The 236,956-nt window shown below is 41.1% G+C and overlaps 7 protein-coding genes across 7 annotated transcripts; 2 read left to right on the forward strand and 5 right to left on the reverse strand.

The window, feature by feature from the left end:
• Positions 1-750: 750 nt before the first annotated feature.
• LOC306733743 (solute carrier family 24 member 2) lies at positions 751-36,637 on the reverse strand (the record flags this gene model as incomplete). Its single annotated transcript, XM_079215036.1, has 11 exons — positions 751-1,000; positions 1,613-1,779; positions 2,161-2,250; positions 2,360-2,494; positions 7,169-7,251; positions 8,490-8,588; positions 11,625-11,675; positions 15,851-15,865; positions 18,610-18,718; positions 19,669-19,716; positions 35,735-36,637. The coding sequence occupies 11 exons, from the start codon at positions 36,635-36,637 to the stop codon at positions 751-753; spliced, it is 1,950 nt and encodes a 649-aa protein (XP_079071162.1).
• A 9,567-nt stretch (positions 36,638-46,204) lies between these two features.
• On the forward strand, positions 46,205-48,797 carry rpl34 (ribosomal protein L34). The gene is made up of 5 exons (XM_079215510.1): positions 46,205-46,218; positions 46,596-46,667; positions 46,783-46,882; positions 48,338-48,441; positions 48,655-48,797. The coding sequence occupies exons 2-5, from the start codon at positions 46,603-46,605 to the stop codon at positions 48,737-48,739; spliced, it is 354 nt and encodes a 117-aa protein (XP_079071636.1). The 5' UTR covers positions 46,205-46,218; positions 46,596-46,602; the 3' UTR covers positions 48,740-48,797.
• A 771-nt stretch (positions 48,798-49,568) lies between these two features.
• On the forward strand, positions 49,569-51,484 carry ostc (oligosaccharyltransferase complex subunit). Its single transcript, XM_079215505.1, has 4 exons — positions 49,569-49,763; positions 50,368-50,461; positions 50,576-50,773; positions 50,911-51,484. Exons 1-4 carry the CDS (start codon positions 49,625-49,627, stop codon positions 50,927-50,929), a joined length of 450 nt encoding a protein of 149 aa, XP_079071631.1. The 5' UTR covers positions 49,569-49,624; the 3' UTR covers positions 50,930-51,484.
• Positions 51,485-53,173: 1,689 nt separating this feature from the next.
• Positions 53,174-61,289, reverse strand: etnppl (ethanolamine-phosphate phospho-lyase; the record flags this gene model as incomplete). The annotated part of the gene is made up of 13 exons (XM_079214707.1): positions 53,174-53,677; positions 54,018-54,088; positions 54,253-54,383; positions 55,068-55,157; positions 55,596-55,750; positions 56,271-56,496; positions 56,740-56,822; positions 57,618-57,734; positions 58,782-58,875; positions 59,293-59,367; positions 60,183-60,342; positions 60,782-60,900; positions 61,231-61,289. The coding sequence occupies 13 exons, from the start codon at positions 61,287-61,289 to the stop codon at positions 53,576-53,578; spliced, it is 1,482 nt and encodes a 493-aa protein (XP_079070833.1). The 3' UTR covers positions 53,174-53,575.
• Positions 61,290-65,748: 4,459 nt separating this feature from the next.
• col25a1 (collagen type XXV alpha 1 chain) lies at positions 65,749-211,017 on the reverse strand (the record flags this gene model as incomplete). Its single annotated transcript, XM_079215972.1, has 38 exons — positions 65,749-66,147; positions 67,185-67,223; positions 68,893-68,979; positions 70,370-70,423; positions 71,249-71,275; positions 71,696-71,749; positions 71,882-71,935; positions 72,464-72,499; positions 72,839-72,919; positions 73,298-73,324; positions 73,764-73,814; positions 73,904-73,966; positions 74,078-74,158; positions 74,369-74,413; positions 74,610-74,654; positions 75,990-76,013; positions 77,321-77,398; positions 77,635-77,679; positions 78,135-78,179; positions 78,907-78,975; positions 80,127-80,189; positions 81,723-81,767; positions 83,527-83,562; positions 83,923-83,955; positions 89,423-89,467; positions 91,609-91,635; positions 92,230-92,268; positions 94,246-94,290; positions 95,777-95,803; positions 101,070-101,105; positions 102,251-102,367; positions 102,997-103,068; positions 104,033-104,092; positions 108,689-108,715; positions 112,021-112,047; positions 126,422-126,480; positions 210,556-210,625; positions 210,766-211,017. The coding sequence occupies 38 exons, from the start codon at positions 211,015-211,017 to the stop codon at positions 66,121-66,123; spliced, it is 2,112 nt and encodes a 703-aa protein (XP_079072098.1). The 3' UTR covers positions 65,749-66,120.
• A 7,695-nt stretch (positions 211,018-218,712) lies between these two features.
• Positions 218,713-224,913, reverse strand: larp7 (La ribonucleoprotein 7, transcriptional regulator). The gene is made up of 13 exons (XM_079216243.1): positions 224,773-224,913; positions 224,095-224,288; positions 223,866-223,966; positions 223,699-223,782; positions 223,139-223,303; positions 222,913-223,015; positions 222,451-222,759; positions 222,119-222,272; positions 221,849-221,991; positions 221,249-221,361; positions 220,669-220,828; positions 219,430-219,521; positions 218,713-219,132 (listed from the first exon to the last, which is right to left on the reverse strand). Exons 2-13 carry the CDS (start codon positions 224,279-224,281, stop codon positions 219,055-219,057), a joined length of 1,689 nt encoding a protein of 562 aa, XP_079072369.1. The 5' UTR covers positions 224,282-224,288; positions 224,773-224,913; the 3' UTR covers positions 218,713-219,054.
• A 128-nt stretch (positions 224,914-225,041) lies between these two features.
• On the reverse strand, positions 225,042-229,233 carry LOC306733598 (NACHT, LRR and PYD domains-containing protein 3-like; the record flags this gene model as incomplete). The annotated part of the gene is made up of 6 exons (XM_079214866.1): positions 225,042-225,882; positions 225,981-226,058; positions 226,541-226,624; positions 226,782-226,865; positions 227,057-228,773; positions 228,924-229,233. The coding sequence occupies 6 exons, from the start codon at positions 229,231-229,233 to the stop codon at positions 225,564-225,566; spliced, it is 2,592 nt and encodes an 863-aa protein (XP_079070992.1). The 3' UTR covers positions 225,042-225,563.
• Between the last annotated feature and the right edge of the window lie 7,723 nt (positions 229,234-236,956).

Consider the following 236,956-nt stretch of genomic DNA (forward strand, 5'->3'; position numbering starts at 1 on the left):
TTAAACTCTTCATTCAGGCTGAGCGCATGATGAATTTGCAAATAAGAAAATGACAACGGAGAAGTTTGTCTGCCCAGCAAGAATGTTTCATCCCTTGTTGCTCAGGTGCAAAGCCCACAGGAGAGTCTTTTCGCTCAATACCATCAAACGGGAAACACATTTCATCCACACAGTCTGCAATTTCTTCATCCACGAACTCCTATTCACTCTTGGGGACAGCTTCTTAGTCTGTTGAAGAATGTGTGTTCAAATATGCTCACAATTTCAGCTCAGCCACTGCATTTAACAGGAGGAGTTATATACAGTGCATCTCTTGTTCTTCTCCCCAAAGTTCACAGGAGGTCATTCTCCTCAACCAACCAGGCGTGGTCTTGATTCCAGCTCATCTAGTGACACTAAATGGCATGCATAATGCTTCTATATTTGGCTTGTACACCCATAACCCCCCCTCGCCTGCCAATTAAATAATAATAAATATAAATCCACTCATGTTAGGCCTACGCTAAACCAACCAAGCCAAAGTATTGTGCCCTTGTTGGTTTATCCCCTCCCCACCACTCCTCGCTAGTTGAAAATATCGGTAGATTCCATATTTTTTCATATTTTTTACATTATTCTCCTCCTTAATCTTCTTTTGTCCCTGGGGTAAAGGATCGCAAGGGTCAGGTAAGAGCGATGGCAGACAAGAAGGATGGTGGTGGTGGTGATGGTGGTGGTGACAAGGGGGAGGAAGTGGGTCCTCGAACGTCCTCAGATGGACACGGGACAGTTGATGACCTTGTCCTCCAGCATGACGCTGACCACCAGGAAGACGAAATACAGCATAAACATGATGAAGCCGAGCAGCTTGCTCATGCGCCACTTGCAGGCGGCGATGGAGATGATGACGAAGAGAAGCATGATGAAGAGGAGCACGATGGCACAGAAGAGGCCGTTGGAGCTGACTGGCACCGGTTGCAGGCCGTTGATAAAGGACCACATGAGCCAGGGGAACGGCAGTCTGTGAATACACAAGCACATGTTACAGTCACTTAGCAAATATCCTTCATGTAATTAAACTCAACAATGACTTGTCTTTCATACATGGTTATACACATTGTTTGGGATCAAACCAAGAATATGAAGTTTACAAGGCAACATTTTTGAGACAATTTCTTTCCGGTCAAGACTTGTTTTCCTGTCAATATCAGTTTGCTCGAACTCAGCAGAGCATAACACAATTTGCACGTAGATAATGTGACACGACTGTGAGGTGCAACTTGGCAGCAGCTGAAAATGTTTTTTTTTTGCTGACATACAGTTTCCCCTCTCACCTTGCTGCAGTGATGTGAGCAGCAGCATACATAGGTGGTGGTTTACTAAATAATACATAAACATACGTGCATCAACACCTTGTGTTGTGTTACTCCAAGAAGAGAAGATGACAGAAAATTACTTTTACGTTTCCGATTGTGTGCACAGTTGACATTAACAGGAGAATGAAAAGACTAATCATACGTACATTGTATCATGTGATACAACAGAGGCAACAGAATTCCCAGTTATATTATGATCATACTGAATAATAGGGATTTAAACACAGCAACACCGTGCACATGCTCAGATGGCGTACCCAACGGTAATGTCGAAGATGTTGGAGCCTACGGAGCTGGATACAGCCATATCTCCCAGCCCCCTGCGTGCCACAATGACACTGGTGATGAGGTCAGGGATGGAGGTTCCAGCTGCTAATATAGTCAGGCCCATAATCTCCTCTGTAATCCCAATGGTCTGTCCAACCTGGAAAAAAAGAAGAAAAAAAACGAAACTAAGCTTTGGGAAAAATAAAACCTAATCTTTTGTTCTAGCTATTTTTAATTTCCTTGTGATGCTTGGGAGCTAAAGGAGGTGACAGAAAACTCTGACAATCTCTTTGTTTTGAAGAAGACAGCTTTGATTATTAAGAAGTGGGTGGATTATAGAATATGGTTTCATGTTAAATGTCAAGGATGGGAACTGGAGACAAAAGACGACTGCATCTTACTTTTGTTTTTTGACAAGGATTATGATAATGTTAGGATTTCAAAATGTTCTGGGACTGCTGTCATAATCACATGACACCCACTTCATTTTTGCGCCGTCATTTCTGAGGGTTTGTGCAAGTCTTTGGGAACTGTGTACCTGGTGAGCCCACCACACCATTAGGTAGGAGAAGATGGCAATCCAGGTGATGGCACCCAGGAAGGTGACGGGGAAGAATTTCTTTGATGCCTGAAAGGCAAAAGAAGAAAAGAGAGCGAATAGTGAATTTAGCGGCAAACACACAAATAAGGACTCCACACTTATCCATCCAAAACCGATGGCATTCTGTCTCACACACCGTCTTCCTGACGTCAGGCAGCGTTAGCCACAGGGGGAGGACGATGGGTATGATTAAGAGGTAGGTGAGGCGCTTGCGGGTGGTCTCGGGCCAGGACAGACTCAAAGGCTGGTCGTCCTCCTCCTCCTCCTCAGCCTGAAAGCAGACACCATGGAACAGAAAGAAGGGGAGGAGATATAGATTACAAAATATTCACCAGAATAGGTAGTACCACATACAACGCAACATTTGGGGGTTCAAATACCATAATCACTTAGGGTTTAACTTAGTTCATATTGGGTAAGTAGAGGCCAATAGCACATTGAGTTGAGTCATGCTTTGTTCATTTTTCTAAAGGGATGTAGGGGGAAAAAAAATCATTATAATCCAAGTGTCTCCTTTAGCTTGATAGTATGTCTCATTGGGATACACCTCTCCATAGCAACTATCCAGAGAGGTTGGCAGCACTTCAAGAGGGAATAGACAATACAGAGGTCTGCAGAAAATGGATGGCCGGACCTGGAAGTGCATGTGCTTTTGCTTTGGTGACCTTAAGACAGAGGAGTGTGATGACTGTGATTTGGGATATTGCACCGAGCCTGAAGGGCTCAGCCTCTCCAGTCATCAGGGGCTCATCACTGCTGACTGCTGATGCCGGCTGCACCGCAGACCCCCGGGGTCTGATTGGACCTGCAGCTGGAATGCCAAGTGAGCCAAAGACTGTCACCTCTCTGCTGATCAGCATCAAATAAGCTGTCACTGTCTGAAGATGACACACTGAGGCCCTGGCAAGAAAGACAACTAAATCATCTTTTTCATCCATAGCGTTTGTGCCTACCGCTGGAAAAGCAGACTCCCAGGTGAACATTCTGGTACTTGTAAACTTTAGCGATACAACAACAGGGCCTTCTGAGGACGGAAACATGTCTTGGGCCCCTTTGTATCCAATTATACAGGATGCTACGGATCCGTAGGGAGCTGCAGAGAACAGGTCCACACATGCAGATCTGAGCAGAACACACTGATGACCTAGAACTTGTCTCCCGCCCTTTTGAGAGTGATGGTTTAAAAAGAAAACAGGCAACAAGAGGATGCAAAAGATATAGACTGGGCTGAAAAGCATACAACAAGGCAGATGCTGATAACAGATGTTGCTCAGTAAATAATACTTTTCTCAAGACAATCATTCAAGTCTTAATCAGATGAGCGAATCGTGCCCAGAGAGTAAAGCAGAAATGTTTGAAGATGGCTACTAAACACATCCTGAATCATACGGAGCTTATCCTGCTATGACATCTACTGCTGTTGAGTATTGCCTGGTAACCTTGGTAATCAGAGCTGCCAAACAAAAGGCAGCGCTTGCATCACTTATGCTCAGCATTCTGATTTCTCCTCGTCTCCATATCCAGATGGCTGCATTGTTGTCTGGTAAAAGGCCTAAAACCTGAGGCTTCGGAAAGATCAATTCTGAACCAAATCCACTGCTTTTTGAGAGATGTAAAGATACGAGAGGCTTCCATCGCTGTTGCTGTGTTCACGACAGTGTTTGCAGGATTATAATAGCAACAACAGCTACTTCATATGTCCGACAGGAAGCGTCACATTATACTGCAGTTTGCCCTGCAGCTCTTTCATGGATACGTTGCCTTCGTGCAGGTGACTGTTTCTGGCTGACACTGTGAGTCCGTCATTTGTATATTTATACTTTACTCGCTTTCTCTGCTAAAGCACCCCATAGAGATGGTGCTCCCTTCACTGAGTTGGCTCCCAAATGCCAGACCCTCGGGGGCCTTTCCTGCCCCGTGGTGGCTCAGTTGGTAACACTGCAAACTCTGAGCTTAAAGGCACTGACTTTTACCAGGCTCCACAGAGCTGCGAGGGGAGGCGTGACATTTGCTTTTTTTTTTCTCTTCCCCCAGGGGAAGCGTGTGCGCTGGCACCTGGTGTGTTGCAAGAAAGCTACAAGAGTTGAAATGGTCATGAAAAGAGTAAGCACATAAGCACAGCTGCAAAAAGGCTGCACAGTGATGCCTTACTTGCTTGATCAAATGTTTAGTATCACGGAATGGACAGAGTGCAGTCATCTATCTGAAATTACTTTTGTCTTCTCTTACACCTGTCCAATACTCTTTCTGAATATGTTCATGGTAATCAAAGCACAGGGGAAATCTGACAATCCCAAAAAACTCATTTCTTTTAGTAGTTTGACTATCAAAAGTGTCGCATTTTTCCCACGGATGATTCTTCTTTTTTTTTTAGGATAACTCTTTATTGGTGTACTACTGCAACATCTGCTGTGGTGTGAATATCGGCATCTGCTGCTACATGGATAATTTTTTTTTTCTTTCTCATATTATTTAGCAAAAAGGAAAGCGAACAGATATTTAAATCTGATGATACTTCCTCCCTGAAACCCATGATACGCACATGATACTAAATGTTTTTTTTTTTTTCTCACATTGTTTTAGTTGTGATCGAGGTGAGATGAGTCACACATTCCTGTTGGTTATGGTTTTCTTTAGTATCCCAGTATGATATGAAGTGATTACAGGAGCGTTACGCTCTCATACAGATTCAAAATGTGTGCTGAAAGTACAAACTCTGAAAATCATTTTACAGAAAGACAATTTGCTGTGAGTCATGACCTGAATATGCTCATCATTCATCTTTGTAAGATAAAAGCCTAAAATTAGAACCAGATGAATGTATACCATGCAGTTTACAGTAGTGCTTTTATGAAACTATAAACCCTTTTATTTCTGCTGTTGGGGGAAATATTGCAATATTTTATCATTTCACAGCTCTCAACGGTTTTTAACAACAAAGAAGAGAGTCAGTAAATTGTTCTAGAAGTCTGCTGCAGATTTGAATTTGACCCTAACTATGCCCTCATTCCCCACTCTTGTTTTCCAAGGCATCCGGGAGTAATTTAACAATTAGTATGACGGAGCCTGTGGCGGCATGTGGAGGACTGCTTCCTCCTGGTTGACACGGACAGGTGCGCTGTAAGACAGGCCTCTACAAATAGCAGCATGTGGGACTCAAGCATGCCAATGAGCGCCCACTTCTCACAAATTCAGTGAATCGCCACCTGAAATGTTCCATAATCATATATCAGGCAAATATTGTTAGCTTCAGGGGAGTGATGACAGCTTTATCTGCAAAGGCTATTATTAACCCAAGTGAGATATCAATCTGAGAACAACTTGGTGCAGTGGAATAGATCGATACGCACATGGTCATGTTGCAGATCAGGGCTCATCTTAAGCAGTCTATTCTAAGAGCTTCCTATATGCTTCCACATCAGTCTGTATTTATAGACTACTGTTTCTTGCCTTGGAGGATTGCTGCATGTCAATGTGCTACAGTATCCTATTTTTTAAGTGCAGAAGATTTTTGTTTTCGAAATCATTCAGTTTCTACAACCAGAGCTAAAGCGTGTTTTACAAATATTTTACAAAGATTGGGTTTTAAATCAAAGAGGGATTGTGCAAGTTTAAAATCCATAGTATCTATATCCATAAATCTATAGTTTGTCCACACCTTTGAATGCGAAGCTACTGGTCACGTTACAGTTTTTAGAACTCTTTGCAATACAAGGTCTGTTGAAAAAGCAGAACAAATGATAGTATAGTGGTGTAGTATACCGGTAAACTGCATCAGATTAATCCAAAGAACAGCCTATGAAATTAGTTTTGGACCTTGAGGAACTAGAATTACCGCCTCGCGGTTGTATGCCAATGCAGTTTGCATTCAATCTGTCCAAAATGCCATCACATCATAATTTTATCCCAGTAGACATAATATGCATATTCTTTAGTTATGGCAAACAAAAATGTTTCGTGAGGTCACAGTGACCTTTCACCACCAAATTCTAATCAGTAAATTTGAAAAAAAAATCCCTCCAGGCATTTCTAAGATACCTTGTTTACAAGATTAGACCGGATGGAGAACCCGAAACACGGCCACAGCTGTCGCTGGGACATAAACATATTTGGAAAATGTGGGTGTATAGAGCCGATATTAAAAAACAATTATGTTCGAGAACATTATTTATCTGAAACTAAATAATTCAGCCCCCAAAACCAAGTTGAAACCCATACGTTTTGCTCATTTAATGGAAGCAGGTTTCAGTCTGTCTTGGGGTTACTCTTGGTCAATGAAACGATTGAGAGTCCAGTAGGATGACCGACACGTCTCCTCTGCGTGCCTCCTTCTCACTGGACGACTTTGAATAGCTGCCCTTTTACCCCGGGACCGTCTGCTCGCCTGGCGGGTCGCTGCATCCCACCATCATCGCTCATGCCAGCACAACTGCTGCAGGTGCCATTTGGAGGCTCTTTGTGCCTCGCCGCACGTCAAAGAGTGTGTGTGTGTGTGTGTGTGCGCGTGTGTGTGCGTGCGTGCGTGCATGTGTGTGTGCGCGAGTGTGTTGATTTCGAGCACCCAGCGGCGGGGAGCAGCAGGTGAGTGAGGAGTGTGATTACAGAACTCAGTGGGACGAGGCGGGTCTTTGGCAGGCCTGGCTGAAGATGGAGGGACTCACCCGAGTGCATGCTGGGAAATTATCAGCAGTACTGACCTGTGCCATATTCAATGCATCCTTCGCATCAATCACACTCAAGGTGGAACACAGACACAGATGAGAGGCATAAAATATCCGCAAATGTCTCTCCAACATTGAAACCGGTGTCTCGGTTTTGCTGCCATTTTATAGCATGACGTCATTAGTTGGATGGGGCATTTTGTGTGTGTGTGTGTGTGTGTGAGAGAGAGAGAGAGGGGAAATAACTGAGTTTGGTGCAGTTTATTTCTGCTGTCGTCACTTACCGTCTCCCCCTCTTGACCGGCTGTTCCATTCATGGGTGGTGTCACTTCCACTTCCACGCTGGAGCTGTTGGGAAGGTTCTTATCTGTGTGAATTTAAAGAATAATTCAAGTGAGAAGCATGTAGAGGAACTACAGTTGGCTGTTAGCTGTTGTTGCACAGTCCCCTCCGTATTTTCTACGACACAACATTTATTTGAGAGCTATAGCCACTTCAATAAGCAGCAACCAGTGAATGTTTGTTCTGCGTACGCATCTTTCTGTGTATGAACAAGAAAGTGCTTGTTTCTGGCTGTCACTACCATCCGTCTCCCTCATCATTTCCTGGTGGCTGATGATATGACTCTATTTCATTTGAGGCCAGACTTACTTAACAGCCCTTATTAAAATACAAAGAGCCGAAAGCCATGTAATCAGATGGTACCACTATAATTGCTGTGGAAATTTGCTTTATTCCAAGTGTGGTTGTGACACAATTAGAAAGATTCTCAGAGAGATAATGCGACTTGAAACCACTGTCGTCCAACACATGACATCAGTCCCTGGCATAGATGACGTGATAGCACAGATATAAAGATGGGATATGGATCTAATCACATGCATCACGCACTAAATACACTGACAGTAAATCTTATTTTACTACAGACACCAATTTAAGATATGTGAGGCTCGGAAAGTAAAGTATGCTGTGATGATACCAGTCATGCATTTTGATTAAGATGGTAATATATTAATGTGGCGCTGTTAGCATAATTTGCCTTGTTGATAAACATCTATGCCTCGCTTTGATTCTGCTGCTCTGACTACACTGGGGCCATGAAAGGGCATCCTCTCGCCTCCTGTTTATCCTTTGGTCCGATGCTCTTTGAAGTGAAAAAAACACAGATAAATTACACTTGGCAGTGACTGTGATTGATTTAAATACTGCTTGAAGACAACACTTGCAATCAATTTGGCAGTTCTTGATAATGTCATGCTTGTTTAACATCGGATGTGACGCTCATTAACTATTTCACTGGGCATTCCTGAGGAATATTAAGCCGAGTAATGCCTATTCATGAAGTTTTAGCAACAGCAAAGGAGATGTGCTTGTTTTCTTTTCTTGGCCTTACCTCTTGACAGAGCTAGGCTAACTGTTTCCCCTGTTTCCAGTCTTTAGGCTAAGCTAAGCCAAGCTAACCAGCTGCTGCTGGTAGCTTCATATTTATCGTATGGACATGAGAGTAGTTTCAACCTTCTCATCTAACACTTAGCAAGAAAGTGAATACATGTTTTCACACAAAATATCAAACTATTCCTTTAGGAACATCAAAGACCATTTTACCTGAACGGCTTGCTACTCCATTGGCCTTCTCACTGTCCTCCACTTGGCATTTCTTTTTAGCGATCTTATGAAGGATGGATGCCTTCTCTCGAAATTTCCCTGCAACAGAATCGCCACAGCGGTTAAACATGGAGCAGAGGGCTGCGCATACTTCAAGGCCTCTCGTCCTCTCCCAGTGAGAGCTCCTCCGTTGTCACCTTTGACCCCAGATGGGTCACATTTCAAAAGCACAGTGCATACAGGGTGGCGTCTTTCCACAAAACTGCAGAGAGTCAATATGACATGGCATATCATATACTGATGATCCTGCAATGTCCTGGTCCTGGGTGGAGGCAAAGCCAGCTGGGAGAAGATATCTACCTTCTGGAGCTCAGATTCACTCCTGTACACCAGTTCTCATCCCAGATCAGAAAGTCACAAGAGAGGTCAGAATCTACCTGGGAACTAGGAGCAACCAAAGACTTAGCTGAGGACAGCATCACAGCATTTTAAAAGTAACACATATATAGGTATATGACAGGGTATTACAATATTTAAACAGGAAGCATCTGATTGTGCATTAAAAAAATGGTTTAAAATGCTAAACTAATTTCCAAGTTTTAGGATTCATTCCTGCAGCAATCTATTGAAGTGCCATTTGATCAATATTTAAAAAAAAAAAACACTGGTTGGGATGAATATATTGTTGTTGATAACATGTATCGACTCAATAACACTGGAGAGACGATGCTGTGACGCAGGAGACTGATTTGAAACCAGTCATCAATTGAACAACATGACCTTGAGGCTTGCATAAGCTGTGGGCTCACGCAAGGCAGTTCTGCCCATGTTATATCGACGAGCGATGACTGGAATCCCCCAACGACAACACAGTACTCAGACGAGAAGAAAGACACTATATGCACAACACTTATGTGGTTGTTACTTATGTAGTTGTTATGTTCCCATGTGATAGATAATATAAATCCTTATATTCTGCAGATATTCTCCATGACTCTTCAGGTCAGCGAGGTCAGTATAACACAGCTATGCAGCTGGAGTTGGTTGTGTCTATGAAAGGTCCAGTTCTCAAGGGAAGTCAGTCACACGCCTGCGCACTTCAACACTCACAACTGTTTATCAGTATGTTGACATTAGTGAACCAGATGGGTCGTTGCACGGTCCAGTCTTGTGAGAAAAGATGAGAACATGGGATTCTCCTCCTCTTGACAGGATAGAGCGAATCAGATGTTAGGACGAGGCGAGACGAACCTGTGACGATAACCTGTGCATGAAAGGCCCCACTTCCGTTTGGGGGGCAGTTGTTCTTGACCCAACCTGCGTGTTGGCTGTACCACTCACTGCTTTTGCAATTGCAGCGCTGAGTACTTTGCTTGTGATCATTTAGTAAATAAATATAGAGAACGAGAGAAGTTGTTGAACTGAGTTCTTCTGGAGGCTACACCAGGCATCCAATAATTAGCACGCATTAACAATACGTATTAGATGTTAATATGTAATCGCTTTGTCAGAGAGTCTGTCTCATCTATCATTTTCATTTTGTGCGAAAACCTCTTGTGCGTCAAGTATCCATATTTCACTTCATTGACTTCCTGTGTGGGTCAGTTTTTGCATGCATGTCCTACCTACTCCCAATCAGCCCATTGTAATCAATTTGAAAGATTTTTTTTTCATTTCAAGAGAGCATGGATGATTTGTCAGTGCTTGACACAGTGACGCGTCGATACATACTCCACCCGACCATGTCAACGCTGTCTGTGACCTTCTGGCAAAATCATTAACCACCCCAAGTCACCCCCGGCCTTCCTCTCGTCTGCTCTATCTAATTCCACAGTTCTCCATCGCTCCTGTTTTCCTCGCTCCTCTGGTGTTTTTCAAACACCATCCTTTCTCTCATTTTGTTGTCTTTTTGTCGTTTGGCAAGGCACAACTCTTCCTCGCCTCTCTCTCTCTCTTTCAGACACACACATGCTCACAGAAGACATACGCACACGTACACTCTACATTTTTCACAAAACGGCATCACACATTCCACTGCTTTGACATCACTCACCTTCGGCGGTCATTGTCAGTGTGTTTGTTTATACAGATGTGGGTGTGAGATGTGTGAGAAGTTACTTATTGTAGCTAAATAACTTAATTATCAAATTGTCAATTCACCAAAGTGGATAATTTTCACTTTAAGATAACAGCTATAAAAACAAATTAGGTCATTTTAGCTGAAGCATAAGGCCAGCCTATCTCCCTCCTTTCACTTGATAACGTGTTCTAGTTGCTACACATTTTTTAATCTCATTTCACAGGGAATTTATATTATAAAACTAAATAATGCTACTCCTGCATATTGCCTTTGGGTATGGTTTGAAATTCCACGTTGCTACAGCTCTCAGGGCAAACAAGGAATAAATATGACAGTTCCAATTTGCGAGTCTTTGAGAATAACCAAGTTCAGCCCTTCCCTAGCCGGCCTTACACAGCCGCTCATTTTCCCTGTCAGCTCTGTTTGTTACGCACGTACTGGGTGGATGAGTCACTCCAGTTTGACAAATTCAGCAACGTACGTCTTAGATGTGTGGAACCTCCAAGTGAGTGCTGAGGCATGGATGATGTATTTCTCAACGATGCAGATGGATAACAGGGCCAAAGAAAAAGAAAACCTTGTGCCTTTTGTTTCCAGGGGATGGTATGTGGTGCATTTGTGTGTGTAGTTTTATTTGCATAATAATAAACTCTGACCAATAATTCAACGAAGCAGCGGCTTTCTCACAAAATCAAACATAAGCAACATTTGACGACAATTTTCTTTCAAATATCTTGGTAATGAAAAGAATAAAATCCATAGACGCACCACACACAGTAACACACAAGATGTTTGTACATATTCTCTGGGAAGAAAAAATTAAAATGAGAATAAAAAGTAAGAGTAAATGATAAAATGGCATGGCTACCGTGATTTGCACTTTGTCAGTGAAATCTCAGAGAGGGTGTCAAACTTACAACACAAAGCAAACTGTATGTCATGTCGCAAGCAAAACGAATGGAATTAGAGGAGCTGTTTCGTAAATAAGATGGAGAAAAAGCAAGAGGGATGACAGAAGCTGACTCAAAGAATCAAGTGAAAACTTTCAGGCTTACCTTCCTCAGTCATTGAGTGATAATATTTTAGTTTCCCATAAGTCCCAAGCTCTACAACATCACAGCAAAAGACAAGGGTAAGGCAACGGACACACAGAGAAAAGGAAAAGAGTGAACATGACAGAACAAGACAGGTCCGCTGGTTCTACATCACATCCTACAAACACTCACACGGGCACAAGGAGTGGCATACAGAAAGACAAAGTCTCTCAGAGTCATCACTGCAGAAGTGCAAAACAAAGCAGCATGGGTTTGAATTACAAATGAAATACATCATAGTTTTACAGTCAGTCAGTCTGATAAATAGCCTGCCAATGGCACAGGTTGGATAGCTATTAGAGAAGATTTGTGAGCGAAAGGGAGGGGGAAGGGGCTGTCAGATGTACTAGAAAACACAAAAACAGGTTCATACAATGATATATAGATATATATATATATATATATAAAATAAAAAAAAACAGAACAGGAACGTCAGAAGAGAATTTACTGGGTCAACATGCAACAAAAAGATGAGTCCTCCTCTCCTCTGCACGCAAGCTCGTTCAAAAGCTTGATGATTCGGCATTTTATTTCCACAATGAAACCCAAACAATTAATTTGATTCCCTTACTGTAGCAGTTCTTCGTGCCACTGTGAATAGACGGTCAGCACATCTGCATGATTAATTAGTCGGGAATTCAAACCTGCAGCAACAGCTGAACGCGAAGCAGCAGAAAAGAAGACACCGGGCCACAAGGCTCTTCCTCCCGCACTGCGCTTTGTTTTCTGAGCTCGGAGCTGCTCTGCCTGTTCCTACATAACTAATAGCATGAGGATTTAGTTGTAGTGCAGAGGTAATAACATATTCTCACTTAACTCTGGTGGTTAGTTAATAATGTATTTTGAACGTTGACTCATGAACTCATCACTGGATGTCCCAAGATGAAAATATGGGGGAAGATTTCTATTTAACTTTTCATTTTCAAAGTCATTCTTGGTGACTTTCAGCATACATACTTTCTCCTATTGAAAGCCTCTATTAGACCAACTCATCATGATGAATTATAATGGTTGCCTGTTCTGAACTTAGTAAAACTGCATTTTCCTACAGTGCACGCTGCCCTCAAATGCCACATTCATGTGTTCTGAAGAATGTGACTGTTTTAAATAGCCACGCTGTCTCCTTTATAGCTCTATAAGCCATATGTTATTGAGCTCTATATGAATAGTAAATCATTTTACCACCCTGTTAACTACTTTGCAGTGCCAGACCGCTCTTGTAAAAGAGATAATTTATGAAGAGACTTCCTGCTTATATAAAGGTTAAGTAAATAAAATATGTTTTTCTAACTTGGCTGAACTGACCCATTTATTCTCTTCACAAGCACAGATATTCTACATGTAGGTGTAATGTACTGTAAGTAGAGTATATGCCCGTGCCCACAAACCCACATGCATTCACACTAATATAGTGGGCGTCCACTCCACTCACATTAGAGAGGCCTGTGACGAGAATATCATGCCAAATGCAGCCCTGAAAACACAATCTAATGAGATGAAAACACATCCTATTGCAGAGTGTCTTCTGCTGCACTCACAGAGAAGTGCCTCAATCCCATATGATTAGGCGATTTGGGTTTGAAGTGCGGCATCACTGTTAGGCCGGCCTCTAACTGAGGTTGCTCTGGGGGCAATTAACCCTCAACCACAATCACTGCCGGCGCACTCGTCTGATGGAGGCTTGTTGTTGTTTACCACGGGCCCTCTTGTCCTTGCGGCGTGACCTCTAAACCTCGAGTGAGCTGTGCGCTAGAGTGTGTGTATGTGTGTGTGTGTGCGTGTGTGTGCATGCCCGCTCTGTCTGCTGGGGGTTGGGGTGTCAGGAAAATTCACAGTCTGTGCCGAAGCAAAAAGGCTTTTAACATTGATTCTTTCACTCGCCCGGCGCAGGGTGAGCGGGTGGGGGTGTGACATGTGTACGAGTGCGAGTTAGCGGGATGATGGGTTGATGGGTTGATGGGTTCTGGTTGGCTGGTCTCAGTTACATAACATACTGGAAGTATGATTATGACTGTACATCCCCAGTTCTTTTCTGCTTTCAAATATTAATGCTAAACATATGAAAAATGCATAGGGGGCTTTAACAATATATGACAAGATATCACCTTAATGCCCCATTACATTGCAAATATAGTATATTATTTATTGAATTTTTTAATATACGTGAAAATACTACCATTTCAAACATTTGCCTTTGTGATGTTGAAGTTGGTGTTAAATGTAATCTAATGCGTACAAATGCAGTGTTAAATTATAACAAATCATTTAAAACCTAGAGCAGGATGTCAATATGTTATATCTGCATGAATGGTAAATATATTTCCGTGGCGCAAGAGGAGTGAGGTCAGCGACAGTGACTGCTTTATTGAACCATGTGATCAATGGGGCCCTGGGTTACCACGCAGACAGCACTGCTGCCAGCAGTATGGGGCAAACTGCAAAAGTTGGCTTGCTGAATGGATTTACTGCTCATAGTTAACGGGTGTCAAACAAATTGGAAAGTCACAGCATAGAAAAATCATCCAAAAATACTTAGTTTCCTTGTTCATAAATACATTTTGTCTAGTTTGGGTGTAAATTAAAACCTCAAAAAATGACGTACACACAAACATTGTTTGCTGCTGACTGATTTCTTTGTGTGCCTGCATCCATCAGCAACCCTCTTTTGTCTCACCGGTTTAGCCAATGAGCGTAGTGTCTGCCAACATGAGTATATCATGGTCTATCCAAATGACCTTGTCCTTTCTATGCCCAGCCTGTGGAGGCCCTTGGTGCAACGTCTGCTCAATAAAAATGGCCTAACATCAACACAGATGTCCAAGGCCACACTGGTACTGTGGGCAATCTCAGTGAGATAATGATCTGCAGGAAAGCATCCGATGAGATAGCCGGTCTGTGCCACTATATTTATACCACTCTCCTGCATTACATAGATGTCAACAGTGGGAGGTTATCAGATATATTAAATAATCAACATGGTCACATATTAATTCTATAGCTTAGTTCTTGTAGATTATTGGTCAAATGTATGCATTTCATATGCATATGTATGGTTTGTGGTCACATGCAAGAACCAATCTTCTTCTCAACCTTATGGTTATGCACAGACTCACCACCAGAGTTCACATCTTGGGTGGATACCTCTTATTGAGGGGCAGCTAAAGACATGCACGCAGTCAGAATTCTGAGTGCTCTTTTGGGAGGCTTGTTTCAGCCATCCACTGAGAGCTCAGACAGCCACTCTGCCCGTCTCCCTCCCCATCTCTCTTTGTAGTTCAATATTTAATGACGCTCCTAAGTGATATTGTTTGTAGCTCCACACTGATGGAAAAAGAGATGTGGGCACTTGTGCCGGGAACTAACTGGACCAGACTATTACCATGTTCTGTCTAATGGAAAACATTCAGGATTAAAGGTCTATTATTGAACTGAAGGACATGCACAATAATGAGAACATGAAATCTGTTGATCTGAATGCAGATGCTGAATAATCTACTGCATCTCCCAAGGAGCATGTGAATACTTAAATCGATAACAGGTTGATGGGAGCAGCTAATTGTAAAAGAGGGGAACAAATTGAAGTCCACTTCAATTAATTGCTCTGTCCAGCTCTTATTGACTCTGAATCCCGACGAAGGCCATGTGAGGAGGACTGAGAAAACAGCTCGCAACTTTTCTCCATCTGCTCAATAAACAAATTCACGAGCCGAGCATAGCGTTGTCAAGTTAACAGACCTTCCACAGGAAATCTCCATCTTCTTGCTACACCACCGCCATGTTTAGCTAAATGTCTGCAAGGTAAAGGACCTTCACAAACCAGGAGTTTGAAGACAACAGGAAAAACAAAAATCGTTTCCTGTCTCACTGAGAGCAATAACACAAAACCAGGATTATACGGAGGTTCATAAGAGGAGAGAGAGGATTGGGGACAATGGGGAAAACAATGCAGAAATGGTCACAAAGGGTTTCCAGGGAGAATACATCCACAGAAGAGAATGAGATATTTGAAGGAGAGAGTCTGCAGGGATGGACAGTACAGAATTGACATACAGCACAGCGGCGCTGGGGAGATGTATACATAGGGGACAGGTCGGGCAAGATAGCTGCCTCCAGGCTGTTGGAATGAGAACAAACATATTTTGGGGGGGGGAGGGGTGGGAGATACAGAAATTAGAGTAGTAACTCACCAGAGTCAGCAAATTCTGAGGGGACAGTAAAAAAAAAGAGAGATAAGAAGACAGAGAAAAGATAAATCCAGGTGATATATAGTGTGGTAGCGTACATTCAATCACTGATAGGTATTCTTCCAAGATGAGAGTCAAAAGTCCATTAGGCTTAAATATTTTGATTATTTTGGATGTAGGCTTTTTTCTTTTCTTGCAGAGAGTCAGATGAGAAGATTGATACCACATTCACGTATGTACGGTGAATATGGGGTTGGGGTCACTTTATTGTTCCTATCAGTCACATCAGTGGCTGTCAAGCCCACAAGAAGAGCGCCAGGCTCTGAAGCAACTTCCCAGTGGCCAAACGATGGAATTACAGTTTTTTTATATTTCAAATTTTTCAAAATGTCCATTTCTTTAAGGGAGACACACATGCATACCCACACACATACTGACAGACACCCACGAACATCAACCAAGGTTGTTCCTGCATTAAGTATTTAGTATTATGTTACCTTAATTTAAGCCAGTGTTTACAGAATTAAACCTCCTCAAATGTATCACTGCCATGATGTCATTGGGTGAAAAGACTCACATGTAATACTCATTTAATACTCCATTTTTGTTTTATTTGACAAAGGAACAATAAACACAAACTACCCCCATTCTAAAAGTATAGCAAGTGAAACGTAACCAGTTCCCAGCACTAGCGAAACAACCTCAGATTTTTCCTTCGCCTGAGAAGAGAAGACAACTTTATTTTGAGAAATGTCTATAAAAAATGTATGGATGGAGTCCTGGCAGCTCCCTCCCCCCGGCTTCCGCTGAGCTACACTTAAAGCCTAAGAGCACGCAAGGACAAGCAGCACAACCACCGCCTTTGATGGATGCATCTCCTCGTCTCTCTCCATGCCGCTAGCGCACCAACAAAATGCTTCTTTGCATTACTGACATCAGTAAATGTGCAATGGGCATGGTCACTCGTTTCAGAGTGGAGCCAACCTGTATTGGGCCCAGACGGTAATGGATCGATGGAATCATTTAAAGGCACTAATCGAAGGACGCATGTGAGGAGTGCATTCTAAAATGTACTCAAGATCAATATCATCGTTAAATGTTGCCAGATATGTGTAAACTACCAACATGCGAGCTGGAAATTATAAAATAATACGCCCAAAGTGTTGCTTTTGTTCTTTACGGCAAATAGTCCAATCCTTGTGTCATGTCACACTGTAGTTGTTGCTTCAGTGCATTCATTTGCCAAAAGACTCATCGGTCAAATGGAACATCCTCGCATTTCTGCTGCATTCGTAAAGAAGCAGTTTGACCATTTCAATCCACTGTTAAGAAGCAAACATTCTTAAACATATAGTATTAACATAGTAATCTATTTGGACATTACTTTTTAGATGCTTGGTAATGATTAAACACAAACAGGTGTCTTGAGGCTTTTGCATAATCCAGTCTATGAATCTTCATGCAGTCCAACAAGCAGTAAATATTTCATCATCAGTGCATGTTAGTTGCTCCTTAAAGGACTGCATGATAAATGGCTCTACGAGGAGTGACAGGGTGGAGTGTGTAAAACCCTTGCTTGTACATAAACGACTGCCCATACAGACATCCATTCCATCAGCAAGATATGATTTACATTTTAATCACTGAGATGGTAAGATGGATACGCTCGGAAGCGGTACACCTTGGATTTAGTGTACGACAACGAGTTGATGCATGTTTATGAGCACTTTAAGTCAGTCCGGCTACAGCTTATTAATCTTTCCTGAGCTGACTCATTCTAGGTTTGGCTTTCAGAAATGTAAAGTCATTTTTGGAGAAATCTGAAATGCCTCCTCAGTGTAGAGCAGACATCTGCTTATGCGATCCCATCTCTCCATAGGGCATTGTTTCAGGTTTATAAATGTCTTACTAGCCTTGTCATATATGGTACTTTTCTCGGTAGTAGCACTGGCACCAATGCTTTTAATCAAACATTCAACATACTTATTGTTTTTTTAAGGGTTAGGATTCATCATATCATAAGATATTGCTTCCAGTTTGAAGACCTTTTATGAAAGCCAAAAAAAGAATGTTTCTTTCCTTCGTCTTTTCGCAGTAGGTTGATAATGGGATGACAAGACTCCTCCCCCGGTGAATTAACATATTCCTCCCCTGCGTCGAGCACTGACATTGCTGTTTTACATTTCTTTTAGCTTAGCCAATAGGCCTTGATCTTGGATTAAAGGGAAATGATCTTCCACCTCAGCAGTTTCGACACAGAATCTTGCCTGGTCTCGTACGGACTATTTTTTTAAAAAGGGATCAATTCAGTCCAGGCACATAGGGGCGAGGAGTACATTCTAAATGTTAATGATGGAGACACTGGATTTAAAGGGATACATAACACGGGGTACTTGTGTATGCATGAAAGCCAACACTTTGTTTATTTGGACTGTGGAATGAATTAAAAATTTTGCCAAAACACCATATAGAGCGTTTTTTTCACAGCCCAGAATGTGAGCTCAAGTTCAGGACATGAACATATTTTAAGCGCCCATAACAGTTTTCTGCCAGTACAGGTTTTGGTACACCTAAAAGCAGGATTTAGGTCATTTTAAGTGAAAAAAGACAATAATTATGGCAAATTCAAGGCATCATCAACCTGAAAAAGGACAACAACAGACAGTACACAAAAAACAACATCTGTGCTGTATGTGCTGTGTGTTAGAGACTTACAGAGTTAAAGACTTAAAGAGTTGTGTTTTCTACGTGCAGACTCTTACCTTCACTTAAAGGGTCCAACGTGTGAATCATCAGCTGGAAAATGCTGTTCCTCATCAAGCTGTTGTGCAGGGAGGCGGAACTACCTCCCCTCTGAAGCCGAGGCCTGGCCTGTAGGAGGAGAAACAAGGATGGGACCTTATACCTAGGACACATTTCCTACGAGCAACAATGATATACCTTGGTCCAACTACTAGCTCTTATTCCTGTCATAAAGCAGCACACATGCTGATTTTAACATCAGTCTATCAATTGTAAGCAGTTTACCAGAGCCATTTCTAATCCAAGCTGTTTGGAATATGATTTCCTAATCCTCGTTTGCATAAAACTCCTCAGCGGAACCTGCAACCCAGTAAAACTTTCATAAAGTGCCTCATCTTCTGAAAAATATAAGCCCCGTGGGTTGAGACGGGCATTCACAATTTAAGTGGCACATATGAGTTCTTTCTCTCAAAACAACCCTTGCCAAGGTCACTCCAGCAGTTGAAGCTGAACTTGAGAACTGTGGGAAATTAAGCACCGTTGCAGGCGGCAGCTGTTTGGAATGTGTCCGCCTTTGGCTGCCCACAGGTGACGCGTAGGCACAGGAGGTGTCAGGTGCTAATTCACAGGCCGATATGGGTGCGAGCGGGAGGCAGGCGGGAGGCAGGCGGGGACGGGGGTACAAACGTATACTGGCAGGGCTTGTGTAAAATGTTCTTCTCTGTGTTACCCTGAATATTCTCCTTCTGCTGCTCTTTTTTTTATCTGCTCCCTTTACAATCCGGATGAAAACGTACCACTCCGGTGTGCTTTTGGAACGTATAAAGGCATTAAAAGGGTCTGATGTTTTCCAAGCACATGCTCCATCCTCAATTGTCTTTTGCATGCTGCGTACAGAATGGAACTGTGGAGAAAAGGCTTCAGAAAACAGACGGAGCTACTCTCTGCACACAGGGAGGCTGAAGGTTAGAGATAACAGTGTACACGTCTTCACAGTATGGTGGGAGAAACTACATCTACACAGAAACGGGGACAAACACAGAAGCAGACTGGAAGAGTGTCAATCAGACAGGACCTACCGACAACTTGCCGTCATCTTCTGGGGTCCCAGGAATTGCCTTCTCATCCAACACAGAGAGAAGTAGAAGTAAAAGGGGGAGAGAAAGAGAAAAGAGGACATAGATGTGAAGCATGCCGCACACAACCACACGGACGAGATGAAAAGACGATAGTGGGACATTACAGTACAGTTACACTGATGGTGATGACGGACTGAGATGTAAGCAGACAGGACTTGAGGGACAGATTCTTCCCCACTGCTGTGCCTGCATACTGTGTCAGTTGCAAGCTGAGCAAGATTACATTGCCTATTTGAATTTTCCTCGATTTCACTCATGTGAGTCAGGGACGTCAACTCTTATCAGAATTTCTAGCATACGTAAAAGTATGCAAATTACGCAGAGGAGAAAATTGTTTGACATTTTGGGAAATGCACTTCACATTCTTGTTGAGAGCGAGCTGAGAAGACTCCTGTGATGTCGATGGCGCTACAGCAAGCAGCCGGTTAGCTTAGCGCAAAGCCTGAAAACTAGACTAACCTGGCACTGTTCACAGGCACTAAAATCCCCTTACAAGCGCCTCCAAAAGCTCACTAATCAGCACATTATGTTATTTTAATAAAAAATATTTCTTGAAGTAAACGAAGCCTAGTTTTGACCTGAATGGTTTAAACACTCTAAAACGTTGTCCTGCAGGTCCAGTGCTGCCAGAATGTAGGCGATGCTTCTGAGAGTGGGCATGTGTCAGATCATACCAAAGCGACTCCAGCCTTTTCACGATCACTCAATTCTCTGCCATCATTCTCAGCGGGACTATTTGGCATTTAGAGTATACTGTAACATCTATTTTTGAAACAAAAAGCCTTTCACCAAGTGACTGAACTGCACTCCCTTCATCTCCAAAAACGTGTTTGTGTGAGTGTGTTAAATAACAGTTGCTTAAGGCCTCCGTTTCCAGGAACAAACACTAAGCTTTTGTTCAGATCTGAGATATCAAGGCTTTGATTCACAGCCTACACAGTTTTTAGACAGAAATGTTGAAATGAAATGTGAAGTGTGGAGGCACTTGTGTGTGCTGATAGAGTGCACAATGCCAAATGAAATGCAAAAAGAATGATCAAGTTTGATTAAAACTTTACTCAGGTAAAATCTACACATCTTGAGCCTTCATGCTTGTCAACCCAGCGATTAATTCGCAAGCTAAATAACGCTGCACTGCATTAAAAATCAAATCTCTTGATAAAGATGAAGTAAGGAGTGTGGGGTCAACTCCGTTTCATGAGGAGTAAGCTAACACATTTCTTGATTTAAAAAAAAAAAGTCTTTGTTTTTCTTTCGTTGATTACAGCAAAACTCTGAATTTACTAAACTAAATTCCCCTTTACTTGATCATCCTATGGGCTCCATATTTTTGATTCACCACTGCACTCATTGTGAATGTCAGTACCCACTGTGTCCCACTGTTTCTATTTAACGGCCCATAATTTACCATACATTAGGTCTGCCTCTGTATAGCTTACAGAATAATTACAGAAATGAGGGAGCTGAAATTACACATTTACTAAATCTTTTGCAGAAGCTGAGCTAATCCTGAGATTTCTCACAGAGCTATTCAACTATAATCAAAAATGTTCCCCATTTCATATCTTACACTTGAGGTGTAATTATTCTATTTAACTCCCATCACCATCCTCAAAGGCAAAGTCGGGATGGTTAGGAGTGAACAGGTGAATGTGCCAGATAGAGATTACGCCCTGGGTCGCTCATTAAGCCAGCGTTAAATATTATGACTAATAATCACATAGGGAGATTAGTATGTTCTCTGGAGTTTGTGTGTTCTCTAAAACCGGCAGCTCTGCCTTCCAGTTCTTACGTAATGTCACATTAGGATCATTCTTGGAAGCGGATCAGCTGAGGGAGATAATTGTCCCTCTGCAGCCGCATGCATGTAACGCCCGTGTTACGGAGAATTATCGATCGAGTGTGACATCATGCAGAAGTACTTCCGCTTTCACCACTCAAATTGCCCACAGCTTAAAAGGGTGTGTGTGGGGGGAGACTTTTGCAGGAATTTGTGCACATTGGTGAAATGCTGTAAATCCTGACTTTCAAACATCAGTGGCGGATTATAGGTCTTCTCATATGCAATCTGTGTGCACAAAAGGGGTCTATTTATGCATGCGTTTGATTTGCATTTCCTTTATGCTACTGCATCCAAGCCAAATTACACCGGAGAATAATAGCCTTTTTCACACTTTCTAGTTTGCAGATGGTGGAGTTTGATTTAATCATAGGTGTGCTTGATCCTTAAAATGTTCAATATACCCGACATATACCATGCATGGTGACCAATCAGCAATCAGCCTCACAGTGTGTAATTTCCATGAATCACTTTCCATATCACTTCTTCCACTTAATTTCCTTTTTTTAGCGCTACTTGGTTTTCTGACCGTTTGAAAGGAATCAAATTTCAAAATCTAAAAGGTGGATCACATGAAGGCAGGGGCTATCATTGGAGATACTGCTTCCGAATGTCACATTTGGCTCTACTGTCATTCAAATACACTATGTACAGTTTCTAAAGCAATACATTGACCCTTCAAGACCCAAGTAGCATCATATAGGTGTTTTGGGATACTCATAAGTACTGCAATGAATGAATCCCCTCATGATTACAGTGAGCAAGTTGGCCAAAGAAATACCTGAATGTGATGTAGAAACAAGAAAAATATCTACGAACACTAACAGCTTAAACACTGTCTCACTTGAGTTAATACAATACAAACTCTGAGCTTAATTTCCACACCTTAGCTACAAAGACTGGCTTCCAGCCCATAACACTGTGGAAATCAACACAAACTTTAAAAGGAACACCGTGACAATTTGGGAAATAGGCTTATTACCTTTTTTTTGTTTAGCGTTACATTAGAAAATTGATAACACGCTCACATCTGTATGCTAAATATAAGCTCAAGGTTGAAATATAGAGATTAGAGAAATATCTTCATTACGTTATCCCTCGATATTGCAAAAAATAGGATAGACAAATGAGATTTTTGATAATTAATCATCAGTAATGTGGATATAATGACCAACTGGGTAAAGATAGATAATCAAACAGCTAGAACAATCTGGTAAAGTCTGAAAATTACATCACTTTACTGTGCAGCCTTTAAAACCAGGAAAATACAATACAATATCTGAAATGAGGATATCTCATACCTCACGATATCCATATAATATTGATATATTTCCCACTCCTGCTTCAACTATTATAACCCATATAGGAACTTTACAAGACATGTAAATAGTTGTCACAAGGCTAAGGCGAAGAATAATGTGCATAAGCCAATGATTAAGCCAGACAGACATTCGGTCATATTAAAACTGTAGTAGATGTGGATATTCCAGAAATACAGCATCTGTCAGCCAGTGCATGTAAAGATTTTTGATAACCACACTGCCTGGCTTGTTGAGCAAACTTGCAAAGTGAAATCTTGCACAGCTCCAGGCGTTTGCCTGCATGTGCTTACAGTAGGCAGCCTGTCTGTAAGAGCATGACAGAACACCCTTGGAGATTTGTCCATCTAGATTTATTGTGTGTGAGCTAAACTGTTGAGCTGCCTCTCTCTCTCTCTCTTTCCCTCCCCATCCTTCTCTTTCTCACTCTCTCCAGTTTGCCTGGAGACGATAATGATGATCTTCAAGGAAAAGGAGGGAAAAGATGCACAACAAGTCAAGAAGCCATCTACTTGCTAATTAGTAACCCCTTCATTTTTCTAACAAGCAGAACTAATTACAGGAGCTGCCACAACGCTGATTTCCCACAAGGCAATGCTCACCAGGACTAAGCCAAAATTGCTTCCCTTACTCCCCCCTCACATGAACCAATCAGACTCCAGCTTTGGGGAGACAAATAGGGGAACAAAAACTGCAGCGTCATTTTTGCAAGTAAATGTAATCACCCGAAGATACTGTAGGTCTGATCAGGAACAATTTCCCATAGCAGAACTCTGTGTGCATGTAATGCATTGTAAAGTCATTTTTTCTTCAGTTAATACTAAGTGTTTTATTCACTTATTCACCAGGATCAATTTAGATTGCACATGTGCAACGTAATGTTTTAGCTGAGTAAATACAAGAGGTAGTATAATGTGCGTGCGTTGTTAGTCAGTTTAGAGATGGTTTGGATCTGCAGATGCAGTAAATTGTGATTGTAGCAAACAACGAACGAAGGTTTCTTTCTTTCTTCTTGCATATATATTATGCAGCGTGTCCACTGTGCTCCTGCTGCAGCACTGTCTGCCCCAGATTCTTTTTTTTTTAGCTGGCCTCTCCTATTTATCTGCATAACGTAACATAACTGCATAAGTTTTCGATGTGTTGTATTTTGTTTGGGTGCCGCTATATTAGTACTGGTGCTACTGTCTTGTCAGCTCCTGATGCTGTTAGACATTTTACAGAGAGATGAAGTTCCCAACAGACTAACTCAATCGCTGACAGTGGTCCAAATCTAGTTTGTCTGAGGCCACTGGGCAGTCTTTTTTTTATTTTTTCCTCCAGGTATTGGTTATAGAGATAACATGTACTCCGTAGCATCCAGAACACTTTCCAGAAAATGAGCCACTAGAATCTGATAAGCAGAGGCATCTGTCCTCCAGTTGCCAACACAATGTAAACTGAAACCAAGATCCAGGGCTATACTGTATTAAGTTGGCTTGGATTTTGAGATTGTTGTCAACGGCATTAGTGTCAGAACTCAACCGTAAACATTATAAGGAGATCAAGGTAATGGCGAAGTAAACATGCTTGATCTGCATCCTGAGCTAGTTTTGACACTTTCCAAACCTGGGCCCCATTCCTCGTACTTGGCTCACTGAGTTAGCCGGATAATGTTCAGGATTTTTCATCCATTGTACTGTTAGAACATCATGGTGTCAGTGCTCGACTATCCCCCCTTCTGAAGAGGAATGGACACGCGCAATTATCCAGATGACTGACGTCTGGTTCGAATTAACAAGACTGTTTGAGGGCGGATCAGCTTTTGAGAAACCGACATAGCCTGATGTCAATCATCGCGGTAATTTAAGCTGGATAATTGGACATTTGATCGACTTTGTTGAACCACGTACGAGGAATGGGGCCCTGATATGCAATGTATCCTAGTACCCAAATTGTAGGTGATGTGGGACAAGATCTCTGTGCAGCAGATATCTCTGTCAATACAAATAGAACCAGAAAGCAAGCAATTTTAATGCATTCACTGGGCTTGATGTGTATAGTGAAGTTTTACTTTAAAGTGTGTATTCTCCAACCAGTCGACCTGCTTAATGAGCAGATTGACTTTTAACATCGGATGCCAGACATTTTCATTCATACTTTAAGTCCAAAGAGTCAGTGTACTGATCAGGTTTGATTTAGTTATATTATAAAGGATAAAGCTGGTCAACAAATCCCAGTAGAAGAACACAACAAACAGTTTGTCCATCACTCACTTTCATTGAAAATTAATACATTGTTCCACTTTTTAAAAAGGCTCAGTCATTTCCAAAACCAGCTTAGCACTCTAGTTTTTAGCAAACATTACTCAAACAAGAGTAAATGGGTACTATTTTCTGCTGCGGATTTATTCATATTTAGTGTGAAACTTTACAACAGAAGAAGAGTCTGATTTGGATGAGGAGATGGAGGTGAATGTATGCAGAGGAAGCTTCCTGCTTGCCAGTCAGGTCAGCCAGTCACATTTGCAGATGGGGTAATATGCTGATAGAGCCCTCTCAGGTCACCTTGGTGGGCTTGAGTGGGGGTGGGTCGAGGAGCATGCATCATGTGTCCAGCAGTGATGGACATAACAAGTGGTAGCCCTCTTAGGCAAGAGGAGGAGAGGCTTTTAGCAGATTCGCTGAGCACCAGAGCATTTTCTCATTCGCTCATTAGAGACTCTACGATTGCAATCACTTCCATTTAAAGAGTTTGCTCCCTTAAATTTGGTTTTAAATAGTCTGCGGTTATCTGTGCGATGTCAAGTCTGTCTGCAACCGTGAGATCGTTGCGCTAGCATTCTCCCTGGATTTAAAAAATGATGGGCATTACATGAGCCACAACTCTCAGAGCTGATGTAATGTTCTGCTGCTGCAGCTTAGCGAGTCTGATGCTCAGGGTAAAAAATCCCCCCAAGGAAGGAGTTTGTAAGGCCTGGCAGTCCTCGGCCACCCGCAACACTATGCACGGTTTCCATCTTGCTGGGTAGTGTGTGTCATACACCAAACGAGATAGGCATCTTGGTGTCCTTCACATGATGCTTTTACAGTGCTGTTACAATAGATAATTTGACCCTGCTTTCAAAAATAGCCCTTGATCGATAAGGCTTTTAGTTTCTTGCAAGCATCAACGTTTCACCTTCAGGCCCTCCCTTGAATGAAAAAAAGGAAAAAACAACGATCTCTCATTTCAGTTTTTCCAGAGTTTCTTTGTATTAAGGGGCCGGCAATATAAAATATAGAAATACGTATGCCTTAACCTTCATGACCTTGAGCTACTGATTCATTCAAAATTATAGCAAAATAAAATGTTTACCTTGAGCACTAAAACCACATCAGCTCATATCACATCTGGTTCTGTGAATACCTGCTATACCTCTCACGAGGTAAAATTACCCTTCAATCTATGGACAAATAAAATAAAAATGGTTTCCAACGAAGACAGACGTTTAAGCTGGAGCCACAGCTACTACTGTCTACGTCACATCAAAATAGACCCTCCTTAAGCATTAAAGACGAACAGCTTAATGATCTGGGCCTATTGAGATTCACCCCTCGGCGTGGCCCATCAAATCTGGCGGCTTTGAACAATCTGGCAGTTTCTGTGATTGTCAGTTCCCCAGTGCTAGATTAAAGTAGTTTATTTCATCAACTGTCTGCGTAACCTATTTCAGGGAACCTCCCTTTACTTGCAGGATGACTTGGGTTTTGTCCCCTTCACCCTTGTCTTTGTTTTCAGAGTGTGAAGGGCTCTTTGAGGAGGAGGAGTTGTAATTATGTAATGGCATGACTCATACTTTTCACCAAAGACTGAACAAAAAAACTCAAATGGAGACTGGCAACAAGGGTGTGATAGGGTTGGCTTTTCACCGCAGATCACATTTAAATAGTGCTGCTTAGAGATTCTGACTTTTTATTTTCTTGGGCTAATCATGAAATAATATGTAAGCCAATAGTTTAAATTGGCGTCACTACATTTCACATACATGCACAATCAGAAGGGTGAGGTTTTATTCACAACCTGCTTTTTCTTGAACACTATGTACATTACTACGGAAGTGCATTGCATTCACTGGATAAAAAAAAATAGACCCCTGATCTCGTAATTACGAGATCCTGATCTCGTAATTACGAGATCTTTTCTCGTAATTACGACATCCTGATCTCGTAATTACGACATCCTGACCTGATTACGAAAGGTGCCATACTGGCCACTGTATGGCATGTATATGTACAGGCGTCTTCTTAGACGGTTCCGTTGCCTTAGCTACTCCTTGAGGATCTAGGATTTTTAACAGGTGCCGCACAGTTCTTTGAGTCACTGTAGCATCCCCGGCAGAATTATAGTCTGGAGTCTTTAAGTGATGGTTCGTAAAGGTTTATTGAACTCACCGTAAGAACTATGAAGAAAAACGGAAATAGCAGTTGGTTAGCTTAAGCTCTGACACAGACAAAAAACGTAACCATCTAAAACAATATTTTCTCAAAAAATAAACTTGAACAGGTGCAAACCTTGTGCCCATATCAGCCAGGTGCTAAACTAATACATCCGTAACCTTTTTATCACTGTTTTCCGTTGTTATGGCAACTTTTCATTTCTGCCCGTTTCTTACTAACAACTTCCGTTTTTTGTACCTTCAAAATAAGAGCACAACCGGAAATGCACCGACTGCAGTAACAAAACGGACTAAAATAAAGGACAAAAAAAAAGGAACAAACTATTACAATACTTTAAACTCTCAGAGGTCCGCTACAGTCACTACCAAACCAGATTAGATGCATTTTAAATGCATGAATTTGTATCCATGAAGCATCCCGTGTTGGTTCAACTGCTCCTGCAGAAACAGAGCGACATCCAGCACGTCAGACTGGGCTTTCCGCCTGAACAATCCTAACGCCTTGAGATGCCTGCGCAGCGTTGACATACTCAATTTAATACCATCCTCATTTTTTAGAAACATCAGTATTTCCCAGTGTCTCAAACCGAGAAGGTAATAATAGCAGATTAACTGCAATAGCGCCATAATTGCCACTGAGAGAGGATTTACAGACGTTTCCTTTTTCTTCTTCTTTTCTCGTAATTACGAGATCAGGATGTCGTAATTACGAGATCAGGATGTCGTAATTACGAGAAAAGATCAGGGGTCTATTTTTTTTTATCCAGTGAATGCAATGCGCTTCCGTACATTACAGATTCAAAGAGAGCTGAAACTAACTTTCATTATTGAATTATCTGCACAAAAAAAATTCTTAATTCATTGCTTAACCAGGAAATGTTGCACCTTTTGGAAGATATACAATACACATTTGTCAACTAATGACAGCGGTATCATGACATTTAAAACCTTTTAGACACCAATGCGCTAAAATCCCCCCCGCGCCTAGTCTCGTACAAAAAAAAGAGAATCATTTTTTTAAACGTTTCCTTAATTATCTCCGCAACCACATGGTTGTTTAACTTCATTTACATTTCTAAATGACCGTAGCCCTTGTGAGAAGAGACCTGTGTTAACCGTTACGGTTAAGTAGTTTTTTACTCTGGTAACTCTCACATGGTGTCCAAAAGGTTCTTAAAGAACTGTAGTGTAAAAATAGCCGCTTCACTCCACATGTTGTGTCATTAGTGTGTTAAGTGAGAGCAGGATTGGACATTATATGATGATAATGTGCATGATCCTGGGGGCAAGTACACATTTATGTTTGTTGTGTAAACTTCTCTGAAGTGGACTGACTTACAATGGCTCTACTTTGCATGGCCAATGATATTTTTATCAAGGTTTATTGTTTTGTTTTTCTGGCAGACTATGTTGTGCTTCTGATAAAAACAGAGCCACTGTATTAAGTGACAGGGTGACCTTCTAACCCTTCACAGCACCGAGGAGGCAGTGAAGAGCCACTGCCCACTGTGATAAGAATGAAGGGGGAAACCAAATAGTACAATAACCAATTGAGGACGAAATAAAAAAACAGCCATCAGCACCTGTGATGCAAATGGGGACTTCGCTTTCACGATTATTACCATTGAATGCAATTAAATTGAGTTTGAACAAAAGCAGGGCGCTGGCGAGGGACAACAACACTGCCAAGAGCTCCCAAAATAATTGTGGACAACAGACGAGAGGCGGGAAAAGAAGAAACTCTGGCTCAATAACCCTCCACCTTAGTTCCCTAAAACCAGACACTGTGTGTTTTGATTAGTCCATTACTTTATTCTGAACGATAGCTTTATCTCCAGTCCATAGACTGGTCTAAACTCCCAACAGCACGGAAAAACCTCCAAAACAGGAAAACTAATTACTGGCTCTCCTTGGACACGAAGCCACAGCTGGAACGGATGATAAAACTTGGACTCCTCATCTTCATGGTGGGATCAAAGTCGCAGGCTTTCTATTTTTAAATCATTGGACGGTGGCTCTATTGTCGCTGGCCAAAATGATTCCCTTTCCCCCCTGCGAGTAGGTATGTAAGGTGCTTGCACAGGTGTCTGCAGGCCGATGTGCATGTATGACCTTAAACTACGCTGATAACCGCATCATCAAAGACAGCTCAATTTAGCTTTTTTACAATTCAACTTTGCATTAAACTATAAATACAATTATTTTCTGACATGTTAAAACGTATGTACTCACTGTAGAGTGCTTCTATTTTGTTATTTCTTTCTGCCCCTCAGTAACGTTGGGCATGCATGAAATGCACACAATCATTATTGACATCTACCAATTTTTTATGCAGTTTTATTCAGGGTCACTTCTACAACTTTTCTTTTAAAGGATACAAACATGAATACTCTCACCGCTTTCACAGAAATACACAGTTCAAATAAAGGAAAAGGACACGTACCATACAAATGATACTGCAAAATAAATGAATTTGAAGTTCAACCACGGTAGCCTTCAATCTGTACATGTCTACAAAAGGTGTAGGGTAGTGTTTCTGGTAGTGTACAAAGTTTGTACAAAAAAGGGTATTTCAACAGCACTCTCTAAGAATTAGCTTGACAACTGCTTTTATAACAGCAAAATCCATTCAAGCCCAAAGAGGCAATCTGAAACGGATGCAGTTCATAATTTGGTTCAGCAGTGCACATCTGGATTTTGCTGAAAATTAGGTGAACATCCGTCATAATGGGAGATAATCCCATGAACACGTCACCCAGGACTAAAATAAACAGCGAGTGACGGAGTTCATGAAGTGCAGCCTGGTGGACTGGATAAAAGTAAAAAAAAAATATAGCACACTGTGCAGCATAATGTGTGCATATACAGAAGGTGTACGGCGTCAGCCCTGGTGCCCGGATGTCTATATTCACAGGGAGGAAACACAAACAGTCTGCTCCCTGCACAGAACCTGCTTTGTAAGTGATCTTTGAAGCGAATCCTGATGGAAGATCTCGCCTCTGTGACTCTATTTATAGCTCGGTAATACATCAGAGGTCGCACCTTCCATCTCAGCAGAACCAACATTTGCCTTGATACACACTGACAGTAGCAGGCATCTAGTATTGTGGTTGGATGTGGAATCTTACCGAGACTACACATTTCAAGCTCTAATACTTGAAACAAGTACAGGAGACTTTTTTCTCCAGTTTGATTTGCTTGCATTTAATTTGCTCATTCTTCTGTTCTCACAAATACATTTGAAGATGCTATTTTCTGTTGAACAATCAGTTGTTCAGTTGTTTCTGATGTGTTGTCAGATGGGGCCGCGCTAAAATGACAGAATGACATCATTACCATTCCTGGCAAACTGACTTTTGGTGCGTCACGATGATAGTAACAAGTGGAAGGGGGCCGTCACTCCTCTGCCTTTCATAGAACCCAACTGCACAAAGGGTTTGCTTAGCTGATCTGCCTGAAGCCAGTATTTTCAAAAGCAGCCAGTCAGTCCATCAGGCAAACAATGAGAGAGTGCACTGCACATACTGGTGCTCAGTAATCAGTCTTTTCTGCACGGGTCCAAGTCGACTCCCGTCCCGTTAAGTCACTGATAACACCATCAGACCATGAGGCTAAGCTGTAAGAGAACATGCAGCAATTAAGAGATACAGTAAAATGACGCCTGTAGCCCTAATCCAGAGATACTGCCATGACAGATGTGTCAGAATAATAACCGTGACAAACTATATACTTAAGAATTATCATCCCAATTGAAGATATTAATCTTCACAAATATAGCATTTGTTACAGGGATACTGCATTGTATTAAGATACACTGCAATTTTTTTTGGGACAATCCAATGGCTACTGTTGCCCGATCCACTGGAGTAGAACATCTGTATCTTTTTCTGTTAAAAGTAGATGAGGACAGGGGAAATATCACCAGGCAGTCTGCACGGTTGTGTTTTAGGGGGTAGAGGGGCAAAGGTGGCAACCTAACTTGCTGGGCTCAGGCAGACTGACCCTGTTGTGAGATTAACCAGCAACTAAGCACTCATTAGGTAAACAAAGGTTTTAGGCATTAATCAGGCCAGAACTAATAGGTAAAGACATCCTTCCTACAGCTTTTGGGGTCAAAGGTGAACAAATTAAATCACAGGTCATGCACTCAGATCAACGGAATGAACACATCTGAAGCAGGATTACGTGTAACGACGGATGATTTCTTCCAATTCTGAGTTAAAGCTGCTATCACCATTATTTATATATTGACAATGAATCACATGACTATGCGTTTGCCAAATTAAAGCTCATGTGGCTTGTGTCTGCTGAATGTGTCAAGAGCTGTTGTTTACATTGCCAGATCAACTTGAATGAGACATGTATGCCCACTTCCAGGACCATACTTGTATTTGGGGATTCTACCAGAACATGTTTACATTCTTTAATGTAAAAAAAAACACATTCATTTTCTCATGGCGTGTGTCTGAATATACCTGTGTCGAAATGCTCCATTTAAGCCCGAGCCCGTCTCTTTAAGCCCCCCACACGAGAAGTAAGTTTAGCGTCCCTTTTACTGTTGAATATATAGCATCCTTTAATAATGTATAATACGATTTTGGGAGGATTTTGATTGCCTCTCAACGGCTCTCAACATGGTGAGAGAGGTGGCGGCTCATCGCCAATAGTTCCAACAGCGCAAACTCTGACAAAAGTGTTGACAGAGCCAACAGTGTCTACCTGAGGGGTGACCGAAGGATGTGTGCGATATTCTTCCGCTACGTCGTTGTCCGGTGGGGCGGTGTTACTAGCTATGACCCCCATGCGAGAGCAGTCCAGACCAGAGAACAGCCGTGAGCGGACCGGAAGAGCACGAACTTGCACTGAACCCATGCACAGCTGGCCTGGCTATGTCAACAGAGCGAGGAGAATCTTGGAGTGACCTCATTCTCTGCTAGGTTGACATTACTCCACTAAATCTTGCCATAGATAATAGTTGTTTGCTGCTATATTAATGCTCTGAATGTGATATATTGCCCCTCTAAAAAGGTGATATGTCAATGTTGTGTTGACAGTATGTGTCCGCTGCTCCGAATTTGCCAAAAATAGGTAAATCAGGTAATGCAGGTTTCAGTATAATATGTTAAGTCAAATTAGGAGAAAAAATTAAATACAATTTTATATATATACGTATATATATATAGATATATATATATATATATATATATATATATATATATATATGTATATGATATATACTGTCTATACTGTAATTTGTTGACAGTCACATTAGTCATATATATATATACATATATATATATATGTATATATATATATATATATATATATAGAGAGAGAGAGAGAGAGAGAGAGAGAGAGGGATATATAAATAGATATATTATTTTTTTACTTTTTTTATATATATACTATATATCTTTCTTTGTTCTCAACATGTATGTTGGCATTTGTTTTAGGGGTGCAAGATAATGAATGAGTGCTGAGGTTCTGCCACTATGTGTCGAGTTGTCATCGTCGGTGGCAAAGGGTTACAGTAATAAAGAATTTCATGAGGATTTTAAAACTGCAGGCACAACTAAGATTTATGGAGAGAGTGTTAACAAATCCACATGCTGTCACTTCTCAAAATATGTGAAGTGTTGAACTTTCTCCCATCTGTCTAAAACCTAATGTGCTGAAAGCTTTTTCCCTTTTCCATCCTATTCTGCTGTAATTCCAAGTCAGTCTAAGGGCATGACATTATGGAGCATCCGTGGTTGTGTTAACTGGATTGAGAGATTATTGCAGATTACATTTGATGAGGCTGACCATTGAAATGGTTTAAAACAATGGCTTTAAATAGACTTAATACCCGCACTGAGATGTGACAGTTATTTGTGTGTTGTATTGATAATGTTACACCTGATCCCTGGGCTCAAAAAGAAGGACTACTCTGACCTGTCAAATGATGGAAAAGCAAGTCCTCCTCTCGCCATCTGACGCTCTGCCTGGGAGCGAAGGCATTACTTTCGAGAAAATAAGAGAAACAAAAGCCAGCTATTTTTATGCTACAGGGAGCAGAACAAACAAGTTTCGCAAAATCTACTTTTTTTTATGTCAATAAAAAAAAGGGACCGCAGTACAAGCAGTTCTGTAGTGAGATGAAAGGCAGCGGTTGCAGACAGTACTAAATTGCCAGATGAGTGCTAAATGCAGAACATCACACTGCTGTCCATGTTACTCTCAGAATTGAATTTTAGATGGTATTTATAGCATTATTGATGGCTAACTGCCAATTAGCAACCAAGCAACCTCCACTCTTTATCCTTATGGTGACAGGATAACGCCACTTCTCTTTTGCTGCAGCCTGCCTGCGTTTCTGTCTATGCCAGCAATGTGATGCGTAACGGGGACGTCCCAATATCATAATGCATGAAATAATCTCAGGAAAGCTCATTTTAATCAAGTGTCTAGTTCAAGGGCATGGCGTCAAATAGCGCCCTATTGTCCTTCCAATGCAATTCTTTACACCTGAACAGCACTGTATGGAGGATTAAGGAGACCTTGGAGCTCAGTCGTGACAGTAAAATGATTAACTTATTTAACAATGGCCCAGTCCATAGCGGTGAATGTCACTTAAAAATAGAAAGACAAAAAATAGCAGAAAACCAGACCCTCCATCATATTTTGCAGGACACTTGTCCTTGCTCTCCTGTTTGACTCTCCATTACTCACGTATGGATGTACACACATACACCGCTGCTAAATTGCCAATTAATTCCCAAAATAACATGCGTCTTAAAATACACACGTCCCCAAAGTGACAAAGCTTGATTAAAAAAAAGGTGTTTAGATGATTATATTCTAATAATATTTGCGCCTATTAACCCAGTAGACCCAGACTACAAAATAAAAGAGGTTCACTGACAATGTGAGTTTAGTCAAATAAAAGCTTTACACTGTTATTTTGTACATCATCTAATCATTTTTCTTTTTTATGTATTATGTTTTATATGTTCAAAGCAGGGTGCTGAGAGGTGCAGCCTCGAGATTGTTACCCACAATGCAAGAGAGCGGAGAGTCTAAATCCGCTGTACGCGACGTAGGAGATGATATATGATGGTGGATTTGATCGACTCATCTGTCTCGTAGTTTTTCTTCCCCCCGTCAGAAATGTTTTTTTATTAATACACATACGAGCGGTCCCGTTGGCCAAAGTACCCAGAATCCATTGCAGCTCAAGGTCACCTGAGTGTTCTCTGGCACTCAGCGTGTGCACCTCAGCTCTCACTCTTTTCTTGCACAGAAGCCCTCAATCAAATCAGTGTGGCAGAATAGGAGCTAAAGAATACAACTATTTTCATGCTTGCCTTTTCAATAAAGAGAGGATTTCATTTTAGCATGTGGGTTTACACACTGCAAATCAAATGGCGATGGTGGCTTCTTCGAAAGTTTCTCCCCCCAACATTGTGAAACCTGCCGTTTAAATAACCTTTATGTACTCAGAATAAATCCAGATTTAATTAAAGCTTTACAATGCAACTTCCACCAAATTTAATTTCCATCTCATGTTACAAAGAAATCTAAATCCGTCTGGATAATCTCTACACCGGTATCAAATTGCACTGCAGTGTCTTTTGCCCTCAAGTGTCATTGAGAGGGGCGAATGTTATGTGAAGTAAAACAATGATTTTTACGTTTTTTGGTCTATGGAGTATCTGTTCATGCTATAGAGCAAAAAGAGAGACTGTACATGAAGAAGAATCTCTTGAGAGCAAATGTGGAGACAAACAAGACTACCACAGCAGTCCTGAAGCCATTTACTGCATGTTGTTCACATGTTTACTTAACTATTTAAATACAGTATTATTTCTGGAGAAATCTTTAAACGAAGGAAAAAAAAGACAGCTCTTGAGATTTTCTAAGGGATTTTTTTTGTCAGACCGGGACACAATTTGTAGAGTTTAATCCTGAATTACACATATGACTGCGTTGTATTAATCCCACAGTGGAATACTGTATGCCGGCCCTGTGTAGCATCGTTTAAGCCACATGAATGGGAAATGGTCAGTTTATGTTTGCTGCATATTGCATGATCTATGAGTGCGGGACATCTGTGAGGCACTGATGTCATTTGAAAATGCTCATTAGGCTGATGAGAACAGAAAAAAGATGCATGGAATTAAAAGCATGTCTCCACCAACAAACTGGTTTCATCACAGCCGGACTTCATCAAAATAAGCTGCATGATATGTGTAAAAGGATGAGTGTGCGTTCCCATGCCATAGGAGACATGGAAGGTCATTTCTATCAGCCAAAATACCAAAACTCATTACTGCTCACCTACTGTAACTTCATCGTAGTCTGACATTTCATATAAAATTGTATTTTCAAAGGGAGATGGCGATGAAGGGAAGTGGGAGAAAAGTAATAGGGCTCAAGAAACCAACTCACCTTGGGCTGTACTTCTACTTCTACCACTTGGTTCTTGTTCATGCAATTTTTGACGAAGCTCTCAACAGTGCTGTTGCACTTCATGAAGATCACGTAGGCGGCGTAGGCTGAGAGCAGCGTGATACTTTCCCACATCGTGATGATGTTATCCAGGAAGAAGATGATGAGCATGATCAGATCCAGGATGTAGAAGGAGACGTCACGGAAGAGGGGCCACCATGTTAGGTTGAGGATTTCCTTGGAGAAGATGGCACACATCCCAATCACGAAGAGGATGTTGAAGACGGCCGAGCCCACGATGGTGCCGATGCCCACGTTGCTGTGTGCGATGAAGACGCCGATGATGGAGGTGAAGAGCTCCGGGGCAGAGCCGCCTGCCGCCATGAAGGTAGCGCCCGCTACGTCATCCGAAATGGTCAGCTTCTCTGTGATGACTGTCAGCGCTGGGACGAAGAACTCGTCACACACTATGGCTAAGGCAATGAACATGTAGATCATGCCAAACATGTGGAGGGCCACTGCTCCTTTGCGTCTCTCCTCGAGGTTGAAAATGTCTGGCGGGTACGCCCCATGGCCCTCGCTGCTATTTGCTGACGATTTCATGGATATTGGCATGTCGGTGGACACATTGGGGTCCCTCTGATGTTGGGTGAAAAGCAGAGTCCTGTGGGGGGCCGACTGGTGAAGACTCTCCTGGGGGAGCACCGGCTCACTGAAACCCCCTGAGCTCCAGGTCAAGGCACTGAAGGAAACAGCACTTAAGGCCACCAGGCTGAGGGCAAACCCTACGATTCGCAATGGCCTCAGCTTTTTCCGCAGACACCGGTAGGCTTGCCGCTTACAGGCGGCACTCAACGTGGGCCTTCTCTCTAGGGAATCCATGCAGGGTTGATCGGAACCCATGTCTGTGCAGCTTGTGGTGTCCTCTCTCTCAATGGCTGGGTAGGATGAGGGGAGAGCAGGGAGCAGGTTTTACCGGAGACAATGCATGGTGCTGTCAAATGAGTTGAAAAGATTGTAGCTGCTTTCCAGGGTCTGGTTTGCCAAATGATGTCCTCATATTAGCCTCTGCTGGAAAATGTCAACAGAACGAAGACAATTAATAATTGAACCGGGAAAGAAACTCAAGACTGTAAAATTGACATCAAAAGACAATCAAATTGAAAAGGTTGTGATTGAGTAAACAAGGTCTATTTTAAAGATTATGCTTTGTCAGTTTGAAGCTACAAAATGAAACGAGACATAACTAAACAATTATTTGATTAATTGATTAGTAAATCATCAGAGTATCAAATGTCCACTGTTGCGGATTTTCTCTTTTTATATAACACTGTATATGCAATAACTGCAAGTGTGCGATGAACAATTCATTCATTCCTTTCTTTATATGAATTTAAAACATTAAAAAAATGTTAATGAACAACAGCTACATTAACCAATATTCATTGTTGCTGTGGAAAAGTCAGCTATGAATCAGGGCTAATATCATTGCGACTGCCAAAAAAGATGTAGAAATTCAGAAAATAAGTCTAACAGGAAATCCCTACAATTATGCATTTCTTGAAGGTTAAAACCACCCCATTGTATCCTCTCACTACACTGAAATAAATATATATAATCAAGTCGAAACTTGTAAAATTGAATCAAGGATTTATAATAAGTTTGAACATTTACTTTTAATGGAAATCATGTGCCTTATAGTACATTTACATTAGCTGCATATTTAAGTGTATTCAGTGATGTACATGCAGTAATTCACAATTTCAACAAATGCAAAAGCACAGCTAAACACAGAGAACAACTTAGGCTCCATGATTCTGCTGGTTTAACTATTTCATCTTTAATAGTGACAACTTGCGTTTAAAAATCGGACACCTGCTGTTTTTACCTGGGGAAATATCACGAAACATGAAGGCCGACGTTTTACGGGCAGTGGAAACGGTAAACGCTATGATGCTGCGGCTCAGGTAAAAGCCCATAAAAACGCACGCACGCACGTATACGCACACGCACGCATCTTGTCCTGTTTGACTTTTCAACGATGCACACAGCCTGCCGCCTTTAAGCTGGACGGCTTGTCAGAGATGGCAGTTCCACTGACAACTATTTCCCCCTGTTTGCCCTTCAATAATGCCTTCGCCCTTTCCGCTGGAGCGTCATCTTCCACCCAGAGAGCCCAACATGAGTTTCCCCGGCGTGGCGCATGACGCGCGGAGCGGCCGCAGACGGTGGCATACTTTACCTTTGTCAGAGGCGAGAAAACAGCCGCACGGCACAGCAGCAGGTTGAAATTAAATCCTCTACGTTGCCCTCCTGCTCTCATTGAGCAATGTGTGACCGCTCTCTGCTCTCCAGCCACAGAGGAGGAGCTTTGGAGGAGAGAGAGAGAGAAAAAAAATGCTTTTCCAACTGCGCTCACCTCTCTCCCTTACAAAAGCAGCAGCAGCAGCAGTGGCGGCGGTACCCACCCCGTCTCGGATGAGAGGAGGGAGAGGAAAAATCTTTAATAGAAAAAAAATCGCCCGGGTCAAAAATACCTTGCTAATGTAGCAGAATATTGTGCTGGGCTGGGCTGCCCACGTGAACCGCTTGGTTTATTAATAAAGCCAGGTAAGCGACAGGCAGCGCATCCTTCCCTGCTCGCTTCGCGCGGTGGGGGCTTTGGTGATGTTGCATTTTGAGGGAGGAGTTGCCGTGGTTACACAAGGCAGTATTTCCACTGGTACCTTGTTTTTATTTGTATTGTATTATTAGCATTATTCCTCTAATGACTGAACAGGTGGATATGCTTCAGCGCTGTTGCAGATTGGAGTGCAGGCATATAACCTTGACATAGGTCATTTCAAGGTTATATGCAGGGGGTGGATCCACTGGAACGTGCAGCTATAGGAGCAGCATCATTGTTTGTTTCTCCCACAAATTACTCTTCTTCTCACTTAAGATAGAGTCCAATATTTTATAATATCATTTTTATTTATATATTTTGTGCTTTTGGGGAATTTATTTATTAGTTTTTCTTGCCATGCGTTTGAAGGAGAGGATTGATACAAATCTCAATGTATGTTTGATATGAAGAAAATCTCTCTTCCAGCAAGTTCACCTATTGTAACTTATTTCTTTATTTTGTACAAATACCCACGTGTTAAAGGGACATGTTCTAGGTTTTGGGAAATTATTTCTTGGTCGGGTGCAGTGACAACTTTATTCATGCAGAATAAACAAACAAAAAGCGATATGTAAATGTGTGCGCTTTAGAGGCCGTAGAGGTGGATTTTGTTAACCTTGGCCGATCCAGAATATAACTTCCAGTCTTCATGCTAAACTAACTGCCGGCTGGCTTCAGCTTCATATTGAGCTAACAGATGTAAGATTGATCTTCTCATCTATTTCTCGGCAATTCCCAATTTGTTGAACATTTCCATCAATATCTTGATTTATTTAAAAAGAAATGTTGTTCCATTGCCAAATGGGAGAGTGAACACTAATAAAAAAAAAGGTGACAAATGCATACCAGCTTGCTTCATTTTGAATAAGTCAGCCAATACCCAGCCCTCATCTGACATAACCTTCATGCCACCGCCCCGCGGGTCGCCATGTTTCCCCCTCATGTCAAAGAAAGCCCCCAACCACTTAGCATTAGTCGAACAAACGCTGTTTGATAGACGCAGACACGCAATCTCTACACAGTGTGACAAAGTACGTGTGACACTAATGGCCTGGTGCTGTATAATAAATCATGATTCACTGACCTCATTGATTGCACCCTTTCCTCTGCTCTCATCTCCTCCAGCTGCCTTTTGTTACCTAACAGGAAACAGAGGCCGACAGCATGAGTTACCTTGGATTATCAATAGTCAGATGTTTTTGTGACGACTTTCATGGCAGTCCAGAGTTTTCAAGCTTAATACTTATTTTAATTTGACACCTGTATGGTGGCATCGACCTTTTTGTCTTTGCAAGAAAGCTTGTTTCCTAAAATGTCAAACTATTCCTCTAACCTTGAAGGCTCAACCTCCATTGTGCAATGTCAATCATAATTCCCCCGTCACAGGCCCTTCAAGTGACATCCTGTCACACTCAGAGGCCCAGAAGACAACTCAAAGGGGTTGAGTTTGATCGCCTCACTACATTTATCGCCACTGGGCGTCCTCGGCAACCATGCAGTCACACGTTTTTTCTGCAGGAGCAAACTGGTGCCTGTCCTGATTAAAAGGAGGATTTGATTGGTGAATGAACACATAAGTAGGCTACATCATCTATCAGATCAGATGGTTGAGACGATAAGACCGGGCTTTGAGACGGTGTCTTTGTCACTGAACCAACTGTCAATTTGGAAAATTAAGGGTCATTCCACCGATTTCACAATACTCGTCATGATGAGTATTTTACACTCACACACTTGAAATGTTTCACAGAAAACCTGCATAATACACTTGAGGCTTGGTGTTTGAAAGAAGAGTTTAGAGGGCAATAAGAGTCTAATTGTAGAAAGGAGCTAAAATAAAAGGCATCCATGCAGTTTCTGCTCAGTTGGACTATTGGTCGGATAAAACAAAACATTCAGTTATTGTTATGTTTTATAGACCCAACGATTGATTATTTGAAAAATAATGCTTAGATTATAAGAAAATAAAAAAATATAAATAAAATGTATAAACATAATCGTTAGTTGCAGCCATACCTAATGTTCACATGAGTTTGACAGTTTTTAGCAAATTATGTTTTGAAGAAGACTCCATCAATCGGCTTTTTTTAATCTGAATTGAGGAACAGAAAAGACTGCATAAATCAATGGGATTCATTTCAGGTGTGTTGACCATGTGTGTGCACCTGGCCGTAGGGAAATGTGATAGTAAACCACAGAAGTTAGTCTGAATACTGACTGTACAGCAAGGTATGTCACAAAAGCTGATCCATGTCTTTAAAATGTCACGTTTAGCTGTATGAGCCCATGCATCAGATCGATAGACATAATCATCATAAAGTGCACTCTGCGCCTGTGATCCCAGTTCTTCAAATTGTATCTCTCAATATTTTTGCCTATCAAATGAGATCCCATCCAGGCCCTTGTCAGCTCTTTTTCAACAATGGCCCCCCAGTGCACACACCGCCAATCCTCCATCCCGCCAGACAGACCACTCCTGATCTGGCTGCATTTCCAGCCTAAAAGTGATGACTGGCCGCGGGTCATGTGGGTTGTGGTGGGGAGGAAGGGGTTTTTGAGGGGTGATGTGCCAGTTGTTTTGATTTGGCTGAAATCTGTGCTGTGACAAAAACAACAGAAATTTCCATGCTGGCCCTGCCCCCCACCCGGTCCACCCTCGCTTTGGCCCGGCAGCTAAATCCGAGCCTTTGTGTCCCACATAGTTGTATGGATTTGTCAGCAATGGGGCAGGGGCAGTGGGGGGTAGATAGGGTGATGATAACCAAGCAAGTTTTTTCCGGTGAAGAGGGAAGAACAATTGACTGAAACAAGGTATTGAATTAGCTCCATTATACAAGTCATGTTTGTTCATAACCAGCGCCAGAAGCAGTTTGGTCCTGCAGATGAGGAAAGCAGCTAAATTGGAGAGTCCCAAGATAAGCTTTTTCTAAGAGACTTGCTCCGGATTAGATGTTGAAAGCCTCATATTAGCAACCCCCCACCACCACAAGTCTGTACAAAGAGGCTTGGACAGACCACCTGCCCCTTAGGAAAATGCGGTCAGCAAAACAAAATGGGCATAGGCACCAATGGGATGCTCAGATGGTAAATAGTGAATCCATGAGGCTCTTAAAACAGCTGAGTAAATGTATTCAAAAAGACAAATGGTCTGCGAGTTAAAAACACAGAGGCAAGAGTATTCAAAGATAAAGTGGGAGAGACCATTTTAGCTGAAAATCAGGGGTGAATGGGAATATGCATTTTAGCAGCAGCAGCTCTGAAGAGATTAATGAATTGATAATCCACCGGTAGGACTGATCACTAAGTGCTGGAGCTGATTAGATACGAGCCCACAGTGTGAAAGTGAGACCCTACTTTTACTGGTGGTCCATTTAAAAACACATGGTGCAGCCCAAATTATTTTAATGAGATCTAAAATGTTGCCTTGGTTATGTTTCAATAAGTCAATTAACTGTACTCCATGTTGTTTGGTGTGAAATGTTACATAATCGCTATATTATTTGGAAAAATTGTCAACGTACAACAGTCGGAAATCAATTCTGGTGGGAAAAGTGTACTTAGCTCAATGCTAACGTCAGTTTGTTAGCATCCTCACAAAGACAATGCAAACATGCTGTCGTTTGACAGGTGTGATGTTCCCCGTGCTGACAGTCTTAACTTACGAGTATTATTAGCATGCTTACTTTTGCACTTCACACAAAGTCCAGCTGAGGCTGATGTGAGTGTCTTTAGATTTGCAGCCATTTGTTCATGTGCCAAAAGTATTGGACAAACGTGTGGAGACGGAGTGAAGTCTCGAGCTTAAGATGGTGCTATATGAAATATCACGGGATCCCCAAAGTTATTGCAATTAATCCTGAGTGGAACAGAAATGCTGACACCAAATTGAATTGCAATCTATCCAATCTTTGTTGACATATTTAGGTAAAAGTCAACCTCCTGCTGGCACAAGTAATTTGGATTCATCCTCTGAGGACCTTGACTGCCTGTGCACAATTTCCTGGCATTGCATACAGTAGTTGAAATGTATAATATCAAAGTGGTGGACCGACTAAGAGAACAAAGTTTCCATCCGTTCAGCCAGCATTGACAAAAAAAAAGTTTCTTTAAAGTATAAAATGTAAACTGCACTTCAGGCTTCCAAACTCCTGGAAACAAAAACTAGAACACATTACCGTCCTCAACCCTGTGTCGTGATTATTCTAATTCTGACATTATTTCAAATCACAGATCAAAAAGGGGCTTTATGCCACTAGCAGACATTTGCATGTACTTACTGTATTTTTACCTGCTTGTGTGCATTTATCAAAATAGTCAGACAACTCAACATTTATTTAACATAAAATAATATTTTTCCGACAGCTAGAATAGGTATAAAATCAGTCACTACAGACAGAGAGCACGGGGGTCTCAACTTGAATCTGTTGTGGAGGGCAGGTACGAGTGTATTTTATCCAGGATAAGTCTGAGTGTTTACCAGGATGCTAAACTTGGAATGATTACAAACTGGATTGCTTGCATACCTTTTGTATCATCAGTAGGCTACAATTAGTCAGTTCTACAGAAACTATAGATTACATTTGACTGGAAGCTACATTGTGTATTAAAGTCAAATATATAATCTTTAGTAGATTTATCTGCTGGGGTCATGAGCTTAGCTGTTGTATAAATCCAATCAATCTTTGCCTTTTGTGATCGTACAAAATGTAACTATTGCAGGACAATGCCACTGAAAGACACAAGGGACAAAAGAGTCACATTAATCTGAACATGGCGCTTAATATTTTATAGCTGAACATCCATGAGATGTGACCACAAAGACCAGATTGCAACGTTTGTTGGAGGCAATTTCATACGAGGGTTTCAAGGTTCAAATGAACAACAATATTGTGGACTGGAGCCTATATATCTGTCATTGAGATGCCTGATGTGGAGGAGGGCAGCATTGATACAGGATGTGTGCTGCATTATAAGGTTAATCCTTCTGCCAACCACCACGCAGATGGGCTGGCCTGCCGGGTAGCAGGGACGAGGTCCCAGGGTGAAGAAGTTGAAAATCGTTGCTGACAGGTTACGAAAAAAGTACTGCGCTCGGGCAAACTGAAAAAAAGTTGAAAAATGTTTCATGCTCTGATGTCATTAGGAAGGCAAAAGCAGAGCTGTAATCCTATTTTAATCGCAGTGGATTTATTAAACAGGAGCAGCAGGTTTAAATCTCAGCAGATTACACAGAAGGCCCAAGGAGATGTGGAGAGGGGAGGTCGGAGAGGCTTGCGTAATCAAGTGCACTTACGGTGATATGGTTCATCTTTGACGAGTCAGGACCGCTGGAGTAGGAGCCACGGGTGACAGGGGACTCCTCCAAATGTGAGGAGTAAATACAATCTGAATGATCCAACCATCATTCATTTATTGACATGTTGTTGGAAGATCTAAATTAAATATTCCATTGAGATGTCTTAGAATAATTACTGCTGGCAAGATTAAGACAGAGTGCCTGCAGATGTTACTAATTATTTGGACGTGTGTGTGTGTGTGTGTGTGTGTGTGTGTGCGTGTGCGTGTGCGTGCACCGCAGTGTCTCTTGGAGCAAATCTCCTTGGCACTCTTTGTCAAAGACCTTGATTCTCGTGAAGAACTGGTTAAGCCCAGGTCGCGTCACATCTGGACTTAATCAAATCAATCCCTGAACAGAACATGTAGGACGAGCCTCAACCCCCGAGATGTCATCATTAATAAAAAGTTTCCAATTAAATAAACAATGGGTGCAGAAAATGGTATTCATGTTTGTCTTATTGCTCGTCACACATTCACAAAATATGTTGTGGAAATGCGATCTTGCTACTCGCGTGTGTAACTCAACATAAGGGACATTTCCATATAACAAACATGGCAATTAATAATAAATGTGTCTCTCTCTCTCTCTCTCACATGGACTAGTTCTGTCTTACAAGTAAAAAAATAAATATTAATACTGCTCCTGACTGGACCAAGTTAATGCACCAATTGTTAGAGGCAACGTTGTAAGTATTCAATTAGCATCGAGTTGTATAATGGATTTTTTGGGAAACAATATTCCCAGGTGCACTGATTAATCTCCAAACAATGCACAATAATGAACTTCCAGCCCATATGGATTTCTGACTGAGTTAAGCATGACTCCAGACAGTTTCACGGCTTAAAAGCGGATGTGAAACGCGCCAGCGCTCTGTACAGAGCCTCGCTTTGTCACTGAACTTTGCCTTTGCCAAATATTTTGTCTTAAAGGACGCCAAGCTCACCATCTGTTGGCTGTGCTTGGCACATGTCTGTTTTGTGACAAAACACGTCTTTGATAGGGAGCCATTTTGAGCTATTTCTCTTGTTTTTTCAGAGCAAGGGAGTGTGCTACCTGGATATTGGCTGGTATCGTGCATGGCATGTACATTAAAAAGGACTTTTCAAAGGGTGATCCGTTGGACAGGTTTAACAAAATAGTTAGACGTATAATTGCAACAATTTTGACACATTTTGGATGACTCGTAAGTCTCTTACAGATGACTTTTGATAAAGCATTTTGGGAAGAAACTAAACTAAAATACAGCCTTGACTCTTTTGAGATATTAAAGAATCAACATTTACATTTTTGCAAAATTCCCGAAACAGAATTTTGCAAAAATGTATATGTTGATTAAAAATGTGTGTGTACTTCAAACAACCCGAATGTTTTACTGTATTAGATCATATCAGACTAAATGGGAAGCAACATATCTACTATTGCTCTGGATGATGTCTTTGTGAATTTGGGAGCACCATACAGATGCTGGCGTTTGCATAGAAATTATCATTACTCCAGGGCACCTGCAGGGTCGTTTACATCAAAACGTCCTTGTCCAACACAGATCTAAAAAGAAGCTCCCTTATTCTTTAGAAAACTCACAATTCTTAGTGAACTCCTATTTTGATAATATATTAGATTTTTGGTTAAAAGGGACTTTGTTGAAACTAAATAGGGTATGCGCATGCATACATTTCTTCACGACGCCAACCAACAACTGTCAGGTATCTTCAACTAGCACACAACTGCTGCCATCTACTGGACAACCCATACACTGCATTTACATTAAAAACAAAAATGTTCTCCTTTTGGTGTACAGTCACTGACTTTGCTCCTTGGTTTTGTAAAGTCCCCTTTAGGAGGAATTAACTGTCGATGGGCTTTTTTGCAATGTTTTGACTTGCCAAGCAGGAAAAACACAGGTGCAACTAATCACTTTAATTAGGCTTTAGGTGTGCCAGTAAGCCATGTCAGCAGGCAAGCGAGAACAATAGCAGAGTGCTGGAACTTGAAAATGTAAATGGAGGGAGCAATCATTACAATTATTGGTTTAACCTGTGCTTTGTCCTGCAGAGACATGTCTTAAATACAGACCCTCAGCCAAGAGGGTTTTCTTGGATTTGTTAAAACAGTTTGCAAGAGCGATTTGTTTTGAAGTGAATTGTTTATCTGTGCCAATTGGTCACCCATACTTGTGTAAATGAGATGTGGAGATATTTTTTTTGGGACAATTCACAAATTAAATACGTATATTATATATATATAGATTTTCCCTTCAGAATAAAGAAAGCAATTGGCTAATGCAATACAAAAAATACATCAACTTTACCTTTCTATAATTGAATGAACATCCTATAATGTGTTATAGACTAATCCATGTGTGTAGTAAGAGCGAAACACCAGCAGGGGGCAGCATAACAGGGAACAGACGTGAAATAACCGAGGAACTTTAACCCGCAACACCCGCCTTGCTCCTTCCTCTTCCGGTATCGGCGACAGCAGGTATGGCGGCGCCCTGCTTTACTCTGGAACATAATGATTTCAAAATCCACTGTAATCCTACGTTTTAGAAGAAAATGTGATCGATGTCAAGTCATGATTATACTATGAACAAGTCCTTGTTTCTGACGATGTGACCATTGTTTTAGTTTTCGGTTTCTGTGAGACATTACAGAGATGCCGTGTCTGGGTCCTTAAGGCCGCTATCTATGGGTTGAGTTGTATGCGGCTAGCAGCTACGCTGAAATGCGTTTTAATACCGACAAATATTATTTACAAAGCGGTGTATGCTGATTTTTTATTTATTTATGTTGTAAACCTGAGTAACCCTTGGCTAGCAATGTTAGCATCATGTCCTAATGCTGAATATTTGTTTCTAGTTTCAACATGGTGCAGCGCCTGACTTACCGCCGTAGGTTGTCCTACAACACCGCCTCCAACAAAACCAGACTGTAAGTGATACTATATTTCTTTCTAACGCTACAGTGGCTGAGATGCCGCCTAACAAACACCATCGCATCTTCAGGTGTAAATGCTGCGTCTCATCATTGTTGTGTTGTGTTGCAGTTCCCGGACTCCTGGTAACCGTATTGTGTACCTGTACACCAAGAAAGTCGGCAAAGCTCCCAAGTCGGCATGTGGCATCTGCCCAGGAAGACTGCGTGGAGTAAGTACACCCATTGTAGTGAAAGTGTGTGTGTGTGTGTGTGTGTGTGTGTGTGAGAGAGATGCCGTGATGGGAGCATGCATTTTAGGTCTGTACGCCCCACATGGCGCTGGTCTCCTTATATACTGCCACTCATTTAAAAACAAATCAGTAGCAGTAGTTTATTAAAGTTACAGATCTATTGATATGTAACAACTCTTTATTTTGTAGATTAAACCAGGAAATTCAGTTTCTCTGACTAAATCTTGCAAGTCAAATGTTAGCTATGATTAGGTGGAGTGGATGAGCCTGTATGCTCAAAAGACGTTGCTGCAACAGCATCAACGCAGCTCTCTTGGCTAGCCGTTTCAGAAATAAATGCTGGACTTCTCCACCACATAATGCTACATAAAAACAACAGACGTATACTGATATTCAAATACTGTTCATGTGGTGCATGAGAACAATCTGGAGCAATCGCACGAGTTTTGGACTTGCCTTACTGACGAGCTGCCACAAATGCAAACAACTTATCAGACGTTGTGTTTCTCGCTTTGCATTGCGACAGTTTTATTGTGCTAAAAGTCATCAAAGTGATCTTAACATGGTGCTTCATGTTCTGCAAACATGATGGCATTTGTCACTTTTTTTTCTATAAAAGAGATGATGGATAATGATAGGAAGAGTGCTAGTTAACATTAGACTAGTATTTTCTGTAAGTGTACGATATACACTTACTAAACATGCACTTGGTGAACAAACATTTCGTGCATAGCAACAACATGAATGGCTAACACTAAATTTAAAGGCTGGAGGAGGTATCAAGATGTGGCAATTTGAGATCTGGCAGAAGAGAACTTATTTCATTAAAGATTTGTTCATGCTGTCTTCAACAAACTGGCTAAAACCAGTTATGTTAAATGCATCTATTACATTGGTAAACCTAAAAACAAGCTGTCTTAATGGAAACAATTTTCTTACGTAGTTTGTGCTGCAGAGATCTCACAAACTTGTGGACGGGTTTTCTTTCCTCAAAATATGGACCCGTCTTCTAGTGCTTTTGTAATGTTATGTCAGTATTCAGGACGGAAAGGCTAAAAGCAGGTTCATTTCGTATTGCAAAGTTATAATGTATTTTACACCTCAAAGCAAAAGTACACCACATATAAAGCTGTAGAACGGTGTAAAAAATGATGTAAAAAGTGTTGCTCACTGAATTCTAAGAAACCATACAGGTATTGCATTTATTACTGTGGTAGTATTCAAAACTTGTGCGCACTTTCAAGTTCTCGCCTCCTTTTATTCTTTTGATCGCGGGGTTCAAATCCTCCATCTTTCAGGATGCCTGGAAACATTTCAGTGTAGAGTTTGGTTGTTTTCAAGCATGCAGACCGTTTCCATGTTCCACCACATTTTATGTTTTGGATACCTTTCCCCTGGTGGTGGTGTCTGTCTCATTGTGATTCTGTCTTGTAGATCCGGGCTGTTAGACCTCAGGTTCTAATGAGGCTTTCTAAGACCAAGAAGCACGTCAGCAGGGCCTACGGAGGCTCCATGTGCGCAAAGTGTGTGCGTGACAGGTGAGATGAGCGTTTCCCTTCTCATTTGTTGTTGAGAAACTGGAGTAATGCATTTGTCTTGATGGAGGCTGATAAGTGGTCCCCTCTACTATTCGGAGCAGTTAATCGGCAACATGGAAATGAGAGTCCAGTCTCTGATTGATTGCATTGATGGAAGTTGTTGATGGCTCATGCATTATTTCTAAATTTTCTCTGTTTTGCTTTCATTCTCAGGATCAAGCGTGCTTTCCTGATTGAGGAGCAGAAGATCGTCGTCAAGGTGCTCAAGGCACAGGCACAGAGCCAGAAATCTAAGTAAAATGTGTATTTGTATACAATAAAAAATGACAAACAAATCCATTTTCTATTGTAATTTATGATGTCTTGGTGTGTTTAATTGAAAAGGAAGAACATCTTTGTGACTAGGTTTGAATTGAAACAAATCTAGATTTATTGCTAATTTGAACAAATGCTAAAATAATTCTATTTGAATCGGGTTTAACATGATGCATACATGTATGTGTTTAAAATTAAACAAATGACAAAGATACCTGACTTATTGAAAAAAAACCTTTTTAAATATACCGTTCTATTTGTAATAGATATATACTTTATTAATCCCCAGGGGAACATTTCTTAATGTTGGGACGGGATGACACCGACCGATAAACTAAATATGTGTATGCAGTGATTTTGTGAAGATTGAACAATTTTATTTAGAACAAAGGATCCATCCTGATTAGTAAATAAGAGATGTTAGTGTCCATAATGAAGCATATATCCACGATTAAGCAGTAGAACATCACAACCAAGCTACTGGAAATAAATCACTGTATTGTATACATTTATAAACATTTACATGTAGTACAACAAAGTCAATTACATTTATGAAACTCATGAATGTTGTGGCTACAAGAAATTGGAAATACGAGTCAAAAGCTTTTTATTTAGCAGAAATTGCATTATACATTAAATCATTTACTATAATAAAGATACTTATTTGGGAAGTGTTTGTGCATGGACGCGGTGCATCACACTAAAGTCACCGAATAACATCTGTGTATTTATACGCGTGGACGTGGACTGCCCAGTGCCGAGGGAAAAAGCATGTACTTCCGGGACACGTCAACATAGTGGCTTCGCAGACGGATCCCAGCCGAGCGAGAGCATCTATCCTGTAGAGAGAGGCATTTCTTTTCCAGTCATGGAGACATTGTACAGTGTTCCGTTTGCCTTGCTTGAATGCCCCAATGTGAAGCTGAAGAAGCCGTCGTGGCTGCACATGCCGTCGGCCATGACTGTGTACGCGGGCGTTATCGTGTCCTACTTTCTCATCACCGGAGGTAAATAAATGCTAATGCTACATTGCTAGCTTGTTAGCGATGAATACACTCTGTCTCGGCGTGTCGTGAAAAAGGGTTAAAGTTGATTCATGTGCGGTGTATATAATGCCAGATAACATTAAATGCATTTGGTTGTATTTATGAAACAACTTGTTGGATTTAACGCAATGGACGAGAGAGTAAGTTGAGAGCTAGCGAGCTAACCGTGCAGTTGAGCTAACACCAGAGTGCATCTTGGTCTATTTATCGTTGCACTCAAATGTGATTTATTTGGGTCAAGCAGTAATGTTAGTAAGGCAAGTTTAGTTGTATAGCACATTTCAACAAGGCGATTCAAAGTGCTTCACATAAAACCATTTAACGCATCAACACATAATGCAAACAAGATGTAAAAACTATTAAGAACATTCATTAAAACAAAGAAATAAAATGCAGTAGTGAGATGCAGAAATTGATTAATATCATTGAATCTGGTTCAATTAAAGGCAACAGGACACACAAAAGTCTTCAATCTGGATTTAGTAGTGGAAATCACGTTGTCAGTCAGATTAAGTAGCTCTGTTGTGTTTTAACATGCTGTGACTTGATCTCCCCCACATCATAGGCATCATCTACGATGTTATTGTAGAGCCACCGAGTGTGGGTTCAATGACCGATGAGCACGGACACCAGCGACCAGTGGCCTTTTTGGCTTACAGGTATGTCAGTCAACATCTTGTGAGCACCTCGACACGCTGCAGGCGGTGACATTCATGTCATATTTAAGCCACAGTAAATGACACATTGCCAATGCAAGTATGTTTGTTTTTCAGAGTAAATGGACAATACATTATGGAGGGACTGGCTTCCAGTTTCCTTTTCACAATGGGAGGCCTGGGCTTTATCATCCTGGACCGCTCCAATGCACCAAACATTCCCAAACTCAACCGCTTCCTGTTGCTCTTCATCGGTTTTGTCAGCGTGCTCCTCAGCTTTTTCATGGCCAGAGTATTCATGCGCATGAAGCTGCCGTAAGTCTAAAGCTTTTTTCCTTTCTACACCTGTACAATTTCTTATTCTAGCACCAATCTGTGTCCTCGTAAAGTCACAGACGGCCCGTAATTCTACTGTCACAATGTCGTAACAAATGAATAATTTGTCTTTTCAGAGGATACCTCATGGGCTAAAGACAAAAGGAGCAGACTTCAAAATATTTGGAAGGACAGAGGACATCAACACATGGGTGTCAAACTCAATTATGGATAAACGCAACCCTTTCTATAATCAACCAGAGGATTGAAAGCACTGACCTTGCTCAAGAAATTAGACCTGGCTGCACTGACGTCCCGCACTGGCTCTGTCTCATTGGTGTTCTTTGACTTTCTTCCCTTTCTCCATCTCCAAATTTCCAAACAAACTGATGCAGCATAGGAGCATCACAGCCACATCATTATGATATCCAGGCCCCTCCCAGTGTAGTGCATCTGTACCATACTCAAGAAACTAGATTTGACAAAAAATGCTATTTCTTAGTCACTGGAGGAGAGAAAGTGGATGTTACTGAACACCGTTGGCATGGAGCCACTGGTTTTGAATCGGGATTAGCATCATATTAATCATTTAAAGGGCAGTCTAAACAATGTTTAAGTTGTACGTTTTTGTAAAGAAATCGTAAAAAAGGCCTATAACTTGTCACAGTTGCATTTTTGTACAAGGATCTGAAATAAATCTTTTTTTCAGAGCTCCTCGATGTCGTCATATGTATGTACGGTTCTCTATATAAACAGTTAGTTATTTTCACACATCGTGTCAAGAAATACACCGGTCAAAAATGAATTTATATACATTTTGTGTCCTGTTTGTAGGAGATACGTCTGCACAAGAATTGTGATTTGTCCTCCAGGAGATGGCCCCAAAGAGCTACCAGGCAGAAGTGTTTCCTGGCCATTGCCACATTGTACTGAGGTGAAACCTCCAGTATCAAGACCGCACTGGACAGTGACTTCAGTTCTGAGCCGCTAATGTGATATAAGAGAGACATATTAGTCGTGGTTATCCATCCTAAGGGCAATTTAAGTGGGTGCTTATGTTTATTGTGTCAACGCAAGAGGTTTTCGGGTTACCATTTCATATTATAAATAAATCACCACGGTCTGTGATTAAAAATATATATATATATTTTATATAAACCTCAGATTCAAATCATACCTCACAGTTCTGCATACTTGTTACTATTTGGTTCAGCAGAGCATGAAGTACACACCCCATTACACACTAAGTTGCAGTGTCTGCTAAAACACCATCTGTTGACAAAAGGTAGTTGGTTCTACCTCCTCCTAATCCTGTTTTTGCAGGGAGGGGAGTAACTCTGCTTTGTAAATGGAGATATGTCTTTGTTTTTCAGCTTTGTTAAAGCTGGAAAACAATTCCCACTCCTGATGCAATGTTAAGGTACCAGAAGGCCGAAAATAATCAGCTTCACATTTGTATGTCCAAGGCAAGAATTGCATGACAACGGGAAGCTTTTGGTCACTAGACTCTCATTACTTCAGATGTTCGACAAAAGGAAATCCCAGATCTTATAATCGCATCAGACGGAGCACACCTGTGCTGACATGCAAGTACACATGACATGAGAAAGGCAGTTCACAGCTGTACCGCCCCAAATCCAAATATTGTATACGTGTGCTCGGTGTACATGTGGTGCCGACTGATGGTAAATAATTGCCTAATGCACTCAAGAGGTAAAATACAATGGATCTACAAATTGGAAGTAATAAAAGGGGAAGCAGTCATAAAGTGTCGCTGTACTTTCAACCCTCCACATGCAAATGCTCAATCAAACTATAAAATACTTCCACTCACTTGTCTCTTCCTTAATTTTCCTTCTCTGCCTTCATCTTATAAATTGTTCCCAGTGGCTCTTGGATTTCTCTACGAGGTATTCATTTTCCTTTTTTTCCATTTAAGTACAAAGCTTCAATGTCTAAAAGTTGAAAGACATCAAATCATCCACATACAATACAATCGTGTGTTGGTCTATTTGCCTTTGTTCTGACCGGCCTGCTGGGATACTAAAGGATACTAAATGGCACTTCCTTCCCAATGTGTGGGTTGAGTTGGCCACTGTCCTCCTGTCTGCTCCTCTCACTGTTATAGAGAAAAGCCCTGGACTTTAGCCAACTCTCAGCCACCAGAGACTGAGAGAACATCTTGGTTTTTCATGAACACCATACATGTACTCTCTTTGACTGAGCACTAGAACATGCAAGGCGTTTTGGGAACCGTGTCCAGTCTCCGTTAAGATGGAACATGGGGACATTGTGAAACAGTTGCAGACTTGTCAAACAGTAGCTACTTTTCACCTTCATGTCTATTCCGCACGCATGCGATTCACTCGAACCACCCAGAGGGCAAAGGTCAGGGTCAGACTTCCCACAATTTATTAACAAAGTATCACATACAGCAATTTATTCAAAAAAGATTGACCACAAGAAAATATGTAATGGTCTAAACTGGTAGTTCACCCTTTCAACAAAAGTAAGTCATGTTTATAAATCAGTGAAACGTTATATGAATGCTTAAGACATTAAGACACAATTAGATTTTTTTTGACACAATACCTTTTGATTTACCAACATCTGGCTTCCCTGAAAATCATGGTCAAGTGCTTGTTGTCAGACATTCAAATTAAGAGTACACAGGTGTGTGTAGCGTGGAAGCTTCCACAATTAAGGGAATGTTTTGCACAAGGAAAAACAAACATAATAGAGATGTAGTTATGGGGAACAAGGGGCTTGATTCTCCAGCGCTGACTCTGTCTGTAGGCAGCGTCATGACCTGATGCGTTTGGTTTGTTGAGGAACTCCCCGACTGCTCCCTCCGCCGTGGGCGAACCCACTGGGATGCTGGTGTCCATTTTCATCAGCTGGCAGCTTGAGATAAAACCACGAGGAGATGAAGTTGAATGGAAAAATCAGTGAGGTTGGAAAATAAAGAAAATGTAAACATCTGTTGTGGTTGACCATGATACATGTGTCTTCTTCATGCACAATTTAATAAGCCTAAAGCTTTGGTCCAAATATCTAATTCAGATTGAGATTCAACTTTATTGTCATTGCACATAGTACAAGTACTTTGACAACGAAATGTAGTTTGCATCTGTCCAGAGTGCAAAAGAGAAGCAGTTAAGGTGCAATTTACTCAATCCTCTCGGACGCGTGGGAGAAAATGTTTGGCATTAAGGGCATTTAAAACAAGCAGAGTCGTACATACCGTTCTTTTACTGCTTTCATTCTCTACACTCAATGCATTGTGCAACGTCAAGCCCAATGCATCTTCAAGCTCTGGAAACACAACAACACAGACAATGAGAGTAATGAAGAGACTTAACTATTCTTTACCTCGATGCCTTTTTAAGGCACAAAAACCAGTAAGATGACAACGTGTTCCAGCGCATTCAAGACAACACCTGAGGAAAAAATGCACTGTGAAGGGAGCTTTGAAGTACCTGTGAGAATATGATCGATTTTCCCCACCACCAGGTCAGCATCCTCCGTCGTGAAGCACATGGGGGGCTTGAATTTGAGCACATTGCGATGCGGTCCGTCGGCACTAAGAAGGATGTACTGTTCCTTTAGCCTGGTGGGAAATATGAATTATTCTCTCCACACTGCATCAATATACACAATTAAACTAAGTGGCTCGTCATCTAGAAAAGGTGAGGTGGAACCAATGGTATTTGTGGCATGCAAGTGGACACCAAGCAGGCACACCTAACATTTGTAGTTACACCTGTGACAGCATGCCTGCTGTAAAAGCAACAACAAGGCACAGCTTATAGTGTAAAACCGGTTGTTTGAGTTGTTATTGAACCTTGATCGAATGTCAGGTACTGATATCTGAATAATAATGTGCTGCTGTAATCCTGTAATTTCCCCACTGAGGGACTAATAAAGGATTATCTTATTTTATCTTATAATACAAGTGGCATAACATGCAGCATTTTGCTTTCAAAAGCTGAAAATGAAACACCCACATGAAGGAGCTCTTATTTTCAAATATTATACACAGGAGTACATATGTTTTTACGATTCAACTTTACTCTCCCTCCATAAATTGATAAGCCTTAATGTGATAAGTGTTCTTCTCAGGGCACTAAAGCCGTCACACTGCTGGTGGAACTTTTCATGGCTCAGTTATCTCATCAGAGAATAGAGAACGCTGCAGAGCAGGATCAAGCAGCCTCTTTGCTTTAAATGCTGCATCGTATTTTGTATTATTATTAATATGACATGAATCACCAATCTGGGTTATCACACTTACCTATATATGACTTCTTGGGCTTCTGCTGTAGCAGGAGTAAGCTTCAACCGGTCCTTCACAAGCTCCACCCCAGCAAAGAGGCCTCGACCCCTGCAGGACGTAACGGCATTTGTATTAGTAAGCTCTGAACTCTGCTTCCTTCTCAGTGTGTGACACGTTGGCTAATAGATCTTACTTTTGGATCAAAGTAATATGATCTAAATGAAACCTTTTAAATTATAATCTACCACTTTGTTTGTATCATAGTGACAGGGAACATTTTCAATAGGAGCTTGTTAGAACATAATGGCAGCTGGAAGTCTAATGTAATTTGTTGAATTAAATGTTGGTCCAGGGATTACAGAAACATGACATACATATTCTGGAATCACAAACGCCAGTGTTCATATAGTCAGATATGATTCAGCAGTGTCCTGGTCACATCCTGTAACTGTGTTTGTGTATGTGTGTATGTATGTGTGTGTGTGTGTGTGTGTGTGTGTGTGTGTGTGTGTGTGTGTGTGTGTGTGTGTGTGTGTATGTGCTTACCTGACATCACCAATCAGTGGATGCTTCTCTTTCTGCTTCTCCAGCAAATCGGTCAGGTATCTCCCCACACGCAGCGCATTACCCTGGAGATCCTCTTTCGCGATCACATCTAGGACGGCCATACCGATGGCACACGACACTGGGTTACCGCCAAACTGAGAAATCCAAAACCCACACACACAGAGGAAAGATTACACCGCCGTTACACTCACAGCACCTGGGAAATCAGCTGCTTGATCATCATGAGAATCTGTATACTGAGGACAGAACCACACTCTATATGTATGAGGCTTACAATGACACAGTCCACATAGTTTTTTTGTTTATGCTAAACAACTGGCAACTACATGTGACTGGAAAAGATCCAAACTAACTGAAAATACATTACATTCTCCAAACTTTACTTGTTTCACAGGAAGTAACTGTAATCTGAGGCAAAACATACTGTCTTGGACAGAATGTATTTTTCCCCATAATGTGGAAAACAGATGTGTTGATACTCTTGGCAAATATAGACAAGGACATCATGTCAAGGACGAGGTCGGGTCAGTGACATTTTGGTTAATTTAATGTCTTCTCTGCCACCTGCCATTGTATTTTGTGTGTGTAGATCTACATTATATAAAACACTATAATATAATAATATAGAATATCAATTCTTCCTCATGCGCTTACAGTATTGAAATAGTCCATTCCAGACGACATGAAGGCCTCTGCCACCTCTTTGGTTGTGACTACACATGACATTGGGTGACCGTTGCCAATAGGCTTTCCCATTGTGACGATGTCAGGCACAAAATCCTCTCCCTGAAGCTGGAAGGCCCAGAAGTGTGTCCCAACACGCCCAAAGCCCACTTGGACTTCATCAGCGATGAAAACGCCTCCTGCCTCGCGGACGTGCCTGTAGAGTGGCAGATAGACCATGAGGGTGGAAATGCACTCTAATCAGTTACTCATTCTCCCAATAATGCACAAACTCACAAAAGCAACAAGATACAAGACAGTTATTTTCAAACTGGGGTCATCAAAGGAGAATGTTCGTTATAAAGACTTAGATATGCATTCTGGTGCAGCAGCTGATGTTTTTCTGAGTTTGTACTTTGCTTTAAGCATTTGTAACATCTGCAGTAACTTGGGTACATACTCTGCCACTTGCTGGAAATAGCCCATCGGGGGAATGACCTGCCCGCCACAACTCTGCAATGACTCAGCAATAAAGACGGCAATCTGCACAAGAGAAACCCATCAGGCCTATCAATCTAAAACCAGGCTGATGAACTGGAAAAGAGGAGTTCTAGCATCTTTGACCTGTTGGTCAGGTCACTTTGAAGTTGCACAAGCAAGAAAGAGGCAATCATTGAACGTTTGGACAGAAATTAACGTTAATGTACTGTAGGGCACTGTGGAGCAAAACAAAACACAAATGCGGGCTGTGTATTCACTTGACAACAGTCCACAGTTGTGTATTTCACAAGATCAGCAGGGTGTAACATTTAATCACATACATGTATCTCTCCAGTATCACATGGGTTATTGTACTCCTTTCGTCGGTTTCCTTCTGTAGGCGCATGTCTGCACAAACATCCATTAGAAACAATCTGTAAAATCCCTGGGCAGAAATCCCATCCCTCTCGCCAGTGGAAGTCGGGTTGGCTTGAGCTTTTCAATATACCATTAAGGGCCAACAACCTTGGACAATAAGAGTCCTCTACACAAGTTCTTTTGAACTGGTATTTGACCCTAAACACCAGAGTGCTTGGCCTGAACCTGAGAAATAGAAAGAAAGAAAAAGGTGGTAAATCTAATATGTATTCATAAATAAAAGGGGGTGATGATTCCATGTTGTTTTGTTGTTTTACTCAAGGAAATATGACATTGCATAAGACATTCTTTTGTTATTCAGGGCCATGTCCTTGAAGAAAAAAAGAGTAATTTAAAAATGCAAAATCCAGCAAATAACATGTGTCGCCATGTTTCTGCAGTGACTTCTGCTAACACAACAATGTCAAACACAAACTGTACCTTGCCTCCTTTTTCCTGGACTCTGTGTATTATATCTTTGACTTCATCTGCATATGCTGAGGCAGGGTCGGGGTGGTCTGCTCTGTATTTGCCTCTGTACACATCTGGGCTGGGAGCCTGTGTTACGGACGAGACGTTGAGATGATTAATAAAGCCGATTCAGCTGCGTCCTCATGGGTGTGTGTGTGCATGTGTGTGTAGAACATTAATTTACAAAAAAGAGGCAAATAAATTAGTAGGAAAAGTACAGTAGTCATGCTACATTTTCTTTATATTTGACTGTAGTGTTTGTCCAAAAATGCAATACATAATAAAAATAGAGGTGTTCCTCAGGATAGAAAAATAAATAAAACAGCTTGGAAACCAACGACGACAAGAGTCATCTTATTTCCTTTGTTACATTTTCAAATGATACACATTTTTGGTCGAACATATGTCGACACATTTTGCCACACTATACTCTAAAATCCATTATGGCTTGTGCTCTTCTGAAGTTTTATGTGCGCACATGTGGAAAACAGATAGGAGAGCTGGCCAGTAGTCCAGGCTCAGACAACACCTGGTAAAGCTCTCAAAAGAGCCTCTGTGGTTGTTCCTCCTATAGTAGGCGTCTCCAGAACCACAATTTGCTATGATGACACACACACAGACTTGCAAGGTGAAAACAACAGAGATCTTTTCTGTTTCACATTTTCAGTGTTAAGCCCAAGATGACCCTGATGACATCATCAAAGGTGGCTATTTTAATCATTATTTGAAGGTAAAATAAAGTGCCCCTTTAATTGTTGAATAAAAACATCCCATTAAAAAAAAGACATTGGGCCTCATGTAAGAACCACTCGCACTCGTTCGATTCATTCATTCGCATTTACCAATTTTCTCGTATATTGCGAATTAACTATTCTCAACACTCGCTGATTTACACAGAGCTGGGAGAGAACGTTAAGAAAAGTACATGAAAATGTTCTTGCACGAGGCCCATTATAACTGAGTCTAGTCAGTTAGTTGAAAATGGTATCACAAAAAAAAAAAAAGTGTTCAACCTAGCTTAATGAAATAAAAAACTAGTTTACAAAAATCAAACAATTATTTGAATATAGACATCTCACAAACAGGTTTTGCTAAGGGCCTGGAAAAGTAGCGGGGAAAAGAAAAAGCACTCACCACATGGACTGATTGATTCTGCTCAGTATCTGACATGTGGTGGAACTTATACGGACTGATGTCAATGAGCGATGAGACATGGCCGTGATACGCACTGCAAACAAAGCAAACACATGCAGGCCACGGACCAAACCAGTCAGTTCTCTCACTTGCAATAGGCCCCAAAATTCATTTGGACATCATGTGTCGTTGATGAAATGACCGATGGCCTGTACTTAGTGTGTCTCAGCCATTCCAGTGAGTCAGCATGCACAATACCAGGGCCCTGACGCAATTAAACACATCCATATTTTATCCTATTCATTACACCTGTGTTGGCAGTTCAAAATGTCCGCTGTGAAAAGGGCCTATATCACATAGAGTGTGCAAAACATGGATATGTGAAGACATAACTATTTCCACTAGACAAAAGTATACCATATTTTAAAAGAATACATCGAAGAAAATGACATTTAGCTCATCTGGCACTGAACCAGGTGTTTTTGAACAATGACGAGGCAAAAACACTTACTTTTCCAACGTGATGACATCTTTGTGGCCAGTGTACTGCCATGCTAGCCGAAGGGCCAGGTCGTTGGCTTCAGAGCTGAAGTTCAAAGGGGAAAGGGTTACTTTGAGTTACTCAGTCACTACAGAATACACAAGGGCCATGGATGTCTCTAGCACGTATTGTAAGGGCACATGAAGTGACACCTATGTATACAATTTAAAAGCGTAATTAAGCTTAAATAGCTTAAGTAGCTCGGTTAGTAATAGAATGAATTGCCCAACCCATACGTTGTTGTATTGCAACAATAGCCTCTTGCACATTGGCTCAACAGGTTAGTTATCTACCAGTTCTTTTCAGCGAAAATGGAATCACATTGCAAAATAACTCTGGACCTGAGAGTAAATATACAGCCTCCACATTGACTAGTTTTCTTCCACGCTAAGGTCAAACATGTAGACACACAAAAAAGTCGTTCCTGTTCACACTGCAGAAGCAAATATGTAACCAAGCACTGGTCTAGTTTGAGGGGGGTTGTCTCAAGCGCCTGTGCAAAGGCTAAGAAAGCTAGACATGCATTTTATTATGTTGTAGTTCTTTTGTCTCGTAATCCTATATGTTCTGACCTGAAATGTTCACTTTTAACTTTAACTTTTTATTTTATTTGTATGCATTAGTTCAACTTATTTTGTTGTTGTACATCATTATCGTACTTGAAAATCCAGACGGGCCAAAGGGTGAGCCATAGGATATGATCCGCCCCAACTGTCTAATTCTCTCACAAATGTTGTTCCCTCTTGGTTACAGTTAATTGATAGCCATTCTCTCAGGATACAGCTCAAGTAATTTAAGCCGACATGAGAAAAGATATGAATAAATGATAATTGCATCCGTCAATCAATTTCCCCTCGTACCCCGAGTTGACAAAGTAGCACACAGAAAGCTTGTCGGGCAGCGTGGCCTGCAGCCTCTGGGCGTACAGTCCGAGGTTGTCGTGCAAGAATCTCGAGTTGGTGTTGAGCATTTCCATCTGCTGCGCTCCGGCCTTCACTACATCCGGGTGGCAGTGGCCCACTGGGGAATGGAAGAAAGGATGCACACACAGGAATAGAACCGGTCCTCACGGTCAGGACAAAAAAACACGCTTCTGTAATTTGAAGCCAAAAACGTACCATGACCACTGATATTAAAAGGCACATAATTGGAGGCCATAGGTTTAAATGAAAGAGTGGTGAATGTGGTAGGCCAGGAGACATTTCTGTCTGTCTGCAAACTGTAGTGCAGCTTTAGTCACTCCGAATGAGGTGGACATTACATGAAAACACTGTAGAGCAGATCAGTTGGTCAAGTCAGTCTGCTCGTGCACTCCAGTGAAAAACAGTCCTCAAATATAACACCTCTATAGCGTTGAAGGTACATTTGAATGCCAGCCTAACACTGCCCGGTTTCTGATGGACATCAAAGTGATGTAAAAATAGATTATATTTGAATGTGTTTGAGTGTGTGTGTTTACCATGAGCCACATTGTTGATGCAATCCAGGTAGCTGTGTCCTTTTTCATCGTACATGTACTGGCCTTTGGCTTGCACAATCTTGATGGGGTCATGGCTGAAGAAAATCTTACAAGATGGCCTGCAGAGGAGCTAATATTGATATTTCCACACGTGCAAAATGTGCCCTTCACACTCTGATTTAGCAGGTTTTATGTTGTACAGTGATTAAGATATTGTCTACTGTGTGTAAAGGACACAACCGCAATAAATAGTGAATGAACTACTGCTTAGCTACAAATATACAACTTAAGTAAAAAATACAATTAATTTTCGAAATTAGTTGAGGGAAAAAAAGTTTCTACTATTTCATGCTGCCCTTATAGAAGTCTCTCGCAGTAACACGGAACCACTGTCATGTGGATTGACAACTTTGCGGCGCAATGTGACAGCTGGGTGTCAATGATCTTACCCAATGTGCTTCTTCCTCAGCTCTATAGTCTTCTTCTTCACAAATATTTCTCCAGACATCCTGCTGTTGTTGCGCTCAGAGAAAAAAAACGTACTCTTTCCTCCCCACTGACTCGAAGAGTAAGAGCAACATCTGCTTGAGCACAAATAACCCAGCTGTACCTATAGACAAGGGGCTGGACCACACGTGCGCGCGCGTCCAGGCAGAGAGAGAGAGAGAGAGAGAGAGAGAGAGAGAGAGAGAGAGAGAGAGAGAGAGAGAGAGAGAGCGAGCGAGACACACACACACACACACACACACACACACACACACACTCACAAACACACACACGCACACACGCTCTCTCGGTTTTACAGCTGGTCGCAGGTGCCTCGAGACTTTCAGGCTGTTTCAATAAACACCTGTTCTACTATGAAGGTAGATTTGTTTCTTTAATACGCAAAAAAGAAGAAGTAAAGAGCACATTTCTCGTTTGTAAGTAAATGATGTGTTAGTTTTGCCTACAAGTTGAGTTTGAACGTAGTGGGCAGGGCATACACTGCTGAATGGGCAAGGAGTTTCTATTGGTGGTTATAACTGGGCTCTTGGCACACACTAGGGTGGTTACGTGAGGAGACACGGAGGGAAGTTGACATTATATTGCTCTGTTTTGTCAACATTATTTTAAATGTAGCAGCACTTCACTTTGTTTTCATGTTGTTAGTGTCGCTTATCTTCATCGAGTGTAATACAAGACAGTGACATGGTTGTAACCTCATCAACTGAGAAAACCAAACTCATAGGATTAATTTTAAATTGTGTCATACATGCGTAGCTAACCTTAGCTAACACGGTCATGCATCAGGTGCATGTAACTGGGACTGCATGTCAACACAGCAGCCCTCCATGTCGTTCTTTAAAGAAAGAGACTCCACCACATTAACAACATGAAAACAATGTTGACAAAACAGAGCAATATAATGTCAACTTACCTCCGTGTCCTCCTCACGTAACCTTAGTTACCACGTAACCTGGAGTAAGTGTGTGCCAAGAGCGTATGCCCCGCCCACTACGTCCAAACTCAACTTGTAGCTTTTCGTTTTGAGGGCAAAGGTTTTTGATTTGAGAGCAGATATTCTAGTTTCATAAGCAAAACTAACAAATAGTTTACTTACAAACGAGACATTTGCTCTCAAAATATGTTATTCTTTGTTTGCGTATTAAAGAAATAAATATACCTTCACATCTACAGTATGGTCGAAAAGAAACACGTAAAGGGCTGGTGTATACTTTCATGTATTTCTATGTTATTCTAATTTAATAATATTTCAGAAACAGAAGCATTTTCTCTTCCCAATTATTCGCCCACTCCTCGACACTTTAGTGGGACCTATTGGACTTTTTTTACATCACAACATTGAGTTTTGGCTTACTTTAAAAAAAAAAACAATAATTTAAAACCGAATTATCATAAAAGAAAAACAACGCAGTACAGTGCAGATTATAGTTCATAGATAGATTAGCACCACATCGACCAGCTCCTTTATAAAAAGCTGCTAATATAACACTGTCAGGAGTTGTATTTGCATAGATACACTTCCTTTATAGTTAGTTTATATATGTGTTTTATGTGCAATACAGTGCAAGTTTTAAGTGTACATCAATATAATGTCTGATTATTAGCTGCAGTTACATATATAGAGAACATCATCATAATTATAGTAATTTAACTTAGACACAACATAAAAGCAAGTCTATTGTTTGATGTAATTGAAAGACTGTTTATTTGGCTCCAACAGTACAGTCATATGAAATGTCATCTTGAAATATAATAGCGTGTGAACACCAGGGTCTTTAAAGAAATGTCAATCAAGTGGGTAAAAATGATACAAACACAGAACACAAAGTGAACAAAAACCACAATAATAAAAAAAGTAGTTTTAACAGAAAGCCATGAGGTGAAATTTGCTTCGCTATGTTGCTCCTGAACCAGGACTGCATTTTATTTTGGAGAGTATGTGTCAATACACTTATTTCAGTAAGGCTGCAGTGTATTGAAGGGCACAAATATGTGAGTTACCGATAAGAGACCAATGTATTTTAGAATCATGCAGATGGATGTGACTTTGTGAATTATCCTACGACAATCAAAGAGGTTTTGATGAGTCAAGTGTGGCCCATACTACTGTTTCTGAGGAAGACTCGACTCAGAGCATTTCCGCAACAATGACTCCCACACACACGCGCACACACATACGTGCGCGTACACACACACACACACACACACACACACACACACACACACACACACACACACACACACACAGTCATTTTGGAGCCCCTCCTCTCAGCTCTGCTAATACTGATATGGAAATAAATGTTTGTCATATTTTGGCACATCTGCGATTAGCAGAAAAAACTCAATTTTAATAGTTAACAAGGAAACACAACAATCAAACAAAAAAAAATAAAATAAAAAAAATAGAAAATTAGCTGCACATGCTAAAGGTACAGCAACTTGTGAGAACAAATCCTGTAACAAAGGCTGGAAATCAAAACACAAAATCAAATAAAAAACACAATTTAGTAAATATTAAGTAATGGAAATAACATTTTGTAACACGAGTGAGGAGACAGAATTTGAGGAAATATTTAAACCAATCAAAAATTGAGATTTAATGAAAGGTCCATGTTTACATTTGTTTCTTTGTCTTCTGGTAAATAAACCAGTTAGTGGTATACAGGGTAGCACGCTGAACAAATGGAGCTATTAGAAATCACGATGACGTGATAGTTCAGCTGCATCTGAGGCTACACACATTAACCAAAGTATAAATTGCACTTCTTGTCAAATGAGCACACAGTTAAACAGTTTTACATTAATAATCCACTATACATATATCAAACTACATTCAATGCAGAGAGAGAGAGAGAGAGAGAGAGAGAGAGAGAGAGGAAGTGTGAGAAAAAGCTGTGATATTGAACTTTACGCCGGTGCCTTGGCTCAGGCCATCAGTACTTTGTTGTCATAGTTAGCTTTTTGACACACAAAATTAAATAAAAAGTAGATGAACCACTGTAAGGCCTATAATCTGAATTAAATGCACAGCGAATACACACTGGTCTGTTTATGTGTGTGTAAATGACCATCTTCATTCAAACCGGCCCATTTGCAGAACTATGTGATGCCTTAGGATGATCCAAAAGTCTTCATACCATCAAGAGAGACACAGCGGGAACTGAAAAGCCAAAACAACTGAAAGGAATGCTGTTTAGAACCAAAATGCCTTCGTTTAGAAAATTATACAAAAATAAATAATGACCTGCAAGTAAAATATTGAGACAAATACACAAAAGTATGCACAGAAAAACTTAAAAGTGTTACATACATAAAACCCCAACCACAATAAAGAAACCTGTTGTGTAGTTCTTGCGCATCAACTGAGCTGTTGTTGACCTGCTGTCAGATAGCACCATTATAATCTATACGGATGGGCATCCAATCTTTCCAACGATGAGATGAACTGTACAATCAAACGGACACCCGATGGGAATAAATCCTCTTGAATCCACCTGCGGTTGCTGCTACATCACAACAAAATGTTGGTGTTTCACATCTGATCTGACAGTAAATCATTCATGCTGATTTATAATGTTGAAGAAAAGAAGTACCGCGAGTATCACCTTGCATAGCAGCTACTACGTCAGAAGGCGATTTCAAATTAAGAAATATGAAAAAGATGGATAAACTCTGTTGAAAAATAAACATATTACTGCATCTCTTGCTCCATCTGATGTGGAATGTGAAATAAATGGCCACCAGTTAGACGGTGGTGTACTACTGGAAGTTGACCATTTAACTGTCAAATTTAGCTTTTCTTGCACTGAAATACAGGTTTTTCATGTTTTTAAGACAATACATGAGGTGTAAAAGAGTGTATCGCAACTGAGATTGTTCTTTTCAACATGATCTGCCTTATGAAATGACAGCAACAGGTTGTTCAGCTAAATCTGATTGTTGCTAAGTTCGAGCTAAATGAACCCCAACGCTGAAACAATGCTCAGTGCTTACTTTACACTTGCTCAAATCAATACTTGTTTTCAATGTTGGAGAAATCCATAAGCAATAAATTGTTGTACATGCAGTGAATTGACAACATTGTACAACTAGCATCCCGTACAACAAGTCCAGAATGAACAAGTAGCATATTTGTTACAATGCTGGAGGTGTTTTGCGCAAACAATATGAGCTTTTCAAAACCACGAGTACGATCAGATGCTATTTCAACATTGTGTAATAATGTGTTCAATACTCTCACAACAACTCACTTTTTTTTCTTTTTTTTTTTACCAAACATAGCTTAACCTCCTGAAATAAACACCATTCCAATAATTGAAAATATGATATAAAGTTGTACATGTCTGATAAAGGAATGAATAAAAGCTTGAGGCACCAAAGGCTATCATACACAAAACACAAACAATGTCAAAGAATGAGAGCAAAAAGAAAAAAAGAAATAAACATGATTGCATCCTGTTAGCGCTCTCAGTAGATCTTTAAGCGTTTTGCCTGTTTTGGTGAGGCAGACGCTCCGGCTGATCTCCATGGAGATCGATGAGACTCTTAGCGACTCTCCTGCAGAATCCATTCCCGGGCCCCGGGGGGGTCCATAGCAGGCCGGTCCAATCTCAAATCCATGTGAGGCCCATTTGTTTTCCTAACAGTGCAGCGAGCCCGCTAAGTTCTTCCCTCTTGTCCAGAGACATGTGGGTGTGGGTGGTGCCACGCTGATGATGATGAGGATGCTAACCCACATGAGTGCAACAGCGAAGACCTGCTGATATCAAACCCTCTGCAGGCATCACCACAATAAAGCAACAATAACCAACAGCTTTATTTTCTGGGGATTTTCAGGCTACCAGCCATGGCGTGACTCCCTTGGGAAGATTAAAGGAAAGCAGAATTTACTAATTTAGAGCTCTGTTTTTTTTGTTGTGTTAGTGTTGTTTTTCTTCTCTGCAGAAGCCGTGACGCAACCACAAAACAGTGACATGTATGTACAATACATATAAATATAGTTTCATACTCATGCTTTTGCAGGATCAGGGTTGCAATGTTCTGTTTGGCACAGTTCTGTTTTTTTTTTAATGTCTTTTAGAAAATGGTGCTGCATGAATGGGCGGTGAGCTTGTTGAGACCAAACAACACAGAACACCTAGCGTTTGGTGTTAGAGAGCCAGTCCAGATCCCCTTCCTCCTCCTCCTCATCCTCCTTCCTCAGCTCCTTTCACCCTTTGTGAATCTGGCCGGGCCATGAAGCTCCGGTCTGAGCCATGCAAAGAGACAAGTTCTGCTGGATCTGAACTCCACCACGATGCGGATGTGAGGAAGCGGACACACGTGTCTGTTTTTTTTTCCCACACGGTGATGTGAGTAGAAGCAGCGTAGAGCGTGAGACGCGGGACGGTTATCTCTTTTTGTTTCATTGTACACATAGACTTCTTTTCTTTTACACATTTTTTTTTTCCCATTAAAAAAACTATAAATACCATAAAAGAAGCATTATTTACAAACTCCATGCGTTTCAGGTTAGAGTGATCACTGCAAGAAAAAACACAAGAGAAAGACATGAAGATGGACATTGTTTCATGACCGAGTTGTACAATCACAGTGAGACAGTCAAACATTGTTACGACTTATTTCACAGAAAACCCATGCAAACATAGAGAAGCCGAGACCTACATGAAAACAATTAACTGACACAGAGTGAACAAAATATGACTTTTCAAGTTTATTTAACAGGAAAGAGTTTTTGAACCAGTCCAAAAGTTTGGATTCCCCTTTCCAAACCTTTTTTATAAACAAAGGTCTGAAAATGCTCAATTTGCTGTAGCTGTGGCCTTATATTTTCTTCACTCCGTAAATGTGTGGGTGATCTCCTAAAATGCATCATGTTACTCAAATGTAGTCTTACCTTCTGCCAGCATCCAGGCATTGGTAATCCATCTGGGCCCTGTTTGGAGAAAGTAGCAGGGACGGGGAAAAAAAACATGAGAACTTAAAGACTAATGGGAGGTTTGGTGTTAACAGAAATATCCAAACAATAAGCCCAAATCACACGTGGGAGATGCCGCAAGCAAACTGAAATGAACTTCTTCATCGGATCTTTGTGTAACAGGAACTTAACCTACAGTAAAATGTCAACATGAAGCTGCTTCTTTGTAATTTTTCTAATCATTAATGCAGATAACACATTTCCTCTGAGCATTGTGATAAAATCATATCAAATATTGCATGTAATGGCAACTGCAAAAGTGTATTCTTATTCATGCACGTAGCACACAGCGAAATATAGCTCATGCACATCTATATGTTGATGATTCTGCCCTCTGATTTTACTATAGTTGCCCCACAGTCGAGTTGCAAAACCGCAATGAGCTGGATTTGGGGACAATATAACAAAATCAGGCGATTTATCTTAAAATAAAGTTATTGCAGCTGGTGTAGATGCAATTTAATGAGATGACATTTGTGATATGATATGGTTTCTTACCTACTATACCTCATTTCCTTGTCTACACACAGTACACACATACACTATGGCCTTTTTAAATGAGTTAGAATACTTTAACCACTAAAAGTTTCGCCCATAATGTAAGAATGTCCATGCAGTACACATCATTCTTTCAGAAGCAGAAAGCATTTTCTCATCTTGAATAGGTCTGGAGCAATAATCAGTTTAATCTATTGTAATTCCCTTGTCGTCACGGTCTGGCCCAATTGGTACAACTACAGGAAGAGGAGGGAGAGGGAGTAGAGGAGTGGTCCATGGGCACCAGTAAAGGGTTCTGTGTTAATATCAGGTTAAAAGGTAACCAGTCAATGGAGGAATCAGAGGGAAGGAAACAGGATTTAAGCTTCTTTTTTTCAGTTTTAATCAAGGGAATGGAAGGATTCAGTTAGAAGGATAGATAGTATCAATTCTGTCAATAATGATGTGTTTATTTTGTGTATTTCACTTGTAATGGTGTGTATTATCTAAAAAGAGGCTGCTTGCGGTCAGGAAGTTAGTATATGAAGGTACATGTTGGTGCATGTTGTTTTTTAACATTGCATGAATGGAAAATTTAATTGTGATTAAAAATAAGGTGTGTTCATGCCTGTCAAGCTATTAAAGTCATGCATGGTTTTGTTTCAGTAACGACTGAATGTGAGCGGCATGCATGGGTAACAGGTGGAGGAAAAAGAGAAATACTGTACCAATTGGCACGGGGCATCCAGCCCGTCCAGACCTGGCTGACCTGGTTCCCCCTTTTCACCCTTAAATCCCCGGAAACCCTGTTTGCAAAGATGACCTAGGAGTGTTACTGGGAGAGAGGTGCACGACCTTTGACCCCTGCATCCGTTCACTACGACGGACACGAGGGGGGCGGACACGAGGGAAGGAGCTGCCCTGTGAGCTTGCAGATACCACAATCCAGCCCAATTATATGTTTTACAGCATTTAATGGCATGTTTTTGTGTCTGAATTACAGAGTTACAGGAGAGTAATGGACTCTGTGTTTCAGGTTGCTATATGGTCTGGTGGACGCTGGGTATCTGTTTAGCCATAGGGCGCTCATCCTTGTTTGAGGACGACTGCTCTACACGGCTGGGGAGGCGATTTCCAGCTCGGGACATACCAATGGGCAGGGTGCATCTAATCCAGGGGCACCCTGTTCTCCTTTCTCGCCCTTAGGCCCTTTTTTGCCCTTCTTTCCCTTCTCCCCCTGTGGATACAACGTTTTGGTCAAGTTAGCATCATTCTTTTTTGTTTTACATTTGGGAGAGCACTGATATTAGCAGGGGTGTGATTATAAAGGGAGTCTATTACTCACAAAGGAGAAAGACACATGGTCAATGTTAGATAAGAGGGGATACCAGACAGTAATGGGTATTCTAGAAACATTCCTTAGGGCAGGAAGAGGACGAAAAAGGGGAACATTACAATAGGAAGAAGTAAAAAAACACAGCTAATCGCCATAAAGTGTGTCAAGGGCAGGAAGGATGAGAAAGAGAAGCAGGGGAAAAAACCTCCAGGAGGACAGAATTAAAATCAACTACGCACTGGAAAGGTTTAAACTGTATCCCTTCAAGTTTAGGTCATAATTAGTTTTCTTATGTCATTCAAAACATGCACGTGAGAATAACAAAATACAGAATAAAAAAGAGGACATAATATGTCAGGAAGTTGATATAAAAATGATTGGAAATTATAAATTATTTGTAATAAACATATTCACAGAGGTAACATCAAAGCTACATTTCAGGGATGAGATTTGTTTTCATCCATAACCTTAGAAATTCAGAGTATTTGTCAACCACTTTCCATCACAAAACAGATCCCACTGCCTCTGCTCCGGGTGTTACAGAAGCAGTGCTGGGATCTATTTTGTGTTGGGAAGCGGCAAACAAATGCAAATCGTAGTTATCTATTAGCAATGGGATACAGTTTCTCAAACACATCAAACATCTCAGAAACACATTAGAAGTGTTAGTAACTGTGGAAACATACAGATTACGCACTGACAAATATACAGTAAACTACTGTATACACAAACAAGGGAGAGGTTATCAACAGGCTCAAGTGCTGGAAGTGGTTTTAAGTATGTTCATGCATGAAAACAACAGAAATAAAATGTGAATCTTAAGAGCCTGTTGTCAATGGACTTATGTGGGCTATCATGTTGAAATCCCTTTTTTTTATGCCCCAGAATGAGATTTGACTTGTGATTTTGACAAATGAGATGACAAATCATTCAAAAGTGGAGAACACATGTTTGAGAGGACTGGGGATGATATTTTATGCAAAGGAAATACATAGTAGCTCTCTTAAGAAAGTCAAAATGCTATTTATCTGTCACATCATAAGTAGTTGATTTGAAGCCATACATATACATATTTTGTATACATTTTAATTAAAAATTCCTGTCAACTACTCTATTCCTTCCAACAGCTATATATATATATACACTCTGATCTGTGAATTAAAGATCAGAAGAAAACTAAACGTATCATAAAAAGTAAAATACCTCTATAGTTCCTGTCACTGTCCATTGACATCAGTCCTGTGCCGTATGTTAAGGGGTTGTCAAGCCATAATATCCTATCTACATCTACCTTTTCTCCTCTTTCCCCATCGTCGCCTTTCTCTCCCCTTAAGCCTGGCAACCCCTGTAAAAGTTCAACTCTACTTAATTACTCTGGCTTGACTAGGCATAGACAAGAGAGAGTGTTCTTGTCCTGACAAAGCTGGAGGAAACACATCAGGATCAAACTAAAGGAAAAGAGAAAGTGGAGGAATGCGCAACGAGAATATGTATATTACGTACAATATGGAGCCGGCTTTTAAATATAGAAAAAGAAATTTGACAATTCATCTGAATCACTTGCAATAACATATCCAAAGAAAAAAAAAACAAGCTTAATGCATTTTGACACTGGAGCTGAACCTTATTGTCGCTCACCATCATTGGTAATTATTTTATCTAATCATTGATAATGATTTAAACCATCTGCCTTGCAGTCCACCCTTGGACAAACTAATCTAATCTAGTATATCTAGAAATGTGGGCATTTCTCACGTAAACAAAATCCACATACTATGCAGGTGGAACGCACTACATACTTAATTTTACGTCATATAACTAACTATACTAACTAGTTGGATTGTGGAAATGTGCAAACCAGCTACAGGTTATGTTCCTCGGTTACCTTTCACTTTTGATGGGATCTAAAATGAAATGATTAACTGAGCTGTTGCATTCAATAAGTTGTCCATGTGGATTGGGTGTCTGTGTATATGTATTATACACCTGGTGTTAATGTGACAAAATCACATTAAGCTTGGTTTTTGATAATAATAAAAAAAGCCTTTTTATGTTCTTTTTTTTCTATATTTAAAAGCTTTTTTTGCCAAGCACCCCTGTACTGGAAGATGCATTCACTGTGAGATATGCCTTCAGGAAAAACTGAACAAACAAAGTTAAAGATACTTACATCCAAGCCTGGTGTTCCAGCAGCTCCCTGCAAATAAAGAACATTAACTTTATCACCATTACAGCGTTTCACAAATGCTAACATGCATCTAACTCTCTCAATGAAAGCCTGCACAAATAGACAGATCATACCTTGTTCAGTACATGAGGGAAATCAAACAACTGTGCCTATTATAAATATACAGTATATAGGGGTATTTAATGTAGTACTGCTTAAAGCTGACTTTGCCTTTTCTTATCTTTTAGAGATAATATTTAACTGCAGTGACACCCTGAACTTCCCTTAACCAGAATACATGAGCACATAAATGCTTTGATATAATAATTAACTGATACTAACTTTGAGCAAAATGCACAAGCTCTCACGTGGCTGCTGTCCACTTCTCTTTGCTCACCCCTGAATAAAGATACTGTTTCTTCAACATGCTAACATCCTCCTCGTACTTACAGGTAGTCCATACGGTCCCCTTGGTCCTGGTTCGCCTGACGCTCCTCTCTCACCCTAACACAAATGAATCAGTGTTGCAATCACATGAAACTTAAAAAAAACAACACTCAACAACACCTAAAATGAAAGTTAAAATGTACTGTATCATGAGTCAGACATATGTTCATAATTAAATGTTGATCTTACTATGTCCCCCTTGGGCCCAGCTGGCCCAGCTAGACCTATAGGCCCATCCGTGCCCTGCAAAGAGTAGCATTGTCATGGTGAGTTCACATCAGTGGACTGTCGCAGGTATTTCAAAATAAAGTAGATTTTCCAAACAAATACCAGATGGAAAGCAAAAATGATGTTGCGCGTCCACATTTGTACAATATTCCCAGGCAGGTTTGACCTACAAGCAGCACACAGAACTGCTGCTAGAACACGTGCATTGGCCACAAAGGACATCTACAGCACTGCTGACACAGTTAATGTATGAGTGTGTGTTAATGCTGAGTTAATTCAACACGGGACAAAAGGAGACTTGGAATTCTTGCTGTAAATGCTCGCTTTTAATCTCTGTGTGGCTTAATTCAACTCATGAAACCTCGCTAAATTGTAAACGTTTGACAGATGTTCATAGAACTTTCTCTTCACAGGTGGTCGTGATAGTGGTCACAGATTTGGGGGAAAGTGTGTGTATGTGTGAGGGGGGGCTGTATGGAGGGTGAGAGGGAGGAAAGTAGGCAGACGTTGGTTGGTGAAGCCTCTTGGTCACTTGACACTCACCATAATTCCGGGCTTGCCGTCCAAGCCGGAGGCTCCCTGCGTGGTTATGGAGGTATGAGTGACATGAACAAGGCGGGATTAGTACCAGATGAACACTGTTATTAGGACAGGTTGATGGCAGGGTTTACAACAACTAAATTACACCATGTGCTACAGGGAGTCAGCCCAGGCAAATGAAAATGAAGACAGAAAATGGATCATATAGACACACTCACACACACACATACACACGAACACACACAAACTCACTTCAAGGGGTGCAGGAATGTATACAATGAGAAAACAGACAGAGCTAGAGTACAAATGAGGAATTTCTATCGTTGTCTGAGGGAATCAAGGACAGGGCGTTGAGGTCGGAGATGTCCCATGGCTTACCGGGAGACCCAATGGTCCACGATCCCCTTTGTGTCCCAATTCTCCTCGAATACCCTTCACGCCATGCAAACCAGATTCCCCCTAAAAAAACAAAGGAAACAAGGGAAGGAGGCAAACATGTCACAGTTTCTTCACCGGCGTCTGTCTCCCTTGTGTCATATTTTACGAAGTTGATGCACTTGCACTTTTTGGGGTTGCATGGTTGAATGCACAATTGTTAGTCACATTGTTAGTCACTCAGTTAAAACGAACAATTGGCTTGTTCATGGAGATTCACACTAATCTAGAGGTTTTTTTTAAACTTGTAATTTTTTTTTTAATTACGGGTACACCTGGTTCTCACCAGAGAGGTAATGGTGAGAAGAACTTATGAAAAAAAGGGCCTCTCTTGGTTTCCTTACAGTCATATGAACATTTGTTATCATACGTGCAACATCAAACTTTCTTGTTGAGATTTACCTTTGGTCCAGGGAAACCATGGGGGCCCTGAAAACATTGCAAAATGTTAGTTAGTGGTTGGCCTCACAATCAATATTGATGTATTATTATACACAACTAAACCAAGGTGTATATTTTCTATTCTATCCTCCTCCCTTGTTGTCCAAACCACTTCAATAACCTGCTGGTGAATATGTGAAGATGGAATGGAACAAGTACAAACAAGTGCAGTCCTGTGAAGTTTCCTACAGGCAAGTATTTCCAAGAAAAAATGTGTCTTTTATTTAGTTTCTGAATACCTTCAGAGGTTATTTATAGTACAAAAAACAAAACGTGCATATTCTTGTCATTAAAGCTATGCTGTTTGAAAATACAGTTAGAAGTTACATGGTGTTAATATATGTGCAACTTGGATGTTTAAGAATAGCTTGTTCCTAAACAAAGTACAACATATCGTCCACTGATGAGACCTTTTAGAAACACTCACCATCGGTCCTGGGGGTCCATGTGGCCCTGATGGCCCGGGAGTGCCGACGATCTGTGAAGTTTGCAATGCACAACATCTTCTTTAAAACTATTTGAGTATGGTTATGGCGAGTCATAATGAATGTCTTTAATGTTACTTACTGAAGAACCTTGAGGACCAGGCAGGCCTGAATCTCCCTTATCTCCTTTTCCCCCATTTACACCCTATGGAACAAACGCTTTATGAAACACGTTTGGTTTCTATCTAATAACCATGAACATGGTTTTTCAGGCTTAGTCTTAGCACATAGTTGGAATATTTATCTAGATTCTTACAGGTAGGCCGAGTAAACCCGTTGTTCCTTTCTCCCCTGAAGCTCCAGGCATTCCCATGTCACCCTTGGAACCTTTGTAGCCCTGAGTAGAGAGGAAACATGCAACAGATAATGAAAAGGAGCTATTGTAGGTCAATTATTCTCCCTGAAAAAGTATTTTTGTATAAACATTAAGATGTATAAAAGGTATTTAGTCTCCATATGCTTAGTCCTCTGAGATAATCCTAATGAATCCTTAATTATTCCTTAATAGCCACATTTGAAAATTTTCATATAGAGATAATGAACTCACTCTTTCACCATCGAGTCCAGGCAGACCGGGCATACCACGATCCCCCTGGAAGAGAACAAATAGACATTTAAAAACAGTCAAAATGCAAATGTTACAGTGTTTTTTTGTTTTGTTTGAAGGACAGTAATATGTTGTGATTCTTTTAGTTGAAGTCAACATGAGCTTTGCACATGTCAGGAAAACACTCAAACGTGTACTGAGGCAGACGCACAATGTGCAATGTGCGGAAAATAGAGCTTACCTTTATACTCGCCGGTCCGATCGGCCCGGGAGGTCCAGGAGGACCCTGAACACAGAGAGAGAAGCAGCAGTTTAAATTCTACTCAACTGAGGAAATACTTTTGAGTGGGGTTGATTGTTTCAATATGAATACATTTTCTGAATGTAAGAAACTACATTTCACAATGAAATACAGGACAAAAAATGTTAGCAATCAGTGATGAACAATGACGCTCAACTGAAAGACACATGCCAAAGTCAAAAACATGTTAGCTACAACATATACTAATAATAATCATAATCAGATGATTAAGCAACAAACTCACTAATATACATATAGCCACACTTAGCATACGTAGCTTCAACACGAGAATGACACTGGAATGTGTGAAACTAAACGGGCTAACTCCATACCAAGATCACCAACGTAATCCAAATAATGTTGAGTTTTGGTAAATAAGGATGTTTTTCAGTTTAGTATGGGCAATGCTAAACATGCTAATGTTTTACGCTGCTACCCAACATAATAATAAACTTTGAACACTTTCTAATTCAAACTCATGAAGTTTTTTCACAGAAAATAAAGTGGATGCATAGCTACATTTACCTTTCTTAGCTTATAGGCTACTAAAATGTAATACTTGGCTGGTACCGGAGAAGTCAGGGACCAGTGGCATGATAAACACCCTTCCTCTCACTTTCTCTTTAATGTGTACAGTTTTTCCATCCTGGAATACTACCGGGCTCCAGATTTGCCGCATGGGAGCTTAATTACATATGAATAGAACATTATAATTTAGGAATATGCAATGTACAAGTAAAAAAAAAGAAACAATGAAGGTCTTAAAACTAGATTTTGAACAGAGACTCTGTTCGAGACAGAGCCTAAAGAGTATGTGTTAAAGCAGGAGCCAATGTATGGTATTATCATATCAATCAATATTATGCTTGGTGCATATTCCCAAATAAAAGTTCAGTTATATCAACACAAGTCGGGGCCTCGGAGTTCTGGGGCCCATTTTGCCTACTTGGCAATCTAGCCTCTATATAATCACGACTGCTATGTGCTTGGAAGGACATTTTGACCAAAAAGCGTGCCGTGTGAGTTTTGGAAAAACCCCTTTTGAAATATTTTCTAATGAGGTTGATTTAAATAATCTTTTACCAACATTCAGAGGGACAACCAGCCACTCAGAAAGCCTGTTGGGTTGATCACACAGAAGCATAAACGCAGCGCCGAATACTGTTTTCATTCGTTGTTAAGCAAACACTAGCTGGGCGAGGCGTCACAAGTGCAACAAGGCAATGCAAACCAGGGTTGGGATTGGTTGGGCCCATGCGAAGACAGAGACGAATCACGTATGGAGATGACACACACAAAGAATACACAGAGCCTAATTACCGTTACTGTTATTGTGGTAATCTTCTGCAGTAGGCCAAAGGAGTGGTTATAGGGAGGAGGCAAGAGATAAGATTGCAAAGGTCACAAGGGAAGGAAACCTTTATGCTACATATCGGCACAGATACACCCTCAACATTATTTATTTATTAAAGAACCAATGTTAGCCTGTTTATCTGTAAGGACATACCTTGAATAGTGTTAATTGAAATGCATTGCACTTTATTTTAAGGAATACATTTTCTTATGAACCATAGATCCAAAGCTTTGTTTTAATTTCTCAGAAAAGTTCAACTAATCATTATGAAATTGGCTTACCTAATTGAAAAACTGTGGCAATGTTGTTGGAAATAATTGTGAAACCGTAGCGTATGTATTGCAGATGAACTCGGCTACCAGCCGACAACTTCTGCTTTCAGCAGCGCTGCAGGAGGAAGTTTGGCCATGACGTATCCTGTGCTTTTTACACCTGACAATTACGCATCCTAAACCTTTGTAACTGGCTGATAGCTATACAACTGCCAGGTTTTGTGAACCATTATTTTGAATGAATGTTTTCATGTTTCATTTTTTTTGAATATGTTGATCTTGAGCTCAGAGTAATTCATGATTTTATTCCTCTTTTTTAATTTTTATATTACTTAGTGTTCATTTGATGTGATGACAGGTATGTGTTTTTACATCTGAACAATCAGTGTATAATTCTGTGCACTTTGACATTTTTTTAATAGTAGGACTGCTGTGTAGGAGAGTCTTGTTTAACTAACTTACTCCTGATCATTATTAGAGTTGCAACAGAGAAACAAGGCTGTAAATGAGTTACTGCAGCAAGAGCAACCGTTAGACCGACATCCTGGCTGAGATGACAGAACCCTTAACCATCTTAAAAAACTCAACTTTCATAGATTGTAAAGATACTACGTAAAAAGTATTGTCCAATAGTTTGGTGCCATTTCAGTTATTAATACAGATCTGGAGGTGAGCGATGCTTCAAATAAAGATGCCCAAATAGGGGAGACAACAAAGTATCGGGATGTTAAGGATCTTTTGTTTTTTTTGGCTCTTTTTAGGCCTTTTGCGTTTTTTGGCTTTGGGCTATTTGGCTCTGGAGCTTTTGCACTTTTTGGGGGTCTTTTTGCTTTTTGTATTTCTCAATGTTTATATCTTGTAATCCTCATATTATTGTAAAAAAACAAATAAAACTGTACACTACAACCAAAGTATTGTCTTCCTCATTTCTGAGGTTGCCCGCTTAGTCCCATAAGAATGCAGATGTAGATCTTTCTGAAGCAACAAAAACAACAGAAATGTGCTAAGTGATTTACTTGTCTGACCTGTAAAGCCTCCTGAATGTTTCCATTGTAGTCAACGATTTCAGTGGCTCCTTGGTCTCCTTTCTGTCCAGGGGGGCCCTGCACATTATTGCCATAAAAAAAAAACACATTAAAACCCATGCTGCACTCCCAAATTAAACATAACATGTATCACCAATATCAGTAAAAAAACTGCTAAGATTAGACTGCTGCCCCCTGGTGGTAATCAATGTGTAACGCTACATGTCATGGAACATTAAAACATTTAATTTTACTCAGCATGCATCATGAAATCATCCGAGAAAGCGAAGACAAGAGGCAATATAATCACTTACCTTCGGGCCAGAAAATCCAATTTCTCCTTTATCTCCAGTTTCCCCCTAATGTGAGAAAACAAACAACAAATATTAAAGAATTGCCAATAATATTATTAGTACAGTCTCCTTTGCAGAAAGCAATAACGTGGATTATGTTTTGAAATCATACATCACATATAACTCATCATTGTGGTTCAAGTTCCAGTATTTTGAATCACGCATAATGCTTTTGATGTTGATGTTAATGTGACATTCTCCCTCCTCTTGTATTAATTTAGAGATTTTAGTAAGCAATTTCAACGTTTCTTTTTTAATTCAGATTTTCGCAATGTGGGGACCTGGTAAAAGGGCATTTTCTGCTTCGTGTTTGTCTTAGGGTCTAAATGGCCTGTTCAAAGTACATTCAAGCAGAATGTGGAAATCCAAGATCGGAATCAACTGTGAAATCTAACAAAAGGATCAGCTAATGAAGGGTCTGTGTTCACCAAATGAAAAGAAAACACATCTGCCATGCTCACCTTTGAACCTTTAGAACCGGGTGTACCAAACTCCCCTTGTGAACCCTGCCGTGAGTACGAAAACATAGATGAAGAACAGAGTCACGAGGGACACTTTAGACAAGACAAGCACATTTCTTGAGATATAAACATGAAATTGATAAACACTCTTCAAAAAAATGAAATGCATATCTCGCAAAGGAATATCATCGAGTTCTTGTACTCAACACCGTCAGCTTCACTGACATGACCACCTTTTAATATGCCATAGCTGCCAAGCAATGGAGAAAGTGTTTATTTGAACTCTGGCATTGATAAAGAAGGGGTTTCACTTTGGGGGTTTTAATAGGATGTGAAGCAGATCTGTGGGTCGTCTCAGTTTAGACTGGAGCTTAAGCTACCTGCTGGCTCAGGGCCAGACATAAACAATGGTAAACTCATTTATATTTGGTTTACTTTTCGCAGACCCAGGGAAAGCCTTGGACCTATTACAGGCCATAATGGGTTAGCCAGCCCTCCTTCTTAAGATAGATGACTATTTGACGGATTGACTGAGCTCTTGCTTTGGGATGCTTTCTACGTTTTCTTATTCAAAACTCGGGGAACTGTATGGCGTGTGCTTAAATCAGCTTGGCTCTAGATGGCAGCAACAATCTATGATATAGATAGATGAAGAGACGGTTGGGAACAAGCAGAAAGCTTGTAAGCACATACTGCTGAATGATCCAGTTTCCTTTTTCTCACAGAGTTCATGCCATTTGTATACATTGCACACATGCACTTAATAACTGACCTTTGGTCCAAGGGGTCCAAGTTCTCCTCTTTCACCCTTTCCTTGTGGGCCATGGTCACCTTTATCTCCCTGTAGAGACAAAAGAGCAGACAGAGAGAAGTTACCTCTGCAACCTGTATTTGTCATGGAGAAGTGCTGATCAAGGCCCAGTTTCTTCCTGTCAGCAGAAGAGCTGCGATGCATCTTCTGACTGAACATCAGGCATGAACTTCAATTTCCTTAATGCTTGGTGGTATTGACGTGACTGAGGAATCTACAATAAAAAAGCTCCACGCCCTTCTCATGAGTTTGCTTACTCGGCAGACTTACGTGGTGAATCGTAGATATTTATGCTGAATCGGCACAATTGAGAAACGGAGAAAGGTGAAGAAAAAAAACATCCGCATCGAGCCCTTTTTGTCTTGATGTGGATATAAGGGGAATATTTAAAGAAAAATGCAAATCCTTTGTTGTATGGTTGAGTGCATTTTCTCTCATTGTAAAGTGACTTAAAATAGCCAGTAGAGGGGGGTGTTGTGTAAGTAAAAACCCATAATCGCTACTTCTGCTACCTAAAACCAAGTGGGACACAACCATCATTTAGCTTTGTTGAGTCAATTAGGCTTTGGTTTTCTCTTCAAATAACTGCTTGCTAATGATAATGTAATGGCTAAAATACATCTTTAAACTCTCTGGAACAAGAACAAAAAACTCAGCAGTACCCTCTGAAAAAATGGATACACCCCAAGTTGTCTCAAACCTGTGGGCAATCCAGAACATCAGGAAAAACTATCAGATAAAGTATGTGTCGCAAAGCTCCTCCTTTTCAGCTATACCCTGACATTTGAGTAAGCAATATGCCAGATGACAATGCAAAACCAATATACCTTGATTATTGATGCACTGCAAACAGCGCGATGCAAAAGGACAACGCGAACATTAATTGTAGCGTGACTGGATTATGACCGCTGGCTCCACAGTGTGATAATGTCACGACTCAAAGGGAGCAGCGGGGATTAGCTCATTCTGACCACTTCCAAGTGACATTTTGAAGAAACAGGGGCTTAATCACCTCTGCAAAGTGATAATAATGGATAATGAGACCATAAACCCAGAGGAACTGCTGATTTCAATGACGATCACACTGAAAGAATGCGATAAAAAGCTGTCACCGCTGAAATATGTGTCACTCTTACAATGTGATGAACAAGATAATTGCAATGGAGCAAAAAGTCACCCGCCTTCGTTCCTGGGAGTCCTGGAAGCCCGGGCTCTCCCTGGGGGCCGAGGAATCCAGGCTCACCCTGGGGGGAAAAAGAAGCAGATATCACTTATTTTCCCACGAGGCCATTTAGCGTTACTTGCACACCGCTGTTAATGAGAACTGAACATATACATAAGATGAATGGCCAAACATATTCCAAACGACAGGCATGCGCTTAGTGCTCACACAAACACAAACTCACACACACACACACACACACACACACACACACACACACACACACACACACACACACACACACACTCTCTGGGACACATGCATCAATGGCACACACACACAAATCATAATTGGCTTGTTAATTTATCCCCTGGTTTCACATCCATTAATGACTCCCTCTTATGAGCCTTAACAGGCGTGACAACTTGTTAGAAACTCATCAGGGCACAAGAAGCCTTCTGCTTAAAGGTGTGTGCAAAAACCAGGCTTTCTGCCACCTATGAAGACGCTTTCATATTTTGCATTTGCACTTTCACTTATGAGGAGTGAGCTTCCAGTATGAGGTGTGATGCTTGATTTGATTTGCATTACATGTGATTGGGAAATAACTGTATTGCTATACCATCTGCAACCAGAGATCCAACCTAATATAGTTGAGGCACTCTGGAAGCCTTTGAAGAGGTAATGGGCACTTGCCTACCAAACTTTTTTAAACATTGATTGGATAAAGAGCCAAGAATGCGGAGCAGAACAAAGTGCAAGCGGAGCTCAGAACCCGAGTGTGCTACGTTAGCAAAAATATTGTTAGAATCCATCAAGCATTCAGGCCTCTTAAGTAAAAACAGGAGTATATAAAATATCAAATGAAAGGGCTTCTCTTTTATTTTTTCATAAGGCCAGCACATAACAAGCACACAAAAGGAGAAAAACAAAACAGCAACAAGCATCATCTCGTCATGCCCGTGTGAGCATTCCTTGCATTCACGTTATAATTCAAGCTAATGATCCTGAGAAACACTGAGGTGGTTGGTATTCTTTAGGCAGAAGAAGGCAGTGAATTTTTGTGTGCTTCTTGTTTCCCCATCTGCTGTTTGTTTTTAATGGTACAATAAAGAAGCGAGCTCTTTAACTAAACCAAGAAAAGCCTAATTTGAAAAATTGGAATTAATCAAATAGAAATAGCACTTCTTCTCCTTATCGAGCTAAGATTAGTTTTGACACATTTTTGCCCTGAGCCTCTTGATGCCACTTTCAGGAAGTAGAATTCTTGCCAGTGATGCATCGCTCAAATAATGAATTCATATATGAGACCGTTTTCTTCTGGCATGTTCAGATCAAAAGCATCGACTTTTTGGCCTCGTCGGTTTGCTTGAGCTACTTGCCTTTCACTGCACTGAATGTACAGCTGTTATTGTGCGTCTGCCACTTAATCAGAAGGAACCTTGCAGTCGAGGTACAAATCACACACAGCAGGAAAAGCAGGATGAAGTGACCTTAATGGCGTTACAATAGGTCAGCAGAGTTTCGCTCTAAACTCTGTTACAGACGGGCTGAAGAGGATGGACAGGGACAACACCGGGGGAATGACTGGGGATAAAAACAGCGAAGCATTTACCTTTATCCCTGGGAGTCCAGGCAGCCCTGGAAGTCCTGGCTCTCCCTACACAGGAAGAGTGTGACATGTTACAGCCAAGCTAAGCTGAGTCAAGCCTCATTTGTGGGCTCTTTGGGGTTCTATCAGCCCTACACTGTGTTTTCTATTTGTGTTTTCTCTGGCTATCAAGCTGCTGTGATTCTGAAAAGCAGCCTGCTGTCCGCAAGCGTGTGTTGCCTTTCGTTCGCTTGCGGTGAGCACGAGCAGAAGGTACCGCACATGCATGTTCAAACCAAGTCATGCAGCCATGGCTTGACAGCGTGATTAGTGCTGGTTATAACACTCAACCTTTCACAAAGTGCAATTGAGTCTTATTTGGATGATTGTATTGGTTTGGGCAGGTGTGAAAGGTTATGGTTCCTGGAAGGAAAAACTGTCAGATACTTTGGATTAAATTAGCAAAAGCTGTTTGAGAGAGCTGCTGTCGCTTCAAGGTATCTGGAAGTCAAAAGTTGGCCTCTTTCTCTGTTACCCAGGTCGGGTCATTGTCAAGTGGAGAACTCCAAACACCCATTACATGCAAGTTTGGAAAATTGGGAAAAAATTCACATTTGATTCAACTGTGGAAAAACCAGAGGTCAAATCTCTTGTGAGGCGTCTGCGAGACTTTCACAACAAAATGTCTGACTCTGGATAATTAAACGCTGAAATGATTAGCGCAGCACGAGAATGATCAACTGTAACGTCCCTCAGGGGATCAGGAAGAGGGCTGTACATTTCCATTGTGATGAATGAAAGCACTGTAAAACTAATGAATAAAGGTATATTTTCATGGACTGCTACTTGAATGCCATCCAATAGTAATATTAAAATGGGGAAAAACAACGAAATCTCCTGATGGCCATTGTGATGAGAAATACAATTTGGAAGTGTGTCAGCACAAGCAGAACGGCTGTAAAATGAGAGATAAGATAAAGCAGTTAAAAAATTAGTACCGGCCATGAATGTTGCAGAAAAAAAAGCCCCTCGTCTGTCTGGAACCAGTTTACCCAAACAGAGAAAAGAGAGGGGAATTAATGGGGCGCAGCACTTGGGATTAAAAAGTGTAATTAGATGGGGCACTGGTGCAAACTCGAAGCAGTCTGGTCAAGGGACAAGTACTGGCTTTTATTTGGTAGGAAAATAGCTCCTCTTCTGCTGCATGCTTGTTTTATTAGTTTCTCATCAGCAACTGTATTCTTGGAAAGTGTGAAACAACAGAATTAAAACTGTCTGACAGACGTTGCTTGAAAAAAAAGAAGAAGACACTTCTGGAGGACTGATCTGGTGGTTTTAGACAATCATTTTAACAATAAGAAATGGAGCGAAAACATCAGCAAAGACTTCCAGAAGTCATAGTATGATACCTGGGACCTTATGCTGGCTCAAAACAAGTATCAAGCCAAAGTAAATGTAAGATGAGTCGGAGCACTGTGATGTGCTAAAGTTCAAGCCGTACCCATGTACAACCATCCTTATTGCATTTGAACCACTGAGGTTCAACTGAGTTTTTAATGCTCTTATTCAAACTAAATTTTGCACAATAGAGCTTCACCTTTTACATTAAAGCTTGTTTTGATGTGTGTATTCACATTGATGAAGAAATAAGAAATATGCTATATAAGTTATTTTCCCCATAGTCCATTTCTAAATAGAGACCTATTATCATTAAACACTATGTATTCAACAAAATATGGTTAGTCTATATGACAGACAATGTAATGCCATCACTGCTATATCTACTTTAATTTACTCATACCTAAAGTGTAAAAAGTGCAATTATTACCTTATATCCACTTCGTCCAGACTCTCCGGGTTCACCCTGAAATAGATGCAAAGAGTTTTATTTTCAGCTGCTTAATTTCTTGTTTGGGTTGCACCAGCTTTTTGTAAATCCATTCCTAAATTTGTGGCTAATGTTAACAGATTCCATCCTATTAACAGATCAGATATCTCGACTACATTACTCTCCATATGTTAGCAAGCTTAATGTCAATGTAAGTAGAGGAACAGTTATTTATACCCGAAGTTACTTCAGTAAATATCTCCTAATAACTTTTGATTATGTAAGAAATAGTTAGTTTGTGTACTGCAAACTATCTATTTTGATTACACCTAATAATGACCCATAGCAACATACAAACAGGACATAGAAAAGTGTTTAGCTTAGCTTGGCCCTCACCTTGATGCCTGCAGCAGAAGAGCCTGAATCTCCCTAAAAGAAAAAAAAAGAAGAAAAAAAATTAAATTATAAAGGTACAAAATGTAAAACATCCAAAAGGTACAGAGGTATTACGACTGAATGACTCTTTTTGCACAGGAACAAACAGTATTGTGCAACAGAAATATGAAAGAAGCCTATTTTCACGGAACAATGCAGAATTGTATGAAATTCAATTAGAGAGTGAATTGTCTGCTATTCTAAGCAGCGTTCAGATTGAATGTACCTTTCACAAAAGTTTGAGACAGCATTTTTATAACTACTCTGCTGCAAATCATTTCAATGTCTTTACACTGTCAGTGTGTATACTGGTGATGACATGAAACCTAACACTATAAATAAATCCCCAACAGTATAGAAGGTAAGAGGCTAACTAACGACAACAATTTCAATCCTTTTCATTGCATGTCTTGATGTAAAGTACTGAACTAGAAGTGGACAGAGCTACTTAAACCACATTTTTTTCAAGCAAAATCATCTAAATTCACGGAGGCTCCTTCCTAGGCACTGTACTGCAGTGTACAGTAAAAACATACATAAAACAAGGGGCCAATAAGCGTAATTATGGGCGGTTGGTGGGAAAAGGGAGTGGGGAGGAGGAGACTGGGTCTTCAGCTCTGGTGTGGACTCTGTGGTTTCACTGCACATACGCCATGCGCTCAGAAGTTGCTGAAGGAATGCCTCTCGGCCTCAGCTTTTTATGGGAGTCATTACGAAGCATAGCACACAAGGCATGTTTAATTGGAGCATTTTTTTTGCCAACAATAAACTGTTACTGTTTACAGCTGGGCTTTGTTGCATACGGAAGTGTGCCTCTATTCGCATCTTAAAAGTGACCCTTCCAGTTTGTATAGGGGCATTTTCATATAGATATTTTATTGGGGGAACAAAAGATCTGAGAGAATGAACTTTTTCATTGGCTGTGCAAACAGGCTCCTCATATTACATTATCGAAGATGAATAAAAAGGCTTTCACACGATGAAGTTAAATGTTTTTTGGTCAAATACTACATGGATGTCATGTCACGGTTGACCTAAAAATGTTAATAAAGCAGGAAACTTTATACAGAGAGAGAGATGCCCAATCTTCCGACTTTTGTGTCTTAGGTAATTGTTTCAACAAAACAAACATCAAAGTCAGAGCTGTTGTACACCTGTCGTTTTTTGGCAAGATAGATATCAAAGAATGCCTCACATCTGTACTTAATTGTTACATCAAAAAAAGAACATACTTTAGCTCATAATCAGGCTCAGGACTATGCAAGCATTTATTAACCTTTTTCACTCATTGTTAATTTCAGCATGATGAGAATGAGATAATATTGGGGACAATACGAATTTGCAATGCATTTGACACACTTTTAATTAAAAAGCCACCATGAGGTATGCGAACACAAGTACTGGAGGATGCCACACACGCGATTAACACTTTCATTCTCCTGCTGCTGAACTGATGAAGCCAAGTTTCTGACAAGACAGACACAAGTGAGACATAGCCCAAGAACCAAGTGAGAGTTTTCACAAGTTTAATCTATTCCAAATGATGTACTATGAGATGGAAAAAGTGGTGGAATTGGGAGGTGAGCTGAGGTGTGGCACAGAGTGCTGAAATGCCCCAATTGGGCCAATTATCATGGTGAGGCTACAGCCTGTGATTCAACCACAGAGCCGAGTAGGACGGAGAGCTGTCACCACAGCTCCACTTCATTATAGGGACCCAGAGCTGTCGCTGCATATTGCCTGATATAGATAATAGCATGGAGATCTCATAATAAATACTTGGTTAATCAGGCCATTTCCCAGCTGTTTGCCTGTGTGAGAGCCAATGAGATGGAGAGAATTAATGGGCGAGCAATGAAGCCAGAGCAGAGTTGTGATAAATATAACCATTACATGTCACCACAGCCCTCTAAACATGACTCCTACTCAAATTATGGTCATTAGTAAAGATGACCAAATTCAGCGGCCTCAGCTGAATATGGACCTCAGTCACTGAGGGAGAATATATGGGAATCAACGCAGATTGCGATTGGCTCCCAGGGCGGCGAGGCGCCGCCAACAGTTGAAACACGGCCAGTTCATAAGAGCTTGGACCGGATCTTAGGATTCAAAGAGTTTACCAACCACTGTGCCACACCGGCCAGAGCCAAGAGCTCAGCCTGGAAGCTCCCAAAACCAATTCATGAGTTTTCTTGGGTTTATTTTACTTTTAAACCTTTGAAGAATGTGCCCATCTCTGAAGTTTAACTTTCTCAACAAGAGGAGTCACAATTAATTTCACACCTAGTTAAATACTTAGGCAGAACCCATCGGAGGTAAATGGTTCAGAACTAAAGCTTTTAACTGCGGTGATGATTTGTTATAAATGAGGCCAGGAATTAGCCAGAGGATGTTGAAAATGTTTCTCGTCATAGTCGATGATGGCTTAATAATTTCAGATAGTGTATACTTTAAAGAGGTGGAAAGTTACATTGCATTTTCTCAAATACTGCACTTTGGTACAATTGTAAGATAAGTAAGAAACTTGCTACTTTTACATGATTATCTTAGCAAATATGATTCATTTGTATCTGTTAAATACCTTGTTGTTGAGTCCCTGTTACACCTGGCTTATAGGTTTTCTGTGTGGCAGTTTGATTAAACACAACGTTATTTAGGAATATATATCACAAGTGTTTAACTAGTTTTTGACACAAAGCACTTGAAGATTAGGTTATAATGCAGACATATATATATATATATATATATATATATATATATATATATATATATATATATATATATATATAGTATTTTAGTGATGCAAATTTTGAAAGCATCTCTAAAGCTTACTAATTAACACGTTATATCTATACAAAAACTGAAGTGTAAAAAATGACAATTGTTGCCGTTTTCCGGAGGTTCGTTTCTGTCCAATTATTTCTTGACAGGGGACAGTTGCCAGGCAGCAATTGCTGGGTCTAGGTCTAGAAAGTTACTGGTCCTGACCAAGAAATACTTAATAATAATATCTTGTTACTAAATGAGCTTTAGAGGGACTGGTAGGGTTGGTTTGTTACTGTTGGACAGATCTAACCAAAAGGTTTTCTCATTTCCAGTCTTAACACCAAGCTCAACTTCAGTTATTTATTCATGCATATAATAAAATAAAACAGAAGGGAAAGAAATATACAATTACGTAAGAAAATGTACAGGTTGGATGAACAAATCTTGCTGTAATTAAAAACACTTGAAACTCATGTTTACAATGTTTATTGAAGTAATAAAGATGACGGGGCATTTTCTCCTAGACTTCTATACAATCTGACTTCTTTTTGATGACCAGTTCTTGGTTGTGAGGGAAAGAGATTTAAACGTGTCTCTTAGAATAAACTTGCATGTAACAGAGCATGTATGTCTGTCAGTTATTGTCTTTCACAGCCTGCGGATCCCCCGCCGTCAAAACAAGCTCCCTTTGTATCGTACAAAGCCCGGTCCTGCCATTTCTCTCCCCGCTCTGCACTCCCTGAGGTCTCTCCGCTCACCATACCGAAACTTTTCACTGCCTCACCTCTCGACCCGCGTAACCGCATTTTCCCCGCAGTGCGTGCTGTGTATTGTTAACCTTGGCATCATCAGCGTGGAAGTCTAGAGATGCTCTCACCTCCCCCTCCTCTGTCCCCTCGACTCTCTGGCTTCCTCTTCCGTCAGTGAGACAATAATAATATCAGCTGGAGCGATTGGTCAGACACACTACTCTGAAGACAGAGAAGGCCCAGTTTGTGGAAAGACGTGTAGTTCTGTGCCCTATGTGTGTGCACATAAGCATGCAGGAGACATTTTCTCTTTACTTCCACTGTAACATCCATCAATCCTCTGTGTTTCCGACATGTGTTAGACTCATCCGTATACTGAGTCACATCTTGATTGAAAAACAATTATTTCGACCATATGTTCTGTACTATGCTCACTTTTACATCCTGACATTGACGAGCTGAGAAGATGAGGTAATCCTATCCCTGCTAATGATTAAAAAAACTCACCGTTTCCAAGTCTTTACACTACATTCTGTCTCTTTTTATAGCGAAATACAGTACAGCACGCTCTTGAAGAACGAATTGCAGGTGACTGGCTACAGAAGTCTGAGTTCCCTTGGTGCTCAATTCCACTTTTTTCTTTTTCACCCCTGCAGCGAAAATCCATCTTTTTTTTCTTCTTTTACTGTGTTGAGGTAGACCAGATCAAAGCGGCCGAGAGCAGCAAAGTTTTATCGCCCTCCACTTTCCTTTTTGTTCACTCATTTTTCACAGATGATATCCTGCATCTGTTTCCCTCAAATGGTGTCTTTTTTGGCAGCCGTGTTCAGCAGTCTTTTAAAAAACGGAGTACCCATAAAGTGAGAAGTTATCAAAGTTGTTCTCCACTGAACAGCAATAAATTGGCAGTGACGTTTTGAGTACACTGCTTCTCGTCCTATGCTGGTCTATCAGTTGTATTTTGTGTTTACACCTAACTCAGCATCTCTAGCGAAAAGCAGCATCTCCAGTTAATAAAAGATCCACACTTTCTACCTGTCAGCTGTCTTTTCTTAGAAACTTTGAAAGGACTCTTTATTCTTTCCCAGCAGTGTGAGCAATTTTTGCGTGAGCTGAATCCATATTTTCAAAGAATTGTCTATTCCAATCCATTTCATAATTTGGTTTTCTGAAACGCTACAAAACAAATTTGATGAATAAAGTGGCCCAAATCTTCTGAGGTTCCATCCATCCATCCATCCATCCATCCATTATCAGCCGCTCATCCGGGGTCGGGTCGCGGTGGCAGCAGGTTCAGCAGGCCGACCCAGGCTTCCCTCTCACTTTCCAGCTCATTCTGGGGGATCCCGAGGCGTTCCAAGGCCAGCCGGGAGATATAATCTTCTGAGGTTGCCCAACATAATTGAAGCTGTGACCAATTTTCATAAATGCTGCTTTAACAAAACAATAATAGCAAAGGCAGCGTGAAAAGTCCTGGATTGGACACATAATCTGACTCAGGACATGATGTCAATGCACTGAAACAAAAGAAATATGCGCAGAAACATGAATCTATTACTTTAGCTCTGAGCAGTCAGTCCAGCAGAGCTCCACTCCGCCTTTTGTTGGAAACGGATCCCAACTTGACAAGCGGTCTTGATGATGAATGCTCTCAAATTAATGCAGGAGGCATCCAACCAGAAAATGCTGCATCAGCATTAGCATAGCAATTAAGTCCATATTAATCATAAAAGACACATCAAGTGCCAGGATTATTGCTTGTTGTGCAGCCTAGACTACAGGTGATGGGACTCGACCTCAGCTACTCCTGCTCTCCACAGATCTCCTCTCATGGGTAACATTAACTTATTTTTTTATGTTTTACAGCCACAGCCCGACTGCTGTTTCTCTGTGCAGGTTCCAAGACATAAACACAGAGAAGGGAAGTTAAAGTGGTATGTACATACCTTCTCTCCTAAATCACCTTTCGGTCCATCTTCCCCCATATCGCCCTGTGATGAAATCACACAGAGGAAATCATACTCAGTCCATTGATCGCAAGAATGTGTCAATGCTGAAATAAACGACACATCGGAGAATGGAAAATCAAAAGAAAAAGATATTAAACATGTTCACCAGATTGTTTAACCATGCACAACACACAGTAGGGCTTCTGTGATTGACTGCCGTGTAAAACAGCGTAATGGTTGCTTGGAGTAAAAAGCCGAGTGCATTGTACATGTTGAATTCACTTCGGTCACTAACTGAGTCATCGCACATGGTTCAAATATGATCGCAGGTGACGTAATACACTTTGTGGAGCATTGTGGAGGTCTTAAACTCCTGGCAACGACTGAGAACAACTTCACTTCTAAACTCACAACTTTTCCATCTTAGCTGTATGAAATAGATTGAACGTCAGGGCTGCTTTTAGCCACACTGACGGCATGGCACTGCGGATGGCAATGGCGGTTTGATCCACACTGAAATACCCCAACGGTGGATGGTTTCCAGACAATTGATCTGAAGGAGCGAATGTTACTGTGTTTACACGCTGAACTAAGATGGTGGACGGTGTTATACCTGCTTCTCAGCATGCTGACGTTAGCTCAGAGCTCTTGCTGATACATAACTTATCATTGCACTGCTTTAAATCCAGTTGATTTCATATCAATGACATTTCGGCCTATTATGTGTCGATTTTGAAGGTGAGCAAATCCAAGGATTTAGGGTCGTGTCCTTGTGGAGGATATTATACTCATGTCAGGAGTTCAAGAAAATGAGCCTCCTGAAATAAGCTCTGTGCTTCTCAAACAATCAGCTTTTATCTGTTAGAGGCTGGCACTGCATTCTTGAATTTGCCTTTTGGCTCTTTAGTTGGCACTAAAGCCAAAAACAATAGTTTATGTTCACATATTTGGCTCCTCTAGAAATATAAGCTCATAGTACTTTGGCGCGAATTTCAGTGCTTTTTTTGGCAGTCTTCTAACTGTCCTTCACTTTTCATGAATCCACATGGTTTTAAATTGAAGCCTAATCGATTGTGAATCATACAATGAATAGCAATTCCAACAATTTGAAATCAAAAGCTTGTGTCTTTATGGAGAACATTAACAAGGAACTTAAAGAAAATGAGCTTACTGCAACAAGCATTAAGTTTGACATCAGGCGTTCATCAGTTTATGCATTGTTATTCTTTAATCCATCTATTGGTTAGATGTTAAAATGATGACTAGCAGGGAGTCCTGACTGGCTCTTGACTTAAACTGCATTTAAGTTAACACATCTCAAAAACGTGTAGTATTTTAAGTCTGCAATTCCCAGCCAGAGGGGAAGTGACTCAAAATGATTACGAAGATTGGAAATAAGATATTTAACTTATTCCAACACAGTAATTTCTCTCTGAAATATTGGATATTCCCATTTCATGCTTGTAGAACTCTTCAAAAGAAATAATCGTGGACGGGAACATCAATTTTTTGGTTGGTAGACATGACAAGACCAAGGAATGACGACATGGCTTCTTATTGACCTGATTGACCTGAACTCACGCCAAAGCAACTTCCTCTAGATGCAGTTCCTCTAATGTACATTGAGCCATTATTTGCACCCATCCTCCATAGAACACCGGTGATGCTGTGAGCAGTGGTTACCTCATTATTACAGTGAATCCAATGTGTTAACAGTCGGGAATAAGTCTCTGGTTTGAAGAAAAGCTCAGAACAACAACAGAGAACAAGAGCCTGAAGGCCTGTTTTGTGGTTGGTGAAGTGAGTCATTACCTCCTCCTCTTCCTGTTTTACTATTGATGCAGTCAGTATTCAATCCCCCCCGCCCCCAAGATGCTGTCCAACAACAGCGAATAATGGCACTATTACAATTAGGTAATGGAGAGAATAAGGCTATTGTGTGGGTTTTTTAGTCTTCTCCTAGGCCTGGAGTTTTGAGAAATTGGGTTCAATTTTGTGACTCACTGAATCATTGAGTCGCTGGTGGCCAAATCTCAGATGGGTGTCACTTTAAAAAAAAAAAAACGAGGTTGAGTTGTGTGAAATAAAAGCAGAGCTGCCGTCATGACGGCTGTCCTTACACATGCTGGGATATCAAGACGGATGCCAACAATAATGTTTGATGATCTGAATTAGCACTTTACCTTTTCACCTTGTTCTCCCATTTCACCCTGTTGGGAAAGAGAGCGGAGTATTAAACACGGAGAAGCTCGGGTGGAGTTACGTTCAGTTGGAGAATTGCAGCAGCCACTCAGAGTCTGATAGTATCTGGGGTTAAATTCATGATAGATTAAGGAAATTATCCTGTGTTATGGCTGCTTTTTCCCCAGACAGACCCCCGAGTATCAGTAGTGTAGTATTTTTTAAACTTGGACATTCCTAAAATTTGTCAATATCAACAGGCCAGAATCCTAGCTAGAATGACATCTCACCACAATTTAAATTAATTAAAACCTATTTGTAGTTACCGTTATCACATTTTATTACACACATAAATATCGTATTTGTATATTGCCAAATACAGATCATGTGATCATGATCGAACAAAGATGAAATATGTGGTTTCTAAATAAGAACAAAAGAAAAGAAAATCTAATTATAATGAAGAAAATGGCATAAGAAAAAGATGTCCAAAAGAAAAAAGAGAAAGAGAAAGAGAATTTACATATTTTTGACTTCAAAATGAAAAAAAAAAGAAGAAAAAAAGATGGTTGTGTATTCACAAGAATAAGAGCACACAAAATGTGCGCGCACCAGACCTTAACTCCGGGGACACCGTCCAATCCTGGGATGCCAACATCCCCCTATGGACAGCATAACATACACACAGTGGCCATATTTAGTGTGCTGTCTCAGCAGTGTGAACTCTGGTTTAAGGTCAGGAGATGCAAAAAGCTTCACATTTTGTTCGTTATATAGAGATTACCTCTAACCTTAACAGAGCTTAAACTTGTGTCGTCACCAGACAGGTGTTAAGCATTTGCAGGATATTTGATAACAGAGCAATAGATAGGATAGATAGTGTATTTTACTGCAGTGTAGTGCATGGAATGGACTCTCCACATAGTACTGGACAGCTAGAGCTGAATACATTACAGAACATTCTCCAAAAAAATGCCAAAGTCTAAACTGAAAAAGCCGCAAACTAAGTCTGAAAGTAGAGAGGATAAACAGGCTGATTAAAAGCTTAATTATCTCTGGTCTGGTTCTGAACATGAGCAAAAGAAGAAAGCCAAGTCCATCTGATTAATGGCAGTTTGCCGCGGATGTCACCGAGCACCTCGGTCCATCTGTTGCCAAAAACAATTAACCTCGTGACCTTTGCAAACCTACCACATCATTAGCCTTTCAGACGAGTAGCAGCTATTTCTCAAACCAGAGAGACAACTGCAACTGGATGACGCTGATTATTGTAGCCAGAATGTAATTAACTATTTAAATAGTCATTTAAATCAAAATACATGTCAATCGGCTGCTCAATACTGGCCATATTGTCTGGGTTATTGAATGCACTTTTATTTAATTTTGGTCACAAAATGTGCTTATGTTTCTTTCTTGGTGCCGTAAAATCTTCCATCCTTTAAATCTTTTCGCACAATGCTTTGTTTTCATGAATCATTGTGTATGATTTGTGTATATGGAGTATCCCCTCAGCTACACACTAGTGGTGAAACTCTTCATAAATACTGGAATCATGTATCATCTATCAGCCCACATATGGAAGTCATTGACATAATGATGATGATATATTGCCATAATGATGATGGAATCTGATTAAAAAGCCCTAAACTGGGACTGATAAGGTTTGCATTAGTAATCATCCCCTTTCGGCGGATATCTATGTCAGATCAATATGATCTCTGCCAGTCAACCTGCCACTGCTGGCAGAGCAGCCATTTCTTCTTTAGACTTCAACTTTCTGCATGAGTGACGGTTACATACCATAACAGATTATCTTTTATAGCTGCATTGCACAGCATTGGCATTCTATTTCATGCTGGCAAACCAGACTCCTTACACAAGTATGGAATTATGCCTTCAGCTTTTGCTGTATCCGTATTCAGTATGGCCTCCACTCTGGTTCCTATTACAGCCATGCGTGCCGCTCCTCACATATCTTTATAAATGCATGCTTGAGATTAAGAAGATGGCGCCTCTCAAATCATCTCCCCATTCACTCGTGTTTGCTCTGGAATAAACATGCTTATCTATACCCTTTGTAAAACACATGCAAGGTGTCTTCTTTATTCGGTTTAAGAATGAATTGCAGAAATGAGCTGAGAGTGTGAGCAGATTCACAGGCGACCGCACGTTGTGGTTCAGACTCGAGGAGGCAGCCCACGGGGATTTCTCCCAAATAGGATAGCGGTTTGAAATTGTCAGAATGCACGGCAGAACTGCTTTAATATGAAAAGTGCAACACATAGCCAAAAGGACTAATGAAAAACTCTAAGTATATTAAAGTAAATCTTTTGAACATAAAATACTTTCAGGTGTGGAGGAAAGTTAGCCTTTTGAATTTTTTATTCAGTATTATTTTGTGAGGGAAGCGTTATACCTTGTTCAGGCTATATTTTGTGGGGCTGTTCTATTTCGTATAAAAATATCTAAGCTCACCTCTTCTTAAAAACCTTTATTAAAGGGAACTGACATCACTTGCAAATCATCTTGTTGATTCTAAATTTAGATTTTACGACTGAAGGAGATTAACAGATTATAGAGATGTGTACATAAATCATCAACTGCATTATTTGCATATAACTTTATATGAATGGCCTCACCTTCAGTCCATCAACACCTGGGTTTCCAGGAGGCCCGAGGGAACCCTGAGAAATAACACACAAGGGCCTTTAGGTGTTTCATGGTATTACAAAATCACAGAAACAAAACATTGCAAAGAGTTGGTTGTCAAACATTTACATAAAAATGACAATTCTTTTTTCAAAGAATAGTCACAAACAAAACTATACCACTATACCATAAAATGTTGACACACACACACACACACACACACACACACACACACACACACACACACACACACACAGACACAGACACGTCGGATTAAAAGCAGACCTGTCTATTGTTTCCATTCCCACTTCAGTGTGTGCTGACTTTACAAAAACCTGGCCAGAATAAATATTACATGTCATATTTTAAAATCCGCTATGTTATGGATGTCACAGGCATGACTCTGATGTGAGAGAAGAGAAAGTGAGTCAATGTTTTATACGAGCTCTTATGTTTGCATACTTGCTTACTTGAAGCAGATGATTTAGACTTCGAGGTTGCACCAAGCATATTTTAATGAACTCTCACTCTCTTGCATAGCGGTTTGCTTATGTTGGCTATTTGTGCTTCTTCGTAATAAAAATGAATTACTGTTACCGTGGTCACATTTATACATATATCAAAGAGGAGTGAAACAATGGAGCATAGACTTGAAGTAATGAAAAAGTATTGTTTTTAAATCATTTGTTACACTGTATATCAAAAATATAACATGGGGTGAAGGAGAATAGATCACATTACGAAGTGAAAGCAGATACAATATGTTACTATTACTAAATGTATGAGTTAAAATAAATGATTCACACTCTACTTTTTTATCATGTTGTGACACCAAATCAATCAGCAAGGCGATTCCACTTGAATAACTGTTGACACGGCCCCTCAGCTAAACACAGCACTACACCAGCAGCAGATCTGACTGAGTAGCCTCCGGGCCTGGCTTATGAGTCATTAACACGGTGGTGTGTCATCATTGACCCCTCAACACACCCCCTCCTACGCCGACGGGAGGCCGAGCCGACAGATGACAGCGCAGACAGGAAGTGTCTGATTGGGTTACACTGAACAAACACTGGCAGCTACCTGATGGCTGGATATGGCTTACATCTGTTCCCCACATCAGCGCCGCCGGGGACCCGGGGCCTGTATCGCAGCGCTTAGCTCCAGGTTCTCTGTTCTCTGTCTCCCTCCCTGTGTTGTTCAAGCCTTAACTCTCCTCTTGTCCATTTACTTGCCCCAACTATGGCCCTGCATCACTAATCTCCGAGTAAACGTATTCAACACCCATGTGTTTTTACAGCCATTTGTGCAACTTGTGCACAGTTACTATCAAATCCAAAACATTATTCTACTGCTAAAGAAATCCTCCCTGGGTTTATGCTAGAATTTCAACCTTTTCATTATTAAGTGTATTTGTTATGTCATTCAGTGGATAACTTAATTTAGAGAATCTTATTTTATTTAAATTAAAAGAAAAGTGAAAAAATGTCAGTGGAACAAGAAATTATCCTCTGGACTTACTTGCTCCCCTTGTGGCCCTCCAGGTCCCTATACATGAGAAGCGAGACAAAGAGAGCGAGAGAGTTGAGAAGAAACAGATCAAAAAAAGTCCATGTCAGAAATAATATGATTTCCACAGCCAACACGGTCGCAGCAGTGAGACTGGCAAGGCTTCTGGTCGGATTCCACACAGTGAGCACACACCCTTCGGGCAGAACCGAATCACAATCGAACCCTTGTTTTACTCTCCGACAAAGACTGAAAATCCCTCCCGTGCCTTCTTTTCGTTGAGCTTCCCTATAAACATGAAATAACAACATATTTGACAGTTTTATCTTTCATGTTGATCTCTTTCTTTATTCATTTTAGCGACTGTAAAAACTTGTTTGGCTGTTCCACACTTTAAGCCTGCAGTCCAACACACAAAGAGGTTCATTACCTAAATGGGGAAATAGTTGGAAAGCCTTACAAAGCTAATAAGTTAAACAGGGGAGAGAAAACAAAGGCACCCCAACATCCCTAACTGAGATTTACTCGGTGATAGATGAGTCCGGGAGTACAATTTCTATTTTCATCCTGCTGTTCATCCCAGTAAAACCGGAGGTAAAGCCCACAACCTCCTCCACCAGAACCTGTCTGCAGGACTGCTTTGTGACCTAAATGAGAAACCAAGCTGAAAGCTAGTTTCTTCCATTTTGGCTTCACAAGTCTCACAACTATCGCAGTACCAACCACGGCAGTTCATCAACACCTTTACGTCTGGCTGTTATGACACTCATGTTGGCCAACATTTTCCTCCCTGTTGGCTCAGGATCGGTGTTATTTGGCTCATCACTCTCAGTTGAGTCAAGGCCAAGCAGGGACCTCTGTGGATTCATGTTGATGCAGTTTAATTGGCATGACCAAAGATTTGGTCTCCTGACAACTGTAAAAGGTTAGTGTATCTGTGTTTGAAAGTAGCCAACGAGGACACATTCAGGTCGAAAGGTTTGACTGGCAGTGGCAGTGCAAATTTTTTGAAGAAGACGTGTAGTTTGGTGGTGGCCAACGTATACCCTGCGGCCAAAGCACCAACGAATGCTTGGCTCAGCAAAAATAACCATAATAATGGCACATTTTCTGAGAATAAACGGTTTGTTCGATCTCTTGTTGTTTTTTATGTTGATGAAACAAGCGATCACCAAGTAACTGAAGCTCTAAACTTTCCCATTCGCAATTTCCATTTCCCATTCTCCCATTTACAGAAATGGCCCACACAGTTACAGCTCATTTATAGTGCATTCCATCTGCACTTATAACAAAAACCTCAATGAACAACTTTCATTATCCTAGCCGACCAGGAAAAAGGTTTTCCTCCCGCTTGCCTTTAAAAGTCTTTGTTGGCTATCCACAGTAGGGTTTGGTAAACATCTTTATGACCCACTAGGTATGTGAGAGCATGTGCCACTCGCCTGAGCGCTAATTAGCTTGGCTACATCTGAGAGCACTCAGGAGCTACTGGCTGAGAAGGAGATTTTTTCACAAAGTCAAGGGCCCTTGATGAAGTCTTGGTCCTGGCCCTTTTGTTCTTAACTTTGGGCCCTAGAAAATTAAAATGGAGAATAATCCAAACATTTTCATTCAAAAGGAGATTTTTTTTCAACCAAAAGTATTCATCATGATAGCACATGCCCAGCACACAGCACCTCAGCTGCCTCATTTAACATGCATAAAAGAAAAAAAATCCGCAAACGGGCAATATCAACAGGACGCCTATTGAAGTCGAGCAACCGAGCACAAATACAAAGCGCTGAATGTTCGGTGCTTTCATTCATGACTCGGAAATGACAAACAATGAAGCAATTGGCAGGTCCCTTCCCACAGTCAGGCTGCAGTTGAACCCTGAAGAGTGTGCGATTCTCGCTCAGCGTTCACAGGGAAACTATGTCGGCTGATCAAAGCACAGAGGAGCTTCATGTTGGAGCTTTCTGTTCAAAGCCTCGGTTTCACTTAAGAAGGCCATTGAAACAGTTTTGCAATGTAGCACAGCTATTTACATTAACTTAAGGAACTTTCAGCTTTAAAGGAAAACTATTTTTTGAGAACCTTATTGTTACCTTAAGGTTGGTTGAAATAGTTAAACATTGGGCTCACCCCATTTTGGGATTTTGGACATGTGTGCTTTATTTAAACTGTGTACGTGACTTTTCATTTTGTAAGACCTTTCAATCACACTGTTTTTACTGCTACTGTAAACAAAGCAGCAGCTGTATAGCAAGAATATGACACTTATGGACCACCCAATCAAGAAAAATGTTAACTAAGAAGTAGCTCTGAAATGCATTGTATCCACTTGTCTGTCATTGGATTCCAGTTTCAAGTGGAGTCTATTTTATCCAAAATGACAGTGTTGACTACTGTATTACACTCACCTTTATGGGTTTCAGTTACCATTAAGGTATGTGTGGCCTTTTCCTAGGTAATCTATCTGATGCTCTGAAGAAAATAATATTTTTTTAAAGCTGATTCTGATATATTTTAGACTAAATACTTACTAGACTATATATTCAATATAATTAAGATTGAGTATTTTCCACTAGGGTCACATACTTGGCACTCTAGATGAATCGTTTGCTCTATTAAAATGTCTGACCAACAGTCCAAAGACCAAAGATACAACAGAAAACTAAACACAATCAATTTCGAAAAAGTGACGAGAGAATGAAAGGAGGTTTTGGAAGAAAAATATTTATGTATTTGACAAATATAGCTCGGTTGTAAAAAGAAACAAAAGTAATTTCCTTGCCTGATTTGTTTCCCAGACAAAAAACGTTTTGCCCATTGATGTCAACATTTGCCACAGCATTGTTTGAGTCCACCGAGCATGTCCAAAGTCATTTGCTTACATCTATGCTCCTGGCTTCACATTAAAATGAAACTTAATCAAGGACACCAACATGTTATAGGTATGCTTTTATTATAGAGGCATATTACGTCTGATAAATCCCTACATCCATGCCTGTGGTGCTTTTAAACAAATAATACGAGTCACTGGTGCATGTTGGGTAGTTATGGAATGAAAAAGATGTAAACGTGGATCTGCAAAATGTAAAAATAACACCAACATGCAGACAGGGGAGATTGTTTTCACTGACACCACATATAATACACAACTGGTATTCTTATTTAGTCTTTTTGAAGCAAAATCAAGTCCCAAATGAAAACTGTGTGCAAGGGTGCAAGCCACCTTTAGAGAAATGAAGACCCCTTTAATTTACCCCAGAGAGACCTTATGGCACTGATGGTTTTGAATTGAGTCCTGAAAATATTTCCCTTTTCTTCCTCCCCCCTCCTCCTTGTTGCTCCACGAGGGCTTAATCCTTCTAACCAGCACCATATGTTGTGGAAGGCTGCTGGAAAACTCTGGAATCTACTTTTGCCTCTTTAACAATAGCATATACATCAAAAACACTGAGCTGTGGCAAGTGGGCGCTAGCTCCTAGAGCACCATAAAAGAAGCAAAAGTTGGTAAAGGACCAACCTCAAAATCCATACCTCCAGTTGACTTGTGCAGATCTAAAAGAGCCGATCAAAGATTATCCTTTAAGCTTGCTGCACAAACTGGAGCCAATCAGTCTCGTTGCTTATGCACATCTAATTCATATTGATTTCCAAAAGCCGATCAAGGGTGTGGACTGGAGCTTCGTTTCTGGATGGAGAACTTTCTTTTTATTCCCTCTCCAGAGATTTAACAACCCACATTATCATTTACAGAAGTGTCTCTCTCTAATCCATTGTTTTATCATAGCAAAACAAACTGCTGCTGGCTGGAAACAGAAGCTAGAAAACTCCACCGTGTTTGAGCGTCTGTGTCACATCACATCTCTTTACAACATCTGAGACGTGCTCATCTCACGCCGCTTCGTGGGGGGAATGATTCTTAAATGATGGCATTACTCCTTGTTAAAAGCGCATGAGTGTCATGCTGTGTACTCTTGAAATAGTATGCTTTATTTCAAGAAATACAGTGAGCGCGTACATGTTTTATTCAAAGCTCTGCGCGAGGCCTAAGAGCTAATTTTGAATGGGATTCAGCATTCATCTTTTGGAGAAATACTCCAGCTGCTGTCGTGAGAGGTTGTATAAGCACTGGAGACGTTTGGGTGCACACCTGGGACTACTGAGAAATCTGATGCAAATTTGACATTCATGACACACACAAAAACATGCTGCTTCCACAGCGATGAGCATAATGTGTAAAACGTATCATTAAAGCCAACAAAAGCTAAAAACTGTATCAAGATAAAAGCAGAACGAGGGTAAAGAGTGAAGAATGATTAGCATTTTTTAGCTTTAAACTCCTCTTACTCTCGAGTTAATGCATTTCTCTAGCCACTTAAGCCTCATCATCCTTCATTTTCTCTGTCCATTTATTTCCAGTCCACCAACTTTTTCCACACCATGGAAAAGGTCAGGGATGGAATCAGAGATGAAAGCACTTGATAACACCTCCTCTGTCAGCTTTACTTACTCTCCCCTGCAGTTGTGAAAACTGACATCACCAAGACTTTTCTCATGTCACGCTTTCCGTCGTAGCTTTCTCTGGAATTTGGCTTGACCTATTTGACGTAGCTTTTATGAGGAAAGTTTAATCAAATGCTTTATTTGCTGAACACCACAAGTGGTATCCAGTTGCTGTTAACTGGAACAGCTTGTCCCTACTGTATAAGGAGTTTTTCTTGGAGAAAACAAACACTTTTGCAGGTTATCATAAAATGTGTCTCTAATATTCACCATATTACCCAAAAACCTTATGAAAATCTCATAAATTAAATGCACATATAAAAACATCCTAACTTTGTTATTTAAAACCAAATCCAAATAGATAGTGTATTTTTAACAATGCCACAGTTGATTTGTTAACAAATTCAACACGTTTAGAAAAAATAAATGACAATACCTATTTTACCAATTTGTCAGTGTATCAAAGGCAGTCAGTCAGTGAAGACCAATACCACAGCAGAAAAAGAGGTTTAAATTCAAATTCAAAGCATTATTAATCAACTTATTATAGTTGAGTTAGATGAGAAGACTGATATCATTCTCATGTCTGTATGGTTCAAATGAAGCTCCCTCCAACAGGCTGTTAGCCTAGCTTAGCATAAAGACTGGAAACAGAGGTAAACAGCAAGCCTGGACCTGTCCAAAAGTAACAAAATCTGCTTCCCAGCACCCTTAAAGCTCTCTAATCAACACATACACATATCTCGTTTGTTTCATACGGACAAAAGCTAAAGCATGAAAATAACACAAAAAGGAAAAGGTTTGTGCTTACCATGATTCCTGTTTCTCCAATCTGCCCCGGATCACCCTATATAAATACAAAACAGCCTGTTTATGGAGGGGCAGTGGGCCAAGTCTTCTTTGGGAAGTTGTGAACATGCACGGTGTTTTAAAAAGATCAGAAACGATCAAATATTACGGTGAACAAATACTGTATTTACCACAATATAGTTGAGTTTCTCATTTCTTTTTGTGCTTTAACAGTCGCTATGGTGCAACGGGGCCATATTGCCAAATAGAGCTCAGCATTGTTCTTCTCATGCAGCATTGAGGCTATGAGGCGTTTCATCATGCTGTGACACCTGTAGCTTCACTGTCTCTGTCCAACCGTGTTCTAGTCTCTGCCTTCGGTTCAGATCCTCTTGGATGTTACTGAAGTTTTTGAAAAGAGACATCTGCCATGGCCAGATGTCTATGCCAAAGCCACGCTTGAACATTATTCCATTTTTTTGTTTTACTTTGTGACGTTTACTGGGCAATTTTTGCTCCCCTCCGTCTATGGCGTTCGCAGTAGGAGAAATAAATCATGGGAGAATAAACCCGGCAAGAGAATAAAAAATTCTTGGAAATACGCAACAGCTATTGCAACTGCAACTGGAAGAACTGAAAACAATAATCATCAAAAGCTTGGAGAGAATCAGATAAACAACACTTAATATTTTTGCACTCCCGCTGTGAACTCTGCCAAGACAATAAAGATCAGCTGGAGCCCTCAGACGGTTTTATGGCTGAACATAATTGACAGGCCTTTTCTGTTTCTTCTTTCACTCACAGTCAGATATCACATAAATTAGTGTGATGCCAGTGACAGGCTTAAAGACATGGAAAATATTACGTTATAATGAAAAACAACCAAATAAACATAAATCCATACAGTGAAGCACTCTCTTGGGAGCATATCAAGGCAATGAACGGCAATGTTGTTTATCTAGTCTTCATTCAAAAAGTGTTTCATGGGAATAAACCCTCCCAGCACTGGATCACAGTCAAATTGAATAAGAGTACATAAAGAGCTGAACTTGTTTTACTCTTAATAAAAACAATGCAGTACTTTTTAGAGAAAAAATCCCCAGAATTGTACTGATCCAATGTCATTTTAATAACATACTGGCTGCAAATCTTTGTTCAGTTTACCCAAACTTCCTCAGATGTCCGGTAAAAATCAATACTCACTGCCAGACCGGGTACACCTCTGGGTCCATCTTTCCCCGTGTCTCCTGGCGGCCCCCTCGGCCCAGGAGGTCCCGGTGGCCCCGGTGGCCCAGGTGGTCCAGCTTGCCCTTGATCTCCCTGTGCAGCAGAAAAACACACATTTAAACATCTCTGTTCTGTGATATTGTTGGATCCACTGAGACCGGAACCACTGCAGTAAAAATGATAATGAAGAGAGAGTAGTGGAATGATCTCTTGGGTGGCTATGGGGTGCCTCCATTCATAACATGGAGAGTTTGCATTTTAGGTCTTATGGCTAAAACTAGCAGACTAGATGGAGCTGAATCTGATTTATAGCTGGAACAGTAATCCCCTAAAATCTATGCATGCCTAAATGGATTTAATGAGTTTAATAAGAGTTGTGCATTAGGCACCAGAACAAATTGTGGAGTTACAATAATCAGGGCAAAAAAACACTGAAAATATGTCCTTTATTCTACTGGATTAAAAAAAACTCTACGAAAACCTTTAACAATCCAACTTGGAAGGAAAGTGCTTAAAGTAATGCCAGAACAGTAATTCATTTTTACCTTAATGAAACCTTGATTTCTAAAAACAGATTTCCATATTTCGCCTTAGCAATAGTATAAAAAAGTACTTCTGACAGGTATTTCTGAAGCTTCGCATGCAAACTGCAGAATGCACAGAGAGAAGTGATTTAGTGAGACTTGGCACGACAGAGAGAGGAGAGAGGATACAGCCACTACCTTAATGAGTCGTCGCTTTATGAGCTGCTGGTCAGCGGAAAGAAAGCCATGACTGATCTTAGGGAAGACCATCTGAGCAGGTGTGTGAGGTCAAGAGGTCGCAGGTCAGAGGTGAGAGAAGGTTGAAGAAGGATGAGATCCCAGAAGAAGGAGGAGTAGGAGGAGGAAGAAGGCAAATGCAAAAAGAAACAGATTTTGTTAGAAAGGTCGGTGTTCATGAACCCCGCTCCAGCGCCTTTACAGATGGGGGAGAAATCCACACTTTTCCAGCACGGAGGTGGTTTGCTTCGGAAGTCTGGGCTTTTTTTTCTTGGAGCCAGGACCCATAATTACCACCTCAGGGGTGTGAGGGCGCCACAGTGGGCTCGCAGACCCCGGAAAAATGGGAATTTCTCCTCCTCTGTGAAAGCGCTGTCATCATCTTCATTGCGACTGCTGCTAAGTCAGACCCCGGGAGCTGCACACACTGAAACCAGCGTGGTTGACCTTCTGAGTTGAGGTTGATTTCCAACCTTGTTGCTTTCAATGCATTCATTATTTTGCTAGTGTCCATTGGTATTAAGTGGCTTTATCCATCGCTGAAAGAATCCCAAATCCCGAATGCCAAATTGTTGGATTGAAGGATTTGTGGCGAACCATGGGCATGAGCTTTAAAAAAACATTTTGCCACTTTGCTTCATCATCCAGTATTCCTCTTGGAGTTCCTTCCATTTATTTTAGCATCAATGGACTCAAGCCAGACCACATCTTCTTGTTCCAGTCAGCTACATATTTCTGGGTTGTGAAAGGCCACCTTTGCTTTAAATGGGGAACCTGGCATTAGGCATGGAACAGAGATCTTGAATGACTGGCTGGTGGCGGCAGCGGGGGAAGAGGATAACGATTGACTGGCTGTGATTAATTAGATGGGCTTTTTCCTGGGCCAAGTCTATCGTCAGTCTTTAAAGACAAAACAGCCGACAGTGATTTATTTACTCCCAGTGGGTGCTGCGGAGAGATCGGACTGAGCAGCTAGGTCGCACCACCACCGACAAACCTTGACAGTCAGGATCTGATTGCTGTGCAAAGCAGCCAGCGTAGGGAGACCAGGCAATCCCTAAAGGGACAAACGGCAGAACATGGCACAACACACGCATGACACTCAAACACTGGGTGAACAAAAACAATTTAAGCAGGAAGAAGATGCATCCTACTTCTAAATATTCTCACACATATATGAAACAAGCTGTATAATATGTGAAATACTTTAACATGTATTCAAGGGTTTTTCTTGAAACTAGCTAACATCAAATTTAACTGTCAAACTGTTTGTTTTGAAAACCAGACATTTCAATTCAGACATAAACATGACCAACATTTTTTTAAACATCCACCATTTAAACAAGTCCAAGTTGAGGCAGTGAAGAATGCATAGTACTTTGTCATCGCTAACCATTTCCTATTGTTTTCTTCCAATAATACAGACAGAATATTTGGCCAGAAGATTATCTTAGAACAGACATTGAACTATATCATGCTGGTAAACTGAGGAGCTGTATTGTACGCAGAGTTTCGGGGAACATGAAGAGATTGAGATGTTCACTGGCAATTCAATCAAATGGTTTCCAATTCCCTTGTCAACAACGGCCATGACAGATGTGATCCACTCATGAAAACTGAATAAAATAAGAAAGCACCAGGCCTTTTTCTTGTGAAGAGGAGACAAATGTGTAAAACTGGATGCTAGCTTTAATCTGAATCCAGAAACACTGACATGCTGTCAGCCAAACATGGTTTTGAATGTTATACTCAAATAAATACACTTGGTTTAGTTTTATTGACTGTCATAAATCATTCTTTAAGGGTATATTGTCCATCATTAGACAAAACATTTTGTATTTCATTGCACTGCCGTGCAAGCTTGTCAAGGTCTTGATTTGTCTTTTACAGGCATGTTGCAGTATTAATGTCTACTGAAACATGAATTGACCATTTGGAAAACCCCTCTCACGAACAGTAAAGTAAAGTCAAAGCCTACCAAGCATAACTAGGCACAGCAGAGCTGTCCAGCTTTGGGTTTTTGGGCTGTTATTAGTGATACTCTGCATTTACAGAGTTTGGACGTTGTTGTTTTATTCTCTTAGCCTTTCCAAAACTAAAAACACAACAGAGGCCTTATTGTTTCATAAATTACTGTGTAAAAAGAGAAAGGTGGACGACGAACGCATGAATACTTTTTACCTTAAATGCTAAGTCTACAAAAGAGCATGTAAAGATTCTAACACAATGGCTGTACATTGATTTCATATTCTCATGTTTATCTTTCTGCTGCAGGTTTTGCTTCCCCATAAATAACCAACCCGAATGAACAGCATTTCTCAAAGACTGGCACACGAGCATAAACATGCCCTGTAAGAGACCAATATCCCTTCATATTCAAGTTGAAGATAAAATCTGGCCTATCCAAACATGGCTTTGGTGCCATCACTCTGGTTTTCCAAAGATAATTCAAGAAGCATGGCTCATTAAGAATATGGCTTTCAAGGGAGGCAGATTTCATTGCGCCCTGCAGCAGAGCAGAGCAATACTCTTACACTGGAGACAATAGCCATGCTGTGTGCGACTGGGATTGAAGCTCAAATATTTCCCAAGTTATTTACAGCCTCAAACATCTTGAGGACAACGAAGGAAAACAATAACTGGATTATGGTCAGGGGGAAAGAGACAAAGAGTCCAGGCAGGAAAATCTAGTGTGGCGTATATGCAGGCTGGTGCACGTGAACGATCTCTGGCTTTTGCATTGGTTTCAAAATCAATTGCAGTAATCTGACAGACACTGAAAAAAAGCAGTTTTTCAGTGTTTGAAATGTGTGCAAAAATGATTGCCTGACCAAAGAACATAGTTTGATCTTTTTGTGCAGAAGATGAGAGTAAAGCGGATAAAAGCCTGACTAGGTGTGTGTAAGTCTCACCCCGCATTGCCTCTGCGCTGATGTCTATGTGTGAGAATGATAATGACACGGCGGTTGACAGAGAATCCTAACCATTCACAGATTGATTTGTTTTGCTTCTCTCTCCTCGAAAGCGGATGTCGGTTATTTGGTGAGGATCTCTATTGCTATGCATTTGCCTGCAGCGAGATTACTGCAACTGTAGTAAACAAAAAGCCAGATATGAGGACAATCAGCAACAGCCGTCATAGGACACTTGCCAGAAACGGCATCTCCACGACCACACCAAACGCAGAAAACATCCCAACCAAATGCTGGCTGAGGCATTTTCTGAATAGCTATATGTGGAGTGGATTACCAGTTCGGAGCACAGATGGCTTTAATACATTTAGGAGAGGAAGAGTACATTCATTTGAAGCCTCAGATTTGGTATTAATGTGATTCGTCAAATGTATCTCAAGTGAAATTTCTCTTATTTTCAGAGCAAACAGTCTGACTTGTTCACACATTCAAAGTAAAACCACAATTACATAATCACAGTCTCATTGCAAACATTGCAAATTGGTCAAATCACATAATGTGATAAGTAAAGTCCTGGCACTTTTTTTCCTTCTTTTTATCACATGAATGTCTCTAGTTGACCCAGGAATTGACCAAACTTTGCCTGACACCTGTAGCTTGTGCCATCCCTCACACAAAGACCACACACACCTTTCTCGGTCACACACAGAGTCAGTAACTCCTGTTAATTATATCCCACCAGTGGAGCGCCGAAGGTGGCCAAAACATTTGTTTGTCAAAACTGGGCAATTTATTATTTGTTGCTTGTTTAACCTTTGGTGTTTGGAAGTGACCTTTGACTTTTAGGGCCGACACATGGCTGACCCTGACATGTGGGGAACAGGCAGAGGAAGTATGTGTCTGTGAGGCCATGTCTTTGGCCACGGAGACTACAGGGTTTGGACTTAACCTAAAGACAAACATATTGTGTAAGCATGCAAATACAAACAGTCTGTCTTGTAATTTGGCAAACTGTTGTGTGTCGGGGACATATTCTTAACATGCCCTGTTGTTTATACATACCTCCATATGGCTTTAATAGCTTCTCTTGCACACAATACTAGGCATGACATGAGTTTAATTTCCAGGATAAAGTCAAGGTCAGGCAGCACTTGTCTCATTATGCCTTCATTTATTAAGGAAATCTCTCTAATATTGTTCCACTACATTTACCTACTAATCTAATGTGCAAAGTCAATATCCCATTCTGTGGAGGTAATATAATTTGCTGGTGACCTAGACTGCTGTAGTCCTTCACATGTGACTGTGACTGTGTGTTAATTTGTACCTGTTAGGGGAAAATGCTGCTGTAATTGGAAGTTAATGAAATGCTTTCTTGAAGTGGGCAGTTTATGTATTTACTCTACAAGACAAATAGGGCCTGGCTGGTCCCTGTTACAACTCTTTCAGCCACACTGCTGTTTCAAAATTATAAATCACTTTACTGATAGAGACAGATGACTCCATTTCCTAGGTTAAAAGGGTACAAATTATGACCAAAACCCAAGAAATTCTATCCAAGCAGCGATAGTTTACTCAATTCAGCTAGTGAGCAAAGATATTTCCTTTCTGCCTTAATGCAGTGGTTCAGTCTTACAATAATGATTATCCAATATTTTTCGTATCATTAAAATGAACTAAGGATATCACAAAGCTGGAGGTGTACGTGTAGATTGTGTTAAAGTGTGAAACCACTGAGAGATCTGAAATCTCTGTGAACTTTGCTGTCATTTGAGGAGTGCCCCAGATGTATCGCTTTGGGACCACTAATCGAATTTTGCAGAGAAGGTCATTGGTATTGACTTCCAAATCATAAGAATTGCGGTGCTTTGGCGTGCAGAACTGGATAATTGGCAAACTACTAACGTCTGGTTGGGCGGCAACACAGAATTGGAATCAGATCCGCTTGGGAGATGGCTGGTGTTCTGATGACTAGACAAACCTCTGTTGTGTTCTCTTGTCCTTGTGCTCCAACCTATGTGCCCATTTCCCCATTATTCAAATCAATTACAGGCATTTAAAGTGACTTTGACTCCATAACATGTACTCTTGAAGATGACAGCAGATACAGAGGAAGAGAAAAGCGTGCATGTGCACATGTGACCCCAGTTAATGCAATCTACTTTAAACAAACCTGTGCAGTCGCAGTCAGCTTTTCAAGGAGGCATCATTTTTTAACCATTATTTGAGAAAAATAAGTACGCGCTTGCTGTTAGTTGGAGATGGAGTAATTCATTTCAGAGTCTGTCGAGCACGGAAAAGCACTCACATCATCATCATTTAGAAGCTGCACTTTCATAGAAATGTCAAACCAGAGAGCTGGAAATGATTACAGCTCTGAACACACCGTGTCACGTCGAGGATTGAAGTGAATCACGAGTAATTATCGACAGAGCTAGTTGGCTTTTGATTGTACCTGATATTGAGCAGATATCTTCTGCTGATGGGCAACATATTGTACTCATGTTCAAATATGAAAACAAGAGGCACAGAGAAGGTCTTTGCGTATTTTGCACGTGTTCCAGCCCATTCTTGATGTAGAAATGAGCGGTGCTGAAATACTTGTTGTATTTGGCCAGATGGGAAGAACACTATCCCAGGAATTCCATGCATCTCAAACCTTTTGCCCACAATTCTGCTGGGGGAGACACACACAGTCACATTCATCAGCTAATCACAAGAAGTCAGAGTAAACCGCATACCCGTGGTCCCTGGTCACCTTGATCCCCCTGCAGAAGGAAAGAAAAGGAATTTTGAAATGCAAGGGTCAAACACACAGTGAACAGACACACAGGCACAAGTACAATGCTAATAATAAGCCGAGACTCACACCAAAGTCACCGAGGCATAATTCAGAACACATTGATAACGAAAATAATACAGGAACCCTCAACTATTCACTGTGGTTGAGAATACAATCACTTGGTCGGACAAGAGTTGGGGATGAGAGAGAGAGAAAACAAGACAGCAGTGGTGTGAGGTTTGGTGGGTTTGGTGAGTAGGGGCTGAGTGTGGGCAAACGGCATTGCCAGGTCAGATTTTATGCGGCAGAGATCTTTGGCTTTCTGCCTTCATTGGGGGTAGATCTCTGTGGACGAAGCACGTTCCTGAAGGAGAAAATGTTTGGTTTCGAATCAACCTGCATATTGAAGACTATGGGTTTATCGCATTAGAGCGAAAAGCATACTTTTGTTTAAAACAACTGAAGGAAGACCAAATGTTGGACGCTGAATTATAGCTGTAATCCGTCTAGAATCGTATAACTGAACACCCTTAAACCATCTCATCTGCTCTCCACTCTCCTGTTGGCTGAGTTAAAATTTAGCCACAGCACTAAACATTAGCCCGGGCAACTCACACAGGGTAGGCAATTTTGCTCAAACAAACTTCAATGCGACGCTTTAGCAATTTCAAATAAAACAGATCCCGGAATATTTTGAATTTTTCATTGGGCAGCCGTTCCAAAAGCGGATTTAACGGGGGAAACAGTTATGAATGGCCACACTGATCCACGCTGTATTCATCTTGGGTGGGAGGAATGCACACAGTTGTTTTTCATTTCATTAAACTGCAGATGCATGGGTTCACATTAGAGAGAAGAATTTGCATCCAATCTGCAGGACAGGGTTATTTACGATTGTCAGAACGGATGCTCGAAAATCACTTAAATCTGGTTTTGTACGCCATGCTTATGGGTTCCATTTTATGCTTTGAGGGGCACCAAATAAGAGATCACACTGTGGATTTACTATGTTGGTCAGCGACAATAACCAATATCATCCCACACCCTACATTACTCAAAATCATCTGTTCCCAAATAGTGTGACTGGTTGCAGATGACAACTGTGAAATGTTTCCCTGTGTTAGACTTTAGCTCTGGTTAGCACTCTCACGCTATATCATTTTAAGTCTTGTATTTCACAGCACAATAATCCACAAATCCTAAATTGAGTTATATAGTCTAGTGATTGTCAACCACTGTGCCGTGGCACACCAGTGTGCCGTGAGAGATCGTCAGGTGTGCCGTGAGAAAATGTCCAATTTCACATAATTGGTTCAAAAAAATATTATTTAACTGCCGCAAATAATGTTCCATTGTTGAGCGTCTGAGCCTGCAATATAGTGGCTGGCCTAGTAATTTCCTATAGAACAGGTCTGCACCTTGTTCTGCTATTAAACAAACTGGAGTGACAAAGCCTGCTCACTTTGTGGTTGTCATTAAAATAAATGAACACCATGTTTCCTTTAATTCAGTATTTATCAAACTGGGACGTATTACAGGTGGGGCGCAGGAGGAAATGCTGATTTCACCGTACACCGTTAATAGGTCACGCTTGCGCATTTGCGACTCGCCGATTCTTGTCAGCTCACTGCAGCCACTAACACTGATACAACGTGATGCTCACATATCTGCACTCATTCTGTTTTGCAAAAAAATAGCTTGTTGTTTTCCACAATAAGCTATGTAGTAGTAACTAAATATTGGTTATTTTTTGCACAGATATAACTTTATTTGAATTTTTCTAACAAAATGTTAACACATTTTTTTTGGTCTGATGGAGCAATCTGGTTTAATTGAAATTGATTGCAATGTTCTTTATTCTATTATTTATAAAAGCACAGATGGAGTCACTAGTACTGTGAAGCATTACTTTGTAGTACTGTGAGGTACCACGATGTAGTATGTCCGTCTGTCTGTCAGTCGCTCCCCCCTAAAGCTGTAAACCTAGGGGAAACACTGAATATTCTTCTATGCCAGTAGGTAGTGCAATAATTACCTAACCATATATGCTGTATTATGCTACAATGTGACATTCTGTAACTTTTTGGGTTGTTGGTGTGCTGCCAGGTGGATTTTTTTATTGTAGAAAATGTGCCGCTGAAAAACACTGAGTCCAAGTAGTTTTTTTATGAATACTTAATCTATTCATTGAAACAGAACAGCTCTTCCCCAGTAGCATTTTATAAGTACTTTTAGCCACTTGTTTCCCTTATGAGTGAATAAAGGGATTTTTTATCAACTTTGGTGTGATGACAGCGTTTCTTTCAAAGCAAAGCCATGGGCACACATCTATTTGTCCCAGACTCCTTCAGACTTGTAAAGAGACAGTGTGGTTATTTTTGCATGCTCCACTGCTGTTTTATGGAGGAATACTCAGCGAGGCATTTAAGGGCTCCAACTTGGACTCTGGCTTTCAGTCAGTAATGTGCTGTGCTGTGGATTTGAGAACGACAGGCGCATAACAAAATTCAGGATGATGTGAATGTGAATTATTGCCGCAAATGCAAAGGAACTCTCTTTATGGACAAATCAACTGATGGCAGAGCAAAATTAAATAATGTAATTGTCTTTAAACATCATGGGCTGGATATTAAAGACTGAAATGTGACCGGAATTATTTTTTTATTGAGAATTGCATGAGAAGATTGATACCGCCCTCATGTTTGTACAGTACATGTGAATCTGGAGCCAGCAGCAGGTTAATAGTTATTACAGAAACAGAGGAAAACAGCTAGTGTGGCACGACAGACGTTGTTACCTTCAAACAGAACCAGGCTTCCAGTCTTTGTGCTAAGCTAGCCGGCTGCAGCCTTTAGCTTGGCATACAAATATAATATTTTTCCAAACTCTCTGGAAGAAAGAGAATGAGCTGATTTCCCGAAATGTGGAACTACTGCTTTACGCAGTGGAACAGAATAGTAGATCACACACTGTGGAGACTGTGGCTCAGTGTTGAGCATGGACGCCCTTCAATCAGAGGATCGGCGGTTCGACCCCTGGCTCCACTAGCCATGTCGAGGCGTCCTTGGGCAAGACACTTAACCCCAACATTGCTCCCGTAGCTGTGCCTACGTGTATGAATGTGTCTTTGAATGTTAGCTACTCCTGATGGGAGGAACCTTTGGCCCTCCCATCAGTGTAGGGATGGGTGTGAATGGGTGAATGATGTCATGTAGTGTTAAAGCGCTTTGAGTGGTAGGAAGAATCAACAGTATACCGTTAAAGTGTCAAACTAAAGATATAATTACTCACCTTTTCACCCTTGGTACCTGAAGAGCCCTACAAAAAGAAAAACAATGATTATCAAACTGTTTTGCAAGAAGAAAATGACAAATTACAATCCATGTCAGTTATTTGTAATCACTCTGGTGCCATGGCATCCTGTGGTAAGATACAACACATTACAACGTCTATAAAACCAGGGTGACCAATCATGTTCTCCAACAAACAAACAGAGCTACTTCACAAAGTTTGAACATCATGAACTTAAGAGGGATAAGGCAAAATCAAAAGATTAACAAATTGAGTTTTGATGAAACTAACAGTGTGCACTTTTTGACATGTCTTTCAGCATTTGATTAAAATGCCCTGTCACAGACTGGGAACCGGTACCTTATGTATTGTAGACGGCAGGGCTTATACAAACATACAATTAAAACCAAAAGCAGGCCCAAATCAAGTCCATGTTTACTTAGATGATCAAATCCAGCAATCTCCAACCAAGTATTGGCAAGCACATTGTAAAGCTGTGCCCTAAACACACAGCAGTTTTATGTGAGGCAGTTTTTGCATCCAACTTCTGTCAATCAGCTAGCAGGGGCTCCTGGGTGGGCTCTGTAAAAGATCATCACTGAAGTGGAGGATTTGACAATGAGGTGTGCATCCATATGCTGGAGACTAATGAGCTTGTGCTGAAGACACTTTCTTTAAATTGTTGCCAGTATGCAAGGCTCTCTTTCTTTCTTTGAGGTCGAACTTTTGGAATAAGCTAGAATTGTAAAAATCAGCATTCGATCAGTGTGACTAAATTACCGCTATGCCATGTATGCCGTTGCTAATCTGAACTTTGCATGAAAAGCTATCTGTGAAATATGTATTTCAGATGAAAATACCTTTATGTTGGTCGAACAAGTTAGACAAAGTTATTATTTGAGAGCAGAACTGAATCTTTCACAATCCCTCCAAGGTTTGGGCAATTGTGCATCTCTTTTGTACCTGCCAAAGAAATATCACGCATGTCCTCAGGTGAAAAGAACAAGTTGTTCAGCTGTCACCAATACAACTCTGGTAATAGCTCTGCGGTTGGTTCTTTTCCAGGCTAATACCGGTCAAACGTGGTTTGCTTCCAAAGATATCAAACTCACAGAGAAAAGTCCGCTGACAGTAATCCATAGATTGATGCCATTAGTCGAAGACCTGTGTTCGGTCCAAAGACTCACAGGAACAGCCTCCAGTGACCCAGAACAGTAGGTTTTGCACACACAGACCGGCTTACACTGCACTGGCACACAATAGCACAGTTGAGGACTGAAATGTTCCAGAGGTAGTCCAGCAGTTTCCTCAGCCAATTTCCCACACTGCTCTTGGGGAAGAGAGATGTAGCCTGCTCAGTGCCTTCGGACATGATTTTTTAATGTGCAGTTAACTATCCGTAGCTTTTTGTGTATGTCTAGTTGTGCTTGTGTTCCCAACTGGATCTGCAGGCCCAATTTTCCTTTGGTCATGCAATATGAACCCGTACAGCAAGCTTATGTAGTGCATCGTCCCATTTATTCAAATATGAGGAATTCACTTCAACAATGCCAGGCAAAAGCTGATGGGAAATGCAGCTTTAATACGTACACATCTAAGGAGGTGGTCCTGCTGCTTACTTGTCTGACCATACAAAGAGCCACAACACACTTGTAAACACAAAATGCGCCATTATGAAAACAATGTTTCCGATTGCGGTTCCCAAGGGGGAAATAACAGGCAACAAATTGGAATCAAGTGTGTTTTTTCTTTACTTTTACAATGATGTAGATGCAGTCCAGAGAGACTAAATACGTTTCCCGCATGTTCCTGAAAATGGAAGGCAGTGAAAGAAAATCAGTGCAGGCTTTTTGTTGTGGAGGAAAATTGCCTTTGGACAATAGGCTATTGACAAGCTGTTACTGCAAACATATGAACGTCTGCAACAAGAAATACATAAATATACCCACTGCAGCTTTTTGCACAAGCCTGCTTAATGTATTACATCTGGCACTGAAAAATACACATAGTTGGCCCACAAAAGGACTGAGCTAAATGGCCGGGCACGATAAGTTTGTGGGAAGAAATTAAAAAACTCTGATTTATATTATTTAGCATTTCAATAAATCCAGATTGTTAGTACAGCCACGTAGAGAAACAAATCCATATTGAACCTCCATAGCAGGGCAGAAAAAAAGTTTTTTATGTGATGGAATTAATGAGGTCACTGGTATTTCTACAGTAGATATTCCCGGCTAGGTTTGATTAACTAAGCCAGTATCCTGTTTGATGTTGAACTACTTAAGCTGTTTGTCAGTTACTTTCAGCAGACTCTACTGTTAATCCAATACTTACTTAACTGTTTTTACTTCACTTGCTAATGATTTTGACGATGTAACATGATCACATCTTGGCTTGTAATGAATTCAAAGATATTAGTAATTATGTACAAAGCCTCTAGAGGTCTCGCCCCAAGCAAGTTATCTATCAGGTATCTTATTAGTCTGTCTTATCCCATACTCTGAGAACCTCAGATGTGTCATTCCTTTTTTTACCAAGGTCCAGGTGCATAAATCAATGGGATCGAGCCTTTGCAGTCAGGGCTCCTAGACTGTGGAATGGTCTACCTGAGGTGATCAGGGCTGCAAACTCTGTTACATCTTTTGAAAAAAATACACTTTTTTAGAATTGCTTTGCTGTGTTATAATTTGTGTTTTACGATATCTTAGTTCATTTTTCTCTGATCTTTGTGCATACTTCTGACTTTTAGTTTATTAGATTCTCATTGTGTTTTAAATGCGTTTGGTTTGACTGTACAGCACTTTGTAACAGTGTTTTGAAAGTTATCACACACTACGTGACGTTCAGGTGTTACCGCTATCAAATTGTAATTTCTACTATCAATTTAATCTTCCAACGTACCTCAAAGTAACTGCAGACATACCCCCTGGCTGACTAAATAAAAACTTCACTGAGCTGCATGGTAGATTTAACCTTCACAAGTGGAATGCTGCTTTTAACACATCTAACCATATCTTGCACAATTTATTTTGTATTTATCGCCTCCATCTGGTCGCAAAGCATGTGGAAATGATTTTGCGACACAGTCCGCACCTGCTCATTATACGGCCCATCATTTGCACATCACATGGACAGACAGCATCCACTGGAGCCTTTCCAGAATGTTTTAGCCAGTACAATGAGAGTCTTTTATAGAGACTATTAAACAGCTCTCCTGCAAGGACCATTTCAAAAGGAGCGAACTGTACTACAGAGGGGGTCAAATTGTCAAGCAGTCTCTGCACCGTTGTGGTTTCAGTCTGCATTAAGGAAACTTTCTAATCAGCACCTGTATAAGCTTTCCACATCTTTTTTACTGCTTCTGCTCTGGCTCTTTTTCAGAAGGAGCCCTCCAGCAGGTGCTCCGTAGCTCATCAGGCTGCTTCTGTTTGATCAACTTGCTCACTGTGCATTCCTTTGTTGAAGATGGTTAACCCTAGCGTGCCTTTGACACCTTTACATTCAGATCTCACTCGATTCTTGAATGGAAACATGCAGTTAGAAACAGTTAGCGTGGCTCAGTCCAAAGGTAACACAATGCTTTTTCATGCCGAACCACAGTTAACTTCCTGCAGCCTTTTATTTAGTTGATAGGCATCCAGCGGAGACCCCCAGAGAGTTACTGCTACCGCTCCAAATAATAGTCCGGACCTTCACCCTCTGTAAAACCACAACTTGCTGTTAGCTAAGCTAACTGGCTGCTTGGTGTAACTTTGTGTTTTCATAGATCTTCTCATGTAAAGCTCAGCAATAAAAACAAATAAGCCTTTTTCCTAAAATGTCTTTTTTTTCTTCCTTTAACAGATTTCCAAATAGAACCCAAGAACATTATTGCTCTAAACATGTGTATTTTGGATTCGGTGCACTGTTGTACAGACAGTATTTCACTGTTACTGGAGGGTTTGAGACAATTATTTTGCAGGAAGCCTCTTTAAAAGATTAGTTTTGTGGAAGGGAGCTGAAAAATAATATCTCTGTCATATGTGTGGTGATAAACAGAATGTAGACACCCCCAAAGCAGAAGCACTTATTGGAAATGACATATATCACGTTGATATAAAGCCCCACATCTTCTATAGCTTAACGCTGGGCAAATTTATGTCAAACTTCCACCATGAGATGATTTGTAACAGAACATCCTGTGTGCATGATACTGTCAAGTTTTTGGTGGACCACTGGATCAGGATTAAGCTTTTTTTTCTATCCATGTACATGACTAGCCTCCCATTCTAAGCCAAACCATGACCACTGTCTCCTGCAATGGCCCAAATGAGCTGTTGGTATGAAAAATAAGAGGAAACCCCATGCCACCTTTTAAAACAGAGTAGGGGAGAAATATGGAAAGGTCTGCAGGGAAATATAAAAATGCTCAGCGAACTGGGGCCAAACCCGCAAGCAACATGAACATCACCATGCATATCTGACAATGCAAGTTATTTCACTTCATATTAAAGAGTGAATGATGTTCAATAAAATGATCCTGGCACCGAGGTACATGTCATATGTGGCTCCTGCAAAGCTGGTTATTGAGATGTAAAAATATTGCACAACTAGATATCCATGTATTCTGTGTCTTTATTTCATCCATAGTTAAAACTTTATCTGAGTCAATATACTTTATAGATTTTTACTTTTGACGAATTCTTACTGTAGAGCGGATAAGGTGGTTTCTCTTAGTTTCATATTCTACATCAAACAAGTTATCTATGTGCATCCAAGATGCCTCTGCATTTACATCTCTTCAGTATTAGTACACACTAAGTTCACTTAGATGAGGTATGCCATCCCATGACCTGAATATGGAAGCAGAAGAAAACACTATTGATGAACCGTATGGGTATTCTTCTGAGCATTTGACCAGTGCCACATAGTGAGATTTTGTTTGCGTCATACACGCGACTACACGAACAATGCCATACAAGTTCCTTACGCCTGTTCACGCTATTCTGCTGATGCGGAAGCTGGTTGTGCTGGTTGTGGTAATCTGCAAAGAAGCGTGACAATGTGCCCGGAGCAATATTTACTGAATGCTATTTTTTTCTTCTCTTCTCGAAAAATTCCATTGAGTCAAAAACATTTTCAAGGAAAGAAATGAACTTTCTTACTCAATTTATGCAGATTTATATACTTTGTGCTGGTATTTAGATGTAAGGAGCTGACTTTGACATATGGATTAAATGCCAAAGAATAAGGTGATTACAATCAAATAAATTAGTAGGCTTCTTACCAACAAAGTGAATTTCTCATCTCACATAGAAGGGAAGACACTGAAATTTCTATTATTCTCATTCTTACTCTTCTGTAATTTAGTAAAACATGATGAATGTGAGCTTGACATTGCTCGCCTGACTGAGCAGTGCGAGTCGAAAGGCTGGCTCTCAGCCATAGCTTTAGCTGTCGTTGACATGAGCAAAGTAGTTCTCGTGGGTTTGGCTGCAAACTGCTGGTGCAATCTTGTGCTGCAATCTACCTAATCCAACTAGATGCAAAAAAGTCAGGAACAGGGGATCTGTATGTGTATTTGTTTTCATCACAGTGACCTGTTAAATGTTTCGAGGTCCAGAAAACCAATCCATCAAACGGAGCTCATATCCTCGTTGCAGAACCTGGGCCAACGGGGCTGGCAGCAGTTGCTGGAGCCTGAATTGCCGGCCACATGGATCCAATCATCTCACCCTGGAGCACTGGCATCTCTGAGAGTACAGGCCAACAACTACCGCTTTTACAACCTCTTCTTTACGGGCAAACAGTTTTCTCACACAGCTACACAATATTAATAAACATGTGTGTACACAGGAAGTTAAGCAAAGCAAATCTCCAGGCACCGAGTGTTGACAGGGAACGAGTAAGTCAAGAGGGGGGGCAGGTGAGGAGTGCTGCTCACCACAGAAGTGGGAGGAGGGCCATCGTAAAGGGTTTGAAAGGACTAAACCCGGACTTACGCACAAGCTGAGTGATGCATCATGTTTGCCACACATTGAAACTGAGAGGTCTAGGTTTCACAAAAATCTGGATTGAGTTTAACCTGTCCGATTTAAATAAAAAAAAAATCTACATTTTGGGAAGTATGTTTGTGAGTGAAATCACATTTAAATGTAATTACAAATATGCTCAACACTTCTTTCAGTGATTCTAATCTACCACCAATGAGTTATTTTTAAGAGCACTTGGGAAAAAGATTATGTAATAATTCCGAATAACCTCTCTACCCAGCAAAGTTGAAATATCCCATTTGGATACAAATATTTGATCAATTGGACCAATGCAAATGTGACAATAGTGCTAAGACAAGTGCAAAATGCACATTTAGCCGCTTGCAGCTACTGCGGGCATCATTGGAAATGAAATCCACTCAATTTCAAACATGAACAAATTTGGAACCGAGTAAAACACATCCAGTAAAAACACTACTAAAGGGAAGTGTACATCTATATGTACACTTCCATTTGTTAGCTCTACATAGGGTGTCCGGGGGACTTTAAGGCGGGAAACTAAAAGAGGACAGGGATGTGAGTAATCAGAGCAGAATGGGCAGAAGCGGCGGACCACAAGTGGTTGGTGCTCGTCGGGGGAATCTGGACGCAGAGGTTAGGCAGGGATAGGAAAACCACACTGGAAAACTGACTTGGGAATGGCATCTGGTTCCCATATTCACAGTGTATCACAATTAGCCGGCATAAAATGACTTTAATGTGTGCGTATGTGTTTGTGATTGTGTGGGTGTGTGCTAGTTGTTATGTGTATGATGTTCCTGTGGGAGCAGGGATGCTGTGAACTGAAGGAAACTGAAACTGATGGTGTGACTGGTTATAGGTGTGGTCGTTGTGTGAGAACAGGCTCAGGATGCAAATCAAACATGGTGGAGACTCAAATTCACAATCGCAGTCGGGGAAGGTCTCGTCAGAAGGGGAAACAGCTCTAACCAAATTGTATCCATAAAAAGCCTAAAATCCAAGCCAATTCTTTTTTATGTCTGCACAATACGCAAGCAAATTTCTGACCCACAAAATTCTTCTCCTGGATATGAAATGTTGAATAAGGTAAAATGTTCCAGTTGGAAATATATTTCTTTCACTTCTGTTGATTCAATTAGAACCACATAGTGGCAGCTCTACATTTTTCATCATTTGATGGAAAATTCCTCTCAATCAAAAGTACTTTTCTGAAAGCTAGAGTTCAGGACTTGCAGATAGATTTACATATAAATGAGCAGCAGTTACATTAAAGCCCTTGCCGAACAAGTTCACATAATGCTGATTAAGCACTATTGCTACCAGGGATTAAGCACTATTGCTACCAGGGAAAGATCCTAGTTTTTTGCAGTATCCACAGTTGTAGTGTCTTGTCTCTGGTGCGACTTTCCTGCCCCGTTGCAACCCTGATGCATTTTATGTCAACCGGCCAGATCTAAAGGCAGCTAGGAGTAGGCTTCCTATGGCAGAACATCTCCAGTCTCCAAGAAAAGTTTCTGGAGTGGATGTTCCAGATAAAGAAATTCGGCTTTCAGAGGAAGGTTTAAAGATCGATGTCGAGGACAAACATGGATCACTATTGGTGTGGCTTTTTGTCCTTAGAGACTGCTAAAAGACAAGGAGGGACTAAGGGCTAGAATGGATGTGGCATTAGTGCAAAGCAGAGGACTTGAAGAGAGATACGAGGGAGAACTCACCTGCATGCATGCATCAGAAGCAAACATTGACTGTGGTTTCCGGCTTAAAACCACAAGCATCGCAGTCATACTGTGCCAATTCTCCTACCACGGCATGGCAATGACAGTTTCCCCTGTGAGTATTCAGCCTGCTCAGCCAGCCAACGTGCGCTATTAACTGCTTCATACCACTGTGAGTCAAGCTCTCGGTTGGCCTGGGCGCTGCCTCTCGCCACTTGCTGACAGACAAGTGCTGCTGATGGGCACAGCATGAGCAGAGGACTGACATCTAGAAAGGTCAAACTCTTAATGTTGTCACATCCAGTGGCAGTAGCCTCCTCGGGCCCAAATCAACGGCCAGATAGATCCACTTGCTGCTCTTGGTGAGCCTCTATCCGTGCTCTGATGTGATGTGTTAATGGACATAGCAATAATTCAAAATTAAAACAACATCAGAGCATGCAGGGCCTCCTAACTAGGGTCTCACTTTTGATAAACTGACGCCTTCTCCCCTTCCGTGGGGGAAAAAGTGATCAAAGTCCAGCTGGAATATGTTTTATTAACAGGTGTGGAGCTGTGGCGCATAGCAGATGAAGGATGAAAGGTGGAGGGTGTCTGGGCTCCTCTGCTTCACCCCCACATTGCCTCTAATCCCTGTGGCACAGCTGCATAATTCATGCGCTGTGACAGTTCATCCTCAACCTGCGTCTCTGGAATTTCAGTTTGTGAAGCAGGGGGGCGGAAACTACTTGTCAAACACAGATACGGACACAAGCAGCTTTATTTACCTCATTGCTAACACGACTGACTTGTAAGTGGCCAGGCTTGAGACTCCAGTGTGGTGCAGAGGCATGCTGAAGTGGGTTTGCTATTCCAACATTGTATCATTTTTTAAGTATTTCCCCTTCCGTCCTCCTCTACACATTTCTTTCTCTTTCTGTAAAACTGTAATTAGGGCATAAAGTCTGCGCTAAAAAAAGTACAGTCGTCGGGGTGGTGTTAGTGGGTACTCTTGTGCAGCCCTAGGGATGGTGTTTTATGCTTGATTGGTGCTAAATGGTGTGTGCACACACACACTGCGGTTGGTGCTTGGGGTTGATGTTTTGACTCCTGAACCGCCGCAAAAATATGAGGATTTTTAAAATGAGAACCAAAGACATGATAATTCTGGCCTCAGCTGTCATGCCAAAGACTTTAACTTTTATGTACGGTGAAAAAAACATTCCTCTGGTTTCAGTAGCAAGAAGAGGCAAAATACTCTTCCTTAAATGCTGCAGAAGTTGAAAATCCCCCCGACCCATATCTGTAACATTAACATTAATACTTTTCCAATGTGTCTGGATGGACACAAAAGCCCAATTACATGAAACCAAATCATTTTTCCATGTCTTAACGCTAATCGCAAACCACACATGAAGATCTTTCCTGATGATCTTTGATTGAGGAGATCTATCTTCTCGTCACTGCAACCGCCGATCTCTGCCCATTCCTCGGCGGCCGAGATCTGTAATGGCTTCAGTGGTGGTTGTTAGTTTTTTGGCTCAGAGGGCTGTGTACAATTTACACAGTGTTACAGAGTAATAGAGGGAGCTGTTGAATATTCATAGAGACGTGTCCCCTGCCATACCCCGGGTGGGCAAACCAAATGAGAAACCACATGAGGCTACTTACTAGTGTCTCTTTTTGACTGTACTTTTTTTTTTCGGAAACACTGGGTGAGTCATTGTCAGATCGTTGCAATTTTTAAAGACTGTTTTTGAAGTCTGTTTTTAGAAATGTAGTCAGCCTTCAGGTTTTTTTGGGTTTGTACAGCAGAGGTTCTGCATAAACATGGTTGCTTTTCCTACAGTAAAAAAAAGACCCCTACCAAACATTTACAGTTCCTTCTGCTTCCTATAATGACTTCATCAGCGAGTGATTTGCTGGCCACAATTGGGACATTGTCAGGTACCTCCTTTTTGTGCACTGGATTTATTACGTCTCACCCGAAGGAAACGATCCTCCAAGCACCAAAAAAACAGCCCATACATTTACAGGCAAATCCAACTTTTCAGAGACAAAACTTTGCACAGTATGATTTGATATGTCAGATGTATGGCCTGGCGAGAGAGTGGAAGAAGTGAGACCACCTGCACTTACTTACGTCCCAGAACCCCAGGAGCGAGTGCCTGCGAAGGCTCTGAGGATTAACTTACAACTTTTACAGCTCAGTCGGCACACGCTATTATACCTATTCAATCACACATGCCTCTGGACTATAAATAATTTTAACAGCGCACACACATACAGTGCCCGTCCGCTTGACCCGGTTATACAGCCAACTGTCACAATCCTCGGTGCTTATGTAAGTATGGGTTTGTCTTCATCTTTTGAGGGAACTCTGAAGTTTTCCAGTTTTTGGCTTCTGTTAAGGGGAGTGGATCTGTGATCGTCCGGCAGTGTAATGAGGTGAGCTAATCTGTTCGGGTGCTGGGAGCTGGCAGGGATGGAGGATGGTAGCAAGGATATTACAAACCAGACTGCCCAAATGGCAGGGACGAGGGTCCCCATTAGGTGACGGCAAGGATAAAGAGAATAATTTAATAATAGTCTCACTGTGTGGTACAACAGAGATTTTAAGCAGCACATTTGTCAAAGTCGGATGTCTTTTACATCAGTTGTAAAAACATAGTACTTTTTTAACATCCACCTCTTACAAAGTCTTAAGCTCACTAATTAATACATGAATGTGTTACATATTGTTTTTTTAAGCTGTACAAAAATCCCCATTTGTAGTTTTACAGGGGCAGGTTGCAGGGACTACCTGCACTCTCCACTGGTTACCTGGCAACCTAATGGTTACGGCAATAATGTACCACATTAAGGTTTTCTGCAAATATTTCCCTTTCATGTAAAATTGCTCCTGATTTCAGCACAGTGAAGAAGCAATAGCTGAACGGCATCCTGCAGTTCAGGTTTTACTGTTTTTACCTTCACACGGGCATCACAGTTGGGGAAGATGTGAAGCAGGCATACTTACAGGAGGTCCTGAAAGAGAAAGGGGGAAAAAAAGTACTTAGTGTGTTTTCAATCAGCGATCAAACAGACGCAGATCATCAATGTTCCACTAAAACCACATCTCCAAATAACTCCGATGGGAAATCAGGCTCTTGCTGACATTTTGTTCTTTGGGAACATTCAATAAAGATGTCTCTTCCATGGTGCGTTCACTGACTATGCAGATTACACAGACTTTCTACTTCAGTCTAACTCCAAAATCCCACCTTTATTTCGAATTACAGTATGGTATATAACAATAGCACTGCAACAAAAGATTGCAATCTATTTTCCATGCGGTCAGGCCAACAATGGCCACCAGGCCTGGTGATTACATTTGTGAGTCGTTCTAATTTCACTACTACATGGGGTTGCACGCTTGTTAAAAAATCCTCCCACGTTCTTGCGAGGTGACACTCGTCTTTTCCCCAATTACTGCTGCTCAAAGGACTGTGTGCCAACGCACTTCAGGGCCCTGCAAATCATTTAGGGTCTTTAGGTTCTTATTAAAAAGGTACCCAGCTGCTTTAACCCTGAAATAAAAGGGATTCTTTTTTTCTTAACAAGTCCTATGTTCTTGAACTGTTCCTCTTCATGACCAGAGGAAAGTGCAAATTATTCCAGCAGCTGGAGTATTTAAGGAGCCGTGTGTTTGAGGCACGCTGGGCTGTACTTCTGCATCATGGATCGTTGAGTTACAGTAGACCACTTCGCTTTTAATAAACCTGTCCCACTGTGTCAAATGGCTCGGTGCAAATTATGGAAAAATCAAAGACATGATGTGATAAAAATGTGCAATATGCTGCAAAACTCAGAATAGCCACCTCAAAAGGTATGCATTCTTAAATTTGATGGCATTATTGAGACCAAAAACATTATGTGAGGAAATATAATCCATGTAAAATGAAATAGTCTCTGACATATTGTTAAATAATCCACCCTCAAAGCTCACTTTGAGTTTCACTTTCTGTTTCCCACACTGGCAGCCCTAGTCATTTCCTCCACTCCTGCTGTCACCAGCGAATGGAAAGGTTACTGAACTCACTCTGTCATTTCATTAAATATGTGATCGCTAACACCATGGTGGACGTTGTTGTTATGCTCCAACATAACATAAAGGTGAACAATGAGGCTCACTTTGAACTTAACTCACTTTTTAAAAGAGACAGGGCATTTGTTGCAAGAAAAGAAGTAGTTTTCTTCATGCTTGACACTGATGCACCACTGTAAGCTTGGATTTCTCAACCGGCTCACGTTGAGCATCAATTCCTCCTTTTGTGAAGGAAAGTAAAAAGTGCCTATTGTTCACACAGTGAAAATAAGGGAGGAAACGTATTACACTTTCCAGTATTGGGCACCTGCTGGAACAGTCTGAGAGTGTTGCTTTCACTGCTACAAACTAGTTTTCATCCTAAACTGTCATCCCACACTTTTCCTTTCCATATGTTACTGGTAAACAAACAAGAGATCCTAATAAAGTATCCTATTCATTTTTTATACATAGGTAAATATCACCGTGTCTTTTTCCTATTTGTTCTCAGCCAAGTCTGGGCAAGAGCTTTCCTTCGCCTTTGTAGACGAGTAAACTGCAAAACACCTCACCCTGAATTTGTGGGAAACTTGCTGCGGCTTACTTATTTTCGGTTAAAGCGAATCATGAATTAAATATGCTTTCCTTCAACATCAACCAGTGTTGTGAACTTAAAAGAGGGAAATTGGATTTGCAGAAGGCTCACAGTGCAGAATGTGGCACGCCGGTGCCCGTTAAGGACTGAATCTTTCAGTTGTATGAATGATCTCTCCTAAATAATCTTAAATATTTCTCCCATTGACGTGTAGACGTAGTTTGACACTGAGCTCCAATATTGCAGCACGGTGCCAACATATTGGCTTTAAATGCTTCTACGAGTTCTACGCAGATTGTTGTTGTTTTCTAATGCCTGACAACATATCCAAACAGTAAATGCATCAGAAATAACTGAGCTATAATTGCATGATAATATGCAAATCACCTTTGGCATTTAAAGTGCCCACATTTAAAATGATATTCTCTGTACAAGGACTTTAAAAGCTTTTTTTCTTTTCTTTGTGAAGCCGTTTAAATTGCATGAATGTTTTTGCGGACGCTGAGCATAACCAGTGAACATGCAGATAAAAAGCTGGTGTCAACACTGCTTTGCTGACATTAATAAAACCGGGTCACTCGGATTTGACCACGTACCTCAGCCTTGTTTAGTGCTGTAATCTGAGCTGTTATACAGAGCGGTAAGGTCTGTCATCCCAATTGTTCCCTATTGTCTTCCCTAAAGCCACTGTGCCTCTCGAATCTAGACATTGTGAGTGGGTTATGATTGCTTGCTTGTTTCCAATTGATTTGTTTAGAGGAAGCTGTTCACATTATCCACCATTTCTCTGGCTGACCAGAGAGAGAAATAACTGTCTTCGCACAATGGTGCCATTTGAAATATGCTGGCTGGATGAATGCTTATTTGAAAGTTAAACGCTGTATCAACAAAGACCGGCGATCTCACAGATCTGCAGCCAACCAGATCATTGAACTGTTGTCTGTCAATTGATTTATATTCTTGTTCACCTCCCTCGGCTTTCAAGTCATGCACTGGATTACTTAAGTATTATGTAACTCAGAAAGAGGAAAGGCAGAGAGCCCTACCACACGGACCCACAGCTCAACATGGCCACAATGGGATTTAAAACTAATTTGAACATCAACAACATCAAAAATTAAGGAGGAAATAGAATCTCTGATACTCAAATAACAGTTTATTAGATTTGATTCCTGACACTTTAAAAAAGTAGCGGCTGGATTTGGTGGTAAAACCAGCAGATCGTTTTTTTTCCTCCCCTCACAGTGTTTGTTTCTCAGGCTGTGATACCAAACCGCTCCCTTATGACTCTACCTCACTCAAAATTGGGACCTTACTTTGCCCTGTCTCTCTAATTTCTTTTTACAAGGGTAGTACTTTTGTTCTAATGCGTTGGCTGCGCTCTCACTACAGGAACACTGCCACACTCCAGAGTCCATTATCGCTTTCACTATCAGGTGAACGGAGTGTGGATGCAGCTCCTCGCCAAGTGCATGTTCTCGCTGTGAATTCAATTTGTTGCGACACGTCTGTGGGACGTGTCCTTCTCCTGGATACTCGAGGCCTCGGCCGCGCCAAGTTTGTTGAGTCAGCCCAGGAGAGCGAGAGAGTGTGTGGGAGGAGGGAGGGGAGATTGGAGAACGTATTAAAACAACCTGTTGCTGAATTTGTGGAAACAAACAACTGTTATATACGCTGAACTTCATGGGAGGATCACCATAGGAGGGTTAGTGTGTCTCAAAACTTGGACACAGACCTCACCCGCTTCAAAGAGTGCAGGCATCATCTCAAACTGCACTGTCTCACAGTTTTACTGTGAAAATATAGTGTTTCTAAGGTGACTGAAGCTGAAACAATCCAAGTGAACGCTGAAACCACCAGGCCACAAATTACACATCTATAACCTATTTTGGCCTGCAAAGATATACAGTGTTCTTTTACATGGCTGAATCTGCAGTATGATTTGCAGACGTCGTCCTGCATTATTCCTTGAATGTTTCTGGTTTGAGACGTCGGTCGCACACACACGCACACACACACACACACACACACACACACACACACAAACTTGCACACATGCACACATACCAGGTTCTCCATTGCGGCCTCTTCTTCCTCGCTTTCCCGGAGGTCCTGCAGAAAAAAAGAAGAAGAAGAATACATGTTAGTAATTAAATTGTCTTTTTGTTTTATATCAGTTTCATATATTGTTAGAAGAGACACTACAAAATATTGCCTTTAGACAACAAACACCTCAAAATCTCAAGGTTCATTAAGTATTTAGGCTGTATTTTACATAACCTGAGGTGGAAAAATGAAACACACACTGTGTTTCATGCTGTCAACCATGTTTCTTTATCATTTGTTTCCCCTTTCAGCACGGATGCCCTGGCTTTTAATTTGTTTACCTAGACAGTGTTTTCCTGTTAGTCATTTTTCTGTCAGCGCCATCAATCTGCTAAAGCACAGCTGGAGGAGTAAAACAATTACACGCCTTGCCAGGTTTTACATGTAGAAGACTTGACTGGGTCTTATTGTATGAAGGTTTACTTCTCAGTTTGGAAAATGGGAGCATCTCTCCCAAAATGATCCATTCCTTCCCAGCAATACATGCAGGCTTTTCCAGAGGTTGGCAGCTGGAAAACTTTTTTTAGGCATTGGCAATTTTGTTTGCTCTCTGCCCCAAAAAGGCGTGTGTATTGACAATATAGTCAAAGGGTAAAGCTATGACTTTTAGGCGAGCTGGAAATTAAAAGATGGGCTCTCATGATTACTCAGAAGTACACAGGGACTCTCAACTCCATTTGAGAAGACTTGTCAACGTGCAATGGAATGGTTAACATCTAGCAAGGAAAATTGCTCATTCCACTCAACATGAAAGGAGTTGTCAGGATAAAAAAAAAGATTGGAAGTTAACTTAACCAAGAGGAACAATCTTCCCCTTCTTGTTCTGCATCACAGATAATATTCAGATCCAATTTCAGGGAGCAACAATGCTGTGAGGAGTTACTATGCAAATTGTTTTGGAGACTCTTTTAACACCCTTACCGCCAAAGAATAACATGTTTTCGTCACGTTCAGGTTCAAAATAATTACAGTAGTGTAACAGGATTGGTGAAAGTTTTGAAACAGACTGCAACGCTCAACAATAATTGCCTGCGTGTCTAAAGTTGCTCCAAGCGATGACTTTGTGACAGGGCTTTTATCATCAGCTAAAAAAAACAGGACTAAGAGTACAAATCTACCATGCTAATTACCTCCAACCCCCAAACTTTACATAAACCTTTCTCTTTATTTTTCAGTATGTCATTACATAAACATTCCTGCTACCGCTGATAAATCCCTCTGTACTCTGAAGTGGAATAAAAATAGCAAAGTAAAGAGTTAAATAAATAAGAACACTGCCTTTTAGGACACTCCATGTTACCGGGGAGGAAAAATCCAGGATTATATTGCACAACTCCTAGTCCTCAATTTGATCCCACTGTTTGGCTCCACTTCAGCCTCCGACTCTGCTCCTATTGGACGGTTTCCAGGATAATGTCAGGCGCTGCCAGCGAAGAGTCCAGGCTCAGTTTAAAGTATGTGACCACAGGTGGAGTTTGACTCTCACTTTACTATGATTCACATCAACCCTGGTTTCTCCATAGGTTTGTTTTTAAAGGTTTTAAAAGAAACAGAAGAGGGTTTACTGCACTTGGCAGTCACTTCATTATTGCTCACTTTGAAATGACACTTGACACCTCTGAGAGGAATATTCTGTGTGTCGATATGACATCCTCCTGATTTCGGTGGTATATTTTTGACAGCTGCAGAGAAACACTCCCCACATGGGAGTTGGTGGTCAAGACCAAATACCCAACGTTATTTTCAGATATCATCATGATTTACTTTATTCGTCGTAATATTTTTACTCTGATTATAGACTGTAAGGTGAGATACCAAGCAACTATACAGTAACATTTAAAACGTTGTAGAAATATGCCAAGAAAAATGCTATAAAGTTTCAGTTTATGAAACACAAGAGAGAGAATAACCTAAAGTTTAGGATCAGTCAAAGGGAGTTCTCAGATGTTTTTTAATCAATTAAGACAAAAAGAGAATTTTTATGAATCCTCTGGTCATAAATAAAATCAATCAGACTCAAACGGGGCCCTGAAATGCTGAGAGATCCTAAGCTGCCTGTCAAGGAAAAACATTATTCATGCTCAAAAACATTGTATTTGGCCTACTACTTTCTCACAGCATCCCAAGTACTGCCATGGAACAGTGGTTTCAGAAAAAAACCTGGCAGGGAATTTCATGATGAGGGTCAACAACTATGAACACTAGGAACTGCTGAAACCTTTTCAACCTTTTCAACCTTTTCAACAGCTTTCAATTCTGAAAGTGAAATAAATCAAAGTGAACTTGACATTCATTCAAATAGAGTTTGCGGTCTGACAAATCAAAATGGCCCCTGTGGTGGTGTGTATTGTGTTTTTACATTGTGTTACATAGTGGGTCTTGCATTTTAGAAAGGAAGCAGCGGAAAGCCACATTATAAGTGCTATTTGGCTTCACTTTAAGCCATGCTGCTGGTGTGGCTCTATAGATGGCCATGTCAGTCAGCCAGTCAGTCCACAACTGTGCTCCAGATATACTGTGCTCGACAACGTTTGGTTAGATCCTCAACAAACTATGTACAGACATCCGGGTCCCCCGAGGATGAGTCCAACTGACTTTTCCTTTACCGCCACCACAATATTTACATTTGTGGTTTTGATTGAAATTGGATGCATTGCCATGACATTTGATTCAGACATGCATGTCCCCCCAAGGGTGAATTGTATTTCTGTGATACATTAATGCTTAAACTAGTTCCAGCATCACATAAAAATTCAAATTTAACCAACACTTTCCAAAAAACATTTAAACTACTGACATTTCCATCAGCCTCATCTGAACTTTGTGTTCAATGCAAATTCGCAAATGAAAGGATGCTAACAGACAAAGACTCTAAGATGGTGAGCACGGTAAACATGCTAACATTAGCCTGTTAGCATGTCGATGTAAGCATTCAACTTAATGTACACTTAAATACAAATACAATGCAACTCAAATTATACTATGTTAAAAAAACAAATATAAAATTTGTAATAATTAAATACAAAGTTTGTCTATATAGTCACATCTTAACAGTTCAGAATCAACATAACTAACACCAAATGACACAAGACGCTACATTATAGCATGATAAACTTTTAGATCAGAGTCCCAAGTATGCATTAGGATGCAAAGATGAAAAGCAGTGAATGTCAATGGCTACAGTCAAAGTTATTAATTCATTTTACATATGGATAAGATGCAGTCAAACTTCCCAACATGCTGCAAATTGGAATATTAACCAATTCAAGATCGTCATTCGTGCCCATGACCAGTAGAGGCAGTGATACATTTTTGTTCACATAAAAGTTGACACTCTGGTCACACAATAAATGCAATAAACCATGTAACTTCATTTAAATCAAACATTGTATCTGTTAATATGCTGGTAACAGATTGTGATGTGAACGTCACCAGATTAGTAGTAAGAGCAGCATGGAACCATCAGCACAACGTTTTCAAGTCGTATTCATAATCTGCTTTTTAAGGAGCAGTAAAACAACACAAGACTGTTTACAATCCCACAGACATTTTTTGACCAAAATACTGATAGAAGTTGTCATTTTAATGCTATTTGGCAGAAAAGAATCCCATGTAATTGCAGTATTGTGTAACATGCCGTTTGAAGCCATGGCTGTATTGCTTTTGAGTACTTTTGCTCATGTTGTTCATTACAACATTGATTCAAAGTTACGGATTGCCTGACATAATACATTTTGTGTTTATATTTCATGCCTTTGAGACACAATAGCATTTTAATACTACCCATCATCCATACAATACATATTTGTTCAGAACAGCGAACAGAACTGCAGCTCTGCTCTATTTCTCTTTTTGCTCTGAATCAATCAGTATCAAGTGAACCAGCCCTGCACTGACTCATTAACAATACCAGTATTGTTTCAGAGCTTGATGTACATAATCAGACCACTCAAAGGTTCTCTCACAAAGTAATACAGCCATTCCTCAAAGTTATGCCAAAAATAGCAAACTGGGTACGAGCTACAACCTCCAAAGTAAATCAGGTTTGAAGGGAATTGGCTTTAGACTGCTCAGCGTGTTTGAGATAGTTTGCATTGTCCCATGTTAAAATGTTCATTCCATTATCAGATCTGCTTATCCTCTTGAGGGTCGTGGGATGTTAAAATATCACCAGCACTCATACAGTGTTGCAGTGTGTGCATCACGGAAACAAACAAACAAAAAACACACATTTTGAGAGTAAGATGCTGCACGTCCTACCGGCCATGCAACAAACACCTGCTTATTAAGAACTTAGTGCCAAACATAGAAAGATTTCATGTTTGATCCACGACACATTTTTCATGGTTCATTTTAAAACTAGTTTTCACTTGCTGTCATGCTAAATTGTAAACCACCGACCAATTTCATGGATACCAGAAGAGCCTCACTGTTTAAAAACGAATTGTAACAATAAAATGTCCAGAATGAGAAATGTTATTGCAATTTATTAATTCCAGTGCCAATGTCTTAAGAAACTGACATGACATTATTTTGCTGCCGTTAATCTGACTCTCGGCATCTTTGAATGGTTTGGTTTCATACAAAAAAAACTACGCACTCGTCTTTCGTATGGTGTTCTAGAAACACTAAACTTCAACTTCTAGTTGAAGTGTATGACAATGATTGTATTGTAATTTTCAAGTGTCATCAAGATGTAAAAGTTATGTTTGCTTCATTAGTGTGTTGGCAATATCTTTGAAAAATATATTTTTTAAATGTAATCACTGTCTTCTTATATGAAGGATACAGTATATTGGGCCATCTCAATGTGCCTCCACACTAGGCTCAGAACTTGGAGCTTTGGTTGACATAAATGTTCAGAATGTTTCTAACAAAATCTGATGATCAATGTCTTTACAAGCATTCCAAGGGTTTAAGATGATTTAGTCAAAATGGACTTTAATATAGTCCATTTAAACCCACAACATGGATGGATAAGTTTATTAAACCTGGCAACTATTGGGTATCCAGGTCAACGGAACTAAAGTTGCACAAAACCTGGCTTCCTACTGTACAATCATTTGTTACTTTACAAGTACATTTTTGTGGAAACGTCTGGCAAAGAGGACAACCATTTTGATCCAACATCCTTATTACTCTTCATGACAATGAATAAATCAATACATAAAAGGATAATTCATGGAACACTGGGTCCACTGTCCAAGTGGAAAAATGCAAATTGGACCACAATTTCACAATCAGCCTCATCTTTAAATGTCACTGCTCTCGTCATCTGAAAGGGGATGTGTATTGTTGGCAAAATAGGACGTAAAACAGCTAACTCACAGAGCCTCGCCCGCACAATGATTTTGGAATATGTGCACGTTTTCAACAGAACTATGAAGAGAAAATATTCTCCTCACAAGATGTCAAGTCTGCAATTTACTCCCCTCAAGAGCTCTCAGTGAAACCTCACAGACAATAGCGAAGACTCATTTTAAATACTAAGAATGTTTGTGTCCAATGCAGCAGTTTAGTGGTTTGCGACTTCTTTTGTCAGACGTATTCCCACAATCCAATCATATCAGAAACTGAAATACTCCATCCATTAATTTCAACCATTAATGCATTACTTATAGCTATCTATACAACTTACCAATTACTAGCTATTTAAAACATTTATCCATCACTTAACTAACTGTTTTAACTTTTATGCTTGCTTGCAAATAAGTTCCATGCACTCTCAACAGGTGGTTTTCAGGTGTTATAGCTGACTCCAGTCATACATTTTTATCTTCACAATTAGTTGAGCTCTTTCACAATTGCTCCTCTTTGCCAAAAGATCATAAACTCATGTTCACTCAGTTAATAACTCCAGTAGGAAGTAGGGTCATTTTCTCATGGACTTCTATGAGAGTGGATTTCTTCTTAGAACAAGTGGAGTTTCCCCCTGATAGACATTAGAACGAAAGCAAGTTTTATGCACTTTGGCATTGGCTTCACTTTTCGGAACCAGTTGTTACCACCTTGGTGCAATTATTGGTTAGAAATCACTATTATAGTTTATTATTCTCTGTATGCACTCATCAAGTCGTGTGAAGTTGTGTGCTCCTGATTTAGCTCATCACATGTATATCAAACTACTCTACTGACCTCCGAGGTCTTTGAGGTTACAAAAGTTCACATTTTTTTAACGGCAAAACTCCCAATTTAAAACTCAGAAGTCTAACACAGTCAACAGACAACAGGAGGACGAGATGAAGATCTGGACTGTGTCTCCTCCAGATTCTAACTTCTCTTGAGGTCATCAGTCATGGACATTGTTGAGAGAACTAAGAAGGTCCCCTTGAACTTGTGACCCAGCAATCTCGCTCCGGAAAGGAAGCCCTTGTTGTACTCTGAATGACCTTCTTAACTACTTTTACTAATCCTTTAATTTCCTCAAAACCTTTCCATTTAAGAGAGATGAAGAGACAGAAAGCAGAGTAAAGTTTCTCGTCAATACGTTGTCAGTCCTGTGCATGGCTCCAGGAATATGTTGCTGTCTAAATGTTAGTAGCATTACTGGTTGTTCACTTGATCCTATTAAGCCATATGTGCTTATCTACGTTAACAGAATCACACAAACTATGCAATGGTCGTCACAGCTTTGAAAAAGTTTATCTGAAGGTTTATACAAAATGTTCAATGCACATAACATAGACATTTTCCCCTGGTAGGATTTTTTCCGAACGCAAACATGAGACATAGAGATGTTTGAGATTCACTTAAAGTCTGTTGCACAATGTGTCAATAGAAGTTCAACTCCTGGAAATTAGAGGTAACTTTCCACATTCTAGGAATCTGATACAAGGAGCAGACTACAGCATGGTTAGCATGTAATGTCATGCAATTTCAAAGAGCAACCCTACTATCAACCTCTCTTAATGCCAGTGGTTCTGGTTAGCTGCCTTTAAATAGGAGCGATGCTGTTTGGATTATTTTTCTTGCAAGCAAAACATAGACTGTGGATTGTAATACAGAATAGTATAATAGTTTGTTAACCAGTTTAAGCAGGCTAAGCTACTAGCCTGCAGTGTTGAATCAAGACCCCTGACATGATCTCTTTAGGGGTTTTGGCAACACGATATAAACACCAAATTCTGCAGGACAATTCAGGGGCTATTTCAATTTTCCAAAAACACGTATTTAAATCCCAACCTGACCTAGAAAAACAATGTTCTGAAGAATAATTCACATTATTCCCTGATTCAGTGGCATGTATCTTCATTATCCTTATTTCCAACTGCACTTAACTCCATTGGAACTATTTCCTGAATAAATATGATGATTATAGCCATTTCCTTCATAATTCTTCCAAATGTTCCCCCGTAAAGAGACCATCGTGGCTGATTTTTACATTTACTCATTTGTACGCTTTTGGTGCACTTATTTTGTCACCACATAATATCTTGTACAGTATTCTCAATAGTGCATGTGCACGCACATGCGCAAATACACTCACACACACACACACACACACACACACACACAGAGTTTAAATGCAGATTTTCTATTTTGTAAATAAAATATAACAGGGCTACGACTTTCTTCAAGAACAACTTTGTATTTACCTGGAATAAATGCATTGTTACGTCTAAATCAACATGTGTTTTTATGGCTAGAGTATGGGAATTTACAGTTTGATTCATACTACATCCGTAAAGCAATCTCACTGATTAGGGGCTGAATATTAGGGGCTGAATAAAATCTAAAGTTCAGTCATAATGGGTAATGGACAGTGACGCCTGCTCCACAAACTCTGATGAAACTTGGTTCTGCAGTTTTCAATTACAACAAGACATACAATCGAGCGTCCATGCCAGTGTTGTTGTCAGTATGTTAAAGTTGAAACTAATTCACAGTACCAACAGGACACTTGTTAATGTCAGATAGTCCCAAGACATCGCCCCAACACAAATGAAACTAATTATATGAAGCAGCGTTCATTATGACGCAGAGAGCCACAACTGATTAAAAAAGAAATTAATGATGCATACTTTTCTGCTCAGTAGTGGTCAGAGGATGTTATCAACCTGAAATGGATTCATTTCTACACCCATCCCTGATGGATATGGCAATTCCGTGCCTATGTGTGAGTTTGTGCGTGCGTCGGTTGGGTCCTGCACTGTGTTTGTCCAGATGCCAGTTATCAGCTCATTAAACCCTGAGTCAATCCATTATGATGCGAGGAATTTGTCTGTCGCTGCAGGCCCCATTAACACTGCGTCAGGCAGATTGAACTCGTATTAAAAATGCATCTTTCTCCCCACACCACCGCAGTAAAATAGACTCACCCGGTGCTGCACTGATTGCAGACAATTTAACTGCTTTTTTTCACTTCAGAGTCTCTGCATTGATTGAGTTGTTATAGTCCTGCAGTGGACATTTACCCCTAACACCAAAACAAAGACACACACATACTCATACACTCTTAACAAACAGTTCCAAGGACAGAAAACTATTTCAGAACAAGCATCTCTTCTCTAGTTCCTTGTCAAACACACACACACACACACACACACACACACACACACACACACACACACACACACACACACACACTTGTAGAAGACAAATGACATGAGTATGACTATAGCTGGCGGGCACACATGGATCATCTATGTTTTTCCTTTGGTTCAGTGTCAAGGTTCGAACGCTCCTGAGGAGGAAGCAATGCCTTTGAGAGAGCCTTTTCATCACCTTCAGAGATCAATGTGTTTTCCTCTGGCAACAGGCTGAGTGCTGCGATACTTGAGACCCACCCTGTGCACTATACACTGCAATTATCCTCCCCGCAGTACTGACTGCGGTTCTGATGGAAGCACAACACGCTCCCTGATGAGGGGAGGTCAGTAATAAGCCAATCGATTGGCCAAGTCCCATCGCTTTATGTTGCGAGTTAAATTGGCGAAAGCGGCCATCCTGATGGCTCTATCAGAGAGCTTCGCTTTAGACTGAAGACACTGCTAGTAAGAGAAGGTTGCACGCAAGAGTGTTACTTTTAGGTAACTTTATCATTTTAACTGGACATTTGAAAACAAACTTAAAGTGTTGGAGAAAAAAAAGGGAATCACGAGGATAAGCGCAGCTCGGACTTGCCAAACGAAAGTGTGATCCACAGCGAAAATTTATGATTTCCAACATGTACCTTGGCATACACTCATGCATGCACAGCGGCTGAGAAATCCACCATATAATAATTAAAACCCAATTTGATTATCAAGACAAACTGGCCATCGAAAGCAGTCTGCATGTTCAGTCAGCTTGCATATTGTCCCCCGAGAGAACCGCTAGGTGTTGGAAGCATGTTAACAGAAACATCAACAGCCAATATCTTATGGACAAAAGTTCTCACAGGTGTGATTTGTGGAATCTGATTTGCACAAGCATGCATATTAAACACTGAGGAAGGGCCAAGACTAGAAGGTAATGAATCCACTCAGCGTATGCACGCAAAGGGGAAAGCAACCTCAGCCTAACCTAGCATTGATTAGCTACAGTCAGTGACTGATTTAATCTTCCGACCTGGTAGTCAGTCAATATCCCTAATTAGACCTTGAAATACTGAGATGCATATGCCAGCAAATAAACCTACTGTGCTTATTTTAGTACTTGTAGATACAATATTGCAATGTTATCGTTCCAGTTGATAGAATTGTGATTTACCCTTTTGAAAAGGGACTTAATGGCATCCAGATGAACACATGGACACGTGGCAATGTGACTCCTTCCTTGTGATCAGCCAACAGTTGCTTTTGAAGCTGACCACGGGTGTGTTTGGCGAATATTGTTCCAGGCATACTGATGGCGATATGCGAGGTATCGCATGGACCTGTGTGTGTGTGTCTTCTTCTGTGTGAGCTTGGGTTGCTTAAATAGCTGCAAGAGCATTTCTGGTCACTGGAAGAAATTGTCAACCGAGATGCCAAAAGGCAAATGGGACATACAGTGCATGGTTAGCATGAAATGATCCCTCTCTTGTTCAAGTTCAAATGAAATACTTTATCTGTGTTTAAGAGTTCTGTGGCTATTGGATGTCACATTGAAATCATGTGTAACTCTATACCTGCTGCTAAGGGATGACATGACTGCTGGCTGACCTCATCATTGCCAGGGATGTGTGAGCCAGTGTGTGCGCATGTGTCTGTGGTGCGTGTGCGGATGGCTTTAGAGAAGCAGAGCTATATAACATGGACCACAGGGCCCCAAACTGCCCGAGGACAGTCATTGCAGTTCCTCAACCAGGATAAAGTCACTGGAGGAAAGCCAACTGCATGCTATTCAAAAATGTTATTACACTATCTTAACTATTTCAATAGACTGGCATACAGAAGGCTATACTCTCCGCCCGAATAACTATCCACTAACACTGGTTGTGCACCGAAAGTAAAATTTGGATTCCCCATTTGTAAATTAAGTAATATATATTACAAACCAATTATTAAGGACTTATATGTAATTAATGAGATCTATTAACTATCTAATAATCACTAGTAACTACCTGAATTAATCTTGACATTTATGAATGCTTTGTAAGGCATAGATAGACCTCACTTTAGGGGGGGTCACACAAAATACTTAACTAACGACTAGTAACTACCTGAATTAATCATGAACTGCAGTATTAAAACACGTTTATAAATCATTATATGTATCAATAACTGCATGAATAAATGACATTTAAACAACACTTTAACAAAACTATCCCACCCACTGGTACACCCACCTAGGTTCATCAATAAAGAAGTAGTCTATTCTACTGTATGAGTGGTGCACTGGGGAAAAATAGGAGATAATTGTTTGTGTGGTCACATGAGTCACTTAAAGCACCTAAAATGAAAGAAATGAAACATTTTATTTTATTTTAAAACTTTTTTTATTTTTTTATTCAGCGTGCGGGATAACCGGATCACCCAGTGAAACCCTGAATAAACCAGATCACCTGGAGAAAACCCTAAATAAACCAGATCACCTGGAGAAACCCCAAAATAAACCAGATCACCTGGAGAAACCCCTAAATAAAGATGGATTTAAAGCCAGGATTAGTGTTGATTTCAGCAGAGAAGGATAGTTCCCCTTCTCCAGTTAAAATACACTAAATCTAAGCTTTAAGGGGAATGGGGGGAGGGAAGAAGGATGTGAAGGAAAGATGGGAAGTGACAGGACATGTCCAGATCAGATGTTTTTGGACTGTCTGTACTTATTAGGGATGGGGGGAAGCTTGGTGAAAGGAGGGGCTGATCTGTCCAATCTTGGTCACGTCTTCATGTTCGAGACCCAGCAGGTCCTCCCCGTTAGCTGTGCCGCAATAGTTGAACGGGATGGCAGCAGTATCTGCAGTGATGCAACTGTTCCCCTCATCACAGCTAAAACTCACTCCTCCACCAAGTGTATGTTTTGCCGTTCCGTGGTCCTTCCTCGCCAGGGTCTGCTGAATTTGAAGTTTCTCAGCTTCCAGGGTCTTGTTGAATTTTTGCAACTGGACTTGTTCTTTTCTGGTCCTTTGTGCCTTCAATTCATTTTTCTCCAGGAATGACCTGTCGGCCTCTTTCTGAGCCTGAAGCCAGTCCGCGTTGCTCTGACGCTCGGCCTCTTCCCTCTGCTGTCTCTCCTGGATCATATTCAGCCGGTGGGCAGAGATGGACTGAAGAGCTTCAGCATTCTTTTCAGCCTTTTCCTTCCGCTGCTTTCTCTGTTCAGCCCGACTCTTAGACAAACCGCTGGCAAGGCTCAGCTCATCCCTCTCAGCTGTGGCAGCAGCTTGTTCCATCTTTAAGGACACCAGCTTTTCACAAACAGTCTGTGAAGACAATCTGTGCCTCGTGGACCTGACTGCTGCTTCAGCTTTTCTTTGGAGGAGTTTCCCTTCCATTTCAATGCGAGCAAGTTTGGTTCTCTCTTCCTCTATCCTACTTATCTTTGCTCGTTCCTCACCGTAGAAATTGATTCTGGAGATATCCTCAAGATATGTTTTGCGTTCTATTTCCTTAAGCAGAAGTTTTTGCTCTTCCTGCCGTCTTAGTTCCTGTGCATGGAGTTCATCCAGGTTTTTGGACATTTCTAAATCTTTCAGCCCTGTCTCTTGGGATTTCTGCAGTGCCTTTTCTTTCATTTGCAGGAGGTGTTGTCCTGCTAAAGCATTCCTGCAGAGCTTTGTCTGAAAGCCTCTCTCCTGATCTCGTCTCAGAATTGTTTCCCATGTACTCTGTCCCTCCTTTGCAGCCTTACGGTCTTCTTCCTCTTCAACCATTTTTTGTTTCCTGATTCTCAAATCAGCCATCACCTGATTCTCCCTGTCCAGATGTCTCCTTTCTAATATGTGGTTGACAGACACAGCGTCAGGCCTGCTGATCAGCTTTCTAACCCGACTGGATCTCTTGGAGTCGATCCTCAGCTCTGCTGGTGGGGGAGTTGGACATAGTTGCACCATGTCCTTGTGGCCCTGGGCGAGCACCTGGACTGTGTCCAGCTGTTTTTTTGTGTCATTTATATCCGCAGCTGTATCTGCAGTAATGCAACTGTTCCCCTCATCACAGCTAAAACTCACTCCTCCACCGAGTGTATGTTTTGCCGTTCCGTGGTCCTTCCTCGCCAGGGTCTGCTGAATTTGAAGTTTCTCAGCTTCCAGGGTCTTGTTGAATTTTTGCAACTGGACTTGTTCTTTTCTGGTCCTTTGTGCCTTCAATTCATTTTCCTCCAGGAATGACCTGTCGGCCTCTTTCTGAGCCTGAAGCCAGTCCGCGTTGCTCTGACGCTCGGCCTCTTCCCTCTGCTGTCTCTCCTGGATCATATTCAGCCGGTGGGCAGAGATGGACTGAAGAGCTTCAGCATTCTTTTCAGCCTTTTCCTTCCGCTGCTTTCTCTGTTCAGCCCGACTCTTAGACAAACCGCTGACAAGGCTCAGCTCATCCCTCTCAGCTGTGGCAGCAGCTTGTTGCATCTTTAAGGACACCAGCTTTTCACAAACAGTCTGTGAAGACAACCTGTGCCTCGTGGACCTGTCTGCTGCTTCAGCTTTTCTTTGGAGGAGTTTCCCTTCCATTTCAATGCAAGCAAGTTTGGTTCTCTCTTCCTCTATCCTACTTATCTTTGCCCGTTCCTCACCGTAGAAATTGATTCTGGAGATATCCTCAAGATATTTTTTGCGTTCTAATTCCTTAAGGAGAGGTTTTTGCTCTTCCTGCCGTCTTAGTTCCTGTGCATGGAGTTCATCCAGGTTTTTGGACATTTCTAAATCTTTCAGCCCTGTCTCTTGGGATTTCTGCAGTGCCTTTTCTTTCATTTGCAGGAGGTGTTGTCCTGCTATAGCATTCCTGCAGAGCTTTGTCTGAAAGCCTCTCTCCTGATCTCGTCTCAGAATTGTTTCCCATGTACTCTGTCCCTCCTTCGCAGCCTTACGGTCTTCTTCCTCTTCAACCATTTTTTGCTTCCTGATTCTCAAATCAGCCATCACCTGATTCTCCCTGTCCAGATGTCTCCTTTCTAATATGTGGTTGACAGACACAGCGTCAGGCCTACTGATCAGCTTTCTAACCCGACTGGATCTCTTGGAGTCGATCCTCAGCTCTGCTGGTGGGGGAGTTGGACATAGTTGCACCATGTCCTTGTGGCCCTGGGCGAGCACCTGGACTGTGTTCAGCTGTTTATTTGAGTCATTTATATCCGCAGTGGTATCTGCAGTGATGCAACTGTTCCCCTCATCACAGCTAAAACTCACTCCTCCACCGAGTGTATGTTTTGCCGTTCCGTGGTCCTTCCTCGCCAGGGTCTGCTGAATTTGAAGTTTCTCAGCTTCCAGGGTCATGTTGAATTTTTGCAACTGGACTTGTTCTTTTCTGGTCCTTTGTGCCTTCAATTCATTTTCCTCCAGGAATGACCTGTCGGCCTCTTTCTGAGCCTGAAGCCAGTCTGCGTTGCTCTGACGCTCGGCCTCTTCCCTCTGCTGTCTCTCCTGGATCATCTTCAGCCTGTGGGCAGAGATAGACTGAAGAGCTTCAGCATTCTTTTCAGCCTTTTCCTTCCGCTGCTTTCTCTGTTCAGCCCGACTCTTAGACAAACCGCTGACAAGGCTCAGCTCATCCCTCTCAGCTGTGGCAGCAGCTTGTTCCATCTTTAAGGACACCAGCTTTTCACAAACAGTCTGTGAAGACAACCTGTGCCTCGTGGACCTGTCTGCTGCTTCAGCTTTTCTTTGGAGGAGTTTCCCTTCCATTTCAATGCGAGCAAGTTTGGTTCTCTCTTCCTCTATCCTACTTATCTTTGCCCGTTCCTCACCGTAGAAATTGATTCTGGAGATATCCTCAAGACATTTTTTGCGTTCTATTTCCTTAAGGAGAGGTTTTTGCTCTTCCTGCCGTCTTAGTTCCTGTGCATGGAGTTCATCCAGGTTTTTGGACATTTCTAAATCTTTCAGCCCTGTCTCTTGGGATTTCTGCAGTGCCTTTTCTTTCATTTGCAGGAGGTGTTGTCCTGCTAAAGCATTCCTGCAGAGCTTTGTCTGAAAGCCTCTCTCCTGATCTCGTCTCAGAATTGTTTCCCATGTACTTTGTGCCTCCTTTGCAGTCTTACGGTCTTCTCCCTCTTCAACCATTTGTTCTTTCTTTTTCTTTAATTCAACCATCAGTATGCTGTAACGAGTAAATTGTCAGATTGTCGTAAATGCTTGAATTCTTGGTTGAAAGAAACCAAGTAACTAAAATGCCTCTAGAACAAGCTTCTATTCTGGAACCTGCTAAAGCCAAGATCAAAGCCAGCTTGTGACCTCGTCAAATTCTGTAGGCCATTTAAAATGTTGTCTGTCGCCATGGTAACAGCTCGCAGTGACTTTATTTATATAACTTATTTATTTATATAATTAAAATGAAAATCTTTGATGATACTACAGGACAGCAATATAAAATAGATATTAGAGAGGGAATAATGACCTGTTTAACTTCCTAACACTGGCTCTAAGCAGCTTAAAATACACAATCTTTTATTTTCTTATCATTTCAATTGTGTGTTTTTATGTAAATAATCGAATCTAAACATAATATTGCCTCAATAGCATCCCCTACAACATTTTGACAAATATTCGACAAAGCAGCCCTCACAGTACGTTTGACATAGGCATATGTAGGCATATGAATCACAGGTAGACATAAAAAAGTATCTGATGGGCCATGCTCTAAACCCAACTGGACCTTAGTGATTAAAAGTTATCTAAAGCTCTGATAACTTTACGTTTGAATGAACGGCACAGCTGTTGCGTGGCGGACATTTTACGTGAATGTGCATTAAACAAGCTCATGTAACTCCATTGGACCTGTTCGGATCTGCCCCAAACTTGCCATGCTCAATAAAATTCACGGCCTGCGTATGTTGACAAGCCAATTTTCACTCTGAGTCATAGCGCCACCTACTGGCAACAGGAAGTCAGTAATATGTGACAAACAGCATCTGATTTACATGATGTTGTCAACACTTGTTATAGAGCAATATAAAGCATGTTGATGCATGTTGTCTAGTGCCCCACAGTGGATATAGGAAGTGGTGGACTGTTTGCAAACCATAATATTTCCAGCGTCACTCTATGCAGGGGAAAAGGTCTAAGTCATTGACGCGTTGTCCGATCGTTGTGCAAAGATCCTTTCCCCTCATTGAAATATGCATTCTAAGTAATTAGAACTAATTAAATTACAGACAAAAATAAGTGTGCTCACTCTTTAGTGGTATTTTGGTCTTGAGTTTGTGTTGGTCTTATTTTGAGTGTGTATAAGGAGAAGTGGATGAACGAGGAAGCGATTTCAGATACAACTATTGTCAATCAGATCTGATCAAACCCCTACCACACAGTCCAAAGGAAGTTTTTAAGTGTTAAACTCTTAATAAACCATCTTTTGATCTTCCCAGTCTGCCTTCAATCTGATCGCAACTCCACACCTGTTAAGGTTTGTGGCTGCATCTTGCACAGCTTCCACGCCACAGACAGACATATAAACACCTGGTAATGTACTCCAAAGTCTCCTCTGTGGTTGTTCCCGCTCCAGTAGGCGTCTCCAGTAACACATTCTGCCATGATGACTCACACACAACAAGGACAGTCAAATTGTTGCTGCTTGTAATAGTGGCAAAAGGATGATTGCCTTTTAACTTTAACCAACACATTGACACATAATTCGTCATTAATATTGATGTTATTACAGACCAAGTTTTCAGGGGCTTTATAGTGTTGTTTTTTAATGCACAAACCTCAGGCATCAGCATGGTAAAACACCACAAAAGCCTTTAGAAAGACCTTTGATCTAAACTAATACTGCTACTAACCTGCAATTTCACTAGGGTTTCCATCCCCTTTGATTTGCCCATTATGGTTGTGAGTGCAATATTGTTTTTTCTCTACACTTAACTATATTTCATCCCCCACAGCTTTAAAGGGCTTGACTTTCATTATCTTTCAACTTATCAGCCAGCCTTGGTGGTCTGAGGCTGGTGTTTACTCGAGCATTGCATGACCTATGTTGGATTATTCCTGCAACAGTTTGAGCACGCAAGCGTGACGGGTACAGGCTCTTATGTCATAGATACCCTATCTTGTCAACAGCAAAGGAAAATGAATGATAGAGAGGCTGCGATGAAAAGGGGGGTGGAAGAGACGCTGGGAGGGTAGCTCTTAGTAGAATAGAGGGATGAAAGATTTAAGAGCAAAATGGAAAGCCGAGAGTCTGGAGCAGAGTGTTTTAAGTCTGCTGCGTGGAGTTGTTGAATTCACTGTTCATATAAAACTCCTCAAGTCAGGGCAGATGTTACGGTTGTTACACTTGGACATGAAATGACAGCAAAGGGATCTTTTTATCATTTCAAATGGACGAATTATTAAGTCTGAAATTAGAATTTCATCAAAATGAAAATGCTCCACTGAAGTCCCAAAACTGCCGTCACTAAAGACGAGTGCCAATTTAGCCCTCTGCTCGGCACATGCTGCAAAAAATACAATCCAATCTTTCCATTTAGCACTCAAGTGAATAGAATAATATTACAGTATGTCACATCAGCTATGGTATTATCTAAGCCTACGAATGCAGGGAGGCCTCAACTCGACAAACCAGCGGGTGCAGACAGACTGAGAAGGGAGGTTGATGTTTCAGTAGGGCAGGTAGGTAGGTGTCCATTACCACAAACAGCATCTGGGTATCAGACCAACTAATCATCTGCCTCTCACAAACCTGCCGGCAGCATAAACGGCATTACTCCTTTGTATGTCTGCACGTACATGACTAAAATATAGAAAAGTTAATGTTAATTAACCTTTAAGGCCTTTACACACTGGGGGCATGATGAATAAATACAAAATAAAATTGTGAACTAAACACCTGCAAATATTTTGCATCAGCACTATTCATACCAGCAGCGATTCAAATTTACGACAGTTGCAACACTTTTTCAATAAAAGGTTCAAATAGATTTTCCCAGGCAAAGGAGTACAAACTAGTGGGATCCTCTCTAGCTAGAGCAGCCTATGGTCGTGATTTTGAGTTATTTCTGGTTGACAGTTCAAGACAGTATATTATGTCTCTGGCTTTTATTTTGTAGGTAATGAGTGTATCTGGTATGTGGTGGTGCCTTTGTCAAAGATGAAAATAGTAATAAAGATTGCCGTCTCGGACTACGGAGCCTCCCTTTAGTTGTGTGCGTTTTGAATTTGCCTTTATTCGCAGTGTGAAAACTCACAGTGTGAAATTCACACTCGCAGTGTGAAAACTCTGAAAAAATAGTCCCTTGTCCCGGAAAAAGAAACTCATGCCATGTAATCTTTGCATTCTGTGTGATCATTTATGACAAAAACATCAGTCTTGAAGAATTTATTGACATGTGAATTAATAGCACAAAAGTAATGCCCCCAGTGTGTAAAGGCCTTTATGTCCCACAGTGTACACAACAGAAAACAATGATATTTATCTTCTGCTACCAGTCTGCACTCCATACTTTGGTCCAAGTGGGGACTTGAACCAGCAACCCTCCGGTTCCTCAAACCAAGTTCTGATAAATTTAGCTAATGACTATATCATTTCATGGCTTCCCTGAACAGCCTAAATAAACTAAAAACAGAGCAGATGAGCTCTGTGAAAATGCTGAAAGCGTCTCACAGCACTTCATGGGTCCTGAGTGGAAACAAATATAGAGTGTCATCATCGGACTGTCAGCCTTATACTCACAAAGAGTCAGCCAGCTCCCAATCTATTTTCCCAACCCAGGAAACCCCTCTACAAGGGTCTCCAGAATGTGCTTCTCTCCTTCAGTTTCCGAAAGACATCCCCAAAACAACTAAATCCAAACTAAACACTATTATTATAAATTATTACAGACCACAAAGTATGGCAATCTTGCCACTATGGACTTGCAATTATGTAAATAAAGATGCATCAAGAACACAAAAAGTGCAGCTAGAGTGCAATTCTAAGTGGAAATAAATTACCGGTAGTAGGAAAAGCACAGCAAATGAACAAGGCTCCTGTTTTTCTAACCTCCGTCAATGTTTCCTTTTAAAAAAAAACACACACAAACCACTGCAACTTCACTTACTTTTGTGAGCCATTAATTCCCCTTAATGAGGGCAACTTTTTTTCACAAAGCAATCACAGTTTCAAGCAGGACCTTCCTCCAGAGCTGAGTCATAGGCGATAACAACAGGCTTTATATATACCGTGTACATTTTTACTGCAGAACATGATGTAAAAGCAATTTTGCTGCATTCAGTCAGGGGAGCATTATAAAAAGGAATAAAAGTTAATTCCATCCTCTTACCTTGTTGATGAAACATTTATGCACCAAGTTGTTCCACGGAAATTGCCCAATCCTACAGACATTACTGCTCAAGCTAAAAGTCAAGTACGAAAGGATCTATACAGACAATATCAGACCACCGTTAGTTAGTTTATGCAGTACTTTCCCTCTTTCCCCTCTTGGGGAAAATCAACATTATTAAAGGAATAGTTCTAAAAATAATAATTTAAAGCTTCTTTTTGTTCTCTTTCTCAGACTTAGACGTAAATGTGAATCTACAGCTTGCAGCCGGTTAGCTTAGCTTTGTATAAAGACTGGAAATAGTTTAAAAAAAAAAGTTTGAAAGATTCATCTCTCAGCACCTCTTAATCTTAATAACTATTCTTACAGACTATTTCTTGATCAGGCACAGCGACTAAACTACCTCGAGTCACCCCTGGTTGCAAAAGGTGCAACAAGGTCGCCAACTCATCATATATATATTGGGCCAAATTAGTTTGTCCCATAGGACCTATCTTGTCGTATTGGGAGCTAATCTACTTTGATCAGCCAATGGCACATTCAGACCATGTGCTGATCACAGGCCCCATTATGTGCATCAGTAATGTACAGCGTAAATATGTATTAACCTTCTAAAAATATAAGATAGGGTTAAAACTGTGAAGCAAAAAAGTTGTGGGTTAAGCCCATCAGCGGTTACTCAACGAAAGCCTTCAGTTATGTATGCTGTTGGGAATTCTCAATGGGTCATGGAGATGAGAATGAGCCAACTCAGCATGCTACAACCAAAATACACCAGCAGACTAAGCCCGCTGAAAAGTGCAAGTAATATTGTATTTCATGACATCTACTGTGGAAGTTGAAAAAAAAAATCGCAGTGAGTGAAGCCTTGTATGTGTACCATACGGTGTGAACCAAGACTCAGCTACAACAGCACCGGCAGTCTTGTGAAGCTCATGACCCAATATTTTAGGAAAGAGGAAGTACTTGGCTGAGATGATTACAAATAATGTTGGGATATTCCTGATGATCTGTCCCAGACCGACGGTGAGCCTGTGTATGTCTTAGTTGCCACCAAGGTAAATAGAAAAGCTTTTCTCTGTGTCTGATGGAGTGCGGTAGACGTTACTTGACTTTTATGAAGACAGTGGTGAAACTGCCAATGGCATACATCAAGCGCTTGTGAACTGTCTGGAAAAACATGAACTGGATATTAGACACATCACAGCATATGCAACAGGCAATGCTAATTTCAATTTTGGAAAACACCACTGTGTTTACCACTTATTGAACAGCACCAACAATGACATTCTGAAATGTAATCCAGCCCATAAGACCTGCAAGCACATCTGAGACCAGCTGTCAGTGGATATTGAGTCACATGTTAGAAAGATCTACATCAAGTCATGTGAGATCTCTCTGGCTTTGCAAAAGGACAAGGGACTGCTTGAATCAGTCAAGAGCAGCAAAACATATCCATGGAAAAAGTAGACTTGGTGAGTCATGATGCCCCTCTTTTTCACTTCTTGCATTTGCAGTATTTATGTGGGGGTTTTTTTTGCTGGAAAGGTCCACATTGGGATATATTTTATCATTTATTTTAAGGTTTATTCACAAAAGCTTGCATAATGTTCATCAGACATCCCCATTCTTTGGAGAGAAAAAAGCTCATAAACTGCTGTATATCTTATAGAAACTTATGAAGTCAAGTTCTTGTTAACTTTTAAAGAGGAGCAATATAAAGCATCCTGACTGGAGATATTACAAACTGGCATTGGAAGTGCATGGCCCAGGACAGAAGGGATCTGTAGTCGGTGATTAAAACCGCACAAAACCTCATTAGTACCGATGTACTGAGCATCAGTGACATTGGTGACAAGTAGTGCATACGAAGAGAGAAATCAATATTAAAAGACAATACCCACTCCAGCAACAGCCCGTTGCCATCTGCTGTACCGTACCACCAGACTTCAGCAGCTCCTTTCTTCAGGCTTTGGGACTCCTAAAATTATCCTCCACCATGCATATAATAGTTCTGTTTAGGTTTTTTTGTGTATTTCCCTATGTAGCAAAATGGGACTATACCTGCCTTTTGTTTCGCCATGACAACAAGCATACCTTACAACCGATACAAAATGAAATATACACTTCTTTGCCTTTCCAATATTAATATACACTGTATTTGTTATACAATATCATACCATACCACATCACCGTAGCATCGTGCATAACACCTTTGTTCCTTATTTGGTAGTGAGAAATTGGCAACCATAAAAAAGACAAAATAAGTCAATACACCAGGCCATAAAACAACTCGTAGTGTTATTTTACCTTTACCTTTGCAAAAAAACATGTTACAGGAGCTAAATACGCCTCACCAGCTGTTTCACTGTGAATTTTACAGACTTACAAAAGCTGTATCATTCTTTTCTCTGCAAGAAAGGGAATATGTGAAAGTAAAACCTTGGTGAACCACAGCGTCCGTCGCTTTCATGCTCTGAAAAACTCCAAAACGCAGAGCACACGCATGCCATACAAATATAATCAAAACAATTGGAAAGCCTAACGTCATAAGAGAAAAAGCATTAATGGAATTGTAGTTCTCAAAATATTTGGGACTAGGATTGTAAAATACCAAAGTGACAAGCTTGTGTAAAAAAACAATAAAACAATACATCATTTAATGTGACAATCGGGGTCTGGAGGACTTTTTCTGTGATTAAGAAAGAAGTGCCAGACACGGTAACACAATGCCACATGAAAAATAAGTGGACTCTTTCACGATCCCTTGAAGTTCAACTAAAAAGACAACAAGGAGTATTTTGAAAGCGTTCAGGCAAGGTGCCTCTGCATCATGTTTCCTCCCTGTGTGTCAGTCAAACTGACCAAGTCAAAGGTTGAAGGAGGAGGAGGGGGAAGTTCATCCTCCTGGGACAGTTTGTAATCCTGACCTGTAGTTTCAGGTGGTTGGAGGGCCATAGTAAAGCTTGCGGTGGGTCCCGGTTCTTCACTGGTACACATTGTTCTTATTAGGGGATTGATCCTTCAGGGTTTCAGCTAAGAAGCCGCAAATACCACTGTGCTAACAACTCCTCAGCTCTGAGACATGGTATTGGCTGCCATGGAATACACATTCTCTCCTTTTTATATATTACATACTAGGTTTAGAGAGTGTGTGCGTGTGTGTGTGTGTGTGTGTGTGTGTGTGTGTGTGTGTGTGTGTGTATATATATATATATATATATATATATATATATATATATATATGTATATGCAGTTTTTATAAATATTTAAGCAAGCCGGTCTATGAATTCACAGGAGTTTTGAGGGAAAATGATAAGGCTGTCAATTTAAATCCCCAGACTGTCTGTGAAAATACAGAATGTGTGGAGAAAGTAAATGAATAACACTCTCCCTTCCCTCACAACTAATTTCAAAGTTCCCCTGAGCAAAGCACTTAACCCCCGACTGCTCCAGTGGAGCTCCTCAGGAGCCTGATAAAGGACTGTGGTTTTACTGGGCAGCTTATAGGTGAGACCGCAAAGCAGAAGGGTTGCTGACAAAAGGTGAGCATGCTCAGTTGCGCTTTCTCTCTGGATAATATATATTTATGTAACTGACTTAGTGTCAGTGAGAGTCACCTACCTCCACATGAAAGGGGACATATCATCAGAAAGAGACAGGCGCTAAAAGAAGGTGAATACTTTGTAGTCAGACAGACAGTATGAGAAAAATAAAATGAATTAAAGCATTGAAACATGATTTACATAGACATTAAAGATTTGGAAATAGACTTATTGTTTTTTTGCAAAGAGTTACATGAGAAGATCAGGACCACTTTCATGTCTGTATTATTAAAATGAAGCTATTGCCTACAAATATGTATCTTAGTAAAGCATAAAGACTAAAACAGATGCTTGCCTGGGTCTGTCTCTCGTTAACAAAATCCACTAAATAACCAGAGTTGACTTAAAAACAAATATAAAATAGTAAAAAAAAAAAAAAGTTAAGGGCATAACCCCTCTTAAAAGGGGATAACCCCTCTTAAAACGCGAAATGGTATTGTATTTTGATTTATGTACATACTAGTTTTGTGTGGATTTTAAGCTAGCTGTTTCCCCCAGTTTCTACTATGCTAAGCTTAGCTAACCAGCTGCTAACTGCCTTCTTTTATTTACACAGGGCTCTCAAGTGTCAAGAGAGAGAGAGAGAGAGATGTCACTCTTACCTGTCTTAAAAACTTAAGAGCCCTGTTTACAGAATAAATAACAGATCCATCTCAACCTGCTCAATTAATTCTCAGCAAGAGAGCAAAATGAGTATTTCCAAAATTGTTGAACTATTGCTTTAAGTATTGCATGAATTAAAAACATTGGTACAAACTGCCACAGTTAATGCTTATCGCATTCTTGTAAAAATGGTTAAAGATTACATGAAATATCATTTCCAAATGTCCCATACTAACACATTTCCAGTAAAAGGGGATGTTTGGACAGGACACAACCTGAGCAGCGAGGGCAAGGTGAACCATGGTAAACATGGAAAAGTGACTCAGAAGTCCTGGAACCGAGCCTACACGGTAATTCAGAGGACTACTTGTGTCCTCATGATCAGACTCCAACTATTTCAGTAGGAAGTGGACAAAACCATTAAAGCGCAGGATTTAGCAAGGCCAAGGAAGGGAGAGTCACTTTGTATGAAGGACTAGGTGTATCAGGACATGGAAAAGTAGATAACATGAGAAAAATAGATTTTCGCTTTATTTGATGTTCACTCTTGTGGTTGTCCCTTGTGTGTTTTAGACTAAAAACACGATGGGATTTCTGGTAAACGGCAGCATTTTAATGAGCTTGTGAATTAAAGAGCTGTTTGGTGTGCGCACCTTATGTGGCACAGGACCCAGCTGGCCACCGTTCAGAACAAATCGGTCGTGCACAAATGAGAGCCAGTGCAGAATCAAAAGAGGTTATGTGAAATTTGCAGACGTCTTAAATTACGGTGGACAATCATCTCCTCTTACATCTCCCGTAATGAGAGAGATTATAGGAGATCAGGCCTTTGAATATATTCTGTTTCACCATAAATCACAAGAAGACATGCAAGATTCAATTTGTCCTGCTCGCTTAACCTTGGCAGCATGGAAATTGCAAACCCACCAAATACCCTGAGCTCAGTATGAGAGGTATTTACAAAAGAGATTTGAGGAGGTGGGCTGTACCAGTAAATGGCAAACAAACTGATATCCATGGCCGAAAAGAAAGGAGTCAAGATTGTGATTAGATAAACAGTGAACAAAACCAGCAGTGCAGAGGAGGATCTTTTGGTTCAATGGCTTATGAGCAGAACCTGAATGCTATTTCCAGGCCACCCATTTGTTCCAGTCCAAGCCAAAGAAGAAATCCTCCAGCAAACAATGCGGCTATTGAGTTCCTGGATGGGGCAGTGATAAAAATCTATTCTTATTTAGAGCTTGTGTGCGTCCACGAGGTATACGAGAACGCATTCTGTTATGGATTACCTCCATGGCATAACGAGCCTCTACACAAACAGAATATGAAGAAACACGTAAGCTAGTGGTTTTTCTACCGAAGCGGTTCATACGCTGCATTTTTAATGCTGTGGTTCGTTATTTTTCATCCAAATAAGTCTTTCATGTCTGCAGAGCACTGAACATGTATGTTGCTGTCACCTTTCACAAAGACTCCGTTTAATCAAACTACAAAGCTTTTGGTTACTCCATTAAAAGACAGAACTGGGCCAGAGATGATGACATTTGTGGAAACTTTTGGGCTTGAAAAAGAAACTTTTTGGGAGGAGATCAGATTTGGTTTTCGGACCAAATAAAGTGACAAGTCCCGAAACTGGCGTCTCTTTTTGAGTCTCCAAACACTAATGAAAATGACATTAGACAGTAGTATATGCATGTTTCCTTATTTACAGTAGGGGACCGCTGGAACATCAACTGGACCACACACAAGACATGCACGCACTTTCCATTCACAGAAAGTAAAAGGCCATTTGCTTTGAGCATTTTAATAAAGAGGGACATCCTCAGAGATGCTACGATAACAGATGACTATTTTTGATCGCTACTCTTTGAAGCGGAAGAAATACATTTAGACTATGGTTTGTGTTGACGGCTTTCATCTTGTTCTGTCTAACAGTAAAAAATAAAAAATAACATAGACAAAATGTGTATTGTTTGACTGAGATCAAATTGCCCTGCCTATGGTCAATTCTAGTGCAGGAGATGAAAAGCCTAACTTTGTCTTAATATTGGACGTTCTTAGGGGAAAGGAGTTTCTGCAAACAGGGCACTGATTGTGGCTCTGCTGAAGTCAGTTACTCGTTCGAGTGGCAGCATACTGTTCGCATTACAATTGCCATGTTATGCTGTTTATTGCTGCGTATGTTCCATGAGAACTTGTCAATGCCTTGCACTGGTGGGAAGCAGATGAAAGGCGAGGCAATGTGTTACTCTACTCTTAAAGAGAGGTTCAATTATTCATAGCCTGCATGTGAAGATGTTCTGGTCCAAATTCAGCACCAAGTCATCCTTGACAATTCTCTCTGAAATTTATCAGCCTCTGAAACGATGGGATGCTGCATCCATCCGCCTTCCAACATTCCCAGTTTTCACAGAGCTTGTCATGCACAACAACTGGTTGGGCATGAGCAGTGCTGTCATGTGCTGTCTGGTTAACTGCCTGTGATGTTTTACACATCACACCTACCCTGGCAGGCTGCACTTTCCACAAGCTCCACTGTATCAATCATTACTGGATAAGTGCCCGAACAGAGGCCCTCAGAAGTCATTTGGGTGGATCATTTTGTGCGTGCCAAGGCAGTTGTGATTTACATAAACCCTTACAGATGAGCATTATCAGAAACAGGTGAAACAGAAGATTTTAATCGAGATGAACTTGAAGGTTAATGACATTTGGAATGAAGTACTGCAGTTCAAAGATACAACACGTATACTATACATTTCCTTTTATTTAGACATTTTGAAAAAAATGATGAATCCATCTATGATCGGGAATCCATGAACGTTTGTTAATCTCGTTTGCAAAACTCCTTGATGTGACATTTTAAGTTATAATATTTAGGATTGTCATGAGATACAATATTTAAGGTCAGTAATTCTGCAACAGCCATTGAATGAATTGACATTCTGTACTTAGTGTGCAACATAATTGTTTGCTAAGCCAAGCTAGCCAGCAGCTGCTAATAGCCATATACAGTATTTAGCAGATATCTAAGACAGTATTAATCTCCTCATCTATTTTGCAGCAAAAATAAATGAGAATATTTTCCAAAATGTCAAACTGTTCCTTCCTTTGATGAGAAACTAGTTGGATTAGCATGTGATTCATAACCTGGAGGAAAGACAAACACTAATAACAGCTATTTACTGTGAGTGCAACGATTCACCAAATCAGACTAATACAGCTGGCTCGAAGCAATCCAGCTGCATTGATTCAGTCAGCTTGAAATATGACAAAGCTGGGAGGGAATCAAAGCTGAATGGATGCAGACGTTTCTGTATTGGAAAATCCTAACATGACAGCCATATCTTGTTTTTATCTTAATACCTAATCACGCCATTGACTGCAGGTTGTCAACAGGCTTATTTCAAGTCGATAAATCTGTCTCTGACATAACACATGCACACAAATGTCTCTGTGCCTCAAAGTCTAATGTGGTCATTGTTCCGATCAACACATTTTTACAACAGACAGGTAGATAATCACAAGAGAGGGCCCATGGGTTGAGTTTCTTTCAGTGAAATATACAGATTGCAGCACTTGAGGAGGGAGTCTCTGATTGCCCTTTTCACCCGCAGACAGCGTGAGCAAACATGAGAGCTATCTACAACATGTTCTTCCTTTCTGCAGCCACAGCTGTGGCCAGAATTCATTATGATAGCCACTGCATTAATACAATGTCATATACATCTCATCATTGATTACTTTGGTCTATGTTATGATGCACAGCACACACTGTGGCAACGTGTCCAAGGGCAGTAACGTTACAGCTGAAAGAAAGTGCAGAGGCAACCCCACAATTACAGGTTCTAATTTAAAAACAATGTAACAGACATAAGTAACTTCTGCGCTAATATAGCTGGCCGTTAGTGGTAAAATAGATGTATTAGGGTCTCGGCTACATTGATACTTTACAAAATGGAGAGGAAAATAACGAATTGTATTTTGGTCATTACATTTGTTTTTTAATTAACCTGTAATTGTTGGTGTGTCCATCTCAATGGACACAAATCAATTAGAGACTAAATATCTTGTTCGTGCTAGTAAGCTGAAATAGAGTGCTGCCGGGATGACATATTTGTGTAGGCCAACCCTGAAAGTTAGCATCACACTGGTTTCCCTCCACAAGAAGCCAATGGGATTTTCCCCACTGTATATTTGATTATATTTGAAGCTGTTCAGCAAGATACAATATAACACCGCTTTTATGAGTTTTGAAGCAAAAAGACATACGAAGATATTGTTAGGTTATGAACTAACTACACCGCGGCTGCATGAATTCACTTCACCGCCACGGAGCTAAAGGCGGACCAGTGTTTAGCGTCATGACATTTGTAGAATCATTTAGCCAGAAGTTTTAAAATTCATAAGCAGTGTATTTACTGATGTACAACAAAACATACAACAAACTCTTCAGCTTGAGTTAACCACATATACCGCATTTTCTTTTTTTATTGCAGTTTTTTTTTACTTAAAACACTGGACTACAATTGTTATTGTTTCTTTTTTTATTCGATTAATTATCAATTAATCAAACTAATAATTAACAGATTAATATATCCAAAATAGTTGCAGCCCCAATAAATATAGCAACAAGGAACTATTAATAATAATTAAAACGTTTTTTTTTTTAATGGTATTTATATATATATATATATATATATATATATATATATATATATATATATATATATATATATATATATATATATATATATATATACACATATATATATATACAGTATACCACACTTTGGGGAAACTAGTCTTGAATTCTCACTCCTGCAGATCTATTGTATGCTTCGTTCTGCTGTATAACCGGTATCACTTCTCCCTGCAACTTGATCTACTATATTCAAAGGTTTTACCATTTCCAATAAAGCTTGGGAAACTTTGTTTAGCTTTGGCTTTAGCCCAAGAGAAAACTTCTCTTATGCATGTACACGGTGGAAGCACAAGGTCCCCACCCCCACCCTATACCCCAGTTACAGATGGTGAGACCCAGGCTTGTTGGGCTCCCCTGTGCCAAAGCTCTGCCAGGGAGGCCCCTTTGATAATGAGCCTTACACACAATTTACAGCCACACTACAATAATCCTGCAACAATGGTTTCCACATAACTTTTGATTGAATGGGCCTTTATGGGCAGGACCAGGCTTGGACCGGGCTAATAAGTGGCTCTGCCAAGGTTTACCTCATTGTTCTGTGTGTGACTGTATACTTCTACGATGTTTAAGCAACAATGCTTATCACCACACCTGTGATATATGACCCAAGTGGCTACATTATTAGTAAAACCTTTCTGACACTACTGTAATCTCACGTTTTGTAGAAAGTGACATTTCGCTTTCTTGCAGAAAGATAGGTAAAAAGATAAAGTCCACTCTTTTTAAGACAGAGCCATCCTACTGGTTTCACCCTGCTTTAGGCCAAGCTAACCGGCTGCTGGATGAAGCATTATATTAAACAGATATACATTGTTTTACAGTTTACATGTTGTCTTACATAATTTGAATGTAAAAGTGCACATGCCTCCATGTACGCATGCCACGTTACCTTAAAATTAAAGAACAATCTTGTCAGTTTCCATATTAAAAAAGAGATAACTGCTGTAATTTTCCATATATGTGCCTGTTATAATAAAAAATGGCAAAATATCACAATTTGTTACTGTAAAATTAACCTTGTTTAAAGTGTAGGTATGAGAATGGTATCAATCTTCTCATCTAACTGTTGGCGAGAAAGGAACACGGTTGAACATTTGCTTTAGAATAGCAAACAGTGGCTCTGTTCCCAAAGGTCTGATGGATAACACAGACCACCCCAAAACAAACACAGAGATGTTTAATGGAAAGTCAGCTCTATGGTTTCTCTGACACGGGGATAAATTTACCCAAAACTCCTCAATGTCTGCCTGTAGCCTGTTTGCAGCCGTGGAACTGTGAAAGCTATTTAAAAGCACACAATAGTGCAATTGTTCAGAGTTGTTGTACAATCAGTAAACAGCTCAGTTGTTACCCTGTCACATTACAAGACGTAGGACATGGGTGCGACGTTGCCAGAAGACATTACGCATGTGAAGCTTTACCACAGAGGGTAGAAGTACACCCCCGGCATAAAAAGCCCCTTCACCCGTTGTTGTTGTGTGATTTGTGAAGTGGGTAGCTGGGGTTAGATCATGGGCCCTGCTTTAGGTTGTGCATGTGCCAGGCATATGATGCAAAGGAAAAAGAAGGGGGTCTAGAAAAAGGGTGTGGGAATTCAGAGCTTTACATGAGTCTCCAACCTTAGCAACCTGTCTTTACTCAATGTTCACCCAAATGACAGAGAGTGGGGTTGTGGAGTCAACGTGGAGAGACAGGAGAGGATGTACGTGGATCTGTCTTTTATCAATGCAGACTGGCGACCTCTGGGGAAGGCTCTTCTTGTTCTCTGTTTACCAGACAAAGTATGAATTTATCACATTCTAAAATCCCCCCAAAAATAGAAAAAGATTTCAGTGGAAACATATTTGTAAGATCTTTGACTCATCATTTTTCAGAATGTCCTTTTTCAGTCAGTAAGCCCTCTGCTGACGCATTCATGAAAGCAGATGTCAGACAGCTGACATTTCCCACACCAGAGAGATTTCCCTTTACCCTCTAAATGTTCCCCCTGAATATGCTTTGTTCCTGTCTTGTCCACTAACGGTTCAGCATATGCCAAATGGATAGACAGAATCCTCTCCAAGAGCCCTGCTTCTGGACTACTTTTAAAGGCTCCTTTAAGGGTAATTTAACAGCAGTGGGTGATGTCCTGAGTGTATTTAGAGGAAGTTGAGGAGACAGGTGCTTCCCATGGAGCAAAATGCAGAACACCGGAGACCTGGAGAGAGGTTAGATGCTCCAGACAAGGTCACAGGCTGTTTTGACTTTACCACTCTGCTTTTCTTTGGCAGGTGGTGACAGCTGCATGCAAGCAAAAGGTCTCAAAATCTCTCATAGGGAGAGGATGGGCAACCACACTTTTAGACAGACCAGTCGCACATGAGATGATAATCTTAACCCTTGCTCTGTTTCTTGGTTCTCGCAAACCTTTGGCTTGTATGTCACAATTTGTCCTTTTAACTTCTCATATGTTATGTTCCTACTACGCTCCCCCCACCTAGTTAAATATGAAGTATCTTTATTCTCAAACACAGACAGTTCCTGAACCATAAGACATTTTAATGGAATTACTTGCTCCAGCTACTAACGTAATTATAGCTGACCCACTAAAATATCAAGGAAAAGTGCTCTATTACACCAAAGACCTTCGAAATAAATATAATATAATAAATTAATCCCCAGTCTCTTATCCCCTTTAACCCACCAGAACCAAAGGTTTGATTACTAATTAAAAGGAAGTTGATAGAATTTTACTCACCAACTCCAAACCTTCGGTCATTTAAGTTTCATCAGGTCATTCAGAAGCACGCCCATGAATTGCAATTCATTATATGACATTAACATGCGGTAAACTAAGCCACGATGTTGGTTTCACCAAGCATAGACAGTTAGAAACATATTTATTTAAGGAGAGTAATTGAGTAAGGGGTTTCTTAATGCTGCAATACAGTCGCATGCCGTATTTTCACTGGAGAATATGGACTTATATATCTTACTTTATCAAAGTTTGGAAGTAGACTATGTCTGAAATCCAATTTATATTGCTGGAAATGCTAAACCTGCCTTGACATTTCAATTCTCCAGGGTAATTGCAGTATTCTGTCTTAGCCTTTTGCAGAGATAAGGCATGATCTGTCCTAGCCGAGGTAATAACATGCCAAATCATCCATCCTTTCCAATGCAACAAAAGAGACCTAAACTTAAGATGACATTAGACTGAGGTTGTACATTATACCTTTGACAGCAATGAATTTGAAGATGAAGCAGCTTCGAATGCCCTCTCTCTCTCGACAATAAAGATGAACTATTTCATTTTCTCTTTTTCCCCAATACAAGGACTAAGTGGTCTTATTCAGCCAAACAGCACACATGGGGCAAAGGCTTATTAAGATGGATTTTCTTGTTTTGTGGATATTTTGGAAATTACATGAATATTTCAGTTTGGGTGAATACAGAGCATGTTGATATCTGCCCCTCTAGACTCTGACAGTGTTACTTCCTGCAAGCTTAGACAAAGCTCAGCAAAGGGGAGATTAGAACATATTGATATTAAACTCTCCCACCAAATTGTATAAAATATGTGAAATGTACTATGTGTTGCCCAGGCACTAGCCATGAGGCCTCTAAACCGACAGAACAACTCTGTTTGCTGGGGGAAAAATGTTATCTTATAAACCATGATGCATAGATCTAAGCCCAGCGACCCTCCTAATATGTAGCAGTAGCCTATAAAATGTGATCAATGCAGCACATCATTATTTACCTGTGGATGCTTAAATCCAAAACATCCATAGCATTGAGCAAACATGTTTTTTTTTCTAATGAGGAAATTGAGTAAAGAAAGTTGCCACAGAAATATTTTTACAGTATTTCACTAAATATGAAGTGTGTGGAAAATGTTACTGTAACTAAATCCTATGGTGTGACGGTGTTCCCCATGAAACCAGTATGAGTGGTGTGAACATTACTATCAATAGGAACCAGAATACAGTGCACCAATATGAAATATCCCCTCCTGAACAACAGCAAAACATCATCACAATAGGAAAAATCTAAAAACAAAAATGCATATTACCCACTATGGCAAGAGACATCATGAAGCAGCATAATGGCCAAACAACTTATAGCAGCTAGCAGAGACCAACACAAGTACAACAACTAAATTGGAAGGGTTGGCACATTGATCCCTGGCTGCTACGTACATAAACACATACTTGAGCAAGACGCTGAAAACCAATTGCTCCCAATGACTTTGCACGGCATATCTTCTGCAATTGGTGTATGATTGTGTCTCTGAGGGAATGTGTGAATGAGATGAATGGATGACACATTGTAAAGCGCGTTGGATAAAAGTGCTAGATAAACATCCATTCACCACAGTCCATTTACCACATACGAGTCTACCTATGAGACATTACTAAAACTAAATGATCATGCATTTCATTACGTCTTTGACTGTTGTAAATCTACTGAGGAGTTCCCCAAGGCTCCACTCTGGGGGCTCTTCTGTTTGCGCCCACTGGTTCAGATTATGGAAAACAACAAAATAAATTAGCATAATTATGCAGAAAACACACAAGTTCACAAAACAAGTTGCCAAAGGACTATGAGCATACATGCATGCACTGAGTACAGTAAGTGCATTAAACAATCCAACAACTGGATGAGCCATGATGTTCTTTAAATAAACAAAGACAAAACTGAGGCCGATCTTATGAGTCATGGAGGAACGATTAAAGGTCAGCACTCAACTTCAATCAGCAATGTAAAAACCACAGACCAAGCCAGAAATATTGGTGTAGTCATAGACCTGAATTTAGTCATAAACCTGCATTTCAAAAGCCACATTAAGAAAAGTTAGCCTACTATGCCATGAAGAATATTTCAAGAATTAAAGGACTTATGTCTCAGCAGAATTTGGAAAAAACTCGATTTATCCTCATTAGTCTGGACTACTGTAACAGTGTCTTTACAGTTCTCCCAGAAAAAAATGTTGACAGCTGCTGCTGATTCAGAGCACTGAGTCCTCACTAAGACCAACAAAGTGGATTACATCACTCTAGTTGTGGCATCTGTCTTCCTGTCTGTCCAAGAATTTACTTAAAAATACTACTGTTGGGTTATAAAGCACTGAATTGTTTAGGGCCAGTAGCATTCAGTTTTTAAGCACCATATATTGGAACAAACTCCCAGAAAACGGTGGGTCAGCAGCATCAACACTCTTTTCTGGTTGTTGCTGCCTTTTACATGTTCTATACTCTTACATTTTTAATGACCACTTTTAATTGTATTTAAATGTCCTTATATATGTGCATCTTTTGCACTTTGACTGCTTTTGGTGTTTTAAAGTGCTTTGAATTGCCTTGTTGCTAAAGTTTGCTATATGAATTAACTTGCTCCGCCTGGCCTTGCTAAGTGAAGACAGTAATTCCTGGCAAAGCTATGTTTGGTAAAGTAGTGGCACTTCCTTGGCATTTCAATGTAATATATCCTTAAGATCTAGTCACCACAGTCCAGAGCCAGCTGTGGCCACAGCCAATAGAACATCAGCCTCCACCTTGAAGTGGCATTTGTGGCCAAGTTGATTATGACAGTCAGTTGTGAGTAGAGTTGCAGAATCCATGCAGCAGCAGGAAGCCTGGCACAAACGCTTGCATTCTCCACTGAGCTGTCCAGTTGACAGTGGGGGAACATACCTATGAATGCTGTATGAGCATCAGGAGCGTTGGCAGAGCATTCACAGTGTGCATGGACTACCTTATAGCAAAGGGTTGCATACATGTGTATGATATAGAGAGTAGAGAATGCCATGTGAGACTTGGACTAGTGTGCAGTTTGAATGTGATATGGAAACAAACCATGAATGTGAACATGGAAAAGGTAATCTAACCTATGCAGTATAGCCAATATTGTAGAACAGTATTTACTATGTGTTCCATCAAGTGCATTTGTAAGCTGTTCAAATGAACTTGTAAAAAATAAGTTCACAACTTGTGCCTGGAGCTTGAGGTCAAAAAACACATCACAAGAACAGTACTTAGCAGTATTCACCATAAAGAAACCGCCATCCATTTTCTGCAGCTTGACCAGCTCCGACTGTTTTTCATGTTTTAAATATTTTTTAAAAGAACAGAATTATAATAATAATAATAATTATAATAATACATTACATTTGGAGGCGCCTTTCAAGGCACCCAAGGTCACCTTACAATTACAATAAAATAATACAGGGTAAAAGATAAGCATAAAAGATATAAACAACAGTAAAACAGAGCATCAACATAAAAACAAGTGAGGTGCACAGGGACCAGTTATAGTGTGTATGCCAGTTTGAACAAATGAGTTTTGAGTTGAGATTTGAATAATGTGATGGAGTCTGATTGTCTTATGTGTGGGGGGAGGGAGTTCAGAGCCTGGCTGCTGAGCAGCTGAAGGCTCGGGCACCCATGGTACTGAGGCGTGGCGTGGGGATGGTTAGCAGTCCAGAAGAAGATGAGCGGAGAGTGCGGGAGGGAGTGTATTCCTGAAGGAGGTCGTAGAGGTAAGTGGGGGCTAGATTGTGGAGAGCTTTATAGGTGAGGAGAAGGTTTTTGTAGTTGATGCGGTATTGTACAGGGAGTCAGTGAAGTTGGATGAGTACAGGAGTGATGTGGTCCGATGATTTGGTACAGGTGATGATCCGGGCGGCTGAGTTCTGAATGATTTGCAGTCTGTTGATGAGTTTGGTGGGGAGTCCGGTGAGGAGGGCATTGCAGTAGTCGATGCGGGATGTGACAAATGAGTGGACCAGGATTTCGGTGCTGGACTGGGTCAGTGATGGGCGGAGTCTGGAGATGTTGCGGAGGTGGAAAAATGCAGTCCGGGTGATGTTTTGAATATGGGGTGCAAATGAAAGGGTGCTGTCCAGAATGTCGCCGAGGCTCTTGACTTGGGGGGAGAAGGGTACAGGGAATCCGTCGATGATGATGGGTGGAGCTGGGGTGTGTAGGGATTTGGTGATGATGGATTTAGAGCCGATGAGCAGGGCCTCAGTTTTATTGCCGTTTAGCTTTAGGAAGTTCCTGCTCATCCAGCTCCGGATGTCATCAAGGCAGGTGATGAGGGAGGTAGGAGGGATGGCAGCGGTCGGTTTAGAGGAGATGTAGACCTGTGTGTCATCGGCGTAGCAGTGAAAATGGATCCCATGGTGACGGAGGAGTGTGCCCAGGGGGAGGAGGTAAATGGTGAAAAGAAAGGGACCCAAGACTGACCCCTGGGGCACTCCCAGTGAAACACCCGAACACCCAGACTTGTGGTTCCTTAGTTGCACGAATTGTTGGCGGTCAGTGAGGTACGATTTGAACCAAGAAAGTGCAGCGCCAGTGATTATGACTGTCACCTTTGTCAGTTCATTTTAGTTGTCGCTGTATATTAGCTAAGACATCACTTATATAATGTCTGGCAAATGTTAATTGCCGGCAAAGATTAAGGCTATTCTGACTACTGTACAGGAAGCTAATTAGTGCTGTTGTGTTAACATTGATATTGCAGGCTTGATTAAATCCAGGCATATGAATCTGTATCAATTACAGTGAGGAAAAACCACACTCGTTCTCCCACATTTGGACCAGCAACCCCTGCCTTTCATCAAAATTTAGAGAAATAAGAGGAAATGAAGCAGCGTCTTCAACAGTGATGATTGGGAAGTCGGTGCAGTGGCAGAGAAAATAGTTGTCTTTGTTCAAAGCTATGCGTATGCTTCAGATTACAGCTTTGCTTGGATTAAAAAAAAAGTTTGGGCATTTCGAAGTATACTTTTTCATTCAGACTTTTGATGAACCAGATGCTTCAAAAAAACAAGAGACGACGTATTGAAAGTGGAGTAATCCCCAAAACTGTTATTAACGTTATGTAAATGGTCATCGGGGCAGTAATTGTTTGTTTATTTATCATATGTTATAGAAAAGCTTGAAAGTTCCCTGAGGCCGCCGCCCACAACACATGGGAGAGGGTAGATTTGAGAGGAGCAGCCTCAGAGGAGAAAAAATCATTACCACCCTGTGTGAGCTTACAGAAAGAATAGGATGGGTAAACAAGGGGGTCAGAGGGGATGCTGATTAGTCAGAGATGTATAAGTAGGGCCTTCTGCTCAGAGGAAGACACTGCTGATGACACATAGGATGGATGAGTGGAGGGGAGAAAGGAGAGAAAGAAGATGTACAGAAGACAAGAGTAGGTTCTCAGGTTCATAGCAACACAACAGCACTACTAAGCCTGAGATTTGTGTAAAAAAAAAGGTTTCCACAAACAACCCAAATAGTTTATTTACCAAAATTTACCAAATTGGTAAATTACTTACATAGGCAGTTAGTGGGAATGTAAATGATGTCTCAAGAACCCCTCTAGCGTCAGTTTTGAACACGTCAGGGACGGCGTGTCATTATATTTATGTTGTGTTTCCAAAATAAACGTCTGTCTTCATAAAAACTTAGCTTTAGGCCAAAAGGACACTTAGTTAAGTTGAGGAAAGAGTTTGGTTGACGTTAACTTGACTGACTACTCACTCACGTCTGACCATCCACCAGACCTCCTCCCTATCCAGACATTGTCAATCTTTATATTCCACGAGACGTCTTAGTGGCAGCCCTGCACATCCTGGCTCACAATAATGCAGTATGAATTAGAGTTACAGTGCATAACTTTTGTACAAATATTGTATGAGACCAGGCTGACCATGGTCTCATAAGACACAATAACAGGGCTGACTTTGTGTTTTTGTGTCTGTATTTGAGTAAAAGGGGAGAGACAGAAAGAAAAACATCAGTTGGGCTATAAATCTGGACAGAGCTCCAGAGCAGACAGAGGAAACAGGTCTAATAAAGCACCACATTAATGACCATTTCCCCATGAAAAGCAAACTACTTTGCTAATTACAACCTCCTGTTGCCTCTTACTTTTCCTTTTCCTGATGAGCTACTCTGGTAATTCCACTTCACCTGCCCCTTAAAACTGTACCATCAGCTTTGTTCACATTGAACTGGGAATAGACAAAAACACATTACTTAGAAAACCACTGCTAAGAGGCACCAAGTGCCCTATTCCTACATACCACTGAACTTTTTTTTTACAGTGTTACAATGTTATTCTATGAGTAAGTTTAAAAAAGGAACTTTTTACAGCCACGTGTTGTTCAATTCAACACAAACCATCTCAGTTTGTTACACACAATGTAGCTTGTTATACGGAGCATGTAATGGCAAGAGCTGCAGAATAATAAAATGAGACCACATATCTGTTGAATTCACATTGGGCAACGTAAAATGTAGAAAGTAGAGATTTCTGGAGCCTAGACCTTATTCATTCCTTCAAAGGGTATATAAAAGGTTCTACAAACACATTTGGACACAGGCGGGTGAACCCAAATGAGGTCAATTGTGTCAAAGATCCTAATTTGCTTGCTGCTCCAATGTGATAATTGCACCAAAGAAAAATGTTATTGCACTGCAAGGTTGTACTGAAGTGCACTGAATAATTGTTGCCATCATTTACTCACACACCAATAACACTCAGGGAACTGTAGTAGTTAATTGGAGAGCTGACGTCTGTTTGCTTTGCAAAGTGAGAAGGGGATTGGGAAATTATCGACAGGCAGGTCGGCTGAAGTGCAGATTGCCCTAGAGCACTCAGTTCCTGGCCCAGAGACTGCAAGGGTGTCTACTTAAAATTCTGGGTAGTTTGCAGATCGTTATGGTAATAGTCTTGAGTAACTATGTATGCACAAGTGAGAGGAAACGTGAATGTATCTGTCTGTACAAATGATAACTGAGACCAAATGAGCACTTGTGAAATATTCCAAATTTAAATTGGGGATTTGCAAATCCATAGACGTATTCCAGCTTGCTGCATAAGAAGTCCCCTCATCACCACGGGAGAGACTGAATGTATCATAAATTAAATCAAGTTGAAGATGTGTACGATACAGATAATGCATAACAGTAAAAGTTATACTGTATCAGTGTGCATATTATATTAGTCTCAGTTTACCCAATTATCTGGAACCAACCGAGGAAAAAACTGTTTGTCTGCTGACAAACCTAAACATTGTATTTTTCTTGGTTAGCTCGGTTGCTAGATAATTTTACACTTCATTTGACATCATAATTATTCCCTTTTAAAAAAGGTATTAAAAGTGTAATTACTTTACCGATTAATTATTAAAATTAAAATGACAAATCTCATACAAACACACACACACACACACACACACACACACACACACACACTGTCCTTCAAATGCTAAAAGTCAGCATGACTTTGACAAACCTTAAACTGTTACTACACCAAGCAGCCACCTGTGCATTCCTACTCTTTGGACTTTGACCTTGCATTGTTTACAGGTTACACTTTCTACAATTACCAAATAAGTGGGCTATTGTTAACCTGGTTGACATTAGCAGCAAGGAGCCAGGTTTGGTACGTAACCCACAAATACCTCTGTGGTGACCTTTGTGACCCCTGAACAGGCTGCAATAATTATTCTCACATTCAGCCTATGCCTGGTGAATGCAATTGCATTAAATCTGTAAGGCTGTCCATACATCTATGTGCCAAGGATGCTGTTGTATATGTAATATGCCTCCTGCATGCATGTCAGGCAGCAGTCTGTAGTTGAATACTCGTTAAAACAGTCATGGGCATTTTGTGTAAAGTTTTCTTAAAGAAGAAATGCTGAGCTGAATAAAATGCAGCTGAGATCAGACAGGCAAGCAGGATTGGGGGAATGTGTTTGACATAAGAGGCAAGCCAGCATTGACCCTTTTTAAATCAGACTGCTGATGCATAAAAAGATATGCACTGGGAGGTGGCAGCAAGCAGCTAAAAATGAAAAAACACAGATCTTCAATATGGTTTGCAAAGCAGGTTCAGCAGGTCTCGGGTGAATACTTCCACCTTGAACATTTAAAGACTAAGGAAGGGGGCTGTGTGCACAAATTCGATGGAATACACAAATAAAAACAGCTTTTCTCAAGCAAATGGCGAGAAAAATATATATCCCCTCGAGTTGAAAATGTTTCAACTTTAATATGAAACTTTAGTGATGCAGTAAAGCAAAAGCTGATCAACTTCGGGATTTCAACCATGCACTTGTGCGAACTCTATTTCAAAGATGGAGGACACACTAATAGTCCCAGTTTGTGGCTTTTTTAAACTGTATGACTGTACTTTCTTCATGTATGCATGATCCAAAAGGAAAACAAATTCTACTTTGTATTTGTTATGACCCAACATTCCGTCATTGTCACCCGGTGGCTTCTACGATGCACGCCAAGGACATTAGACATAAATGTGTGTGTGAGAGAGTGAGTAAAGATGGATCCAAGTTTCCATCTCCAATACTTGACAGTATCACTGAAGCTTGTTTGCTCTTGTGGTGACTTCATGGTAATGATTGCCATAAAAAGATATTTGCTGAATTTAAATTGGCGCCTTCTGATGTGGCTTGCTGAAACGTTGTTGTCTTGGGGTTGGGTCAGTTTTTTAAGCGACTGCTGGTACAAGTCATTAGAAGCCACATTTAAAACTCAGCACCATAACCATTTTGTTTTCCCTGTCAAGATTTGTAATAAAATTAATTTTGAAATATGTAATTGCTGGACAGTGCACAGCGTGGCTGTTGACTCTGGCCACAGAGTCAGAAATAATTTAAATGCTCAAAGTTTATTTGAGCAGAGGGGTGGCCAGGGCGCCGCGTGCCAAGTCCTACCTCTGGCATTCAAACCCCGACATCTGGGCTTGATTCATCAAGGTATTTGCACCAATGTGCAACAATGTGCAAACAAATGTAATGAACAAAATGCGGCCAAGAAAATGCTTTGCATGATGCACAGAGTTCATGAAATAAATAAACAAACTAAATGGGGATACAACAAGGCAATTCAGAGTCCTATTTTTAAAACCAGATGCTTGTGGCCTCAAAAACCAAGCCTTTAATGAGACTCGATGACAAGAGATGGAACCGGGTCAATTTGTGCTTTTGATTCACCAAAGCTTTGGCTCTTTCTTTCGCTTGAGGGGGGGATGTTGGAGAATCCAAGTCAACACACTTGCTCTTTTTGCAGGCGAATTAAAAAGAATGAAACACTCTTAAGGTTCCACAGAAAGTTTTATCCTCCATATGCTCCATCTATGCTGACCAAGAAGGCCAGTACATTGTTGTGATTCTTTTTAATGGGTATTTACACTTTGCTGTGAACGCTAGCAGCGTTATGAGGCGCTGAAGGGGATCCTCCACTGACCACTGCATGTTTGGAGTTTGTTTTTGGTCGCTAAGAGTTGAAAAATGTTCAACTTTTGCTCGCCATTGTCACTTATTATCCAGCGATCCAATCACAGCGGAGACACTGTAGCCTGCCAACAAGACGTGATCAAATGTGTTTTATTATGAGTATGTTGTGATCTTATAGGGTAGCCTATGTTATATCATCTTGTCAGGAGCACTGGACCAAAACGAATTTCCCCGCGTGGGATAATAAAGTTGAGCTGACTCTGAAGCAAACGATGGAAGTCGCCAAGATGTTTTCTCGCCCACATATTGGCGGATAGTCTGTCTACTAGCAAACAGACACAACCAAAGCATCTCAGATAAATGGGAGGAGTGCCTGATGTTTTAGCTGGGAAAAAAGTTGTTGAGGGACACAGGCCCTAATAGTCAGTGTTCAGTCAACGTCAAAGCACAAGAGGTTCATTATTTTTCCGTCCTTTTCAGGAGGAGGTGTTGAAACATGTATTGACCGCTACAGAGCTAACTGCACTATAGAGGGATGCCATAAAGAAAATGTAAAATCATATTGTCAAGTCACTGAAAACTGCTTATGGGTCATTCTAATAAACTATACATCCTTACGTTTCATAACTCCATGGCTGATTCTGGATTGGGGAAAGACAACCAGTCACATGTGTCACATCTTGAGGTAGACTTCTCCTTGACCTTATCAGGGGATATCATAATTGTTATAAAGTGGCTTTAAACAAGCAATGATTACAAGCCAGTTTCCTGGACTTTTAAAGATGAATTTCAAGAAGAGTATCATCAACTGTACTTTTAAACCTGAACATCTGTAAAAAATCACATCCAGTGTCTCTTGGATGGCTCAGTTTGCCAGTTTTTTTCCCCCGTTATTATTTCATTATAAGAGGGATGAAGGTCTCCTCTCTTCTTGAATACAGTACAATTATTGCTGATGAAATGAAATGCTTTCCGGTCACAAGCCTTTTGCTTATTTGACATCTTTTGGCATTTGGTAGAGGGGTGGAGTCTCTGGGATGTTACAAGAGGGACCACACATGAAAAAGTGTTAAGGGGGAGGGTATTAGGCGAAGAGAGGATTGATTTGCAGGCAAGCAACTAAAATTCAGAAATACATCCAAAATATCTGGGCTCAGAACATCGGTGCAGCTCTGAATGAATGAAGCCTTATTCTTTGACCCAGCAGCATTCAAAAGAGTGATCTGGTTGAATTATTTTACTAACACAAAAATAAGTGCTGTTCAACAAACTCAAATCGGATTCTTCGTTAACAGACTATGGGACCATTTTAGCCCTCGTGGAGCTTAGCAGATGCCGTCTGCAGACTTAGAGGACTGGGCTTGCCAGTCTAATTGTATAGCCTGAGTAGAATGCACAAGGCTATGGTGTCTGGCTCTCACACTTAGCACATGTGATGGCAGCCATGAGTGCCAACTGAAAGCCTTCCACTGCTGCAGGCGATGCAGCTCAACACAAGAATGAACAGGCAGCGTCAAGCTGTTCCCCGACAGGCCGATGCTATTTGGCTGTTAACAGGTCCCCAGCTGGTGTCTGCTGTGTGCTGTATGTGTTAGCCTGGTAGCATGCCACTGTTTTGGTCTGCGGATGTTCACAAGCATGTGTGCAGCATGGATGTTGGCATGAAAGCGCCAGAGGCCGCCCGAACACAAGCTGCCACCAGAATAAAGAGGCAACGGCAAGCATTTATTTAGACAGCTTGTGTCTACGACAGGCGGTATGCAGACCACAAGCTCCAGGGCTGAAGTGACTGAGAGGGCTCGTTTGTACACAAAAAGCCCTGTGCAGGGATTGGGTTACGACTAGATTAGAGTCTGGAACTGGTAGCAGCTTTGCCACTTTGCTGGTGGGGGTTTTCACGGTCTGATGCAGCCTCTACTTCTAAAAGGTACATGAAAAGCACAAACTTATCCCTGGATAGAAGACAAATTTGGTAACATGTTTTCATAATTCTCACTGTCTTATTAGAGTTATTAGACAGATCTTTGGCTTTTGATTTCTTTGGATATATGTCTGTGGGAAGCTGCAGTTTTCTTGCAATGGATTTTAACACGCTGTCGGCACACAGGGAGAAAATGAAGTTGGGAAAGCCAATGAAGCTTGTCTGCTTGCTTTCTCATCTCCAAGCGGGAATGGATGGTGGGAATGGGTGGTGGAAATGAATGATGGGAATGCCTGCGGTTTTGGTTTCCTTCCCAAAACCTCATTGGGTCACCAATATCATTTAATGAATCACTTGGGGTTGCTTCAAATAAGAGCAGACGGGGCCATGATGGCACCCCAGTGAACTGGCTCCCCACCACTGATCATACACCATACAGCGTTCATGAACCCCAAATGATAGGCTGAGTAGGCCGACGATGATTGGCAATTCTTCCAGTAATTATTTACACGAGTACCATATATTTGTTCCATTATCTTCTTCACAGCTGCCGTTGAGAGTACAAGAGTACAACATCCTAGAATCCAAAAGAAACTTCACAAGATGGACATGTTTGAGCTTCATTGCATTGTGGGAATAATTTACAAGTCAATTAGAAGGGGATGTTCCACCAAAACAATATTCTTGGGAGACAATTAAGGTCAGATCGTCTCAGTGCTTTTCCTAATGAGCAGTTTATTCAAAATGCAACTACCTGAACCACTAAATGAAAGACATCAGTATTTATTTTTGTATCAGTCAAGCACGGACCCCTGCAAGATGCAACATCCTCAAATTATTTTTTAAAACAAACACAAAACATGTTCACAGGCTTGTGCTGGAAGCAAACAGTTATTATTTAACACACTGTAGCTTGTTTCTGCAAGCATGCTACAAAAATGTATAGCCTCTGTAACGTTTCCAATTTTGGGTTGGTTTTTTGGAAGTTTGAAATAAAGAGACAGCGTCCGAGATGAGAACACCATGTGATCTGTCTATCACAAACACAAAACTGTACCCTTGAACAGAGAGTAAGTGTGAAATGGAGGAGTGTATCTTTCACAGAAAAGTGTTCATGGTCAAATTACAGCAAAATGGCACCAGTTTGCACTACATTTAAAGACTAATGTACGTATTTTCTCTCTAGGATTTGGTTGATGGTTTAAAGTGCTCTGTGTTCCACTACATGGCACACCCTATAACTTACATAACAGTATGAATGTATCAAAACCATTCTCTGAACTGTTGGCAGTGACTATCAAAAGTGCTATCATTACTCTGTGACTGGGGATTCACTGTGAGGTCCCATTCATTAATCTTGTCTATTACTGGACCACAGTTATTTCCATGCCTTTCGTCTTGTTGTTGCCAGGAATATTTCATTAATGGTATAGAATTTTTTTCTGGGTAGAGGCTTCAATCGGAACAAAAAGGGAAAGCAAGCAAGACCTTCTGCAGCAGTGGCTTTTCTCATAAAGATGAGCATTCCAATCATGAGGAATGTTTGGCGGCGTATTCGTTCTAATCATCTTCAGCTGGATTAATGTGAGGTGACAAAGCCCGTCAGTTTGAACCTTTGCCCGTCTGCATGACTGCCCTTCCCTGGCAAACTGTGTCACTGCTAATGAGTCAGAGCAGGACCAAACCCAAGATAACGAGGATGAGAAAAAGAATAGTGAGCAAAAACATTTATTTTCAACCCTGACCACACCGTGATCTTTAAGAGACACGTTGAACAGGACACCTCGAGACGCAAAAGGTCTGACTTTTTTAATGAAACACACTTTCTTCAGGAAACTGTGAGTGGGGGAACCTCACCTGTTTGTCCAAATCTGTGAGTTGAGAGTAACAAGATATATTTTGTTCAATTAAATCCTATTTGTATAGCCTAATATCATAAATCTGCTTCAGAAAGCTTTTACAATCCTCTGTTCTTGGACCCTGTCATCGGCTATATATGTTCTGGCTTTATTTTGATTATGTAATATGTTCACTCCAGAAAAACTGCAAAATGAGATGTACTGAATCCAATATGTTCTACAAAAAGGAAATAAAGACAGCAAACCTAGTATTGGGCAAGCAAGGTAAGAATGCACTCGGATGAACTGCAAATCAATCACATCTTTTAATTATCATAGTGAATCCCCAGTGCAGCTATACAGAACCTCAACTGTTATGTTCTGCATATAAAGTCCTCCTGAATGGCCGAGGAGTTTGTATTAATAACGACAAGTCATTTCCTTGAAGGTACCAAATGTAGAAATAGCCCTACTCTTACGATACTCTGGAATTTTCGGGATTTCGTAGAAACTTTCACAAAGAGAGTTTAACTACAAAAGTGACTCCACACTGATTTTCTGGAACTGGCATCGTTTCTCCACTGGTTTCAGCAGGCTTAGCTTGTTATGTGGGTGCTGACAATGCCAGAATTAATGACTCCAACTTCACCCATATTACCCTGTCATATGTCAACTATAAGTGGTTTCAGGCATGGAGGGAAGCCCTATCGGAAATAAGGACATGCCTGTGCTGAAGCTGGGTGAGCCGGGTTGTGATTAGATGAGCCGAGGCACAGCCAGCTGCAGTCTGTCTGCCTGACATATATCCCAACGAGTCTTTGCTCGACACGAAGAAGAAGACGACCGTCCTCCTGTTCCTGCTCTTTGGAGCGGTCGCTTGTGCCTGCTGGTACAGCTTTCCTATAATGGAATGGGACAGGGGCACAACAGGCTGGCAGATAGTGCAGAATGGGCTTTGTGAGGAGGGGGAAATACGACCAGCAGGAGTTCCCACATAGCCGTCACCCGTCTCAGGATCTAATTAAGAGATCGTGAGGAAAAAGGCGTCCTGGCAACAGGAGATAACAGCTTTGTTAATGTGCTCCAGCTTAATGTTTGGAGTGATACAGCTTGATGCAAGCACTGCTTACAATTTCCATCTTATATTATGTGTTTGCGTATGTATATCATTAACTAATCATTTTATAAAGGCTTTCATATTTGTGTGATGGTAGACGTAGAAAAAACACTAAGACAGAAAGTAAAGCAAATGGAATGTTAATGTTTTGGCGTTGAGTGTGCAACACTTTGAAGTAAGGCATCTGTTCAATGTGCTTGAGTGTATGTTGTGGTGTCTACGGACGGATCAGTGTGCGTTACGGAACATTTACTGCAGTTTGATTGTTCGTGTCTCCAGATATATTGTGAGTATATGGAGAGGCTGTGTGCTGCGACACCATCTATCTTCTCTTGAATGCCAAAGACAAATTTCTCCAAAGGGGAGACAATAAAGGCGAATCTTATCTTTTCTGACCTTAGCGACGAGACCATTAATTGATTACGTCATCTATTGACCAGAATATTTCTCTGCTTTTTTGCTAATTAAATATAATTGTGAATGTAATGGGTCTTGGTCTGTTTGTTGGATATAAAGATAGAAATAGAGAGAGAGATAAAGTTGGAAAAAGAAAAACTATGATATATTAGTTCTGCTGAAATGTTGCTGCTCTCTACTCTGTTCCGTCTGTTGCTTGTACTTCTCTCTTCCCCTACACCGACCGGACTCTTGCAAACCACAATTGTTTATTTTAATTTCATGTCAGTATGAGAAAAACCTTATTCATTGCTTTTTCAGGGCACAGCATGGAGAATTAATTTGTTCATGTACCAGACCCAGCAGGAAAGAGGCTCAAAGTGTTTCTGGTGGGGTGTTACTGGAGGGGATTTTATGGCATGTAAACAATCAGCAGCATGATCTCTTTTTCTCTGAATAATCCATAAAGGCAAGTAGTTCTGAGACATTCATTAAAAACAATTTCATCTGAACTGCTTCCGATACAACACATCTGAGAGGACAAATAGAATACTAATGACCGCATTTATGTTTTTATTTACATTAACCTCCACAAGCCCTGCTTTTATTTCAGCAAGGGATAAAACGAGGCCCTAGCAAAGGGGGTAGACTAATGAAACATTGATGGAGCTAAAGGTTAACGGTTCTTCTCTGAGGGACTTTTGATGACTAATTCATTCAGAGTACAGAACAGACTGACATGGTCTGTCCCTTTGATGGAGAAAGGGAAGCAGTTTTGTTCCTTGCAGATATATCAGACAGTAATTAGCAGCATGAACCAAAGTGCCCCCAAGACAGATGTCATGAGAATGATTTTCTGTCATTTGGAGCCATTTGGCATTTTGTTCTTTACGGAAAGGGAGCAGTAGCTAATTAACCAGACATGTATCTTCCTCCTAGCTAGTAACTTAAATGATTTACCAGCCACCAAAATCCCAGCTGTCACATTTACATGCCTGATGATTTGTAAAAAATTATCCTTATGAAGTGTACAGTACGTGTGTGTTGTGTTAGGGTGTTGCCGTAGTACTGCGGGAATGAAATAACTACAAGCTCAAAGCTATATTCATACCCTTTACTGTCCTGTTAATTTCCTGATTGTACATCAAATACAGCATGTGATCGTCAAATACGAGCGTAAATCCCTCACTCATCATCTTAAAAATAACCTCTCCCAGGAAGACACCTGACACGACAACTGTGTTTGATGGCGGGCCGTGGTATGCAGAGAGCTGGTCCAGCATGGAGAGCTGCCAGCGCCGCCTCCCATTTCAAAGCCAAAGGAGCCGATGGCCCGTTGTACTCACCGAGGCTATTTGAGAGAGTTGGCCTCTAACCCCATCACCCACACCCTGATCACGTCCCACTGTGCGTGCTTTCAAGTGCTCGACCCTCTCACCCTTGCACCGTTCCCTCGGCTTTCAGTGCGAAACGTGTATCGATTACCTCAGCTGAGCATCACTGCTACTTCGGAGATCTTTGAGAAGCGATATTGGATTGCAACTTCATCCTGCTTACAACATACTGTACATATCTGCATTCCTAAAACACTGAGATCATGTTGGTCTTCATGTCCAAAATATTGAGGCAATATTCATCACCATGGACCATCTTAGGTTTCTATCTTAAATCCCCGCTCTGCAGAGAATCAGGGTTTGTTTCAACCTTGGCCTCATTGCTCCAGTTGTTCTCCCTCTGGCCTCACTAGTGAACACATTAGTCAGTGGGTGCCAGGCATAGCTTTCTGTGCCAGTGGTATGACTTGACTAGCCTGTATAGGGCACCCTCACTGGCCCTCCTCCTCACTGATTTACTGTCACATGAGCGTAATGAAGGCCTCAGCCCAACAGGTGGCATTATTTATAGTGAGCTAGATAAGGAGGCCAGGAATGAACCAGAAAGAGGTCTGGATAAAAACCAGGAGAGGTAAGACAAACAAGTAATCAAGGGGAGAGAGAATGGACGTGAAAGTCAGGCAGGGAAGCGGGAAAAGAGACAAAGAGGACATTGTAGAAAAGATGATTGACGAGAGGAAAGGATGTGGCAGCATGAGGTAGGGAATGTTTTGAGGAGCAGGCAACATGAGGAAAAGAAAGGTTGAATCAGGGAAGCGGCATGGTGGGGAGTGTGTGGAGGGAAGGATAACAGCTCTGTGCTGAGCGCCGTCTGCTAATTATCCTTGATATTTCAAAGTAAATGAGGGCATATCACAGGAATGGTTAAAAAAAGTCGGGATCATATGAACTACTACAATCCACACTGTAATGGCCATATCATATCAAGCAGACTGATGAGATCATATTTTGATTGCTCCAGTTGGTGTTGTTTGCTGCTTCAGACTGCTGCCAGAACCCAGTAATAAAGTCCACAGGATTAGAAGTATTTTGACAGTTGATTCCAAAGCCCCTCTAGTCAGCATTATAACAAAACACCCTCCAAAATATGGTCATTATTCATTTTGGTGTTTCCCAACTTGCCTTTGCAGTCATATTTTGTTTTTCTTTCCCTATCCCTTCCCTGCAGTGCTAAACAAGAAATATAGGTTATTATTGCATTGCAAAGTGAAAAACTGCAAAGAAAATATGTGGGGCGGATCCAATATAACTTGCCATCTCTGTGCTGTTGCACAAATCGGGTCTTTTATTGACAAAAACATTCCTGAACTGTGGGGGGATGCAAACTAGGCGAGACATAGTGTGCAACCAAACTCTCAGTTTGTTCTCCGGTTGAAGACTGGGGAGTAAAATAAGTGTTTACACAATACAGAGATACAGAACACGATGGCTCAAGGGGATTTAGACTCGCCATCGCTGCAATGAGAAGACAAGGACCGAGAGAGAGCAGGTATTTAACACTGTGGGAAAAATGTTTTACGTTCTGTGTTTTCTGACCACTATAAAGCCTGGTTTAATGTCTCCAGTAGGGATGCAGGGGACCTTTGATGTAAAATAATGTGTTCATTTCTACTACATATGAATTAACATAATACCTTTTGCACTATGAGATGCAAGCTCAAATTTCTGCTAAGCTTCACTAATGGTGGTACACAATTTCCACATCGTCTTCTGCATAATGGCATGTCAATTTGTTGATTCATACTACAACCATTTTTACATAAACTACCATTTGAAATACGGGATACTATAGTAGTGGTATTACGTGATTTTTACATACCTGATGTCATTCAAGGCAATCCAAGACAAGCAGTTGGTTTTCCAGTCAAAGAGGATGAAAAGAAAGAGAAAGAGAACATTCAGTATTTTTACAAGGTTCAGTAAAAGCTTATTTCATGGGGAAGCAACTTTAATGTCACTTTAAAGTTCACTTCTTCAAGTCGGACCAGTGACTGTAACAAAATGACAGTTAAACATATACGCAGCATTCTTCAGCTCTTACGTTCAAGCACAAATAGGAACTCATTGGCCTTCTACAAGATGCTATTTGAAGCAACTAGTCTAAAAACAAACAGTCAAAACTATATCTTCTCAGATTCATTCCCAAAGAGAGAAAGACAGGATTTACCAAAGCGAATGGAAAACACATGACTTCATCTTTTACCATTGTTCATCACTTGTTTTTCTCCGCCTCCTTCAATTTATCTCATTTTGACATTTTCTGAATGCTGTCACAGCGGATAAAGACTATGAGTAAGTATCAGGTTCACTCTTCCTACAGTATGAATACGCAAACACTTGGGAGGGAGGGGCAGGGGGGCACTTGGTGGGGTGTCGACTTAAAAAGAGATATATTACCTGACTGAAAAAACTATCTGCATGGATTTGTTGACATGTTTTTTTTTAAGGCCTTGTAGCCGTGCTGTTGACAGCGTGCATAAATACATGGGATATTGACTAAACACATACAATCCCAAATTCTCATCACATGGAAGGCACAGAGAGTGTCTTCCAGATTAAAATGATCTCTCTGTTCAGCTCAGGGGCAACAGGTTCCTCTCAGCTGAGTCCTGGAGTTATTGACTAGACTAGACTTTCTGCTCATTACCTGTCACACGCTGTGTGATTGTGCAGGTCCTCATTACATCGACTTCATGGCTGTTCAAAGTGTTACACTCCTTGAACATTTGCTCATTTTGTGCACTTATGCCTAATTTACAAATTATTCTGCCCTATTTAGCCCTAATTGTTTTGTCTGTGTACGTTTGCTCTTATAAGGCAAAGCATGCTTGCAATAAATGACTAGCTGGAGTATTTCCTGAGATCACTGCAGTTTTCCAGTGCGCTGAGCAAGCTGATCAATCCTCGTACTGCTGCGCTATCATGAATCTACGTCTGTCTGCAGAAGCCAGCAGCCTACACACTGATCTATAATCTAGACATGCTACAGTGGAAATGTTGTTCCCAGCTAAAGCCTGTGGTCTGTTGCTGTCAGTTGGTTGTTAGAGATTGGCGACATTGCAAAGAAACCAATTAAGGTGACATCTGCAAGTTGCAAAGGAACAGTTTATAAAAATATCTAAGCCAACCATCAGATTTACTCAATATATCCATGTTCCTTGTCACACTCCTGAGTATTGATGAATACGTTATTCTGCATCCACTGACACAGAGGGGTCACTGTATACATTTGTGAATACACAATATATGTCCTCCATTGCAACAACATCAACCCTTTTCTTAGCTTATGAGGACTCTCGTTTCAGTAAAAGCTATTTTTCATGTCTTTGTGAATATAGCCTCAGGTTACTTGAACTTGCAACCCTCCTCTACTAATAAATTGTAGAGTTTTTACGGTAGATTTTAGTGACCCATGTTTAACATTGAACAGTGGTTCGCAGAAGGATCTGAGACCTCATTCGTGACACTTGAGGTTTTTATCCAGTCAAGAAAGATATACAGGTAGGCCTATTTAATTTATTTTTTATAGAAAGAGATCAAATTGCAGCCCTTTCCAACCCTGTGTTTGGATTTATGGGTTGGGATCAGATGAGTTATGCTTTCGGTGGGTAGATTCAGTTAAAGAAAAGCCATGCATTTTTCAATTTAGCACAGACCAACTAACTGCAGAGGTACTTTAGCTTTGCGTAAGTGTTTACACATTTCATATAAAGTTCAGTTGTGCCAGATGCCTTTAAGAATTACCATAAATCCCATGTTTGCCTTTATGACTAGTAAATCTCGCTCTGGATTTGCTAAGGAGGCCGGCGCCTTTTCCAAGCTCCAGGGTGCAAGTGGCTCTCCACTCCATCTCCATTTAGTTGTGAGCTGGTTTGTGGTGGGCTGCCAGGTCAGAGCCCGACTGTGACCTGATTTTTCCTGGTTATTTGTCTTACTCATGGAAGGCATGAGATCCAGGAATTCAACTAATGCAGAAAACATTGATTAAATATAAAATGTTATGCAGCGCTGGAGTTGAAAAGCATCATTAATACTATGTGAGCTTGCCACGGTTGTAATATGTCATCCTTTCAAGAGTCCTGTTCTCAATGCACTGGGTCATTTAAAACGGATTTAAAAAAGAATGATATTCAATATCGTGATATAACTTACAAGATGCTTGAATCTGTCCTTTAATCTGACAGAGTGCAATGGAGATCCTAAACATGCAAGACATCCCAAAGGACATCAACCGAGTATTAAACATGAAAATATTTCCCTCCGCAGACACACTGCTCTCCCTTGACACTTTTTCAGTAGACGACTGCCACTAAGACTGGATTGGATTATGGCTGCCAGCCTCTTTTCCATTTGCAGGCGCAGAGGAAGTGATAACCTATAATAAAAACTGATGAATGAAAGTCCTGCTCTCTACACAGCCCTTCCTTGGACTATGTTGTAGCACAGGTTTTAGACTGTTCTGATTCTCATGCTTGAGCAACTAGCGCTCCACGCTGAGAGGACTTTCATCATGCTTTGGTGACAGCGCCAGTAATTGGAGTGCCCTCTGCCTTAAAGCACAAACCCACATGCTGCAGCTACAGTGTACGACTTTCACACCCCTTCATTACGCACAGACCTGCTATGGGTTTAAATCTGCTGGTGCTGAAAAGTCATCTGCCCTGATCAGTTGGAGACCTTGTGACAGGAGTGCATCCTCGGTGGCGGTTAGATAGCTCCACTGCTCCAGTCCCAGTTATCTGAACTGGAGGTGACCAGCTAAGGAAAGAGTAAACAGGAGGAGTGGCTTGGTTAAACACTTTGGTTTGCCCTTTCATTTCTTTTTGATATTTTCACGAATCAGCAAAGAGAGAGAGAGAGGTAGAGAGAGAGAGAGAGAGACAGAGAGAGAGAGAGAGAGAGAGATATATATTTTGGGACACCCGGGAGGGGAACAGCTGTCTTTGAGATTGCTCCAATGTGTGAGCGCAAGAGAAAGAATCCTTTTGTTTCCACGCGGTTTGCCGCTTCACCGCGGACCTTTCATCTGCACGGTGCAGACAAAGGCCCCATGCATCTCGGATGAGGCAGAAACCTCGGGAAGCGCGTGCAGAAGTAATGAGCAGGGCGGGAGAAAGCATAAACATGTTCCTGGAACTGAGACTGCGTGTACACAGGGACTAAAGTGGTTCAACTAATGCCGACGCTGGACAGTGGTCTCCAGAAGAAACCAGTGGATGGCAAAGCCAACGATGAGAGTATGGTCACATTGTTGCTAAATTAATTACTGTTTTATCAGGACATTTGATTTGATAATGCATCATTCTTTTTAAATGCTTTGTAGGAAAAAAAAACTCGCAACAAGACTCACTTATCTGATGGAGATACATTTGCTTTTAAGATTGAGTTTGTGTTTCTCTGAGCATCCTCATAATGAAAAGCATCCGCTTTATGAAATGAAAGCATTATTTAGTAAAGGACAACTCCAAAAGAGGGAACTATTGAAGCTAAACAGAAATATATAATAGGTTGAATTACATTTGCAACTGCATTATTTTTGGCCCATATTGTTTTCTACTGCAGATCGAGTTACCCACTTTACCATTGTCAAAGAAACATAGTATCCGTTGTCTTTGTTTGACCACAAAAGCCGAAGGGTTCTTCTGCAACTTTTATGAGCCATGCAGTATTAGTTTATTTTCATTGTATGGAACCCACATGGTTGCATTATATGTAAAGTTTCTAACTTGTAATAACGGTTTCTGAACACATGAGCAATACAGATTTATAAATGGGGGGGGAGCACCAAATATTAGCTGTTTTGGTTGTTGAGGACGAGTCTTAAGTGTATTGTTTCTGAACTGAGACACAGCAGCCCAGGTTTTCCTGAAAGATTGTAAAGAAAATCCGAATGGGAAGGTGAGAGATGTCATGAAGCAGTTTTGCTGAATAGATTTAAGCAGGAATGCTTTCTTTAAGAGACATGCACATACACCATCATTCAAGATTACATTACAGTGCTACGGCTGATGCATGCAGCCTATAGTTTTCTTATCTGATCTTTAGTCTTCAAAATACTCTACCTTAATTGTGAATTTCAATGATGTTACATCAAATATTTCCCCTCCAGACAAGTTTCCCTGCAAGGCTTTGATATTATTATCATCATCTATCTATTGCTCGTAAAGGATCCACTTGTGTGGCTCTTGGTGCCTTCTGGGTTTGTCAAAATAAATAAATATCTTCAAGGAAACCATGGCAAGTGGCTTCCTTCATCTTCTAAATAAATAGCACTGTGTTGACACTTTCTTTTGTGTTTTACAAGAAAGCAAAGTTTACAAGAAAGCAACGTTTATGGCAAGCACTCCAAGTCTGTCTCTTACTTCCCACTAATGAGCTCCCAGTGGAGCAGTGAATAAGTTTGTGTGATGCACTATATCATTGCGTTTGATACTTTTGACCAGACTTGTAGCACTCGATTGCAGAGTTATTCAAGCTAAAAGACTTATAAATGCTCTCTTGCATCCTTATAGATGAAGACCAACAAGCTCATCAATGTGCATTAACCGAAGGAGATCTCTGTGATGAACCCAGAGAACATTGCCACCTTTTCAGTTCCCTTCAGCTTGCCGTTTTGAGTTTCCTACAAAATCCTAACTTATTAACCTCATTTCCAGCTGGCAACTATTTTCAGCAAAAAAAAACAACAAACCCACCATACACTACCTGCCCTGCACACAAAAAAGCAGACAGCCATCGACATAGGGGAGCACTTAGCGGCTAAAGAGCCAGATATCTGGTGAAGAGTTGGATAGAGAGACGGTGGAGACCGAAACTAAAATAAATGACACCAGACTCCACAAAATGCTAATGTTGCTCCATGTCTGCTGGATGTTAAGATAGACAGTTTGTTGTTCACACATTCACAATTACCACTGTGTAAAGTAATGTCTCAATGAGAACGCTAACTGCTGCTTGTTAAACAACATGTCCCTTTGTATTTCTACACGTGTTAAATAAATGTGTAAATATGGCCACTTCGGAGCAGTTAGTCGGTCACAGAGCAAGCCTGCTTATGTTCCTAAATGTGCTAAACACATTTAGGAACCATCTCTGCAATGAATGCCGCAGACATTGCAATTGATTTAATCATATAACCGATAAAAAAGGCAACAAGCATGTGGCCCAAAATGTATAACTTGAAGAAAGTATTGACGTATAGATGGTATAAATGAATATATAAATGAATTGATATGCTTCGCTGAGGGTACACTCTCAATGAATGTTTTCAATACATTTCACTTAGGTGGCAGATATTGCTTTTTATGTGGTAATGTCATAATCATCACACTTAATCATAGGAGACACGCTGCTACCTACTCCTGTGGAAAACTGCTACATGAGCACAGGGCATTCAAGGACTCGGCTTCAGCCTAGCTTCTTCTCATTTGCAAGGCTAAAGATCACAGTAAGAAAACTGGTGGTAAAAAAGGAAGGAAATGAGACTGTATATATATATAGAGAGAGAGATATACCGTAATGTTCATGCAGTGAAGAAAAGATACTGAAACTTTCTGAAGTGAAATAAACCAAGCTTGATTGAGCAGTTCATGAAGGGCAATAGCTGCTCGAGGCTTAGTAGTTGCTGATAAGTAGCGTGAATCATGGTGGCTATCGATACCTGAAATTGAAAAGAAAGTCACTTCCCCTCCAGAGACCAAAAGAAGCTCAGCATCTCGTCACCCAGCATTAGCTATTTCTTGCCGAGTAGTCTCTCAGTTGCAGACATTTCAGTTTCTAAACAAAATGAAATGCAGTCATGCTGTGCCTTTCAATAAATACTGAGAAATATATAGCGGAAATACTCTCTCTCTCTCTCTCTCTCTCTCTCTCTCTCTCTCTCTCTCTGAGCACACTGGCTGAGGAAATTGGATGGTGTGTGTGTTTGTGGAAGAATTGCTAATGATTTCCCTGTTTGATTTATCATGGATTTTCTTCTGGTACACAAGGCAGTATTTATTCAAGTTAGGTCACAGAGGCGACCTCAAAATGTCTTAATGCTACCAGTTGACTTGTCATGTCGAGCAGATGCAATTGGAAAGTTTAAAGGAACTCTTAGCTGATTTTCAATTTAATTTCCATGTATTGGTTATGAGGGCTGGTAGGTTAATAAGATCTAGAATACTTTCCATGTTTTCTGCTCTACGTCTGGGGGGGGGGGATTCGAGTTAGCAGCTTGCTGGGAGGCTGCAGCTTTCTATTGTTTGCTGTTCTTTTTCTTTAGTTTAATTATTTATTCATTTTTAATAAATGCTGTTTTTGTTGCACTACTTCTGCTTATCAACTTAGTACTTCAACATTCTTTCTGAAAGTGTTCCAGTGCCAAACCACTTCATCAGCCCTTCATATGATGTGGTAGCCCTACACATGGATAGTGTGGCTAGTTTCCTCTCTCTGTGCACTAAAACTTATCACAGTTGAGAACCGCATTTTTACATTTTGTAACCCAAGATTCTATGAGTATAGGTATAGCACTCTAAGAGCGCCTTCTCGTAGTGACTGCTCTTAGAGGGCAAAGCCGAAAACCATCATTACACAGATATTAGCGGTTTGCTGGAATATAAAGCATAAAAAATGACCGAAACAATCTAATGATCAAATAATTGCCGATTTGTTTTTCTGACAATCAACTAATTATTTCAGCACTTCTTAACATATCATTTGGAGTTCCTGCAGGAATATTAATTGTTTCATGTACCCTAACTACAACAAAATATAAAAAACTGCACAGAATCATTTTTACCACTGCTGTTAAACAGTTGTCAAAACATAATGTGGTAGTAACCCTTCCAAATGTCCCATCATGGGGCAAAAATGGTAAGATGTTCGGACCACTAGTTATGGATGCATGAGCCGGCACCCACAGACATCTACCACAGGTGAAACTTGTGAATGACTGCTTTGTGTTGGCGATAACAACCATCTGTCATTCACAGAGATATGGATCGAGCCGTCTGCGCTCCAGACGCGTGTTCACAACACAAACTACTAAACTGAAGGGCTGGGTCAGCTGTTTGTTCAGAGATTGCACCTCACCATAAAATAAAGCACATCCTCTTGTCTGTCACTGGAATAATAACATCTGCGTTGGCACATGGGAGCCTTGACTTGTCATCTGTACCCGCTCTCACCAATTATCCACTGCATGTCACAAGGGAAAGGCACTGCAAACCGACGCGGCAGTGATTTAAAACACTGTTGTGTAAGAAAGAAACGCGCTTTCTGCAATTACAGTTTGATAATTTAATGAAAAATGTCTTGATGAAACAGAATTTAAATCTCATTTTGTCAATTTGGATGACATAATGTATGTCTGACGTATACATCTTTCCATCTGAATTGGTATTTGTCCTTTGGCGACAGGATCAACAAAGTATGCATGGATTTATTTTGGTATGTTGTATAATGATGGTCCAGAGGATTAAGAATTTAATACGGTACTAAATAGCAGGTGTCAGTAATGGCTGACTCAGCCTCTGAAGCATCTTCCCTGATCTATTCCATAACCCTATCCTCTGATGTAGATCCAGCAACAGCACTTGAAGAGTAAATACATGCTGCAAACATAGTCAAGGTAACAGAATCACTTGGTCATAAATCAAACGGGGCAGTTCTCCTGAGGACGGTTAGCCGTTTGTGTCAGCAGTGGCAGTGATGAAAAAGACCTGGAGCTCTGGTATCCTGATGCCGGACAGAGTGTCATGCTCAGTTGACACACGTTTGTGACCTGGGCTTAGTTGTGACACTTGTGAGTAATGGCTCCGTCCTGTGAGTTTGACTTATCCAGAGCAAGGTGGTTGGGACAAGATGAGGCATGGCGGGTGATTTTATGTTTTGTTTTTTAGTGCGGTGGCACAGATTTGCAAAGAGAAGGGATCTTCTCAAATAACTGCTGCGGTGTCAGATTTCGAACATGAGCAGCGGTTTGGGCAACAAAAGGGCCTCCAAACAGAAAGGTAGCGTCCACATGTCTCTGAGCTTACGAACAGGCCATGTGGTCATCAACTGGCAGTTGAGGCTTGATGTTGACAATTCTGAGGAGTCTGAGTGAATCCCACACTTGGCCTGAGGGTTGATGACGTAAAGTGGAAGTGGCTCGTTGCTTTATTTTATTTTCAAAAGGACCTTTTTCATGAATGTGTTCGGTGAACCAAGGGAAGGGATTTCTGCGTCCGTTTTATGGCCATTTTGGCACCAAGGCACTTTTGGCATCTCACAAAATCCTGTAAGATCTTGGGCCTCACACTTACAAGAGTGCACTTGCATGACTCAATGACACATGACATATGAAATCATTTGACATTAACTTACGGTACTAACATTCTGAGTCACACAGAGTCTTGTGGAGAGGGAGCAGAGTTTAATTTGGGCAGATTTCAGCTGGACAAGCATTGTGTCTCTTCCATTAATTGCCTCATTTACCGTGTGACACAAGACAAACTAGTTAAAGGCCTTCTGCGCTGCCCTCAGTCGATCGGGCCATTTCAATGTACTCAGTCAAAGGGGCTAATTTCCTCAGCATTAATCACGGCGGCCCTTTCACTGACAGATGGAAAGACTCTTACTGATCATGGAGATTAATGTGACTGCCCAAACATTTCAAGTTCAGTCGGGCTCTCCAGGTCAAACTATGGTCCACTTTCTAAGTTTTTCTATTCTCACTCTCAACCAATGTAAACCAAATACCAACTCTGCAATCAACTTAAATTATAAAGCCTGAGCTTTACATGCAGGAATATGGGAAAGAAATCTCAAATTTGAATATGGCCACCGGCCTAAAACTCAACTCCTCAGTGATCTTGAAATGCAAAAGTGCGAATATTTTCCTTGGTTTCTGAAAGGCTTCTTAAAATGCCCGAGGAAATCAAAACACACCTCAGATATTGCTAAATCACATTTAACTAGAGCAAATAAAGAAAAACTATATTACTTTTTTTTTTTCTTGTTGGAGCGCCAACAAAAATGTATGCCGAGAGCCCAATTTGGCCCACATGCCCCTCTTTGGACAGCCTTAGTCTCAACCAGAAATACTGTACTGCCATACTAGACAGTCAAAATCTCCCTCCTTTGAGAACCACAGGTCAAAAAAAAAGTGTTGTGACCATGATGGCAGATATTGACCTGGTTGTGTTTACTCTCACTGGGAATGAATGGTTGGACTCCTGACTATGAGAGTGGAGTAACCAGCTGCTCTCGTACCTCAACGACGACCAACTCCCCCTGCAAAGACATGCACCAAATCTCAACTTCCCTATCAAATCCTCCCCTGACACCCACATATACACACACATTCACAACACTTGATATCATGAGCTGCGAATAAAGTGGATCAGGGAAGACACAAATAACTCCACCAAAGTTCCGAGTGATTCCAGCAGACCCCCAAGTCCACAGTGGCCACTTGTTCACTCTCAGCAGCATCTCCAGTTGACAGGATTCGAGACAGACTGTTGGCTGTGACGCCTCTTTAAGGGTCGGCTCCTCTTTCAATCTGATAATATGGCTCGATAGCAATTTAATCCCCAGCTTAAATTTAGCGTTCTCAGGATTACAGTACAACTATCTTTTCAGCTGGAGAAAGTGCAGTTGCAAATGTCAAATTAAACATAGAAATCTCCATTGGATTGTTTTGAAAGTGGGTGTTTAAGAAATGATAGCATTACTGATAAAGGACAATTAAACACGATTTAACTAGACTAAAAGTCTACTGCAAAATGTAAAGCTAAGGCTGATGTGAATCTCATTAGTTTTGCAGCTATCATAAACCAAAGCATTGGACAAAGGTTGAAATGAAGATGGAGCTCAGGTCAGGGGATCACCAAAGTCACTGGGATGCATTCACTGAGGACCATGACTGTCTGTACAGAATGTGAAGCCAATGCATCCCAACAGCTGTTTGATTTTTCAACCTGGACCAAAGTTGTGGACAAACCGACTGACAGGCCGACATTGCTATCCATGGAGCCATGCCACTAGCATGGATAAAAACATCACTCTACTGTAAAAGACGTTGTTGACACTGGAGCAAACTGCCATTTGCAGGGACCAGCCCTCACAAAGGCCACCTGTCGTGAGTGCACAAACATACTGTCTCGTGAAGATGACATGGTCCTCATCAAACACATCCACACACAAAGGGATCTTTGGGATGCTGACAATGTTAGCCTTTCATTGAACGGTCATGGGTACTTCCACAGTCGACCCCTTCCCCCACTGGACCCTGAGCCCCAACTCGTCGCTATGATGCTAAAAATACAAAACGAGCAATGCCCAACATGTGGGCCATCATAAGGCCATTGACCAGAATCAAAATTAAATCAAAATGCACTTAATGAACTCTGATTAAAATTATCTGGATAAAAGACAGAGGAGGTGCAGGGGTTGTTGAGTGAGTGCTGCATGAGGAAGGGAATGGAATGAAAGTGAAGATGCAGAAGAAAAGCAAAAGATCATGAAAGAAGAAAACAGTTCACTTACAGTTTTGATGTTTAATTTCAAGCTCTATTAACTACAAGCTAGTGGAAGACTCAACCTGGAAGTCTAAAATCTGAAATGGTTTGCTTCTTGGTCCACCAAGTTTATTTCCCACAAAAGTTATTAGTTTTCACATACCCAGGGTCAATATGTCAGTGTGCAGGCAGACTGTGTTTCCTTGGAAATTCTATTACTCTTCACGTTCAATAAAGCTGTTCACACATCTTTTGTAAAATCAGTGGCTACTGGAGTGTTTGGTAAAGATCGAATGCAGCAAGCACCTACAAGAGGACCAATGAATCAGTACACACTCTACAAACTATTACACTACGTAGAAAGAAATGCATGTTTTTTTTTTTTTTTTAAGTTCCAACATCCCTTAGGTGTCTTTAAAGAATGAATCTATCCAAAGCACTCTCCATCATGCTTTATATTTGATTTTGCATGCACACATTTTCCAGAATTTTATGGGGCATCTCTTTCCAGGGGCGGAGTACCTTTGATTTGTGGATTTCCTAACCTAGGCATCGTATGAACGCTCAGCTCCCCTCCATTAAGGCCTTTGCTGCAGCTCAACTTCAGGTTGTGCCAGAGACACAATACTCTCCTCCGGGCTTGGGCTTGAGCTCACTGTTGGCAGGAATTTAGTTTTGGACACTTTAACCTGCCAGCAAATCTGGGTGGGCAGCTGGTAGTAACCTGAGCCCCATCTGATCAACGCCAAGTTCTAACTCGGTGCTGTCCCTGGGGCACTATTTCTAACCTTGCAGCCTGGTGCCCGACCTTACCACGATTAAGTCTCTACGATTTAAAATGCCACACAAAGACCACATCGAGTACCTCATGAAAATGTGATACTAGAATGTGTTTCTCTTTAACGTAGAACCAACCAGCACTTTATGGAGCTCCATCGGTGTTTCCAGATAGGGTCTATGTAAGATCAGGAACTAGTGGTATTAAAAAAAAGGTTTTGGTGGTCAGAAATCCCTCAAACATTTCATTAAGATGGACAAGTTACTGTCAATATCAATTTTGAATGACGAAAGACTGTATACCTACGTTAGATTGTCTTTCTTTGCCAAGTCTTGAAAAAGGAGTGGAAGAGTGTATCTTTTTCTATTGTAAAGATGAAAATGATATAATATAACCTATGATAATGTGCCAAACTACACAATTCTTTATTATACAGGAGTAAAAAGAATGTAAATTTGCTACATTAGCCAATGACACAGGCTGGTAAACACCAAGAAACTTGAAGCAATGGATTAACATTTTGGGAGATACGCATAGTCACTTTTTTGTGAGGACATTATTCCCACAATTCCGTTAAATATGAAGCTATAACCTGTTAGCTAGTTTAGCATAAACATCAGAAACAGCTAGCCGGGCTCTGCCACTAACACTACAGAGAATTACCTCCAAATGAACCAACAACTTGGGTTTTGAGTGTTGTAGAGATTAAACTAGAAAGGTGCATGCACTCCACCAGCTGCGTCTACAGCAACCACTGCTGTATCATGTGATTTCCAAAAAGTTGACCTATTCTTTCAAGTATCTGACACAAATGTAAAACATGTATTTATTAGTGTTTTGACTGATGCATTTGGTAACATAAAGACACCAATAGGATGTATAGAATCAGCGCTGGCTGGCAGCAGCGTACAGTATGAGGTAGTGCTCTGAGAAAGGGTGGAGGTATTCAAGGGTGCAATGTAGTCATAGACAGCAGGCACTTTCTCGCGAGTTGCCTTTGTTATACAACTTCAAATCCAAGCACAACACCAAGCTGGTTCAAGAGTCAGAGCGTAGCTTTGTCCAGTCCCGGAGCACCAGTGTTTGCAGACAGGGCTGACTAATACCATCGGCGTCGATTTTATGTCATGATGACAAAAAATCGTGACGGCCAGATGGATCTGACCTTGTTCACATTGTGCTCAGAGCTCCCAAAGGAAAAATGTAAAACCCTCTACTGAAATATCAATATGTGCATAACACATGGATTTTACGGTAGGATATGCAAGATGGACCAGAATAAATATGCGCGTTTCGCTGGTTCACAGTTGACAGCATCTTCTTCTATTGGTGATATACTGTTCATTTATTGTGTCGAGAAAGCTGTAGACAAGCACTTGTCTTTTTTATTTGGGGGATTAAGCACAAGTACTTTGTTCTTTTTAAATCACGGGTCATATATCTGCCAACCGACTGTCAACAGCTGCAAAGTGTTGTAAACTTCCTGGAGATTGATTTGGCGTCGTGCATAGTTCAGACACAAAACCCAGTTTTCAATTATTAGTAACTGACTGCTGCTGCGGCGAGTGCAGCTGTTAAGTGCATGTAAATAAAACAATGCATAGGCGTGCACCTGTGGGAAAATCATACTGTGAGGTGAGTTTATTGGGGGAACATTAATATTGTCATATGAATATTACTGTGAAATTGACACGTTGTCAAAGCAGAGTTTGAACGTTAGCTAAATAATAAACACATTTGGTTTGTATAGTCGATTGAGACTAAAAAACAAATCACATGCATTAAGTATTGTACTGCATAGTATCATACTACATTGCACATAGTTCTGTGTATCTTTAAAATACATCATGTACTTATAGATTTCTATATAAAAATGTACTGAACACCTTACCTTTGACATAATTATCAGATTACCAGCTAATAAAAATCAGATCACAGCTACACTTGGATGACCCACTGACCATGTAAAATGTCAAGAAATATTGGGCTGTAATTCATACTCAATACTCAGACATGACTGTAGATTTTCTAAAAAAGGAAAGGTGCGCAGCTACTGTTATGGCTCCCGTGCTCACAGCTGTCCACGCCTAGTTGGCAGGCATCACCATGCCCTCTCACGTCTGAAAACCTAATAGCAGCTTCTCCAGGCGTCTTTCTAGAATCTAACGTATTATTTACATGACTTATTAGGGTTGTGCAAGTTATACAAGCAGGCTTACCTATGAGAAGAAAGCTGTGTACTTTATATCTATGACACACAATCTGCCATGTAGTGTTTTATATCCAAAGTTTAGTTATGGACAGAAGTGTTATTTGAATAATTTTCCGAGTAATTGTACTGCTCTAACTAGGCAGGTAACCTTCCTGCCGGAATAAATCAATGAATACCCTCATTAAACATAACCCATCTGCCTGCTTTGAAGTCATCTGAAAACCTAACAGCAGGTGCGTATCTGTAGCTTTCCATGAAATTGCTTCTTTCACACCTTTGAGGTTATTTCCTAATCCTCACAGTGAAAGGGCTGCATTTCAATTCAGTGTGTGAAATTAAATGTGAGGAATCCAACTATGTATGTCACAGCTTTGGTCCTAAAAGGTGTTTCTTCACAGGTGGATGAAAATACACTGCAGAGGGATATTTGGTAGGGAAAACTGCAGGGAATCTATTGGCAAACTGACTTTCGGCATTGAGCCCAGTTGTTGTGGACTTTGGAGGAAGCCAAAGTGGGAACAGGTGCATGGCGCTTTTTACTGTTGCCTGCTGGACTCTGTGCAACTGAAAGCAAACTTTAAGCTAAACACAACAAAAGTACATAAGAGACTCATTTCAAAGAGGTGTGAAATGATGCTTGAGATAAACAGTGACTCTGCATGTGTTCAACTCATCAATCATCCCGATACATTTGGGATTTGAGTAAAAAGGGGGAATCAGCTGCTCGCTTGTGTGTTGATCCTCAAATTCCAATAGCAGGTGTTGCTGAAAGGCTCAGCATCCAGGATTTTGTGGGTCTTTACCACAAGACACATTTACCACACGGAAATGAGCATGTTGTACACATGTACAGCTGTTGCGAATGGGGATGGATTCAGAAATACCCAATGCTTAACTTAGGGTACCAATCCACACAGTCTGTACAAGTTTTCTCATTGATCTCCCCCCTTATCACCAATATACCCTGCTGGCATCTATTGCAGAGGATGGATTTGCACAAAGTCGACCCCTGGGGAAAGCAAAGCAATTCTAGACCTCGGAGCTTTGATACATTACTCTCTTTCCGGTTAGTCTTTAGGTTTAGCCTGGTGCTAGTAACAAGAACCTGATTAGTACATTGTAGAGTTACAGCCGTGTTCTCGGTGCTAAGCTAGACACCATGAGTAAGCCCATTTACATGTTCTTAAAACCATAGTATTACACTCTACATCAGATACACAAAGTAGCTGCCTCACTGCAACATATAACATGGCCCATATAGTCGGAAAGCTGAAAACTCTGAGGTTTGAGTGTGTGGGTTTGACAAACAAAAGAAGTATTGATGACAGCATGCTGGGTTGTTTCTCCCTGAAGGTTTCTAATAGTTCCCACATTGTAAACATTTCAACATAGACCTTTATTCAAGGGGATGTTTCCCAGAAGAAGCAGCAACCGTTGGCACCCATCAATCCCATGGTATAAGAGTTTGTTTTGGACTGGTGGTGCTGGTAACTTAAGAGCGAGGGAAAGAGGATGGAGGGGGGACGAATGGAGGAAGAGAATCTATGCCCCTGCAGCTACAAGGCACAGCACATGAACTGGTTCCACAAAATTTACTAAATGTGTTGCAGGCCAAGGTTTGTACCACATACGCAAAAGAAAATATGCTCAAAGAAGGCAAATGTTCTATTTTGGTTTTGGGCAAAAAACTAAATAATTTTTTCTTCTTCTACATAACCCAAGACACTTATGTCTTTTGGCATTTCTTGACGGAGACAGAAACACTGACATTTTGTATTAGTTTGCTTATTTAATGCCATTTGAAGAAACTATAGAATGTGTGCATCAACCAGAACAATTCAAAATGTACGTAGAGACAGTTGTAAAGGTACAAATTTGACATTGGTGTTTATTGAAATTAGCTGGTGCGGATAGTTGACCATGGTAGTTTTTCCAATGTAAAGATCGCATTGTTGGGAATCTCTTCCCCAAACTTATTGGGAGCAGTGTGTGGGCTAACTTTGACCATTTCATGTGTCATTCATCACTTTTAAAAAGCACAGGAATTGTATAACTATCTGTTTTACGCTGTACAGTGTAGGTGCATCTGATACACAGTGTATTACAAAAGAGATACTGCAAATAGTACTGTAAGATTTCTTTCAGCAATATCTCTTTGGGACTTAAGCATTGCAACAGATGGGCAGAAATCTCATGTTTCTCCCCCCGGTTACTATTTTAGTCTCAAGTGTTGTTCTGCTGCCTGCCTCACAATTCTGACGAGAGCTCTCTAAGGTCAAAGGCCTTGTCCACTCTGAGGCCACTAGAGCATAAACAAGTGAGTTGCCATTTCCCAACTTCCCTTTCTGTTTGTCTGCTCTGACGTCAGAGTACAGTAGCTCATCTCCAAAGAGCCTTGAGTGTTCGGAAAGGTGGCGATTGATAGATGAGCTTTGGGAGGAGTCATCAAACGGCTTGGCCCCCTGTCTCTGAGCCAGACAGTAGAGTCTGCCTGTCTGCCTGCCCACCCACCCGCCAACATGTCCAGACTTTGGCAAATCTTGTCAACGCCGAGTGGCTGACGTGATGGCACGGTGCTGCATACAAGTGTTTGGTGACCTCAGGTCAGTGCAACCTGGAGCTCAGCCATCAGCCTGGATTCATTGATGCACTAGTCCACAATTTCAAACGGCAGCACCAATTAAAAATCTAGACTACTTTGCTAATTATTGTACATTTACTGAATCATTATTTACAGCACATTTCCTATGAATAACCAATAGAAATGGTACAATTACTGATGGGTGTCAATCCAAAATGTTTAAAATTGAACAGCACTTTAGGGTACATCAGCAGTAATGTATTTCAAATTGATACAAATAAACACAAAGTGGAATGATCCACAGGACTATATATAGTATTCTCAACCTTGACTGACTATTTGACTTCATTTGGTAGCCCTGGATGAAAAATATTGTAAAGAGTCTTGATATCAAGGAGCAGTACTCTCTTTCGTGTCAAAATCCACAATAGCTGCCAAAACTCACAAACCTGGGTATTAATCGCTCCATGGTCTTGCACGATGGTGAAATAAAACACCCGGACAGTATCCTGTAGCCATTGGAGCAGAACCTTCAAGGATATGGAGATTAGGCTCTTGGCTTTGGAGCAAAAAAAAAAAAATTACCATGAAATAAAATCATTTGAAAAATCCTCAGCAAAAACATAACATGATCCTCCAAGATTAGGGCAGGAACCAGTTTAACCAGTGCAAAAGTTGAGGTGGCACAGAAGTCCTGATTGAGGCTGTCAGGCTTTGCCAACGCCACTTTGATATGTACCACTGCACAGCTGCAAGACAAGTGGACTGGCAAAATGTCCTGAGCGAGCACAGTTATGATTGTGTAAGTAGAATATGAACTAGAATATCTACACAGTATAGACTGAGGATTTAATTATCTGAGGGGGTTTCCACACATCTGAGCAGGGGGGTGCTTTGAGCATGTTTTGACACAGTAGACGATGAGTCATTATTGGATTTTACAGCATGTATTAGGAATGACTGATGATACAATAACACTAGCAAAGCAGGACAAATGGAGGAAGCATGCCATGCCGCAACACGGGCAATATTATGCACAATATGGAAGCCATATCCTATTGACACCCCTCGAGGGTAAACACAGACAAAGAACAGAAGGAACACACGAGCCAGCCCTTTCAGCGCCCCCTCTCTCGATCATCTGTTTTCTGTTTCGTTGGTGCTGTCTTGGCTAAACAGCAGCAGCCGGTTCAGGCCTTGCAGCAGAGCTCCAACACTCTCACCTTCTCTAATCCCCCCCAGCACAGCCACCCTGGAGGTGCTGCAGACATGCACCTGTCTATGGGGATTCATTCAGTTTCGTCCATACATTAGACACCCAAACAATGATTTAATCTGTTCACCAAGCGTCGTCCTGTTCTGACTCTTTATAAAACATGGATATAATCAAAGATATGTCTGTGTTTGTCCAATGAATTATAGCTGCAAGGACTTGCTTCATTGATTAATCACCGAGCATTCAATTTAAAATGATGGAATGAGCAAATCCTAATATTTTGCGCGATGGAGTAATGTTTTTATGAGTGGTTTCTTTTCAAAGTGTTCACATTCCTCATCAGCAGTAGGTGAAGAAGAGTAGCAATGGAAAAACAAAGGTAGTGAAGAAGAAGAACATTAACATATGATATAAACGGCGTAGGCTGCTTTGGTAAGAAACAGTGAATACAAACATAACCTCTGTAAATTTACAAGAACATCTACTGTCAGTTAACTAAAAAAACAATGTCAGCACCAGACTGGTTTATTCAACATGAACAATTTGAGTTGACAGAAAAGTCAATGCACACTAGAGGTCTGATAATTATAGCATCCAATACATGCCTCCAGTTTTAAAGACAACTTTTTTACAGCCAGACGACATTCCAAGTATGAGCCGTGGGCTTGTGTCAGCTTAGTGGACGTCTATCCGCACCATCACCTAACTTTACGGAAAAGGTGTTAATCCTCAATATTGGCAGCCATATAGATACATTGGACAAGTGCCACGCTAATCCTCTATTTAATGACTGCTTAAGTTTGTCCTTTTCTTCAGGCAGATATTGTATTCTTCTTCAAACATTTGCTGATACATGACCCAACCGACCACAATTAAAATTGGATACTGAAATTAGCTGAATGCCTATAAACTAATACTTGCTTGATCAAATTTAAGTGCCTCACAAACTTTATCTTGATTTATAGCAGGAAGTTACACATTGAATAGAATGGATTAAACATGTTCAAGTTAGATAGGGACCATATAAAGTGAATTTAATTAGAACATAACACCTACAAATGCTGTACAATTCAATGCCTCCATATTAAAGCTAAAGTGAAGGAGCTCCATGAAAAGAAATTGGCCTTTTTCAACATTTCCGGCTTGCTAACATAAAACAAAAATCTGTGAACCACAGCTGGAGGCCTCGTAACCATCAGCCAGTCCTTGAAGGAAGCTTCTGGCTCACTATTATTTCTAAGTGTCATTTCTTTCGCGAACAGAGCCTCTGTTGTGTTCATTGACATGCGTGGTGCGGCGCATTCTCTTAATGAAGCATGCTGACTTCCTTACTCCCCAGTGTGCCTGCACGGCCCCTCGGAAGACTGGAGTGTGAGGAGGAAGGAAGGAGGCTATAAAAGGACACTAAAAAGGACTGCAAACGGAGGAGAGTCGGGCCAACGGTGCCCTGCTCGGCTTGTTTACCACGAGCTAATGTGAAACCCTAAAAGCTCAAGTGTGGCTGATGTGCTTCGCATGCAAGAAGGTGTGTGAAAACCAATGTGGCAAATGTTTTAAACTGGACCTCGCTGTGTCTCACCAAGTGTTAACCTAAGCCTGTGACACATCGTCTGTTCACAACTGTATAATTGTATAAGGGCCTTCGAGAGCCTGTTTACTTTAGGAATCTGTGTGCCGCTACATTTTCCAACATACTCTAATATTTTATCCCCGATGTGTAATCCTTTCTCACTAGTGTCTCTTTGTTTTTCTTTTGGCGAATTACTAACCAATCTGTGCCTCCTTTAGTACATTTACAGAAGCTCCTTCACTCCAACTGAGGTTGTGTAAACCTGGGAAAAAAGAAATCCACTGCGATGGTCTGCGATAGAGTCAAGACACGGTCTTGGAGCCCCGTGAGAGGATGGTTTCAATGAGCAGACAGGGCCACGAGTAGCGGACCACATGAGAGAGGCTCTGATGGAAACCCCTCTGCACACACTGCGAATCAAAGCAAAACTGTGTAAGTGTTTTTCCACACACTTTCAAGTGGGATGAATCCAGACACCAGTGCAGTCTGGCCTCCTGTGAATGTCTTGAATTTAAAACGTGTGCTCTGTTTACAAAAAGGGAGAAGTGGGATTTCTCACAGCAAATAGGTCACGAGAAAAGGTGATACAAACAGAGCTGTGCCATTGAAAGATAAGGATAGACTGACAGATTGATATTGGTTGAAGATTGCCGGAAAAAATAATTATACGGCAAGGGGCTATATTTCTGGGGTTCCCTTTGTAGTCAAAGAACAATGACTCCTCTTCTGTGAGCTGCTTGAAGTTAGAGTTGAGAGGAAGTAGCTATATCATTCTGCATCGTATGCTCTCCATGCGAACCGTTTACCTGCATTCAACCAAAGCCGGTTAAAAGCGATTGGTCGACACTACAGGCCTTCAAAGCGGGATCCAGGAAGCTTCTGACACCAATATCTTGTCCCGTTAACCACAGAACAAGGTTCAATTCATGCCAAAGAAGAGTAGCAACTAAACATGCTTAAAAGGATCATTCTGATTCATTTAGAAGTTTTGAAATGCATTTATTTCAGTTGTGTAAAAATATTGTCTTGGAACTGCTAAGAAGCGAGTGTGTGCAACATCTCCATAATGCCAACCAGACAGGGCAAAACATCCCTGACCTCTGGGTGACATCTTTCACATGCCGCATTGTTTGACCCATTGTTTATGTAAAACATATTTATTAGTGCAGCTGTAAACCCCAGTTCACTCATGTTTTCATGAAACATGAGTGAAAAATGATACAAACAAACAATTTATCCTAAATACACAGCCAATAAAAGATTTATGCTAATTCCCCAAAGCATGACATGTGTAAAACACCAGCGCAAACTGTTGCATCCCAGACATATCCTAGATTCATGGACAAGCTTGCTTCTGTACAGCCTGGATTTTGATACAAAAACAGGGCTGGCTTTGATACCGAGTGCAAATATTGACTTCTCCTGGACGATCTCACTGCGTGGCCCGGGGTTGAAGGGATCCAGACCTCCCCTGCTCCCAGGGCTGCTCCCCACACCTGCTGTGGTTGGTGTTCTTATTTACACCGGCACCAGTTGGAAATGTCAGTATGAGGCGCAGGCATCATAGGTGCACACATACAGTGTGTTACATATATACACAAACACACACTCTTCTCTGTTTCATCTCCAGCCGAGGGGTTTTTGAGAGTCTGACAGGGGCTGCTTTCTTGATGAGAACTAGGAGCCATGCCAACAGTCTGTCTAAAATGAGCTTGAATTTCTATACGCACACACGGACTCGCACAACAGCCAAACAAGCTACAAGACCTCACTGACATATTCAATATTATAAGACATTAATATTGGGCAAAACCTGACCTGCTTCATCTCTGTGGCGGTTTAGAGTTTCAGAAGCTTCTAATGGATGTTAGCACAGGTACAATCCCAGCTGGCTATGCAATAAATAAGAAACATTAAAAGTCACACTGGTACACTGCTGTGCTCAACACAGGGAAAATAACAAATTGTCCATTTGCAGGACTTTGACGTTTTGTCACAGCAGATGAAACTGTGTACCATTTACCATCATTAAAGCATGCTACACAGAGACGGCACAATTCTCAGAGGGAATGCTGTTTTCATCAACCATTTAATGTGGCCTCCAAAGATATTTATATAATTCATCATTCTGGAGCTTCACAGAAAGCCATTTTGCAGAGAGCATGCTAAAAGCCCTGTTTGTTTCCCTTTTTTTTTTTTTTACTTTGAAGGAAAAAAAGAAAAAATCCAAAATAAATCTTTTTTTCTGAGGCCTGTTTGAGGAGGGATTTAGTGACCTGAACCTTCTCCTGAGGGATCCATATCAGCAGCGCACACACATGCTGCTCCCCCAAATCTGTTTGTCATTGCTGCTTAATTTTGGTCACTTTTTTGTCTCTCCCAGTCGATAAATCAAGTCAATAACTGTAGACCCCAAACAGCTTCATTCCCCATGCTCCTCTCATTGACTGCAGAGAGCCTTTGAGCAGGATAAAGAGGCGACTGGACGGAGCAGAGGAGGGGCCTCTGGTAGAGGAAGGGATAAATGTCCCTGTGAGTCAGAGATTGCTTGTAAAAGACAGCTTTGCTCCTGGTTGTAATCAAACAGCTAGACAGGTCTTCTGTGCAGTGGCTGTTTGAGCAGATAACCCCTGTCAACTACAGAATATTTAGCAATGGCTACTTCTGAGCCATCATTGCAAGCGTGGGGAGATCTCATTTGAAGAGTGCGGAAAGGGGAAGAAAAGAAAACCCTGGCAGCCGGGCTGCAGACAGCAACACAAAGAGGCGATTTGAGCGAACAATTATTAGGCCACACCAGACTTGTAGGGTTTGTGTGCACATGGGAAATTCTTCAGCACATGGCAATTAAACACGGGTGGGTTGAGAAGGGCCTTGAACATGACCCAATTTTGACATCAAGAGGTGGCAAGCGGTGCCTTGATGACGTTTTTGGTGACTTTTGCGTAACCTGTTTTACAAGCAATTTGCCTCATTTTCAGACTTATTACCCTTCCGTGTTGGCGTCTGTACTGTGGATGTAAAACTCTGAATGTCATTACAATTTTCCCGCACAGAGATGGACATGATGGATTACACTTTCGCCCAGGATTGCCTAATCAACATATTCTCCAAATATTTTCATTATCTCTTTATCCACCCCTTCCAGCATGGGTTTTATCCCTGAGAGCCTCTTTGTATTTTTTTTTACTTCGGAATCACAAGGTCAACACCAACCAGAATATATAATTAAATAAAAGAACAAATAAATTCTTTCCTCAGTTTGAAATTTGTCCTACGTTGAGTGCAAATTATCCATCTCAAATTGACGGCTCTGACACCAGATCTGGCAAGGCATTAGCAGTCTTGGTGCGAATGAGGGAAGTCGTTTCTCCACTTCCTCCCATGTTGACTTTGGCCAGCACGCGCTAATCCGAGAACAGGCCGGAGGGGAGCACTCTACCTGGAACAGAGTGTCAGCAAACTATAAAGAAATGTAGCACAAATCCATTTTTCTTCTCTTGTAAGCCCTCCAACGTTGCCCCTTTGCACCTCCAGCACATGTTAGCCTCTCAGTGTGCTATTCCTACAAGCCAGCACGTAACCACAAATACAAACGTTTCCAAAAAACTGTCAAATGTTGAATCACTAATCTCCATCTAGCTCACCGAATATAACGACTGAATGTACACAGGCTATGCAGGCTTCTTCAAAACAAATGCATTCAGCAAAGCCTGCTAAACATTACGGCCAGTGCACGGGCCAGTTTGCAACATAAAACTCTCCAGCTCTGACCTCTGTCAGCACTGCGCCCGGCCTCAGGCGGAACCTCTCAGAGGTAGCTTCATTGACTTTGTCATGCCACCACCACTACAAACAATGCAGAGGCAAATACCGTTAAAGGGCTGCGATGAGTTTCAGCCATTTTAGTGTATTCACTCCATGATGAAAAGTCAAAGAATTACCCTTTCCCTAATATCCACTTCAGCAGGTACTGGCTATATTTACTATATCATTTCATTCAACTCAGCAGCATAGTCATAACCTGCAACTGGCTTAAGGGCAGGCAGGCAAGATGTAGATTTATTGGTATGACATTCACAAGCAAGAGTGCCTTACCTCCTATGGGACTCTGTATTTCTTTGGTTTAAATCTTGAGTTGCATTGAGTTACATCGTGTTATTCCCTGTTCTCACTCAGACGAACCCTACACCGGTACCCCCTCATATTATTGGGACCTGCCATTTGCAGTAACGCACAGGCTTCTGCCAACTGACCTCCACCTCAATAAGTGACTCCAAGGTCAGAGGTGGGATAGCCGATGGTGCATGAATAACTGCTTTAAGAATAACAAGAACGCGATCGAGTTTATTACGCTGGGGATCTGACTGCAAAACCTACCTACATGTGCAAGACTTTCCCTCTCATTTATTATATCACATGAAAGGGAAAAACATGTTGAAGCTGACAGCGAATGCACGCTGAGACTGAAATCCAATAGTCAATGTGGGTGTCAGTATGTTTATGAAATATTCTATACTCCTTAAATTGACAACATGCATTTGGCACTACGGGGTAAATTAACTAATTTGGTCACCATTTCTCCCTGGGCACCAAAACTACTGTGGCAAGTTCAAACTACTGGCATGTCATGTCACATTTAATCAGATGAAATGCACGTCATGTAAAGTCACGTCTCTTCTCTATAATTTTTTTCCTATGGCTATTAAAAAAGGCTCTAATGCCGAACAGTGGCAGGAGAGGCAGGGAGAATGCTGGGAAGGTAATTTGTTTTGAAGGTCAAGGGCGATGGTGATGGATTTCCACTCATCTTTTGCTGTTTAGCACTGAGAACGAGATAATCTCTACCTGAAGCTTTAAATGAGTCACACTGACAGTATTATCTGCAAAGAATCACGTACAACCTTTTCTTTCTTCAAAGATTGACAATAAGCATTAACCTTGACTACAAACACTTGACTCTAGATTAAGTCATAATCACCCAATAGTGTGTCAGTCAATATTCCCACCAATTCACTACGATGTGCAGGTTTCAGTGAGTTTGGTCATCTGAATCTGCTGCAGCATTCAGACTATCCATTCATTTGTACACAACCAGTGAAAACACTTGGGGGGCGTACTTATGAGACAATAAACATTTACAGTGCATTAAAATTTAAGGAGCCAGGATGGCTCCAATTAAGGAACTGACTTTGCACAATTTATCGTTGGCCTTCAACAGGTGCCATGGAGGGCAATGTGGTTGCTTAGGTCGACAAGATGATGTTCAGTGATCAATATGTATTTATTTAGGCATTTAATACTATGAGTTTGCTGCTTATTTGCACATGTATATATTTGTTTAGGTGTTTATTACTTGAGTTTGCCCGATTGATCTGCAATCTGCTCTTTCCTGCTCCAAACTATCGTTATGATTGCAGCCTTCAGAAATCCACTATTCAAGCTAAACTGAACAAATCAATTGATTGAACAACCAAATATACTTGGGTACTTTGATATATTTCAACACTCCAGCACGTGTTGAATTTATCCGGCGCATGCTCTACCTGAAGCACCCTGCAGCTGACACACCAGGTGGTAAATGCAGCGCTCTGCATGAAAGAAATGGCACTTCCGGCTCAAACCAGCATGCCGACACTGCCAATCTAGTTGAGAAGTTAACTTTGTATTTCAGTGAGAACTACCCCACGAGTTGTAAAACCGCTTGAGATAGCAGCACAGCTGGCTCCTCAACCTGGATCCAGACAACGCCTTGCAGGACGCCATGTTGATTGGTTCAGAGACAAAGAGGATATTCAACGAAGGACAACTGATTTCAATGTCTATGCTTCAGCGCATTATCACCATTACATTACATTCATTTGGCAGATGATTCCGCCCAAACAGACTTGATTGATTTTTTCCCATGATTAGTGGATACCCTGCTTGACTACCACTATATGCCACAAGCTAAATAGAAGCTACATACGTGCTACAACAGATCTAACAAAACAGACATGAGTCCCAACCTTCTCAAACGGTGCACTAAACTTTCAAATAACTTTGCGTGCAAGGACACTGGAGAAGATGTATTATCACAAAAAGCCCATAGTTGAGATAAACCCATATGAAAACAAGTAATCTGTTTGTTTCCACAGTCGAACATTTGGGTCAAGGCATGAAAAATAGATGAATATAAACGAGTGCATTCATCTGAGTACTAGAATGTAGAACACTGTAATGGCAACTTTGCTGACTTTTTTTTGTTCGTGCATCATTTGGATGTCACATTCAGCATAAATTATCATTATACTATTGTGTTTGCAAGGAAAATGTATAAAATATGTATGAGGTGTTCTGATTTATAATCTTGTAACATTTCCACTCAGTATGCCCGATTCATTAAAACCTAACACACACCAGCGCATGAATGCACACAAACAACTCATCGACCTCGGAGTGAACAGCATGAATTCATATGAATGGCATCATCAACTGAGTCTGTCTTCAACACTGTGCTCTGGAAGAGGGGAAAACACACTTCACATTAAAATTGGTAGAAGTATCTTAATTCCTGTGACGTTTTCTGAATATATATACACTGACTACACACACCTTTTTGAATTAGGCTTATAAAAACTTTTGCAGGTTCACTGGACCTTTTCTGTGGCGACGCCTGTCAAGCTTTCAGTATCAGCTACAACAACAATGGTGGCAGATTTACCACTTGAAATTCATAGTCATTATTGACGTCTTCACATAGATGTAAAAAGCAAGTCTCCCATCTACCAATACTTCCAAATCCAAGGAGCAATATTCTTAGCTGACTACATTATTTTTGGTGGTTACTTGAGAAAAAATAGTCCACATCCTAAAAGCCTTTTCTGTAAAAGCGAAACATACTGCACGAAAATACTAACAATATATCTATGCTGTGTATTGCTAATCAGTTTGTGTGTTTTGTATTTAGCAATCACATGCATATTTAAAACCCTTTTTCCTTTCAAATGATTAAGACAAATAATAAGACAATATCGGGCATGTAGAGGTAGCACTACTAAATTCAAACTGTTTCATGATAAGTTAAAAGTTCCTTGTAGTAACAAAGTAATTGCCAAAAAACACAGTTTAATCTATTCCTCTCAATTTCATTTGTAGAAAATAAGGCATACCGCCTCTTAAGTCTTTAAATATCGAATATCACAAAAAGCACAAACCTTGACCAGCTTGCTGAGCCTCGTTACTGTTGCTAAGCTGCGATTGTACACTCACTGCTCAGGTAAATTGTTTCATGAATTTTTCATCTCCTACTCCCACTTTTACCTTACCAATGAATGCCCCTTACATAACTATAATGCAATAGCCACTTATCAAATTAGCAGAGGCCAAAATATGTTCAGTAATTCATAATAGGTTCTAAGGACAAGAGAATGATGCATGTAGACAAGTACAGTTGACGTAGTTCTTATGCCACAGGGTCCCAAACAAAAACTAGAAAATAGACAACCTGTTTACAGGCGCTGATACAGTGCATCAGCGCCGTTTATCAAGCTGTCAAAAATTACAATTTAACTAGCCGTCTAGCCTGCTTAGGCCATATCAAATGACCGCTCAATTAAATTAAAGTGCACAGGGTTGTCTGTCTCACCGCTGGGTTTTCCAGGCCTTAACTGTGGCTTACACAGCTGTTTCTACCCTCTTCTTCATCAGATACAAGGGGAGGGCCCCCTGAAAGCAAGACTGTCTGTGCTACAACCAGACCATGAGGCAACTCCCTGCATATCGATTCATCTTTCCTGACAGAGACGCAGTACATGCATGTACATTCCCAGGTACGTTAAATTGGCAAGTTGCCACTTCCCCAGGCACCGTGTTGTTTGTTTGAGCAAAATGATCTAATTGAATGTTCTAGATTAATTGCACGCTAAAGGGGAAAGCAAATAAAGTAATCATACATTTTGAGGCAAAATACCCTGAAATAAGCCTTGATTAGAAAACCACATCACACACCGTTAACGTCATAGCTTGTTGAGAAAATTGAGAATGCATGGCTTCAATTTATGTATTTCATGCGCTCGCCCTGTCTTAATTCAGAGAATAAAATGAACCGAACCACAATTTCATCAAAGAACCTTTGCCACTTGTAATAGATGAAATTTAAAAAAGCCGCAATGAAGGACAGTCACGCACGGCTGCATGTTTCCGTGGTCCCGTCTCTATGAGTGGCATCCCCAGCGAGTGTGCACATATTGTGAAACAGCGTGTTTGTGAGTGCACATGGGCTCAAGTGTTTGCTCGGTGTGTTTACTACCCTCTCGAATCGACAGCATGACTCATATTTCATGTCACATTTAGCACAGCTTCAAGAAGGATGTCGCCTGCTGAGTGGTGGTGAGGAGGGGGGGCACCCAACGAGCCCAAGATCTCAAGCCAGGCTTGTATCCTAAACCGAACATGGAAGAGGACAGGGAAAGGCGTGGGGGCCGGGGCGAGGAACAGCTTCCCTTGAACTGACAAACACCGACAGGCAGACCCAACCATTTGAAACGTTTGCTTTTCTTTGAGTCCAACATGTTGGTGGCACCCCAAGGGAGTCTGGGAGCATACATCATCTGGCCGGCCGCTGGGCAAGCCGTGCTCAACTCCATCACTTTTTCCACGTTGAGAAATCCCTGCTGTCTTTGGATAGCTGGAGGGATTGCTTGCTTGGTTTTGCTGAGACTAAATGGTTTGAAAATTGAAATGTTAGCTCCAATAACTGTTTTTTAACCACCATGAATAAATACTCCAAAAGGATAACTGCCAGTGCTGCCTTAGGTGTAGACTGGTATTGTTTTAAACCCTGGACATTAAAACAAAAGACAATACAGAATTGCTATTTCAATTCAGAAATGTGAATGAAGAGGATGGCGCAATCCCAATCTCCACACTCACAGACTCACAGACTTTGAGGGGAAAGTCCTTGAGGGGTTTAGGGCTGCCTCCTGTCAAATCATTGAGTGTTTGAGGGTTCTCTCACAGACATTTTGATCCCTTTATGAACCCTTTCCATAAGTGCATTTATGCAGACTTTGCCCAAGGGAAATGCCCACAATTCATACTAGTGGTAATCAGTGGTAACAGGAAGATGTAAAAAAAAAAAATTATAATAATATTAAAAGGTCAACAAAGAGGGCACATGGGTGTTCAGCATGGCAAGTTACATTTACAATTGGACATATGTATTGACGTTGTCATGGTCATATGTTGCAGTAAAGTACTGTCCCAGTCGTATTTACACCATTTCAAGTCTCTCCCTCTCAACCATTTACCAGGTGTAGTCAGTAAGTCCCTGAGGGTTCAGGGTTTAAGGCCTTAGGGGGGACACTGGGATTGGGGTTAGGGACAGTAAAAAAATATTTGGGGTGTCAACATGTTTTATTATCATTTATTCATATCATATTTTTGCTTTAGTTTTTAAATTGTATGTATTTTATTTGATAAGGGTGGATTTTCAGATATGTCACAGAAGTCAACGGTCCTTTTGAAAAGCCCTGATACAGCACGCGTGGATATCTGAAGCTCGTCATTTGTTTATAGGCCAATCAAAACAAAGCAGAGCTGGTGCCTGGTCCAGTTCACACATTCAGTGCATTTGTTCATTAAGTAGCTCAAAAATACAGAGTGGATGGACTATTTATCATATGGGATGTTATCATCTGTTCAACGAAAATAAGCAATCGCTCATTTTTACGTCTAATTTGAGTATTGATAGCGTACATTGTTAAAATGTATATTTTAGTGACATAATAATAATATGTTTAAATTGGCTGCATCCCCTATGTTTTGCTTTGCCTTATAGTACATAACGATAAGATTGTGTTGCACTTTTGTAAGGTGAGGAGAAATTGAAGATATTGTGAAGGGTCTTGAATTTCTAAAACTTGATATATCCATCCCACTCTCCAATAAAATGAAAGATAATTTCCCTACAGTCCCATGCAGGTTTAGACCCGAAATGAAAAATTACTTGGTGTCAAGGTAAGCCGTGCTTGAACTTAAGAACTGAACATAATATGAAGCAGCTCTCTGCTAATGCTGCCCTCTGTCTGTGTGGACTTACAGTTAATGATGCATAGACACATTTAAAATAAACAGACTCTGCAGACGCCAACCATGCATTGTTTTCATGGTAAGACCATATTAACCATAGTTTGCATGTCAGGCGCAATTGGCAAAATTACAGCTTCCTGCCATGGCATGTCCCAATGCTTTTTTTTGTTTTTACACACCAGTCTGTTTTCTTTTTTTGTAGTGCCTGTTTCTATTAGGCTGATGGAGAACAGAGCAGCAGCATCTGTGCCCCTAACCCCCCATCCTCCATGTCTGCTGGGGCTGAGAGGCCTGGGGCACAAAGCCACAGGCGGTGGGGATGGAGGGGTGTGGGAGAGCATGTGGGAAGCGCCTCAGGGGTTCCTAGTTCCCTTTTGCTTGTCTGGAGCCCAGAATTTCCATGACACGGGTGAACGCTGGCATCGTCGTGCTTTACTGGTGATTTGAAATTGATGACAGACACTGGAAAATTATTCTTACATTGGAAAAGAAAGAAATAAGAATTGTTTCAGCGAGACAGGCATCGGGGGCTTAAGTGCTTTCTAAATCAGAGAGCATGTACAATGTAGTTTGCTGGCACGCCAAGAATGCTTCACAAATAGGAAATACTGACTATATAAATATCAAACGTATATATCAAGCTGGTTAAAGAAATACAATACATTTTAAAAGTTCCCTGTGGGGTTTTCTTGTAAACAAACAAGTTATGTTTGAAGGGCCTTTTTTCTTTTTTTAAGTATTTTAAATCCTACATCTTTTACATTAATGTTCACCAGCTAGCACCTGCAGGTTTGTTGAAACCCTGGGCAGCTATGTGCATCACATATAAGATAAAGAAAACAGGGACCCACTAGAAACAGCGTCATAGCGCTACCGGAGGTCAAAAACCTCACAGGGAACCTTTCAGATGAGACATTCAGTGGCCATTGCAGTCACAGAACTATCACCATATTGAACAGTAGACCTGCTGTTCCACAAGGGTGCCACATAGGAAGAGGTTCCCCTTGTCTATTAAATTCTCTTTGAATGTTGGTGGGTGAGGGATAGCATGTGGGCTCGGCAAGGGAAGGGTGAACTTAAGCCATCACAAAAGAGACTTCAGTAGGATCTAGTGTCAGAGGGCACGGAGCAGATGAGGCCGAGAGTTTGTGAGCCGTCTTTTGTGGAGGATTTTGCCACCCAGCTCTGACAGAGGAGCACTGGATCCTGGGAGAAAAGAGCATCAAAGGCAACCAACAGCAGTGGTTCCCCTACTGCACTGGAGGTTACAGGGCAATGGAAGGGCGGGTGATGTTGTGTCGGCCCCACCGAAGAGAACCTTAAGAAGGTGCAGACACTCAAACATCCATTGACAAAGCGCTATATTAAAAAGGAACAAAGCCACACTGGAATCAGTTTTGCTCCATCTTTAACCGTTTAAATTGCATTGTCCAAGTGCCTTGATGATGCTGAATGTGCAATCAACCCAAAAGGGAAAACATTCATTCCCTTACAACCGCTTGGATCAAATGCACGTCAAATCAAAACGGCAGACAATTCTTGTATTCATTTGTGGGGTGTGCCGTTATGTTGTGGTGATGGAAACCCCTTCCTTTAACTCCAAGTAGTAACCGTAGGAGCAGCCAGGACAGGATCTCCAAGCTTCCTACATAATTCCATACAAAAATGACGATTGGAGGATCACCGCCAGGAAATGTTCAAAGACACATGAGACGAACCATTAGGCACGAGTGTTTTGATTCTGCTCCGTTCCTTTGGCGCTGTCCCAATCCTCAAAGCCTGAGGTACTTAAATTTCCAGCGGAGTGCTGTTGTCCATCCATCCATCACAGCTCATATAAAAACCCTGTCCACCCATAGCATCCCCTCAGGTTAATGTACAACAAAAAGGAAGAAAAAAAGTGTGCCACCCTTTCAAAGCCCACAGTTATACTCATTACCAGTGCTTTCAACTGGCATGATTCATCAGCTCCCATTAAAAGTTGCTGTGTCAAAAGGTATAAAGAGACCATCTGTGCTATTTCCAGCATCTTTCATAATAAACCTTGTTTGAGAATAGAAAATTGTAGCAAATCCACCACTTCTGATGATTCATCGTGATGAATCACATCATGTTAATGTATTGGGGCTGGTGTGAAATCGGAGCTGAATGAGTCGTTATTCACCGGGTGGAGAACATTATATGCTCGTGATTTACATGGAGATACCGTTTTAAGCAATATAGCCGCAATCAAAATCATAATTGCCCATTCACCGTTTCCGCCAGGCTTCCCAGACCAGAGCTTTTGTCTCCGGCCTAACTTGCTCACAAAGGCAGCTTAACCTGAGTCACCTAACCAAAAGCAGCTGGCTGCAGTGGCTACCTGGAAGTCTGCTTAGCTTTACCTAGCACTCAGTAATTACATGGCCATTAGGGCACCTCCCAGCACCAAACCACACAGAGGGCTAAATTCAAAAGCTGTCAGTGATTAATTACCATTTGCCCACTGAGTTGAGGCTATCTGAGGGGATTGGCACAACTGTAACTGTATCAGGCCACTGGGATTACACACTTTGTCGGGCGGAAAAGGGGAGTGGAGCCCAGATTGGCCACAAGGAGTTAAAAAGGAGTGATTAGGTGGATAATCATGTGTGCGTGTGTGTGTGTGTGTGTGTGTGTGTGTGTGTGTGTGTGTGTGTGTGTGTGTGTGTGTGCGTGTGTGTGTGTGTGTGTGTGTGTGCCTCTGCTGAAGTAAGTAAATTAAATCTGGACTTGACGAAACAAGCCAGACAGATATCGTTGCATCTGCTTCTGTTTTTATTGTGACATAACGGCCAGCTGATCCGACCCCCAGCTGCACCTTGCCTGTGACATCCAGCATCGGTGGTTGCGGTGTGGTGGTGGTGATGGGGGGGGTCCTGCACATTACATTTTGTATGTTTTCTCAAGAGCACTTTGGCCGGTGTTTAGCTGGCAGGCTTTTTGAAGCGAGAAATGCTGCAGAGTGGGAAAAGGGGATATCGGGGGGGCGGGGGGGAGCTTTGAGACGTATGGGTAAGTAAACGGGGAAAGAGCAAAGCACCAGTGCTTGCTGACTGAACATTTTATTATGGTCCCATTAAACAGCATGCCCTGTTTGGAATGTAGATCCCAGGAGAGGAGAGGGTACGCAGGAAAAATGAAAAACAAAAACTGCCCCCAATGCTGGAACAATTATTAGAGGGAGACTTGACAGTGTGACACACTGAGTGGGCGTCACTTCGGACAATTTTACACCAACTTGGTTTGATGGGTTTGCTTCTCCATAGAATCAAAACTATTTACACCAAATGTATGGTGAAGAAACTGTTACTTAAAGGGAGTACTTCACAAATGTAGCATTGTACTTCTATGACATCATTGGGCTCGCAGTGGGAAAAAAAGTGAAAAAAAATTATGAACCAAAGTTATCTTTTTTAATCCGCGCATTCTGACTCGAGCAACAGAGGTCTGTTCACCAGATTTGTTTTCACTTTTAAACTGACACTGCAGGTATATGGTTATAAACCGGAGGACATTCTGAAATTGTGACCTGATGATGGCACCAGTCGTAGGAGTTACAGGATAAGCATGAATGTCAAAACCAAATTTCATGGTAATAAATCAAAAACATTCACTCAAAATCACCTATGTCAACCTCTTAGTTGTTTTCAAGTAAAATTCAGAGGATCGCCACAAGCCGCTGAATTTATGCTCATGAATGTTTCACTTGAAAGTGTCACGGCCATCTATCTAAAACCCGTGGAGATATTTCATTCTGGACCATAGTGGTTGACTAACACTGTCATCCCTACAGCCATGACGCCAGCTATGATTTCTTATTCAATCAGAAGCTAAATGACGGCAGTACCAGACACTGATAGAATGGCAAATGGCCCCAGAAGCTTCACCTTCCTTAACCCTGAATTAAATCAGCATGAAGACAATATACTTTGAGTTCACGACAGACTTTCTCTGATAAAGATTGTACAAACTTCCGCGGATCCAGAAGCAACCTATAACATATCCTGAAGCTATGGACCATTGCTCTGCCTTTGCAAACCACTCCATCTTATTTGACAGCAATAAAGTGAAGACTGCGAAAAGCACGTTACGGGCCTCCCCTCAAAGAAAAAAAAAAAGAAGAAGCCACATCTGAGCCACGGGCTGTCTCCTAGACAGAGGAGAGAATAACTATTGAGTGAACCCATTCAGCATTCATATAATAGATATTTGGCCTAGAAGGCTCCCTCCAAAGCATTAACAAAGTACTGTATGCTGCATGTGTAATACTTGCACTGCATGAACATTGCGATATGAAATACACAACAGACTCACTATCAATTGATATATGTGCTTTTATGTCACCAGAGTTATACAAATAAAAGAGACATGAAAAAATGTAATCACATATGAGAGTGCCAGTTTCCAAGATGGAGCTCGGTGCCGCCTCGGCTTTTGGGTCGCCACGCTTCATTTGATGTGAAATGTTTTCATTGTTTTATTTTTGCCCTGTACAGTGATGTGGTTGGAGAAAATAAATAGCAGACATGATTGGGATTGAGAACAGAGAGCAGCATGATTGTGAGAGTCACATTATGGTTAATACTTCCAGGACTTGTGTCTCATTAATTCAGGCATTTCCACTCCGCTGATGACTCATTCGCAATTGATAAACCACTTGCAAACAGTAAAAAATGTGGCTCGTTCATTTTGGATTATTACTTCCACCGGCCACGTTCCTTCATTCACCCATATCTGATTATTATATTATGACCCTTTTAATGTGTCGCTGCATGAATCTGTTAAATAATATTTTTGTGTCCCCCCCACCTGCCTCCAATAGAGAGGTCAGAGGTCAAGGTCAACAACAGAACAGTCCCTGGCTTTATGTAAGGATTCAGCCTCCTGCCCAGAGGACACTTCGGTCCTGCAGGACTGATTCTTTCCGACACCTGGATTGTCCATCCAACCACCAAGAGCTACTCTGAACAATGTCACGACTATGACCTTTCCAGAGGGGTCACGTACAGTATGTTCACACTTACTGTATTACATTCCCAGCTGGAGTAGACTGAGGCTGTGATATGGACAGATCCCTCTGCATCAGACTCTGAAAACTTGTGAAAACGTGCACATTTCCTGCACAGTGCTGTGTAGCGACACAGACAGCGGTCTGCCAGACACGCGCGTAACGCTCATATCATTGAGAGCATGTGTTACTATCATGCAGTGATTATATTACACTTTAATTCTGATTTCAGGGGCTGAGGATCCTGTTTGACAAACCTTTGAAAACTGATGCTTGTCAGTGACCTTGAAGTTATTTGGGAGAGTTGGAAAAAAAAGCCCAAAATGCTATGGTCAAACACTTCAAATATACGTCTGGTGGAATTCTAAAGATATTCCCATATCCTCACAGTCCTAAAAGAAAACCATACATCTCCAAGATGTCTTTTTATGAGCTAAAACATTCCTTATTTCAGTTAGGTAGCAGGGCATTTCTCATCCAATGGGCTTATAATGGTGAATTTAGCTTAAGAAGTATGTTTGAATCAATCCATTAAGGAACACTCAATTCTTCAGTTTATCTGACAGATTTTTTATATACATGGTTTTCATTGAACAGGGACTATATTATATTCCTTTGACCTCCACCAGATTGAAAAAAAAAAACATCCTTGAAGATACAATGAATGGATATTCAAGACTTTAATCGGCTATATCCACAACCCTTTTTCTTGATGCATAACAGATGGAAAACATTCTTAATGGAGGTATTGAAATTGTAAACTGCACAACCATCTGACCTTTACATTATAACTTGATTCTAACCTATGGAGATGGCAATTATGTATCCATAGTCAGAAAACACCTGCAGGGTTATTTTATATGAAACATTTCTCTCTTCTTTTTTTCCATTTTCTCATTCTTACTGGAGCTGTCAACACATATTGAGGAGCAGCATTGTGACATCTAACAATGACGCACGGTAGTACATGCCATGGTATCATTTAAAATGTCAGAAGAAGAAAAAAAGGTGTGATGTCACAGCCCAAATTGTCCAGCTTCCCCTCCAACATCGCTGAGAAACACTGAAGAATAACCTCGACTCCATCCCAAAATGATCAGAACGCTGACCCCCACTGGAGGAAGTAATGTTTCCATCTACTGGTGGCACATGTGAACTTCTACATCTCTCTTCCAAGAGGACGAGTGAGCAGACAACGCCACAAGTCAAGCAACCTCTCAGCACGTCTATGTATAGACGGCTGTTAAATGCCTTTCTTTCTGCTCAGTGTGATGGCCGGTCAGCTGTCTGCGTCCTTCACAGCAGACCTCCAGAAACTATCAACACGACCAAAGCACACTGTCACGTGTGATCGCTTTCAATGAAATAAACCAAAGACCTTGTTCAGAAAGCTCCCATTCATTCTCACATCAACTCTGGACTGAGTCACAAACATGCTTCAAATCTAGCACACCAACAGACAAACCACGTGACCAGAATGCAATAGGAGGAGTACGTTTTATTTACCTGGAGGGCAGTTGCATTCAGGTGATGCTTGTCTTGCAGTCCGAATCTTGACCAGATTTTCATAGGAACGCTGAAATTGGAGAAAAAATGTATTTGGCATTCATTTGCACATGATGCTTTCAATGAAATCAAACCTGGCAGGATTTCTGAAACAATACCACTTTAGGGGCCAGTAAAAGCGCACAAACAATTAACAAGAGCCAACGTTACCTGAGAGAGCAGCTCGTCCACTCTTTGTCCAATCAGGGAATTAAAATCATCCATGGAGTAGCCAGGAGCTCGGAGAAAGGTGTGCTCGCCATTCCCACTCTCCAAGTCCAGAACCCGGTTCTTAATGTCAACTGCGTTAAGGCTCAGAAAGATGCAAAAGGCGATGGACGCCACTGAGCATAAAGACGAGATAATGTTCAGCAGTGTCGTGCGGTAATGCTGTCGCTTCTGAGGCGCCACTTCTTTCTCCATCTTCTCCGCGCACTTGGGCGCTCCTCTTGCCTCCGGGATCTCCATTTAAACTACAACTACACGCGCTTGTCGGACGCAAGCTGCATCTGGCGCGGAGTCACGAATTTGTGGCACACCGTTCTGCGATTGTGACTGTGCCTCAGTGCCTGGCTGGCTGCGACGCGGCGTTCACGTACAGTGGCTTCGTGGTCGCAGCTGATGCAAGTCAACCTGCACTGACTGGCTCCTGCAAACTTGTTGCACTCAGCCCACTGCACAGTAGTCTTCTGCTGCAGAGGAGATTGCTACTATGCACAATAAAGTAGAAAGAGAGGCTGGGGAGATCGAAGGCTGCGCGCATGTAGTGGAGACGGCGTTACCACTCGGAGCTGTTCCACCACGGTGCATGCATGCTCCCCCTCGTTACAGCAACAACACGCCTCCAATCTGGTCTGACTGATTAACATAATTTATTGACCCGCTCCTTTTGCGCTCTGGTGTTGTGTTTCGGTCAGATCTCCAGTTATAGAACAAGAACCGTGCGTAAAAATGCAATTACTTTTTGTAGAATAAAAAAAAAAAATGCTAAGACAGCAAACACTTGAAAACAATAAATCAGTTATGGAATTGTCTAAACTTGATGAATTTGAACATTCTCTGCAGCCAATGTATGGCAACGTGCTTTGCCATGGCGCTGCGTAAAAACGCACGAAAAAACGTAAAAGCTCTCTTCTTTCGGGTATTTGCGGGTGGATAGAGGCTCTCACTGAACTGTGCAAATAGCACATCTTATTGATTGAGTGTGTTCAATAGACATCATGCAGAGAGAAGAGAGCCACATAGCCCTGCAGCGCTCAAGCAGGGATGCTGCTGGCGTTGAGCGAACAGTCTGTGGCCCTTCTGTGCTGGTTGATGCCGTGAATTCTGATCAGATGTCAGTTAATATCCAACAAGACTCAATCAGATAATGCAAACCATCAGTAATTCACACTGCATGATACTGGCAATAAAAAAACGACAGAAGTGAAGAATTTGTATGAATATCTTTGCACTTGGCATCAACTATCCAACTGAACACTTTGTATGAATGGCACAATGATAATAATCTAATATTTACTCGGCAGATAGATCCGTCAATGCATAAATGCAGAAGGCTGACATTGTAATAACATTTTTGAGGTATAATCAGCATATATATCCTATACACACTGTTCAAACATTTCAAGATGCCAAAGTGTGTTTTGAGTAATACTGAATAGAGAAGTAATTTTTCATATGCAGTCAGAAATGTATAATGGGAAATATGGGGCTTCCAATATCCATAAAACTCCCCAGACTCCTGACTTCTTAATCTGAAGTTCCTCAGCATTTTGGCATTTTAATGTTTATCTGTGAAAATACATCTTTATTCCAAATCACTCAGAGAGGATGAAGGATATGAGTTATCACTGTGGATTTTACTCATTTATCAGGGCAGTGTGTTGGCTATTTTGGGATAATCAAGTGTATTCAACAATAATTGGATTTATAAATGAGCTCTGTTCTACATTCCTATATTTCAAGTCCATGTTTGCCATCTCATATGGGTCAAGTCTTATGCCAATGCAATACAATCAGCATCTCTCATGCGTTTCAGAAACCAAGTTAAACAACTATTACTATACCGCGTACATAAAAGCAAACCTATCCATTCAATTAATTTGTTAAATTTCCCTATTTGCCAAAATACTTCATATAATGAACGGAGAATCCATGAGATGGTAAATGCACACGGGGGTTTTGATTATTCTACGTGATTAGGTCTCCTCTGGTGAAAGACTGCTTGACTGACATCTCCCTAACCCGCCTGCTTTTCTCCACCTGTTGCCCACTTTAACCTGCATAACTAAAAACACCCGTCTGTGTTTGTGTGTAAAGCCTGTAGTAACAACTACAGAAGGACAGTACTTGTATGTATAGTATAAATGTGACCCAATGGAGTTCCTAACGTGCATTTGACATACAGGCATTTTGGTATTCACCAAGGTCTGAGTCTTCTTGCACATGTTCATTAACTGTATTTGTTCAGCTGTGTTTTGTTAATAATCAGTTAATTATTTCATTCACAAGTCTAATGTAGCAACATTGCCCCTGCAACTGGAAATCTATGAGGGTTCCTGGGGTTCACGGTCTCAAGGCCTTTTAAGAGACGTTTCCACCCTGCACAATGTAATTCTATATGAAACACTAAATATTTTTGCGAGGGGTTTATTAATACCCTTCGCTGAACATCAGTAAAAAATACTGAAGCGTCAGTCTAAAAATATGTTTGTTGTAATTTTTTTAATTAATTTATCTTTTTCTTTTAATGTTGTTTTTATTTGTATATATTTACTTGCTAAATCATGTTTCATATATTATTTATTTTTTAGAGCTGGTATATTGTATTACCGAGGGTTTATTGGTTTTTGACGTCTCCTGTCACATCTGTTTTATTTCTGTTCTGATTTATTCTGTTGTAAAGCCTAATAAAAACAATCATCATCATAACTCTACTCAATATGGTTTAACTCATTCTCACACATCTATATTTTAATCTGATCCCAGATGGAATAGATGTTTCGTTCCAAGTCTGTCTATAGTCTATAGAGTATACTGGCTATTACAAAATATTATTATATATATTTTTTAACCAAACAAAATAGAGAAGTATGCTCTAATATAATGTGGAGCAGGTGCTCTCTCCATACGGGGATTTGAAAGCTTTGGGCGCCATCTACTGGACAAACAGAGAAACGCCCTAGATGTTGTAGATACCATGCATAATCCATAATTTAACATTTGTGCGTGGTGAAATCCCCATGACATCATCCGTGTGCAAAATCAGCAGTTCACAAGGTCAGCATCCCCCTACTCTCATGTGCGTCTGTGTGTCACGTGATCTATCTCTCTCTCTCTTTTTGGACATCACTACAAAGTGACAGATGGAGTCCTGCGACAAGGTCACGTTGCAGAACGCACGACTGAACCGCACTTTGCATGTTCAGCATTAAAAAACCTCAAAGAGAAGACACTAAAAAGCAACATAATCTCGCAAGGCTAATAAAGTACTTTGGACATAATTCATCAAACGTGTCTTTTCCACTTTATGCAACCACCAAATGGGATATTTGCAATCCGCTTTCCGCACCAAAAAAAAGCACATCATGTGTCGCAGCATCCTCGCTTGACAACCGGCCTGCATCACAGTAATCCAGGTTTATTTTTAGAAGCTCTCGGCTGCTGCGTGCTACTCTTGGTCAACACACACCCATGTTCTTTTGGTCAATAATTCATATGCAGCAGAGCAGAGACACAGAGCAGGCTACGACAACTCTCGAGACACAGGACGCCAAAAAGCGCTCCGGGTGCACCGCCGGACGAGAGATGCACCAAAACACCGCGAGGCAGCAGGACGACAAGCAGGCCACATCCACGAGGTGAGGGGGTCTACTTGTGCTTGATTTGTGGAAACGTCGCAATTGTGGTCATGAAGAAAACACAAAATACTAGCTAGTTGCTTATATTGTTTCAAAATGTCCTTTATTTGTAATGGTATTATGTGACCTGTAGTTGAAGGATTCTTTTTGAGGGGGTGGATACGTTTACAACATGTGTGATCAGGTTTACTCTTGCATGGGGATTTGTGCTGGTTTTAAAACTATATAGGTTATACAATATATTAGATTATCTTCGTAAAAGGTATATTCTAACTCAGGGAACACAAACAATTGAAATGTTTTCTGAATATTTCTTATATGTCACTTTATTCTACATTTTCTTTGACCCCTTATATATTCAAGCATTTATACATGGCTTTGTTTTTCTTTCTTTCTGGTGTAATGTTAATGTACATTTGTGGCACAATTGCCTTGATGTTGAAAGTGTAAACTTGATGTCCAGGGAGCACTTCTGCTCTCGGAGAGCCCAGACACGGCCCTCTGTCACCACGCAGTACCAGGAGAGGTTCCTTCCCCCACACCGCCACACGGCCATCGCCTCAAGCTCAGCACTGAGGGACCCGTACCCTTCACTGAAGGGGACTAGTGCTGAAATGACCACGTTGAGGTAATATCCAAAGTTGTTGCTCTCATGTTATGTTCCTGGTGGGTGAGGCAGAGCGATGCCTCTTGGCCCACCTGGGTGCCTCATGTCAAGGCCGCCCCATTGTGGTGATGAAAGGCACTCTGGGAAATGTAGGAGACTGGTGTTGAGCAGGACACAGCGCATCACATGATTTACAGAGCAGAGGGAGAATAGGGGATTGGACATGTTTTTAAAGTCTACCCATTTTTTTTTTTAAAGAAGCAAATTCCCAACATTAACATGTGTTTCAGATCAATCTGTGCGACCAACAAATGGACCAAACAACCCCCAAAAGCCCCGCTGCAACCATCTGAGTCAACCAAATACCACCGGAGATGCACCAGCATCACACACAATCCTATGCGCTTTGAAGTGGACCTGATGGCATCCAAGGTGGAGGACTACACGTCAGTGTACAAAAGTAAGCAACTTGACCAGGAGTGGAGTCGTTCTTTGCCGGAATAGAAAACAACAAATATGCACACCCTGATACAAATTCCCTCCCTCTGTCTCTTTTTTCTTTTTCTCCCCCGCAGACGATTTCCAGGCGTGGAAAGTTAAGAAGCGCCTGCCATACAAGCTAGCTGACAGCTTGCGAGTCAACCAAGGATTAGTTGTCACAGACCATCCCTCCCAAGGAGTCCCACAGGTGCGAAAACCACAACCTTTTGAAAGCGTCACCAGCTACAGATCTGACTACGTCACCCATCCAGTGCAGCCCATACGCAGGGTGAAGCCTGCGCACCCGACCAAAGGTCTGCTGTCGGAGCCTGCTGTGGCTTTGAAGCCAAGGGTGGCGTGGGAAGTAAACCAAGACATTTGTGACAAGGCCAGCGCTTTCTTTCAGGAGTTCAAGGCCTGGTCCCTCGAAAACAAGTTCCGCGGCAAAGGCAAAGCCAGAGAATCCGGTCCACCGGCAGACGACCGTGGCGTCCTGTCCACGACATGTGGAGACGACACGGAACTCAAGTGCCGGTGTGCCAAACCAGGCCTACAGACACTCCAAGCTTTCACCAAAAGTCCAAGGACTAAAAATTAAGATGCTCAAGTGATGGAGTAAAAATAGCTTGATGAAAAGTGGGGGACTTACTTTCAGTAAGAACTTTGTAAATGTAAATATTTTCTAGTTTTTCACGGTTATTATATATTTGCTACAGAGTACTAATTTTATATTCCTGCACTCTTAAGTAAACATGCATGCATGATGCACTAATTATGGCAATGTTTTGGATTGTTATGCTGGTCCACGTTTCCAAAAATGGATGTCAGGGATTACTTGAAATGTTATTGTGTACTGTAAGCATTACAATTACCATAGTTCAGCACAGTTCTTATTCCTGCTGAGTGTGAGGCCAAGGGCCTTGTGCTTAAAAAAAAATATATATATATATATTTTGGTTCAGTCGTTTTTGGCATTTATTAAATCAAAGACATCTATTGTGGAAAAAAAAGATATAGAGCACTTTCTTAACCTCTATGGTAAGTATGAGGGCATTTTCTTTTTTATGATTTGTTTCTTTGCACACAACATAGATGTATGAGCACTGGCTGTGTCGCTGCTGTTGGAAGAGGTGTGATGCTGTAGTTTGATGCTGTTCTTTCTATATATATATTATATATATATATATATATATATATATATATATATATATATAACATCGAAGATCGAAGAAAAAGCTCGTAAATTTATGTTTTGTAGATTATTTCTCCATTGTAACAAAACTTCTTGGCAATAAATTGTATACTGTGGGAAAGCTTGTTAATTTTCCTTTTAAACAGTGCCCCATTTGTAAGGAACATGCATTTCTGGGATGAGCAGCACAGCTGAGTATGTGGGTTGTGCCCATGAAAGATTTGACAAATATGCCAATGGCAAACATCTTATTCTGCTGTTGCTATTGACTCTTGTTTGGTGGATTGGATGATTAAAGTATATCAGTAACAAGGAAGAAACAAGACATATTGGCAATTTTACAATGTATTCATTTAATAAACAGTCAGGAGCGTCAGTAGTCACAAAAGCCTGGCTCCTCCTCCTCATGCTGCTCACCAGCCTGGTGAACACTGCTGTGGGACGGTCTTCTACTCCTCAAGCTGATGAACAAGTGTTCAATGGGCTGAGGTCAGGACTGCTGGAGGCCATTCCAGTCTCTCTACTCCCAAATTCTGCAGGTCTCTGATGAACCCGCTCTGTGGGGGCCCCACTAGAGAGACACACCCCACAGTTTGAGAACCACTGGTTTAACAATACCAGTTATTTCGTTCCGCGGGGATGCTTTGTCATTGTATCAGGGGTCTTTTTCCACAAACCTGTTATTTTGGTTAATGTATATGCCCTAAATTGGGATGATGATCATTCATAGGCAAAGTTATTTCATTAATACCAGATTTAAACTCACAACAACTCATGTTTGGAGGGTGATCTAAACTGTACATTTAACCCAGTAATGGACATTCGAATCCTAATTCTACAAAACCGTCAAAAAAGGCCAAATCATTATCTCTTATTATGGATCCAATAGTAAATGTCGAGCTTTGGCGTTCTTTATTTCCATAGCAATCTCCTATTTTTCCCCAGTGCACCACTCATACAGTAGAATAGACTCTTTATTGATCGAACCTAGGTGGGTGTACCAGTTGTTGGGTTGTATATGTTAACAAAAAGCTGAAAAACAATGGAAATATTAGTTAAAGTACATGTTAACTGTATTATGTGTCTGTCAATAATGTCAAATAAATAATATTTTTTTTAAATTAAAGCAGTGATGTCTGGGCCATCGCAACCTTTGTGCACGTCGGGGTCTACTGGCAGGATCCCGGCTCACACGGCCGAGGACGCGTCCACGAGTTAGACGTTTTTTTCCTCCATGGAGTGTTGCTGGAAATTATTATTAAGAATGAAGTTGCATTCCAATTTGGAATGCAACTGCCCTGGGACTGAAGACTCCAGGATGTACTGGACCAGATCTTCGGACAAGAGTGTCTTGGGCCAATGGTGGAATTTGTGAGGAACCCCCATCAGCTCATGGTTTCTAGCAGAAGCTAAGCTTTTCTAGAGACCAGGCTGATGGAGAGATGCAGAGCTGCTACACAACCAGGTAGCTTCTACATTTACAACAATAAAAGCCATAAACACAACTGAGATTATGTAACGGCAGCTATTTTTACACCATTAAGCAGCTCACTGATACTCATTTTGAGTGTTATGTAATCTACTTGATTTAAGGCATTTCATATTCCGTTTGGGAAACGAGTTTGCACAAGTTATAGCTAAATGTGATCTATCACAACAATTACTGAACGGTGTGGCAATACAAATGTTGCACCTGCTAAACAGTGATTGAGAGAGATTATATATATATATATATATATATATAATATAATATATATATATATATATATATATATATATATATATATATATATATATATATATATATATATATATATATATATATATATATCTTATATAGCTTATTTGTGAGTATATTTGTGTATATTTGTGTTATTTGTGTATATATATATATATATATATATATATATATATATATATATATATATATATATATATATATATATATCCAAACAATAAATGCTACGATAATCAAAGAATTATATTTTTATTAAAAAACAAAAAGGCAAATATCCTCAAAAGGAAATGTCAAGACTTGAACACGACTTTACAGGGAAAACCCGTCAAAACAGTCATATCTACAACTCTTTCTGTTTTAAGTCATCAATTAAAAGAAAAAAAATGTTGCTAAACTGTCTATACGTGTAGCAGCTCCAGTGCAAACAAAAAATAAGGAGACATTTTAACTAGTTACAGTTGTTCAAGTTTTCCATTCAGTTCTCTTTCAGTTCAATGCGCATTAACTGTCCTCTTCGAATCTCATTACGTAAAGTCCACATCGTTAAACATGTATGGTTTTCAAAAACCAGCGTCGGCAGCTATCAGTCTTCTTGGAAACGGATGTGCTTATGGGCCTCCTTGGCCCGGGCGAGGATGATTTTTTCAGCTTTGGATATGAGCTGAAGAAAATAAGAAATTAAATGGCATAGTTAAATAAATAAATGGGAGGCAGCACTGTTTTAACGATGGAACGTGACTGAGTGTATCTGACAACATTATTCCAGATATTAATACATATAAAAAAAAATGAAGACTAAGATTATATATCCCAAATACCACATTTGGATTTCTCATATTTTTACTTTAGATCAAACTTACTGTAAACATCTTTATTCAATCAAAAAGGAAGGATCAATAATATATTGCTGTGCACAGATATATATATATATGTTTAAAAATGTCAAGGAGGATCTCACCTTCTCTGTCCCCCTCTTCTTTTCCCTCGGACGATTGAGCTTGACTTGGCGGTCCACGAGGATCTTCTGCCAGTACCGTTGTTCATGGTCACCTTTAAGTCATTGAATGGAGATTTATTATGGCAATATTATTACCCATGGCTCAAAATTTCAATCCACAGTTCATAAAAAAAACCTTTGACACACAAAACTGAAGATGAGCTGATGGGCACCGTCCCAATAAATTATTTTCACCGTCATCAATTATGAAAACCAGCTCAGTCACCCGAGTCCTCTTCTCAACCGGAGGGGATCGAGTGGACATACTGTGGGTGCTTTTCACGACAATGACTTCAATAACATGCTTCCTCACGGCCTCTCTCTCCTCCCTTAACCTGGACGCCGCTCCCCCTCCGCCACCACGGAGGATCTTCCGATCCCTTGAACGACGACGAGCTTCTGAAGGGGTGTAGAGCGAGGAAACACTGGTGTGTCCTTTGCAGAAGTCTATTCAGCACCCGTGACCCGTATAAAAGGGCCGTGACACACAGCTGGAATAATCTCAAACCATGACGGGACTTTTGAAGTCACAAGTGGTAGTTGTTTGTGATGATCAAATGCACAATCAAACTATCTGCTCTTCACGGTTCCTTTATGACGTTTCACCTTAATATTTTTTGTGTTTTTATCATTGAATATAGCTACATCTAGTTCAACTGCTATAATTGTGATATGAGGTTTACAATGCAAATTATATGGTCATATAGATAGATAGATAGATAGATAGATAGAAGTGTAATATTTATATGAGTCTATTTGTATAGTACTTTTCATAAGAACATTTGAAGTTCTTCATACAATAAAATACATAAAGGCATGTCTGGACATTCTTGTCTATTACACCTGTTACGGCCTGCCTAGTGTGCCTAGGGGAACACAGGCCTAACACAACACACAAAAGGAAAATAGCTTATTTGTGAATTGAATTAAAAGTAAATATATGGAGATGCTGTGAAAAGCGTTTGTCATAAAATACCGCATTATAACAATAAAATCAGACAGATGATCCACATCACATTTAATTGTTATTGCTTTAAAATGCCGGATACGAGGCAAGGATGACTCCCATTGCTATGTGCCTGGATATCCCTTGGGGGAGACCAAGATACGAGCAGTCATAATAGCGTAGCCTAATGAAAAGCATCCTGGGAGCAACGCAAAAATAAATCTACCGCAAACGAGGGAAATAAAAATACATACCTGCGAGAATCTCGACCTTCCAGCTGTGCTCCTTCTGTAGCTCTGCTCTCGCCTCACTGACGACTTTAGCATCTTCCACGGTGTGAAAGCGGATGTAACCCTCAACATCGCCGTCCAAGGTGTCAATGTAAGCTACTGGGGCTATTTTGCTCAGAGCATCCTACAAAAAATAAAAAAATATATATGGTCAATAATTTTAAAGTTAATGAGATTTAAGTTTAGTAAAACAGGTACTACTGGTGATCATAACGTTCTTGTATATCAAAATGTAAACATCTGTAACATACGCCAACCTGTCCAGCGTTGCTTGTTTGGAGAAAGTTACAGGACACTTTTTCTAATCCAAACTATTGCTTTACGAAACCAGATTAACTATCTGCTTTGAATCCAGACGAAAGGCACATCTCCTTCATTCTTTGATATTATGCCATCACAGAAACTTATATATCAAAAATATTTGATATATACATTGGAATAGGAAGGAAAAACAGCATTAACCAGTAGCTTGGTTTGTCATTTTTTTTGATTTGATATAGATGATGTGGAAAATTGCCAGTAGAGCTGATGAGTTACATTGTACCTTGATGAACTTCCTCCCTGGCAGCGGCTTGTTGTCGGTAATCTTCATGATGACCCCACTGGTGAACTGAGGGCCGAGGTTCGTCTCCTTCTCACTCTTCTCACTCTTCACAACTAGAAAAAGGAAACAAACATCATCGCATTAAACAGAGCTGAACCCTTCGTGCCCGTGTATTCTAACCAGCAGCTGCAGAGCCATCTCGCTTCTGTGAGAAGATGTTAATTATTAATTAATCTTCTCAATTATTCATTATTACAATCAACTCTTAATTATCCAGTTTGATTTGATGTTTTTGGGAGAAATACCTTGATGTCGATACTGTTGAGGACAGGTTTGACTGTCATCTTCAACGATGTTAGCGGGTAACAGTTAAGCGCTAAAATGTATCGGTAAAAAAAATCTGTCTTTTTTAAAACATATCTCCCACAAGAAACATTTTTTTTTTTTTAGACAACTTCATTGTACTTAATTTCAGCATCCACTTTTTGCTTTATTTCATATGTTCAAATCTTTAGGTTTTAAAACCCCTATTTTAACAGTCTACAGTTTGTCCATCTGAACTGGAATCACTACCGTAAAATAATTGGAGACCAAACTCACCGTTACCGTCTTGAGGATCGTTGTTTGTCTCCATTAGACTCTTGTGCTCCTTGTGATCAATCTTATAGATGCACTTCTTCAAGGACTTCATGCTGCACTTCTGCAAGGTCAGATACTCCTCCTTCAACTCAAGCCACACTTTCCTAATGCAGCCAAAAGAGGAACAAAGAGAATCATCAGTGTGTTGAAGTTAATTTTGTTCTGCGGGGGATTTACAATTACAAATTCATTATTGTTGACACATGAAGAAGAACGTAAGTGGAATCTTACTTGGACAGAACCCGGAGTGGGATGACTTCTTCTCCTATTTTCAGTTTCTCCTTGTGTTTCTTTTTCCTCTTCCTCTTTGCTTTAACCGCTGCATCATCTCTGTTTTCTTTCCCTTCTTCAATGCCTCCCTCCGTGTCACTTTTAGTGGGTGTATCTGAAAGGGGAACACAGTTAATAACACATCAACTAACTTGTGGTTTCATTGCTGTAAAAACTCAGCAAATGCATATACAATGTTAGAATTTTAGGAAGTGAAGATATTTGTATCTTGACTTGTTTTCTCATCTTTAGTGTTTCTGTATTGTTGACCAGCAGTTACTGAGATCACTTACTAGGCTTAATTAAATCTTTCTCCTTCTCTCCAGTTTCACTTTCACTCGTCCTCCTCATCTTAGACGGCACGTCACCTTCGGGTCCCTCTGCCGTCTGAGACCGTCGTCTTTTTCTCTCTGGCAGTTTTTCCAGTGTCTTCGGAGTGGCGGCGACATCCGATTTAAAATCCCCCGCTTCCATGCGCCTCCTCTTTAGCTCCGACGGTTCTGCTTCCCTGTCTTGCTCTCTGGATTCTTCAGCGAGAGTCTGTACTGTGGCACCTTCTTTCTTTCTCTTTTTCTTTCTCTTTTTCTTCTCGTCTTCTTCACCTGCCGCACATGAATGTCAATACAACAAATTGCATTAAAAACCTTGTTCTTGATATCATGCCAGCATCATATTTCTCACGAGACAGGGGTTTTCAGTTCATGGGAGGTCGAGAGAGGAAATGATGTAAATGAAGCGATTTTATTTAATTGTACCTGATGGTGGATTGTCGACTGGCAGCGGGAAGGGCTTCCCACTTTTTGTCTTGGGGAAAATGCCTGGCTTCCTGGGAGCATCTTCAGGAGGGTTGTTCAGCATCTGTTTCAAAGGTCATAATTGTCCGTGAGTTTTCTTCATGCCAAAATCAAACACTGGGCTGAATGACTAATCAGATACTTTAGGACAACAATGACATTGTACTGATTTTATTAAAGTTATCACCTCTATGGCTTTCTGTGCTTGTTCCCCCGTCTCAAACTCTACAAAGGCAAAACCTTTGGGGTCGTTACTGGTCTTGTATCTCGGGATGCTGACATAAACCACATTCCCGCATTTTGTGAACACTCTCTCTATCCAGCTGTGCGACACATCCTTGGGCAAGAGTTCCTTGTGAAAAAAGAAAGAAAAGTATTATCTTATGATCCAACAGTATTGTTAATACCAGCAGGCATACAACGCTTGTCAAAATAACCAGCATGAGTATGCAAGTCTCTATGCAGAAAAGAGTTCAATGTAAGGTGTATTTCCGATGATGACGAGGGAACAACAATCTTTATGGACTCAGATACATGAACATGTTTCCCTATAGACAGTTTACACAGAACAATTTAGGTCCATGTTTAATTCCTCAGCTTATGTCATTCCCAAACCCTTCACCAGAAAGTTAAGTAGGTCACATTTGGAATTGTTATGTTTACAACTAAATATGCAATGCTGTGTCTTTTTGTATGTGTAGTTCAGACATTTCAGAGTGAAATAAGAATTCATTTATTTTTTTTTACCACGTAGACTGTGCGTTCATCAACATCATTTGGTATGTCTCCAATCGGAAATAGACGTCTAATTTTATCTCCCTCGAGGTTAATCTGAAACAAAAAACGGGAACACATTTGTATTCATTGGACATTAGTTTGGAGCATTAAAAGACATCCAAAAAAAAAAAGTGTACCTCAACGACAGAAGAATCTTTCAGCGCTCTGGCAATCAGCTTGGTGTCATTTGTCAGCTTCTTCATTCGATTGAAGCTTGCCAACATAGATAGATCAACATCTAAAAACAAATAACATAGTTGGTACAATGTTTAAGACTAAATCCAATGTGTTCGTGTCATTAACAGCACTAAACGATTAGAAGGCTGATTTAAATGTAGTGCAGTTTTGATATTGATAGCCCCTTACATCCATCATCTGACTCATCGATGATTTTTTTAAGAAAACGGTCCTTATGAAGGTTGACGTCTCCAAACCAGAAGTCCACTTGCCTCTTCACATCACCCAGCAGCTGTTTAACACGGGACCGCTTCTTTTTGTCGGTCTCCTTGTTTTTACTGCTGGGTTCTGCAGCTTCCCCCTCCGTGTCGATCATCCTGCGGCTGAGACGGTAACACAGAGCAGCAACATGCATGTTGTCAAACAGCGCAGTAAATGTCCATTTACGTGGAAAGTTACGTCCACATGAAGACTGTGGTCGTGGACTGAGCCGCGCTATTTGGTTACTAGATAGTCTCCTTCATTTACACACAAAGTAAAATTAACAGTTACTTCATGAAATAATGTTCACACAGAATAACCCAGCAGTGTGAACACACCCCTTGAGTAGCTAAATAAATAACATTCACACGAGCGCTAGTTAGTAAAACACTGTAAAATTCACGTGCAGGGTTTTGGCTCTGCTTAGCGAGCCAATCGTGTGTTAGCTATCGCAAAACGTTACCTTTAGCTCGCAAACACGTCGGTTCGCGGGTCGTGCCATTTAAAAAAGATACAACTAATATAAGCTAGTCAGGCCCACTGCATTTCATAATACGTCGACCGCTCACTTAACATTGAACTGGCATAACAATCAAGATAACTCACCCTATTTTAGATGAGGAACCCGTCTACTTTGACGCGCTGCATACACGAAATATAACAAAAACCGAGTTAGCTCGCTGGCTAACTTCATATGAATAACTACTTGAGTTGTCGCAGAATATATTCGTCAGTTTAGGATCAGGGGATGTAGTTTACACAACTTCCGGTAAATTATTCCAAAATAAAACACAACAAATACCTTGTATGCGTTGGAAGTTTCAACATTTTATTGACAATTGTCCACAAGTTCCAACAAATTGGATCAGATTTTCTAAATAAATTAAATATAAAAAAAATGTATACACACCTTACATATATTACGTTGGAATTGACAAAGAGTAGCATTATAAACTAAAATAGAAAACAGATCAATATATGATAAAATATATAAATAAATAAAATGTCCCAATAACAAACGTCTTTCAATAGGCATTTTTAGAAATGATGTAATAGTTTCGCCAACACAAAAAAGTCTCACTTTCATGTGACATTGTTTGTGCATTTATTTTGAAGAAGAAAAAAACCACACGATACGTGTTCGAATCATAAGTGTATAAAGAGAACAGTCTGCAATTTAGCACAGAATTTGAGTAACGGAAACCTATCCTGTCGGTGAGCATCGCCGTGACGTGGCCGGTTAGCTCAGTTGGTTAGAGCGTGGTGCTAATAACGCCAAGGTCGCGGGTTCGACCCCCGTACTGGCCATTCATGTTTTCCTTCACCAGCCTAGTCTTCCACCATTAAATGCCCTTCTAGCTAGCTTATAACTTGAAGCAGCTCTAGTCCTTTGCCTCTCAGTAGTTCAATAGCTGATCAAACTTGTTGAGCTTCTTTCTCATGTCGTCCTCAGTGCAGCACTCAATCCTGTGCTTGATGAGCTGTGCTAGCTCCTTGTAGAAAGTCTTCGCCCACTGGGCCTCTAAGCAGTGGACTGATATGTTGCACACTTTGTGGAGTACCGTCACTAACTTCTCATTGCTGCTGACCTCGCACCTTTTGAAAACCCATTTCCCCCACGCTGCCCACATCTCATCATCTGTGAAGCTCACAGTTATGCTTTCTTGGGTGCAAAATGACTCTGGATCTGTATCAGTTAAGTCATTCCATATGGCTCTGTATGAAGATGGAATCAAAAGAAGCGTAATTAATATATCAACAATCGATATTGTTGAAATATATGAGAAATATTTGTTGAAACAAGTCACACTCACACAACTTTCTTCAGAGGGTTTGGGGTCAAATCACTGAGTGACAGCAGACCTTTGTAGCTCACTCGGTTTCCCTCCATCCTGTGAAGGCATGTATAAGTAACATATCCTGAATAATGTATTGAATGTTTTACACATGAATAACTCGGCACACCAAATATGGTTTCAAATATGAAATTCTATTCAGCATCTTTTTTCTTTTTATGAGATGATACTTTTTAACAGAAAATGGCCTTATAGTTAGCTGTACTTGAATTGTACGTGATTGAAGATTGCAGCATGTAGTCGATGGTACCTGCAATCAGGCTTTATTAAGAATATAAATGCTGTTTTGTTGCTTAAATATACAGCTGTTATACTGAGCTGGAGTTAAGTTAACCAAAAAGTAAGTTTACAGGATGGGCATGAAGGTTGCCTTTGCAACAGTTTGCAAAAACAATTTACTATTTCTTCATAATTTCACCCAGTTTTGAAGTAATCCATGAATCAGACAACCACAAATCTGGAAAGAATTTCATTTCCCTAATATTTGTCCACATGACATATTGTGACAAGTCTCTTACCACAGCTCTTGAAGGATTTTTTTCACCCGTATTGCACTAGAAATAGCAAGTAGTTCATCATCACCGATGTTTGACCATCCAAGTCTAAAATGGGAAGTGTGAAACATGTCTGGGTGATTCTTTATTTTCAAATAACGATTGCACTCTTTATATCCACTTAGTGCTCGCAATTGTTTCTATACAGAGACATATTAGTTTCCTACTTATTAACAAAAGCCTGTCAAGTCAATTGACATCTTACCCAAGGTGGGTTATACTTTCTGAGACTTGCAGCACGTCCGCAATGACTTGAACTGTATTCATATCCAGGTTATTTTCTCCAAGCCTTAAAAATGAAAAAGAATTAGTGGAATTAGTGCAGAAACCACATTATATATTCCTCAACATTGTAGTGGTGAAACTTGATACTTTACTTCTTGATGCGTGCAGAGCGATATGCATTGTTCACATGCAACTGAATTTATTTTTAAATTATTTAATAAGCTTCTGCAAACTTTATTTTTATGAGGAACTTACCAAAGTCTGTTACATCTGAGCAGCAGGGGCTGAATGCCTCGAAGTGCGTCACAGTCTACTCCTGTCCCTGTCAGATCCAGCTCTGTTATTATGCCCTTCGTAAGGTTCAAGAAGTACTTGATTGCATTGTAATCCATTTGGGAGAGTGTTTCATCGCTGACATTCACTTGCAGTGTCTTTGGTTGCACAGCAAGAGCCAGAGACGGGTCCTGTTGTTCAAACAGGCAGTGTAAGTGGTTTAGGATATGGGCCCCACTCTCACAGTGCGTTGTAAGCTCTCGGATGATCCTCTCGCGATAGTTGTCCACTTTGTCCCTATGGCAACTCAGCCCCACCTGCCTTGATAGAAGATTAGCATTGCGTTCAGAGAGGATTCCAGAAAGGAAGCGGTTGAAGAGGTCCAAATGTCCGTTGCTGGACCCGTCCCCTGCACTGTGCTGAAGTGCATCTGGTAATGGGTGATCCGTCACTGCACAATAAACTGCAGCAAAGAACTCTTGAACAGTAAGGTGCGCGAAAGAGTAAACCTCCTCAGTGCAGCCAGGCTCTTGTGCCACTGTCCTGTCAAGAAAGGTACTCACAAGGCTGCATCCCGCTAACACCGCAACATCTCGGTCGTTGGCGTAGAATAGAGTCTGATGCTCCATCAGCTTTTGGAAGGCCAGGTGTCCCAGCTTCAGCACGATATCCGACAGCGGCTGAACGGTCCCTGCTCCTTGCTCTCGGCGAAATGTTTCGGCTCTTGCTTGAGTGTGAGAGCGAAGCATGGCCACCAGGTACTGCACATAAATGTCCGTCATGGTCTTGGGGCTCTCTCCACAGAGGTCTTTGCTTTCTTTAAGGATGCAGCACACGATGTAGCAAAACGCAGGTATGTAGCACAGCGTCAGCATCAGTTCGTTCGCTGACACCACCGCGAACATGCGGTCCGCAGTTGCACTGTCCTGGAAATAACGTAAGAAGAAGTCTTGAACTTCGGTCAAGGAGAAGCCAGCGATGAGCACAAAGCGGTCGACGCAGCCCACAGGGATGTAGTTGATGGCTGCTGGTCGACTCGTGAGCATGACAGAAGCGTTGGGAAGCAGCTCACCTTGCATCAGACTCCCAAAGACATCCACCACCTCTGCATCTTCATCTGGCTCAGTCACAAATGAGTCTACATCACAGCTCCTGTAGTGTCTGAACTCATCAAAGCCATCTAAGATGATCAGCAGCTTGTTGTCATTTGCTAAAATGTTATCCAGTTCCTTGGCGAGGTGCTTGTTTTTACGCAGGACCAGCTCCCGGAAGTTCGTAGGTTTGTCGATCAGATTCAGGTCTCTGAAGGTCATGTGAACGATGAAATCAAATCCAAGATGGTCCCTGTTTCCACCAAAATCAAACAGCATTTTCTGCACCAGGATGGTCTTTCCGATGCCGGCCACCCCGGACACCAGAACTTTCTTGACCGGACGACTTCCATTTGCGCTTGAAAAGAGTTTGGCTGGTGCGATTTTCCTTTGCACCGCCGACTTCTGCTGCAGAGACAGTCGCTTTTGTCCAAATGTCAGCACCTCATGTCTTTTGATCTCCAAGCCCTGGTGTCCGTCGGCCAGCAACAGATTGACATAATGTTCCGAAAAAAAGATTTTCTCTCCGTGACGAGTGTTGTAGAAGAGCATGCTCTCACTCCGACGGGCGAGGACATCTTTATGCTTTTGTTTGACTTTGTTGTACTCTACAGAAGAAGATAAGATTCATGTTTGATTTGTCCTTCATGAACACGTCGAATAGTACTTCATGAACACCACAGAATGCACTGTTTATATGAACAAGCGTTTAACTCTTGGCATTATAGTCATCTTAAATGTACCAATGCATTGCATACCTACGGACTGAGGATGGTCTGTGTCGCCTTCTTGGGAGTGTGTCTCTGCCTCTTTCTGATGACTGCTGATTGACAGAAAAATCTTAGCTGCTTCCTCACCTTTACACGTCAGGATATCCAACACCGTTCTCACTCTGGCCCGGGGCCCCGACTGACACAACACCTCCTCACGGTCATCCCGAGTGAACACTTCCCGACTGACTAAGATGTCCAGCAGAGAGTCAATCCGCCCCTCCAGTTCATCAATGAGGGAAACGCGCAGAACCCTGAGTGCTGTCAAGCAAGATTTACAACCATCGTTTTCCACCATCACCAATCTGAAATCGTAGCACCTAGATTCATGTTAAGCAATTTCCCCTCATAATTTAGAGGAATCCTGTGAACGCAGGCTGAGAAAAATAATGTAAACTGTATGTCATGAGTACAGAAAGAGGAAAGCGTTCTCCCTGTGACAACATTGTGTCGATGAAAGAGCTGTGTTGTAATAACGCGACAGACGAGCATGTCCTGTTCTTCCTGTTACTATTAGAACCTCCCATCACAAGATTTTATGTGTGTCACAAAGTTTTGTGAGTGAGTTGAAATGAATGGATTAGTGTTGAAGAGAATTTAATGATTTATATGTTGTACTACTGTACTTTGACTAAAGTTTCATGTCCCACTTATACTAAAGAAGGTGTCTCGAAGCTGAGAAATCGTAACTGGTCAAGTTCTCAGTCGCTTTTGACCTTGGCTAAACAGATTAGATACAGACAGACTGTCTTTGCTGCTGATGTCAGCTAGATGTCTGAATTACAGACGGACTCAGCTCCCTTTTTCGCTACTAAGACTGAGACAAATATGAAAGTCAGATAAGGGGGAGTCTCACAGAAATGGGATAAATATTCATTGTTCTTAGAGAACGAGGCCCACTCTCATTCTGGGGGTGTGCTGACTGTGTGCAGACTGTATGCAGAGCAGACCATCAGAGGAGCTGAGTCCAAGGCCTTGTAGGTATGCATTTCATGTATGTGTGTAATTGCTAAATAAATAACCTCAACTGTAATATAACCTGTTCTGTCAATTATTGAACACTCGAGGAATATCCTGGCGAGGAGGATTCCTTTTCAGTGTACTGATTTGACAGGAATTTAGTTGTCCAAACGATCCACTTTAATACGTCTGTTACACCCCGTGGTGGCTCGGAGTGGGACGCAACATAAAAACAACAGAATAGGACAAGAGCGGGTACAGTCACACATTTATTTACAAAAAACGCAACAAGGACTGTCAGTGGCACCAAAGAAAAGAACTTAACAAAACCCCATCCCCCCCATTGACAGGTGCTTTGCACCCAAAAAGTACAGGTGGTGGTGCTCACTCTTACCTAGGGTATTAACAACAAGTAAACCTACGTGTGTGCAATATGTAAACCCCAGGGTATCTTACCTGTCCTCATTGACCCTGTGCGCACAACCAAAGGAAGTAACAAAGACAATGACAAAACCAAAGTAGGATGCTAACAAGAAACAGTTTACACAAAAGGTGGTGTAGCTAAAGACAAAACATAAACAAGGAAACAAACAAGCAAGCACTAACAGCTAGTCAGCGCTCAAACCGAGCTCTGCCACAGCTCAGCTCAACTCAACCTCAGAGACCCGAGTGCAGCATGCTGGGGGCAGAGCGAGACGTGACAAAACGGAGGACTATTAACAGGGGGACTGGTTGATTGGAGAACTGGAACAGGTGGGTTGATTGGATGACTGGAACCAGGTGTGTACATCTGTGAAGTGTGAGAAAGACAACAGGAGGGGGAGACAAAACAACAACAAAGCAACACAAAACAAGCACAACACGTGCGCATACCAGACCGGACACCAGCCGTAACACTCCCCCCCCATAAAGAGTCAGCCCATGGCTGACGATACCTCAAACCATCCCTTAAAACCAAAAATGTGCCCCCAGTAACCACCGACCTACAGTGGGTACATACGAGACAGAGCGTCCGCAAACACATTTTCTGTGCCCTTTTTGTGGCGGATCACCAAGTTGTAACTTGTGATTATCAACGACCAACGCATTAGTCGCTGGTTGTGATTGTGCATCCGATGCAGAAACACCAGCGGATTGTGTTCTGTGTAAATCACCACAGGGTCCGCACTAGATCCAACATAAACTTCAAAAAATTGGAGCGCGAGTAGTAAAGCCAACGTCTCCTGTTCTATGGTCGAGTAGCGCATCTGGCTACTATTGAACTTTTTCGAAAAGAACCCTACAGGGTGGACCAAACCCTCAGAATCCATCTGAGTCAAAACTGCCTTCCCAAACTCACATTTCGCGAGGTTCAGTGTCGGAGACGCATCCGCCAGTCGCTGAAACACTGTTCTTAACGAGTCCACATGAGCAGGCCACTCTGCAGAGTGTATTACCACATCATCCAAATATGCAGTACAGTTAGGCACACCACTAAACACAATATTCACCAACCTCTGGAAAGTGGCCGGAGCGTTTCTCATCCCGAAAGCCATCACTGAATACTGCAAAAAATTATCAGGAGTCACAAAAGCACTGATGGCAGAAGCCCGTGGTGAAAGGGGAACTTGCCAATAACCTTTCAATAGATCTAGCTTTGTGACATAGCGAGCTGATCCTATGGTATCCACGCAATCATCTACGCGGGGCATAGGCAATGAGTCAGGCACCGTGACACTGTTTACCTTTCGAAAATCTGTGCAGAATCTGTCAGTCGTGTCAGGCTTTGGAACCAATAAGCACGGAGAACTCCATGGACTGGAACTGGGCTGTGCTAAATTATTTTCCAGCAAATAATCAACCTCTTTTTTATGCATTTATTCTGTAGGGGTGCTGTTTAATAGGTCGGGACTCACCCACATCAATGTCATGCTGTAGCACTGTAGTGCGGGTAGGCACATCTCCAAACAGACAGGGGAACTCGGCGATAAGGCCGAGTAGGTCAGCTTCCTGCTCCCCGATTAAATGACGCATTAAGGATGGAAGTTTCAACAACATCTGAGTTTGACAACCGAGGGGTCAGTTGCTGGGCATTGCGCAAACTCAAGCCATCCTCATCACTCACTACAGTAGGACTCACCGCTACTGATACCGCAGCCGCCACAGTTGCTACAAGAGGCGCACCGGGTGTTTCAGGCTGGACGTCGCCTCTAGTGTAATACTTTTTCAACATGTTTATATGACAGACTCTGGTTTTTCGCCTTCTATCAGGGGTCCTGACCACATAGTCAGTTTCACTCAACCTCCTGTCAATAGTGTAAGGACCTGAAAATCGAGCACTCATGGAAGTACCTGGAATGGGCAGCAACACTAACACCAAGTCCCCTGTTTGAAGAGAACGTGGAAGTGCTTTCTTATCGAACTGCCGTTTCATATCCTGTTGTACAACAGAGAGACTCTCCTTAGCAATACGGCAAGCCTCGTGCAGTCGTTCTCGGAAGCGACTCACGTAGGTCAGCACATTTCGCTGGGTGGGCGAACTCTCGCCCATTAGCTGGTCCTTTAACACTCTTAAAGGGCCTCTAACTGGGTGACCAAATACCAGCTCGGCTGGACTAAAACCTAGTGACTCTTGCACTATTTCCCTAACCGCCCATAGAGCTAAAGGGACCTCTTCGTCCCATTCCTTACCGCTCTCAATTATATATTTGCGCAACACTGACTTAAACGTCTGATGCCATCGTTCGAGTGCCCCTTGCGACTCTGGGTGATAAGCACTAGAGACTGTGTGTTATCGACAGTGATGTTAACACCTGCTCGAAAATACCCGAAAGGAAGTTGGTACCTTGGTCGGTTTGCACGATCTTAGGGAGGCCGAAAGTAGAAAAGAACTTGATCAGGGCCTTAACTACTGACTGCGCTGTTATACTCCTAAGAGGGATCGCTTCAGGGTACCGGGTAGCAACACACATGATGGTTAACAGGAACTGGTTACCAGACTTCGTTTTTGGCAGAGGGCCAACACAATCCACCAAAACATGCTCAAACGGTTCCCCAATAGCCGGAACCGGTTGAAGCGGCGCAGGCTTAATAACCTGATTAGGCTTCCCTGTGACCTGACATTACATGGCATGTATGGCAAAACAAAGACACATCTCGCTTCAATCCTGGCCAGAAGAACTGCCGCAGCACTCTGTCATAGGTCTTTGTAATCCCTAGATGACCAGACCAGAGATGTTCATGAGCCAGAGATAAAACAGACTGTCGGTACGGTGTAGGCGCAACAATTTGAAAGACATTACTCCAATCGTTATCCAAATCAGCGCGAGATTTCCATCTCCGCATCAGGAGATCATTCTCCATGAAATACTCAGTTTCTTTATTCTGAGCGCTCTCTGGAGCAAGAGCTGCAGCAAAACATTTGGCTAAAGTAGCGTCCTCCTTCTGAGCAGCAATAAGATTACTTCGAACCATAGGCAACCTAGCTGTCTCTAAGGTGGACGTATCACCCTGAACTTTAAGCGGGACACTCGGCTCAACAGTGGACTGAGTAACCACAGGTGGGGAAACAGTCTGCCCAGACAACTCAGTCGCGAACAGAGTATCCGACAAATCAACTGTTTCACCCAACCTACGTGCTTGAGCACGGGTGACCACACACGCTGGGAACACTTCAGGGAAGACCTGAGCCAACACATCAGGCTGCAAAATCTCAGGTCGTCCAAGAACTTCTAAAACTGGCATAACTTTTTCACCAGCGATGTCATTCCCTAGCAAAAATGTGACGCCTCTAACGGGCAAAGATGGGCGCACGCCCACTTTAAAACACACCATTGGCTAGGCCGCAGGATAAATCTACCTCATGGAGAGGCACAGACACAAACCCCATCTCAACGCCTTGCACAATCACACTGGAGTCACTGACAGTGTCATCACAAAAAGGCAACACGTCTGACAATATAAAAGACTGAGAGGCGCCAGTATCCCTAAGTATGCGCACTGGTTCAACCTATCTGCGCTGAGGGAAACCAGCCCGTCCAACATAAATGGCTTATAACAGGGGTCCAGGGTATCACCCTCCATCTCTGGGGCTAGTGACACTGGACCCACCAACGTTCGCACAAACCCAACCTCTTTTGGTCGTTGGCTTGGCTGTGACAGCTTGCGCTTTAACATAAAACAGTCACTCTTTATGTGACCTGTTCGGTGACAATAGAAACACTCCCGTTCCTCCGTGGAGCGGAGTGGCAATGGACGTGGCGGACTAGACGGCATTCTAGCCGAGGCAGAAGGAGTAAAAGATCTACTCTCATATCGGGGCATCCCAAAAGTTTGCTTGTGCGATAACACAAACTCATCAGCAAGCACAGCAGCCTGCGCTAATGTCCCTACCTTTTGCTCATTGAGATAAGTCACCATTCGATCAGGCAGACTATTCTTGAACTCTTCAATGAGAACTAATTGTGACAGCGTGTCAAAATTAGTCACGTCACTTGCCTTGCACCATCGATTAAACAAAGTCTCCTTCGCGCGGGCAACCTAAACAACTTTTTACAAGTCCTGAACTTTTGTCTATATGCCTCAGGCACTAGTTCGTAGGCACGAAGCACAACTGTCTTAATAGTCTCATAACACAAACTATCTTCTAGAGACAATGCAGCTAAAATCTCCTGCGCTTTTCCTGTCAGTTTACACTGAAGCAGTATTGACCAGACCTCTTTTGGCCATTTCAGTGAGGTAGCAACTCGCTCAAAAGCAGTAAAATAAGCATCTACTTCAGCCTCACGAAATTGAGGGACCAACGCTACATTTCTGCTCACCTCAAAACCTCTGGTAGGCGTGGAGAGACCAGATTGTATGGACCCATTAGGACCAGAAGACTGAGCTGAACTTACAGCAGCAGCTTCTAGTTCTAGGCGCTTTAGCTTCACCTCCTTTTCTGCTGCTATCTCTAACTCTATTCTGTGGTTAGAGATGTCCGCCTCCATTTCTAGCTCCATCTTCCGAATAGCTAACTTGTGACTATATGCGGCATCTCTCTCTTTTTCCTGAGCCTCAAGTTGCAAACGCGCTAAGCGTAGCTTATGGCGGGCATCATCGCTTACCCTAGGTAAAGAAAAGGGAGAAAATCTGGGCACAGTACGAGGAGGCTTCAGCTCCCCATTAGAAGGAACTGACTCATCCTCAACCAGCTCTCCCTCAACTACCTCTTCCTCCCGGCAGTCCTCTGTACCAGACGACAACAATTTGGGTGGAATAGTAGGCTCACCAGCCGTCGCACTGCTGGCTGTACCAAGCACCTTCTTTTGTACCAGCAGACCTACAACCGCTTCTTTCAAGTCTGCCTTGAGTAGATTTGCTGAGACCGCAAAGTCAAAATGTGCCGCAATGGCATACAAATCCGTTTTTTTACAGTGATCAATCTGTTCCACAGAAGGATCACTAAGAAAACCAGAAATGTCAAACGTACTCATTATGTCTTTATACAGCCTTAAGCCGAACCTCAACAAACCTAACCAATATTATCAGTCCACTTAACGTGTGCACTGCACACCAACACTCATCAAACCTGTTGCTTAAAAGGATCAAGGATCCCGGACGAGCCCCCAATTTATGTTACGCCCCGTGGTGGCTCGGAGTGGGACGCAACATAAAAACAACAGATTAGGACAAGAGCGGGTACAGTCACACATTTATTTACAAAAAACGCAACAACAAGGACTGTCAGTGGCACCAAAGAAAAGAACTTAACAAAACCCCCCCCCCCCCCCCCATTGACAGGTGCTTTGCACCCAAAAAGTACAGGTGGTGGTGCTCACTCTTACCTAGGGTATTAACAACAAGTAAACCTACGTGTGTGCAATATGTAAACCCCAGGGTATCCTACCTGTCCTCATTGACCCTGTGCGCACAACCAAAGGAAGTAACAAAGACAATGACAAAACCAAAGTAGGATGCTAACAAGAAATAGTTTACACAAAAGGTGGGGTAGCTAAAGACAAAACATAAACAAGGAAACAAACAAGCAAGCACTAACAGCTAGTCAGCGCTCAAACCGAGCTCTGCCACAGCTCAGCTCAACTCAACTCAACCTCAACCTCAACCTCAACCTCAACCTCAACCTCAACCTCAACCTCAGAGACCCGAGTGCAGCATGCTGGGGGCAGAGTGAGATGTGACAAAACGGAGGACTATTAACAGGGGGACTGGTTGATTGGAGAACTGGAACAGGTGGGTTGATTGGATGACTGGAACCAGGTGTGTACATCTGTGAAGTGTGAGAAAGACAACAGGAGGGGGAGACAAAACAACAACAAAGCAACACAAAACAAGCACAACACATGTGCGCATACCAGACCGGACACCGGCCGTAACACGTCTAATACACTTTGACAAGATACTGCAGTCAGAATCACAACAAATTATAAAAGGAATGTATTTGGTTTTATTTAATAATACACCAGGCATGAGCAGAAAGCAACACATCAGTTTACCAGCAGAGGGTCCCCATTGCATGCACATCAAATACCAAAAAACCTTTAGGGAAAGGAATACTTAAAACCCACCCCTGTAATTATTTACAAAACTATGCACAAAAACACACATCAAATAAATAGTTGAAAGGACAAAACAAATATCTACATAACTTAAGAGCATAGGTAATATGTTAATTGTGTTTTCCTTTGATAAAGTCAAATAATCACACCTAGAAAGGCCACGTTATCTGCTAAGGTACGCGTTACACTTGATGATGAAACATTGTGGAACTCATATTGAACATAATGTCAAAAGTGCAAACCCTGCCTATCTGGAACAAGTATGGTACAATAATGATGATTTTTAAAAAGAGCCCTATTTTAACCAATATCCAAATGTAACACAGAGTTCATATTTACATGTTTTAAGTTCCACTGACACTGAAATATGTCCAAGTGAGAAGAGTTACACAAGGACTGTTTTCCTAAAATGTCACACTAAAGCTAAAATATCATTTGGTGGAGAGGATGAACAGGTACGCTCTGCTCGCGTTTAAACGTCACAAAAGTGGTTAAAGGGACATTTGAACAAATATATTTCCAAGA

The sequence above is a fragment of the Taurulus bubalis genome, assembly GCF_910589615.1.
Source record: "Taurulus bubalis genome assembly, chromosome: 3".
Taxonomy (NCBI): Eukaryota; Metazoa; Chordata; class Actinopteri; order Perciformes; family Cottidae; genus Taurulus; species Taurulus bubalis.

Bases quoted from the DNA above. Each gene is read 5' to 3' on its own strand.
- rpl34 (XM_079215510.1), top strand. From the start codon at position 46,603: ATGGTGCAGCGCCTGACTTACCGCCGTAGGTTGTCCTACAACACCGCC. The intron at 46,668-46,782 runs GTAAGTGATACT...GTTGTGTTGCAG, and splicing joins GCCTCCAACAAAACCAGACT to TTCCCGGACTCCTGGTAACC. The intron at 46,883-48,337 runs GTAAGTACACCC...TCTGTCTTGTAG, and splicing joins GCCCAGGAAGACTGCGTGGA to ATCCGGGCTGTTAGACCTCA.
- ostc (XM_079215505.1), top strand. From the start codon at position 49,625: ATGGAGACATTGTACAGTGTTCCGTTTGCCTTGCTTGAATGCCCCAAT. The intron at 49,764-50,367 runs GTAAATAAATGC...CCCACATCATAG, and splicing joins CTACTTTCTCATCACCGGAG to GCATCATCTACGATGTTATT. The intron at 50,462-50,575 runs GTATGTCAGTCA...TTTGTTTTTCAG, and splicing joins GTGGCCTTTTTGGCTTACAG to AGTAAATGGACAATACATTA.
- larp7 (XM_079216243.1), bottom strand. From the start codon at position 224,281: ATGATCGACACGGAGGGGGAAGCTGCAGAACCCAGCAGTAAAAACAAG. The intron at 223,304-223,698 runs GTAAAAAAAAAT...TTTTTTCACAAG, and splicing joins ATGAACGCACAGTCTACGTG to GAACTCTTGCCCAAGGATGT. The intron at 219,522-220,668 runs GTATGTATTTTT...AATGACTTAAAG, and splicing joins GAAGGTCGAGATTCTCGCAG to GTGACCATGAACAACGGTAC.